The 288,358-nt window shown below is 39.9% G+C and overlaps 5 protein-coding genes across 17 annotated transcripts; 3 read left to right on the forward strand and 2 right to left on the reverse strand.

Moving 5' to 3' along the window:
* Positions 1 to 299: 299 nt before the first annotated feature.
* GJA8 (gap junction protein alpha 8) lies at positions 300 to 35,799 on the forward strand. Of its 6 annotated transcripts, none has more exons than XM_031556475.2 (3): positions 309 to 353; positions 23,384 to 23,491; positions 26,455 to 35,799. In XM_031556475.2, exon 3 carries the CDS (start codon positions 26,465 to 26,467, stop codon positions 27,662 to 27,664), a length of 1,200 nt encoding a protein of 399 aa, XP_031412335.2. In that variant the 5' UTR covers positions 309 to 353; positions 23,384 to 23,491; positions 26,455 to 26,464; the 3' UTR covers positions 27,665 to 35,799. The 6 variants fall into 6 exon arrangements, with proteins under 6 accessions (XP_085096875.1, XP_031412335.2, XP_031412333.2 ...); XM_031556473.2 differs by having other exon boundaries at positions 310 to 353; positions 26,459 to 35,799; XM_085240749.1 differs by lacking the exon at positions 23,384 to 23,491 and having other exon boundaries at positions 300 to 353.
* Positions 35,800 to 36,923: 1,124 nt separating this feature from the next.
* On the forward strand, positions 36,924 to 54,945 carry GPHRB (golgi pH regulator B). The gene is made up of 14 exons (XM_010721475.4): positions 36,924 to 37,220; positions 40,905 to 40,964; positions 41,746 to 41,849; positions 43,118 to 43,224; positions 44,061 to 44,162; positions 46,645 to 46,765; positions 47,061 to 47,141; positions 49,604 to 49,713; positions 51,635 to 51,723; positions 52,459 to 52,551; positions 52,895 to 52,990; positions 53,390 to 53,479; positions 54,110 to 54,175; positions 54,320 to 54,945. Exons 1-14 carry the CDS (start codon positions 37,179 to 37,181, stop codon positions 54,524 to 54,526), a joined length of 1,368 nt encoding a protein of 455 aa, XP_010719777.1. The 5' UTR covers positions 36,924 to 37,178; the 3' UTR covers positions 54,527 to 54,945.
* A 497-nt stretch (positions 54,946 to 55,442) lies between these two features.
* Positions 55,443 to 65,054, reverse strand: PDZK1 (PDZ domain containing 1). The gene is made up of 9 exons (XM_010721462.4): positions 64,906 to 65,054; positions 62,354 to 62,565; positions 61,810 to 62,062; positions 60,788 to 60,924; positions 59,303 to 59,498; positions 58,878 to 59,074; positions 58,220 to 58,414; positions 57,276 to 57,575; positions 55,443 to 56,310 (listed from the first exon to the last, which is right to left on the reverse strand). Exons 2-9 carry the CDS (start codon positions 62,561 to 62,563, stop codon positions 56,233 to 56,235), a joined length of 1,566 nt encoding a protein of 521 aa, XP_010719764.4. The 5' UTR covers positions 62,564 to 62,565; positions 64,906 to 65,054; the 3' UTR covers positions 55,443 to 56,232.
* Positions 65,055 to 85,773: 20,719 nt separating this feature from the next.
* On the forward strand, positions 85,774 to 222,630 carry LOC104913789 (cell surface glycoprotein CD200 receptor 1-B-like). 8 transcript variants are annotated; one of them, XR_014887564.1, is made up of 14 exons: positions 86,091 to 86,394; positions 86,462 to 86,632; positions 87,955 to 88,072; positions 89,113 to 89,257; positions 90,427 to 90,735; positions 92,034 to 92,282; positions 93,156 to 93,257; positions 94,645 to 94,688; positions 169,442 to 169,525; positions 175,233 to 175,295; positions 185,085 to 185,254; positions 186,512 to 186,583; positions 190,409 to 190,777; positions 219,011 to 222,630. XR_014887564.1 is itself a non-coding variant. In XM_085240802.1 (9 exons), exons 4-9 carry the CDS (start codon positions 89,191 to 89,193, stop codon positions 96,120 to 96,122), a joined length of 888 nt encoding a protein of 295 aa, XP_085096928.1. In that variant the 5' UTR covers positions 85,774 to 85,899; positions 86,462 to 86,632; positions 87,955 to 88,072; positions 89,113 to 89,190; the 3' UTR covers positions 96,123 to 96,492. The 8 variants fall into 8 exon arrangements, 6 of the variants coding, with proteins under 6 accessions (XP_085096928.1, XP_085096933.1, XP_085096915.1 ...); XR_014887566.1 differs by lacking the exons at positions 175,233 to 175,295; positions 190,409 to 190,777; positions 219,011 to 222,630 and having other exon boundaries at positions 86,090 to 86,394; positions 186,512 to 190,377; XM_085240802.1 differs by lacking the exons at positions 86,091 to 86,394; positions 169,442 to 169,525; positions 175,233 to 175,295; ... (2 more) ...; positions 190,409 to 190,777; positions 219,011 to 222,630 and adding exons at positions 85,774 to 85,899; positions 96,006 to 96,492.
* HTR1F (5-hydroxytryptamine receptor 1F) lies at positions 121,997 to 123,496 on the reverse strand. The gene has a single exon (XM_085216850.1). The coding sequence runs from the start codon at positions 123,460 to 123,462 to the stop codon at positions 122,362 to 122,364; it is 1,101 nt and encodes a 366-aa protein (XP_085072976.1). The 5' UTR covers positions 123,463 to 123,496; the 3' UTR covers positions 121,997 to 122,361.
* Positions 222,631 to 288,358: the final 65,728 nt, after the last annotated feature.

The following is a 288,358-nucleotide window of genomic DNA, read 5'->3' on the forward strand; positions in this document are numbered from 1 at the left end:
GATTTGTTCCAGAGGAGGTGAGCTGGCTGTCTTGACTCTCAGTTGTGTACCAAAAAGGGAGGGCAATATGTGCAGCCTGCCAAAGCAGCACTTGGTAAGAAGGCGACTGGGCTGCACAACATCAGCACACACGTGGTCGGTGGGGAAGCGCGAGTCCAGCTTCAATCCTTGTCAATGGCACCTCGTTGACTTTTAACACTTCCTTATCATGTCTGCACTCACCTCATAGCAGCACTGATAAAATGCCATCACTGGTGTAATCTCCTGAGCAGCTCTGCAGAAAGCGCTGCAGAGCATGAGAGGCTGAAACGCTGGCAGCCGGCAACTGGTGTGGGACTCCAATCCAGACCACGGTAATAAAGCAAAGGCTCTAACCTGAAACAACTCTGGGGCAGAATAACTTCCAAGATGTATCGAACACCAGAGGTGCTGATCTACTGGTATGATTGGCATGGCAGCACAGGAATGTTGTGTTAGAACAGGGGTTTGCTGAATTTGGAGTAACTATTGCTTTTCAGAACCTGTTGGAATTGGAAATGTAAGCTGTCTGATGTGCTTGCGGGGTATTAGTACCTAGGGTTATAAGCACTGTGGCGGTGGGAATGACTGCACAGGTTATTTTGTTCTCCTTATTTCAGAAGTCTCTTATTTCTCTCTGTTGGGGTATGAAGTAGTTCTTGTACTAATCTGAATTATCAGTAGAAGTGGGTACCATTTCTGAATATCTGACTTCTACCTGTAGGCCCACAGCAATTAAAAGAACATGTATTATTATTACAAACAAGCAGCTCGCAGTGATACTCCTGAGACTGCCCTCCTTACCAGTTTGAACTAGGGAACCCTGAATATAAAAACTCAACTACTACTGAGCAGATACATCGTTTTGAAACCTGTGAATGATGTCAGACTGATGTACAGCTCCTCATCACTAGAGGAAAGCAATGAAAGTTGTAGTGGAATTGGCTGGAAAGAAGCACTTTCCTTCTGAGTGGGACATATGTATGTTTAAAATGTTGTTTTAAAATAATAATACTAGACCTATTGCTTTTCTTCCCGAATTGGAGGCAGAAGTCATGAAGCTAAAATTCCTTGCTGAAGAAAAACTTCCAAAAATAAAATGAAATTTTGCTGAAGACTTTTTGTCAAAGAACTTGGAGATGAAGATCTCCACTTCTTGATGGCTGAAGATGCAATTACATTTTTGCTGGTCCAACTATTTTAAACATTGAAAGTTGAAATAAGGGGCTTCTCCTTTAGAAGAGGGATCGTCATTAAGAACAGATGTTTCAATGAAAAATTTCAGTTTGATTTGCTTCTTTAGCCTTCCGTCCTTATTAAGAAAATAATTTTGCATATATTCTTTTCTTCTTGGGACTATGGCTCCACTCCGTGTTGTCATCTACTGACTTTTACAGTTGTGCATCTTTTATATGGCACTAGTCCTGCAGTTAACCATGCAATCATTTCCACGTGCTGCAGTCTCTGCAGGATGGAACAAACTTGCTGCATTCTCTCGACTCGCATCATCTTTTGCAAATTGTTCTGCTCCACTACTTGCTTGGATACCCTGAAGTCTACTCAATACTATAATCCCAAGGCTGTTCTCACAGGAATATCTAATGTTGCCCCAGCCACCTCTAGAAGTCTTCGTCTTTTGATCCTTCCCTTCCTTCCCTTCCCTTCCCTTCCCTTCCCTTCCCTTCCCTTCCCCTTCCCTTTCCCCTTCCCTTCCCTTCCCTTCCCTCCCCTTCCCTTCCCTTCCCTTCCCTTCCCTTCCCTTCCCTTCCCTTCCCTTCCCTTCCCTTCCCTTCCCTTCCCTTCCTTCCCTTCCCTTCCCTTCCCTTCCCTTCCCTTCCCTTCCCTTCCCTTCCCTTCCCTTCCCTTCCCTCCCCTTCCCTTCCCTTCTTTTTTTTTTTTTTAAACTGCTCTCCCCCTCTATTTTTTCTGCTGTTTCTGTCCAACATCTTGTACTTCAATCTCTTTGTTCTGGCGTCTTTCCATTTCTTCAGTCTTCCATCATTCCCGACCAACATCTAGAACTTGATATGTGGAAAAACTGGGTCTTTTCCCAAGGCTACTTCTCTTCATTACCTCCAGTATTTCTCCTATTCTCCTTGAGAATGACATCCAGATTACCACATTTCACTCTATCCAAGCTCTGTTTTGCATGTGGATCTGTCAAATCTCAAAGTTCTTTCTTAAATTCCTGACTTTTTGCCTACATCCTCAAAGTGAAATGCTCCATTTTCCTCAGTTACTGCTGTGCTACTTGCAGTCCCCAGCCTTCTGCCACACATTCCTGCACTACACCTGAGTTCTGCTGCCTTACCCTTCTCATTCTTCAGCTTCATGTTCCTTCTGTGGCTCCTCTGTCAGGTTTCATCCTCTCCATGTGGATTCTATGTCCATGTTTCATGGCTGGTGCTATCTCCTCATACCATCTTCCAGAGCAGTGTTTTACTGCTTACTGATGACTCTTTCTGTATCTATTCACTCACCAATAGGCCTTTTTCCAAGGCTTCAAAATTTCTTTTCCTGCACTTCAGTGTTTTTTCTTTAATGCTGTTTATACGAGGCAGGATCATGAGCACAATATATTTGAGATAGTAAGCATACAATTCCCCTTGAAATGAATACTGCTAGCTACCCATCTAGGAGTTAGGCTTTTGTGTATCAGTGGGCCACTTGGCACCCTGTTATCTCTTGAGACTAGTAGTAAACTACTGAAACCACCTCACCAGTATTGTGCCTGAAGAACCCAACGTTCAAGGCTTACTTCAGTCTGCTAGAATCCAGCAGCAAGTTGGATCTCTATGTATCTTGCTGTTAGCACCTAATCTCTGGTTTTCAGAGAAGGCATATCAGATCAACTGGTGCACAGTGCAGGACTTACAGTGTTGTGGCCAGTGTGTAAAACGCAGGAGGTACATTTAATTTCCTTCTTTTCCTGGTGGATGGGAAAGAGCATCCAGCCCCCTCACCTCTGAAATGTGCTGTTCTATGAGATGGAGGTAGCTATGACATTGATATCAGCTCAGTGAATCAGAATAGCGCATGGAAGGAAATGTACTTAATTCTAGGTGAAGCTGCTATGGTAATAAATAGTGGAACTGTGCTTTCTTCATATCGCTCTAGTAACCTGCTCACATAAGACCAAGACTGATGTTTGCACTTTATCTAGCTGCTTGGTTAATTATTCTCTGAAAGTTTCAAGGAGCTTCCTTGTCAGATTTGGGTGGATTTCATCCTAGAAAGTCCTCCACCCTTGAAGGGTGGAGCAGTTTGCCTGAGAAATTTGAGATCACTGGGAAAAAACGTTAAACTTCATTTGTTCTTTTTCTCTCCTCCCACCCCTGGTCTTGCAAAATATATTAATTGCTGGACTGTTGGATGCTGCCACCACCAATGTGGCTCTTTTTACTTTCTCTCTGGAGTGCTTCTTGACAGAAACATTCATCGTTGTCTTAGACCAGGAAGGACAGCAAGGTGGTGTCCTGCTTTCAAAGGAATGTCCATGCTAGAACTAAATGCAAGATGTCTGTGTCCTGCATAAGTCATGTCACTGTCTTCCCATGGGCAGCCTATGTGTCTGCTCTTCAAGCTGCTGTTATCTCCTGGGGTTGCTCTGCAGCACACAACACCAGCTGCCTCTGCTCTGTCCAACCTGTGGCAGTGAGGGGATACAAATTACTAGCTGAGCTGTTGCTGTGCTCAGCAGAAGCGGACTCACATTTGCAATGGTCCTGGTGTAATTGTTTCATGCCAGCAAAAATAAACGGAGGAGAAGGAAAAGGGAATAGAGCAAATAAAAAGCAGGACACGGAGATAATGGGACTGGGGAAGTACTCCTGATGTTATAATGCCACCAGACTTAGCGATTTCTCTAGCTCCTGCTGTGCTTTGTTAAAAATGAGGCTAGCTAGCAGCGGATCTGAATGTAACAACAGAGAGGAGAATGAGAGGAGCCATGAAAAATGCATGAAATAAGTGGATTTTTAAGGGGACTTAGAAGTGGCAGTTTTCAGGTTGTGGCCTAGTGCCTGCACATGTCAAGTGATTGGGATGCTGCAGAAGGTATGCAGAGTGTGCAGCAAGCAAAGCACACGGCCATGTCATCAAACACAGAAAGCAGAGCACTTGGGCAATGAGTTACTGGAACTGCTGAGGGATGATGGTGCAGCTGAGTGAAAGATGCAGCTTAGCAGTAGGTTCTAATGCTGCAGAAATGGGGATGGGGATTCACGTTGTTAAGAATAAATGGATTTATGGGAAGGATAGTGGTGGTTATCTGGTAACCAGAAACTTAAATGATCAAAGAGTTTATTAAACCCTTCTGACTTTTCCTTGCTCTTCCAAAAATATATCGTGGCTGTGTGGAAGGTCACCTCCCATCCGTTCTTAGATGTTAATCACCCTCTTCAATATAGGTAGCCTATCAGATTGCATAGGCTAGGCGAACACTGGGATATATGATAGCCCATTTGCTGAACTGGGGGATCTAAAGGTAAGATTGCTATCTGGAAGGCAAAGATATCTGTGAGGGGAGGCAAGATTCCTAGTCTCTTCAGCTGTTTGCCCTGAAAATGGAAGGAGAAAGGATTTCAAATTCCAGAAGCCCTTGCAGGCTCGAGGCTATAAACAGGCTTTTCCTGTATGAATCATAAAGGATCTAACAGTAACTATGAGATGCTTGTTTTTCCATACAGTTCAAATACTACTGGAGTATGCTTTGTGAGGGGATGAAGCCCATCAGTTAAGGGGAATAAGGGTACCTAAGGCTCCGAGAAGATGGGTATTGAAGAAAGAGACATGGAGTAAAGAAGAAGAAATGAAAGGCTTGGTCAACCTGACGCAGAGGGAGACAGGCTAAGGAGTCAAAAATATACAAAGAGAAAGATGGAAAGATGGAGAAAAATAATTAGGAAGGTATGGAAAAAGAATTAACACTGTATTTTACATGGGGAAAAATGTCCCAGGTGTGGAATACATGCCATATATGCCGTGTTATTGTTATTTTTTAGCTAACTATTCTAGAGGCTTCTATGGGGGCAAATACATGAAATTAAGGGACCCCAAATATGTGATCCTGCCCCTCTACTCTGAACTGGCGAGGCCTCCCTTGGAATACTGTGTCCAGATGTGGAGTCCTCAGTACAGGAGAGATGTAGACCTGTTGGAGTGTGTCCATAAGAAGGGCCACAAAAATGATCCAAGAGATGGAACACCCCTGCTATGAGGACAGGCTGAGAGAGATGGGGCTGTTCAGCTTGGAGAAGAGAAGGCTCTGGGGAGTCCACAGAGCAGCCTTTCTGTATCTAAAGCAAGGGATGTAAGAAGGAAGGGGACAGACTCTTTAGCAGGGTCTGTTGTGATAGGACGAGGGGAAATGATTTCAAATTGAAACAGGGGAGTTTTAGATTGGATATAAGGAAGAAGTTTTTTTACAATGAGGGTGGTGAGGCACTGGCAGAGGTTGACCATGGAGGTGGTGAATGCCCCATCCATCCCTGGAGACACCCAAGGTCAGTCTGGACAGACCTTTGAGCACGTGATGGAGCTGTAGGTGCCCCTGTTTACTGGGGAGTTGGAGTGGATGGCCTTTAATGGTCCTTTCCATCTCAAACAGTTCTGTGATTCCGTGAAGTCTATGCTGCCAAAAGTAATGTGAGGGAATGACCAAGAGAATGTACTTGATGTTTTGCTATGTGGTTCATAGAGTAAGTGTTGCATGTGGTAGCCATGAATGTTCTTTATCCTCAGTCTTCTTGCTAGCTTGAATGCAATGATACTGCAGCTTAGGTCTCTGAAACTGTTCTTGGTATATAAGCTCTTTACATTAGAAATATTCATGGGCCTGTTGCCATAGGCCACAACTTTACCTTGCAGTGCATAATATGCAGGATATCGATGCTTGGAAGCACTTGTATTTCATTGTTGATGCTTGTGTTGCTCTGTATTTTCTAGTCCTAATCACGAAACTAAAGCGAATGTCACTCAAGATTTAATATCTAAGAGCATGCTGCAGGGGTTGGTGTTTCCTGACACCAATGGCTATTGTTTTACCTTATAACCACACCTGTCTTCCAAAGCAGAAACACCAAACTTGAGCAGCCTGCAGTGTACTAGCCTCCCCTCTGGCACATGGCCTGACACAGAAATGGACAAACTGCCTGGATGATGTGGGAAACCAAAGTGTTACTCTCAACTAAAACATTATCTTCTAGGAGGTAAGTTGTTCTTGGATCAGCCACCTCAGACAGCTGGGGAAAGCATCCTTCCAGGAAGGTTTTGTGTCACTTGAGCACTTTGCTTACAATGAACAAAGACACTGGATTTCATTCCTCCTTATACAGTGATCCACTATAAAATGGGAAAGAACAGACACTCCTACAGATACAGGCTACTGAGACTCCATTGTGGATGGAAGAGCTGCACAGTATGATGTCAGATCCATGAGCTCTTCTTCATGGGAGGGCAGAACTCACCTTTTTCCTCATGGATCTCATCAGTCAAGGGTGTTGCCTCACCTCATTCATTGCCCAACAAACAGATACAGTTAGGAGTTAGTAGCTGATCTTCAAACATCTCTTGGGAATCTGTGTTTTTACTTATTTGTAATTTGTGTAATGCACCTGAAGCAATCAGGCAGTGGGAACGCAGTCAGCTATTTATTTACTCAACAACCGAAAAGATGTGAGTTCTGTATAACAGTGTAAAGGAAAGTTTCCAACTGTCTAACCTCCTGTTTTGACTTCCCTTTGGCATCCTCCTGGGCCCCAGTTCCTTTAAGAACTGAAAACATGTATTTTACTATGCATTGTCACCAGCTCCTGTGATGCAGTGAAGTTAATAATGTGCATAAGCTTTGCCAGATGAAGGACCAGTAGACACTTTGAGAACAAGTTATTCATGTTCCTGTGTTCTGGTGAGAAATTTTATGCCTCTGACAGACAAAATCCCAGCAGCAGTTCAAGCATCATAAATCACTTACTTTTATCTCAACCAGAGAGGGAAAATTGCTGTTTAAAGTAGAGGTCTGCTTATGGAAACATGGATTAAGTGGTAACTTTTACTTTAAAACATCAAATTAAACAAGGTAGACTGAATTAGGAATAAGTAGCGCTGGCATATTGCTTCTAGAAGTTTGTGGTGGTGGTGGTTCTTGCAATGCCAGCATTAGAACTTTACAGGAAATGTGTCACTTCCCAAATAGATGGGGTTATGCAATTGTAAGGGGAAATAAGTGTTTCAAAGTTACTCTGTGTTGCTGTGTATTATTGAACTCTGATCAATCACCTGAAAGATAGTGAGATAGTCATTGAATGATAGTAATGAGTGAAAAATCAGTAATGCAGTTGAAAAAAAAAAAAAAAAAAAAAAAGGACATTGCAATAGCCTGGATCACTTGGAAAGATGTATCCAAGCATAACATTAGTTGTTGCAAGTCACATGTCAAAGGATAAGGAGTACAGGCTATGCTTATCAGTTAGCAAGTTTGTCTTGGGCAGCAGTGACAAGGAAGGATGGGGACTGGAGTGGCTCACTGGCTGACAACAGAATTCCAGGATGGTGCTGTAGCTGGGGAAACGCATGCAACTTTTGGTAAATAACTTCAGGATGAATAGCTCTAGGAGAGAGTGGGTGTGTGTATCATTTAGTACTAACATTGTTACTTCCCATGTACTCTATTTAGTGCTTTTGTTGGTGGTTCCTGGATGGGAGAGGCTTCAGGGAATATGCCTGAGTTGTTAGAGTTGGAAATGTGCCTTCCAGTGAAAGAGTTCAAAGAAGGGAAAATTATGCTGAAGGCTAGCTTTTGTAGTGTATGTATATATATACCTATATGTGGAACAAACTTTTTGTTCTATCAGACTGAAGTGAAGAACGAATTAATGACTGATTCAATTTGAAACTTTTTTTTTAAAGCATCAAAAGAGGACTAATTTTTTAACATCGAGTGCAATTAATCACTGGAAAAGCTTGCTGAGGATTATGGAGGATTCTTCACAGGTGGCTTTTAATTTGTCTAGATTCTTGTCATAAAGTAGACACTTGTGGAGATGGAAAGGATTTCTGCCAAAATTTCTGGCCCAGGTTTTCTAAGGTGTGAGTCTCGATGATTACAGTAGTTCTTTCTGCAATTGCCGCCTGAGTTTGTCTCCCTTGTTGGCAGGCAAGTGGTTGAGTTGGGCCTCAGAGCAAGTGATGAAGGCATCCCCTCTCAACCCAAGCTGTTACTCTTTTTCACCTTGCTTTGTACAAACAACCTGCAAACAACCAAGTCATATCACTCTTGCTCTTTAATCTTCAAATCTTATTGCTCCAGTAAGTAGCTCTCCTTGACCCCACTCTGTTCCTTTTTCCCATGTAATCATCTACCCCAGTTTGGGATTAGCAGCTACCTCCACCACTGATGATGGTGGAAGTGAGTAGCAATGTTTCCAAAAGGAGCTTCCATCAGTCTCAACCTGCCACCAGCCTCTCATCTCCAGAGTCCCATTTCACTATCTATGCTGCTCCCAAGGGTTTGACTGTGTTGTACAGGATGGGAGAAGACAGAGGCTTCAGTGGGAGCAACAAGACCCTTATCTTTGCTGGGAAAAGGGTGCAAGGGCTAGATGCATTCCTCTCACCTAACTTTTTTTTTTTTTTTTTTTTTTCTCTCACCAATGGGCATTTTTGTTTGTGTAGAAATTAAAGAATCATCTAGGTTGGAAAAGGCCTTTAAGATCAAGTCTAACCATTACCTAACTCTTCAAGTCCATCATGAAACCACATCCTTAAGTGTCGCATCCACACATCCCTTAAATACGTGCAGAGATGGCATATATTTTCTCACTTGAGAAAATAGACTGACAGCCTCCTTTCAAGAGAGTGATGAGTTGTCTCCTCAGTCTCCTTTTCTCCAGGCTAAATCCCAGTTCTGTTTTTGGTCCCTTCATCAGCTTCATTGCTCTTCTCTGAATGCTTTCTAGTAACTCAGTGTTCTTGTAGTGAGGAATCCAAGCTGAACACAGCACTCTAGCTGTGGTCTCACCAGTGCTGAGTAGATAGAAAATCACTTTCTTGGTCCTGCTGGGCATGTTATGTCTGAGGTAAGCCAGGATGCCATTGGCCTTCTTGGTCACCTGGGTGCAGTGTGGGCCTATATTCAGCTGGCCACCAACCAGCATCCCCAGGTCCTTTTCTGCTGAGCAACTTTCTAGCCACTCTTCCCCAAGCCTGTACTGCTGCACTGAGTTGTTATGCCCAAGTGAAGTACCTGGAATTTAGCCTTGTTGAATGTCATGTGGTTGGATCCCTGTCGGTATTGCTGTGATTTCAGAGTTTTGCTTTGTTTCTTATTTTCTTTCCCACAGTGTTAAACTATAGCAAAGCTGTGCATGTGGATAAATTGTTGGGGGTAGCACAGCTCTTAAAAATTTGTGAGGAAAATGCTGGGAAGATGAGTGGTGCCATAGAGGGCAAGAATGTGTGCCAGCAGAGGCTCCAGGCCTTTGTGTGCAGTCAGTATGTGCAGGTACTTGATGTAGCAGTATTTCCTAAGAAAATACAATGGCTACTGCCCAACTTCGTGGAATAAAGCCAGGAAGGGCAAAGTGTCCCTGTGGGTGCAGGAAGGTGCTGCGTGGAGCCTGATGAGGGGTGGTAGGCGGGAGAGGAGCTGTGAACGTGACTGCTGAGGCCACACAGGGTTGGGAAGCTTTTCTACTTGTGATTTCACCTGGACTGCATGCCAACCTCAGCACACAATGTTATCACTGTGAGCCAGCACATGGTCAGGACGGCTGTGTTAGCGAAGTTGGGGCCCCAAGAGACCTTCTCCAGTCCTCAGCTTTTTGCTTTGAAGGCTTATGCCAGAATCACATCATGGCTTCATTCCCTGGATTTGTTTCCAGTGGCACTGGATCGCCTCTGGTCATTGATAACCTGTGCCACCACAGCTGCTATCTTGTGGTGGAGAGTAAAAATGAACAGCATTGTCAGGAACTGAAGCAGGGACCTCTGCTCTACCCCACCCCTCTCTGGCAATCTGTGCTGTTCTTGGCTGTTTCCTTATCTAGGCTTTATTACTGTGCAAAATAGCTGAGTTAATGACTCAAAAGGAACGCTTGGTCCCTACTGTGCAAAGACTATGCTGTTCAGATACAGACCCTTCCCTAGGAGATCTTTCCCCTTCCTGTAGCCCATGCAGCAGTTGAAAACTTAAGAGCTCTTGGATAAACATGGTCCTTTGTCTTCTTGGGCCAGTTCTATGGCAGTGGGTTCCATGGGTGGGAGACGTGGTCTGTGTATGACCATCTTTATTTTTGTCAGTAATAAATATCTTGCCTAAAAGGGACATCATTAGAAGCACTTGGCATTTTCACAGCTCTCCTTACATGGCAGTCCATGGAAATTTCATCTTCTCTCTGTGAGGCTGTTCTTCTCTCCGAGGTCAGTGCTGCCTATAGAAGTTGCAGTCTGAGCCTCCTCCTGTGTTAGGAGAAAGTTTGTGATATTTTCTGAGTCTGTTATTTCGTGAATAAGATTCTCCTTGTTTCCTTTTTTTTTTTTTTCCTTTCTTTTCTTTCTTTTCTTTCTTTTTCTTTTTTTTTTTTTTCTATTCAGGCTTGTGCTTTCTGCATTCTTTCTTGAAAAGAAGATCAGAAATCAACACCCTTAATTCTATTGCAGCCTTTACTTTTCCCAGGACAGATGTTTCTAGGATAATTCCAGGTTTTCCGTGCTTTGACTTAATAGGCAATACACTCAGAGTGTAACAGTGCTGAACTAGTTTGCAAGAAATGAAGTGGTTCCAACCTCTGTCATCTGAGATTCGTCAGTGATTAAAGTCTTTGGCATTGAGGAGACCTGTTAACTCCAGTGTTAATTCCCAACTGTAAGTTAAAATCTACTTGCAGGAGAGTCATGTGGCTCTCAACAGCATGATAATGGATACAGCAAATTGTATTCAAGATGATTTGCAAGAGCGGTTTCTCTGTGTGTGTGTGTGTCTCTGTTTTAGGATTGTGATCAGTGACTGGCTGGTCGTAAGTCTCTGTAGGGTCATCAGGTTTACTGAAAGCTCACTGATATCGGAGTTTGTTCTCCAGTAGAGCTGAAACAGTACAGTAACAATCAGGAGATTACTGGCATCTGTGTGCTGGACAGATGCAAGATTGCTCAAGTGCTGATACCTTATACCCTTTGACACAAATGCACCTAGATGTTTTGTGGGGAATCTTTTTTTAAGCTTGAAGGAGATATGGAAGGAGACAACATTCAAGTTGTCTCTCTACTGTCCTTTGATATGTGTATTATGCTTGGGCAGCATGTCTATGGTGTTTTTTTGGTGTGTGCGTTTTGTTTTTTTGCTGAGGCTATTCTCATTCTTCTTGTCAGTAGTTCTGGTCTTCTCACTTCTCATTTGCTTCTCACATCATCCTGTGTTCTTCAAACTGCTTGCCTTGTATGGTTAGTGAAGACAAAGATAGGTGCCATCTTTCCAGAACTGAAAGATGAGCCATTGCTCACCAATGAGATCAGCTTTTGAAATGCATGAGCAAAAATCTACATGATGATGATGCTATATGTCACCACTTCTGACACTGTTTCCTGAGTTTCCTCATAGAGAGTGCATTATTTCTGGCAGAAAGACTAAAGATGGGTAGACCTCTGATCTCAAATGATCACTTCCAGGTGAGAAGACAGTCCTGGGAGGTATGTTCTTCATTCAAACTAGCAGGTAGTTAAAGTAAGAAAACTTCTGAACCAGAAATTAAGGACTGTTTTTTTTTCCTTCCAGTTTGATGAATTAAGGATCATGGACGAGATAATTGTGAGATTTTGACAGTAGAAGAACAGTCATGAAAATTGGAGAATATACCTGAGGACTGAGGCAGTATACATACATACCCTGCCTCTAGGTGAACATCCAGGAATCACATTAGCCCCTTTAAGCAGTATTGCACTGCAAGCTCATATGCAGCTCCTCAGCTACCCTGAGTTCAGGGTCCTCTGCAGAGTTACTTCTTCCCTGGACAAAGCTCCCTGCAGCAGGGCAAGACATGGCTGCCTTTGTGCTAAAGCACAGCTGTGTTCCCATCTCACTGCGCCATGCAGAGTGCACTAGATCAGCTGCTCCCTTTTTCATGTTTCAGAGGTCTCCTGGTCTTATTAAACATTTTGCAAATGCAACTGTTTTCTTCCGGATTGTGGACTAAATATATCATGAGGCCAAAAACCCAAACCCTCCAGGATCTTAGTACAAACATAGTTAAACTTAATTACTTCTCATTCTTAATTGTATTTTGGGACCAGTCTGATAGGCCATTTATAGTCTACTTAATGACTATTATCTTATGTCAGGCAAGTTCTTAAATCAAATTGCCATGTGATAGAAGGGAAACTGCCTTCCAGGATCTTAAGTATACTGCACCAGTTTTGCTATATTTAACAATGATGTAAGCAATTTCCTTAGAGAAAAATATCAGCACAGTCAAATGGGTTGAATTTTCGGTACACTCAGGGGTGAGTGTCCCTACTTGTATTTTCTTCCTTTTTATCTTTATTCCTCATATTCTACGTTGGCCACTTCATTATTCAGTTCAGAACTGAGATCGTATCGCAGGTTTGTAGTTATCTGTAAGTACAGATATGACACAATTGTACCACAGTTACCCCTTTCTTCATAGTCTTAACAAAATGCCACCAAGAGGTACAGCAAAATCGACACAAATAGCGCAGAGAACTCCTGTTCAGTGGTTTGTTTGTTTGTTTTTTTTTTAAATAAAGAGAGTTTCAGTGCAAAGTATCCCATCCTGCTGACTGTAAAATACCTGATTTCAGTAGATGGTATCGAATTCTTCTGAGATGATATTGGAATAGACATGTCATCAACCATGTCATCTCCATTGACTCTTTTCCTGGCAGTAGGACAGAAGTTTTTATTGATTTCATCTGTCTTGTCTGCATTATTATTGAGCAATCTAACATTTCCATCTGATAAAGAATCAATACCACGATTAGGACTCATTTTATTCTTAATTTACTTTCAAAGAAAAAAAAGCTTTGTCAGTGTTTTTTCCCCCATTTTACCTCCGTCATCACTTTTTTCTAATTCCCATTTTCTGGTTTATATTCAGCTTCTGCTCTGTTCATTTGTTGTGTGTTCTACTTATTTTAAAGCCAGCCCCACTTCTCTTTTAAATCTGGGTGTGTTATTTTCTTTAATCATTACACTGTTCTTTCTTTACTGTGGATTGTGTATTTTTGGGGACTAGTAAAATGTTTTTAATCAGTTCTCAATCATTATTCATTATTCATATTCTTCTTTAAATACTGGAATTCCCATCATGGCTAGGAAATGGGCCTCTTAAAAGCACAGTGCCATCTAAAGCATTGCCTTAACTTTTTGGACATTTTTTTCTTTCCTTTAACAATGCTGTTGATCAGTAAACCTATTACCAGTCTCTCATCTCTACTTTACCCCCTGGGTGAAGTGAAATACAAGTTTTGGTCATTTTGGATTTAAGATTTTTTTTTTTAAACGAGGAAACTTAGAACATCTTAAAATCTCTGAGGCTGTTTTTGGGTCAGCAACATCAGCATGTGTCAAACTAAGTGATAACTTAGGTTTGTTTTTTCTCTAGGTAGTGCTTGAATAACCAGTGGTCCCATATTCCAGTGTTGCTGAGTTGTGTGTCACAGACCTAAGTCATTGCTCCAATTACCGGGATACCAATTCACAAATATTTGTTAATTAGGAAATCAGAATTCAAAGTCACAAGCATCAGAGCAGGTAATACCTTTCTTTTTTCTAGCCCACTTCTGCCCGCTCAATCTTTGTTAAGGCTATAGGCATCGATTGTAACACTGAGTCATACGAGCTATCCGCAACATCTTTTCCAATTTCTTATAGTTGTAGTCTTTTGGGCAGGCAAAGCCTTGCTGAATATAAAATGGAAAGGGATGTGACAACTGTATGCAACTAAAGATGTATTAGAATGGACTCGACTCCTATAGTGCGTTTCTGTAAAGGTGGACACGCTTTTGAAAGGAAGAGGTGGGGCTGCAACCCAATACACCCAGCACTGCACAGCAGAGCTGATGTGCAGCAGGGGGATTGAAGCCAGACCTGCTGCTCCCTGGGCTGGAGCAGGGTGGCCAACATATAACGGTTGATGCCCTCTTCAGAGCTCTGGGGACTGGAGAGACACGAACTGTGAAAATACAAACCTTCATTTTGCTGAAGAACTATCTGTAGTAATTGCTGCCTTCATTGCAATGGTGTTTATCAGTTAGACAAAAATAGGTCCTCCTAGTGCTGGGAGAGTTGGTGGCAGTTCCAAAGTGGGACGCACCACAGCAGTAGCTGGGATGGAGGACACCCAGTGAGTCTTAATGCTTCTGGTAGAAGGATCCTGTTCATGCTTAGGCCTTATTTTTGTTAATATTTTCGCTGGGAAGTAACGGAACTCTAAGTGATTGCACTTTACTGGTAATTATGAAAAAAGAACTCTTTGCAAATGGGAAGCTTTTCAGCTCCAGCATCTAGATTTTCTCGTAAGTCTGTACACAGTGAGTCCCTGCCTCCCTCCACCTCCCTGTTTGATAGTTTGAGGCCAAATTGTCTCAGGGATGCCCAAGACCTTTGGATGGATGATTTGTCTGGATGAGTAGGTTATCTTGATCAGGAAAAGAGAACGTCTGGCTTGACAGCTTCCAAGTTCAATAACCTCCTTTTCTTATTAATAAATTTCTGAGGCATGAGAAGTTTCCGTTCCTTGCTGGCATCTTTACACTGTGCCCAAAGAAACAATCATATCAGGTTCAGGAAGGCAAGTGACTGAAAGGGCAGGGAAACAGGAACCGTCCCCACGGATGTCCTCCCCAGAGAGGCTGGGAACACACTCTGCTGTGGGAAATGGGGAGCTGAGGTCAGCCAGAGTGCACGGCAGGTATGTGCATCTCTAAGGACTGGGAGCACAGGAATAGCGGTCTGTTCTGCCATTCCCAATGCTGCCCCATCCCAAGCCACCTCCACACCTTGTATGCTCCACCAGCTTGATCTGTGATGTGGAAATGAAGGCAGGGAGGTAAAGGCAGAGAGTGGGTGGTGACAACGCTCCTGAGAGCCCTGAGCCAAGCACTTAGTGAGACAGGCCTTGGTGTTAGAAGAGCTCAGAAGATGGGATAAAGGAACAGGGAACAAGCTCCCTATAGAAGCTGAAGGGCCACAAATCTTGTGGACGGGGAGGGAACACAGGATGTTTCTGATCATGCCCACTTGTTCAGATTCTTCAGAAGCTTGGTCCCTTCCAGCATCTTGTGCCTGAGAATGTTAAGAGGTTGTCTTATCAAAGCTTTTTAGACAAACACATGAAGATCTTCTCAAGAGGTTGGGAAATATTATTAGCTCCTCTTTTACTGGCAGGCCTTGTGCAATTAATTATTACCAGAAGTATTATCAGGTGTGTGTCACACCATTCCTTGGATCCACTTCACATAGTTCAGATTGGTTGTAAGCAACATGTTCCCTGATTGGCCTGGTACCTCACAACTCCTGACAGCCATTAGTCCATCTCTCTGAGGACTATCTCAACAGTGGTGGAAAGGACATAACCTAGAATATATACATAGAGAAAATTGAGTCCGGGGACCACCTAAATATGCAGCTTGTTTGTATTCTCAGCTCTTCTCAGGAATGTCTTCCAGCTGATGTGCCATCTCCATGTCAGAAGGCGGGTTCTAGGAAGGGGCCAGGAAAGGGAACAGGTAAGAGGGTATGTGGGAACCCAGGAAAGGCATTTTTATAGAGTCATAGAATCATTAATGCTGGAAAAGACCACTAAGATCATCTAGTCCAACCATTTTCTATATGATGGCTGTGCAATGTATGTTCTACACCTTGCTTACAAGGTTGTCTCAGTACACCTATTCAGAAATAACACCTACTTTAGGGTGAGAACTTAGAATTTCTAAGGAAAGCACCATTCTAAAGGTCTGTAAAGCTCTGTCTGGTTTTAAATGAAGTCATGCCGAGCTGTGAAATCACACATCTATGGTTCCTCTTCTCTTCTCAGCCATTTTTGTGCTGCTGCTATGGTACTCTTACCTGTGACAAGTGACAGCTTATCTCTTTTGTCTTGCAGGCTTTTGTAAGCTTAGTTCAGATCTTATTATTAACTGTGCTGTTATTAAAGGGGAAGTCATGCAGGTCAGCTGGTATACATGACAAGCGTTTGCTGGATGAGGAATACAAATTCAACACAAAATACAGACTGTGTTGGCAAACAAAAGGCTGTTGCCTTTTCAACTAAAATGACAGTGTTTCCATAGGTAAAATTGATATTGCTAGACTCCACATCAGCTTGACTCCCATCTATTTAACCATTAAAAAAGTAGCATAAAATCGGTATTTGGAACAGATATTACTGCATCATCACACTTTCCCTTTGTTTGCTTTGTGTTAGCTTTGCGTGTGCAGAGAAAGTCTTAAGAAATGAGGAAAGAGGGCAGGGTGCAGGCACAGCTAACAGGCACCTTTTGCCTTCTCTCTCGTTCATCACGTCCCTCGGTCTCCCCTGGTGCCTTACACTGCCTGAGTGAGAACACAGTGCCCGCTAGTGGCTGCAGCAGCCCGAGAGGCTGCCTGGCAGAGGATGCTGGCTATTTTTGCTTTGCTGATGCCACTCCACCAATTGTACCGGGACGAGGTGGGTGGCTCCTATTGCTCCTGCCCTCAGATACAATCAGCGTCTCTGGAAAAGGTCAGCGCTAAACTGTGTGGAAAAAAAGAGGTCCTTGCTGGGAGTGCCACGGGTCACACACACCCTGTTTTTCATGTTTAGCATCAATGTCCAGATGAAACACCCTAAATAAGGCATGGCGTTTAATCTTACAGTTGCTGCAGCAGGAGAACAAATTGGTTGAAATGGGGTTACAGGGAGCACACAGCTCTAAATCCGCGTTCAGAGCCATTCCTGGTTCCTGAAGTGAAAGAACAAAGCAAACACCATCTCAAAGCTTCCTCGAGCTCAGCCCTCCTTGCAGCACAAGCAGTGCAGTGTGGAGATGCCTCTGTTGCTTGGTGTGAGCTACCCCCAGCGTGGGAAGTGGTGTGGCACCAGTGTGCTTCACGCTGCCCCTGCTAATTAGCCCCACTCCAGAGAGAAGGTAATTAGCTGTAGTGGAACGCACTGCTGACACGGCACACCTGCTTCCAGATCTGAGCTGCTATCTGTCCAGCTCAGCATTGCACTGGCTGGTGTAGGAAACCCGGGATGTCCAGGCTGAGTTTTCAGGGTTGATGGCAAGATACTTTTTATTTACTGAGATTATTTCTATGAGACAAGTGCCAAGAAATCATAAAACTGTAGGGCCAAAGACCTCAGAAAGCCTCCCCGATTGTTTTTCTGCTTATGAGATAAGATCATCCTTAACAGATGTTTGTTTACCTCTTCATAAAAACCTCCTGTGATTCTACAGCCTCCCCAAGCAGTGTGCTGCAGTGCTTTGCTATTCTTACCGTTGCAAAGTGTTTTTCTAATGTTTAGCTATATCATCTTTATTGCAAATTAAGCTGATTATTTCTTCTTCTGCTTCTGATGAATGTGGAGGACAACTGCTCCATCTCTCCACCCGTTATAATAAATGTTTATGTGCTGGAAGACTGTTATCATGCTTCCCCTCCTGTTGTTCCTTTCCTAGAGAAAATGAACCCAATTCTTTTACCCATTCCTTATATGGTGGGTTTTTTTTTTTTTTTTTGGTAACATCTCTTATCATTTTGTTATTGTTGTTGTTTTAATTGTTTTTTTTATTTTTTAACTCTCTCCAGTTTGTTTACATCTTTTGTAAAATGTACTGCTTGGAACTGGACACACTGTACCTGCTGAGAACTCAGCAGTATTGAATAATTGCTTTCTTTGTCTTATACGCAAAACTCCCGTTATATTTGTGATTTGTTTTTGTTTTCTGTGGGAATCTTGCTTAACAGTTTCATATTCAGTCCCACTCCAGCTCTTTCCCGGCTGCACTGCTGTTAAAATGGATACCAATCATAGAAGCATTTGAGTTGGAAGGGGCCCTTAAAGGTCATCTAGGCCGATTCCTTTGGACCAGTGCAGTTGGTGTCTATGCCCTCACCATTTCTGAATTATATCTTGATACATCACCTCTCTAGAAGGTAGGCCAGCTCTGTAGTGCCTTCTTGTCAAATTCTGACACTCCAGTCACCCAACTTCATGGAGACGGCAACTCCCCAGCCCAGCTACCATCCTTTTGGTTTTGTCCTTTGTTCTGTTGTCCAAATCTTTCATGGAAATGCTGAGCAGCCCTGAAGCCCAAACTTCAGGGACATGGTCCTCCTCTCTGGAAAAGTGAAGCCCTCGTAATTACCCTTGATTATGGTACTTGTACACTTCTGTGTAGTCACTTCATCTGTTTGCTTCTCTGGGAGTTCGTGGTCTAGATATTTCCAAAATGCTCACTAAAAGCTTAATATTTACCATTTCCTTCCCATCTACCAGGCCTATTAATCAAAGAAGGAAATCAGCCTGGTTTGAAGGTGTTTGTTCTTTAAAATTCCCTGCTGACTGGTTCTTGTCACGTTATCATCCTTTAGCTACTTATGAATTGATTGTTTCATAAATGGGTCCAATATCTTTCTAGGTATCACAGTTAAGCTGACTGGACTGTAACTTCCCAGTTCCTCTTATAACAGTAATTTTCAGAACAGAACTGCAGTTAAGTTAGCAAGATATTGAAAGACATTCCACTTTTGCTCTGCTTATCTTTATTCATTGTCTAGTTTTGTTCCATCCCTTAAATTAAAAACACGTTTCCCTTAAGTATTCATCTTCCACTTGAATTTCAGCATAATCCAACACTGCCTTCACCTCTTCTCCTGTTACTTGCATACTTCTCAAATTTCCCTGCTTCTTCATGCTTTATATTTTTCTCCCTCTCTTTTCTTTCTGTTTTGTCTGTAATTTCCCAGCAAAATGCATTCCCCAATTTTCTGAGGGCTCTGAAGAGAAGGTGAAATTTGGGCAAATCTTGAAAAAATCTCAGAAAAGTAGGGAGACTGACATTTAGCAGCCTTGCAGGGGCATGGCGAGTTCTGCCCAAAGATTAATCCAGTGCTACCTACATTTGAACAATTTCTGATTTCAGTAGGTGGTAGAGAGAAGATGAGAGCTGGTGAGACTCTCACTCCTAGTGATCAGATTGATAAATGGCTTTGGCTCAAGGACGGACAAAGAAGCATGTTACTAGAAAGCAAGTATCCTTTAAGTTGGGCAATATCTAGCAAATAAGAGTTGTGTAGAGCGTCCATCTTCTTGCAGGGAAGCTTAATATGTTCAGTGTTCAGCTTCAGCCATAAGTGAAAGGTTTGTGTGTTCAGCAGAAGAACAGGAAGCATGTGCCACTTTCTAGCTAAGCAGATCAGGAGAAGATAACTTTGTTTGAGGGAGAGGTATCATTATCTAGGGTTGTGCACTATATAATTGCACAATCTGCTATCATGCATGAAAAGAGCTGCTCAATAGCACGGCCCTGCCTTGTCCTGACATCATGTCTGTGTTGGAAATCCATTTGGAATGAAAAATCCCACATTCCCCAAGTGATCTCGTAGTTTGTGAGCAAATGGCTGAGTTGCAGTGGAGACCTTACAGTCTCAGTGGTGCTAGGAGTTGGGAGCTTGGACCAATATCAAAACAGCTCAATAAGAAAGCATAGGATCACAGGATGATTTGGGTTGGAAGGGACCTCAAAACCCACCCAGCCCCAACCCCTTGCCATGGGCAGGGCTCCCTCCCACCAGCTCATTGAACACCTGGGTGATGGGGCATCCACCGCTTCTCTGGGCAGCTGTGCCACTGCCTCACCGCTCTCTAAATAATAATTTTCTCCTAATATCTAACAAAAATCTCCAATTTAGAGAAAAGGATGATGTGTGACTGTGTAAAATGCTTTGTACAAGTCCAGGTAGGTTACATTAGTTGCTCTTCCTGTACCTGCTAACACTGTAGCCCTGATGTAGAAGACCACCAAATTTCAAGCACTATTTGTACTTAATGAAGCCAAGTGGGCTGTCACCTGTCACCTCTCTGTCCTCCATTCCCCTTAGCATAGTTTCCAGGAGGATATGTTCCATGATCTTGCCAGGCAGATATATGTGACTGACTGGTCTCTAGCTCCTTGTTTTCCATTTTTTCCCTTTTTAAAAAATGATGTTATACTTTCCCTTTTCTAATGGGAACTTTGCCAGACTGACATGACTTCTCAGATACAATAGATAGTAGCTCAGCAATTTTATCTGCCAGTTCTCTTAGGACCTGTGGATTCATCTCATCTGGTCTCTTGGACTTGTGTAACTTCAAGTTCCTTAGATGGTCTCAAATCTGTTCTTCTCCTATAGCTCTTCATTTTCCCAGTCCCTTGGCTTTGCCTTCTGTGACATGGACAGTGTGGTGAGGGCACTTGCTGATGAAGATTGAGGCAAAAAGTTGATGAATACCTCAGCTTTCTCCATATCTCAGATAACCAGATCTCCTGTTTCTTTCTAGAGAAGGCCCACATTTTCTCTTGTCTTCCTTTTTAAAACTGATGTACTTACAGAAGCCCTTCCATTCTCTTTGATGTCCTGGCCAGATTTGATCCCATCAGTGCTTTAGTTTTCCCAACCTGATCTCTGGCTGCTCAGAGAATTTCTCCATATTCCTCCCAGGCTACCTGTCTTGATTCTACCTCTTGTAAGCTTTATTTTGGTATTTAGGCCTTTTTTACTCCCAGGGCTTTATCTCATGGAATACTATCACGCAGATCCCCGAAGAGGTTTGCTCTCCTGAAGTCCAACGTAGTGAGCTTGCTGTGCACTGCCTCTGTGAAACAAACTTCTTTCTGAAGAAAATATAGTCTTAAAAGTGCAGGAGATCTCCATGGTTCTTTTCAAGGCAAGAAGAATTCCTACTAATAGTATTACTCACATTAGCCATGACTATCTCTTGCACTGGTATTTGGAGGTGTATGTTCTCAGCAATCCTACAGATTGCTTAATAAAAGCATAAAAAAATGGGGCAGGTATGCAGGTTGGAAGTGTTTGCCATTATGGGTTGGACACTGTCACTGTTGCAGATTTTGTTCAGACGTTCCATCCTCTCTTAGTCCAGTCTTCTTTGTAGACTTTTGATTTAATGGTCTTTACCCCTTTCTTTCAGACAGTTTCTAAAACAGTCCTGATTTCCAGCATTTCCCTGATGGCTGAGAGAATCAAGTGCTCTTTTTGTTCTCTCATGCTCTATCTTTTCCTCTCCATTGCCATCTCAACCACTTCCTTGTGGAGTACCAATACAACAGGAATTCCTCATTTGCCATCATTACTTAGACTACTTTCTGTACTTGTGCATGGGGAAGAGGCCCTAGTTAGCTGGAGAACTTGATCCACAGCTCAGCATTGCCTTCTTTCAGGAAGCCAGTTGAAGGCATTATGTGTTTTTACCCAAATCACCAATGTCCAGCAAGCTCACAGTTCCCATATTAAAGGCTCTGCACCATAATGGCAGCAAAAAAATACACTCAAATAATTCAGAAAGAAATTACATGTATCCAAAGATGATTGACTTGAATATCACTGCACTGGATCAGGCTGCCCAGAGAGGTGATGGAATCTCCTTCTCTGGAGATACTTACAATCCATCTGGATGCTTTTCTGTATTTCTATATCCCTACTTACCGTAGGGAACTGCTTTAGTAGGGGGTTGGACTCAATGATCTCTAGAGATTCTTCCCAACATGTACAATTCTGTGATTCTGTGATTTCTGCAACTTGACAGAAAGTGTTTGATATTTGGATTGTGTTTGCAAATGGAGTACAGGAGGTTAATGGGGAATGTATCTGACAGTAGCTGGATGTAATTTAAAAATGGACTGTAGCCATGTAGTTACATACCAGATTTGGGTTTTGGCTCATTTTATTAGAGATAGGGCCCAGGAAAGGGATATACACATTCAGTCAGAGTTGTTTTTCAAAAGGACAATTTCAGTCTGAAAAGAGACAGGCAGTTTAACATCTGAACCATTTGGTTGCTGTGATACAGCAGTTTGCAGGCACTCTTTAAAGATGTTAACCACAGGTTGCATTAGTTAGTCCTCTGTCTTTAACTGCTCCCCAAAGAGAGGATAAGGGTGGCAGTGGTGACCATTCACTCACATACCTATCCTAGTTTATCTCAGCAGTATATAGCAAAACAAAGCAAGAAAGGAATTCCTTACTCTTCCTTACCATCTTTTTTCCCCTTGTTGAACAAACGGAGCCTGTTCTTAATCACCGCATGTTCTTGGGCCCCATATCATCTTCTCTGTGTGTCCTCTTGCCAGGAAGCTTCTTCCAATGCTTTATATATAGCACAGGCTGAAAAACGTAATGCACCAAATCTCTAATACTTCTCTATTAAGAGAGTGATTTATTAAGGTGTTCAGAATATGACCTTCATTCCAACTTTACGCACAGAGATTGATTTTCTTTTTTCTCTCTGAAGTGGTCCCTCTTGCAAAATTTTCTTATTTTCCATCCCTCATTTATCCTCTAGCTCACTGAAATCCAGTCTGAGAAGCATTCTTTCTGCCTCAAGTTGTGCTTTGGATAGAGGTACTGTGCAACTCATTTTAAAGCCGTTTGGGAAGACTACTGTTGAAGTAAGGCTCTGCATTTCCTTGGGCACAAATGCCCAGAAATGCTGAAGAGAGACCTCAAACGACTAGTTTGAAGATAGAAAATTTTGTAGCCCTCAAATTACAGTATCTCTTTCAAATGACAGCTATTCTAGAAACAGAGATCTCCCAGAGCTGTTCTGGGGAATTAATTTCAATAATGCTTTTGTGCAAAGAAGGAGGAGAGCCACTTGCTGATTTCTCACTTTATAAGCCTGGTACTGGTATCATTGTTTAGCATATCTTGCTTCCTATAATCATCTTTTTCTTCGGAGTTGGGCACCAAGAGCATGTTCTGAGCAGTTCATACAGAAAAACTACCAAAACAGCACCTCAGAATAAAGCGATATGCTTTGCCAATCAAAACTTTGTGCAGTTTGTTGTATTGTGGATGCATTAGTGAACAGGAGATTTTCCTCTTCTGTGGGCTCTCCAGCATTTTTGCAGATGGCTATGCCTGAGGTAACATTCCTCTTTGCTGGGCTGCTGGAATTTGGCTACACTCCTTAACAAAACAGTTTGTTTTGGACATTTTTGATGTATGTACAAAATGCATTTGGAGGATAAATTAAGCAGAACAAAGACACTGGAAGTCTAGGTCATAAAACAAGTCTTTCTCAGCTTTAGTTAATACTGAGTGATGATCTAGTTTTCCCATACTGCTTCTTTTTCCTGCTGAAAGATGTCAAAGACCAGACCAAAGTACCTAACAATGTCAAATACAGATGTGATGCCCCAATGATCGCCAGTGCTGGAAATCAGCAGCGAGACTCAATTGTTGGATCTGGGTGTAAGTAACAAATTAGTTTAATTAGTTCTGCCACCATCAGAGATGTGGATGCTCCCTTTTCACCTCTCACAGCACGACACCTAAAGACTAGCAAGTGGAGGCACGCAGAGCTGTGCTGAATGACAGCAGATCAGCAGAGATGCTCCAGTCCCTGCTTAACCACACAAACTCCCCTTTATGCATGTATTAGGTTTTCACTGCCCGTTGCCTGCCCTTCTCCCCCCTCTGCTTTTTCATGTTCAGTGGATTCTCCTCTCTGTGTCTCTGCCTCTTTTTCTCTATTTTTTTCACTCTATTGTTCCCCACGTCACCAACTGTCACTCACTTCATAAAGCCGTCTGGCTCGGAGCTTAAATATTGCACAGCAACTAAAACCTGCCATCAGAGCCAATTCAGTCATATCTGTTCAGTCGTGCGACAAGATTGGGACTTTTAGGGTAGGGAAGGAGAGAGACAAAAGTTCACTCTTCACTGCAGAGTGCCAAGAGAGGAGGGGGACACAATTCTTCGGTGGAACCTTTCCCAGTGGCAAGTTACTTGCTCAACATCCTTAATCTTTAGATCTTTCTTGCTGGTAGTGCGCTCAGATTGCAGCATCTGGAACTGCTGGGTGGGGGTTTGCAGTTAGCCCGTGCAAGTTAGGGACATAATTAGTCTGTCAACTCTGAGTGAGCTTAGGCAGTCTTCTCTTTTCCTCATGACAGGCAATTTAAGGGAAGAGGGGAATGCCTAAATTTATTGCTTTCCTCCTCCTTTTTTTTTTTTTTTTTTTTTCTGTGAGACTGGAAGAACTGCGATTGCAGGTTGAGTTTGAATTGGCTGTACTACTCTTCTCCAGTCCACCCCAAATTTTATCTTCCAGCTGAAGAACCCATTGAGCAACCTGGGCCACCTCTCTTGTAGAAAAATAGATTGGGCGTGACAGAGTTTTGAAAAATGTGACTAGTTCAGAAGTGATCGTAGGAAGAGTTTTGTCAGAGGTAGAAAGCTGCAAGTGAAGCATCTGGTGGAGTTAGGAAACACGTTTCTCTTTTACAGTGAGTTTTCTGTGTGATAAGGTTTATCATGTCTAGAATGGCACTCTTCTATGCTGCAATGGAAATGATGAACTGATGGCTGTGGATATCGTGTGACTCACGAAGAAAGAAAGGGATGTAGTAAACTGTGGTGTTTTGGGGACAATGGAGCTAATATTGTATATAGTGATGTTTTCTATGGAGTTGCACATGACTGGTTAATGGCTGGTATATTCCGTTCTGTGAATTTGCAGAAAGAGGATGTTTAAATCAGTTTAGATGATGTATGTAAACAGCATAATCTTCTGCTAGACTTGTTAATGTAAGTGCTGGCATTAACACACTCCTTTACACAACTTTAATGACTGACAAAGTAGCAATTTTCTTTGGTGATTAAATTATATGTCTGCCACTTCTGCATGCAAGGAGTTTGTGCAAACTGAAGAGCTGCGTTCTGCTCTTTATTTTTTAACATAGATGTCTGGGCTTAACATTTTACAGTGTTTGAAGATGAGAATAACGAGTCCGACTTGTTTTAGAAAAATCACATCGCAAAGATTTTTTGGTTGAAAATTTGTAAAATCCCCACTCAGAACTCTCAGTATTTTGTGTGTTCATCTATGTGTGAATATGTACGCACGGTATTTGAAACAGACTGGTATGCATCGGTGTGTCATAACATATGGCATTACAGATATATCCCAGTGCGATCTGAAGGAAGGAGGGAAGTTGAGATACTCAGATTTCCATGCTGATGACTGTACATTCTCCCAGCAACTGTATATGTGTGTCCGCATCTAGAAAACTATAGCTGGAGGCAGCATCTAAGAGATGAACTTTCAGATCCCCGTGAACAGCTATTTTATGATTAATGTTACCTGTTTTTCTTGATATTGTCCACAAGTTAATCCTTTTGGATCGCTGTAATATTTCGCGTTCCTCAGAGTCTTCGTACTGCTGCAGTACAAATCAGCCAGTCCCAAACAAGTTTCCTCTTCTCTCATTTTCCTGTACCTGACTTTATACACTGGGAAGTTTTGGATATGCAGGATGAAGTCCTGGCCAGGAATAATCTCCTATCATGCAAAAATATTGAGAGATGTAATGTTTGATCTGCAGTACTTGAAAATTAACTACTTCATTAGCTTTCCAGTAGGATATCTACAGCTGGCTTACAGCTTTGTGTTAGCCTGAGATAGTAGCACTGATGTTTTACAGAGAGAAACTAGTGTCTGAGGTCCCAATGACAGACGTTCATGTTTCTGTCCAGGTTGGTTCCAATGCCAGTGAGGCAGCTGACTTCAGAACTGGATACAATAATTCCTATAACATGAAATAATTTTATTGTATAGAAAAACTAGTATATGTGGTAGTTATTAATCTTGCAAAGTATTACTAACGTACTAATAGTGTCACTATTGCTGGTATTACCTAACATGGTGATATGCAACTGTAGAAAGCCCATGTTTGTATACGTGCAAGATGGGCACCAATTCAAGACCTGTTTGACCCCTGCACAGTTCTGCTGAAGTTTCACTCATTCTAACCACTGCAGCTCTGCATGCTGATAAATATGTTCTACTGTACTGCTGGCAAGTGTTTGTACGTGTATAAAATCTAAGCAGGCACACACAACAGAGCTTAGAAGAGACCACAGAAGACTACTATCTGGAAAAGGAGTTAAATACACTCCTTGGCTCAAAAGTAATTGCTCATTTAGAGCCAGGGAAGAATGATTTTGGCAAGCGGTTTGCTCTGGCTTTCCAACCCATCTCTTGCTAATAAATCATTGCAATCAGAGCAAAGAAACAAGCAATCTTCTTTCTGTTCTCAAAGCATATCAGAGAAATACTAGTTGAAAGTAACAACAAGCATCAGTGGGAAAATGTGAAATCTTTGAAATTTAGCATAATTTGTCGTCATTCTCTTTCTTTTTTCTTTCCTTAGACAGTAAGAAATGGGTGACTGGAGTTTCTTGGGGAACATTTTAGAGCAGGTGAACGAGCAGTCCACTGTCATCGGGAGAGTTTGGCTCACAGTGCTCTTCATTTTCCGCATCCTGATCCTGGGAACAGCTGCTGAACTAGTATGGGGAGATGAACAGTCAGACTTTGTGTGCAACACCCAGCAACCTGGTTGTGAGAACGTCTGCTATGATGAGGCCTTCCCCATCTCCCACATCCGGCTCTGGGTCCTACAGATCATTTTTGTATCCACACCTTCGCTAGTGTACTTTGGGCATGCGGTGCACCACGTCCGCATGGAGGAGAAGAGAAAAGAGAGGGAGGAAGCTGAGAGGCGTCAGCAAGCTGAGGTGGATGAAGAGAAGCTGCCCCTAGCTCCAAATCAAAATAAGGGCAACAACCCAGATGGGACCAAGAAGTTTCGCCTGGAGGGGACTCTCCTGAGAACCTACATCTTCCACATCATTTTCAAAACTCTCTTTGAAGTGGGATTCATAGTTGGCCAATATTTCCTGTACGGCTTCCGCATTCTCCCCCTTTACCGCTGTGGGCGGTGGCCCTGTCCCAATCTAGTGGACTGTTTTGTCTCCAGGCCTACAGAGAAGACTATCTTTATTATGTTCATGCTCGTGGTGGCTTCTGTGTCCCTCTTCCTCAACCTGGTGGAGATCAGTCACTTGATCCTGAAAAGGATCCGGAGGGCTCTGAGAAGACCAGCAGAGGAGCAAATGGGAGAGGTGCCAGAGAAGCCCCTCCATGCTATTGCAGTGTCCTCCATCCCGAAGGCCAAAGGTTACAAGCTGCTAGAAGAAGAAAAGCCAGTATCTCACTATTTCCCTCTCACGGAAGTAGGGGTTGAGCCCAGTCCCCTTCCATCGGCCTTCAATGAGTTTGAGGAGAAGATTGGAATGGGGCCATTGGAAGATCTCTCCAGGGCATTTGATGAGAGGTTGCCATCGTATGCACAAGCAAAGGAACCGGAAGAGGAGAAGGTAAGAGCAGAGGAGGAAGAGGAACAAGAGGAGCAGCCAGCACCTCAGGAAGAGCCAGGAGTGAAGAAAGCAGAGGAGGAGGTGGTGAGCGATGAAGTGGAAGGGCCTTCAGCACCTGCTGAACTTGCCACTGATGTGAGATCCCTCAGCAGGCTAAGTAAAGCCAGCAGCCGGGCCAGGTCAGACGATTTGACTGTATGAGGATGCAGGATATGAGGAGCATATGAAAAGAAGAAAAAGAAAAGGAGAGAGAAAGAATCAGAAGAATTTTAAGCAAAGTGCTAAAACGATCATTTAAGTATTACTTCATCTTGAGATTCTCAACTGGAAAGGTACTATTGTGGTAACTGTGCCTTATTTGCCCTATATGTCCATTTGAAAAGGAACATTTTTCGTTTCCACATGCCAGCTCATTTCTTACAGTAATATCTACATTGTCCACATAACTGATGTGTTTTAAAACATAATATGACAGTGAAACCCAAATGTCACCACTGTGAATGTACTTACTGGAAGCTTTGTGTTCCACATTTCCTTAGGAATGTGGGGAGGATCTGTCTCATGAGCCATCTAAGAGGAAGGCTAATAAACAACCGTATCTAGTATTTCTTTTTCTGTTTTCACCTATGGCATGCTGAGCAGATCTCCCCTTCGCTGTTGACATGGATTTGCAGTTATTTAACTCACAAAGTGAATTCTGTGTTTGGCATTGACACCAAAACAGTAAGCACTATTTCCCCTCTTTATTGAGAAAGCAAAGACCAAAAATATCTATGATTTCTTTGTGAATGTAAATTTGAGTTAGGTAAAAATATTTTATTTTCCCTTTGTCAAAAATATTTTTGCTCTTTTAGTGACATTGACAGTGGGCAAGGTTAACTCTAGCTGTCTTCTAGGACTTAGCAGATGCTCACAGATGGATTATTTGTTCCCAAGAGAGTTATCCAGCTCCAAGCTGAGCACTTCAGAGCACTGGAAAGAAAAAAATCAAGTTATATTTTTTACTTTTAATCCAGTGATGTAAAGATCTGAAACTCAATTTAGCAAAGCAAGTGTGGAAGGGTTTCTGTGAAAGAAGGAACAGCTACAGTTCCCAGAGCATGAAACCAAACACAAGCCTTCACAGCATGATCCTGACATGTGCTCAGTTCCTGGAGCCCCAAGACTTACAGGCACTCAGCAAATCTCAGGTACAGCACCCTGAAGGCACCTGTGAATCTAAACCACAGTTAACTATGTGACTCTGAAACAAAACTGGTTGTTCAAGTTTGAAAAGTCTGAAATGATAATTCTGACATGTTTTGTTTTTAATTTGACAGACGGGAGCCATCCAGTGGCTTACTTCGCTATTAAATGCCAAAGTCTCAAATAAAACAAGGCCTTTCAAGAGATCTTTTAGAATAGGAGATAAAGATATCATCTTAGCTTATATCTTTTAGATCTTTTGTGCCAACAGGTCTGTGCAGAACTCTCATAGCCTCAGTAAATCTTTTTAGTTACAAAAGGAAAAAAAGATATGCTTGTTTAAATGTCTGTGGATTTCTACCTTCAGGACTGCAACAGCGCCTTTGGGCTGGGACAGTGCAGCTATGCATTTAAAGCTTCACGTTAACGGCTATGTCCCCTCTAAAACTGAGCCTCGTGTCAGAAAAGTGCAGGTATGCACTCTCATCTGCTCTGCTCTGCAAACCTCAGACCCTGCCAGCTCAGCGAATTCCTTCTGCTGGGCTGCAGCCCGTTCCATTGTTCCCAGGGCAGGCTTTAATCCAGATCAGGAAAAAAAGCAGTCTTTGACATAATGCATATAACTCATCCTGCCATTAGTTAGAAAAGACCCCCTGCCATCTTCCATTGTAGCAGGGCTGACCCAAAGCCCATTGAAGTTAGCTGGGTGTCTGAGATAGATGTCCTAGGCTTGGGCTCATACCCTCAGTCCTGTCGTCCTACACCCCAGCCCAGGCAACCACAGGTACACTCAGCTCTGTCACTGATTAACCTGCTTGGTGGACTTCATGTGCCTTGTTTTGCAGCCTTCGTGGTCTGGCACAAAGTTGGCTGGACTTCACTGATGCGTGAAGTAAGCTGTACATATGTATAAAGTTTGTAGGGTGTGTTGGGATTCTTCAGCACCACAGCGGTGCCACTTTTTTTTTTTTTTTTTTTTTTTTTTTTTTTTTACACTATTAATCCTTTTGCTCCTCTTGGGCCTGTGTATTTTCCCATGGTTTGCAGCCTGTTGACATAATCTTTGCTCCCTTGACAAAGGCTGTTAGGTTTTTTAAGAAACAATTCCTTGTGAAGGAAGACTGGAAGGTACTTCCTCAGTTCTGAGAAAGAATACGAGAAAGCAAGATATGTGAAGCAAAATGCGGAGGGAGAATTTGGAGGCTACCATCTATCCGTTCTCTCAATACAGAAACAGGAGAAGAATTAGCTCCAATGAAAAGCAGGTGGCAAAAAAAAAAAAACAAGGAAAGATGTCTTCAACAGGAAAAGATTCCATTGTGGCAATACGCTACTAGAATCCAAGAAAGAGCAAAGATTTAGATGAATAACAAAACCAGCACATTTATACCATATGGATGTATTACTTTTTTCCTTCACAGAGAAGATATAATGGAGTTTTAATAGTTTGAAACATAGCAGAGTTCACTTGAACTGGAAAAACCCTTCCCTGCAGGTGAAAAAAAAGAATCTGTAACTGTTCAGTGTGAGGTATCTTCCACCTTATTGAGAGCATCTGACCCTTCCACATACCAATGCACTGAACTAGATGAACCACCTCCCATCCTCGTTTACTACTAATTACTTGACAAATCCTTTTACAAAGCATTTTGATGACCATCCTCATTCCTGACCTCTGCCATGCACACCTTCTTTAGATCACTGGACTACTTAAAGATGACTTCTCATTAATTAGAAGTATGTGGTTCATAATATGGATGTCAGACAATCCAGTCTTCAACTGTAAGATGTTGAGTACGTCATTCTTTTTCACTGGAGTGCCTCCGTACAGTACAGTACATGCAACATCCTGAACAGACACTCTGCTGTTCTTTCACTGCTGCTACAGGAAAGCTCATTTTTTCCTCCAAGTCGTGACAGTGCAATGAATGAAGTTAATGTTTTCCTCCTGCATCCTGTCAACTGCTAGTTGATTTTTTTTCAAGCCGGTTTTCAAGTACCCTGCCAAGCTGCTAAAGCCTCCAAGATGAGCCATGGCATCAAAGCAGCGCTTTTCAGCTAACTGGGCAGGGAACTAACAGTCAGGTTGTATGGTATTCAGCCTCATCTCTGCGGTGAAGTCACTGCTGGAACTGTCAGCAGGTCATTCTTCCCTCCTGTACAATTGGGAATCATTTTCTACCTCACGAAGATGATGTGAGGCTCAATATATTTTGTTAGTAATAGGATGGGAGGTCCTGGGAAGGAAGGCCCTACAGATGAGCAAAGGATTATTTCTGGATGTGATAGCCTTTAAATGTGTTTTATTCCCCCTCAATGAGACAAATTTAATCATTTATCCAGGAAATTCCTAGTGAAGTCGCATAACGGCCTCAGAGCTGTGGATTCAGTGTATTAAAAAAAAAAAAAAAAAAAAAAAGTAAAACATATATATAAATAAATGTAAAGAACAAGGAAAGTTATCTTGGGAAGTGGAACTGGACAATTAGAGCCATGCTTGGATCATTTAGGGTGTGTGGTATTCCCTTGGCTCCCTGTGCAAATAAATCATTAACTGATCACATGGCTCTGTGCAAGGAGCTTAGGATGCAAGTGTCAAATTCACCAAAGGAGGTTAAAATAGAAGAGAAAGGTAGTATCTTAGCTGATATTAGCATGTGGGAGTTGGTGTTCTCTAGTGTCTAGAGCAGTGGACCTAGGATAATGATCTTAGATTTATTTCCAGCTCTGCTACTGACTTGCTGTGATAATCACTTAACCTCTCGGTACCTGTTTTTTCCACCTGTAAAATGGGTGTAAGAATTTCCACCTACCTCACAGGGATGTTGTGAGGCTTCCTTAATTCTGTTTGTAAAGTAAGTAGGAATGATCTGATGAAGAGCACTGCTGAAATGCATTGTATCCTTGTTATTTCCTGCCAGAACATCGAACTTGGTTAACATATGACTCCTTGACCAAAAGGACAGTAGTGTGAAAATCTGAACACTGCATTGCGCTGGCACCACTAACACAGATGTGGGTTTGCCATGAATGGAGAAGACTTTATTGACTCCTCACTCCTTTCTCCCATCTTAACATTGGTTTGGCCATTTGAAGCTGTGGTGACAGTGGGGTTACATGGACCACTCTTGTCCATCCCAGCATCTGTTCTGTGGTAACATTTATGCTTAAATAAGCTAGTTCTTGGAGGGAGGTGCAGGTTGTTGGAGCTCTTTTGAAGGTGGAGCAGTTGGCTTTGCAAGTCATCTGGGTAGGGCTGTGTAATGCACAGTATTGCTGGGCTTCTGTTTTAAATCCCTCAGTGCAAAGTCCAAGTGAATTTTTCAGAATTTCTGTGGAAAAAAAACCTCTATAGAAGAGTTGACAATTGCTTATGGCACATAGAAAAAAAAAAACAAAACAACAAAAACAAACTAAGAAGTGACCATGTAGATGTAAAAACAAATTTTTATGCTACACTGATTATTTCTTTCCTGTGAGACAGATCCAACAGTCTCTTCGTGATGAAAAACAGTGATGTATAGATTCCTTCTCCTGTAGGATAGGAGAGATTTGAGGGGACCTCTGCTCTCCAGGTCAGTGTGAACATGGAATCTACTTGCTAAGGGAAGAAAGTCCAGCTTCTCCTGCTACTCAGTAACTCACTGACTCTGCATTTTTTCATTTAAACAGCAGCCGTGATAGTCGATGAAAAAAAGTGGCAGCTTGCTGTTTTGTATAGAAAATGGCTTTTCAAGTTGACAACTGAGAGTAATCCCAGCCTAGGCACAGTTTTGTTTAGTAGACAAGAGCATCCATGAGAACTAGACTAAAGCTTTCCTATAAGCCTAAAGCTGCTGTGATAAAATGGCATATGGTGCCAGATTTCCTGAGGGCCAGGGCTGGAGAAACGTACCAAAATCAGGGGACTTATCCAAGTATTGGAATTTCTTTTTTATTCCCCCGGAAGAATGGTACTACCATTTCTTAGTCTCTGCATGCGATAGACTTTTTTACATGGCTCAGGAAAGGAATTTTGGCAACACCACTGCTGATTATATAGCTGAGTAGCGACCATGACAAATAAATGCATATTAATTTGCCAAGACACAGCCTGGCACACAATTCTTTCCTTGTGACTAGCTTGGAATACAAGTATTTCAGTAGAAGAGGCAAGACTTGTGTCCCTGTCAACAATTCAAATTTTCCCAAGAGCAGTTTGGTGTACAGACATTTTGAAGAGAGCTAAGGCGACGGGGAGCCCTCACAGCTGTCTTCAACTAAGTGGTGGGAGTTACAGGGAAGATGGAGTGAGACTATCTACAGAGGTGCACAGCAAAAGACCAGAGGCAATGATCACAAGGAGTAGTAAGGACAATTTTGACTAAAAAATTCTGACAAAGTAAAAATTGTTTAGAGAGCAATTGAGCAGTGAAAGAAGTGCCCAGTCATGGTAGGCGCTCTATCCTTGGAGTCTGAAGCCTGACTGGAAAAAGCTTTGAGCACCTTGGCCTGACTTTGAAACTGTTCTTGCACTGAGCATGAGGTTAGACCAGCTGGTCCATTTCAGCCTCAACCTTGGCTGTATCCCTTGGGAGGCTGAAAGCAAAGTGAAGCCACTGTGTGGTGAAACAGCTGATGTGGGGCATTTTCTGCCCCTCTGGGGTGCTCTGTTAGAGCTTACTTAGATTGTCTTAGCTGGCAACACCAACTTACCAGGCACTATAAGTGAGCCTGATGCATAAAACACTATCAACCAATGTCTGGTAGATAGAAAAGCTGCTTGGGGCCAGAAACGTGTTGTGTAACTGGTTTGGAAAGAACACTATAAATTAAAATTTATGAGTAAGCTTGTCAGCTGAGAAAATCACAGAAATAAAAGGGATTTAGGTATTTCCACCTCGCTCTCAGTCTCAGCTGTGACTTTAAATCCATCTGAAAATGTAGAGGACTGCATTTTAAACTTCTGTCAACAACAACAAAAAAAAGCAAACAACTGCGCTTTAAAGCTTGCTGATCTGGGATGAAGCAGAAGTGAATAGAAATGGTGATTACAGAGCTATTGACAACATTTCAAAAAAAAAGAAAAAAAAGAAAAAAAGAAAAAAAAAAAGGCTGTTGGCCTTTGCCTTGGTGGATCCAGCCTAGCACAGTAAAAGCAAAACAAATCATTTATTATTTTTTCTAAGAGTTAAGGCTAGAGTGTTAGAGAAATCATGGAGTAGCCTACCAAAAAATTTATGTCAGTGCAGAAAGAATTTATAGAGAAACATTAAACAGAAAAGTTGGCTCCTATTGAATTTCTGTGATGCTCAGTGGAGAGCTGGATGGAAAAATGACCAGAACAATGAAATATAGTTTCATTGGTTTCAACAATCAACAAATGAGCACAGAAAAAAAAATTCTGGCCTACAGGCAGCTACTGAGTAGAGTTCCTGCAGGACAACAGCTTGGTGCTCCAACTCAGGGGCAGCTGCAGACAAAGGCCAACACTGAGAAGCCTGGGAGCCTGTAATCTGGGTGCCTCATGGCAAGGGTAAGGCAAGACAATGTGAACAGCAAATTAAATCTTGCCTATTACCAAATCTGATATTGATGGATTTTTAAGAAGGTCATCAATTTTAAAATAATTTAGCTTTTATGCACTGGATTCTGGGTTTATCTGACAGAACCAAAAACCAGAGATATCATGTATTACGTTTTTTTTTTTTCATTTTCAAATCATTCAACTATGGTGTATCAAAAACTACTGGGACAAAAATACTCAGGCACATTTTTCAATACATACATGTTAGTCCAAAGAAAAGCCATAAGACAACCCTGCAAAAAAGTTAATTTACTGTCAGTGAGAATCAAGACCCGGAACTCACCACAAATAAATTAAAAATAAATTCAGAAATCAGAATGATGTCAGATTGCTCCCAGCTTCAGAGCTCCTGCTTATAAAAAACTCTGGAGAGAAAATAAATGAAAATGGATAGCCAGCTACCAGCTAAGCCTATTATTCACAAATATGCCCTTTAGCACTTTTTGGAAGCCTATGCTATCTGTGTGTATATTCCACCTCAACAAACTGTTTTAAATCAGTATGTACCACCTTTCCACTTTACTTTAAAGGCTTTAATCTAGTTCTCACTATGAACTGAACATACAGTACCCACATTCACACTTTAAGATGTGCAAGAATAGGAGATGGAGCTAAGCAGAAACCTGCAATGCACTGACCAGCTTCCTTTCCTTGTGTGCTGCCTTCCTGCTCCAGCCACTATCATCTACACTGTGTCTGGTGAAACCACTCACCTGTCACATCTGGGAAGCTGCCATGGGCCCTTCTCCTCAGACATGCACACCAGTGTCTGCTTAAGGAGGAACAATATGGAATATTTTTCCATTTTATAATTACACTTTTTGTCTTCCCTGAATGAGAAGCCTGGTGGGGTGGAGGGGTAGATCTGAGGTTTTCTGACAGGAATCATCTTCTTCCCTGTGTGTTTCTTACAAGAATCAGGAATCAGTAATTTATAGCTTAACACAGGCATGTTTCAAGCCTATTTGTAAACACATGCAGTGAAGAAAGTTTAAAAAGCTATGACCAAACTCTGTCTTGTTGTTTTTCTTTTCCCCTTGTTTTTGAAATCAGCCAAGTTGTCAGGGTTAAACAAGACCAGAATTTGGCTTTGAACAATTCAATCGTGACAGGATTCCTATCTGCTGTCTCTGAAAATTAACCAAGCAACCAACCTACCTTGCCCCAAGAGCTATTGCTGCAGAACAGAGCAACCATAGGTACCCCAAACTCAGCGGCTCTTCACTTTAGGAAAAATCAGTTTCTAGCAGTAGGTGCAGAAAGAATGAGCAGGGAGGGAAGCTCTGATCTCAGCTCGATGTTAATTGGCAGCAGTATCAGAAGCTGTAAAAGAGGGCCTCAGATCAGAAACAGTAAATTGCTCCCTCAGTTCATTTGCCCATGAAAATTGAATATTTTTTTTGTATTTGCAATGCTGTAGACAAGGAGACAGATTTCAAAACATGATGACTGACAGGAAGATAGAAAGCCAAGCTATCAAAGAGACTGTGGGACTAATGCGATGACTCAACACAACCACACGTAGAATCGTTTTTCTAGTGAAATGAGTTGTAATGAATAAAGGATCCTGATTTTCACTCAGCAAGAGGTTTGTGCTTTGTTGAAGTCCTGCCTAGTTCCGCTTTATTCTCTCACTTCCCATGTGATTTATTATTCCAAATACAGTCAGTTTTCTGTGGCAAAGGTTAGGAGTATTTTTAATGGCAAAAAAAAGATACAGACACCACTAAGTTCAAATGAGGGCAGGGCTGTGACACGAGAGATTGAGTCTCACACTGATAGCTATCAGGAAATTCCCTGTTTGAACTTTCATTTCCCTTCTGGCCCCATTCCTTGATACACAACAGTCGCAAGGCCTGAAAGCTGCCCCTGACTGGCCACCTTCGCAGAGGGCAGGAAGGGCCCAAGGTGCGAGATGGCACCTGGCAGCCATGCAGGCCTTGCTTCCCTACATGGTGCTGGCACACGTCCTGCCCTGCTCTTATAAAGTGGTCACAGGAGGTTAAGAACAGCCAAACACCACAGCTTCAGCCAGTCATCACACTGCCAGCGGGTCCCTGCTCCTTGGCTCCCCTATTGCTTGAGCCTCCTCTAGGACTGCCTCAAGCCTGGTCCTTTTTTCACAGCCACTTCCCAAAAGCAGCCATTTTCACAGAATCATAGGAATCACAGAATGGCCAGCATTGGAAGGGACCTCAAGGATCATGAAACTCCAACCTCCCTGCCACAGGCAGGGCCACCAACCTCCACATTTAATACTAGACCAGGCTGCCCAGGGCCCCACCCAGTCTGGCCTTGAACACCTCCAGTGATGGGGCATCCACAACCTCCCTGGGCAGCCTGTTCCAGCACCTTACCACTCTCATTGTAAACAACTTCCCCTTGACATCCAACCTAAATCTCCCCTCCTTCAACTTAAAACCATTTCCCCTTGTCCTGCCGTTATCTACCCTTTCAAAGAGTTGATTCCCCTCCTGTTTGTAGGCTCCCTTTAGGTACTGAAAGGCTGCAATGAGGTCACCCCGCAGCCTTCTTTTCTCCAGGCTGAACAAGCCCAGCTCCCTCAGCCTGTCTTCATAGGGGAAGTGCTCCAGTCCCCTGATCATCTTCGTGGTCTCTTCTAGACCCTCTCCAGCAGACATGTTCAAACAGAACTTTTTCGTGGGACACTGAGGAAAAACGCGAGGAAAACCTGTTTGTTTTCATTATTTTTATTACCACTATTACGAGCGTATTCAACGTGCCACCTTTCCAAGGCAGCACACTGAAGTGACGTCGGCTCGGCACGGCGCGGCAAGCCGCGGGGCGGGGCGCACCCATCAAGGGCCGCCCTGTGCGCGGGAAGGGCGGCACTCCTCGTTCCAGCCCCGCCACAGGGAGGGCCCTGCGCCGGATCCTGCGCCTGCGCACTGCAACCAGCGGCGCTAGCGTGGGCTGGCCGTTCGCTGCGGTGCGGGGCCCGCCATGAGCTTCCTCATCGATTCAGGCATCATGGTCACCTCCCAGGTAGCGCGGTGTTACGCGGCGAGAGCCCAGCCACGGAGGGAGTGAGGGAGAAGGAGGCGAAGTGGTATCAGCCGCTCGGGCCTGCCGGGATACCCACTCGCCGCGCCTCCGGAAGCGGCCGTTGAGGCTGAGGGGCGTGTGGGCGGGGTCTGAGGGCGCGCATGCGCAGCGCGAAGGCGCGGTGCCCCTGCATAGGTCCCTCTGCGTTTTGGCGGGGTTGGCAGGTCCGAGCAGAGGGGATGGTTTTGTGTCTCGATAGCTTCGCCTGCAGCTTGGAAAGAAATAAATAGAAATCAAACCAACCAACCTGCAGTTCAGGAGTGTTAGGCAGCACGTTTTCTATTGCTTAGGGCTTTGTTGCGTGTCACCGTGACCCTTGGCCTTGCCTAGTTGTCGTATCAGAATATTATGCACAGCAAAAAACCAGTGAATAAGGCTGTAGGGAATGGAGTTTTCTAGTAACACTGCCAAATTTCTATAAACTTAGGTCTTGTTGGAACCACCAGGAAGGCTCATTTCGTGGTTCTCTAGGTGACACTGACTTGGTCTTTGTTGTTTCCCTAGTAGACTAATAACTTCTGGCTTCTGTGATGTTGTGCCACTGAGGTGCTTGCTTGCTTACAGCCCTGCAAAGTTTGCCGTGGCTTGCTTTAAGGAACCTCAGAAAGGCACTGCTATTTTATCTGAAATGCTTCCTTCAGTGCTGACACGTGTGATTTAGAACTTCCCTCACTTTTTCCTTCCTGCTGCTTTCAGAGTCTTCTTTCAACCAGCCTGCTTTTTACTCCAGCTTAATTCATCCAGGAGCCTATTAAACCTTGTTTCATGTCATCCTGTCTTTACCATTCCAAGCTGGGTGGTAATCTTAACATATTTGAGATCGTCTTATTGTTTTGTGGGAGGAAACACTCCATCTTTCTTCGTTAACTTCCAGTAATTTGTCTTGTCATTGTGTTGTCTCTGACCTTCCTCTCCACCTTGCTGTCCCACTCCCTCCTCAGTAAGCATCCAAATACCCTTTCTTCCTTTCTACTCCTCTGGTTGCAGAGGTGGTTCAACTGTTTGCTTCTGCCCCCTCTTCCCTTCCACTTGGCTACACAGTCATATTTTCATTTGTGCTTTCTCCAATATTGGTTTTCTGCCATATAAATGAGTTTATCTGGGTCACAGAGGAATCTGATCAGCTTCAGAGCTGATTTAAAATCTGTGTTCTGTAATGAGGAGGGATGAGTAGAGGAAATGGCATCTTTCCCCTCTCAACAGCAGCTGGTTGTCTTATACAGTGTTTCACATATGACTGCAGTTCCTCTGAGAATTTTCAGGATAGATTTCAGCTGTTTCTTAAAGGTAAAATCTCCTCCTGCTTGGTATAGGTTTGACTTTTGTTTCTGACATGCCTTTTCACTGTCAGGGTTTGAGTGCAGCTTTGATACTGTTATTAGTTCCCTTAGAACAAAAGCTTTCCCATCATTTGCTTTGATTTTTAAGAACTAACTTCTCTAATCACTTTTCTTTAATTTGTGATGGCAGCATTGCATCTTCCAGCCATCTTCAGAAATATGAAGTTGGATGTTTAAATTGCTGCGTGTAATTGTCAAATGCTCAAACTCATGCTCACCTGAGGCATCTTAGAGAGTGAACATAAGATAGTGTCTTTCTGTGCTTTTGTATAGTCTCTAATACAAAGGAAATCTAATCTTCATATATAATTTCCTCTGTTGTTATTATCCCTGAATGTCTCCTCATCTTTTTCTTCTACTTCATTTATTTATTCCTTTTGAAAAGTCTGCCTGCCTTCTCCTCCTTCCCCATTGTTAATGGAATCATACTTTGACTTATAGCCTGGCCTGTAAATAGGAGGCTTATGGAATATCTTACCTTTCTCATATATTTTTGCTATCAAGTACTTTAAAGTCTTTTGCCACTTGCTGTCAATCACTAGACCTCATTCCTATGCCACATTTGCATTCAAGGCAAGTGAACTTGACCTTTCTCACCCAGTTTTCCAGGTATTCCTTGTTTGTAAATCATGTTCTGTTACCTGTGCCGCTGCTGAAATCCATTGACTTCTAATGCACAATGAAATCACCCACAGATGGCTTGTATTGGAAGAGACTTTAACCCTGGGGTTAAGATGGACCACTGGGAAGCACCACTTGTGATTGGCCTCCATGTGGGCATAGAGTCTGTCATGGAGTTATCTCTAGATCTGTCTGTGTCTGTGACAGGAGACATCGGGCCCACCAGCCTGAAAAAGGTGGTGGTGGGGGGAACCAAGAGGGAAAGGAATAAGGAAAAGGGAGGAAAGTTAATTTACTAGTTCTAATAGTAGAAATACAAATTAATTGGGATTGAAGCTAATAAACCAATTAAAGGAGAGAGTATTCAAAACTGAAGGCCTTACTCTAAAGCTGAAAGTGAGATGGCTAGGGAGCATGCACTGTACTGATGCATGCACTCTTTTACTGATGAGCAGTAAAAGAGAGGGCTGTCTTGTGACTTGTGAGCAGTTTTATCTTTCCCCCTGAATGGAAAATGGAAATGAATGGTCTTCTGAAGTGTGTAGTTCTTCTCTTCTGAAAACCGGGTACCTGGAAAATTGGCAGTCCACGGAACTGGAGCATTAACTCTTTAACATCCTGTGTTCTACATGATGTTATGATGTGGAATACCGATAACAAAAATTATAAAAGCATGACAGAGGCATTAACAACCACCCTCTGGCTACAGCTATCCACCCAAGTCTTTATCCACTGAGTGGTGCTGCCTTCAAATCTGTATCTCTCCAGTTTAAAGATGTGGTACGGGACCATGTCAAAAGCCTTGCACAAGCCCGAACAACACCAGTTGCTCTTCCTTTGTCCACCGTTGCTGTCACTCCATTATAAAAGGCCACCACATTGGTCAGTCATGATCTATCTGCCCTTGGTGAAGTCGTGCTGGCTGTCTTGTATCACCTCCATAGCTCACATGTGCCTTAACATCTCTTCCAGGAGGATCTGCTCCATGATCTTCCCAGACACAGATGTGATATTCAACAGCCTGTAGTTCCCTGGGTATTCCTTTCTTGAAAATGTTTTCCTTTTTGCAGTCGGTGCGGACTTTGCCTGGCAGCCATGACTTTTCAGATATGATGGAGAGTGGCCTTACAACCACATCAGCCACTTTCTTCTGAACTCTGGGACGCATGGCATCCGGCCCCATATTGTACATTTTCAGCTTCCTGAGGCATTCTCAGACTTGCTCTCAGACTTGGGGGGAGGGGGGATTTTGCTCACTTGACCACTGCCTAGAGGTTCGGGTAAATTGGTGTTTGTGTCTGTTATGTGTTTACTGTAAAAAAAGGGTAAGCTTTAATTTTGTATATTTGAAAAGTGAAAGAAGAAGCAACAGTGTAAAAGATTCTGGCAGGCCAGAAACTGAAGTATTCTGGGAAGTTGAGAATACAGAAAAAAGCTCTCTTTCCTCAATCTTCTGTAAGATTCTAGGTTTGTCTGTCTGTTACTTTTGAATATTTAAAATGTTATACTTTCCATATATACATAAACTTGACAAGTTTAATATCTTGGATATGTTGGCCTTGTTCTGTTGCTTCCATTTCTTTCACCTACAGCCAATAGTGAAGCAGCTTCATATTTTGCAAGTTACTGGACACCAATACTAGATACTTAATCTCTTTTGCAGGTGCTCTTCTTTGGATTTGGATGGCTGTTCTTCATGCGCAAGCTCTTCAAGGATTATGAGGTAAGAAGGGGACTTTCATCACAACTCTTTATCTTAAAATTACTCTCAGTTATTGCAGTGTTCTTAAAACTGTTTCTGACCTTTTTCTACTCTTTAAGCTCTTTTATCTTATTTTTAGCTTTCATACACGTACTTACTTTTTCATTTCCTCTCTACTTTTATTTAAAATGCTCGTAGATATCTGGGGAAATGGATTCTTCTGGAACCACTAAGTTTCTGTACTGGCAACTGTTTAAAAAAAATCAGTTGGAGGAGGAGCAAGGATAATAGAAGCCTTGTTCCTTAAGTAAGCTTGACTTATGTATTTGCAGAATTTTGGAGACAAAATCAAATTCATCTTTAAATATGACGAGGAATAAATTGTTTGTGAGGATTGGTTGGGATAAAGGTTGGGACATTCCCTTATCCCAAGAAGACTATAAGAAAGTATAGTCTAGGTAAGAGATGACTTAAGTGCAAGCCAAATCCAAACCTGAAAAGTTTATTCTTAACTTATTAAATCTAAGATTAAGAACATAAAACACTGTTAGCAATTGCCTATTGTTAATCAAGTTGCCACCGGGTATTACATCCCTTCTTTGTAGGACTTCTCTCTCAAATAGGATTGATACAGACTGTTGTTTCTTCCCTTTTGGATTAAATGCTGGGTGCCTTGTAGCAGGAGTTGTGTGCAGCTGTACCATGTGTTGTTCTTTTTTTTCTTTCTTCACCGGGGGGGTATCAGGATGCTGTTCTACAAACAGAAATGCCTGATACCTCTGGCTTATTTCCTCCATTGCAGGTGCGACAGTATGTTGTCCAAGTCATCTTCTCTGTGACTTTTGCCTTCTCTTGTACTATGTTTGAACTCATCATCTTTGAGATTTTGGGAGTGCTGAACAGCAGGTGAGTTTGGGAGCTGACTGAAGGGCTAGTGTGCAGAAGCTTAATGTATAGATTAGACTTGTATTGGGGAAATTATGTGAGAAAATGGTTAATAGTTCAACAGAGGTGTTTGAGCAGCAGGATTTATTTGACAAAACATGAGATTGGAAGCCTTGATTTCCTGATTCTCCCACAATTGCCATTATTGCGGCCTAAAAACAAAGCTTCAGTCTTTGAGTTTTTTCATTTGTGAAATAAAAGAACAGTTTTATGGGTGAGCTGTGAAGCTTCAGATCATGCTGAAGAGCTCTTTTCAGATGTCAAGAACTATAAATACTAGAAGCCCTTGTTTTCCAGTACTGGTCAAAGCAGTGAATAAGATGTGAAGCTAATTGTGAAGTGAGAACTGTACTTCTGTAGTAGAACAGTATTTGTGAATCAAAGGCACATCTTTCCTTGACATAGGGTGAGGGCTTCTACATAAAGAAGATGTAAAAAGGTGGTTACTTCAGAAAGCAGCAGGAAAGAGAAGATAGAGCAGTAACATGGAAAGGTTATGGGGTTCCTATTTGTTGTCTTTCATCATATGAGTCTAAGAGTGCAATGAAAGCAATTGAAAGGCAAGAAGTTCAAAATGGATATAAGATACTGGTAGTTTAGACTGTATGTTATTAATCTGTAGAACTTGCAGTCAGAGAAATCACTGAGGAGGATGCTTTTATAAGCTCTAATAAAGGGCTGGGAATCATTACAGATGAAAATGCCTGCCTCTGAATTAGCTAGGAAAGAGTGACAAGGATCCTCAGGAGATCTTCTGCAAGACATAAGCAGGACATGGGCCAGTATTGGTAATAAAGCATGTGTTTTTCTTGGAAAGATGAATGGAAGGTCAGTTCAACCAAGATGAATCTCATCTGAATTTGGCTGATCTCTTCTGTCAGAGGAGTGTTGATTGCTTTGTAGTGCCTTGCATGTGAGAAAATCACTTTTAATTGAATTATGTTGAGTTATGAACATAAGATATTTTTTTATCTTTTCAATTTGTGTTAGCCCTTCTTTGACTCAGCCATTCATTACAAAATTAATTATTATCATAGCATCATAGAATCACAGAATGGCTTAGGTTAGAACGGACCTTAAAGTCCACCCAGTTCCAACCCCTGCCATGGGCAGGGCTGCCAGTGTTATCCAATGTTTGATGTAACTGAAAGGATTGCATTGAGACATGACTGTCTTTTTGAAATTTGTTGTGCTGTAGCATGCTTACCTGTATTTTGGCTTTCTTTTAGCTCTCGGTATTTTCACTGGAAGCTGAACCTGTGTGTCATTTTGCTCATCCTAGTCTTCATGGTACCCTTTTACATCGGTTACTTTGTTGTGAGCAATATCAGATTATGTGAGTACTTGGCTTATGACATTGGGCCTACTAATTTGAGACTACACATACAATTGAAAACTTTTTTTTTGAGAGGGAGATGTCTTGGTCACTCTCCCTGCATCTTCTTCCTTCCCCTGGCTTTGTCCTGGCTAGATAAGTTCTATTGCTTGAGCAATAACTGTTTATTGAAAAGTTAGGATGTGTTTCACCTGGCCCCCCAAGTAGCTTTTCTTTCTGGGTTTCAACAAAGATGGGTGCTTCAGAATACTGTTACTGGAATTTGTTCCTTCAGAGTTTTGAGTTTCAGCCAAGCCCCTGGCTGGCCTGTGTTGTTCTACTAAGGGGTGAAAGAAACAAGGCAGAAAAATTCAATAAATTACCCTTGCTTTTTTTGCTTACTGCTATTTGGTTGAGGGCTCTTCCATGTACTAAAGCACATCTACCCTTGAGTTATCAGTATTCATCACTCTTATGTGTTAAGCTTAGATATGTGGGTTGGGAGTATAGTGTAATGCCAAAATGTGTAGCTTTGGCATTAAGATGAATTTGCCAAGTGTCATTTTCAGCATCACATAAGAAAGATGTGACTAAGTACTTCCCTATTCACAGTGCTGTCCTTAGGGAAAAACCAAAATGCTGCGCTGTTGGGGAAGCTCTTGCAAAAGGTGATGTCTCAAGTAGTGAGTTTGGTAGGAAGTGAAGGGGTCCATACTGCTAGCTCCAGCACTGTCAGAATATACCTGTTTTGGCCATCTATGCTTTAAGCAGCCTTTGGGCTATTGTAGTGGTTTTGTAAGACTGAAAATGCCTTAAAGGAAGAACTTCAATACTATTTTTTTTGTTCTTTCCATCAGTGCACAGACAGAAATTGCTTTTTGCGTGTGTTCTGTGGTTGACATTTATGTATTTCTTCTGGAAGCTGGGAGATCCATTTCCCATCCTCAGCCCAAAACATGGTGAGTTTCCTATTCTCGTTTATTTCTTCCCTCCTAAAAGTGGTCTTTGCTCTCTTTCCTTTATCTTGGAGCTTTTATTGTGTTATGTTTATTCCACATTATGGACTACAGAAAGTATTTCTTGTAACTCAATCTGCTTTGAAACACAGAATCTGAAGTTTGCCAGCCAGCCAGAAATGGTTAGCTTGGGTATCTCTGCTCTGCACTCACGGAACCAAGAGCATTTATAGTGTGAAGTTACTGTGTAGACTTAGTTGTTATGCGGCAGACGTTGTCAGCGTGGGCGTAACTGTTCTGAATCCTTTGGGCACCTAAGTATGTCTTGCAACACTTTAGGAAGGATTAGCTGTCACCTGGGTTTCCTGTTTAACTTATCCTGCCATTATCCCCTGCACTGGAGAATTGTTTGTGTTTTTCTCAACAGGAGAGATTGCAGTCAGTTTCCTTCCAATTGGTGAATGTATCTGTCTGGATAGATAACCATCAACTTAATCTTTCTCTTCTCTGTGAGACTACTTTATTCTGGACTCAGAAGATAAAAATTGAAGGATACCAATTGCTCACCCTTCCATCTGTGATTCTAAAACTTTCCTAAGAGAAAGTGTGTGTCCTTGTTTTATAATTGTGTCATTTGCCCATGAAATACAGTAGCTTGTAAATTGCACAGGTCACTACACAGTGTTTCGTTGCCAAGAAAGAAGTGAATCCACTTACATCCACTTGAGTTGGCAGAATTTATTAATCCAAAGGGAGTTCAGCCGCAGGGTTCAGACAGTCCTCTTCAGACTACTCTAAAAGTCTTGTGCAGCTGAGTAACGACTGCAGATATCCAGAATTGGTATTCTTTTTTTTTTTTCTTTTTTTTCTTTTTCCCTCCTGTTTTTGTCTTCTGCTTTGCAGAATGGTACCTTAACCTAACACTTGTACAATATCTTATCCTAGCAGATTCAGGCAAAAAGTTAGAGCCAAGGATTTGGCTGGGATGCTGCTGTCTTGCACATACTAATAAGGCTACAGCAGGGCTTTGTTGTGGAGCTGGTGATCTAATTCATATGTGTAGGATCTTGTTGTGGAAGGAGGTATGGCAGGAAGCCCCTTTAGGTACATGCACTGGCATCCTGTGGTGGCATTGCCTTGCCTTGGGATGGTGTTGACAGTTGTGACTGTGCAGCAGCTGTGAAATGTACCACTGACCAGGACTTTTTGTCCTGGATGATCTCCAGTTTGTTAAGTATGACTCTGTGGACAGATTTATTCTGTACTGGTTTACCTAGTAGTATTCTATTAAAACTAATGTTCATCTGAGTTCATAAAGCATATGTTTTATGTGACCTGATCACAAGAGTAAAGATTCTGAGAGTGTTATGGGGGAACGTTATTTTAGACAGTGGAATGTCATGTCATTTTGAAGGCACCTCTGTTTTAACTGGTGCTATCTGATAGTGTGTAGGGCGAAAGGCCAGGATATAGTAGCACATTCTGTAGCTGGTGTAAATCTCTGTGCAGCTGCACATGACTGGGTCGTCTCAGTTTCCCTTTGTGAAGTCCTTTTGCTGTGTTTTCATCATTTATTCTCCTTCTCTGAAGCATGAAATGTGGCTTGGCACTTGGCCATCTCAGCTTTGCAATCATGTAAGCTCCAAATGTGCTGTGTGTAGCAGCTATTCTGTAAGTATCTCCCTAAAAAGCAAGTTAATGTTTGATGGTACCTGGCACTGTATCCTGAGAAGATGGGTTGAGGTCTGTTCTTCATGGTTGGGAAGAATAAATGCAGTCTCATTGCTCGATATTGGATACAGCACAGTCTTGACATTCATGCTGTGTCATGTGAGTGTATGTTTTAGAGTTCACCTGGTGCTCAGAATGCTTGCTTGGTGGTCACCTCAACTTCATGTGTGTATCCACAAAATGAATACTGAACAGCTGGCAGGAGCATGAACTTCCCGTGCTGTCATAACTGCTATCTTAATGCACAAATTGCACCTGGTATGGAGGGGTCGCTTCTAATAATTGACAGGATAGGGCTTCCTCTCTATGTTCCAGAGAGTTTTGGTCCAGATTGCTGGGAGTAACTGGTTTGGTAACTCTAGTCCTGGTGGTTGCTGGAGTCTCTTTGCTGAAGATGTCTGTTTTATGGAACCTGGTGAATGTATGTTCCCACCTCAGCAAAGTCAAGCCGCTGGTGCTTTATTAATGTAGAACCAAAAAGTTGTCTGTTAATCCCCTTCACATCTCTTAACATTCTTCACAGTACGAGTATCCTACCCCTGTTTTTAAGCATGATAATGTGCTTTCTGAGGGAGACTTTCTTCTCTTTATTCGTAGTTCCTGTCTGTACTTCATATTACCTCTGATCGTTGCACTGTGAAGGTAGCTGGTTTCATTAGGCAGCTCTGTATGTGTACTGGTTTGCAAAGACACCAGCAGTGGAACAGGATGAAGAGCGCAGCCTGTTACTGATGCTGTGTTCTTTATCTTACAGGAATCCTGTCTATAGAGCAGCTCATCAGCCGTGTGGGTGTGATTGGGGTGACACTCATGGCTTTGCTGTCAGGATTTGGTGCTGTCAACTGTCCATATACTTACATGTCCTATTTTCTCAGGTAATTGCAGCCTTGTGAAATATTTTGTCTGCCTTTGAGGTTATTATTCTGCTTTTCTTATTGAATTGATTGATTTTTTTTTTCTTTGAAGTTGCCTTTTTCTAATCCTGATGGCATTAGTGATGGCTTTTGTTTTCCATGTTCTAAGTGTAGCAATTGTTGTTCTACACACCAGAACCATTTTCATCCCTGAAGGATCTCTTCGTACAAGCTTCTCTCTTTGTTTTATGAGCATGTGCATAGTCCCTCTGAAATGGGTTAGCAGGCCTAATTGTTGAGTGTCTTCATTCTGCAGGAATGTGACAGATGCAGATATTCTCGCTTTGGAGCGACGACTCCTCCAGACTATGGACATGATTATTAGCAAGAAAAAAAGGTGAGAAAGGAACAGTTGCATTAAATAAATTATGTCAAGGATTTGCAGTCAGTGTGGTAGAAGATGGTCTTGAAATTACCCAAATTTTCTTTTCAGGGCTAGATGTTCCAGTGACACAGGTGGCTGAGTTAAGTTAGAGCTTTGTGGGGTTTCATTCTGGCCTGATATGCAGCTTAGGCTTTTTCCCAAGCCGCTGTCTTAAATAGCATCTTTTTTCCTGCAGTAGTACAGGTTAGACTTCCAGGACAAGTTCTAACTCTCTGATGGCAACTTGACTAATCTAAGATAAACACTTTTGTCTCCTAATGAATAAATGTCCCTTGAACCATCTCAGTTAACTCTCTTATTGGCAGTTTTGGTACAGCAGTTGAATTCATACAAACCTAGGTCTTTCCTGCTCTGTGGATTTGGTGTTTCCTGGTCAAAATTGAAGCAAGCTAATGAGCTGATGTGAATACAGCTGTGTAAACCTTGCCATTTGCAAGAATATTGATAAAAGTACAGTGGAGTTGTGGAACACTGCTCGTACGATGGTAGCGTAGCGTGACATCAGAAGGTAACATAAGCATGACATCAGAATTCTGCTTTTGTTGGTTTAGCTTATTTCACGTGCCCCAGGTGAAAAAGCTACTTTCAGGAAACGGTGTTGTTGCATTTACACTGAAAGGATTTTTGTGCGCTCTTACAAATTGCATATTTCATGCCTTCCCAGTTATAAAGAGTCAATGCAATTACCCATACCACCTCAGAGGTCTGTCTGGTGTAGAGTCCTTGCAGAAACCCTCAAAACTTTACTTCTGGTGCACTAATGTTTTAATGGAACCTTTTAATGGATTACAAAGCAGGATAGTCTTGCTGAATTAGTCACCAGCACGCATATCTGCTGGTCAGTGAACTGCTCTGCTGAGCGTGGGAAAGTGTAGTTGAAGCATGTCTTCTTTCTTCCCCTTTGAAAATGTTAAGTGGTGGACAAATGTTAACTCAGTATTTGTGGTGATTTGTAGTTTAGTGAGAAGGTGTATTTAAGCAGAGAGGTTTAGTTGGCTGATACGATGGACAAAGAGGATATTAATATGCTGGCATTGAAGTTGAAAGATTACTGTGGAGTACAGCTTTTGAGACTGCCCTTTTGTTTTGTGTAGTGTGTTTGGATCTCAGAGAAGGTAACGTTGGGTTAAAAGTATGGATGTCTGGGACTTGTAACTGACTGGCATTTCTTGGAGACAGCTGTTGGAAGTTGTTTTTGCTAATGCTTTTTGCACAGGAATTATTCTATCCTTTCTGAGCGTACTCAATACATTAAGGAAATTTGCCACTTAAGGTTGACAGGTTCTTCATACTCACCCTTGCAGATATTTTGGGCCCCTCCCAGCAAGAAAGACTTGGAAGCCTGGAGCATGCCCAGAGAAGGGCAGCTAAGCTAGTGAGGGGTCTGAAGCACAGGCCTTATGAGGAGTGACTGAGGGAACTGGGGTTATTTAGCCTGGAGAAGAGGAGGCTCAGGGGAGGCCTGAGCCCCAAGGGTATTACTTCTTCATTGCGTGATTTAGGATATTATTATTATTTTTTATTACACTACTTATCAGCAACTTTGAAGAGGGCTCAGTGCCAAATGTAGCAGTGCTGGCTGCAGCTACAAAAAAGGACCTGAACTCTGTCAAATCGTGGATCGCCTTGCATATACTATGAATAGTTTTCAGCTTACAGAGGATAGCTGGCTCACAAATTTCAATGGAGAGACGTGAGGTAATGAGGCCAGAAGCCAGCAGTGCTTGCAGGGATTATGCTGCAGTGCACGTGGGGGTGTGAGGGAGAGTATGCAGCTGCTGCTGTAGTATTGGATGAGTTTTAGGAGTCGTGTTTAGATTGCCGGATGTGTCCAGTGGTTCAGTCCAGTAATGGATTTCTGTGTTTCTGCTTCATAAGAGCTTGTCAAGCAGCCTAAAAGTGAGTGACAGCGTGTGAGAGAGCTGCTGCATACCACCCAGTACTCACACTTCTGTGGAGGAAGCGGAATGTGCAGTGATAAAGAGGTGTCCAAGGAGAGAAAGGAGCGTGAAAAGTTTTTCCAGTTCCTGAATTGGAGATAGCACAATCTTGTGTGTATGATGAAAGTAACTAATCACATGACTGAGAAAGCTATTTGAATATTTATTTTTAATTGGATTTAAATCTCTCTAAGGATTGAAGCAGAATTCCAAATAGAAGTCTTAGGAAGTGTCTCATTGAATCTTGCTTGATTAGATCTGGGCTCTATTCCAGAGCTAATCAAGATAAGGTTATGAAGCAAGATTAGTGCTTAGGGAAATAAAAAGGGGGCATCTGTTGGCAGTGAATTTAGTTTAATCGTCTTTTCTAAAGAACTGTTTTTTAGTTATTGGGCTTGAGTTTATTTTGTTTTTTGCTTTGCTTTATTCTAAAAAGACTTTCCTCCTGAAGACTTGTGTTTTCTGCTTTTTCAGAATAGCAGTGGCTCACAGGACAATGTTCCAGAGAGGGGAAGTGCACAACAAACCCACTGGCTTCTGGGGAATGATAAAAAGTGTTACGACGTCTGTTGCAGGCAGTGAAAGTATCCTTCGTCTGCATGCTGGCACCTGGAGGTGACTCCAGCTTTCTTTTGGAAGGAAGAGTGTTAGGTGGGCCAGTTGTGAAGCACCTGTGTTCTAATACATTCCAGAAGCCTGGGCAAAAGGCTTCATGTCTCCTGGGAGGTTTGCTGTCTACTGCTGTACTGTATCACCTTTTACCCAGGGATTGGACTTACGTTTTATGTAGACACTCAGGAGTCATATGTTGCAGCCATACTATATACATGTGCTGTCAACATCATCACAGTTGAGGTGTACAGCAGGTTGCAGGACAGATGTACGCACTTTCTGTGTCACATTGCAGATGTCTGCCCTGTCACAACACTGAAGCTGGAGGCAGCTTTCTATTCTGATGTATCCTTGGCTCACTGACTTACCTGCATATATGTTTTATTTCATTACTTGAAATACACTTTTCCAGAGTGGAGAAGTTGTGACATGCATGAGCAAAATAACAGCTCTGTTTGAGGTGCTGGAACAGTTGTCCTTGCTTATAGCTGGCTTTTTGGCTGAGATGGAAAGCGAGAAGAAAGGCAGCAATCGCAGAGTCACAAAATTGTAGGGGCTGAAAGGGATCACTGGAGATTATCTAGTCCAACCCACTTGCCAAAGCAGGCTCCCTAGACTAGATTGCACAGGTAGGTGTCCAGGCAGGTCTTGAACATCTCCAGAGAAGGAGACTCCACAACCTCTGGGCAGCCTGTTCCAGTGCTCTGTCACCCTCACTGTGAAGAAGTTCTTAAGCACATTTGTGTGGAACTTCCTATGCTGCAGTTTGTGGCCATTTCCCCTTGTCTAGTTGCCACTCACCGCTGAAAAGAGTTTGACCTCATCCCTTTGCCTCCCACACCTTAGGTATTTATAGACATTGATCAGATCCCCTCTGAGTCTTCTTTTCTCAAGGCTGAACAGACCCAGGTCACTCAGCCTTTCCTCATAAGAGAGATGCTCCAGGGCCTTTGTCATCTTCATGGCCCTCCGCTGGACTCTTTCCAGGAGATCCCTGTCTTTTTTGTACTGGGGAGCCCAGAACTGAACACAGTACTCCAGGTGAGGCCTCACCAGGACAGACTAAATGGGGAGGACCACCTCCCTTGACCTGCTGGCCACACTTTTGTTAATGCCTCTCGGGATGTTGTTGGTCTTTTTGCCCACTGAGCGCACTGCTGGCTCATGGCCAACCTGTCGTCCCCCAGGTTCCTCTCTGCAGAGCAAGAAGCAACCTGTGGACCAAATAAATTATTCTCATGGTGTAGGTTCACTGCTGTTGTGCTAGCAATGTGACAGAAAGTGGATAGGAACATGTGAATAAATGTTACTGTGTGTATGCAAAAGGGATAGAAGGAATGTGTGGACAGTTATAAGGGTCTGTATTTCCTTGTCTTGCCATTGCCTTCCAAGAATTTCTATCAGAGCACCTAAAATGTCCAGTTTGCTTAAGGCTAAGGAGTCTTCTTCCTGTCCTTTTCCAATAGCTGTTAAAATTAGAATTTGGCTATTTGACTAGACTCTTTATAATAATCACTAATCTCCTGGGGCGGTTACTCAGCAGTTTTGCTTGTGAAGGTGATGGGAGTGTGAAATACTATGCATTCTGATGATGAGGGATGCTGACTGAAGTGGAGAAGCAGTCTTTGAGAGCTCTGGTTCTGCAGTGTGTTACCTAGGTAGAAGAGTACTACCTGCCTTCTTAAGATGGGAGTACTGTGCAACACAGGTACTCTTGAGAGGTCTTTGGATGCATTATTAACGAGAGCACTAAGAAAACTGATCAGAAAACTGATCTGGATTAAAAAAGTGGTCAAACCATTAGACGTGACCCTTGAGGAGAAGGTGAGGAATATTTTCTTTTTAATCAAGAATTTGTGATGTACTCTAGCCTTGACTATGCTGGTTTGCCAGATCTGTCTCTTATCCAGCAAGAAGTGGATGCCCTAGAGGAACTGAGCCGGCAGCTTTTTCTTGAAACTGCTGACCTGCATGCAACAAAGGTATGAAACAAAATAACTGCCCAGATGGGTGTTGGGGGCCAGAGTAGATTGAATGAGAACATGTTACCAGAAATTGAAAGCTGTTTAGCAGGGAAATGTTGAAATGTGGTGGAGTGAGAATCTGTTGTGGCCTTCCAGAACTTAAAAGAGAGCTTATAAACAGGAGGAAAATCAACTTTTTACATGGGTAGACAGTGACAGGACAAGGGTGACTGGTCTTAAACTAAAAGAGGGAAGATTTAGATTAGATGTCAGGAGAAAAATTTTCACTGAAAGAAGTGAGGTGCTGGAACAAGTTGCCCAGAGATGCTGTGGATGCTTCATCCCTGGAGGCATTCAGGGCCAGATTGGATGGGGAACTGGGCAGCCTGATCTAGTGCTTATGGTTGGCAATGTTGCCCATGGCAGGGAGGAACAAGATCATCCTTGAGGCCCCTTCCAACCCAAGCCATTCTGTGGTTCTATGATGATTCTATGATTCTTTAATTTGGGGTCTACAGGACAGGTTACTTCCTGTTTAGGTATGTGCTGGAACATACTGCAGGTTCCTAGAGCTGCTCAGAAGCCTTTAAATTAGGATTAAGCTGTAAAATAAAGTAGGATAAAGCTGTGGTTGCTGTTCTTGGTGCACCATTAAAATGTATGGCTTTGTGATGTGGGTTATCATGGCAATGAATTTTTTGTATGTATTCTCTTTCCCTCTTCTTGGATTTTTTTTTTTTTTTTTTTCTCCAGGAAAGAATAGAGTACTCCAAAACTTTCCAGGGAAAATACTTTAATTTTTTGGGTTACTTTTTCTCCATCTATTGTGTCTGGAAAATCTTCATGGTATGTAAATATTTTGTTCTGTTTTATGTGCACATATGCAAATGTCACTGCCTGCACAGATTATGCTGTATGTGCAGTGTATTAAGTAAGATTATTTTAATATTAGTCTCCCTATAATCTTGCTTCTGGAAATTCTGAATGAAAATAATGTTTGTCTGGAATAAAGCTCTGCATCTTTCTTTTTACAGAACCTTAGGCAAGCATTTCTAACATATGTGTTTTTACACCTTCTTAGAAAATTCAGCTGCTCTCCCAACCTTGGATATGCAAGCAAGAATCTCATATGTAGCAGTAAGGTGTTCTTTTTATTTTCTTTGATTGTAAATCCATCTCTGCCTTGCAGGCAACCATCAACATTGTGTTTGATCGCGTGGGGAAGACGGATCCAGTCACAAGAGGAATTGAGATCACTGTGAATTATTTGGGAATCCAGTTTGATGTGAGATTTATTAATTCTTACAGCCTTTTCAGTAATTCCTACCCCACAAAAGCAATAGCATACTACTAATAACGTGGAAGTGATAGAACCCTGAGAATGCATCTGTGACTTCTGACTTACTAAAGAGAAAAGGAAATAGAGCTTTGAAACAAGTATTCTGTTATTTGCACTTCTATAATTTTTTCCTGTAAAGAGATGATTGATGTAAGTTGTATCTTTTTTACTTGTGTGTTTAATGTAATGATTTAACAGACATTTTCACAATTATATTAGTAATGTAAACCTGTCTACAGTGGATACTGTGCAACTAGGAAGTACAAAGATCCTAAAGAATTAGCAGCTATAAAATGTAGTGAAAATGGAGTTAGAGAATTAACTGTATTCCTCTTGTTGATACAGGTGAAATTCTGGTCTCAGCACATTTCCTTTATTCTTGTTGGAATAATCATTGTCACCTCTATCAGAGGCTTATTAATTACACTTACAAAGGTATGTTGGCCAGTAGTGTCTTACATTTTTTATGAGGAAAGATATTACTAAATCTTCAAATTCAAACAGAACATATACTATTAGTTCAAACAGAACTATACTATACTATAAACTATCAGTACACATTCGTGTTTTTACTTTTTGAATTTAAATCCTTGCAGAGGAGGAGGAGAGGAAAAGTATATTCTCCACTATATTTCCCCACTCAGTTACTGTTATTGTCATTCTCAGGAAGAAGTGCGGATGCTCAATGAGAGTTAAGTGTAAGCATGGCTTCAGAATGATGCTGTAGCCAGCATATTGGTAAGGGTTTGTGAGGTAATGATTAAAAGAATTTAGATTGCCTCATTTGAACTGCTAGTTCTTTTTGTAGAGCTGGAAAGGTATTAACTCAAGAGATGTGACTGCTTGTGTTGACCTGGGTTTTAGTACCCACTCTTAAATATTAATACATGACTTTTACCAGTTGGTGCCTGCCACTGGCTTAAGAGATTCGTGTTTCTAAAAGGAGGGTACATGCACCTCTCTAAAAAAACATGCTTTTTATGAAAAAGAGTATTGAATGGTTCCTTTCATGATGTCCTAAGGCATCATTGTCCAGCTTATTTCCAGTGTGTTTTTTCTTTCTAGTTCTTCTATGCCATTTCCAGCAGCAAGTCCTCCAACGTTATTGTTCTGCTTTTAGCACAAATCATGGTGAGTATGCAGAACCATGGGCACACCTGTATGCATTTGTGCATACAGGTAGATATTTGTTTTTGCATACAAACGAAGCTAATAAAGTCCTTGTGTGCTGACCTGTGTTAGCCACAAAGCAAATTCTACTTTCTCTTTTTACAGGGCATGTACTTTGTATCATCAGTGCTCCTGATTCGAATGAGTATGCCTCTAGAGTACCGCACTATTATAACAGAAGTCCTGGGAGAGCTTCAGTTCAACTTCTATCATCGTTGGTTTGATGTAATATTTCTAGTTAGTGCACTATCCAGCATCCTCTTTCTCTACTTAGCACACAAACAAGCTCCAGAAAAGCATATGGCCCTCTAAATAAGGACTGCAGACACACACACTGCTCTCGTGTCCTTTCTGCTGGACTGTTGCAACTCCTGTGGACTGTAAAACTTGGAGAGCCAGGACAGTTCTGTGTGTTCGAACGATGTCACTGGCTCTTTGAACTTCCATGTCTTCAATCAAGCTCTGTGGCTCATTTTAAGGTGCTACAGCTTGAAGGAAAGGGAATGCACACATTGCCAAGAAATAAGGGGAATTTATGGTACACCGTATCTAAGGGGCTGTAGGCTGTCTGAGGTAAGGTATCTTGGGTTTAGAAGAACATCTTCAGAGAAGGCATCAAACAAATGTGATTTTTCTTTTAAAAAGCAACTCATAATTGAGATTCAGAGAACGGTAATTTTGGAGCTGAATGTGGGAGTCTGTGGAATTAAATAAGCTTTTGTAATACCTCATGCAAGCATCACAGTTGTTTTTTGTCAGCTCAAAATATTTGTTTGCAAGTGAGCTGGAATTTACTACCTGGCAGAAGTGAAATGGAGTGAAGTTGAGAGGATATCACTAGTACGTGCAGTCCTTTTGAGCTGGAGCTTAGCTCTCTTGCTGAACCTCAACTTTGTTTCGTAAACAAAACTGAAGTTTTGGATTCCTGTTTGCCAGAGTTCAGCATGAAGTCAAAGATAACAGTTATGCCTTGTTTACCTTACGTGTTATAAATGTATTGACCTTATAGGCAATAAATCTGGTGTTCCCCTCAACCTGTATATTCTTCTACAGCAGCCTGTTTCCCCTTTCTGATGTCATTCAAGGCATAAAAGTAAATTTTATTCATGTGACTTGAACTTGTAGCTTCCCATAGACACACTCCCAGGCTTTGTTTGTTACAAGATTGTTCTGGAACATAAATCATAGGTGGTAAGGCTAGGACCTGGGGAAAAAAATAACCACTGAAAACAATTTAATTCTGTATTGTCTTTGGTGTACAGGAAGGAGACAGAGCATACAATAGCAATATTGCAGAGCCATTTATATAACATCCAAGACAATGTGGTGTTGACTTGAAATTAGGCAAACCGGCACGACTGAATTACACTTCTAACCACTATGATCTGCAAATTTAGGCAGAGGAGAGAGAACAGTGCTTGAATGTTTTAGGTTTTGAGTTCTGAATTATGAGGTTAACTTAATGTTTGAAAGAAATTTCTGCACTGTTAGCGGAAGAAAGGAGTGTATTGCACAGAATATATTAGTTTATGACATTTCATAGCGATTGCACTTCCATAAATACAGCACAGATTGTCACCTCCAGGATTGTGTTAATGGGCTTGGATTAGAACTGCCTCTCCTGGGAGATGGTGAGAAATCAGTTGGTCTTTATTAAATGCTCATCCTTAAAAGGCTCAGATACTTAGGAATTTATGAACTGTTTCCTCCCTGTGCTGCAGTATGCTTAACTATGTACCTCTAATTATTAAAGCCTTTACAGTAGTAAGTGGCTCACTCCCCACTTTACAAGACAGAAAGCCTTGTACAGTGAATGAAGTACAATTGCAGCTTGTTAAGGGACTGCAGGATACACTGAAGTGCTTATTTCAGGCAGTGGCATTTTAGCAAGACATCACGGTCCCTAACAGGTCTGGTACTCGTATGGATAGTCAAGTCCTGAAGTTGCAGTAGCAAAGTGCGATTGAAGAAAGAGAATTTGGAAGATTTCTTTTTTGTTCTCGGCATAGTCAGTCTCCTCAGAACCTTGTGTCATCGCTGCTGTCACTGTCTGCTCCCGCTGAGGCAGCTGATTGTGAAGAGGAAGATGAGCTTGCCTGCAGAGGAGTAACAAATACGTTCTCGTTATTTTTAGTTTGTAAACATGCTGGTCTGCAGTGTTATGAAGGACTCCTGTTCTAATCTGCACTAATGATATACTTGTTTGGATGGCATAATGAGCCAGTAAATGTGACTTTTGTCATTGAAGTGCTTTCTCGTTAGCTATGTTTTAGAGACAAATGTGTTTAATAGAAGTTTCCTATTGTTTCATTCCCGTACCTGGTGAACTTGCACACAGAAGTAGTGCTAATCTTCTGACAGAATTTTTGAAAAACCTGGCAGCTGGATATTTGCAGACAAGGGTCATGAAAAATAGATAGGAAGATAGGAGGCAGTATTGGTCTTACTCTTGTCTGTCTCTCTTGCATGATCAAAAGGAAGCATTTCAGTACTTAAGGCTGACCACAAAGAAGGTTCAAAATTACTGTTTCAAGAAAAAGTATTTTGCTGCTCTTCTGAGTTCTGTCATACTCCAGATTCTTTTTACCGGTACAACATGAACAAAATTATTTTAAATCTGCGCATTTCCTTGAAAATGTCATCATAATCTGTCGATTGCTCTTCTAGAAAAATATCTTTTCTGAAATATTCCACCTAATTTCTCCAAAAGCAGGTTATGCTTTTTTGTGTATTTAAGGATTTTTTTTTTTTTTTTTTTTTTGTACTTAAAGGACAGTATTGCCTCCTTGAGGATTGCAGTGTGTAGATTGTCTTGTTCCATAAAGCCTCTTGTGTGTGCACTCTTTCTGTAATTTAATTGTACATTAAAGATATTCACCTGCATTATGCCTGGGGAAAGAAAGAATTGTTTACAGTAATCATATCACAGCTTCCCTCTTGATAACTTGGACTGAGTTGTAAAAATTGAGGATCCTAGCTCAGTATACACAGCAGTAATAGGAAGTTCTTTCAGTATCTCCTCAGTGATCCCTTGGCATTTGTTTAATACAGTAATACTTACCCTTTCTCTTGGTTCAGGTGAGGTTCTCTCTGACTCTGCTGCTGAGGTTTCTGTATAAGCAGGAGGTTCAGAAGTGTCTTGGGCTGGATCTGCCATAGCATCTGTGATGGGAATGTTCTGCTCCTGAAAGTATTTGTAAGCATCTTTACTGCACACCAGTAGCGTTACTTTATCACCACTCTCTTTGATTCTTGCCACGACGTTGTCATAGGGCTCATTTATCACATTCACCCCATTCACTTCCACCAAAACATCATTATTTTCTACCCCTGCTACGTCAGCTGGTCCGTGTCTCTGTACCTGCAAAGGCAAGTTCAAAGGGTGATGTTAGCATAACGATGAAAAGATGCATTAACAACTGATGGATCACTAAGCTGTCAAAATAAGCGTGGCAGGGAGATTTTGGGGGCAGAATTGAATTGAGAGAGACAATAGGCCTAGATGGTGCAACTTAAATTTAACTTTTCTACATTGACATATTCTTTAGTGATGTGTATGATGTGTAACTCCTCCCTTCTATAAAACAGAAGGCACAGATGTGATTTGTGATAACAGAAGATTCACTCTTGCCAGCTGAAGAAATTCTGAGAAGTGGGAGGGAAAGTTCTCTTACATTTCCAGGGTATTCTATAGTTCAAAAATCTGTATTTAAAATACTGTTTTTTGCATTCCAGCCTTATAAATAAAAGCAAAAAATGAGACAAAATTTGGATTTCCTTTCCTTTTAGGTATCTAGTGGAATAAAAGGAATGAGGTTTTCTGGTTTTTATTTTAATATAGGTCCTGTAATATCAGTCTGACTTTCAAAAATTATAACTTATCTAAGAGAGCTGGAGAAGAGTTTTGTCTTGGGCTTTTTCTTGAGTGCATTTACAGGGTGGAAGGAAGAAGGCTGCCCAACATACTACACAAGCTTTTCATTGTTGATTATTTTACATTAGTACCTCATTAATAAATAGTCCAGGTTTGTTCTTGACCATGTTTAAATTGAAGCCAAATCCACTCGGCCCTTTTACCATCTTGCAGACTCTTGGCTTATGGTTCACTTTCTGCTCAGTGTGCAACTCCACTCTTTCCTCTGCTTTTACTGGAGCTGGGTTTTGTACTTTGTAGTAATACGAATAGGGGGAAATTTGAGCCTGAAAAAACAGTGACAAAGAAAACTTTGATATAAAACCTATTGTGAAATCTGTAGGTTTCTTGGTAAATATGTTCTGCTTGAAACCTTCTAACGGTTCAGATACGAGTTGCAACGAGCTACTCTTTGGTTAAGTGGAAAGCTACAATCTTGATCCACGTGACAAGGTTTGTATTGCTCATAAAAGATTACACAATAATTTAATTCTGATTTTGCTGTCTTATTCCAGCCTTTCTTACAGTGCTTTCAAATACAGAATAGTTCCAACAGTGCCTCTAAAAACATGGAAGAGGCCAAAAATGTGGATGTTTAGTGGCTTGGTACACAAGTGCAAGGAGCGTTGCTGAAATCTGGATGCATCTTAGACCCTTGCTGTAAGATAAACAAGTCTGTCAGAGCAGACTGATTTGTTGCTGCTTCTGTTTCTTATTAATGATCCTTAGCTGTAGCTTGCATTTACTTACCAGTTTATACATGGCGTCAGTCTCCTTATCCACTACCAACAATGTGGTTTTTTCCTCAGACTGCTTAATCTTTCCCACTACACTTTCATGATCCAGTGCATCCACTCGCTCACCATTGACAGCTACCAGGATATCATCATTTTTGAGACCTGCCTTGGCTGCTGGGCTCTTGGAATCAACATCTTTGATTACATGATCTAAGTTCAAAAGGGAAAAAAAAGGTGAATGTGAAGGACTGTTTGGTAACTGTAATGGTATTTTGTGTGGTAAAAGCTATTGTTGAAATTGCACTTGAGGTTGAGACAGTTTCCCTGATACAGGCTTATTAAAAAGCCAGACAAGGAGAATGAGTCTGCAGACTGTACAGGAATAATGGAATAAACTGTATCGCAAATGTTACGGCCTGTGTGTTGGCTTGTTCTTACCACCAGTGTTTTGTTCCATCCGTAGATAAAAGCCATAACCATTTTTTCCTTTCTGAAGCTCAATAAGTTTTGGTTTAAGAGGAAGGAGTTTTAGGTTGGCGTTCTCTTTGCTCAGCACCATCTTCTGGCTTGTATAATGGCGGTCCGTTTCTTCATTTGAAAGTAGAAGCATAATGTGATTTCCAGACTTCTTTACCTGCATTAGTACATGTACAGTCACAGATATGACCCCTTCAAAAACAATTGTAGTTACATCAGTAACTGGCTTACTGATACACAAGTGGTGGTGAGTACTGCTGATGCATCAGCTGGAAGATCTGGGCGAGGCTATTATAAGTTCTTTTTTTCCCTTTTTTTCTTAATAATTTGGACCATGTCAAGATTTCACACACACAACATCTCACACATATATGAAGAAAAGTTCTGTATTTCTTACTGTTTTCCTGGTCTCTGAATAACTAGCTGTAGAATTGAGCTACCTAACAGCTATCAGGTTGACATGCAGTAGCAGTGAAATCCAGTAAGCCTCAGTAGATGGTGTCTGACTCCCATCTAAACCTGAAACTCTGTAAGACAAACATGTCATGCCATCTCTATCACTATTTTGGATTATAGCAGCAACAAGCAGATAACTTATCTTTGCTCTAGCGTTAAATTTCGGTCACGCTCTTGGCCCACTTCAATGTCCCTGTATGACTGACTGAAGATTTTTGGTCTGTTCAAACTTTCCGTTTAATTCCATCTTTCTCCAACTGCTTTCTAGTTCAGTGGGTGCCCTCTTCACTCATTTGAAGGAACATCACTGCAGCTGATGGTTTGCAGCCCCAAAAAACACAGGTGTTGCACAGCTCAGTAGCTAGGAACCTGCACTCAATTGTGTTGCTGGAATGCCAGAGCATGACCAGCCCTCTGAAATCTCTTCAGCTTCAGCTGTGTTTTAGCAGTGCCCTTAGTGGACAACTGGAGGTCTCATTAGCAATGTTCTTTGCAGCTGAGGCCAGGCAGCAAAATTACTTGCAGTTTAATTTTCATTAATCTTGGGCTTCTTAGCAGAAAAAAGGAACTGCTGTCTAAAATCATGAACTCACCCTGTTCCATGCTGTCTGCATCATCAGAGAGTTACTCCTCTTCCTTCCCTAAAAGTTGTTTTCAGTTACTTGCCCTCTTACTATTGGGAGTATTTCCAGGATTTCTAGGAACAGAGCATGTTTTATTTGCTATGGTTTCTGGCACTCCTATAATTCTCATATTCAGAATTCTTTGGCCTGTTTCGATGGCAGTGTTCATTCAGAGTCAGTTCAAGAGACCATACGACAACAAAGCCAAAGCAGAAGGGTACTCCACTGTGTTGGTAAAGTATAAACAGTAGCTTCCAAGATTTGCTGTGAAGCATTCAAACTAGCCAGACCTGCCTCTTCAGTAAGCCTGACAAATTGCTGTGAAAATGGGCCCGAACAGAAGATGAATCAGTACGCAAACAAATACCTTTTCCACCACCTCCTCATGTGTGTCATTTTCCACATTTTTTCCATTGATTTCAATCAGGCGATCTTTATTTTGGACACCCGCCTTTGCAGCTGCTCCTTGTGATGCCAGATCTACTATGAACAACCCCTTCTGACCTGAAATAGATGGTAACTCATTACACAGAGTGATTCACTGAAACATGCTCGCATTTGATGGCTAAGAAGATTCAGCGCTGATGTCCTTAGATGCTCTTAGTCTCTGCTTATGTGTGTATTATCGTGGCACCACAAATCTTCAATGTAGACACACGTCTGTTTCTCACTTCTCTTATTCTGCCCAAGAAATATCACTTCTGTGGGGAAGGGAGGTGGGTTTTTTTCCACTACAACTCAAACTGTTATTTCTCTACCAAGAGTGACAAAGGGGTTGACGAAGATGGCTGAAAGGGACTTTTTTTCTTTCTTTTTGACATTTTAAGAGATGAGCTGTTTTTAGTGCTGTCTTACACACTTCAGAGTTTCCTGTGTTTGAAAGATATTTGATCTTTTGGTTATACTGCATTCTGAAATATCCTGTTCGTGGTTGATGATTTCCGGAAGGTTTGCCTATTCTGTTGTCTAGCCTTGTAAGAAAGACAGGTGTGACAGATTTACTTTCTAAATGAAATGAATCAGAAGAAGTATTTGGTCATCTTCTTATTACTTACTAACTTTGTGTTCTAGTTTTTGAAGTGATTTGGAGGAATAAAATGGGACTTCGAGCAGCAGTTGAGGATATATTTGGTATTCAAGCATCAGCTGTAGAAGTGGTTTTGGTAAATGAAAAGCACTGCTATGGTGGCTTTTTCTTTTTTTGGCTTTTTTTTCTCCTGTCCCATTAAAAATATGGTCCTCAGGAAACCATATGCTGTACAGAAATTGACTGGAGATGGGTCTGAATCCATCTTGCTCCTTACTTCCCCTCTGTTAGCAAGAGCAGCCCCTTCCTCCCCCCAGCTGTGGCTGTCATATGTATATCATCTGTCCTCCCCAGGCTCTCACCTTCTGTGGTTTTCAGGGAGAAGCCATACCCCTTTTCCTCCTTCACTAAGTAGTAGAGCCGTGGTTGTGGAACTGCAGTGATTGCTCCATTGGCAATGGGCCGTGTGGACTGCTGCTGCTTCTTCTTTCCTTTTGATACCTTTTGACCCAGCTCTTCCAGATTCGCTCCTTCCTTTTCAGCCTTTTTATAAGATGCTTCATCCAGAACAAGAAATACAACAGAATTCCCACTGTTCTTTACAATCTCCACCACCTGTAATGGACAAGGTGAAATGACAGACAGAGTGATTGACCTAAAATCTTTCCCCAGGAAGGATTACACTCTTTACTGGTTTTGTTGTCACATCCCTCTATTTATGCACTACAGAGGCAACTCAAAGGCATTTCATAGCCATGATGGATAATAAAGGATGCAGAGAGATATCCAGAGCAGTTAACTCAGCTCTTGGAAGATGCCATAGGAATGGAAGAGAAAGCTTCCAATAGTGACAGTGGGTCTGGATCATGGGAGGTGATGTGGACCCCAGACAAAACAGGTTTGTACCTTTGTATGTTCCTCCTTGTCTACAAACACACCATTAACCCTGAGGACTCTGTCTCCATCCTTCAAGCCAGCCTTTTCAGCGGGGCTGTTCTTTTCCACATTCCGGATGAGATGTCCTGCTGTGTCCTTCTCCACACGTAGGAAAAATCCATAGCTCTTATTGGATTTTTTGGTCACTTTGCATTCTCGGGGCTGGAGAACAGAGGTCATCTCTACAAAACAGGATGGAAAAGATAATTGTGAGTAAAAAAAGTAAGCTGACCTATGTATGTTCCCTGTAAATACCTACTGAGACAGTTTGCTTCAGAATCCTTACGGTTTGGTTTCCTGGGAAATCCAGCTGTGCAAAGGGAGATGAAATGAATCCTTTTTACCTGCTAACTCCAAGATGAATGGAGTGGCTCTGTGACAGGCATAGAACAGTGAATAATGTTCTCCTTAACTGTGCAATACCTTTGAGAGAGTCTCTTGTACAGTAAGCATAGATGACTTGTTGACATATGGACTGGATAAGCATACTCTTTAGGTAGGCAGAAGATTGGCTGAGCCATTAGGTTCAGAGGGTTTTTATCAGTGGTACTTAATCCAGCTGTTGGCTGCTTATTAGTGACAATGTTTAGGGCTGGTACTGGCACTGATATGTCATGGACAGTGAGGCAGAATACATCCTCAGCAAACTGATGAATAATACCAAACATAGGGGAGTGGTCAATAGGCTGGCAGATAGGGATACTATTTAGAGGGACCTTAACAGGCTGGAGGGAGGAGCTGTCAGAAATATCAAAACATTTAACAGAGAAAAGTGGAAAAAATCTTTATCTAGACCATGCATGACAGCACAGGCCGGCTGCTGCCTGGTCAGCAGACAGTTTTGCAGGACAGCACACAAGTGCACAAAACTGAACATGAGTTGGTGTAGCTTTGCAGTGAAGATCAACTGTATTGTGGGCAATATCAGAATGTATCTAGCAGGTCAATGAAGGGATTGTTCTCTGCTGTTTGGCACTTGTAAGGCTATCCGTGAGTTCTGTTTTGAGCTCTCCATGTCACTGACAAGCTGAAGCTAGTCCACTGGGGTGGGTTAGGTTTTGGAGCACAACGTGTTTGAAGAGAGGCTGGGAGAGCTGGGTTTGTTCAATCTTGGGAAAAGAAAGTAAATGAAAGATCTTATTTGTGTTTTCAAGTGCCTAATTGGATGGTATAGAAAACACAGATCTGTATTATTTTTGGATGTTAATACTGAAGAGAGGCAACAGATACAGGTTACAGCAAGGGTATTCTAATTAGAGAGATGTAAGGACAGCTTTTTAGTCTCTGGTGCTTTCAGATACTAGAACAAGAGCCTAGAGTGGCTGCGGAATCTCCATCTTTGGAGGTGCTTACCTGGATGAGACCCTGAGAAACTTGATCTAAGTTGGCCTGGTTTAACCTGAGCTGTTGGACCAGATGACCTCCAGAAGTCCCTTCCAACCTAAAATATTCTATATTTTTATGATACAATGGGTGGGTCATTATCAGTAAGAGAAGCATTATGTTCAGAAAGTAAGGAGTATTTGTGATCAAGGAACAATTCCAAAGTTCACTATCTTGTTATCTTAGGGGCTCCTGCCAAAGATCCACGATGACATAAGAACAAGATTAATGATGACAACTTTCTCCATCCAGCTAATTAGCACACTTGATGTGTGTTTTACTGGATAGATTGCTTTTTTTCTCACTCCTAATAGAAGTTTGTGAAAAGACCAAAGATCTGTTTCAGAGGTTAGCCATTAATCTCAGCCTAATAAATACTAAGAAATTTCATCTGTCTGCATGAAGTCCTTACAATTCTTTCTTTTTTTTCGTTTCTATATATCACTTACAAAACTAACGTGTGTGAAAACTGGCCTTTTCATTTCTTTTACTTGTTTTTAGAAGTAGCTAGCAGTCAAACCTCTCCATGATCTTAATAGCAGCCTACTGCTGAAGTACATCTGGCTACCCATGCAAATATAGAATATTTGTTATGGAAGCTAAAATTGTTTTGTTTAGTTGGTCAGCATATAGAAAAGTATGGGTGAGGAGAGAGGAGCTGACAGGGTTGTCTCTGAAGCTAGAGAATACGGGGCATTTCAGCATGCATGGATAGGCAGGCTATGGACTGTGATTTTCTTTCTCCCTTTGGTGAGGTACTTAGTAGTTTGTGGAGTCTATGTGTAGTGGCATGAAGAATAACTTCGCGTATGGATGTTCTGCACTATTGTTTGGACACTGTACTGGTCTTAACTACAACTCAGGGCAGCTGTTCTTGACAAACTGGGAAATTCAGTTAATTCCTGAAATTTACACAAAACCAGTAGTACACAAAGCTGAAGGAACAGTAAGCTTTTACAGGAGAGATTATCTCTTCCCTTCTTCTATATGTAGAAGTGGAGGGAAGATTATAGTGTGCTGCATGCAACTTTTCACTACATGAAAACTTTACATACAAGATTATTAGGCTCATAAAACAGAGTTTTATATAGCAAAAAAAAAAAAAAAAAAAAAAAAAAAAAAAGAAAGGAACAACTTACCTGTATATCCGTGTGAAGCAGCCTTTGCAGGAATCCTCTCTTGCCGTCCCTCCTGTAGCTGTACCTATAGGTAGGACTGGACTTTGATTGGGCAAAGGTTGATTTAAAAGATGATTTATTTAACCAAGTTTCACTAAATATGCTCAATGCCTTGATAAGCTGCCTTGTCCTTGCCTGCAGAAGTGCAAATCACATGTATTCTCAGCAGCTTTGAATTCTGTTCTACTGATAATTATACTCAAAAACTCAGTGAAGGAGGTGATCTGAGGCAAGCCTGATCTTTGCTCTGGGCAAGAAGCTTCTCCAGCTATAAGAAGCGTCTTAACGGAGCATGTTTGGATTGTTGTGTATTGACCATGGCTAGCTAGTGTTTGATTGAAGATTGAGAGGTTCCCAATTCAAACCTGTGCCAAACATAGGGGCTGTGATGGGTTAATCTTGGCAAGCAGTCAGATGCCCACCTGTATACTCTCTTGTTCCCCTCCTCAGCTGGACAAGGGAAGAAAAGGGCATGTAAAAGTGTGAGGAATCTGAAATAATGACAGTAATTCTGAGAGATACAATGTACAGAATGGTTGTGATTGAGGGGTAGACCTGACTATTGAGAACATCCCACAGGCCACCTGTGGATGTGAAATATGCACTGCCATCAGTGAGAAGAGACAAAGTCCCTACAGTGCACGTAGGGAAGTGGTTGGGAAAGACAGTTTGGATTACTCTCCTTTTGGAAAGAAACGACCCACTTGTGGAATTCTCTTTGCTCAAGGATCAAAGTGTAATTAATGGTCAGTGTGGAAGGATGAGCAGATTTGTTGTGTACCTCTCCGAGATTAGCACACCTGTGCACAATTGTGCATAGTGCACAATTTGGCTTGTATAATACAGTAAGTAATACAACAGAAACCACATGAACTAAAAGGGAGTGAGTTTCACATGGAAGCGTGTGAATATAGCAGTGACCCAAGCAAGCTGGTGTTGGTGCCTTGTGATCTGACATTCTGTACCTCCTGTCCTGAGTGATGGCCTTGACAAATGGGACGAAAGTCCAGAGGATATGTAGATGCATTAGATAATGTGGAACCTAAGAATGGTGCAAATGATATGGAATAAGGGGATAAGGTTATACTGAGTCTGCCTGGGACAGAACTAACTTTCTTACTTTCTTCGCGACTGCCTGTGCAGTGCTGATCTTTGCATTTGTGTCTGAAACAAATCACACCAATGATTTGGCTGTCATTGAACAGTGTGCAAATTACCAGAACTTTCTCTCTCCATCCCTCTTCCCCTGCACCCAGGCGAGTAAGCTGGATGTGAACAAGATGCTGGAGAGGAACAGAGCAGAGACAGCTGACCCAGATTGACCAAAGGGATATTCTGTGCCTTTTGACATCATGCTCAGCATTAAATCATGCAGAAAGGAGGAGGAATGCAGGGACACTTGATTATGGTATTTGTCTTCCCAAACCACTGTTAAGCTTGTTGCTTCCCAGTAAGTAGTCTGCTGATGGGACGTAGTGAATGAATTAATCTCTCTTTTTGTATTGTATGCATGCATAACATTTTCTGTACACCAAACTCATTATCTCAGCCCCCAAGTCTTGCCTTCTGTTTTCTCCCGATCCCTGGGGAAGAGACAGGATGGCTGTTTGGCTGCTGAGTGGTCAACCCACTGAACATGTCTTATGCAGCAGACATAAGCATCCGCAGGATGTACTGATAGGCATAGTCTGAACTGATGGCATTTCTGAAATGGGGGAAGCCTCCAAATTGGAGATCTTGGTATGCCAAGATACTTAGTGAAATGAGAGTATGAAGTTCTTGCTACAAAGTCTCATTCAGTTTTGGAAAGCTTTAAAGTGACTGATCTCTCTCATTAGCTTGCTGTGGAATTGGATTATTAGAAATAATACCTGTGTTTTTCATGGCTGTCTGCTCCAACTGTTTCATTCGAAGGAAAGGTAATAAAACTAAGCATAACCTATATGGGCTATAATGGAACAGGCATCAGTGTTATAAAAGCCTTAATGTAATCCACTTACTCTAAGTGGATTTGCAAGCCTGTTGTGACTATGAGATGCTTTTTCTTTCTGTAACAATCTAGAAAGCTGTATAAGTGAGTCCCAATGTTGTAAGCACCAGACAAATGTAGTCAGACCCTGCTTAGGGTGGTGTGCAGACTTTCAGATAAGTGAGACAAAGATTGGGTGAGGAGGGACACAGAGAGGGGGAATCCCAGCAGCTCACAGTTTGCAGCTTGCAGCACAGGCAGCATGGGAACCCACACAAAGATTTTGAGTGAACATATAAAGAAATAACACAGCATTTGAAACAAGATATTAGGTGGTATTTTTTGATGTCAGTGCCACTGCAATAACTGCCTAAGGTCATTTTGGATCCAGATAAGAATTTTTTTTTTTTTTTTCCCCAAGAATAAGGTGCTGCACAGATCTAAAATGTTGGTGAAACAGAAATATTTAGGGTTTCTGGAAGGGAAAGTATGGTCATGTTCCAAGAAGAAGGGAGGTAGATGTTGTGCACCTGTTTCAAAAGATTTGGAAGAGAGATTTGAGGAAAGAAGCCTAGAAGTCAGCAGAATACTTGAGAGCTTCTGGCATGGTGAAATACAAAGGCTGGTAAATGAGGTTGGAGAGGCGAAGATTCTTTGCGTTGAGGCAGGTGGTCAGTGCTAGACAGGAGGTTGGATGGGATTTTGATGGCAAGGTGCAAGGAGGGTGCATCTTCATGCTAAGGACCATGCGGATATTAGAACATATCTTCACATCTGAGGTGTGAGTTGCCTGGAAGGTGTGTTAGTGTGTCCAGTGCAAGCAAGCCCTTGTGGCCAAAGATTCAAAACCTCTTGTCTTTCCACCAGGAGAATGAAAGTTATTGAAAAACAGAGCAGAATAAAGGTGGCTTGCAGTATACCCTCACCTTGAGGCCATCTTCTTGAGCCTCTTCCTGAGGCTCTTCTTAAGCCTCTTGAGGCTTTTGGAAGTGCATTCTCAAGCATATTCATACAGCTACAGAAATGAGGAACTTATTTTATTTTTTTTTTAAATCTTATTTTTAACACTTCAAAGCTTATGGAATTCTGGGCAAAACTCTGAATTTGCAGGACAGTTAACATTGCAAGAGTTGGCTGCAGTGACTTAAGTGGCATGGCACTGTTAGCACAGGGACTAAACTTTGGGGGGTTGCTTTCTCTGAGGTTTGTTCCTCCCCATCTGTAGCCTTGCTGAGATAATATAAGGACCTATATAAGGACTTTCATTTCTATCCTCACTGGGGATAACATTTACAAAATACTTCCAGCTATTCTTTTTACAAGACCTTTGTGATATTCAATCAGAATCACAGAATCGTAGGAGTTGGAAGGGACCTCTGGAGATCATCTAGTCCAAACCCCTGATAAAACAGTTCCCCAGAAATTCTGTTACCAAAGGACTCAAGTTGTGCCAGGGGAGGTTCAGGTTGATATATTAAGAAAAATTTATTCTCTGAAAGAGTGGTGAGGTGCTGGAACAGGCTGCCCAGGGAGATGGTGAAGTCATCATCCCTGGAGGTGTTCAAGAAATGTTAGATGCTGTACTAAGGGACGTGGTTTAGTGGGAAATATTGGCGATAAGTGGACAGTTGGACTTGGACGATCTTGCAGATCTTTTCCAACTTTGGTGATTCTATGACTGATCTATTTAGCAGATAAATTTTAGATTTATATCAGAAATAAGAATTTTGTAGTAATTTTTATTTTGTAATTGGTTTCCTTAGCCAATTGGTAAATGGAGAGAAGCAAAGCACCTGTGTTTTTAATTTTGATGCTTGCTACAATTTCTGACTTCAAGTTCATAGGATTTGAAGAGTCCTAGCCTCTTCCCCTCAAAGAAAATCCCCAAAGCAAAAACTTATGACTTTATAGAACTCCCAGCAGGCCAACTGGAATAATGTCACTGTCCCTATGGCTGTTTTGGTACCATCTGTATGAGGCGCCTTATTTTGATTCTCCGATGGCTTTCAGAGGATTTGATTTGAGCACACAGCAATTACAGAAGGTATCCTGTATCCACAATATCCTTATCCATACATTCTTTGTAAGAGACAAAAGAGCTGCCTAATTTCAAAGAAGAGTGAATGTGTCCTCTGCTGGCAAATGGCAATGGTGACAATAAATGTTGTCACCTTTATTAGTTATTAGTTATTGTATTTAGGTAGTTTTCCTACTTAGCATCTGAAATAAGATGAGAGCTGTGCTGCACATGTTCTAGTAGCCTGAAAGAGGGGGTACATGTGGCATGTTCCAGTGTCTTACAGTGAAGTCAGACTACAGAACAGAGTAAACCAACCCTGCTGGAGTGGTATTTTTCCAGAGCATAAGAGGGCTGCTCCGAAAGGAATGCCTCCCATGTTATTATGTTGGCCCACAAGATCAGAAGAAGATGTTGGTACAGAGGCAGAGGCTGAACCTTCACACCAATATTCCATTACATTTTGTTCCTGTGTGACAGAGGGCAGCAGAGGGGCAGTCTGACAGTCAAATAATTGGTGCAATAATCATGGCCTATATGTAATTGCTTTTAATGTGCAGGAATTTTCTATAGATATATATTTGAGTTGAAAAAAAAAATGTGGCTAGTCTCTGGATTACTTAAAATGTCTTGGTACATCTTTTATTTTATTACTATTTTAGAATCATGGCTGACACAAGTATTCTATTAGGAGATGGTAAAAAAAGAGCATCCATGACCATTTCATTGGATGAGAGGAGTAGAAAACAGAGCTAGTAATGAACGATAGCTTGGTGAAATACATCTTTGAAGTTTATAACACAAGCATGAAGTTGCAAAACTTTGACTAAAAGCTAAAGTTTTTTACAACAGTATGGTTCATATGTTTCGTTCTGAAAATAAGATTGTTATCAAATGACACACATCGCTGCCAGCATTGCTCTGTTGACAAAATGTTTATGTGGATATTTTGCTGTGAAAATATTTCTTCTCTCTTATCCTGTTGATGCTGACTATTCCACTCAGAGCAGAACCCTCCTTCTGGGTGCATGTGCATCTCTTAAAAATCCATCTAATGACACAGTTCTGAATAACGGTTGCTTACTTATACTGCTTACTATACATTTGCTAACCACAATCTCACTCATCTCTGTGCAGGGCCATTCTTCTCTTTGGTTCTACAGACAGAAACTAGTTAGTATAAATTTAGTTTTCAAATGTAGCACGCTGGGAGAATAAGGGCTCTTATATCCTCTATTTGTGAAGTTGCTCTCTGGTTCCTGCAGAATATTTTGCCCTTGTAGCTGAGGTCGAGGAAAATGAGATGCCAGATCTAAGCCACCACAACACAATATATTAAGAAGAGGCAGTATTTCTTCCAGTTTATGTTAATACACAAGGCTGTGAACTGTGATGGTGGAAGGCTGTGCTATTTCACACAGAGGTATGGCACATGAAGAAGTTTTTTCCTGTGCAAGAGATCAGTGGCCTCTTCAGCTAAGTCTGTTTTTCCACAGATAAGTTTGACAGAGCCTGTGAATCAGAGCCTTGGAATGTTCTAAGGTCTCCTTCACAGGGTAATACAAAGATGTTTTGTGTTTGTTCTCATATCTAAGCTGTTCAGAATCAGTACAGCCCTCGTCCCTTTGTTCCTTGCTTTTACAATGATGTTCTTCCACTCTGATTGGGCAAGTGTTATATAAAACACCATGTGACTTGATGATAGGAATATTTCGTTCACTGAAGTCCTCAGTAATCATGAGGCAAAGTCCATTTGATCCACCAAATGAATATTCATTAGTCGTCATGCACATAGCTATGTGGTAATTAAATCCTTCTTTTCTGGTAACCACATCCTACTGATAAAGGAAAAAGAGACAGGGAAAAAAAGGGAAGCAAACAGGAATAACACTGCTATTGTGCTGGTGTTGGGAGAGGAAGGGGAGAATAAGCTTCCTAGTGTTTTGGGCTTTTCTCTTCCCAAACAGATAAATAAATAAATCAACGGCTGTGTCTGCATTTACAGCCAAAAAAGGAATTCTGTTATCCATGAGACCTGCCTGTAAGGAGGTACAGTGGCACTCCTCTTCCCCCTGGCTTTGTTCTCCATGTTTTATATTTTGAAATGTCTTCTGCAATGTCTTTTCTGCCTAAGAACATAAAAAAACTAGGAAGTACACTTGTGCATCTTCTTTTGCTGCTTTGTCAGTCTGAAATCAATGTTTAAACACAGAAATTTCTGTTAAGAAAAGAATTCAGTGCTCTTAAAAATGAGGAATTGTGTGAGTTGAGTAGGCTTTTTGATGAAGGCGTGCATCCACGGTAAACGAATGTGTGTATGTATTTACATGCATGCACAGAAATCAGGCCATATGGAGGACTGTTCAAATAAAAACAACTGAAGTTAATTCAATTAATTCAAAGGACAATGCCTTTAGCAATCTCTTCTTCCCTGTCACATTCTTAGTATGTGGAAAGGATTTTCTTTCTAGCTCTGTACGTTAGGCATTTTTTTGACAAGTCATTCCTCAGTTCTGATTTTTCTTAGCTACATCATTCACCAAGACATTATTTCTTATATAGTTCTACCAACCTAGTTCAACTTTTTCCATTCAGCACATGCATCTTTTTGTTTCCTAGGGTAGGCACCCTGAAAGCTATGGTGTTCTTTTTTTTTCCCTTCCCCTCTGATCTAAAGAACATAAGTTATTTAGATCTTGGTTGCATTGTGTTTGTCACTCTCTGGAGATGGATTTCTGATGTTGGTGGTAGCTTGAATTCCTTTTCATTTGAAATTTATAAATAATAAGTTTATCTACTTCATTATTTTCCACAAGACACATAAAGAAGAGATGCTTATGTAACCACACAGAAACATCAACTTGATCCAGTGGTTGGCAAGGAGCTACCCACAGCAGGGAGCTGGAAAAAGATGAATATTAAGGTCACTTCCAACCCAAGCCACTCTGTGATTCTATGAATCTATACCTTTTTCCTCCAAAAATACAGTTCTGTGGGACAGGGAGTATCTACACCTAAGACTCTGACAGCAACAAATGTGAATCTTTCTCTTTCAATCTTCTATTCCTTTTCCTGCTGTCCCAATACAGTCACCAGCCCCCAAAGTCTGTAATCCATCCAGGAAATATTCTTAATTTCTGTAATATACCTACATTATTGAGTACTTTATTTTACTTTTTTTCATTAAAGATACATTTTGTTGCTGTAAGCTGAGACTGCAGTGACATGTGGAGGGGTGGTGTGCATTGATCTCAGCAAATATAAATGATGTTGCTTCACTGAAGTTAGGAGAATCATTTTGACTCTTTTCTGCATGCAAGGATTTAACTTCTGCTTCAGCTTTCCTGCTGAGTGCATCCACCCTTTCTTCAAGAAGGATTTAAACTGGAGCAGCATTCACTGCCCCCTCTTTGCTATCAGTGATCATAATGTGATGTCTGAATGGTTGTGAATGGAGTTGAATCCAAATGGCGACTGGTAAACCGCCAATTGAGTGGTGTGCCCCAGGAGTCATTATAGAGGCCTGTCCTGTTCACTATCTTTATTGATGACTTAGATGAGAGCATTGACTGCACCCTCAGTAAGCTTGCAGATGACACCTCATCGTTCTCTATAACTACCAGAGGGAAGGTTGTGGTGGTGTGGGTGTTGGCCTCTTCTCCTGCGTAACTAGCGATAGGACTAGAAGGAATGGCCTCAAGTTGTACCGGGGAGAGTCAGATTGGACATTAAGAAAAAATTGTCTGAGTGAGTGGTGAGGCACAGGAATGGCCTGCTCAAGGAGGTGGCAAAGTCACCATCTCTGAAGGTGTTTGAGAAATGTTTAGATGTTGTACTGAGGGACATGGTTTAGTCAGAAATAGTGGTGGTAGGTGGACGGTTGGACTGGATGATCTTAGAGGTCTTCTCCAACCATAGTTATTCTGTGATTCTATGAATGCAAAGAAAAATACAAATTTCCTGTAGAAGATTCTATCTTCTTGGTCACTTCATGTTTGCTTTTGTGCTGGGACAGTTTAATGCCCTCTGATCCGGTGTAGTTTATATAGAATCATAGAATCATTAAAGTTGGGAAAGAGCACTAAGATCACCCAGTCCAACTGTCAACCCATCCCCACCATACATCTACTATGTACCTCAGTGCCACATCCACACAATTCTTAAAAACCATCCAGGGACGGTGACTCTTCTTTGTTACAGTACCTCACCGCTCTTTCTGGAAAGAAATGTTTAATAATATTCAACCTGAGCCACCCCTGGCACAACTTGAGGTCATTTCCTCTCATCCTATTGCTGTTACCTGGGAGAAGAGGCCAACCCCCACCTCACCACGGCCTCCCTTCAGGCAATTGCAGAGAGAAACAAGATCTCCTCTGAGCCAGTAGAATGCAGCCCTTTCCCTCGATAACTTTAGAAAACATGGTAAGCTTTGTGAGGAATATAAGTCTAGACACGATCTGAACCCAACATTACTTTCATTTGAGAAAGAAACACTTCAGCATGAAAATTATCTTTATATGATATAAAAGCTAGTAGAGTTGATTGTGAGGTGATATTTATTTGCTTAAAATCTCCTCCAGACAAGGAACAAATCCTACTAGAAACCTATGCCTAAATGTTAAGGACAGAATACATTTCCTTAAAAGACATACCTAACATGGAAATAATGTTAACTTGCTTGTAAGAATGGTCACCCACTGGTTCTGGGGACAGCAGAACTTATGTCCTTGATTTCAGCTATAAAATGACAGACATCTTAGGAAATATTCACCTGCATGTCAGCTAATTGCCTGTCCTGAAAATCATTCTGAGTGGCTTGACAGTATCTGAGCCTACACGACTGTCTGATGGTGAAATATTGAGCTCGGTTCTGAGCTGAAGCAAGTGGAACCTTCTCAAGAACTGAAGACTGAAAAAGAAAAGTTCATATCCTCAGATATAGCTGAAATTAGTCTGTCTTCTTGGGCAGAGCATCCATAGAAGGAAGAATTTAAATATTTATGTCATTGGGAAGCCAGAAAATACCTGAACAAAACTCTTATGTGTGGCTGTAAGTTCCACATTATTTGACTCCATGGCAAGATCCCAAGAAGTAAAGCAAAAGTAGCTTAAGCTCTGTAATCTTGTGCTTTTGTTTATTTGCAGTGTTCACTTATGTTATTCTCTTGGTTTTCATTTGTCTATGCACAAGAGATTTCTAAACAAGTTCTGTAATGATTTCTGAAGCTAAGTAACAACTTGTCACTCACTGAATCAGATTCCATTGTGTTAATGGTCAGATTTAAAACTGCTGCTATGTGATTTTACTGTTATACTTTCTTTTAAGACCTGTGTGTCATTTTGAAGGGGATGATGGAATAAGAACCTTCCATAATTGTGTTTAGTTACAGAGAGGTGAAAGGAAAAAACATGCTTAAATCACATAGGCATGTACAAATATAAAAGTAAGCGGGGCTATTCATTAGCCTGTAGTTCTGGAGCTGGATCACTGTGTAGGGAGTCTAAGCTGAAGGGTATTGTCAATGTTTTAAAGTCTCCTAGGGCAATACTTAGAGAAATTCCTCCTTGTATTAACTTTGTGAGTGGTGGTAATCTGTTTTATTAGTTTGGGATTATGATCCATTGGCTCTGCTGGCCTGTTGATTCACTGTAATACTGTCAAGCTCTGTATTTATTCAGCTTAAGTAACTGTGGAGTGTTACTTCTAGAAGTTTCCTGCTTTTGTGTTATTTAATTGAGATTCTTCGTATTATTTTGATTTGGAAAAAGGAAAAAAAAGAAGGCACATCTTTTCAGTAATTAGCACATGGACTTATTCTCTTTACAGTTACAGAATACTTGCATCTTGAGGTATAAAATTTACAAGCTCTTTGTGTTCTCACCTAAATTAGTTCTGTACTGCTTCACAGCATAAAGCTTTATGCTTTAATTGAGTATATAACTGTTATTTGTTGTTCTACACTGAAGAAAGTAGTAATGACAGCCATTTGTCATTTATACAAGACAGTGTGTTAAGATATGTAATTTTGAAATGGATAAACAAAAACATTTCCATCAAACAAGGGCTTAAAGGAGGAGGATGAAAAGGCGCCTTTTGGTACTGACTGGTTTATAAACCAGCAGATCCAAAATTGAGTCATGCCGTGTCATCACGGTGAAGACAAGCACCTAGCACAGATTACAAACAAGGCCATTAGAAATCTGGAAGGACTGATGTATAGGTGTGCCATGCTTGCTCTCAATGCAATTCTGACCCAAAGTAGTAAAAGACAGATTTCATGAGGACCGTTCTTTCCCCATATGTTGTCTACAGAGCTGAAAGCTATCTGGATTTGTTTCTAGGAAAAACAATAAAAATAAATAAAAGTTTGAAATACTTTGTTGGAATCTCTGTTTTAAAAACAGTATATGGTGTTACCCAGTTACAGATCAATCTGCTTAATCTGACCTGTTTATCTTTCATATATGTTTTTCCTCATGACTATACTGTTCTCCCTCTGTAACAGATGATTTAAATCAATCCTGCTTTTTCTTTTGCTATTTTAACATTATTTGCACACTGCTAAGAGAAATCCTAGAATCCACTTTATTTGAATATTTTAGTGATGCAGATATGTATAGATGCATGAAGGGAACAGTCTGAAAAAGCCTCTGGACATGTTTTTTTTTAGGGCATATGCTTATTTGGTGTTGTCTTTTAATGTTTTTGAACAAAATAGAGTGAAAATAGAATTTCAGTATTTAAAATTTACCTCTGATTTTTAATTTTGGTATAAGATAAACATGCACAAGGGTTGAAAGCTTTTTTTTTCTCTTTCCTTAGGAGGTTCGTAAGGCAGGAAATACTTATGATAGATCAGGACACTGGAGAACAGATTCTTTCATCTTGCATCTAAATTTTTTCCAGCTCTGATATATGCTTACCATGCAAACTTATAATGAGAAATTGTTAGCTGTGTGAATCTGACAGATTTACTGACCCTGAGACATCTGAGGAGATTTCACTTACCCTGAAACAAATGCCTATCCATTCTGATGTATTCAGCAAGTAAATTTTTGTTTGTCTCTAAAGCTGTTAAAGGAACAAATGAACTTGTGATTTTTCCCTTAGCTCTAAATCTGTTTCTGAAGGTTTTAAGTATCCAAAGATTACTAGTTCATCTAAGATAGGAAATGCTACTGAAATTGAATTTGGCTTGATAAAACCAATAAAATTTCATGATGCTGGGTAGCTGACTCATAAATGAGGGCTTGACACCAAAAATTATATGGGGACTCTTTCTGAAAGTATCCACAATAAAGCCAGTAAAGAATGGAAAGATAAGAACCCATGAAAAACAGATTTTGTAGTTAGGATAACACAGACAGCAATGAGACAGTCAACTTTTTGCAGGTGTAACCGGAATGGGAATTTCCCTGCAGTGCAGAAAATGTAGATAAACACTTGTTTGTCATTTTCACGACCACAATTTTTCTGCCCTTCACTGCAAACAAGAAGACCAGAGCATAAAAAAAAAGAACTGATTTAAGTCACACAAGTACACAGATTACAAGTACTGGACAATATGGAACAACCTAAATCCTTTCTTCCATGTCTTGGTCTAAGGTGGTAGTAAACAGTGAATATGGGGGGGGAAAATGAAATAAAAATGAACTTTTTGATTTTGATTACTTCTCCTACTCAGAGTGCAAACAAGAATTTAAATGTGTGTTCCCAGACTGTTTACTGGGATCTTGGCTCTTTACACTATCTAAAATAAAAATGATGCAGGTGTTGTCTTGAGGAGAAGGTATAAATTCAAATGCTAGTTTTAAGAATTTGTTGATTTGTTTAATTCACTGTAGGATTCAGAAATAATTACAAGATTGTGCTTTAAGTCCTAACTTTCCTAAAATCATAGAATCACTAAGGTTGGAAAAGACCTCTAAGATCACCCAGTCCAACTCTCAACCCATACCCAGCATGCACACTAACCACGTCCCTCCATGCCACATCCACATGGCTACTGAATATCTCCAGGGATGGTGACTCCACCACCTCCCTGAGCAGCCTGTGCCACTGCATTGCCACTGTCTCTGAGAGGACATCTGTCATCATTTTTTGCAATCTGTCAAAAAATACCTGAAAGAAGGGGAGAACCTGTCTGAACAACACCAGGAAGTATCAACAGGATCAGTTTTCCAAATGGAGGCCTACTGATACAAAAAAAACCCAACAACAACAAAAAACACCCAAATAATGCAGTGAGATTGGGTTTGGAAAAGAGATGGAGCACTTGCACCTCTGGCAGACCCCAGTGCAAATGTCATGTTCCCTCTGCTGCTGAAAATTTAGGACGTCAACCAGTCGGACAGTGGTCGGACACTGTCAGTGCAGGACCAAAAGGAGTGATACTTCATTGGGGTGAATGTTACTGGTAAGCTTTGAGTATCTATGGGCTTCCTTGCAGAGGGAGCTGGGAGACCACGTGGCTGTCTCTTGAAATCTTCCTTGATAAAAACTATGTCAGTGAGGTTATGTCTTCCTCTCCTCCGAGGGTGCGAGACTAAAATTGATAGCTGGCACACTCGTGACGTGTGGAATAAGTTTCGTGCTCCACTGTCTCTCAGTCTGTGCATGATGTATGTGATCTATGTTTGGGGTTGTTTCGATTGGTTGTGAACTTCTCTGAACTAATGTGAATAGCTTCTACTCCTAGTGCCCCTGCTAGAGCTGAAGGGAATTGGGTAGAAAAAGCAGTGTGGGTGAATGTGCATTAACCTTGGGGAAGACACGTCTGTCTCAGTTCGTCAGGCATCTGTTGCAGGCTTATAGCCATAGCAAAATTCACGAGTAGTAAAGTTATTTTATTCAAAACAGATCTGTGCTTTTTTTTAAAATAGAGACGTCTGTGTATGCAAACATTTTTGTCTTATTGCCCCTTGAATATCTTGTTACATGTGTAGGCTCTGGGGGGAACTGGTGCTTATGGAAAGTGAGGCTTAAAGTACAACAGTCACCACTGTGGATTATTTTTTCATATTAAGGCAATTTTTTTTCTCTTGCTTCATTGCACAAAAGAGGAAAAAAATATTGTGCAGAAAAGCTGGAGGGCTGAAACACACAGTGCCAGTGTCCCTGTTCAATCATTTTTGCAAAGTTGTGAACTGATTGCATGGCAGGTGTCCTCTGCTCACATTCATTGAGCTCTGAAGGTGGATTCTGTATTGGCGAAGATCTCTGTTGTGATCATCCTAACCTGAATGATCACAAGATCACAGAAGAGTAGATCTTCTCTGAAGAAAAAGATTATGAATTGCTTTATAAAATTACAAGTCTCACCTAGATGGATTTCTGGCATGGTCCTTGTATTTGAATATCCCCCTTTTCTCATTATAATAATTCCCTAGGAATTAGGAGGCTAAAGCTTGCTAGGCAGGAAAGTAAAACAAAATCCGTCTAACTTGCATGAGTCTTGGTTTGAGAGATTTTGCAGAAGATGCAGTTGAGCTGGGTTCAGGCCAACATGAAAGGAAACCACCTGTCTCATCTGATTCCTGGCTGTGTGAAGGCAGAGTGCACTGAGGTAGCACAGGATCATTGCGTTATGGACTTCATATGCAGCTGGCATGGACTTTTGGGAATGTGTAGATGAGTGCTAATGTGACATGAGGTGCCTTGCAGCTTCAATACTGAGCCCAAGCTGAGGCAGTTGATTTAGATGTGTGAGTGCCTCTCTTGGCCAGATGATCCTTCAAAACCACCTCAGAGATATGATCTTGCACCTGTCACTTTTTTGGATAGGCATGCATTCTATTAATTTGTGTTAGTATATTTTGCTCCTGAACACCAATAGATTTTATTTTTTTGTTTGTTTGTTTTGTGTGTTTTTCTTCTTTGCACTTTGACTCATTTTCCTTTTGTCTACAATCTTTTAACAACGTTGTGCCCCGTTATCCTTTTTGCCTTTTGAGAAGGCTGTGTTGCCATTCAGTGGATGGATTGCAGAGCTGGGCAGAGAGGAACCTGATGAGATTCAACAGGGTGAGGTGCAGAGTCCTACACCTAGGTGGAAATAACTGCATGCATCAGTACAGGTTATGGGCTTACCTGCTGGAGAGGAGCTCTGCAGAGAAGGACCTGAGTGTCCTGGTGGATGACAGGTTTGTCATGAGCCAGCAGTGTGCCCTTGTGGCCAAGAAGGCCAAAGGTGTCCTAGGGTGCATTAAAAAGAGTGGCCAGCAGGCTAAGGGAGGTGATACTCACCCTATATTCTGCCCTGGGGAGGACACATCTGAAGGATTGTATCCAGTTGTGGGCTTCCCAGATCAAAAAAGATGGGGAACTGCTGGAGAGAGTCCAGCAGAGGGCCACAAAGATGATGAGGAGCCTGGAGCACCTCCTGCACAAGGAAAGGCTGAGAGACCTGGGACTGTTCTGCTTGGAGAATAGAAGGCTGAGGGGGGGATGTTATTACTGTTCATAAATGCCTAAAGTAGACAGTCAAGTGGACGGAGTCAGACTGTTTTCAGTGGTGCCCAATGACTGGACAAAGGACGATGGGCTCAAATTGGAGCACAGGAAGGTCTGTAACAAACACGAGGAAGAACTCTTTTACTGAGGCTGCCCAGAGAGGTGATAAAGTCTCCTTCTCTGCAAATATTCACAACCCACCTGGATGTTTTCCTGTGTGACCTGCTGTAAGAAACTGCTTTAGCAGGAGGTTGGACTGGTTGATCTGCAGAGGTTCCTTCCAGCCCCTATGTGGATCTGTTATACTGTGTGATTCTGCTAGGAGTTTCATCTAAAGTTTTGAATTTCCTTTCAGATATAAGTGGGAATATGGTTATATCTGTGTTTGTTAATATGTTTGGGAATTATTTCTGCTACTAAAGCTTATCTGATGAGCGCTTCTGACCTCTTTTTCATATTTGAGCATGTGTGTAATATGTTTGAAAATAAAAGCAGACAAGTATCTTCTAAGTAAATAAGTCAAGTGGTCATTTATCTCCTTATCCCTTTGCCAGCTATCTGGTTGTTTATCAGCTGTGAAGGGCTGCAGTTGCTGTTGCTTTGTGAGCCTATCCATCAAAGGCAGCCTGATTTCGGATTCTGGTTGAAATAAATGTATGTCACATCTGACAGAACCAGCTGCTTAAAGGGCATCCTTGATGTTGAGAGGCAGTAATAAGCTGTATGGATGTCTCACAAGCTGGTGGAAAGGGAGAAGCAGGGGGTGCCAGGAAGAGCATTGTAGGATCCTGCATTTTGGGCTCCACTGAGCCAATTCAGACTGCAGATATTTTTAGTGCTATAATTCAGCAAGCAGCATGCTGTACAATTATACACCAACATGACGCTTCTCCTGCGGGTCGGTGTAGCTATGTTTCCACCTCCTGGCAAATATAAGGAACAACTGAAAAGAGACTAATGAGAGCTATGCATGATTTTTTTATAAAGCACTAGAAGATGAAGTAGGAATTTTAAAGAAGAGCTTCTCTTGAGCTCAAAGAGAGTTTAATGCTCAGTTTCTTTGTGCTATATAAAAACAGCATATAGAAACAGTTTCCAAGTAGTTCTCCTTGTAACTAAAATGAGCGCTTGAGCCAAAAGGAGTCATAAATGGTGCTTGCAGCAGGACTGTAGGCAGTGAGACAGAAGACAGAAATTTTGTACTGAGGGAGGGAAAATGAATGTATTTCCATGGTATCTGAGAAGGGAAAGGAACACATTTGATATACTTCAGTCAGCATGACTTCTCAGTCTGAAATAGCTATGCATTCTGCCTAGTAAGAAAAAAGTTGTGGAGGATGCTTAGTGAAGGCCGCAGGAATTCTGCGATGTAAATGCACTTCAGTAATAAGAAAATTATATTTATTACAGAGCAGAATAACCTTTTCTCAGTGACAGTGTAGTCAAGGTGAAGCTGGGTTTTATCTGCGGAGTTGATCAGGTATTTATAATGTCCTTTTCCTTTCTCAGAACTGCCCTGTGTGAGGAGGAAATAGACAAGTTTGAGTAGATAGTGAAGAATGTGTTTCTAGAACCTGTAAAGAAGTACAGGCTTCTTGTCTAAAGCTCCCAGTTGAAAACATCTTTTTTTTTTTTTCAGTAAAAAACTGATTTTCAAACTAGTAGTCCAAGTATGCATTCAGCCAGGATCGCTTATGGGCATAATGAGATCACTGTTGCTTGTGCCCTCATTAACTGCATTAATGCTAGCTTGGAGAAATCCACACATGCCACACTCATACCAGCCTTGCAGCACAAGTGTGTAGGTCTGGTTGAGCAGCAATGCTAAATTCCAAAGTATTGAATCTGGACTTTGAATTTGCTTTCCTATTTTGTTTTACTTGATAGGTTCAGGAAAAGCATCCTCTGACAGCAGCTTGCTGGAAGTCTATGCAGTTCAAAGGCACACGCGGTAAATCCCCATGGATGCATTTTGAAATTCCTTTAGCTAGAGGGTATTTATCATAACTGGAGTCATAAACTCGCTCTGACAATAAACCGTGCAGAAACAACGTGCAACCCAGATTTCTGATGATGGAGACTCAGCAAATAGCCCAAGGACCTTTTGCTGCTGAGTAGGAGGTCTGTGAGATATGCATCTATAGGTTGTCCAAGCAGGGGTTGAGAAGGAAAAGTGGTGACAAAAAAAGGTGGGGAAGCACTGCCAGCACCATTTTGCATTCCTACCTTCATTTTGATGCTAACCCCTGTCCTCCCAGCACCTCTGTGATGCCAAACATCCCTAAATACTTTGCTACTTGAATACAACAGCTCTAGTAACTTGTGCGTCTGTATTTCTCTATACATTGTTTTTTTTATAGCAGCACATGCATAGGCACAACCACAGCACAGATGCCGATAACATCAACATTTAGGGGGGCTGACCTAACTTCATGTCACATTTTCCACTTGCAAATCAATGAGCTGTGAAAGGGTTGGGAAGTTCCAGCAACACAGACCTGAACGAGGATGTGCTGTAGGATGCACCACCCATCACTATGCTGAGCATAATGCTGCCAGAAGTACTGCTAAAGGCATGGACAAGAATTGGGATCTGAAGTTGGACTGGAAGCCACCAGAGTGAATTCTTCTGAGCCCTAATTGACACAGAACTATGAGTGCTAGGCTAGTTCATGAGAGGGGGAGTTTATGACAGCAGAGAAGCCTGTATAGTGAAGAACGATACAAATAAAAGCAGAAGCATCCTCTTTGGCTTATGTGGTGGCACCAGAAGATTGTAGGCAGTGATAAACATTGCTGTGACACTGGTGTTTTGTATGTTTTGTTTTACCATTTATTTGTTCCACTCCAGTAATAAACCACAGAAAAAAAAAAGAAAAAAAAAAAGAAAAAAAGAAAAAAAGAAAAAAAGAAAAAAAGAAGAATCTATTGAAATAAATATTTTTAACCTTCTCCTTTGCTATGAACTTCATAATAGTATGAACTTCATGTTTGGCAGTGCTGGTCTATGTGCCCTACAAACACAGGAGAGGCAGCAAAGTTTTCCCTTCCTGTAAATAAAGGTGTGTAAAAATCTGCTGAGTGATGAGTCTAAGGACTCACTATACAGATTCTTGTGGAGCAGTGGACTCCTAACTGAGTTTGGGGCAGTTCTTGCAGGGATGTTCACAGCTCTCCATGGAGAACAAAGCTGTAGCTTTGAAGGGTATAATCCTTTCCAAACTGAGGTGAAGGAGTAGTGAACAGCTGAAGGAAAGAGTCTTGATAATCCTGTGGCTCTACCCATGCTCAGAACTGCCTAAACCATGATCAGCGAAGCTAGACCAAAGATCTACTAATAGGTGAGGAAGGTCCACCTGGGATTTTGTTTCTGCTACATGTCAGTTTCCACTGCTATTTTTATTCTTCTTAAAGTGGGGATTATTTGAAGTTTGCAGCTTTGTAAGAAGCTCAGGATATATGGTACATTGGCTCACATTTGGCTGTGTAAGGAAAGGCCAATTCCTGAGGCTGGGATGGGAGAGAAACTTTCATCCAAGGAATCTGAGATATGTGCCTACCCTTATTTGAAGGGTTTAGGGAGCTGTGTCCACCTATGAATCATCTATTTTCTATTCATTATTGAATTTTTAGGAGTCTATTTCTTGGATTATCCCACAGTTCTGAAGGTGGTAACTGTACTTTTGGGTTGTTGGTTCCTTGGTTCTTCATGGGAAATGTGTGAAGTGGTGCAGTCCACAAGGGGTGGAAATTAAAGTAGCCAAAGTAATGGACACCTTTTTTGAAGATAAATTTTGTTGTTGAAGCATTAGGATCAAATGAGAAGCCTCTGAACAATGGGTTAATGACCCCAAAATTGGTAAGGGGGATTTGATAGGGCCAAGAACAGAAATTGCTGGGCTTTACTGTGTTGGTCCAGTGAGTGTAGATTAGCTGTAGTTAAAATAGAAATCATTTTTCATAGTCTCTGGAAATGGCAATGTAATAGCCTCTGGACATTTATCTTGGAAGTTTCAGGTTTTAAAGGTTTTACTATCAGCAGCGTTTGTCCCACTGTATGTTTGCTGACATCAGTGGGAACCACAGGTGGTTTGTACCTTGGAAAATCAAGATGTTACATTCACGGGCTGTTTCTGTATTTTCCTCTTCAAGGCAAACATCTGTTTTCCTGCAAGGAAGAGAACAGGCTTACCAGAGGCTATTCTTACTGCTATTCATCCTTTGGTCCTACTCCCATCATGGGCTTTCTGAACAGGTTGGCTGCAAGGCAGCTATGGATGTGAGGTGTACAATTTAGCTCAGGCAATAACTTCACAGGCTATTTTCTAGATTGGCCAGTGTTAAGAAGGTAAATATTTCTGAAAGGAGAGGCAATTCACACCTGTTTTGTTGAATTACAGCTACTAAAAACAAATAAGAAAGCAAACAAACAGGCAATACACTCATCTGCTGTTTTGCTTGTTTTTCACCCTGCTAGGGAAAAAACACATTGTGGTAATGTTAGTATTAGTGTTTTTCTAATCATTAATATTTTGACAAATTGAACGCATAGACACAGCAAACATCCACCCTGCTGAGGAGGAATGTTTAAGCCTATTTACCTTCAGATATAAGTTGCCAGAAAACAGTAATTATTTATTTCAGTACAAACACTTCATAACTCTTTTGACAGCTCTTTCTATTAAGCAATTCTCTCCCTTTCAGGAAGCCATCTACCCTCTATTTTCCAGTTTATAGAGAAAGTTTATGTAGTTTTTCTTATTTAGAACTGAATGAGGCTGGTTCATGAACTGGGTGGGCTGAATTTTGTAGCTGGTAATTATCTATGACTTTCACTTGCCAGTAAGTAGAAGACAAATGAGTTTGAGCAGAAGCTGAAGTTCCTCCATTCTCTAACATTACTAACAAACTTTTGCTGTGCTAGGAGAGGGCTTCATGAGTGCATTCTCAGTGTTAGGTAATCCTTCAGAGAATAAAAACACTAGAAGGCTATGAAGTCAAACCAGAGGTCCATCTACCCAGTGCCACTTGCAGTGGCCAGCAGCAGGTAGTTATGGAGGGTAGCTAAGGACAGAGAAAGGATGCAACCTCCCCTAACCCCTAAATACATGTCAGTTTCTGAGAATGAAGAGCTCTTTCCACTCTTTTTCACATACCCCCCTCTGTCAGCAGAAGCTGAAGGACGAAAGGATTGAGCACAGCCCTGCTGAAAAGGACCTGGGGATGCAGGTGGATGGGAAGCTGGATGTGAGCCAGTAATGGCCCTTGCAGCCCAGAAAGCCAACCGTATCCTGGGCTGCATCAGAAGAAGTGTGGCCAGCAGGTCAGTGGAGGTGGACCTGCCCCTGCCCCTCTACCCTGCTCAGGTGAGACCTCACCTGGAGTGATGCATCCAGATGTGGAGTCCTCAACACAGGAGTGAAATAGACCTGTTGGAGTACCTCCAGAGGAGGGCCACAAAAAGGATCTGAGGAACACCTCCCCTGTAAGGACAGGCTAAGAGAGCTGGGACTGTTCAGCTTGGAGAAGAAAAGGTTCTGGGGAGACCTGAGAGCAGCTTTTCAGTATCTAAAGGGGTTCTGTAAGAAGGAAGGCGACAGATTCTTTAGCAGGGTCTGTGGTGATAGAACAAGATAAAATGGTTTCAAACTAAAAGAGAGGAGATTTAGACTGGATATAAGGAAGAAGTTTTTTTACATTAAGGGTGATGAGGCACTGTAACAGGCTGCCCAGAGAGGTGGTGGACGCCTCGTCCCAAGGTCAGGCTGGATGGACACTTGATGTAGCTGTATGTAATCATTGCAGGGACGTTGACTAGATGACTTTTAGAGGTCCCATCCAACTCAAACAATTCTATAATTCTATGGGATTTGTCTTCTTTCCAGAGCCTTCAAAGGTTTCCTGTATTTTATGACTTCATTTTCATCTGGAGACACCAGCTGAACAGAGTCTGTCCCATGAGTGGAGGCTGCAGACCGCTCTCAGACTTTCTGCAAAGCTTCCTATGCAGAAAATAGGCTGCATGAAAATAGCCTGTGGCTAAGATACGGAGAAAATGCAGACACACAGACACCATTGCTGCTTCCTTTCCCCAGGTAACTGCTACAGCTCCAATGTCTGAGGGCTGCTGTGAAAACTTGGAGGAGAAAAGGGAGATTCTGAGACTGCTATTTGAACTGCTCTGTTTTTTATTGCAGTATGTTATCAGGAGGTATTCCATCTTACAGAGTTACTGAGGCCTCACAGGGCAGCTAATGGTGAAGGCTGATCTGGGGCTGTCTGTGTACCTCCCACGTCAGACAGCGCTGGCTGGCTTCTGCCTTTTGACTCATTGTGGTGCAGCTCGTAGCTACACGCAACTGGTTCCTCTTTGTACCATCCCTTCCTCCCCTCCCTTGCCCAGAGGAAGGAACAGGCTTCTGAAGATCTTTGCTACACTTAAAAATGTGATTCCACTGCAAAGCAGCGTCATATTTTCCTGTTAATCATGGCAATGGCCATGTGACATTTACAAAGGTTTGTGGTGATGACTGATGCACTGCTCGCATTGATTCTTTATGAGCAGCACCTTTTTTTCTTCGCTTTGTGTTAAATATATTTTCGTTATGTTGGACTTGGCTTTTATTAATCCACTTTAATTGTCATTTTACATAGCTCGGGGCTTGCATCTTGTATTTGATACACAGTATAATGCAACCAGAGGCTGCGTTTTGTTCCTCATGTCTGAACGCGGTATTTCCCTAGCTCTGTGTCACATCCTCTTCTGGGGGAATGTACCACCAGATGGTTTCTTTTCACTGAGCTGTCGCAGGAGGGCAAGGAGCTCTGTCTGTCTGCGAGACAAGTCAGCTGCATGCTATAATCTTGGGAGCATCAACAGAAATTTGTGAACAGTGCAAAGAAAATAGGGACTATCTGGGACAAATTGTCCTGAGCTGAGCCACTTCTAAATTCTCTGTTCTCGTGAGGACAACCAGAAAGGAGCTACAGGTGTTCCAGAGCTGTTCCCTGGTGCGTGGAAGCTGGGACCAGCATCCCAACTGGGCCTCTGTGCTAACGTCTTGTTTCTCCTCCTCAGGACTAAGATTATCTAAGGACCAGAGTGTGCTGGCACGGCTGCCTTTTACCTCCCGTGCTCCTGGAGCTGGAGGTCCCTTCTCCAGGCTGATTCTGAGCAACTTCCTTCCCCTCAGCATTCATGAGAGGCAACCGAGCGTGAGCAGTGCCATTCCCAGCTGCAGTGTGGAGGGTAATGGGAGAGTGATACATGCATTGCGGGGTCTCATGCCAGACACCACCATCGAGGCTGAGTTAAAACTTTAATTTATTTTAATGCAGTTGTTGGGGCATTTTAATTCCATCAAAGGAAATGATACAAGACAATCTACAGACATTCATTTGCTGCTTTTAAATGAATTGGATTCAGTTGTGCTGGGTTTCTCCTTCTGGGGTTCTACTTTGAGATTTACTTCTTGCTCAGAGGCGTAAGCAGTTGAGGACTGTGAACCTTAAAAATTGCAATCTAAATTCAGTGTTTCATACATGAATATTTAAGCAGAGTGACATTCTCTATTCTTTCCGTAAGGCCCCATTTTTAATCATTAATGTCTGTTCTTTTGAGCAAATAAGTTTAGTGTATACATGACTTGTATGCGTTTTAAAAAATGATAGTTCTCTGGGACAAGTTCCAATGTCATAATATGCTGTATATGAATATTTATGGATCCATCAACATCGGTGAATATTGAATTTTCTGATAAACATTGCGGAGAACTTTTTTTTGAAAGAGGCAGAAAAACAATTTCCAAATTGGGTCTAATTCAGTGCACACTTTCGGCCAAAAATAATATTTTGTTGTTTTTTTTAGGAAAAAACAAGCTCTTTCACGAAAGCAGCTTTTGCATGCATAATTTATCTAAATTATAGAAAAAAGCAACTTCTTCATTGATACTAAATAACACAAAAGTTATGTCATCTGTGGCAAAGATTTAAAGTGAACAAAAATGAAATTTGACAGTTTGGGAATATAAGACTTACATTACCCATTACTTGCATGTTAGCTGTAGAATACTGATCAATGTGCTTGCATCAGCATTTTCAGGCTGCAGTAAAAGCTTTTCATCCAGATACATTGGTGTTTTGTTAGAATTGTGCAGAAAAGCTATCAAGCTGTTGTGAGAATGTGCATACATCTTGCATCGTGTATAAGTTGCATTGAGTATTGTTGCCTCTTGCACTCAGATCACAAATGTAGCACTATTGCTTCTTTTTCAGTTCCATAAGTGTGGCAGTATTCTATTTTTTTTTTTTCTTTACTTGATATATTTTTACATACATAGAAGGACATATATATGTGTCCCTCCTCCTCTCAGTACCTTCACTGAAGCATCCTTGTATTAATATGGGTAATGCGAGTGTGAACAGAGCATGACCATAAATAACCCAAAAGGAAGGTCCTGTTGCAACACGTATGACGTTTCTAAATCAGCTGTGTCAGAAAGACACTTGCTAGCTAGATGTGTATTGGTGTCTGACTTAGGAATGAGAACAACATATCTGCACTTCCCATAGGATGGCAACACCATTTTCCAGTCATGTCCAGTAGTGTGTGGGAGATTAAAGCGATGCAGATGGTGGTATGAAGGAGAGAACAATGAAAGGACCAAGAAGAGCTTGAAGAAATGCAGAGGTGAGTGCTGGAAAATCGGGTAACTTCATGGGAAGGTGGGAAGGAGCCTTGAGACAAAACTGTGGCTGCAGATTTTGACAGTAACATCAGAAAACTCCAGCCAGGGTATGGCTACTGCGGTGTCATAAAAACAGGCACACACTGAGACCTCTGCTTTGTCACTCAGTGATAAGGTTACAGCAATGCAGTGGCTGGGAACCCTTTGCTGTGACCGAGCCAGCGGGAACTGTAGTAGGGTGCTGTAGGTCTTGAGATCTGAGTAGAAAAGGATAGTATTTTGACTGTGGGAATACATAGCCCTATTTTTCAGTAGAGCATAGTACAAATATGCCAGAAAAATTTGGGTTTATTTATGTATGATTAACCGACTGTAGGAAAGTACCAGCAATGTTTCTCATCAGGCCTGTGCTCAAGCAACAGCCCTTTTGCCAAAAAGAAGCTAGCAATTTGTAAGATATGGTTTGTTGAAAAGTATACATAATTATGGAATCATGTTAATAATAAAATGCTTCCTCATTCTCTGTGTCTCTAAAAGCAGGAAACAAGCTCATGTTTGTGATCTCTCACAAAAAGACAGTTGACCTTTCACTTCTACTGCAGAAATGAAGTTACCCTTTGAGAAATTAAAAGCAGGGCAAACATTTAAACATTTCTCTGGGCTACTTCCTTCAAATAGCCAAGTCCAGGTCCAGAGTTTTCCCACAAATGCTGTTACCTTGATTTTTTCAAAAAAAGTTTGATGCATGCATCTTTGCTCTTGCAAAGTCTTTTTTTCATCTTCTGCAGGTAAATCTGTGAAGCAGCAGTAAGAGGTCTGTAACTATCTGTGTGCTAGCTGGTTGTGAGTAGTGAGTAACTGGAGATGATGGGAAAATGAGATCTTGGGTTTTTAAAACTTGACTGTAAACAGAAATCCTTTTTGTTTCCAAAGCATTTTTTGCTTTCTTCTTTCTAGTGTAAGAACGATACTTGACATGGGGTCCTTCTTACAACTTCTGTTTTCAAAGAAAAAAAAGGTTTTCTTCCTGTTTTCTTTGAAGGGACTTGCATCACAGCTTGCGACTACGCACCATTTCCTTTGCCCTCTGTTACTGCAGTGCTGATTCCTTTCACTGAAGATGATTCAGACATGGGCAGTTCAGGCTGCAGTCCTTTTCTTGATGATCCACCTGATTGGAGGGTCAGGTAAGTGAGGAAGATTCAAGCTGCACTCAGCACTGTTTGATACTCTGTATTGCTGACTCACAGGTACACTGAAATTTTACAGTTCACCAGTATGAAGAATGATATCACGTCAGCTGACAAAATAATCCTGTGCTTTGCAGAGTCGCATAGAATATTATTTCTAATAGGGATCCAACACAAATAATCTGAAGATCCATCTCTTGTGCAGATGAGAAAACACCAGCAGAGCTATGGTTTCTGGCAGAAAAAAACAGATATATACCCATTTATCACATATGCTCCATCAACTACTATGCCAGATGATCTTGAGTCTTACTCTTCTTATTGGTATATGTTCATAGAATATCTTGAGTTGGAATGGACCTATAAGGATTATTGAGTCCAACTCCTGTTCCACTGCTATCCCAGATTTTTCTTACACTGTAATCGGTTCACCTTATCACAGAGAAGGACCTGGTGGTCCCGGTGGATGAAAAACTTAAAATGAGCCAGCAGTGTGCTCTTGCAGCTCAGAAAGCAAATGGAATCCTGGGTTCCATCAGAAGAGGGGTGGCTAGCAGGGACTGGGAGATGATTGTTCCTCTCTATCCTGCTCTTGTGAGGCCCCATCTGGAGTACTGTGTCCAGGTCTGGGGCCTCCAATAAAGAAAGACATGGAGCTGTTGGAGAGGGTCCAGATGAGAGCCACAAAGATGATCAGGGAGCTGGAGCATCTCCCCTATGAAGACAGGCTGAGGGATCTGGGCTTGTTCAGCCTGGATGCTGTGGGGTGATCTCGTTGCAGCCTATCAGTACCTAAAGGGAGACTACAAAGGAGGGAGTCAATCCTTTACAAAGGTAAATAATGGCAGGACAAGGGAAATTGGTTTTAAGTTGAAGGAGGGAAGATGTAGGTTGGATGTCAGGGGGAAGTTCTTTACAGAGAGAGTGGTGAGGTGCTGGAACAGGCTGCCCAGAGAGGTTGTGGATGCCCCATCCCTGGAGGTGTTCAAGGCCAGATTGGATGGGGCCCTGGGCAGCCTGGTCTAGTATTATTTGCCCCACAAAGTGGGGGCAAAGTGTGGCAAAGTGGTTGGAACTTGATCCTTGAGGTCCCTCCACACCCGAGCCATTCTATGATTCTTTTTTTTTTTCTTCTTTCTTTCTCTATTTCTCTTTTTCCCATGTAGCTTATAGAAGGGTGAATGTGGAGGCTGGCCATGAGGCTGTGTTGGATTGTCCATCAGTGTCCAAGCTGTCTTTGCTAATGGTGACATGGAAGATAAAATCCAGCACTTCCTGCTTTTTCGCTTATAGAAGGGATTTCAATGAGTCAAGAATGTTGAACTGCAGTGAGAGGATGATGTGGAAATACTCACCTGACCACGACCTAGCTCTACGTATTTACCCTGTGAACCTGAATGACGAGGGAAATTACTCCTGTGAAATTGTCAGCAGTGAGGGGAATTTTCTTTTTTTCTTTTCTCTGACTGTCATAGGTAAGACGCACCTGTGCTTTTTCATTGTTGTGTGGACATAAAACAGATTTGAGTTGTTGTTAAAGGACCAAATTGATTTTTGATTGAAGATAAAGATGAAACTTGATTTAGTATGACTGGAGAGGGCAAGGAGCCATATGAAGACATAGGGCTGTTTTAATGAGAAATAATCAGTTGTTGTTTTTTTTGTTTTGTTTTGTTTTTTTGTTTTTTTTTTTTTGTTTTTTGTTTTTTGTTTTTTTTTGTTTCTGCCTCATGATCAGGAACTGTTTTCAGATGTTCCAGATGAACAGTCTGGATAGATTCTGATGTAGTTCTTTGGATGTAACATGGAATTTGAATGCTGTGTGAATGTTCACACGAACAGGAGTGCACACTGTTGGTTAAGTTAGTACAAACAGATGATACTAAATAAATATTGCTACTTAAAGCTGAACCAAATTTCACAATGCACACATTGTGTACTTTGTTTGGATAAGGACCAAATAGGAAGGAAGCAAGAGTTTCCGGACATTATCTGGAAATATTTAACTCTTCCAGAAGCATTGAATGTTGTAGTACTGTATCACTGAAATAAAAATGATTTTAGGCTATTTTCAACCAAGTCAGGAAGAGAAAGTATTAGGAAACAAAAGCAATGCATCAGACAATCTTTCTGAGATGCGTAGATTATCTCTAGCTTTCCTTAAATTGCAAGAAACATTTTACTTATGAGAGGATTTTTTGTTCTGATCATCTTAGTTGATTTTTAGTAATACTTGGAAGTCTTATGGGAAAATTATTCTGCAAATCAGTAATTGCTACTGTTAATATTTGTCCCTTGATATTGTTTTTTTTTCTTCTTCCTTGCAGAATCTGTTTTGTCAAATGCAGAACATAAATTGTTAGGCTTTAGGCAGAATAGTATTTCTCCATTTCCTCCTTTCTATCCATACTACGAATTTCTTAGCTTGTAGCTTCAGCAAGCTACGATGTTTTGCTCAGTATATGCACTGCTATACTTTCAAATCTTAATTTAATCCAGCCCTATCCAACATCCCATCTTCTGTTACAGTTATAGCCATCCTTTGGAAAATGTGAGGAAACCACAATTCTAAGTGCAGCTACCAATTTTTAGAGATATTTACCTTGGACTTTAATGTGTTTTTTCCCCTAAAGATGGCTGGTGTTAATATTCTGAATTATTTTAAAATATCTTAAGTTGGCCACACAAAACCTAAAAAATAGTACTGTTTTTGTTTCTCAGTTAGAGACCTTACTCTGGCATAATGACTGTAGTCTATTTACTTCTTCTGCAGTCCCTCCTACATTGTCTCTGACCTCTGACAAGAACGGAGTGGCTGTTTGCCAAGCTACTGCTGGAAAACCAGCTGCCAAAATCTCCTGGATCCCTGCAAGTAATCACAGTGTTGAGAAAGATGTCCACCACCTCAACGGAACAGTGACCAGGGTCAGCTACATAAGCTGGGTTAACAACACACATCCTAATGTCACCTGCCTGGTTACCCACCCAGCTGTGAACCAGACTCTCTCCCTAGATCTGTCAGGTAAAGAACATCATTCTGTAATTGTTCTACATCATACTCTTGTGACTGTGATTTTCTTTGCAGCTGTTTCCACTGAATGCCAGGACTTGGCAGATTGTTTAGTGGTGAAACGCCAAAATTCTTGTGCATGTTGATAGAGAAATTAGTAATTCAGAGTTAGTCAACTGAAACCAAATGTTTCACAGCATGGTATGAGGAAGTTTCCAGTGGGAGCTTACTTGGATCTCCATTTTAAGTTACAAGAGCTCCTTATTCTCTTTCAGTGATCCTTTTTTTATTAGCGATGATAGAGAAGTTCTCTCTACAGTAACTGTGATTTTTTGATGTGAAACTTTGGACCCCTTGAGCTGAATTTTTCCACTTCCCCACAATGCTGATGGTCTGGAGAAAGTGGAGAGTGGCTGTGTGCTACTCTTGAGCAAACTTTCCCAGAGACAAAGGTAGTAAAGGTTAAGCTGGCTGTGCTGGACTTGATATGTTTCTGCCATCAAAATTTGTAAGAAAAATCTAAATAGTGCTTGTATCACCAAAATATCTCAGCAGGGGCATGAAGGATGGAAATTAACACAGACCAGTCATTAATTACAAAATTCCGGAGGGATGTCTGGTCAGTTCTGCTGATGTACTTTTAGTATCATTTGCACAAAGGGAAACCATGCAGATATATGTGTTGAAAATGGAAGTATGTCTGTACACACTGGATGAGTGAAACAGTTCCTTTTGTGGGTTGGCACCTAGACATCCCGTCTGTCTCTCATTGAAGCTATGGGGGTAGAGCATTCTTTTTCTTTTCTCATTAAGTTAGATACCATCATCATATAGTCAGTGGGTACTGACATCTAGCTCTGTAACTGGTTTTCTTTTTCAACCCAGATGATTCCTCCAGGCTCCAATATCTCCAGATTGGACTTCCTGCAAGTCTTGCTGTTGTCTGTGGTGCTGGAGTGACATTATGTTTGATTTTAAGGTGCAGAGGTAAGTCATTTGATGAACTTGAAATATTTTACGTTCCATTGCAGGCTAAGTGTGGGTACTAAGATATGTATCTTATGGCTGAGAGTGGGTTGGGGGGTGAGGATTGAGGAAAATGTTGATATATAGTGTACTGACCATTTGGAAATAATAAATGGAGGGATGGAATTTTAAAACAAGCCTGGAGTTTCGTAAGAGTCATTGTTATTATACTATTAATGTATTACATATGAGGCAAAGAGTTATTCAGGGAGAGAAGAATACTTGCTATGAGTAGGGTGGCTTTTGAGTTTTTTGAATTATGTTTATCGATTCTGAATTTACCAATATAAAATTCTACACATAAGACTGAGGAGTTTAAAGACTAGTTTAAGCATTAGTCCTAATGGCCGGTCACAATCAGTCCTTTCTCTATCCTGGCAATTCTAATTTTTCCCTTGAGCAAGTGTAAGAAAAGGTCAAATGTATGTTTCCCTCTGGTACAGATAGTTTCTCAGTCTGTGTAGATTTCATTGGCATTGTGTCAGCTCATGCTGAATAAGTAGATAACGAGAGCTCATGTGATGCTTTCCCACTCTTGAGATGGCTGTGATGAAGTACAGATGGAGTAAAAGCCTAAGTGAATTGGAGGAAGAGAAAACAAGAGGGTTGGAAGAAAGAAACTGAAAGCAAGGATGTTTTTGGGAGAGGAGGGTATGAAGCATTGAGAGGAGGCAACTCAGAAGGGAGTGAACTATAAATAGAGGGAATCTATAGAGCACCAGAGTGCCCTATTCCTCTGCATTGCATTTGTTCTACCTTTATTACTTTCCTAGGGTTCTTCCTTATGCTCAGTGTTGCTCGGATTTCCCCCTCCCCCCCGCCCCTTGCGAATATTAGATTGCAGATGTAATTAATGAATCAGGTCTTAACAGATGAAGTGATGGGGTTGGCAAGAGGGAGTATGAGTGGAGGCAGAAAGAGCAGAAAAGGCAGAAGAAGAAAACAGAAGGGCAGCTGCTGTCAGTAGTGGAGGCAATGACAGGTGCTTACAGCTCTCTGACAGAAGCATGTCACTGTTACACAGTAAAGAGCTCCTTTGGGGCAGGTAAGGAGAGGGGAAAATGCACTCAGGTGGGTTCTTGGCCCAGTATTTCCCTTCAGGAAAGTACACCTAAATGAGTCAATTCAACCATGTTTCCCAGGGAAACCAAATGTTTCAGCAAAGGGGAAAATAAAACAATAACACATTCAGGGGCAGAGCATAAAAGGAGAGAACTTAACTAGTGAGAGCATTTAAAAAAAAAAAAATCCTTCAGCTGCTGAGGGAAGCTAGAGAAGAACTCTGGATATAACAGCTGTGCACCTTGTCCCATGAAACCATTTTGATTTCCTGGTATACTTCTTCCAGCTTCCTGTCTTCAGAAGAAGGCACATCAGTCTGTACAGACTGTGGTGAGCTTTGTTTTCTTTTTGCTTTGATGCTTTTTTTGAGGGTGGGGTGGGGAGGGGGAGTGTATGGTTGTTGTTGTTGTTGTTGTTGTTGCTGTGTGTGTTAGTCTTTTTCTTCATCAAAACATGTGGCTGCTCTGACAAAAATCCAACACATCTCCACGTGTGCTGGTTGGATGGAATGAGGAGCAGTGTGTCTGGAAGGGTATCTGTTATTTGAGTGGTCATAACTTCAGTGCTCAGAGTATCTGAGTAATTGCTTACGCACCAGATAGAGAACAGAGTAAAGCATTTCCTGCTTAAGGATACAATATGTCACATTTGCAACGTTCAAGCTAAATTTTAGATCTCTCCAGCATTAATATGTTCACAATGCTGCTTCGCACTCTAATCTTAGCACCAATCTTTCGCTTAAGAGTACGTATTGCCCTTGATGACAGAAAACTGTGATTAAAGATGTGATGGAAACAGACAGGTTTTACAATGAGGGAAAAGGATGCAGTTCCTTATGCCCTATGAACAACACAAACAGCAGTGAAATTTTTATATTTTATGTTGTAGTTCAGACACGCAGGAGCTAAGAAACAGCAGTGTTAAGTTTGACACTGCAAGTTTTAGAGTTTCCTCTCTTATTCTAGGGTGTCCTTATACATATTTGACAGCATGATAGCATGCTACTCTCTCATCAGGGCTCTTGCTTCATCTAATCCACCCTAACAGAGCAATTATTTCATGTTTAGTTTTCTGCTCACAGTGAAATTAATAGCTGTGTGCTTTGTTTGTTGTAAACTAGTCAAATGGTGCTCTGAAGTCAGAATGATTAATTTCCTGGTATACTCTTACATGGTATTCTGCACAATTTGACTGACGGGAGTGGGAGCTGCTGAGATCTTCCAGTAAGTTTAAGTGCCTACACTGGAATGCCTGTGGCCTGCCTGTTTTTTTCTGTCAGATAAGTTAATATTGGTCATTATGACCTATTTTGTTGAAAATACTGACATTTCAATGTTTGTTTTCAATCTCATTAAGAAAAAGAGATTCAAAATGTTGTCTTGTTCAGACTTTGTCTCTCCACAAACTCAGGTTTCAACCAATATGCCCTGCCCCTTTGCCTTGTGGAGCTTAGAGAAATACCATCACAGATCCTTTGCAAAACTAATGTTGACTGCCAGATTTCTTCTGATCCTGTTTTTTTTTGTTTGTTTGTTTGTTTTGTTTTTTGCTTTTTGTTTTCTTTTGTTTTGTTTTGTTGGCCTCTATAGAGGTTCCAAAAAATTCTTTAACATAATATAGTGGTCTGTGTTTTTCTTTATTTTGCAGACTGAAAACTTCAGTTTCACATCTTTGCATCCGAACACACCAGTGATAGACCATTATGTCTCACAAGAGAAAATATATCAGAATTATAAACCACAAAATACATTTATGAGCTATTAACCATGTAGGCACCAGCAGTCTGTACCGGCTCAACTATTAATTATACTCAGTTACTTGAACCTGTCCTTGATCAAGCAAATCTCAGACCCTATGCACAGCAGGACAGCAGAATACTCTAAACTGACCAAGAAAAGCCTTTCTCCTTCCTGACATGAAGGGAGCCAGGGGAGCAACCTGTTTAAGTCACTGATTCCTCTCTTTCTGTAAATATCAGTACAGTTGTTAAAACACTTGAAACTTGTAAAGGCTGAGGTGGAGAAATACACATTTGATTTTGATTTGAGAATGGGTTCTGAGGTATGTGCCATTTCCCCTTACATCTGTAATTGATACATTTCTGTGACAGAATAAAAGGCTTGGTGAAAATGTATCACTTCTTTGTAGACCACCTTAGCATCTAGATTCTCTTTCCAGTCTCAAGATGGAAACCAGGAAGTGCCACAAGGAGCCCTAAAAAAAAAAAAAAAGACAAGATGATCTTGTCTTTTTTGAAAGAAATACAGGAATAAAAGAGTTTTGTTCTAGGTAGATAGTTACATGTGGTAGATGAAAATCTGATATTTTTCAACATTTTTTTTTTTAAATGTGTTTATTTTCAATTATACTTTCTATTTTTAATGGTAGAAGAAAGCCAATTTGAATTTGTACTTGATGCGGAAATGAGAAATCACAATGGGAAATTTTCTAAGATTCATTTTGAAATAAATATGCAAATATGCAAATATTTATCTCAAATTATTTTTGGGTCCATTTTCTTAGAAGCCAAGATTACAGCCTGCTTTGTAAAAAATGCAGGTGATCTGCTTGCTTGAAAACAGTCTAACCAAGCCATTTATTTCTTCTCAATCTCCTTACCCAGTAGAAGAAAAATAGTGACTGATTGATAATTTCCATTTTCATATATTGGGTTTGTGGAAGATTTTTGGATCACTAATGCAGCACCAAAGTATACTTAAGTGTGTGCTTTGAATGGTCTTTGTCTGCTTGTTGTTGGAGGAGTTCTCAGGCATGAGGATCCTTCTGTGCCTTTTAATTGCACTTCTCTTTATCACTTCTAAATAAGCATGGTTTAGCACATACTGATGCTATTCCAGGCTTTCCTATCAGCCACAACACAAAGGCATGAAGAATAACTCCTTGGCTCATGGAAAGTGCTTACAGAAGGTAGTCTGTTCATACCAAGTGGAGTGGTGGGTCACTACCTCAGAGCTGTATACATGTCATCTGTACCTTATCATGAATACAGCCTCTGGGAGAAAAAAGTGACAGCTTCAAATAAGTGAAAAGAGGTTTTCAGTGGTGGTAGTTGAAAAACCATATTGTAGCTCTAGTGACATTGACAGCATTTTTTCAGTAGTGAGTGGTTTCCCAGTTCTGCTGGCCTGTGTACCAGTGTGTAACTGGTGCAATTCAGCACCTTTTTTTTTCCTTCCATGTCAGCCTGGACTTTCCACAGCCAGGGTGCTGTCATGGAGTTAGTTGTTTCTGGAAACCTCCAAAACAGCAGAAAGATGTCTTGTTTCTTAGAGAACTACCCAATTGGGTCTAAACCAGGGCTACAACTATACTGATTCCGAAGCTGGACCACTGCAGCCAGACCTCAGGATGACATTTCAGTCAAACACGAGAGCGTTAGGCTGTGAAGCAGTCTATTTTCTATGACCATAGTGCACACCATATGTCTTGTGATTTTTAGTGTGCAGTGCAAGAACTTCTCATGATTCCTTTGTACCATATGAAATGTCAAACAGTAAGACCTAATGCAGACACAGAAAATAAAATTTAGGGACATGATTTTGTTGGGAAAGCCCTTTGGAGTATAATAATTGGACAGGTCTGAAAAACATGCTGTCCATGACCACGACAGGGGGGTTGGAACTTGATGGCCCTTGGGGTCCCTTCCAACCCAACCCATCCTATAATTCTATGAATTTACTTTTTTTTCTGCTTGTCTTTTAAATGTGTTATGGTCACAACACTAGTGGTAGGTAGTTTCAGATACACTTTTTCTGTCTTAGCTATCTGTGATTCACAGGAGCTTTTGGACCACATCTAAGCTGCCAACGGGTGATAGCTATTGTAGTGACCTGACAGTACTTCTAAGGGAGTAGTCTTTGACAGGAAGAAAATGGGACTAGCGAAGCAATGGGCCTATGAGGATGCTCAGAAAGGAAGTTCTTGGTGCTTGGTGTAAGACACACAGGTCTGTGAGGTGAGGAAGTCTGTGTGGAAGCAGTGAGAGTAAAGCAGAGTAGATTGGAAAAGGGGATTGACAGAGGGAAACAAGACAGCTAGGGACTGAGAACAAGTGTGATTTTGGGTTGTTGCAGCTTCATACTTAATTGTGTGACTGATTGCTTTTTCCATTCATCTGTCACTGGCTACCTTTATTTCTGATCCTGACTGGTGAAATACAAGCTTTTGTCATATGGGAAGAACTCCACACTCTTCCCTCAGCATCAGAACTATACATGGACTCCACTGTTTTCCTCTCTGACAGACCTAAAAGAGGACTGTCGTTCTTCTTAGTCTTATGAGCTGCACACCAAAGGGCTAAAAGCCAAGAGATGCATACCTCAAGGGGGAAGAAGGGGAAGATTTGGCTAGCTATGGGTTGGACTCCTTCTCTGCTTGAAAGACTTGAGCTGAGCTTGCACCTCAATCCATCTCCGTCAACTCCCTCCCTCTAAGAAGCAGGGACACGTGTGCAGCAGTGCTCAGCCACTGGGCCAGAGCAGCAGGGCTTATGCAGAAGCCCTCCCCAAGTTGATGGAAGCTGCTGTTTGGCTCCTGCCCAGTTCCTGTTTTCATGGTCAGGCTGATGAGAAAGATCCTGTCTCCCACCTGGATTTAATTTGGAAGTTTATCTGTCGAGTATTTTGAGAACAAGAAAGTAATTTAGATGTTTTCTGTCATGCTGGTTTTGTAATAGGGAAGGCACATGAATGTAATCCAAAGAATAGTACAAATTGTGTATTTTGTCTCTTGCGGGAATTTCATCTGAAAAATAATCAATTTGAGGAAATTTATATATTTACCATGCTTCTTTCCTTAATTGCATGATTTTGGTGCTTACATGGATTTTGTCTGAAAGAAAATGTAAGCAGAGCAGACATTTTTGATTGCAATTGATTGATTTTTATACAAGTCCATGTATTCTTGTGTGGAATTGTGAAAAATGGCTAAGAAAATATTGTGAAAGAGCTACTAAGGGGTAATGGGCATTGGAATGAGCTACTTGCACATTCTGACAAAGACACACATTCTGTAGAAATCATATCCTTACACCCCTAGCCAGATATATGGTTAGGGGTGTGAAGATATGATACATACATATATGATACATACATACATTCATATATATATATGCATATATACATACAAGTGTGAGGATATGATTTGTATAATAGCAAAAATAGTCCTGCACAAGTTGTAGCCTGTAGGTGAACAAGCCACAGTTAAATGAGGGCTGTTCCAAAAGTAATGTCTCTGATTTTATAACGTTGTCCCATGATGGCAAAGGCAAATGTTGGTGGTATGGCAGTAGAAATTGAACCTTCTCACCAATATTCCTTTACATGTTGCTGCTGTGTGACAGATGGCAGCAGAGGGGCAGTCTGACATGGAAGTACATATGAAGCAAACGTGTGTCATTGAATTCCTCCATGCAGAAAATGTAGGTAAAAATGCTCCTGCTTGTTGTTTCTATTCTCACTCATACTGTCTGTAGGGCACTCCTAGTAATAATGATTCATCTGGTAATCTGATTCACCCATGAGCAACTTGTCTTTTGGTAACAGGAGATATCGCAAAACTGTGGTACAGTTCTCTGTTCTCATTCTATTAACTGAAAGTAGCAAAAAACAATAGCTGATAAAAAACTGTGTTTAGGACCACGTAAATTGGAATGCAACTTCAGATTACGAATAAGATTTAAACTCCAAATTTCAACATCAGGGTGGAAATATAAATGATTTTTCCTGCAGACTTTGGAAATGAAGCAGATTTCCTAAAAGCCAGGTCAGTGAAAAGCTGAAGTTCTAAGCTGGTATTTCTTACAGCTGTATTTTTTTTGTCTAGCCTTGCTGGCTTTTCTTCTCTGATGAGGATAGAATACTCTGCTTGATTCTAGTAATTACAGTAACTCCAGTGGAATTCTGTCTTGTGGAATTCCACTCCTTGTGGACTACTGGTTTTGATGTCTTTGTGATCTAGTTTTTTTGTCTTTCTTTCTTTTTCTTGTTTTTAACTTGTTTTCCACTACTTGGCTTGGTGTTCATAATCTGCATGCATCGTTCATGCGCTGGAGGTCAGTGAAGAGCTCATGACTGAACCAAGTGAGATATCAACTACGTATCCTGCCAATTGCCTGTTTGGAATAATTCACTCTTGTGCTATCAATGATTCTTTAAGCTTACCCACTTTTCTCTTTATTTCCTTATTATCCCACTAATGTTCTGGTGCTTCAGTTTTCTCAGTTTATTGATTTTTATCTTCTCTAATTATTTAGCATCCGGTTCTCTTTTTTTTTCCCTTTTAGCATCAAAGACAGTTGTGTTCTCTATTCAGTTTTTTTAGTATGCCCTAGTTCTTCTCAATTAATTTTTTAAAAGAAATGTTTATTTTTGAAAAAACAATGCGTTTTAAATAGACTTGGAACTTACTAGTGCATTTCACTGAACTTCCCCTGAAAGACATGCTTAATCTAAGTCTCCTTTATTTTTTTGGCCAGTATATAATAGGAAATGAATCACTCACTTGATTCTCTTGATTGTAAACCACTGCTGCGCTTCAGTGCCTACAAATCGGAGCATACCTACCAAATATAAATGCACAATATGCATAATTTTATATGATCCGCAGAGACATCTGTCTTCCATTATTCTGCAAAAACTTTGTAATGAGCTTTTTTTTTTCTTTTTCTTTTTTTCCCCTTCATAATTTCTGTTCTACTTTGTGCTACTCTCTCACAGCAGCAAGGAGTCATAAAAGCACACATCTTTTCATGAGGCTTTTCAAACAAACTTGGTTATTGATGATTTTACTTGCTTCAACAAAGCACTTCTGACACAATGTCCTGCTGTTTTTGAATGAGACTATCTCTGATGCACCCATTATTAAAAATCTGTATATAAGCAAGAAATGGTGGCTCTAGCTACAGCACGGAAAACAGGTGCCATTTTTCTTTATTTATAAGCAGTAATATTTTCAGAGAAAGAAGCAAATGGTATTACAAATCACAGATTCACTGTGAACTTGCAAAAGTGAAGTTTTCCCCCAATGACAGTAGAAATAACAGCATAAGGAGGTTTTTTTGCTCTGCTTCTTCCATATTCTTCCATTATTGATATACCCCTATGTCTACTTATGAGTTTCCTATGTATTTTTCTGGTCGTTTTGTTGATACAGTTTCTTGAATTTCTTGATGTTGACTGGGATTGGTCTGACCTGGCCTCCTTCTTGGTCTTCTATTTTTCTGTGAAGGAAAGATTCTGCACCAGAGGGCAGTGGGCATGGCCACAAGTGCAAGAGTTCAGGGAGTGCCTTGGCACTGCTCTCAGACATAGAGTTTGGATTTTGGATCCCAGACTTGCAGAGCTGGGAGTTGGACTCAGTGGTCCTTGTGGGTGCCTTCCAATTCAGGACATTCTGTGATTCTATAATTACTTGATTTTGTCTGACTGCTGCCACAGTCCCAACAGTGCCTATATGTCACAGTATTTGTATCTAGCTGGGCTTGTATTTTGGATTTCCATGTGTATGTCTGAAAGAAAAACGGTGGAGAAAAAGCTAAAATCCTTTTTATACTAGATTTATAATCTAGGAAGTACAAAACCATCTCTTCTGTGCTAAAGAAGTGACCACATACAGAACAGTGTGCTTAATACAGAAATATATTTCTTGTACTCACTTCATATCTTGTGTGAGAAGAGCGCTGTGTGGAAAAAAAGGTGAGTGAGACAGTGAGAAACTCAGGCCTGGATGCCTGCCTTTGCCTTCAACTTGCTTTAAATATTTAAATCAGGCAGATTAGAATCAAATGAGAGAAACTAGTGCCCAGCTAGGGTTTCCTCCTGCATCAGACAAGTTAACGTGTGCATAGATATGATACCATCATGGGCACCATTTGCATCCAGGTATGAATCTCTACCAGCTGCACTTGCTATCACACTCTTTACCATTGTTGTTCTTGTACAACTAGCAATAGTCTCCTATTTCTCAGTGAGTATGCATGCATGTTTTTCTGTCTACACATGAAGCTCTGAGCATATGGAGAAAAAATTTTATATTTTTCCTTGACATTAATTTCTTAACGATTTCCTATCAACAGAACATTTCATTACATATAAATATTATGAAAGACCTTATTAGACAGACTAGTGAGGGAAAAAATGCAAAGTTTATGCAGAAATAGTAACCTGAAATGTCTTTTGTGTGTGTGCATGTGAACTCAAAGTCCTAGTCTTTTTCTTCTATTGCAATACTGCTTGCATATCATTTCCTTCTTTAGGTAAAAGAATGTGAATTACTGATACACACATGGAAATCCTATCTCATAGTGATTGTAGAGTGCATCTCAAACTAATGGATTTTTTTTCCTTTCTGTATTTTAATCCCCTCTCCTGTTCTGATGTAAGGCAGAAAAAAATAATAACAGCTGGTAGTTGTTACTGGCCATCTATGACCAGCTTCAGCAGTTTGTTGGAGTTATTGATATCATTGTTTTCATTATGATGTAGGAAACAGATTGGGGTAGGGCACAGATGAGGGAAGAAGAAAACGTAAAGATTATGCTAAAGCATGGAGAAAATGATTTTCTAAATACATAATATTCTTAATTCTTAGCTACAGCTGTCATCGTCCCTCTAGCACATTCTCAGAAAATCACGTATTTCAAATATGGCTTGCCAAATAAGCAAAATGCAACTGGAATTCCGTATGTATCAACTGCTCCAGTACTGAGTGGCTGTATTCCACTAAATCTGGTGTCCGTATTCCTTTCCTGATATTTTTTTTATAACTGTTATTTTCTGTAGTCATCTGTTGGCAGATGCATTAATATTAGTAATATTAGTTTTAGCGTGGGTCAGGAATGTGCTTATGAAGAGAAACTGCCTATAGTCCATGCTTAATATTGGAGTTCAGATTGTCAAGCAGCCTTGGAGCACCCAGCAAACTGGCTTAGTTTCTAATGGCTCGAAAGCAGCAAGTGCAAACTTGGGGTATTCCTAGTGCTCCCCAGCTGATAGTGAGTGCCCAGCTCGCAGGTTCAGCTTACAGCAAGCCAAAAATAAAATCCTCTCAACCCATCTTGTGCTCTGTTGAGCCACTCCTGTTGAACCTACGTAGATGAAAAGATAAACACAGTTTAACACTTTTGTTAAAAAAAAAAAAAAAAAAAGTCTTCCCATACAGTATGCTTATTTTAACCTGCTTTGTATGCAGGAAATAACCTGAGCATCAGCCCCAAGGAGACTCTGAAAACTGCTGATTTGCAGTGCTCCTGTATTTAATGTCCCTCTCTTTCTTTTCATCTTTCTCTCTCTCTCTTATTACATAAAGGAAAATAACAGGACCGTAATCATTATGTTCCTAGAAGGCTTCTTTATGTCTTGGAAAAAACATTACAGACTGAATCTTTTGGTAACCTGCTACTTTGGATTTCTTATCCAGAAAACAAAGGAGCCATGACCACGTGTAGGCACTGGTGCCAGCTAAACTGTATATTTTCTTCAGAAATGCTGGAATAACAAGGAGAATGATGTAATACAATCTGTACAATTATTTGCAAATGCATGAGTCTCATTTGACTTACTTGATATTTAAAAAAAGTAAACTGGCATAGAATTTCTACTACTATCGCACAACAGCTTGCAGCTAAAAAGCCATTGTGCGTAAGTGCAAATTGTGAATTAGCATATCTTCCAAAAAAAAAGCAAAAAGCAATTACTTAGACTGCATCTACTAGTTACAATGACAAGACACTAGTCCCATCTCTGGGAGCTCACACTCAGCAAACGATTTATGTAGAGGTATTATCTGAGGGACAGTGCAAACAATGCAGAACTCAGGCCTAGTGGAATGTGACTGAATTTGCTCTGAACCAATAAGAAGGGGAAGAAATGAGAAATGCTGTTGACAGTTGTAGTCAAGTTGGCAATAGTCAAATAATTTTGTCTTACATGGGGAGGAACACGCAGACATACGTGTATATTCACACCAGGGAATTGGATCACAGGTGATGTGTCAAGCATGAAATTGAACATGACATTGACTTGATCCAGATGGAGCAGCAGTGATTATTATATGACAAAGAACAAATGTGTTGGAAATGTGCTGTACAGAAATTATAGTAATAGTGATTTAAAGGCAGTGGAGGAGTGGATTCGTATTAAGAAATTATATTAAAAAAAAAAAAACAACAAAAGTGATAATATGAATAAAGTAGATTAGTCACAACCAAAATTGTTTTAGGAAAGGATGCTGAAAGAGGCCCTCCTGGGATAGGCTGGATAGATAGGAAAGTTAAATTTGGAAATGAACAAATAATTCTTTAATGTTATTAAAGAGAGAAATACTCCTGAGATTTTTGTCACAGGAAATTTTAACTTCTCAGTCACTGAGACTAAAAACCATTAGCAAAAATAGACCATGTCATTGGTATGAAAATTTAAAGGTATATTTAACTGAGCAGTCAGTGAACCAACTGAGAGTGCTGCTACTCAGAAGTTTGTTTCTGTGACTAAAACCAACAATATAGATAAGGTGGTTGTAGGAAATACCTGAAGTGATCACATGAGGTTGATTTAATTTATGTGAATTGGAATGCAGGTCTGTGACTTATTCTTACTGTAAATAGGAAAAACCATACATGATGGGGGAACTAAATGGTGAAGTCACTAGGAGTAAGGCTTCATTTTAACTGAAGCCTGGAATTTTTTTGTATTAATGGTGTAGACCTGCTGGAGACTTTTCTTTGCAAAAGAAGTGATATGCCCAGCCAGCTCTGGAAATAAGAGCAAATTCTCTTGAAGTAGATGCTAGGAATGCACAGAGACTCCCCAGGGATAAAGAAAAATATTAAACTGACGAAGAGATTGTCTTAGATATCAAGAAGCTCAGGGATAAAATGGAAACTGTCAGCAGGCTGCTCTTACAAAATGCCTTCAAATGCTGAGCAGAAAGCTCTCCTGAGGCGTGCAAGTAAAGCTGTACATGGACTGTCCCAGATGTGGTGGGAACAGACCTCAACTCTGAATCCCTCATCACATTCCCATAGTTTGGGGGACTCAGGGGATACTGTGGTGCTTGTATTTTGGGTCACACACCATCACTGGCTAGTAAGTAGCAAAAAACTGTATGTGGAGGGTAAGAACCATTCTAGATAAGTGTTCGGATATTTTTCTTTAATAATAACACTTTGGTTCAAATTTCCTTTGAACACCTGGTGAGGTTGGACAGGCTGGGCCAACTTTTCAGCTCGAGCACCATTTTGGCCTGAGACAGCTGCCCAGGGCAGGAAGGGTCAGCCAGAGCAGTGAAAAGCTTAGAAAGTGACACCAACAAAGTCCTGCAATGGCAAGTGTTAGGAAACTAATTATCAGCCTCATTGCTAGCTTGTGTAATGATTTCACATCAGAGCGTTCAGCAGGTTTTCAAACCTGCCTTTTGAGGCAAAGGGAAAAAACAAGAAGATTCTCACTGAACTTTTGTCTCCTCCTTAGTAATGAGGATAAACATACATACCAAAGGATCCCACCCAACTCAGGAGGATGTGCCCCTCCTTAAATCCCGTGGCTGCTTTATCTAGATCAAACAACACTGGCTCCAAAGGTGTGACAGCAGTTGGCCAGCATGCAGTTGCTCTTGCTTGACCCATATCTGGAAGATCAACCCCATTCCTCAAGATATCAAGGGATAGCTTGGGGAGCTATCTCAGCCTAACTTTGAATGGACAGAGTGGAGATTTGATACTGGGCTTCCACAGTTACGCTCATAATTTTTCCTACTGGCTTCATACAAAGTTCCCTTCTCTCTGTCATTTTTCACTTTCCAGTATCTCTGGCAACACAAGCTGACTATAGTATTGCTGATTCTCACTGATTATTCATAAAGCATTTGATACTTCTGTTTTGTGTTCTCTTTTTCCTTAAAATCCCTAAAAAAAAAGCTATCTGAGTCCTAGTTTCTGTATTTGGTTTCCTCTGTAACTATAGAAGAAATGTGATGTCTCTAGTCCTAAAGAAATACTTGAAAACTCAGTGGACATAGCACAGTAATCAGTGGTAAATTCTAATAAATAATATACTGTTTTCTGAAGCCTTAGTCACAGTTTTGAACAACAAAGTTTAAAATGATGACTAAAATAATAAATATTTTCATATTCTTTCAGAAAATCTTTACTCCAGACCCCATTTTTATGTTAAAGGAGCATCCCGGCTTGTTTTCTGATTTCAGCATTTTACACATTTTTGGAAATGTTTTAGTGAAGCCTAAAGAAGTAATAAGATGATGTCAAAGTAAATGAGGATTTTTGTGTTTAATTCTTTGCTGCTGTTTTGTGGTCTCAGGCAAGAAATTTGTCTCTCTTTCTCTCTGCTTTGATTCTCTTTCTCTGGGGATGATATAACTTTTCTTTTCCTGGAAATGCATTATTTTAATCACTGTAAAAGACAACAAAGAGGCAAGACACTAGGCTAGCGGCAGTGTGGTAAGCGTGACATCTCAAAAGAAATAGCAAAAAATCCACCTCTGAAACACTGGATGTTTGAGGCTGAATCATTGTAAATAATTCTACCAAGTTATGGGTGTCCTCTTTGAGCTTGTGAGGTAAGGATACCAATAACATTTGCACCTCTTGGTTGGTTAATGATCTGAGCCTTGCTGCTGCCTCAAGCCTTGTTTTTACTAATATAAAGATATTTTCAGCTCTAATATTCAGAAAAGCTTCAGAAAAGCTACACATCTGTGAAATGACAAAGTGGGATGACTTAGCTTTACTCTATCTAAATAGGAAATACAGTACTGAATAAATTGCTTCTATGCTGCTTGAGTTTTGTGGCTAGATTACTATGTCCTGGGCCTTGTGGTACATTTATCTAACTAAGAAAACAAGACGAGAAGATCAGCAAGGAAATTGTACAGTGCATTGATTCTCCACAGCTATAAGTCCTATGCACAATAGGCACTAACTAATACTGTTGGATTTATCTGAATTTCAGACAGAAGCAGCCTGGAAGGAAGGTATTCCCCAGTTACCTCTTTACATAATAGCCACCAGAAAGAGAAAACTGCTGACTGACAATGTTGTCATTCAGATAAATGACTGGCTTATCACTAGATTCTTCTTGCTTTGTTCTCATTTTCTTGGGGAGTACTCGTTAATCTTCTGGGGTCAATCTAACATCTTTATTCTTGTACTTTACTGGTTTATGTTTGGAAAAGAAAAAAAAAATCCAGGTTACTAGCTTCGCCCTTTTGGCACCTCTGCAAAATCACAAATGAAAATGTGGGCAGTGGTTGCAAATAGGATCTAGGCTTCAGTCTCAGTCTGTCTTGCGGTTTGTAAAACCTCTCTGAGCAAAGCAGTAGTTCATCTGTGAATACACAGCTGTTAACAAGTGTAAGGGGACAAAAATACCACAGTAAGGAGAATCCACCACAAATGAGTGTTACATTTGTGAAAGGAGGAAACAGAAATATGCTCATAAATGCCTGGAAAGGCTAGGAGAGATGTAGTATGTGCTGCTTTGTGCAAGAACCAGTATGTTTATGCATCATCAGAAGCAGTCAGGCTGCAAGAACTAACAGCAGTTTGCCAGGAACCCACATGTCTGGCTAGCTGGAGTTTCTAAAATGGAGGAAAATTTTTAAAACTGCCATCAAACACAGAGGCTTGGCCTACTGTTGTCTGCATTAGAGGTTATGAGTGAGGACAGTAAAACTTCGTTGTTTTAGGATGATTCTAGGAAAGTTATCTATAACGGCTGTGTTATCCTGTGTCCACCTGCTAGCTGGATTCTACTTGGTAATTACCCTTGAACTGTTTGATTTCCAGGTTTTATTAAACATAGGCTATCTGCAGAGGAATGAGATGCCAATGGTTAACCATAGCAAAATCCATCTTCCTGCCAAAGAGATGTCAAGAAAAGAATGAGGCAAATTGCTATAATTCTGTTGAATCATGGAAAGTAAAAATATAAAAGCCAGACACCAGCCCTTCCAATGATTCCAGGTGGTCCTCTTCAACCTGCTCTCACACAATTGTGGTCTCCTCCACAAGAGATGGTGCAAATAGCTCTGCCTTAACATCGTCTTTCCATTCCATTTCAGCTGTCAGGTAAGGGATTGAAATCTCTGCCATTCTGCCTTCAAGCTTCATGACTAGATTTTTCCTTCTTGCAGATTAGAAGTTATATTAAAGGTATCTCAACAGGAGTCTGCTTAGATGCTTCTCTTTTGAGACCATTGCTGTTCACAAAATAAGATGGACTGGCAAATGTTTTCCCTCTTTTTGTTATAGCTGCATTAAGCAATCTTAGACCCTTCTTAAATGGTGAATTGAAGATAGTCTTAAAGCCAAATCTAGCTTTCTACATTTATGGTTTTGGATGGTAAACACCTAGATAACTGGGTGGCCTAGAAGAGCAGGCTACTGTAAGAAAAAAAAATTCAGAACAAACTGTGTTTTTATACTGTGCCAAAATGTTGGATAACCTTCTAACCCTTCCGTGGTTAACAGGAATGTTATAATTTCTGGGGACACCAGGAGTTGGCATAGCTTAGCTTTATATTAGGTTGGGTTCTATGTGGTACATCTCAGACTATGCTACTTATTTTAAAGCCATATGCTGTAGAAGTCAGGCTTAATTCAGCATTTAAATGCATAGAGTAAGATAGCTGTAGTATGATGGGAAGGCACTTTCTCTTAAACAAAGCTTCCTTAACTTATGGCAATAAAATACCTCATTTTGATGGTCTGTCTGCAGAGACTGGTAAAATTAGACTATATCCAGTATTCTGCAGGGTCTATTTTTTTACATCTCACTTCAGTTGCTGGGAGTTTCCTTCACAGCATTCATCTTGACAGGTTGCTGTTGGTTTTTTGTTTGTTTGTTTGTTTGCTTTTCCCCAGAGACTATTAAAAGAATGCGTAGAGGATACAGGGTCCATGTAGCAGTCTTATTCCAAATGCTGACAAGTATACTTAAGGACTGTTTGAAGTCTGTTCTGTCTGCCTAGGATGTGACAAGGAAGATAATATTCAGATTCTGCAGCTAATGTCTGCAGTCTATTTTAGTTATTCTGAACCCATCTCTTGAAGAACCTCTTTCTTTCCACCACCTGAAGAGATCTTAGAGGAAATCTAACTCACTAGGCCGAAGTCAATGTTTGGCAATATCTCTATGGATTCTACAAAGGGAATTCCATAAAATTCTGTTCAACTTCAGAGTGAAGATGTGATGCAAGGCAAGGACAGCTGGATTAATGTTGGATGATTGCAAACTTTCATTTACAGAACTACCAAACTATTTTGGAAGGAAGATTTGGAAGGCATAGTTGTCAGATCCATGCAGTTTCTGGAGATTCCAGAGTTGAAACAGAATGGGATTTGGACAATGCTCTATTGAGTCTTTTTTCCTTATGGATGTGCTCACTGAGCAAACACCACTAACTGCAAAGAAACTGTACTCAATCCTGCAGTTTGGACTCATGGCTGGTTGAGACAAGCAGAGAAATGTTGAAATGATTTGTGCAGACAATGCTGAGGCTTTCTTTTAACACAAGCAGACTGCTGGTTTCTGTAAGTAAAGTAAAGTACCCAGCAGTGATGATTTACTTCAGTATAGATCCCATAGGATCAACTAGCAAACAAAATAATAGAATTGATGAACTAACTCTCTGAACATCCCAGGGCTGTGAACAGCACAGAGAAGGCAATGGATGCAGTAGCAAATTATCTTCCAGGTTACAAAGACCAGAGCCTTCTGGAGCATATTCCTACTGGATTGCTCTGTTGTTCCAGCAGCATGATGCTAAGCAAAAGGAAAACTATACTAATTGGTCAGTGGGGAGTTTTCCTTGCACCAAAAAGCCCTCATGATGTTCAGGATTGCCTGTACTTTAACACAGCTTAATGACAGCAGCCTTTATAGTTAGCAATACTTGCGTTTACATTGACACATTGCAGAGATAAAAGGTCTGTCAGCTTCCCTGGCTGTGTGTATGAGCTTGCCTTTTGTTCCTTGCAATGACCTCAGTCCTGTGAATTTGAGGGCTAGCATGTCCCTGCCTTATGGTTATGCAGCCGCAGACAGAGGAGACATGAGCTCATTTGTACAGAAAGAGACCTGTTGGCAAGGTGGGCACCTTTCTAGGTGCTAGATAGTGGATTTCACCCCTTCTGGGTGTGCTGCAAGCCATGTCAGCTGTCTGTCTCGCCATCAGTCTTCACTTTATTTTTCTGGGCCCTGGGGAAGGTCTCGTCTAACTTACTTTGTTTTAGCTCAGGGGCTATGACAGATACCTTCTTAATGTAGACAGATTATTTCATATCTGTGGTCTCCTACAATGTTGATGATATAATTTGATCTTCTTGCCTGTTCCAGCAATGAAACTCCTGGAGATATGTTTGAGTGAGAAGACCTCCTCCACTAGAATATCTGTGTATGTCATGTAGTGACAGAAAGAAATATGTTGGGGCAAGGGAAAAAGGACAAGAGTTTACTTCGCATTTGCTGATTATATGGTGAAATGCTGCAAGTAGAAAGAGTCCCTGTGATATTTCTGCATCAAACTAATGCTAAATGTTGTGAGAAGTGCAATTCGGCAAAAACAATCTGACCTACATTTTCCATGGCTACTGAATTGGATGGGGTTTGTACCACCTTATATCCCTGCTGACTGCAACAGTTAATTTTGTGTAGCTTCCTAAATTGTCTGGAAATGTGAGCTCTTAGCTGTGTAGAACTAGCTCCTCTCAGGATGTCTAGATATTTGTAACTACCTGAGTCTCAGTTCCTTCAACAGCGATATATCCTGCAGCAGAAGGGAACATGATGGGTTCATACTGCCATTGCGTTATTTGCTTGGAACTGTAGCATAGATAATGCTAACTGGTCTCACATTTTCTATGAATGTTTTATTTATTTGTTTATCCTTAAAATTCAACACAACTTGGAAGAAGAAAAAAAAATTCTAGGTCTGGTGCCTTTTTTTTGTCTGTGTGATAGTAAAAGAGAACATATGGGACAGAAAAAAAAGGAGAAGGGATGTTGACAGAAGCAAAGGAATCAGAAAATCTGCCATCTTTCATTTTCACTTTACAAAGCAGCTCAAGTGACTCATGTGCTGCCTATATTTAAAAATAAAAAGTAAAAATTCAAGCTTCAAGTGAAAGGCATAAATGCTTTCTCGTGTAACAGTGACTGGACAAGAGGGAATGGTCTCACGTTGTGCTGGGGGAGGTTCAGGTTGAATATTAGGAAACATTTCTTCTGAGTGGTGAGGCAGCAGCACAGGCTGCCCAGGGAAGTGATGGAGTCACCATCCCTGGAGGTGTTAAAGAACCATGTGGCTGTGGCACTGAGGGGCATAGTTAGTGGGCATGGTGGGGATGGGTAGGTGGTTGGACTGGGTGACCTTAGAGGCCTTTTCCGATCTTTATGATTCTATATTATTAGAATTCACTGGGGGAACTGATCTCTGGTGATCTATATTTCTCATGTACATTTTCAAACAGGGTCGATGTTTCTGCAGCACATTTCAAATAGCTGCCCTTCCTGACCTTTGTCTGGGAGATCTCAGAGAAGTTGCTGAACTCTCTAGCCTAGTCAAACATAAACAGCATAGAGCCTGCCTCAGCTAACAAAATGTTACAGAGGCACAAATCACTTCAATCTTGCAGCATCAATGAGGGGGAGCAAATGTCACATCCCTTTCTCTTTCCTAGGAAACTCTAGTGCCTCTTGTGCCCAATTGTCCCTGAAGTCTTCTGCCACCGAAGTGTGCATTAACTCTATGGAAAGTTGCATTAATCTGTTTTCCCTTCTCCCAGCTGTGTGCTCGGTGTTTTACTCTTTGGTTACTATCCCAAAAATCACCCCGGGGGCCGCGGGGAGCCCTGTGACCCCCTTGGCTCCTCCGATGCTCCTCAGGTGGAGCGGCTCGGGCCGTGCGTCGCGCCCCAGCGCCGCTAGGGGGAACCGCCCGCCCGGGAAATGGCAGCCGCCCGGCCCGGCCCGGCCCGGATGTATCGGTTGTAGGTGACAGCCTGATGGATGCTGCTTTGCTCGCAGTAGTGGCAGAGTTTCGGGTTTGTGGTTATGCCGAATCTGCTCTGCTGCTCCGTCTTTTCTACTTCTCTTTGACAGTTATTTCACCTGATCTTTTTCCTTGCCGGCACGTTCATCAATAATACATCTCCTTCGCTGTTCCTGGTACAGCAGAGGAAAAGGAAAGGCAGAATGGGTATAGTTATTTAGTCTCATGCCCCTGAAGCATCTATAAGTGAGCTCTTTTGTCAAGTAATATAAAATAAGCCAAAACTTCCTCTGAAAGCAACTCCATCCTTCATTCGTGGTGGGCACTGTGTTATTGGGAGAGCAGCCAGGCTATGTAGTGAGGTGACTAGAAGGAATGGTTCAGATAAGCATTCCTTCATTTATTTTCTCTTGAATCTAGGTTGCTTCATTGTACTTCATTTTTCTGGCTTGTTTGCAGGTTTAGAGCTTGGAAGGTATTTCAGCCACTTTTTGTTATTCTCTGGCCAGGGAGGAAAGAGAAGCAGTGGAATAAATTGGTTGTAAGGGGCTTTCACTCCATTTTCAGTGAGCTGGAGACAGGTGAAAGCCAGGCTGGCAAGGAGTGGGGAGGGCTGTCATGCACCAAGGAGAGGTGGGAAATACGGTAGTGGTTTGACTTTATGTATCTTGTGCTTAGGGTACAGAAAGCAAGCTGAGCAAATATCACTTGCTGGGTCTAAAGCAAGGGGTGGGTCTCTGTTTAGCACTCTTTCTTTGCTCAAGGTGACTTTTGAGAGGGATAGGATAGAGGACAATGTTGAAACATAGGTAAGATTTGAAAATATGTGCTTTGATCATACTCAGGTTTTTTCTCTGTTGACTGTGGCTTTTAAAATCCCAGCACTTGCAGTTCTCCAGTCTCACTGGTTGTATGTGCCTAGTGCTGACTAGTATTGTCACACTGATTTTTGAGCCTTCACTCCTATGTGCTCAGATATGTACTGACCCAGTAAGTGCTCATGTGTTGTGTGCTGATAGTGATAGGATAAGGAGGAATGGATTTAAACTAGGAGGGGGGAGATTTAGGTTAGATATTAGATTTCGTGATCTCGAGGAATGTGGGCCTGGCAAAGAGTGGGGTCAGGATTCTGAACTTTGGAAGAATGAACTTTAAGCTGTTCAATGGATTGTTGGCCAAGATCCCCTGGGATGCTGTCTTTAAAGACAAAGATGTTGAAGAGAGCTGACTACATTTCAGGGATGTGTTCCTGAGAGCACAAGAGCCCTCCATCCCTCTGAAGAAGAGAGCAGAGGAGGTAGGACACTGGCATGGCTTGGCAAGGACTTGCTGGGCACACTGAGGGAAAAGAAAGGTACATACAAGGTCTGGAAACAAGGGTGTGTCACCTGGGAAGAGTACAAGGATGCCGTCCAGACTTGCAGACATGGATCAGGAAAGCCACGGTGCAGGCAAAACTGAACTTGGCGAGGGATGTGAAAAACAATAGGAAGACATTCTACAGATACATTGGCCAGAAGAGACAGGACAAAAAGAGTATACCACCTTTGGTAAATGTAAAAGAAGAACTGGCTTCAACGGACAAAGAGAAGATTGAAGTACTGAATGAGTTCTTTACCTCGGTCTTCACTGGCAGCCAGGATTCTAGTATTTCTCACGTCCCTGAGCCCTGAATCCCTAAATCTCTAGGTGGGGACCGGGGTGGTAAATCCCCCCCTCACTGTAAGGGCTGATCAAGTCCGAGACCGCCTTGTGAGACTGAATTTGTACAAGTCTATGGGGCTGGATGGCATGCATCCCAAGGTTCTGAAGGAGCTGGCTGAGGTGGTTGCCAAGCCACTCTCCATTATATTTGAAAAGTCATGGCTGTCAGGTGAGGTCCTGGATAATGGAGGAAGGGTCACATCACTCCCATTTACAAGAAAGGGAGCAAGGAGGACCCTGGGAACTACAGGCTGGTGAGTCTCACCTCTGTACCTGGGAAGATCATGGAACAGATCATCCTGGATGACATGCTTGATCACATGAGGAATGAGCGTGTGATCCGAGACAGCCAGCACGGCTTCGCCAGGGGAAGGTCATGCTTAACAAATCTTGTGACCTTCTATGATGGAGTGACGGCATTGCTGGACAAGGGTAAGGCAACCGATGTCATTTACCTGGACTTGAGCAAGGCCTTTGATATGGTCCCCAATCAGATCCTTATCTCCAAATTGAAGGGATGTGGATTTTATGGGTGGACCAGTCGATGGATAAGAAATTGATTGATAGGCTGCAGACAGAGGGTGGTGATTAACAGTTCTGTGTGCAGGTGAAGGCCGGTAACGAGCAGCGTCCCCCAGGGGTCTGTCTTGGGACCGGTGCCCTTTAACATCTTTATCAACGACATCGATGACAGAATCAAGTGCACCCTCAGCAAGTTTGCTGATGACACCAAGCTGAGTGGTGAGGTTGACACAGTAGAAGGAAGGGATGCCATTCAGAGGGACCTCAACAGGCTGGAAAGGTGGGCCCGGGTGAACCTAATAAAGTTCAACATAGCAAAGTGCAAGGTTTTGCTCTTGGGCCAGAGGAATCCTGGGCATACATACAGTTTGGAAGGAGCAGTCCTTGGGAGCAGCCCTGCAGAGAAGGACCTGGGGGACCTGATGGATGAAAAACTTAACATGAGCCAGCAGCGTGCTCTTGCAGCTCAGAAAATAAATGGTATCCTGGACTCCATCAGAAAGGAGTGGTCAGCAAGGACAGGGAGGTGATTGTCACCCTCTACTCTGCTCTTGTGAGGCCTCATCTGGAGTACTGTGTCCAGGTCTGAAGCCCCCAGTACAAGAAAGACAGGGAGCTGTTGGAGAGGTTCCAGAGGAGAGCCATGAAGATGATCAGGGGACTGGAGCATCTCCCCTATGAAGACAGGCTGAGGGAGCTGGGCTTGTTCAGCCTGGAGAAAAGAAGGCTGCAGGATGACCTCATTGCAGCCTTTCAGTACCTAAAGGGAGTCTACAAACAGGAGGGGAGTCAACTCTTTGAAAGGGTAGATGACAGCATGACAAGGGGAAATGGTTTTAAGTTGAGGGAGAGAAGATTTAGGTTGGATGTGAGGGGGAAGTTCTTTACAGAGAGAGTGGTGAGGTGCTGGAACAGGCTGCCCAGAGAGGTTGTGGATGCCCCATCACTGGAGGTTCAAGGCCAGGTTGGATGGGGCCCTGGGAAGCCTGGTTTAGTATTAAATGGGGAGGTTGGTGGCCTGTGGCAGGGGGGTTGAAAATTCATGATACTTGAGGTCTCTTTCGACCCGGGCCATTCTGTGTGTGATTCTGTGTGATTAGGAAGTTTTTCATGTAGAGGGTGGTGATGCACTGGAACAAGTTGCCCAGAGAGGTTGTGGATGCCCCATCTCTGGAGGCATTCAAGGCCAGGCTGGATGTGGCTCTGGGCAGCCTGGTCTAGTGGTTGGCAACCCTTCCCATGGCAGGGGGGTTGAAACTAGGTGATCTTTGAGGTCCTTTTCAACCCAGGCCATTGTATGATTCTATGATGCTGTGCTCAGCTCATGGGACGTGTCAGGCAGCTTCAAAATGAGTTGTGCTTGAGCTCAACTCAAGCAAGTTTGTTTCGGGGCCCCACGGAACTGTGAGGAGAGAACTGCTCAGTCTGTCTCTTCTGGCTCTCCTACTCCTTCCCCTTTTCTGATTTGCTTTGATCCATAGCTCTTGTTTTCTTCTGTCAGGCTAGTACACAGTTCAACAAAAGGAAGCCTGAAGTTCCGCTTCTGGGAAGGAACAACCCTGTATTCCATTGTTTGCTTGGGAATAACCATGTGGAATGCAGCTTTGCAGAAAAGGCTCTGGGGATTCTCATGGACATCAATTTAAACATGAGCCAGAAATGTACTTGCTGCAAAGATCAACAGGCTTCTGGGCAGCATTAGAAGTAGTGTTGCCAGCAACTGGAAGGAGGTGATCCTTCCCCTGTGTTGGTGATGCCATACCCAGAGCACTTGAGTCCATTTCTGTGCTCCCTACTACAAAAGACACAGGAACATACTGGAAAGAGTCCAGTGAAGGACCACAAGGTGATTAAGGAACTGGGGCATCTCTGATATGAAGAAAGGCCTGAAGAACTGGAACTCTTCAGCCTAGAGAAGGGAAGGCTCAGGGATCATAGAAGTGTGTATAAACACTTGAAGGGCAGGTATAAAGGAGACAAAGCCAGACAGACTCTTTTCAGTGGTGCCCAGAGGCAGGATGAGAGGCAGTGGACACAATTTGAAGCACATGATCTTCCATATGAATATCAGGAAATGAGTTTTTCACTGTGAGAGTGACTGAACGTTGGCATAAGTGTCACAGAGATGTTGTGGAGTCTCCATCCTTACAAATACTCAAAAGCTATCTGGACATGGTCTTGGGCAGCATGTTCCAGATGTTTGTTCCAGTCTTGACCATTCTGTGATTCTAGCAGTAGACTGGGAATCTTTGGCACTCTTGGACATCACCATGTGAAAAGTGCTGAATGCCTACTTCCCTTGACTTTTGCTTTTCTACCTGTAAAACTGTGAAAAGACCTACCTATTTACTGCAGATAAGTAGTTAATTAATATTTCTTCTGCACTTTGAAAATAAGTTGGGAAAAACTGATGAAATTAACAAAGAAGACTGACAATAAATGAGGTTAGAAACAGTCTCATGGTAACATAACTCATGTCTGTAAAAATTAAGGTCATGCTTACTTGTTATCTATACGTCACTTGTTTGGAACACTAGTTTCACTCATTTGGGTTCAGTTTACTTGCTGTCAAAGTAGTTGCGGAAGAAAAATCCACATCAAATCCTTGCCTTGAATTTTTATTATGTTAAATTCCTATCTCTTTGCGTTTACCAAGTTGAAACCTGGCCTTGAGAGAGTAGCTTTATGATTAGAGAGCGTGCAAGCCCTATACTGATCAGGATTGATTAAGCACTGTCTTACAGATCGTGCCAGGACAGCTGACAGAGCCCAGATAAGTTAGGATAGAAAATAAGCGGCAGGAACTAATCAGCTGACTGAAAAGGCTATTAATACCAAGCTGGACTTCCCTAGCCAGGGAGGACAGGCCAAATACTGGACTGCTCTTCTTTTTGTTACTAGCTAGTGCTGAGTAAGCTTGTTACTGGTGGCATTCTCCTTGAAGAGATCTCATTTTACACGTGGTGGGGCAGCAGTGCTGGTCTGCATTGAGCCCACCTGGTCCTTAGTCTGGTCAGGCTGCCTTTTGGCTCTCTCTCAAAAAGGAAGCAGAGGTAAAAGCTTTTGGCTGTTTTTGTTGTGGATAAAGACTCAGCTTTGCCCCTTCTGGCTAATGGTATGTGTTTGTGGAAGAATTATCTTCTAGTGACTATCATTTTAGAAAAGGTAGGTGTGCAAACAGTGATTTCTTATTTCATGGCTCTGGATCATTTTATGCAGCTTTGTACTGTGAAATGCAGAAAACTGGGTTTAGCCAAAAGTGAGTTGCTTAGCAGACGCTTGCTGTCATACAAATTAGACACAGCTTTTGCATCTTGGAGTGCTGCCAGCAGAGAGCTAGCTATTGCATTAAATGTCTACTACCACTCGTGATCCAAACTGAAAGCAAGGAAATTAATCACTTTTCTAGCTTTCACCTTTGTAGTTAGCACTTTGTGTGGCATTAAATTTGTTTTTCGTCTTTTAAACACAAGCTATAATATACTGCTCTGAAATTCAAATCAATGAGTGTATGGGGAGAATGGGAAAAGATTTAATTTAGCCAGAGAAAGTACTGTGCATTTGTAGGATTTGTAGGATTTGTCTCATTTTAAAATGGAAAGGGATGTTAACTTTATTAGTGCTGTTTGTCTGTTATACAGGAATTCATACCTTCAAAACTAAAGTTCAAATAAACATGTAACTTGCAGAGTGGATACCATTGATTCGAACTGCTATAAAAATAGCAGTGTTCAATAAACACTTTCCTTGCCTTTTTACTCTGCCTCAACCAAGTCAACAACTCAACATGAAGTAAACAAGTGGATTTTAGAAAATTCAGAGTTCAGCAATTTCCTGAGGATATAAGGTTTCTTTCAGTCATTGCTGTCTGCTGTGAGAGGGTTTTGACACTTGACGGGCTGTGTTGGATTGAATTGGTAAACTTGACTGTTTATGCCAATGCTGCTGACTTCTGCCTGTTCTGTACTTTGTAGTCTTTATCTTCTTAGCCAAGCTCTGTATCACCAAGGTTTTGATCTATTTACTTATTTATTTACTAAATGGTATCCAGAAACCCTAGGTCATAGAAATGTTTAGTTTTATTTTAAAGGTTTGTTCTTCAAATTAGACAACAAATTAGAAATTAGGCTCCTCAGAAGACAAATGGAAAATCCTTAAGAAAAATTCTGCTTAATTCATTTCAGGATTGTGCAGGGGAGGCGATAGCAACATATTGCTGGTATTTTTAATAGTTCTGATATTGGTAGTACTGTCCCTGTAGCGTAGCAGCACTTTTCAGAAGAGGAATAGGAGAGAAAACAGCAGGTAAAGCTTATTTTTTGTGATTCTGAAATGCTTGCAAGCATTAGATTTGTGCTCAGTTTTTACAGGTCTGCTACAAGGGTTTCTTCATACTTTTCCTGCAGCCTTTTTTTTTCCTTTGATCTGCAGAGCTCTAAAAAGCCCTCCCTTTTCTGTAGCTACAGGGGTGATTTTCTGTTTCCCTTCTGCAAAGGAATCTGAGATACAAAGGCCAAGTAGGAATGTGTACTTGCCTGGAAGTAATGTGCTGAGTTTGTAACTACTGGAGAAAACAATTTGGCAGATACTTATTTCTGTGTACCTCCCTAACGCTAAGAACAATTAGACACCAGCTGAAGGCGGTGATTGCCAAGAGCACATTTGGATGAGGTGGGTGTTTCTGGGTGGTACAGTCATGCATTAACAAGTGTGACTGCGTCATGAAAACAAAAGTGTATTCATACCCCAGTCCTTCTGTAGGAATGTGCTATCCTCAAGAGGAAAGGACACCATTTGGTACGGAGGGAAAGGAGAAGGATTAAGCACAGAAAAATGAGGTGCACCTAATTTCTTACTGTTAGTAAAAATGTCTACCTGAATTGGATGTAGCATTCATAGCTACTTTTGGAGTCATCCTCTGTGAAAGATGAAATGGGAATAGGTCAGCTGCTCCAAATCCAGTTCTCCAAGTGTTTGAAGCAATCTAAATGGATGGGCAGTCGAGCAGTAAGCAGCAACTGGGAGGGCTGCAGTGGTAGGGGACCAGGGAGCTTTGTCCAAATCAAAGGTAGATGGAAAACCCTTTCCTCCAATACATATACTCTCTTCTGAGAAATAGAGTTAAGAAAACAGAATTTGTTTTTTTCCTTTTTCTATTTGGAGGACTGAACACCTACAGGGTAAAGAGCTAATTGTAAAAAATAAGTCTTAGTTCCAGTGCATAAAATCTTGCAGTCTTTCTCTTGCTTTTTTAATTCAGTGCTAAGCTCCAGTTGGTGCTTGTGTATCTAGTGGGGAAGGGAAAGCTGCATCCAGCAGAAATCTTAGCCATTATGCATCTTGAAAGAGAAAATTAGAGGTTTTCATAGCACATCACATGCACAGATAGATGCTAAAGATGTTTGTCACCATGGAAGTTTCAGACACCAAGAAATGATAGTCCACAAGTGTAAGTGCTTTTAATGAGATAACTACCTGCTTGCTTCCTTAGGTTTCTTGTATTTGCATCTTCCACTACTGGGCTTTTGAAGGATGAGTGCATAGAGCTCAGTGAGAAGGTTACAAAGAAAACCCACCCTGCATTTTGAGAAATATTTAGCAGCTTAATTAGTTTCAGAGTATGGTATTGTTGATATTGTTGACAGTGCATAAATGAGAGCTATTTTCTATTTATCTACATATTATTCTATTCTCTGAGCCTTATCTATTACAAGTATCTTCAGTACTTTTTCTCCTCAAAAGCAATCCTTGCTTTTTTTCTTCCAATTTGCTTTCACAAGACATTGTCAAACATCTTGCCTGTAAAAGAAAAAATAGTACACTCTACCCTCCAGCAGATTTATAGGGAAGAGCAGGGAGAGAGGAAGCATTGGTTTTAAATATCCAGAGTTAGTACTTAAAAAAACAAGGGAAACAGTTCTTCAAACTTAAACATTTCACTGTGGTTTTCCCTGTGGCCTTCTGCTAATATGGTAATCCTTTGGTGAAGCTGAGTCCTGTAGCTTTCTGGAGACAGCAGAGCACAGCTGATCTTGAACACAGTTATTTTCTTTCAACATAATGTAGCCATCGCTGAGGTCACAGGGGTTGCTGCAGCTGTACTCTGACCACAGAGTTATCAAATGCATTATTTTATGCGGCGTACAAGCCAAATTACATGTTGCCGCATCCTAGTGCCTTCAAAATTTAGCTGTGCTTCTGCTGCACTAGAGCTACATGATGTGACAAGCAAGATTTCCACTAGCTTCATAGAGGGGTTAAAATCAACAGTAAAACAAATTCATGGTTTCTGGTACTTGTGAATAATTTCTCATTTGGATCCTGATGTGAAAGCAGAATACAGTAAATTTCAAGTGACAGAAACAGATTAGTTCAGTTTCTCAGGTCTCAAACCTCATCATCTTTCATGAAACACCTCTGACAGCTGGAGTGCATACGAGGTCCTTTCAGCTTTTCTGGGACTGGGGACCAGGGCCAGATGCTTTGGAAGAAGTGGGGTTTTGGAGGCATTCCTCTAATAAGCATCCTATGGGATCCCTCCCCAAGTGCTTACCGCAGACTGAGATCACTTCCCTGCCCTTTCTGAAGAAGGGCTGCAGAGGCTTTTGTGGAGACCCATCCTGCTTTAACTGTGGTTGGAATCTGCTTCCTAATACGACTGGGGAGAAGGCGCACAGCCTTAGTGCTTAGAGGCACAGTTGAGAAAAGACGTGGAGGACATTATGCTTCTGGAGGTGAAGGAGCATGTGCTGAGCTGGAACTTCATTTGGTGGTTCTAAACCAAACCTCACTAAGCCAGCCACCATCAGCAATGATATGGGGGCCCTGGCACAAACTGTGTAGCTAAGTTTGGTACTCAGAAATATAGAGGAGTTGTGCCTGGACAGACATGTGAGATAGAGATGAGGTCATGAACAGGAATTATCTCATGTCTCTAACAACAGTAGAAGGACAACCAGTAGCTTTTTATCATAGACCCTACTGAAATGGAGTCCCAGAGCACTAGGCTTTGAGACCCTAATCACTGGAGGTACACTGACTACCATACCATTCCCTTGGGGCTATGGCCATGTGTGTCTTGAGTGTGCAATGGCAGAGGGCATATAATATTGGTTCACTATGAACTATTGGGCTGTGAAAATGTCTTGCCTACTACTGGGGCACTGCAAGGGCATAACACGTGAAAGTCCTGGGAGAGGGCAGGGCTAGAGCAGAACTCAACTAGTCAATATAGCATAATACTAGGAATATTTAAGGCTGCCACCCTTTGTTCAAAATAGCTTGGCTCTGTGCTGCAGGCCTGTGAAGTTGTATTTTCCATTTTACTGATAGTAGGGACCAGTATCTGTTTGTTGTTTACTTAAAACTTCATCGGTCACTTAGGGTTGCTTTTTTTTTTCTTCTTTTTAAAAATTTGTTTCTTTTATCTACTTCAAGAGTGTGTATTTCCTTCATATTTAATATAATACCTATATGCTTCAAACTAAGCAGCTCTGCAAATGCCAGCACGGTCAGGGCCTCAATGAATATATTCTACCTCTTTCTTCAGAGCAAAACCGATCCTGGAAGATCCATCTCTTTAAAACTTGGGCAATTTGTGCTCCCAGTGCTACTGATATAAAAGAGTCATAATATGAATGCAGAGTCTTGGTGCTTTTCCTTAAATACAACAAATGTGTTCTCAGTTATATAAATTTATACACATTTAAAAAAAGCAATGAGTATGTTTTGCTTATATGAACAAAAGCTCTTAAAGATATTGCCTACACCGCACAAGCTTCTGGAAGGCTTTCTTGAAATCTTCATTAAAGATTGTGTAGATCAGAGGGTTAATAAGGGAATTAATGTATCCCAGCCATGCTAGGAAATTAGACATGTCTTCTGAAATGTGACAACTTTCACAGGTGTTCACAACTACTTCTTTTACAAAAAAAGGGAGCCAGCAGATCACAAAAGCCCCCAGGATCAGACCCAGAGTAGTTGCTGCCTTTCGCTCTCTTGTACTAGAGATTCTCTGTTTTTTCCAAGACTTCTCATGCTTAGATTCAGATCTGGGGCTTCGTATGCTGACGTTGATTTTATCACAGTCCACCAGTGGATCTGATGTCTTCTCCATTGTGCTGGGCATTGAAGTCAGTTTGGTGCTTCTCTCACCTGCGTCCAAAAGGACTTGTCCATTTACCTCCTCCCTGACTATCCTGCTGACACTTCTTCTGTGAAAGGTCTTTGCTGCCTTGTATATCTTGTAATAAAGGATCAGAATCAAGGCCAGGGGGATATAGAAGGCGCCAAATGTAGAGTAAATGGTGGAAACAATGTGGTCATGTTTGATGATGCATTCATCGTCCTTGCTGGTTGTCTGGTGCCGCCAAAACAAAGGCGGCATGGAGATAAAAATGGATATGATCCATACCACTGCAATCATGATACCAGCATGCTTTGGTGTCCTTTTCCGTGCGTATTCCACAGCATCTGTGATTGCTCTGTAACGATCCAAAGCAATGGCAGAAAGATGCAAGATGGAACACGTGCAACATGTAATGTCCACACTCAGCCAAATGTCACACACTACTTGCCCCATGATCCAAGTCTCCTTTACAATGTAGACAATGCTGAAGGGCATCACTAGGACTGCCACAAGGAAATCAGTCACTGCAAGAGAGCAGATCAAATAGTTGGCAGGGTGGTGGAGTTTTCTTGTCACAATTATTGCAGTCATCACCAGAGAATTGATGGCCGTTGTCATTAGCGCAAGCACAGACAGGGTAATGGAAATTAGAATCTTGGATGTCACCCACTTGAATAGTTCTTCTGATGTACTGTTTTGTTCCGTTGAGTTTATTAAATCCATGTTCCCTTTTAAAGGTGATCTTTACCAGTAGAAGTTACCTGTTGAAAAGTAAAAACATGCATCTTCAGTTTGCAGAGAATCTTGAATTTGTCATCTTAAAAGACTATAGGCTCCAAGCTTACAGGAGACTCAAACTTATTGTTAGAAATGATTCTGGCTCCAGACAGTGATGTTCTTGGCTACTGCTATGTGGGTTGCTCTGCCTCTTCTTTGTCTTTTGTCCTCATGCTGAAGTGAAGGTCACATTTGAAAGACAGGGGAGAAAAGAATGTAGTGGTCCTGAGATGGCACTGCCCTGTGGGGTGATGCAAATCACTGTAGGGGACAACTGTGATTGTTCCTAAAGCAAGACATAGACATCAGTGCAGTCCCCAGGTTGCAGAGCCAGGCCTCCTGCTAACTGCTTACTCCAGATAAATTGTAGTGGGTTCTTGAAACTGATTAAACATGGGCAATCTCATCTTAAGGTAAGTACTAATGTTGCTTCTAGGCTAGTGCTGTCTACACTGCTAAGCAATGTAAATACCATTGGAAACCTTAATTCACAGAAAGTTAGTGAAATAATTCTTTATATATAAATTAGCTTTTTTCTATGAGTACGTGACTCCTTGCTTGTATAGAGAAGCATGGACTCTTTCACTTGGGACATTGCTTTCAAGAGGAAACAGAAAAGTGAAAAATTGTAGTACAAATAGGAAATAGAACAATTATGTGTTGAAAATTTCTATTTTCTCGTGAAGCTCTAAAATTAAACAGCAACAGCTGAATATGTCTTCAAGTTTCAGATGGATGACTTACTGTCTAACTGAAATATATGTTGATTAGACTCCTGAGAATGTCATTACTTCTCCTCAGGTTTTGCTTTTCTGTGGCTGCTGCTATAGTAAGCTGCCCAGAACTTGAATGCTGGCTGTTCCTGCAGTGGCTATCTCTATGGAAACAGTACAGCCCCTGTATGGCTCTGCAGGAAGTAAAAAGCAGGGAAATACTGATAAAATGAACTCCAGGTTATGTTCTGGGAATGTGCTATTTCACCCTATGTTTTCATCAAAAAGGATTTCTGAGCGCTCTGTAGTAGGAACTGAAGTAGGAGTTCCTAACATTTTTGGACTAGAACTTGTAACTCACAGGAAGATCAGGCTGGGTTTCATCCTCTTGTGAGTTCTGTGTACAGCTTCTTGTGCATGGAAGCTCTACTGGATGAGCCCCTTGGTGGAGTTTCCACTATCCAATTCTGGACTATAGTGAGTGAGTTGTGCTTCTGTTGCACTGGGTGTTACAAGAAGAGAAAAAAATTAAATAGACAACTTCCCCCCCCCCCCCCCCCCAGGAAAAATGAGCCTCATTAGCATAACTACAGCCTTTTTGTATTGAAATGGCTGAAATGGCTTTAAAAAACTCATATGCTGTAAATAACCTTTAGTTCCTTGGATGAATTTTGTTTGATATTCTAACTAGGGCAATGCTTAATGTGCCACTGGGCTACTTACAAAGGTTTTTATCGTTGCTTGACCCCAACCCTTAACTGTATGGGAGGACAAGGACAGGAAATACATTTTATTTTGTGTTATGTACAAACACTGAGCAGAATCTTGTCCTGTACATGAGCTGATTACAGCATGCGCGTGCTCTCTTTCTCTCTCCATGCCCCTCTTTCTGAACTTGAAATATACATCACATGCATAAAAATATATCTTTTGTCATGTCAGTGTCACCTCAAAGCCTTCTGAATTCGCAGTAATTGCTAGGTTGCAGATATTTTTGTCCGTAGATAGCTGCCTTCCAGTGAAGGAATAGGCAGACATAGTATTATCTAGTGAATGTTCGACCTCTGCTTAAAAAAAAATTTCATCTTCCTGCTTGTAAAAAAAAAAAAAAAAAAAAAAAAAAAAAAAAAAAAAAGGTTGTTGTTGGGAAAAACTAAGTCTTCTGTTGATATCCAGCAGTTGATCATATTTATCATATTTCAGAACAGTTACTCGTTACTGTTAATTACCTTATAAATTTCTGGCTCTTTAAATATTAGTTCTTAATTGCAAGCAAGCAAAAAGCAATTTAGAATGGAATTTATAATGAAAGATGATTAATAGTTTTTGAAAGATTATTCAGTCTGATAATACAGAGTAAGGAAAATAGTGTGTTCACAGAAATGGCGTGTAGGAATAAATAGGCTTCCTTAGTAGTGCAAAGATTTGGAGGCCCTTTGTAAGTGCTGTGACAGCACTTGCCATGTGGTTCTCTCTGTCATTTTCAGATTGTCATTGAGTATGTTCTGATTTCATTCAGCATGGATCCTCAGCAGAATTGAAGACTGCCACCCAAATATTCATTGCTGCTGTTTTATAGATATTTGTGCTGGGCTCTTCTGTTTACAGGATGTAACCTGCTCTGTAATGGTAGCCATCTGGAAGTATGCCCTTTTCCTATGTGGAGAGTTAGGACTTTCAGAACCCCAAAAGCAGGTGCCTGGGGCATTCACTGTGGGCATACCAAGGAGCATGGCTCCATGGGACTGAGCACATTCTGGATCTGAAATGTACTGGGGTGGAGGAATAACTCATAAGACGTTTAGGTTTTGCAGCTCAAGTCTCTGTTAACTGAAGTTATTTATCACAGAAGGTCACAACAGACCTATTTCTAGAAACACATACCATAAATTGCTGCAAAAATACAGATAAATCAATTGAGCTAATAACAACTGAAGATAATACAGAATACTGCCTAACAAGCACCCTCTCAGGAGAAGCCTGGGCAAATAGATATGCTTTGAAGCATGCCATGAATATCAATATAACACATGAAGGAAACAAATTTCAGAGTCCTAGAGAATACGTGCTTCCAGCTTAGAAATGCACAAATCCATTTATTGCCTGAACACAGAGACTTTGATTTGTTACAGAATGGTAAAATAAATAAATAAAAAGGTCCATTTCTGTGCCTTGAATGCAAGGCACAGAAGTTGCGTAGTAAGCCTGCTTTTCTTAGCCATGTTGCCAATCTAAAAGTCCCCGTGTTGGTAAAATGATACACTGCAGTATGTTTTCAGTCAGGTGCTACAAAGATGATGCTTGGTTTTAATTTTTGGGCAGCGCTTCAAATTCTTTCAGCCAACAGAAATAGTTCCAAATGGTTAAAATGACAAACTCTGACAGGCTTAGCCCAGAAAGTTACCACCTCAGATGTCTCTACTGCCATGTTATTGCACTTGGAGCAAAATCGAGAGGAGGAAGGTTCTACTTCCTCTGAAGCAGCTGAAATGCAGAATTGGAGGGATCGCTCATGCTGCCAGGGAAGGAGAACTTGCCTTGTGATGCTGGGTACTTTTAGAGTATTGTGAGAAGCAGTGTGAAGTTGTTAACCTCTGGCAAAGGGGCAGAGTGAAGTGCAAAAATAGCTCCTGTCCTCACCTCCCTGCTGTGATCAACTCACCTTCATGTTTCTACTGAGGCCACATGAATTGCAGCGTGCTGGCTGTGGTTCCTTTGGCACGTCTCCCTGCAGAAGGCTGTGGTTCTTCCTGTGCTACCCCGCCAGCATCACCAGACACTCTGTGTTTTCCAGCCTGCAAAACACCAGATACTTCAGTCCTGAGTGTGATAAACCCAGATAACAGGGGATCAGAGGAGTTCTGTTCCAGGGGTAGTTCCTGCAGAGGTACCACCAGAGCTGTCTTTCAGCTGCACCTGTTGACTGAGTACAGTGCTCTGTAAAACCTGCATGGTCAGCAGGGCTGCTGCATTGTGTGTGTGTGGGGGGGGTTAATCTGTGATGCTCTCCTCTTTTCAATCGCCATGTTCTCTGCTTAGATCTGTTGGGTTGCAGCGTACTTTGCTGCTTGTCAACCCTGCTCAGGGGATACCTTTCCTACTTACTGTCGTCAAGTCTGTAGCAACCTCTGCATTTACTTATATGGAAGAATGATGTTCAGAAAGTAATTATGCATTCCTTGCTGGTGCTTCTAATGATGAAGTTGAGGGTTTGTTGCTGTGCGTTGTTTTTTTTTCTTGGCTCCTTTCGGAGAATTAGTCACTCATCTGTGTTTGCTCTTTATTTTGTGTCCCTCTGCCATCTGTTTTAATCTGACTGAGGGGGATGGGGAAGGGAAGGGGAAGGGGAAGACAGTCCCCTAGCCAGCACTCTGAGAGGCAGGAAGGAGGAGCAGCAAGAACGGCACAGTTCAGAGCGTGACAGGATTGCTTATGTAAAACAGTAAGCATGCCTCCCAAATGCAGCTTCAGTTGTTGGGTAGATGGACAGCGAACCTGTTTCGAATTTGAACATTTTGGCTGGAGAAAGGGAAACATTTAGACATTCTTAATATTGCCAGGGGAGATAGCAGTGGTTCATCTCTGTAGTTCATTGGATCACAAAACTCAGATCCCCTTCCAGTTTGAGGCTGATCTGAATCCACAGTTCAGACCTCTCAGGATAGTGGTCTAAGAGTAGTTGTCCTGGAAAACAGTGCCTGTGAGTGCTTTGTGAATTAATGTCTGTGAGAAACAAAGTTGTGTGTTGGCATCCCATCCCCCTGTGTGAGTGGAATGGTCTCTGTGGTAACTATGCACAGGCCAATTCCCATGTACCTGTGATCGGCACTCCACCCATAGAGTATATATCCCCTTGTGTGTGTGGTCAGGATCTACGCTTGGACCTTCCAAATCTTTAATTTTGTTTGCGTTTTACAGTCTGAAATCTTCTTTTTAATCAAAAATTTTCTGTATTAGGAAAGGATGTTTAAAAACTTTTCCTTCCATAGACTGGAGGAGAAAGAAAAAGCAAGTATTGCAAGTATTTTTAAATTTTGTTTCAAGTTTTGAGTTTTCTGTTTTTTTTCTTTTTTCTGTTTGCTTTGACAATGAATCAAAGTGATTATTCATCCATCTCGTCTGCAATTTGTACTGCTAATTTCGTACTGTGCAGGAGTGACATGCTTTCGTGTTTATCAAGTAAATTTATACCACAAAGTGAAAGTACAGAATTGCTTTGTGTATGTTTCAAATCACTGCCCTTTGGATAAGGACTTGAAACCTGCAGGAATGATAAAGCTGTGTTGGAGCAAAGAGATCGAGAGGTAGCTTTACTTCCTTTGAATGGTGATAAAATGCAGCCTTGTTTCTCCCACTTCCCACTCATCCATATGCTTAAGGGCCAAGTGTTCTTTGACAGCCCTTTGAAAACACATGCAAGCACAGCTGTAAGTAAAAAAACCTTTCTAATCGATACGCCTACCACTGAAAGTCTATTATGAGAAGGGCTTCAACTTTGAGGAAAAAGGTCTACTAAAGGCCTGTCAAACTGAAAAATCTGGCAATAATCTTGTGCTTTTATTAAATAATAATAATAATGGTGCACTTTGGTTAATAAGCATTTTGGTGGAATGCTGCTATGTTACCTGGCTTGGATAATGTGTGCACCTTTTGTCTCACTTCCTTGGATGTTGGTCCTAATTCAATTAGTCAGATTAGTCACTTGTAGCTCACAGGAGTTTCTGATTCTATAACATGTTATATCAGCCTTTTCCAGTAGTGGTAGAGAGGTTGGTTTTATCTAGCACATTTTTTATTATAAAAAACTTTGAAAGCTTTTATTGTGCTGGAAGAAACTGCCTTATTTACTCCAGGATAATAATAATACAGCCTATCTTCAAATATATCTGGAACAGATCTCTATTTCAAGTTGGAAAATAAGAAAACATCATTTTCAAACCTGGGCCAGCAATAGTACATTTGTTTTTCTGCTGTGTGCTCATCAAGACAGCTCTCAAGAAGAACTGGCCTCAGAAGAGTTTGGTGGAAGAGGAGTGAACGTGACAGGCTGGAGTTATTCTCTGCAGCAGGAATTCTGCACAGCAAAAAGAACATTAGGAATCTGCGGTTAATTGCTTCAGTTTGGAGAGATGCCAATATTCACATAATCTGCAATCTTATCGCTGTCCTTTGCCTAAATTTTTTTGTCTTTCCATCTGCCTTTCCGTCTGTCTTTCCTGTCTTACTGCATACTTCTTGTTACAATGTCATCTCTATTCTGGTTCTTACCTAATAATCTCAAGATCGAAGGTCTTTTCCTAGGCTTTGTTACCCATTTGTGATTGAATAGGCCTATCGCTCAGCAAAATGTGTGCTGGGTTTATGCTGAGCAGCAGTTCTCTAATGTCCTCTTTACCAGGATAAACTGATACAATTTGGACTATTTCCTCTGAGTGGTGCAGATGGAGTTCTGGCTGAGAGGTATTTTAAGTAAAACAAATAGAATCAATCCTTAAATTGATGGCTTGGGAAATGGGAGCAAATGTAAGTCTCAAATTAGAAGTGGAATTCAAAGTATTTTTTACCCAGTCTCCCTGGAAAAGAACAAGAGAAGAGGGGTCTACATGCTTCCAGAAAAACAGACAGGATGTGTTGGAAGCTTTTTCTAAGGGATGCTCTGGGAAGTTTCATTTAGAGGATGCTTTGGGAAGCTTCATTTAGAGGGTGCTGCCACCACTATGCAAAGGAGAATATGCAATGGGGAACGGCACAAGAGATTGTGTCCAGCCCAAAGCGTTGACACACTGCAGACTCCTGGAAAGCAGCAAATGGAGGGGTAGCCTTTCTAAGGTACAAAATGCACTAATCTTCCTTGAAACTTATGCTGAAGTTGAGTGTGGAAAAAGTGAACTTTGAGACCAAAGGTGGAGCTCTTTAGCTCTTTACGTGGAAGACTGAAGAGGCTTGTTAAGTGCATCTCAGATACTTGTGAAGAAAGTATAGATGTCAGATAAAATCTCAACCTGGGAATGTGCCCAAGGGTTTTCATTTCAGAAGTAACTAAAGTGCCACCAAGGCAGGCAGGCTGAATCACTGTGCTCACACTGACACATGGTGGACTCAAAACCACACGATGTAGCAGTGCTTTCTTCCTTTTTACAGCTTCCAAATAACCTGCAGCTATCAAGCACGCCTTTCCCTTTACTTAGTGTCATTATTGCATTACAGCATGCTCATTGTTAGAAGTACCTGCATTTAAAATGTCAGCCTTGGGTTAGCCCGCATAAAATCAGAACTGTGAACAGGAGAGCTAGGGGGATGAGGGAGTCAGTGAGGGGAAATCTGATGGGGAAGCTGAGGAGAAGAATCTAAAGAAGGGGGGTAGCACCTGCTGTTTACTACTTGCATGCATATATGTCCCACAGTGCTGTTCAGTCACACTGAATGTATGCAGATACAGTGACTTCTCACAAGAGTGAGGATGCCAAATAGCTCATCCATGCAGTAAAATGGAAGCTTGCATTTAGGACTTCTGAGCAAGCTGGCATGCTGCCTTGACGGAGAGCAGATCTGCTGAGTGGGGAGGGCAGGCAGGCAGACAAAGTAGCCCAGTGCTGTGCCCAGGCCGGAGGAGCTCTGGAACTGATCTGTGGCTCTTGGGGCAGAGCTCACTGTGCCACTTCTGTTAGGCAATGTCTGTCTCCACGGCCAGTTGGTATGGCTTGTTAAAGAATTCCTGGGAGACTTTGGCTTTGAGTCTATCCTAAGGGCTATAACACTTTCAAGAAAGCTAATAGCAGCAGAATAGTGTTAAAAAATGTCCAAACTTGTAATTCAGAATGAAGATTGAGCTTCCCCAGGAAGCCTTCTGGATGTGCCGAGTCTCCTACTGCAGACACTTCCATTGCTGAATGAGGTCTTAAGCTCCCTAACACTTTGTGAACTTGTATTCATTCTTGATAGGCAAATAATGGGCTGTCACACACAGCTTTTTCCTTTGCATAATTCTGATGAAGCTGTGACACTTGACAAACAGCACAGATGACTGTGAATGGCTGCTTAAAATTAAAGCAGATGAATCAGAATTAATTATGAAAAATGGCGTTATTGTTGTCCCAAGAATCCAGTACAGACAGCCCTTGTTTAACAAGATTATCCAGCTTCAGTCGACCCCCAGAACTTTTTAGGATTACCATTTCAGAGCCTTAAGTGCTTTATCGATAAGAAATTGTTTCCAAAGTTTCGAAGCCTGTTATTCTCCCCACCCTTCTACTCCGCCTCCCTCCCCCCCCTTCAGAATCAACTGATATTGCTTTTCTAAGATCTTTTAAAACATAACTTTGTGATTATGAAAATCTTCAGTACTGTAGATAAATTTAGATACTACTTTGTGCTAGGGGTGCTTCTAGTCAGCACTGCAGCACTTTGTTTTCTATGCAAGGAAAAAATGTGTAACTTCAAAAGATAGTTGAGCAAAGTTATCTTTTAGATTTAGATTATAATATTAAGATAAAAAGCAAGAATTTTAGCAGCTCTTTTCTCTTTAAGCTATATGCTACCAAAATGAAATTTGCCTTTTTATGTGATATTTATTTGTAATATTGGTGTTCACTTGCAATATATTTCAAAACATTTCACAAGGTCTGTTTGCTAAAAGGTGTTTTATAGCGCTTATTTAAAAAAAAAATGTATTTTTTGAATCAGTGAAGAAGTGATGTTAATTTGACGATGAACAGAAGCATCAAACTGTTTTCCCCTAGTTGCCCAAATCCATAGAAAGAGCATTAATGCTCTGAATTGCTTTAGGAGAGCTCAAAAACCTCTAGTGCATTCTCAGCAATGGTATGCTTTTTGTGGTCTCTGGAGTTTCTGAGAGAGAGAGGGAGAAAAAGAAAGGAAGCTTTCACAAAATAACATGGTTGAAAAGCATTAGAAAGGACAGTTGCAAAATGGTTAATATCCCATTCTTCAGAGACTAGAAGAAGCCTGAAAAAATCAAAGGCAAACACTTCTTTGTTACATAGCAGAGCATCTTTGTGCTTTGCACTTCTGCAAATGCTGAATTCCTTTCACAGAATCACAGAATGGCCAGGGTTGAAAGGGATCTCAAGGATCATCAAGCTTCAAACCCCCTGCCACATGCAGGGCCACCAACCTCCCCACATTTAACACTAGACCAGGCTGCCCAGGGCCCCATTCAAACTGGCCTTGAACACCGCCAGGGATGGGGCATCCACAACCTCTCTGGGCAGCCTGTTCCAGCACCTCACCACTCTCTCTGTAAAGAACTTCCCCCTCACATCCAACCTAAATCTTCCCTCCCTTAAATTAAAACCATTTCCCCTTGTCCTGCTGTTATCTACCCTTTCAAAGAGTTGATTCCCCTCCTGTTTGTAGGCTCCCTTTAGGTACTGAAAGGCTGCAATGAGGTCACCCCGCAGCCTTCTTTTCTCCAGGCTGAACAAGCCCAGCTCCCTCAGCCTGTCTTCATAGGGGAGGTGCTCCAGCCCCCTGATCATCTGGGCCCTGATCGTGGCCCTCCTCTGGACTCTCTCCAACAGCTCCCTGTCTTTCTTTCCCTGGCATGCTTACAGTTGACCTCTTGCACTGGGAGGTTGTTGTATTTAAATATGAGCTATAGCATGCTGAACTGTTTTTCTTTCAGGAGACTGAAAAAGATCAAATTATAACTTTGAATCTTTCTGCTAGAATTCATCTTTGGCTTTATCCTTTGAAGCTGTTGGAATTTAAGGAAAAAAAGCTTTTATCAGTACCACACTTTTGGCAAATAATTAAAAATGCAGTGTTTCGCATTGCATGCCCTTAGCATGTAGATATTGCATCCTGTTTTTTGCATATCATTTCAGTGTTGTGTGTTTTAGGAAGTTATTGCAAATCATGTTTTCTTAATATTTAACATGATTCCTTATTCTCTGAAGCTGAAGAATATTTTAACATTAACTCTTCTGGAAAGAAGCAGTGAACATATTCAGGCAAGTCCTCATGTCTGTATACATCCTTGCTCTTTTTTCTAATTTCAGTGTTTCCCATTTTTGTCACTAAATATTGGCATTACATTCTGGGATCCTTTTACCTCCATGTCTTAATTCTAAATTTTTGAGATGTAGCTAGGTCATATAGAATCTTTCCCTGCGTAATCTGTATGGGGACTGCTGAATCACAGCCTGAACCTCTGACTGATCACCTGAGGCAAGCAGTGAGTCAGCCATGGGAGCACAGGTGAAGGCAATTCACCTGTGCTGCAGGAAGGGGTGGAGCCTGGCTGCACCTCTCCTAGACCCATTTAAGAGCTGACTACCAGTGGGGAAGGATCTCTTGTGGGGATCTGTTCTATCAGAGTTTCCTATGCGAGCCCAGGTTACAGGTGAGTGTACCTATCTTTTCTGTTTCCTGCTTTGGTGTAATAACATCATAGCCCAGCCTACTGTTATATACCTTAACATCTGTATATTTGTTAGTTGTACACTGCTACCATAACATCGGTATATTCATTAATTGTACAATAATCCCAAGATTTAGAAGATGTTTTAAAAAGGTACAGCTCTAGCTGTATCTAGAAAGTGTCTTCAGATCAATTGACCAAAATATCTATGGCTTCAAATAAAACTAGCAAGACTGTGGAGAGATAGCCAGATTGCTACTTGATGACAGTCTGTTTTTATACAGAGCAGCCATCTCTATCAAAGCACCTTTGTGATGTGTTTGCATCCCTAAGTTTGGGGTATACACACACATGCATATATATATATATATATATATATATATATGTACATTATTTACATGATATACATATATATACATATAGTATGAAGGCATCATAAAAAAAGGTCTTGGTCTTGGTCAATCTAGCAGGGCACATGAATCAGCTTTTGCCTGCTTAATTTGCTATGGTAGGAAAAGTTGTTGAAATAGAAAATTGATTTATTTGCCAGTATCTGAAGAAATCAAATATATTGTCTCTAGTTTGAAGCCCTTTCTGTTCTCTAGGTGTTTGACTCCAGTTTTTGAGGATAAGAAATTCCAGCAGCATTAGCTGCAGTTCCTGGGTTTATTGGTGCTTCACCTCTACTGCAACATCTATTATTCTTTCTGGTAATTCAGATAGATTGCATTAGGCCAAGCATATAATCACAGTTATTTTCCTTCTGCAAGTAATTTATTCTAGTCAATTTGTTAACTCTGTTTCTGATAATTTTTTTTCTTCATTAGAAGGCGTATTCATGTAGCTAATTTAGGTCAATGTAGCTAAAATTGTCCGAAAATCTTTGAGTCTGCTGGATTGGATTATTTTATTAATACTATACTTATTTTTAAGTACTCCACTACAACCTGATTTGTCTGCAGTGTTGACTATCAGTACACTAAATTCAATACAAAGCATATAACATTGCATGGAAGAAAACCTCATAAATATAACCATCTATGAATCAATTAGCCTAAGCTTAAATTGTAATTAAAAACCCCCACAAACTATGAAAAAAAACATATGACTTAAGGTCGCATCACAGAAAGGAAAAGTGCTCTGAAAGTACTTGCTCTCCCATTTTTTATTGTTATTTTTTAGCTAGCAGTGTAAAAGATGTTGCAGACCTTTAAATGTCAAGACTTCTCATATGTCTCAGCTGTGGATGAGACATGACATGGAATGTAAATGCAGAACACTCTAGTACGAAACAAAACAAAACCAAACCTGAGCAGGAAAAATAAAATAGCTATCAAGTATAGTACAGGATGATTAGATTAACCTTATGATGAAAAGTGTTGCTGTAAGATATGCTTTAAGTACACTTAATGGGATCGGTAGGTTTATGTTCTTATTACACTGAAATGGATAAAACTTTTAATTTACATAAATAGGTACCTGACGTGGTCTGTTTTTGTAGTATCTGTTGCATATATGCTGGCTTCTGACTTCAGTGGTTATTAAAAGATAATTGTTTTTTTTCTTGTACAGAGTAGTGCTGAAGTTGGGTGCCAAAAATGAAGCATGTTCTTCATGCAGATGATGCTTTGCTTCTACAGCAATATCCAGCAAGAGCAGTGGATCTGTTAATAGCTTTCTTTTGGCAGCACAGAACATTAACTAGGGGGAAAAAAGCCTAGTGCTAATGCCATGCCCTTGAATAGCCCCTTTCCAACAGCACTTTATGGCTTCTCCCTAGCAGAAGTTTCATAAATACAAGGGATGTATTTATATATAATCACGGAACAATATCAGCCATAGGTAGGATGGAGATGCACTTCAGTCTGGGCAGAATGTAAGTCACTTGTGGCAACAAAAATAATCCAATGGACTCCTCTGCTATGAGAACAGACAGAGAGCTGAGGCTGTTCAGCCTGGAGAAGAGGCTCCTAGGAGACCTGAGAGTGGCATTTCAGTATCTAAAGAGGAGGCAGAGTCTGTTGTGATGGGAAATAGTTTCAAACTAAAAAGAGGGAGAATTAGATTAGATATAAAGAAGTTTTTTTTACGATAAGGATGGTGAGGTACTGGCACAAATTGCTCATAGAGGTGGTGGATGTCCCATATATATTGAGGTCAGGCAGGACAGGGTTCTGAGCACCCTGATGGAGCTGTAGATGTCTCTGTTCATTAGAGGGGAGTTGGACACCCTTCCAACTCAAGTGATTGTATGATTCTTTCGGGGAGAAAAACTTGTCTATACCATGTCTTCCTTCGTGTTTCCAACTCTCTTCCGCATGTAGGCTTTCCTGATGGTTGGATCTTATATGTTACCCAATGTAGTCATGTTGCAATAGTCTCATGCTGTGGTTTTATTGCAACTGTCCTGTCGGTATAGCATAGTCATCTATTCCTCCAGATCCCTTCTCTGGAAGACTCTACACCAGTCTGCCCCTTTTCCTGGCTTGCCTCCACCTACTTCAGAGCACTGTGGCAGTGTGCCTCTTTAGGCTTTAGAAGTAGATCGAGTAGGTTGGGTTAAATGCTGGAGACTGTTATTCAATTATAAGTTGATATCTGTGCCAAAACTGTTTTAGAAAGTTCCCAGTTAGGTGTTGGGGCAGGGCAGTGTCACACAGGGTCCCTTCTGTTACTTCAGGGCTGCAAAAAGGCCAGGAGATCTGGGACAAATGACTTAATTTTCTCTATATGTAAAAAGAACGCACCAAACTTCCACCTCACAGCTGTACTGAAAACTTTCAGCTTTCAGCTTTCTAACGGTCCTTGAGTTGATATATTGAAGTAAGGAATAAAATATGCTTAGGCTGAGAAGTATCTTGTTCAAATAACTTGTTATAGACTGTAGTTCTGTCTCTGATCTGACTGTGGGCCAGTTCAATTGGAGCCATTTAATTTCATCAGAGGTTTCTCAGCTGTTGTGGTGTGGAATGTCATTAATGACCCTCAGAAGGATGCTCAGAGTTTAAAGATGTTAGCACAGACAAAAGCTTACACGTTGCTTTAGACAACTTTGAAAAGATGAGTGATTATTACAAGTTTTGTTCTCTGTGACAAACCTGAGGTGAATAGCTGGAGCCTCAGGGTATTGCTATTAGCAGCACTGCATTGAGGAAAGCAAGTGATCCTTCTGTTTTCTCCTCTCATTCCCTCCTGGCAGGACAGCTAAATCTATCTTGACAAAGAGATTTTGTTCTTCTGATATAGCAGGCATTTTGAGAATTAGTAAAATATTCCTAAGCCCTTCTTCCCCAGAGATTTGCTTCCACCTAGTAAAATAAATGCATTCCAGCTGAGGCTTCTTGCCCTGTGCCATGGACAGTATCAGGCATGTTTTTTTTCCTGCCTGGCTGAACACATGCTAAGCCAAGAGTTAGAGTCTGTTAGCCTTAAAAGCTGTTAAGGAAATAACTGATTGTTTCTTAATAGTGCAATGCTGTTCGCTTTTTTTCCGCCCAGCAAAATGTCATTAGATATCTTTTGCTGCTATGACAGTTATTGCAGAATATCTAGGAGAAGGGTATTGACCAGCCTTCAAAATACAAGGGGTTGATATCTTGGAGATTTTCCTTTTGCTGACATGTAAGAGCAGAGAAAAGGTACTTGTGACCTTTTATTTATCTACTGAGAGCATGCTCTCTTGAATTTTTGTGTGGGTAAGAAGTATGCCTTAGAAGGAAGCTCAGCTGTGTCACTGAATGTATTGTGCTAACAAAATCTGCAGTGTAATTGTTGAGAAAAGATATCTATTTAGGAAGTTGGTGGCAAGGGCCTTGTTATTTGCTCAATTCCATGGCACGGCAGCTATTTTCCAGTCTGGAACTGAAGCATTAGTTTTTTTTGACTGCAACTAAATGTTTCACTTTCACTGTGTAAGAATAATAATAATAGCAATTATTTTTTTTTTCAGGCTTCTTCATCTGCATGTATTGGCTGCATTGCAGATTCATACTAAAAATAGTGGTTAAAAATTATGATGACTTGCATACAGGAACATATCCTTTTAATATTCTCGATTTACCATGGATCATGATTGCTGCTTTAAAAGCAGCAATGTGATTTAAAAGCAGTTCTGTGACACACCTTTCACTGTTTTTACATAAGAGGCAATTGCCTTTGAGAAGCTTAAGCTGTTCTATTAAGCATTTTGATGTGTAGTATCGGAGCACATAGACTTAAAAGTAACTGCCTTTAAGGTTGTCACAAATGTTGCTTGGGCTCCTGGGAGAAGCAGTATTTGGATCATTTATCTATCAAAAAAAGAGACTGATGAGCATAGAAACTTCTGACTGTAGTAAAAATGTCAGTCCATGCCATTCTTCCTGTTTCAAGAATTTGCTTTTCATTTAAGAGTCTACTGCCCTTTAAGACCATTTGATCGTAACATTAAAGACACATTCAGATCCTGTGTCCTCTTCAATTGTGATATTTATATTCCTATATGTATGCTCCAGACACTAGAGAATTAATGATTCGGTGGGTAGGGCCTGAGGAATCCAAATACCTCCTCCTGGAACTAGTTTTTTGTGGCTTAAAAATTATGTTTTACCACCTATAAAGGAGCTTCTAGTGCTATTGCTGTAGTCATATATAGGCGAGTTTTTTGAAAAGACAACCAAGTCTGCCTATATTTATTAACTTCAGCCGAAAGGCATAGAATCAACTGCTTATTTCTCCTAAAGCTCTGTTTATGACCAGAGTAAAGCTCATAAAAGTGTCTCAGACTCCATGAAACAGGATAAAGAACCTCATCCACCAATTTCTTGAGAGACTTTCAACACCCTGTTGACTTCCTGCATATTTTTAAAGGACATTTAGTGTTGGTTAATTATTTAGAGCAATTGAGTATCAACCTTGCTCTTGGGAAATAAGTTATACTTAAGTATCGCAAATTGTAGAGATTTAGCAGAACTGTCAGTTAATAGCATTTCCCTCATCTGCTGTATTGCAAACACTGTGTTAGGAGCTATACTTCTGTTTGATTGTATATTCAGTCTTAATGATACCTCTGTTTCTCTAGGCACTACTGCAGTGTTCCCACTTTTAGATATGATGTTAATGAAATGAACCGTTTCTGTACAAGGCGGGTAGCCCTTCTTTCAGTGCATAGAATTATGGTAATAATAATAGTGAGTGGCAATAGAAAAATCACACGTACACATGTTCAATTATCCAGGTTTCCTATGCGTTTGATCATCTGGATTATCAATAGCACATGATATTTTGGATTATTTTTTTTAAAGTAACTTTTCAGATTTTTTATAATACTAGCAATTAAGAAGCTGAAATTTCACCCTCCTGACCCCCTGCCAGAAACTAGTGAAGTTAAAGCCAAGTTTTTTGTGTTTTGCTTTAATTCAGAAGCAGTATACAAAATGATTGCTCTAGGTAAACTAAGTAGTTGCTTTTTTTTCTCTACTGCTACATTTGTAGTTCCAGGTCCCTCTCTGTCTGTATGGACAAGACAAGGCCTTAAAATTCTGTTTTAAAAATACAGTTTTTAGGGTGTTTTTCCATGCAATTTGACCAAATGCTCCCATCTGGCTCTCTATCCCCATCCATACCAATAGGCACAGGAAATGTAACTGACTCACTGTTGTCAATTGCTGTACAGCCTTCAAGGAGTCTGAGTGATGAGCACTGTCCATTAACTCTGCAGCAGAAAACTCAGCAGCAAATCATTCCTGATGCATCTCCCAGGTAGAAGGTCGTTGTTTTTTCTTTTTTTTTTTTTTTTTTTCCCCCCCACAGTGCTTTTGACACACAAGGTAGAAGCCCACCCTAAATGTGCTGAAATGTTAGTGGTGTCCCTGTTAGCTCTTATTTGGATTTCTTGAGGACTTCTTTTAATGAAAAAAGCACAGTGCTTGCCCTATGAATGTAAGGGGGAATACTCTGGGATATTAAACCTGTAGAACTGAGTGTAATGGGCATAAAGGTTACTGAAAAACCCTTAAAGATAAGGAATTTACCATTCAGAATGATACTAAGAACTTACTGTTCTTAATCATAGAATCGTAGAATCGCTCAGGTTTAAGAAGACCTTAAAGATTGTCAAGTCCAACCATGACCTAACCGTACTACCCTACCTAACAACCCTGCACTAAATCATGTCCCTGAGCACCACATCCAAAGGGTTTTTAAACACATCCAGGGATGGTGACTCAACAACCTCCTGGGGAGCCTATTCCAGTGCTTAACAACCCTTGCTGTAAAGAAGTTTTTCCTGATATCCAACCCAAACTTACCCTGGCGCAACTTGAGGCCATTTCCCCTCATCCTGTCACCAGTGAGAAGAAACCAAACTTACTCTTTCTGCAATCACCTTTCAGGTATTTAAAGAGAACATAAGTTCTCTCCTCAGCCTCCTTTTCCCCAGACATACAGCCCCAGTTCCTTCAGTTGCTCCTCATAGGGCACGTTCGCCAAGCCCTTCACAAGCCTTGCTGCCCTTCTTTGAACCTGCTCCAGCCCCTCAATGTCCTTTCTGTACTGAGGTATCCAAAACTGAACACAGTACTTGAGGTGAGGCCTCACCAATGCTGAGTGCAGGGGCAGGATGACTTCCCTAGTCCTGCTCACCACACCATTCCTGATACAAGCCAGGATGCCATTGGCCTCCTTGGCCACCTGAGCACACTGTTTTTCATCTTGGAGCTTATGATTTCGCTCAGATGTGGAACTGTAGATTGATCTATATAGGAAGTGATTTTTTTGAATGTGTAAGGCAGGGTTGAGGTGTAAGCAATTTTCTGCCCCACCTTTTTTTCAGACAGCTTGAAAATGTCTGCTCTCTTAAAGCACCAGTACTTAGGAACTTTGGATGCACAGGGTACATTGAAATCAAAAGCTGAACTTGATGCATTCCAATCATCTTGCCAAAAGACATCTCCTCTGAGGAAGGCCCATCTCAGTTTAAGTGCCTTAAGCTACTAAGAATATAAATTCAGATATGACAAATGAAAATATTCATCCTGCCTTGAATAAGGCTGTAATAATTTTCTTAGTTTCTAGAGGATCATAAGAACAGAGTATCTTAATTAAAAACTGTTCAGCTGGTTAACAGCTGTCAATTTTTCTCCAAGAGAAGCAAGTAGGAAATTTTTTTTGGGAAAGTACTACTTGAGTTCTTTAATAGTAAAAAGACAGAAGAAGGTCCTTGGTGCAGAGATATGGGTTGAAAGTCTTTTTCATAAAAAGATGTAACCCAAGGGTGTACCCATGAAGGATACTTTTGTAAGAGTCTTACCAATTCTATTAAGAAAACTAATTTTCCAGAAACAAATGTGTGGCTGAAAAAAATCTGCTTCAGAGGATAAAGTTCTCCTCTTTGTAAGTTGTAGTGGAAATGCTAAGTCACACTTGAAGCAGCGATTGAGCACCTTGTGGGAAGGCAGGGCCAACCCAGGGGAGCTCAGGTGCAAGCAATGCAGCTGAGTGACAGGAAGGGATGGAGCCAGGATCCAGCTCTTCCCAGACCTTATTTAAGGCAGTGGAGGTGAGGTCATCTGTAGATCCCTGCCTACCTGAGGACCATATAGGTCTTCTGAAAGTAAACATTTTCTTTCTCTTAATTCTACGCCTACTGCTGTTATGTCTAAGCAGGTCCTCACTCGCTATGGTTTGGGACCTTGCTGCTTTGTTGTCTTGTGCTTTCTATTGTGTTACACCTGCACTTTGCTAGGAAGTCTGTCCTTTCTCTATCTGAGATGGCTATGTAGGTGTAGAATCACAGAATATTCTAGTCTGGACCCACAGGGACCATCAAGTCCAAATCCTGATTCCAGAAAGTACCTCCCAAAAATCAAAGCGTATGTCTGAGAGTAATGTCCTGTATGAGATGAGACCCATCAGTGTTGTTCTGTGAAGGTTATCCTTGCCAGATGTTTGTAGGTGAGCCCTGAAGGGATCTGATGCTGTTCTTATTGCATGTAGTGTCTCAGCAAGCAAACTATGTGTGTAAAGCTGGTGAAGCAAAAGTAGTTGGTAGGCTGCCTAAAAGCACAGTTAACATTGGTGGCTTCCTTTCTAAGGCTGAAGTCTATCTCTGTATTTGACATTTAGTAAGCCTGTCTATTTTGGTGGAGGGTAGGTGGAGGATTAAAGTAACCAGAATCTGGCTTTTTATTTATTTACTTATTCCCTTGTCAGAGAAGCCTATCCCTAGACTTAAGCTTTTGGTACAGGAGAAATGTCTGTTTAACTTTTATTCTAATACAGTGGTACCTTGCTTGAGTGACTGGATGAAATAACATAGTTGGGTTTGTGTTTGTAGGACGGATTTGGGACTGGGAAGGTCAGCTAAGTCCCACCGTAGTGACCACCGTATGTTCCTGTCTGGAAATGACCATTTCAGAGCTTGAGATAAATGGCCCTAGTAGTCACCCGTGTTATAAATCTCTAAGGGGAAATCGCTGACTAGCACTGTCCCCTTGTTTCTGCTAGTCAAAAGGATTAAATATTTTCAGTCAGGAAATGAGTGGGAATGAGAGCTGCCTTGTGCACCTCTAGCATGGCTGGAGATGCGTATCCTCCCATTGCGTCTTTGTCCATGCACTGTGACTTGAAAGCCCCTTAGAGAAGCTCAGAGAAGCTTTTCTTACAGAAAGAGCTTCTGAGGCATTCAGAATTTAAAAAACGCCAAGCTGAAATATTAGATAGCAGACTGAAAGTAAATTAAAACAAATCAATTAGCTGCAAGTGCTATTCAGAGAGTGTTTCAAATTAAAATAGGCACCTAAGAGCATGAAGTATTCTGTCAAGTTATTGAACATGAGGGTGGAGAATAGAGGAAGATCACTTTAGTACACGTGTTCAACCACATTAATTAGAGCAAATTGGTGATTTCCTTCTGTTGGGAACTGCTCTTAAAATAAGAACAAATCTTTTTGAGAGTGAATTCTCTAACATACTATCACTTAGAATTTCCTCTTGTAATTGTGTAAGACTTCAGTTCTCTGTTGTTGAAATGGGGAGGGAATGCTGGGGAAAAATGCTTTAAAATACAAATGGCAGAGTTGATTTTACTTAATAAAGCTATCTAACTCAGAATTGTTGCCCTACATAGTGAGAAACGGGCTTCTCTAGGGTGTAGTTATTCTTATCCTAAAGTAACTGCTTCATTTTGGTCAGATGAATCACGTCTGAAGGTGCTTATTTCTCCTGACTAATAATAAATGGAGCCTATGAATCTTAATTCAGATATCGGAATCTGCAGCGTGGACCTCTGTGGCTAAAGGAAATGAATCCTGATCAAAGTACGCCAATAATATGAAGTAAGTTAGCAGAGAATTTTCCAAACAGAACATTTATTGTGTCTACAGTAGTGTTAAACAGTGGTCCAAGGAGGTTGTAGAACTGCCTAAAAAGCTATGGGGATATCACATTTGCAATGCTTCTCCTATGCAAAGCAAGGGCATGCCTGGAGTGTTTCTCATGATAAGCCTACCTAATCACAACAAGCTTACAGGCAAATTTGTAGTATTAATGTTGGGACCATTTCTCCTAGGGAGTTTATCCCATAGGAGTTCACTATCTACCCTTACGTCCTTGTAAAAGGGAGCTCAATGGACAGGCAGTAATGATCTAAGTCTTCATCTCATTCAGTCCATGTTAACTCTTTGCTTATTAGGTAGGTGCTTTCCTGTAATCCTTTTGACATTAAAAATTGAATTCTGTCTTCTAATTAGAAAATGGTATACATATGATATACCATTTAGCTTTTATCCTTTTTCTATTAACCAGTTTATCATAAGTGAGAATATGAAATCCTTAGATGTGATGCAGTGTCCCAGTATATGGAACTAAAGAACTTATAGTGAGTCTACATCGCTGTAATTAAAATCTCAAAGGATTTATATGCTTGAGCGCACCTTTTTAAAACATGCCATGGACAGTGGAATGTGCTGAGGGCTGCTGTCTAACATAGCAAAATATAGTGATTTACTTCTTTTAAACTATACAAGCATTTCTAATTTCAAGGAAATGAAACTGCAAGCTGCTAGATTTTTTTAATTTAATTTGTCTCTATAAAGACTATGAATTGTTACTCTCTTCTCATCCTGTGCAAGGAACAATGAGCCTCGGAAGTCGGTAGTTTTAAACATTGGTAGCTTAATTAGAAAGTACCCTAAATGAAAAGTCTCAGCATTTTAATTAATTTCCTCTGGAAATCTTTCTCAAACGAAACGGCAGCAGATGTGTGAGTATTGGGGATCACTAGGAAGACCAGGGAGATGTGGCTCTGGGCAACCTGTCTAGTTGTTGGCGACCCTGCCCATGGTAGGGGGGTTGAAACTGGATGATCTTTGAGGTCCTTTTCAACCCAGGCCATTCTATAATTTTGTGACAGAAACTTTAACTATGAAGTGTTTGCTCCTTGTCTGCAACTTTGAGGTACACATAGATGTAAACACTGTATGTATGTCTATTAACTTGAAAAATGGGAGACTGTATATATAACAGTCTATTATTAACATCTTCTGGACATGAGCTGGGTCTGATTCTATGATGTGTTGGGCTCAGTGTTATCCTCGCAATGTGGATTTGGTTATATTGCTTTTCCAACACTGATACTCTTAGGACTTACTTTAAATAATTTTTGCATCCTCCCTCCTAAGTGACACACGGATATCTTGGAGAAGATCCTTTGGACCGTTATTTTAAAATACGCAGTTCTGCCTGGCGCTGGTGCAGGCTCAATAATGAGAAGCTTCTACACTGTGTCTTTCCCTCTCTTTTTACATGTTAACTTATTTAACTTGCTGGTACTTGCAATAGGTTTCTTAGGATTTTATTGCTTAATCTGTACTGTATTTATTTGAAGTAGCATTTGTTTGTTCTTAATTTTTTTTAAATTAATCATAGAAAGTTTTTTTGTATCATATGCAGCTAGACTGGCTTCTTGGTATTTTCACTTCAGCTATACTTATTTTCTTAAAATGTAAAATGTATTAGATCAGCCAATTGTTTCTGTAAATTTATATATAATTCATGCAGAAATACTTTATAACTTTCTCTGCAGGAACTGTCCATTTGACTGGTTTATAGATTCTTCTTTGCAAATTCAAGATTATAATACAATTTTCCCACTGGAAAGGGGATTGTTGGAAAGACATTTGCTTAGAAAAGACCAAACTTTCACCTTTCTCATCATCGTGTTAGTGCTGTTTTTTGTATGCAGTTGCACAATCTCAAAATGTTGTCTGACAAATTGCTGTAATTTTGGCTTATTCCTTTGGCTTAGAGATTGGGATTTAAAGGTGTAACTATTAAACTAGTGGGAAGCATTGTTTTAATAGAAGATGCATGGTATTTACTGCATGTTGCAGGTTTGATAATCCTGGCAAGCAAAAGACTTCTCATTATCCAAGTAATAGCTTGAATACATTTGTCTTCTTAATAAGACCTTCAAATACTGTACCATGTTTTCAAGCTCCTCCATTGCAGTGATGTGTATAGGAAGGGAAACTATGGTAGTTACTGTACGGTTACTCTGTGTTTAAAAATGGTTTGTGAGGGATTTCCAGGACTTGTGCACCCTGAAACATAGGAAGCTTCATATTTTGAAACATCTCTGCCCTTCCTGTTGCACCTGAGAATGGTTCCTTGTTTGAATCTCCCTTTAACTGCCTAGTTTTTTTATGTAATCTTGGAGCTGACTGTCATAGTGAGCCAATAATTAAGTGGGTGGTGTGTAACTACACAAGAAGAGGGTCAATCTTGTATTCACTTTCTATGAAACCCTGATGAATTTAAGGCCCAGAGAGGATCTTTATCATCTTCAACTCTTCTGACCCCTAAATCCTGTCTGGCATGCTACAGTAGAGGGTGAGTAAGCAAGGTTTTCTGCAGTACTAACACTAATTTGTTAATAGAATACCAATTATTTCATTATCTTATTTGTTCTATTTTGAATCCTACAAAACTCATTAAGACAGCTACTGATTAACATAATGCTATAGCATGAAGCAGTAGAAATGCTACAATAAATATTTGCTTAGTGTATTTTTGTAGTAATATAACTTTTTAGAGAGGCAGACTGCATTAATTTTTGTTGGAAAGTATTAAAGTATGGACAATCTTATTAATGTAATGAATATAAGCTTATAGCTAATGTTACACGTTAGGGAAAGCGAGATTATTGGGAAGATTTTGTATGCGTATATGGTGCAAGTTATCCTTAAGTACAAATGAAGAGATAAATTTGCTAAGCAAGTATGTTTTACGGTCTTGAAGTGTTTTTTTTATTAATTTGCTGGACTACTGGCTTAGGCATTCAGTTAAGTATCTAATGAAAATATTTGGAATAACTTATTTTAAAATGACCTTTTCAGTAATAAGCCAAGTAAGTTCAAGTACCAAAATACCATCTCCATGTACATAATCCTGCTTGCAGTATAGAAGAACAACCCTATGTCTTGAAAAATCATCCTCATTAGGGCTAGAAAGAAATTTTACCTAGGAAATACTATCAGTTTCTCCTAAGCACAGTTTTGCTCTGGGCTCTTCTGACTACGTGCTGTGGTTGAGAAAGGAAGGAAGTGTTGGAAGCAAAGTCCATTGTGATGCATGTTAAGTTTTAGAGCATGCCAGTACAATATTTCTAAGCCTGAGCATGGTGACGCTACTCAGAACTTGAACAAAAGAAAAGTGAAATAAGGCAGAAATTATTTCTTCTGTGAAAAATTTGCAATGGCTCCTTAACACATGAAATTACATATTTTATGTTTTGAAAAAAGCATAAAGAAACTTGGGTTGTGACTGATAATTTTCAGTCTTCAACTCAGTAAAAGTTTAAACATTTATCAAGAAAGATCTTGAAAGCTGAAATGGCTGAATGATGCTCTTTTCCGTAACATCCGGTTTGAGGTGCAAAATGAGTTGAATCTGTTTATAGTCCTTATCAAAAAGAATGAAGTGTTCTTGCTATTTTTTTCTACCTAAGGGACGCTAAGGTAGCCATTTGAGGAAGGGGAAAAAGAAAGAAGAGGTTTTCAGGTCTCTCCCGAATACAAAAGCTGCTTTGCTTGCTAAAAATAAACTTTGTCTCTTCCTCAATTTCTAAAATTGAGCAGCTTGACTCTGCATTCAGATCAGAGCAGTCTGAGTGAGCACAGGTGCAAATAAGCAAGCCAGCAGCACAAAGGCCATTCTCACTGCTGTTGCTGTTCCTCAGTCTTTCATGGTTGTCTGACTCCAGGTCTCACACCTCATTTTCTGCATGAGGCACGCTGGAGTAAAGCAATTAGAAAAACAGAACAAATATGAACAATATCTTTATGCTATTCTTTGGGGTAAAGGTATGATTCAAGGTTGCCATAAGCAAGCTGCTTATGGCATGACAGAGCTGGCTCGGATCTTCTCTGAAGCGTAGGAAGAAATGTGACTAATGCTACCTCGAGGGTGAAGGGAAGGTGTGGGTGGGAGGAACTGAGTTAGACTGGAAAGCCAGAGGACAATTGGACTGCTTTCATTAGGGCAGGAGCTATGGCAGCTGCTGTGCTGGGATGAGTTGTATGTACCAGACCTTTTCCTCTCTTGATTAGTGGAGATGCCAGCCCAGAGTTGCCGTGACTGGGTTTGTTAGAAACGCTTCCAGCACAGATAAAGTGGGCTGTGTCCAGTTTGTTATCCTTGGCAGCCAGATGTCCTAAACAAATGGCAGCTCTTAAAGTTATAGCTGGCTGTGTCTTGCTATGGGTAGTAGCAGAGACAGGAACAACACTGGTCTTGTGGCACTGTTGGTTCAGAGCTTTTATGAGCAAATAGTCAATTTGACAACTTCTACAGAGCTCAACTGAAAAGTGTCCTTCTCCTACCTTGGTTGTGAAGTTCTAGGTGAATGGAAGGACAAGATACTAGTAAGGAAATTGAAAACATAGAAGCAGAGTGCTTCTTGTTCTTCCATTTCTGAAATGTGATGAGACAGTTGCCATAGAAATGCTATTCTTTACTTGATGCATTGTGCACCAGTTCCAGAAAACCATTGGTGCTTGTCACAAATAGCTTTTCAAACTTAAATATCTCAGAGTAATGTAAGGGAAAATGTCCCCCTTTAAAAAAAAAAAATAAATAAAATAAAAAAAATCAGGTTCTATAAGATCTGTGTTTACTAGAAGGCAAATATGACAGTTGGCCATCTGTTCTTATGGATGGTCTTCAAACTGAATGTAACTGTAGTTTTTAGTTGCAGATTCTTTTTTTTCTGAAAAAAGAAATTGCATTTTCTAGGATGGTTTTGATAGAGCTGAACCTGCAAATATGTGTGATTTCTATTAACAGTCTATAAAGCTTGGCCCAGAAGACTATTTTGGCTGTTAGAAAAAAGTGTAATCAGAAAAGGTACTCTGTAAAGAAACAGTTTTCAGCTGATAACAGTCTGAGATATTCAAACGTTTATAAAAACAGCAATACAGCAAAGTGTATTATTAAAGTTCTGATAGCAAGAAAGATGCTTTTCCATTTTTTTTGCAGCTGATATTTACTTATTACCATTGTGTGCCTGCCATGGCAGGAAGTGGTAGCAATTGGTTAGAGAGAGCACTGAGTGCGTAGAACAATGTGAGCTCATGGTCTGCTTTCCTGACTGGCACATTGCTCCATAGAGACCAGCTGAAAGCAAACTCCTTCAGGGGAAAGAAGGTCATTAGAACAGCGAAAGCCAAGCTACCACAGGGAAGGAAGAATGACCTATACCAACCAACCTGTTTCTGGTTCCAATGTTTAAGGAAACGGAGGCTTGAAAGTACTTTACAGATGAAAGAGAGATTTAATTCATGGCTACTCTTAGTGGCTTGTGATATTCACAGATTTTTGGCAGCCAAGCAGAAAGATTTTCTTTTATTCAGAGATTTAAAAAAAGACAAGAAAACTAATTTTATTTGTGGGAGCAAATCTGTTTATGGACAGCTGGACTTTATGGCTAATGAAGATAGGGCCCTATGTTCTTATGGAGCTTTCTGGACCAGCACAGCATTCTTCAACAGCCCTGTGCTCGAGAACAAAGGCTTAAAAAAAAAAATCCAAATTTTTGTTGCTTTCCCTTTCTTATAGTTAGATTTGGAGGAATGTAATAAATTATGTAATAAATTACTGCTGACATAAAATTATCTGACCAGATATATGTGCTGTGTAACATACAGATTAAGGGCTACCTCAAAAGGTGCAATGAAGCTTGCTACTGCTGTGCTGGCCTTGTCTAAAAGGATCTTTCTTGTCTCTCAAGCCTTAAAATATGAGGGTATGCCAGCTACGAGCTAGTACCTTAATCAATGGAAAGGGTAAGTTTATGTGAGAGTCTAGGTCAGAGATTTAGTGTTCCTTTCTCCTTCCCATGGAGTCTGTCAGCCACTATAAATTACAATAGTATCCACTGCTACTCTAATTGGGAAGAATGAGCTTTACAGCAAGGCAGCATCCAGACCGTCCTCGGGGCACAGCAGTCCAGCACTTGACTTGCTTTAGGGTCTCTCTAAGTAAAGCAGGTGACTATTACCACCTTGTTCTCAGTCTCAGTTCCTCCCAAGTGTTCTGCATGAAAGTTTTTTTTTATTCTGTTCTGCTCTGCTGTACTCATTTATTTTTTTATATTGCTTCAAAAATGCAATAAAAGTATGTTCAATTCCTATAGTGGCAAGAAGAGGAATTAATGGCTCCCCTGTGATTGAGTCAGCTGAGCAGAATTTATCATCACCCAGTAATACCAGTGCTGTAAGAATATTGTGGGAACGTGGAGACCAAATGGAATGCCTTCAGCTTCTGTGTAGGATTCAAGGTGCAGACCTCTGATCAGAAGCTCTGGATATGCTCTCTGGAAGGTGCCACTGCTTGGCAAGTTCTCTAAGAAACAAAGTGCCAATTAACATATAGTTCATTATAGGACAAACTTAATTTTGCAGTATTGATTTACAGAAGCCTAAAGCGACACTGAAGTTTAGTACTCTGTTTCTTGCAGTTAATGTAAACAAACATGTCCGTGTGGTGAGAACATAACTACTTGTTCAATATTTCACTTTAAAACAGCTTTTTTTCCTAGGAGTAGTGCTTTTATTCATTGTTGTATAAGAAATTTAAAGATTTATTTTCCCAACATCAAAAATGATCCTGTTCTCAACTTTTCGACCTCTGGCTTACTAAATATCATTAACTGTGATAACTGAATCACTTGAAATAACCAGCTGTCTATCCTGTAATGGCCAAATGTGAAGGCCTTAAATTTGAGCACTCTTAGCTCTCTGAGGCAAGCTACAGATGCTGTTAGCATCTTGAAAATATTTACTTTGGTTTGTAAACTGAAGAATGGCTATCTACTGTCAGTTATCTCTCTACTTCTGTGCTTTCACAACCAGGGACAGTACAAATGTTACTCATACTGTAGGTGATGGATAATTCTCTTTATGTTATTATTCTGCTCTATCTTACTGAAAAGGATGAAACTACTGTCAGCTGGTATGTGGATCTGATGGCATTACTGTCCCTCTCTGGACAGAATAAATGCATATTAGTAAATGATGGCTAATGGTCAGACTTCCTGACTTATGTGTTTTTATATAACCTAACATTAAAGCCTTTTAAACACCAATTCTCAATGTTAGAGCTTAATGTTATACTCTGCTTTAAAAACAAACAAACAAAAAAAACCAACAAAAGGCAAAACAGACCCACATGCAAAAAAAGAACCACAACAAGAGAGAGAAAGTATAGGAAGGCTAAGTGCCTTGTCCTACCTCCTGCAGGAAATGGACAGGAAGGAGCACAGAGCAAATATCGAGATCATCTTCACCCCAGCCTGCACTCTGCTTGTGATGCTCCCTTTGCCCTTGCAGTACTCTGTAACCTGCCTATGGAATGTGTTTTCCAGCAGAGGAGTTTACATCATTAAGAGTGCCAAACATAGAATCTGCCTTCTAAAAGACATGAGAGCAGAGGAGTGCTTTCTTGTGAGTATGCTGACATGCTTAGCGGCTTGAATAAGAGGATCAGTCTTCTCATCTTTTTTTCTCCCTAGTTGGCAGTTGGCCTTTCCCTTTGGTTTGCAGTAAGTTCCTCCTAGTTAGAAGGTGATACTTACAGTGGTTTTGTGTGCACACCTGTAGTGCAGGGAGAGGAACAAGGAAATCTTCCTGGAAAGTGTGCTGTCTCAACAAGAGTCTGCCCTATTTCTGCCCCTTCCCTTAGGAATCAGTGAAAAGAAGAGGGATTTTACTAAAAGCGATAGGCAACTTTTATCTTACTGGAGACCACAACCTGTTCTATGAGATGCAGCTCCATAGGGATCTCTTCCCTTCTACATTCTCCTAAATATTAAAGCTTACACCTGCTTGATGCTAGCAGTATTTTGTCTCTTACGTGCTTGAACCTCTTTCTGTCATGGTGAATTTTTTTCTTACCCTGCAGCGATGTTCTGGATGTAATGTATGTTTAACTTCAGGCATAAAGCAACCTATTCCTAGAATCACTGAATATCATGAGTTGGAAGGGACCCATAATGATCGTAGAGTCCAGCTCCTAAAACAATTGTGATCTTCTACGAGAAAAGGCAAGGCCACAAGTTCAGTTCTGCAAAGTACGTATCTGTTTTTTCTTAACAGGGTGGAAGTCTTTTGGCTTTTTAAGCCTTTGATAATGCAGAACAAAGAGAAGTGGAAGACTTCCCAATCTGCATCTGTTCAAGTATGCTGGAAAGTCTGTCAGACTTCAAGGATAAATTGGTTATCTTAAAGTATGCCTTTAAGTTGCTGCTGTTGAAAACGACCCAAGCAATTCTTAAAAAGTATTGCAACAGTTCTTATTCCCAGTCCATTAAAGAGTGTTTTGATTGCTGGCCACCAACACCTCCAGTAAGAAAATATCCTGCCAAGAATACCACAGACTGTGCAGAGCATAGGACATGGTCCCTGAAGTGGGATTGTCTAGCTCTCAATATATGAAGACTGATACCCTTCCTGAGAGTGGGTGGTGTCTCTTAGAAACCTCAACTGAGAAGCAGCTGGAGCATCACTGTGTTGCTTTGCTGACAGCTCTGCAAGGCTCTGTTAACAGCCTGGTTACAGCAAGGGCACCACCATTCCATGTTAAGGTGCTTGAAGAAGAGTTAAAATCAAAGGCATTGAAGATTACTCCAGCTCCAAAACACTTGATTTATGACAATCTATTTACTTCCTTGCTATATCCCTGATACCTTTATTTTCCTGTAGCTTGAGATCACTTTTGTCCCTTTGCCAGGAGCTGGACAAAGCCTGATTCTGCTCTGAAGGCAGACTCTCAGAACCTTATGATCAGATGACCCATCTGATGAACAAAATATATTTAGAGCTCTTGAGATAAGTCCAAAAAAAAAAAAAAAAAGTCATAGAATATAATTTGGAGTAGGAGAAAGCATCATTTCTTGGTTCCTCTGAGGAATTTTAAGCATTCACTGAACAAATTTTTCTACCCGCCTGGAGATTGTCACAGCTCAGCAGGTATAATTGACTTGATACTGACTGTAGGTAACTGTAACTGTATGAATTTTATACATAAAACTTGGGCTTTCATTGTTGGCCTATGGATAAGGATGCATTGGAGGCAAGACAATAAGTAATTGAAATGAGGGCCCAGATCTTCCTAATATTCAAACTCTATATTAAAAACTATAGTAGCCACAACTGCTTGATTTGTGGGAAATTCTTAAAATATTCCAAGAGAGTGGCTTTTCCTATTTGTTGTTGCATATAGAGTTTTTTTTTTAATTAAAGAAGATATTGTTAAAAACAGCTACTACTCAACTCTCCAAGATCTTGAAGTACTCAAACGTTTTCCCATGAGATGCCACAGATGCACGCACCACCACCCAGAAAAACTTTTTTTTGTTAAAATGTGGTCTTAACAAACCTCATTTATGCACGATTTTTCTTCTGCCAGCCCCCACCCTTCCCTCCTTTCTTTGAGAGGGAATGGAAATGCATAGGAATTTGGTCTCCAGATTTCCTTCCTTTTCGTTTAAGACTCGCTGCTGACAAGGGAACGTAGAAAAAACAGCAAAATAAGAAAGCAGCCCGAACGCACATATGAAGGGGGCAGTATAGTAAAAACTATTTGAGATCTCTTGTTTCAAGAAACACTGTTGCCTGTGACACGGTCTGCCTTTCAGCTTTGTTATCAGTCAGGTGTGGCCATGAGAATAGCCCAGTTAAGGGAACAACACTGAATGGGCAACTCTAAGAGAACTGGACCAGAGATTCATTACCTGTGAATATCAAAAGGTAACAAAAAAGGAGGTTGCTTGAAACTAATCTATTTACTAATTTCTTACACAGTAGATATTTGTGAAATCTGTGTTACTCATGGCAATGGGCAATTACACTGCGCTAGTAGACAAGCTTCAAAGGGACCACATCTCAACGTGTTCAAAGCCAAGGGAAAGGACAGATAGATGTGCAACCCTTCTGTAACTTTTTGCTTTGAAGCACAGCTACCCAAATAAGTACTGAGGTGACACTGCAGCCGTATTTAACCATTTCCCTAATGGAAATGCAGTAGTGATTACAGCCATCTAAAGTGGTATGGAGTGCAGTGTTTAGATCCAGAGTATTGCTTTAGCCTTTGTGTTCAAGAGAGATTCTATTAAAATGGGATCTTTGACACTGCACAACAATTCTTGCAAAATTGCATAGAGTAAAAGAATAAAATTGTGATAAAGCCTGAAGTGTAACTAAATTCAAGCAATAAATAGGCATATAACTTTAAAATTGTCTCCCTTGTGCTTTGGTGTCAAAACAAATCTAGCTCTTGTAGAAAATGGGATCACAAGGAAATAGCAGATACAAAGCTTCTAGCTCGAAAAATGTTTCTAGCACCAGGTTCATGTGACCTGGAACACATATTATCTATGGCTAATCCTTTCTTCACAGCTACAAGAATGTGCAAGGAGAGGTAAGAAAACTGACCTGAGTTTCATCATGAGCAGAGAAAAGGTGTGGAGGTTGCATTCTTATGTGGAATATGACAAGAAAGAAACCGATCTTTTCTAATTTTAGTACTGTTAGTTTGGGTTTGTGAGAGACAGCTCAGTGGTGTATTTATCCTGCACTGGTCTCATTTTGTGTGTGCTTTCCTGACCTATTCCTAGGCTTCTGCTCCTGGATGAAGATCCACATTTCTGGGAAATTACAATGATGCAACACCTACATACTTCTTGGGGATACTGTTGGTATCAGTCTCTCTGCTGTCAGTAAATCAGTATCTAGCCTACAGAACTTCTGTTAAGTCTTACATCTTTCTGGTGCTCTTGATAGCTCATCTCTTATGAGCAGAAATATATCCGTTTAGTTTCATAAAGGCCACTTATGCCTTTCAAAAATAATTTCAGTAGTTGTTCTTTTACATTAGGGACAGGATTTAGGCCTGATTTATCTTGATAATCTGTTGTTATCATATATTACAAGAACATATAGCTGAAGGTATTTTTGAAGTGCTCGCTTCATGGTCACTAGAAAGACCTCTTATCAGCACCTTAGGTTCTTTTTCTTTGTAAAATTTGTCTCTCAAATTTTAACTAGGTCAGGATTTTACTATAGCAGTAAATGAGCCATATTATTTAGAAAGAAATATTTTACATGCTAAAAAGTGTAAATGAGAACTCTACTGTATGTATTCTGTTGGCATTCTTTTACAGTTTAAAATGTCTGTCTGCATTTGACAGCATCAGAAATGTTGGCTTTAGCTCAGCAGAAAACCCTTCCAGGTTTGTGTGTTTCTTGATATGCAGTACCACACCTCTGGCCATGCAGCCCCATTACTTCCCTCCCCTATGCTGCCTCAGTTAAAATGTGTGAGCTTTCTCACCTCCAAGCTCTCTCAAGCGTACAAATCCACGTACTTCTACATAGCGCGTTTTAGAGGCACCTGGTCACTTGTAATTTGTATTTTCTTTCATTCACATGAAACCGCACTCTTAAGTCTTGTTACTGGAGATTAATCTTTCCATCTCTTGCCCTCTGAATTGTTGCTGATCATCTTTCATTTAAAAACTAATTTCTTGGATGATGATGACAATCTTTTAACTCACCTCTCATTTTTCTGCTTTCACATAACTACTCATAAAAATTTAAGCACTTTTCTAATTTGGTAAATAAGACTAATTTTATTCACATCATACTGTATGTATTGGAACACCAAGTAAGGAAGAAATGTCACTTTTTGTTCATCCCGTGGAACAGTACAGATCATAAATAGAGGGAAAGATTTACTCAGCTCTGGTCTCTTGAGATGCTATTCAGAAATACTATCTACCCTGAGGCACTCACAAACATGAAAACTGTGCTACAAACTAGCCCCTCAGCAGAACGTGCTCTTGGGAAAGGTTCTGAACTTTAGAAATGAATGTTGATCCTTTTGAGGATGCCAAAATGGTTTTTAGCAATGGTGGTATGGAAGGGTCTTTACAACTGTCCTGGTTTCAGCTGGGATAACATTAATTTTCTTTGTAGTAGCTGGTATGGTGCTGTGTTTTGTATTTAGAATGAGAATAATGTTGATAATGCGCAGATTTTTTAGTTGTTGTTGAGCCGTACTTACCCTAAATCAAGAAGTTTTCAGTTTCTCTTGCTACCCCAATGGTAAGGAGACTTGGGGTACATAAGGAGCTGCTGGTGGGGCAGAACCAATACATCTGACCCAGACTGGCAAATGGGATGTCTTATACCCTGTATGGGGCTGCTGAATCACAGCCTGAACCTCTGATTGATCACCTGAGTAGAGCAATGAGTCAGCCATGGGAGCACAGGTGAAGGCAATTCACCTGTGCTGCTGGAAGGGGTGGAGCCTGGCTTCACCTCTCCTAGACCCATTTAAGAGCTGACTGCCAGTGGGGGAGGATCTCTTCTGGAGATCCACTCCCCTGGAGTCTATCACGTGAGCCCAGGATAGGGTGGGTGTCCTTTTTTTCCTACTCTAGTATAATAATTACATCAGCTAAACTCCTGGATATACTGTATCATCTGTATATTCATTGATTGTACAATTGTACAACTATATCATCTGTATATTCATTGACTGTACATACCCTATGGCATTATTCTACAGTAAAGCTGGGGAGAATTGTCTTTGGAGGACAGCTGCTGCTTGGTGTCTGGCTGGGCATTTTCTGAGTGTGTGATAAGCAATTGTGCTGTGCATTGCTTGTTTATTTTTTATCATCGCTACTAGTGACAGGACAAGGGGAAATCGACTCAAGTTGTGCCAGGGGAGGTTGGAGAGTAGGAAAAACTTCTTTACAGAAAGGGTTGTTAACTACTGGAATAGGCTCCCCAGGGAGGTGGTTGAGTCTCCACAGTCCTGCACAGAAGGACTTGGGGTCCTGGTGGACAAAATGCTGGAAATGAGCCAGTAGTGTGAACTCGCAGCCCAGAAGGCCAACTGTGTTCTGGGCTGCATTAAAAAAGGGGTGGCCAGCAGGGAGAGGGAGGTGACTGTCCCACTCTACTTGGCTCTTGTAAGGCCCCATCTGTAGTACTGCGTCCAGGTCTGGGGCCCTCAGTACAAGAAGGACGTGGAGCTCTTGGAGCGGGTCCAGAGGACCACTAAGATAATCAGAGGGCTGGAGCACCTCTGTAATGAGGGAAGGTTGAGGGAACTGGGCTTGTTTAGCTTGGAGAATGCTCCGGGGAGATCTCAGTGTGGCCTTCCAGTACTTGAAGGGAGCTTATGAACAGGAGGGGGAATTGCTATTTACGGGTGGATAGTGATAGGGCAAGGGGGAATGGTTTTAAACTGAGACAGTGGAGGTTTAGGTTAGGTATTAGGAAGAAGTTTTTTCACACAGAGGGTGGTGACACACTGGAACAGGTTGCCCAAGGAGGTTGTGGATGCCCCATCCCTGGAGGCATTCAAGGCTAGGCTGGATGTGGCTCTGGGCAGCCTGGTCTGGTGGTTGGTGACCCTGCACATAGCAGGGGGGTTGAAACTGGATGGTGGTTGTGGTCCTTTTCAACCCAGCCCATTCTATGATTTTTCATCATTACCATCTCTGTATGTGTTTAAAAAACATTTGAATGTGGTGCTCAGGGACATGATTTAGTGGAGGGTTGTTAGAGTTAGGGTAGTATGGTTAGGTTGTAGTTGGACTTGATGGTCTTGGTGGTCTTTCCAACCTGAGAAATTCTGCGATTATTATTTTCCCTTCCTTTTCTTTTGTATTAAACTGTCTCTGTCACAACACTCAAGTTTTACCTTCTTTTTCCTATTCTCTCCCCTATCCCACTGGGAGAGGAGTGCATGAAAGACTGGTGCTGAGCTGCCTGCTGGGTTAACCCACAGCAACTTGTTCCTTTTTTTTACCCTTGACACTATTGCAGTCTTTTTGATAAAATCTTCATCCATATTGCTCCAAAGAGAGAGATGGGAGCAAAGAGAGGGATATGTATTATTTCATCTGTGGCTTTTGCCATGCTTGAGCTAGTCTTCAGATACGATGTAGGTGGTTAGTTCTGAGCTATTCACAAAGCAGTTCTATTGAGATAAGCCTTGGCAATTTTGGATGTTTATCCAGTGAATAGTGTGCAAGTCTCTTGAACTTCTGAAACTTTCCGAAATAACAAGCTCTCTACGGAATGTCAAATATTGTGATTCCTGCTTTGGGATTAGCCAAATACCTTGAAATACTTTATCTTACTGATTTTGCAACATTCTTAATTCTGATGTTATTCAATAAACTCAGAAATGTAAAACTGCAACCATAAGAGAGAGGGTTGTGTGTGTGAGACAAAATATAAAACAAAACATCAGCAGAATTCTTACATTTTTTTTCTTAATTCTTGACACTTATACAGATTGTTTGTCAGTTAGAATCCTATCTTGTTTATATAAATTACTTCACTACTGAAAATGACTTAAAAAAAAAAAAAAAAAATACCCTGCCAAAAACTTATCTGAGACCTACAGTTACTAATCATGTAGTGCTTGGATCTATTTTCTTAGCTATATCTCTATGCTTAGTTTCTTTTCCAGCCTGTAATAAGCTCTTTGAAATTTACTGCTTTATCTTACTTTCACCGTTAACTGCTTGCTTAATTTCTAAAGGTTATTAATGTAAGAGACTTTTTCTTCCTGTTGCAGAGTCTGAGAGTGATCCTACAGATGCTTACCTTGAAGCATTTGTAATATTAATTGGTTATGAGAAATAGGAAAAAGTACAGTGAGCTTTTCTTTCTAACTTTTACAACTGATTGAAAGGCTGAAGTATGCGGCTTTGTATGCTCTTGCAGGTTCAGGAAGATAGATTAATTTATGCAGTTTTATTCTGCATGGAGGTGCAGAATTCCTTAAACAGATTATTAGTGAGAATCCTCTGGGGAGCTGGAGAATCATAGGGGTAATGGATGTCCAGCCTGTTCTATGTAAATTGGTGACCAGGTAAGCTGGTTTTGAAAATCCAGCTGATATGTTACAAACTCTCTGGGTGAGAGACCTGCACTATGTTCTTAGTGAAGTTTTTTCTGGTCTCTAGCCTGAACCTCTCAGTATGCTGTTTGTGGATGTTGGCCTTTGTTATATTGTCTGCCGCTTTCAAAAACTATTTGACTCTGTTGTCTTTGATACATCTCTCTGGGTAGTTGCTGCCCCTAGTTGATCATCTGTTCTTCAAAAGACTAAGCAAACTCTGACCTCAGTGTCTCCTTGCAAGCCTTGTGTCCTGACAGTCTCAGCAAATTCTCTACATCCCTCTTGAATGCATCCCTGATCCCAAAAATGAATGAAGTGTAGCATTATCAATGCTGACTAGAGGGGGATAACCTCTCTGTATGGTGGACATATGTGGTCCTTTGCTTTATTTGTGACAAGAGTACACTGATTGATATTAATCTGGCATCCAGTGCAATCTCAGGATCTTTTCAAGCTAATCAGCCTATGTCATTTCCGACCTTTATGGATGCATGGGGTTATTCTTCCCCATGTGAAAGCTTTTCACTTTTCTGTGTTGAACTATGTGATGTTTGTTTGCCCACTACTCAAATTTATGGCCAAACTACTTTGGATTGACGTTCTGTCTTTTGTCATAACAGTCACTTCCAGTCTAGTATCCTACAGGGTAATTCAGAAAAATTACAGGCAAGTTTCAGTCAGATTTATTCTCGTGTGGAAGATTTCTCTATCCAGTAACTGTAGAAGGAACCATGAAATATTTATTCTCTAAGACTGGCTTTTGCAGATCATCCCTGCAAAGATTGTATATCTGCTGTAGCTTTTAGAAGTTTTGACTGTGGGACATTAAAAAAAAAAAAAAGACTGCAACTTTCTTTTCTTTTTACCCTGCTATGCAGTGCTCAGATGTGAATACAACTGTAGTCTTTTGTTTGCTAAGATGTTCTTCTGCTTTGTGTCTGTTTCTGCCTTCCAAATACTCTATTTCATCTTTAATGGTTATGGCACACATTAAGCAGAGAACAATCTTATGACTGAACCAGCTCCACAGACTGCTAGCTTCATTATAGAACCTTAACTTAATGTTCAGACTGTTGGTGCATTAATAATTGCTCAGCATAAAATGTTGGCTTGCTTTCATGTCTTTTTTTCCTCTACTAAGCTTTCACTGTTTGTAAACAGCATACCTCCTGGCTAGTTAGCCTACGCTGCGTTTTTCTAGTTAGTGTGGTAGAGAGGGAAGGTTAACTACAACTACTTGCAATTCTTCTCAGATTTTCACTAGACCTTCCATTTTAATCTTTTTAGATGGTAAAACCCCCGTGGATACATTTATGTGAATATTCCCATCCCTTTCTTTCAGTGGCCTCTCTCAAAAATGTATTTTGCTATTGACCATGCAGATATAACTTGGATTTATTTATCAGCTGTGGTGGTTCTCAACATTTTTCTCCCCAGTTTATTTCTAGACTACCAAGAATCTTGCAGCAGAAACGTAAGTCTTCATATAGCAACTCCACTGTTCTGCTCCAATAGTGTGTTGCTTCTGTTTTTTGCCTGTCCAGTTGTTTTGAGTGGGTCTCATAGAAGTAGTTTATATAAGTTTTTAAAGATCTCAAGATGAAAATGGTTGTTTTATATGATAGGAAAGTGGACAAGCAGTGCTCTTCAGCTATTGCTTACTGCAGAGAAAGCAGTATGTGATAAGTGTATGCAATATATTCTCGATAGTGTTACCTGTAGAATTTGCTTTGAAACATGTATTTAACTAGTATTGTATACATGTATTTAACTCACTTCGGTACAGCTCTTCAAACAAAATTTACAACATATTTCATTTTATCTTTTCTCCTTCAAAACAAATACATTCCATCATCTCAAGTTTGACTAGGTTAAAAGGAAGACATTTTTAACAAGTGAAGAAGTGTGCTACTATCAAGAGGGATAGACAAAAAGCACAAGACTGATGAGTGAGTGGCTTGCTCAGCCTCAGCAGCAGCAATTTCTCTCTTCAGCCACTAACCACCCTATATGCAGCTGCATGAAAAGCCCACTGCTGAGGGGGAGTGAGTGTGACATTCTTGTCAGTAGGATCCAGAGCTGAATTAGCTCATCCTCTCCCTTTTCTTCCTTCATGAATTGCTGTGCCATGGCTGTCAGCTTCATACAGTTTCTTTCCACTGTCAAAGTTCAGCAGAAATTCAGTGATGCTGCCTGCAGGTGCTTAGTTTACTATAAAATTATGGGTTACAATTTAAGATTGCTTCATTCATTATATGGTTTATCATCCTTGTTTATTTCTTTTCTTTATAAAAAATGGGTCACTTTCAAATGTTCACAGCAGTGAGATGCCTAGATATGCCATATGATGATCTGCTACCTTGTTCCAGCTGAAAGTTCAAGTCAGAATTCAGAAGATACAACAATACCAGGGATGACTTACCTAGTATTGTGAGCTGTCATGAATATGGTGCTTTTCTGGATTGACAGAAAGTGAACTTGCAGTTAGTGACTCTGAAAGCTTCTGGAGTTATACTCCAGTGTGAAATGTGTTGAAATGTGTTGTGTGAAAGAACAGACCTTCACAAAATGGTCTCCAGATTGTTGGTGGTTGTATGACTCGGCAGCACTCTGCTGCTCAGCTGATTCCAGCTACTTATTCAAGTAGCTACTTTGGACTACTTTGTAAAGGTTTTTTTTATCTGTGTGTTTTGTTTTGTTTTTTCCAAATCCTAGATCCATATTTTACTTGGTGCCAGAGTTAGACAAGGATGGGTATGCAAGTGTTACAAGCATAAGAAATTAAGGAAAAACTTGCCTACAGAAAGGGCTTATTTCTAATAACTGTAAGTTGCAGATCTGTTGATGGCCAAAGAATGAGTAGGAAAATTCCTTTTCAAATGATACACTTTAGATATTGTGTGGCTGTTCCTTTTTTTCCCCCAATCTTGCCCATCATGCTGCAGTAGATTTTTATCTTTTTTAAATCGAATAAGGTTTTGAATAAAACAAAATCAGGATATGCTTCAACGCTGTTCTCAAGTATAAGATCTTTCCAATGTTCAGACCCTGATTTCTAAAAATTTAAGCATTTCTAGAATCATACAATGCATTCATTATTCCCACATTATTCAACTGTGGTACCTAATGGGAGACACGCAGAACCTGAAGTGTGCCTGGCATGTATCTCACTGAATCCCAAGATTCATCACCTCTTACCCCCAGCCACATGTCTTCACTGTGATCCCATCCATCTCCTCTGAAACTAGAGTATGCATGAGGTACGGAGTAAAAATCAATGCTGGTTAACCCTGCTGATGATTTAAGTGAGGGAGCTGATGGAAGAACAGAAGCTGAGTAGTGCACTGAGGAGAGCAATTTTTAAGTACTTAATTAGAGAGTGCCTAAATTAGACTAGGAGCTTTTTGGAGTGCAGATCAAGTGTTTTCTCCCCTGATAGGATTAGACCACTTTGGCTACTTACGTCTAGTCCCTTCCAGACATGCCAGTACTTTGATTCCTCCTACTCCCTAGAGGACTGTAATTAAGAAGTTACTGCTTCCCAAGTGCACAATTATATTCTCTAAAAAGCAGTAATGAGCCCTTAGTCTGAAGCATCCCAAGCTTACTTCATTAGCATACTCTAGCTGATAGGTAGGTAGTTTATTATATTTGGTGATGTGCTGAGGATGTTTTGTCCTCCAGACAATTTGCTGAAATGCAAATAGTCTTAGAGAGAGGATCAAAAGAAAGATATGAAGTAGACAAAATAGAAGTGTAAGTATTCTTGATAAATATTTTTTATTACATAAAAGATCTGAGTATTTTTGAGTTTGCTTAAAAAAAAAAAAAGAGTGATAATAGGTTTCTAAGGATGAAAAGCTTATGTTTTGCTGTTTTTTATTTTAGACAGTGTTAAAAAAAAATGCTGATTTTAAATAAGTTGGAAGATAACTACTCAAAGAGACAGTCTCTCTGCTGGTGACAAAAATAAAGTTCAAAGACTTGTTAATTCTTAAATCCTCTTGTTTAGACTAGCCATGAATTCTGTTATATCAGTTGTATTTGTAGGCTTCTGTGAAGGCATAACTGGTTATATGGAAGTTATGTGTGTAAGGTGACTTGTTTGAAGATCTGTTTAGAGCAGTAACTTGTTTAATCCACTACACCACTGTTGCTACATCTAGCAGAAATTAAGCAAGCTTCAGGCATGATCTTCCAACGCAGCCACAAAATGTTAGCTAAAATTTCATTGTTGGAATGTATGCCTTCATTCTCCTTTCTGGGTGGATGTGGAGGCTGTTGTATTCCTTCTCTCACTGCATCAGGCTCTAGGCTTTCAGTTGTGCTTCCTCTCTGCTTTCTCTGTTTAGACTAAAGAATCATAGAATAGTCTGGCTTAGAAGGGACCTCAAGGATCATGAATCTCCATCCCCCTGCCACAGGCAGGGCCACCAACCTCCATATCTAATACTAGACCAGGCTGCCCCATCCAGTCTGGCTTTGAACACTTCCAGGGATCGGGCATCCATAGTCTCTCTGGGCAGCCTGTTCCAGCACCTCACCACTCTCTATGTAATTTCTTTGACATTTCTTCTAGCTCTTGGAATCTTTTCCTTGTTCATTCATTGGTGCTTTTCAATTAGCCACTGTCTCTGAAATATAGTGCTCAAAGATGGAGTAGTCCTGGTTACACTATATTAGTGTCTAGCTGAGCAGAAGGCTTTTAATTTTTTTAATTCTTTGTTATACTCCTGTTTCATGTATTAGAGTATAACTTCTTTTTCTTCAATATTGAGATCATTGCCAACTCGTGTTCAGCTTGTGACCCCTTGGGTCCTTCTCTACACAGTTCCACTCAGCTAGTCTTTTGCCACCCTGCCTTATGAAGGTTTTTATTCCTACCTAAAAGATATGTAGTGCTTTGAAGTTCAGTAAGAACAATATCAATATCTTTTTAAATTATTTATCTAGTTTTACCACAAACACTCTTTACTCAGAGCCTCACTGCAGAGATGAGCCACAATCTGGAACCCCCTACTAGAGGAAAACATCTTTCTGGGCTAGGACCAAAATTCAAGAAGAGGACTTAAATCTCAATTAGTAGATACTGATACCTCGGACCTTCAAGGAAGGCTTAAAAATTAGAAATCTCCTAAGGAAAGCAGGAAAGTAATAGTTCAAAGAAGAGTTTCTTGCTTTAATGTCTTTACATAGTAATTTTCTGCTGTTTTACAAATTACGGCAACTTTCAAGTATATTGAGTGCAAGCAAAACAGCCTGGTTCCACACCAAGGATTAATGGCAATAACTTGAGAGAGAAAACAAACTGCACAAAAATTAAGGAAACAAAATAATCTTTTTTTTAGTAGATGATGCTAATAAGTTGCAGTTCAGCAAGTTAACATAATGAGGGAAATGCTACACTAGAAACTATGCAGTACTTTCTTCGTTATTTTATGTTTCAAAATGACTTTTGTAATCACTGGTACTGTCTGCAAGCATTTTAATCCTGGCTGTTGACATGTCTAAAGTATGAAATCACTTGTAAGAACTAACTTGGTAACATGTAGAAGTACTACAGTTATATGCTTCTGATACTGCCCTGTTTTGGTCAGGGATGAGTGAATCATGCACAATATTATTGTTTCTTGGAATTATGTTCAGACCCTCAACATTGTTCATTACATGCATTTGGAGAAAGTCTTTTTAAAATAACAGTGCTAAGTGTGAAGTATACAACTTCACTGCGAATCTAAGATTAACTTTGAACTTCATATGTTTTTTATATATTCCTTCTGTTACCCATAGTGCTAGTTAACAGTGATATTTGTCATGCAAACAGAGCAAGTATTCTAGTTGGAGTGTGCAGATCTCTGAATAGAATGAGTACTACTCTGTTTATCACAATAGTGTTACTATTCAATAACTAATTAAAAAAAGTAGTTCAAACTAGCATTGTTATTACTATACAGTCAAGTGAATTTAGTATCTTTATTTTGCATCCTGTTCATTTTCAAGACCCTTTTCATTTCCTACAAACTTTCTATTATTGTTGCTAATGTTTCCATTTAACTTAAATTCCCCTGTATGGCTGAAAGGAATCTTGATTTGTGTAACAGAAGATAAAAATTCTAATTTAGGAAAACATTTTGAAGTGTTGAGTACATTGAAATAACATCCCACTCCTAAGACAATGGCTTTTATAGGACCAGCACTGCTGTCATACTGCAGTATGATGTATGAAGTTATTGTATCTCTAAGTTTGTGAGTGAAGAACAAAAAGAAAAATAGACTTGTTACTTAATACCTTGGAGATGAATGAATATCAGAGTGGTTATACTCAGAAGATAATGTCTAAAATTATCCCCATGCTTTATATTGTATGATATGATTTTTGACATCTTGTGGCTGTGTGCAAAAAATGTGTCGTGCTGAATATGTGCAAGTGGGAGAGCAATCCCTGTGTCCATCATCCCTAGGTTTTTCACTTATCAGCCAGCACCTGTGACACTCAGTGACAAAATGTGTAACAATATTCTACTAGAAATAGGCCCGGGGCATTTACACTGTACAGTGCTTTCTTTCATACCATTAGCTCAGTGAAAGATGGTGGTGTTAGTGGTTCAAGAGTATTTAACCTGTGTATTGAGGTGATGATGGCTCCAAGGGCTCTAACTGGTGCTGTTTTTGAAAGGAAGAAGGTTCTGCAAAGTAACTTTAGCAAGAGAAGACACTGAGCGTAAGCTTGGTTGTACAACCTTGAGATGATGTTCAGGGTGTAAGTAAGAATTTTATAGAGAAGGGAAGTTTGGCAGACTGCTACCTGCTTTGTTGTAGAATCAAAGTGCGTATAATGAAAGAGAAAAGAAAATAAAGGTTTCAAGATGAGACATTTGCCACTGATCCTAAAAGAATTTTAAGTGGTACTGGGTCAGAAAGATGTTGATCTCTCTGAAGTCAGTTCAGCGAAACTTGTCTCACTCTCAGTCGTCTTCCATGCTTGACTTGTGAGAGGCCGTGTCTGATTTACAGAAATGGAAAGTTGCTTTGAAAAACTGATATCCAGGAGCTGTGTTCTTGAAGTAAAAATAAAGTGGTGTGCATTCCATGAAACTCTGGCAACTGAAGCCATGCTCTTCTTATGCTGAGATCATGCAGTTAGTAAATACTGATGACAGTGTTTTCCATCTTCAAAATGAGAACAGTGCTACAAGCTCAAAGTTTTGGGAAGAGGCTTTTGCTGTGTTTCTGAAGAAGTCTACAGTTCTGAACATCATTAAAAAGGACCACAGGAAAGTGAGTAATTCTGATGAATGAAGCACTGGGGAAAGAAGAAGATTAGTCAAGAAAAAACAATACTATCTGCCTGTTCATTGTGCATGATCCCTTTGACCAAAAAGTGTAGCAGGATTCTGTGGGGAAACAACAAAGGATGGCCCAATGAAAGCAAATGAGGAGAGATGAATTCTAGTTGCATGGCCATTTTAATCTTGTTTGTTTTTCCTAATTTTTGATCTCTTATAAACAATACGTTACCCTTGCAGGGTCTTTATTGTATGCTTGCCAGGTACATGCATGTAAACCAATAGTCTACTTATCTTCTCCCAGAAGTCTAGGATTTTTGCTTGTTTAACCAGTGTGTTTTTGCAATGTGGTGATTTTGATTTCAGGTTGAGCAGCAAAATGAATTATGCAAAAACTTACTGTGCTGAATTAGGACTTGTGAGGAATATTTTCAGTTTCCATGGATTTCCTTCTAAATCTGAACTTTGGATGTTTAGTGTTATTTATTTTAACATTTCTAGGCAACAGAATCCTACTTTGCTCAATGTCAGGGAATAAATTATAATCCATTAGCATGTCACTTCTAATTCAGAGCTCATTCTGAGGATATTTTTAATTATTTTTTCAACTAAAATTATCAGTCTGCTAGTTTGTTTAAATTCCTTGAATACAATTCCTTTCAGTTACAATTATTAAAGGAATTTTATGGTTGAAACTCCAACATCAGTGTATGTAAAGCAGATGTCTTAAGTCTCATTTCCTATATTTTTTGTAGAGATATTAATATCCAATTTTATGATGTTACTATTGTATTAAGGATCGTGGAAAAAATAATTCAGAAGTGAAGTCTTTTTTTATTTAACGATTGGTCTATGATTTATAAGATACATAAAAGATTATCTAAGATGTACAAGTCTTATATTTAATTCCATTTTACCTACAGGTTTGATGGATGGCTATTTGACTTTACCACTCTTACCTATCATGTGCAGGGGAAGCTCTTTCCTCTGAACCCTCTCTAGTGCCTTTCCCAAATTCTGTTCCCAGTGAGCAATGTGTAAGAGCAGCTTAAATTATTCTCCCTTTGGTAGGAGACCTTGGAAAAACCTTCAGGAGGCTGTGAACTAGTATGCATCATACAGATTATCCTGTCATGTTTTTACTCTTTCTTTTCCCCCCTCTCACCTTTTGTACTGATGATGTGCTGCCCTTGTGCTGTGACTACATTGTCTTTTAGATTCCTGTTTTACTTTAGGTCTCTGATCCTCTTAGAATCGATGCTGTGCATGCGCTTTTGGTTCCCATAGAGAACCAGTCAATTTCTAATTTCAATTTCTAATAGGGAAAAGCCAAATATCAAAGCCTGGAGAGTTTTAAGCCCAAGATGGCTCCAAATGAGTAGTAATGACTGTGTTTGTGCCCCTTTGATAGTAGTCTTTGTTAGTTCAAATTTTTACGTGCTATACTATAGCAAAGTTATGTAATGCAAACATCATAGTTGTAGTATGGCTGGCTGGGACATAGCTTTTCACATCCTTTTACCTAAAAAAAATAAAAGTATATATATAACTTTTCCCAGTGCCACAAGGGCTAATAGCCTGGGAACGTCAGGGAGGGCACACGAGCTCAAATGAGAGATTTCTTTGGCCTTGTATCATGGCTCCACTGTTTTCCCCTACACAAATTGGCAAAGAAACAGGTACTACAGGTCCTAAGTCTGGCACTGTTCATACTGATGTCTGCTTTCAAGTAGGAAGGAATACTCTTCATGCGTGGGAAGCACAACAAAGGAGATTGGCCCAGGGTTCAAACCAGTAAAGCTTATTGATTTCGACTCTTGTGCTGCCACTGAGAAAAATTGCACAGTCAGAACTGTATGGTATGATCTCTGAAGATTGTCTAGTTACAACCCTCATGCTAAAAAAGTTAATTTTAAATGGAAACTGGAAACAGTGAAGCTTAAGGGACAGCTTGACAATGTTCATGGACACAAAATAATCTATATTCAATAATGTTTCTGCTGTAAACCTAATGCATTAAAATAAAACAGTATTTCCTGTATCATATATGAAAACAACACTCAGGGTGTATTATCTGTTTCAGTAATGCAACACTAATTTTAGCTGTCAAAAGATTAGAGTCAAAAACATAAAAGAGAATATAATCCCTAGAGTGAAATCTAATGGGACATTTGACTTGTTTCTGTTCTGTTACTTCTGAAAAAGTCATTTTGAATTGGATAATGAATTTATGTAAGTGCTGGTCTTCTGATCTCTTTCTAAACATTCTGAAAGCTTTTTTAGGAATGCTATTTATTTTTTTGTTTGTTAGTTTGTTTTTAAAGCGTAACCGAAAGGTAGTGTGCGTTTGCTGTTGTTGCTCTTTATCTGGTTGTTTATTTTTTGGTTGATGTTAAAGTGCCTGTGAAGGTAGTCGAAGGATGAGATTTCAAAATTCACGTTTTCTCAAGTAAAATTCACATTGTTGTGACAGACTTATGCTTAAAATATTAGATACATCTCCTATATGTAATTTTCAGGGCTGCAATTGTACTGGCTGCTCCCAGAGGTTTATCACAGGGAAGGAGAATCCTAAACTTGATAAAATTCATGAATTTTAATTTCCACTGCTAATTTGATTATATATGAAGATAAATCATTTCATTTAGACCTCCTTAGAATTGAGATACGCAAGCAAAATTCTCTAAATCTAGATTTTGCATTCTAGTATAAGGCATACTCAGTTTTTGAAGCCCAAAATAACAAATTTGTGCTTTAGCTATGTTAGAAAAATTGCAGAGGAATTCCACTGAAGTGCTGGAGGTATCTGCAAGCACAGTTTTAGTAATGAAGGATGAGTCCTGTTGCAGAATAGATGAGGCTATCAAGTTTGTTAAGATTGCAGTATTTATTGTCACTGAAGCAATCAACAATAAGAAGAGATTGAAAAAGGATGGTGACAGATTCATGGAAAAATGTATGCAGTCTCCGTCTTTGAACTTTGAAGCCATTTTCAACAGTAGTGCCCTGACATGTCTCTGCTTCAGGCCTTGACAAAGGTCTGACCAAGAGCCAGCGTGTTTGTTGGCTGTCCCTGAAAGGAACCTGCGTGGTGACATGAAAAAATCTTACCTCTGTTGGTTCACAGTAGTGAAATTTAAAAGACATAACACAAACAACATTCAATTTAGTGTCGTAGGATACTTGCAATGAAGCTGGAAAGCTTTTGCCAGATGGTAAATAGACTCAAAGAGTGCTTTTAACCTTGGAGAACCAGCTGAAATGTTTTCTTCTCCCTCGTTGACTTGGTCTGCAGCATACAAATGGTGTTTGGCTTGGGGTTATAGCAGACTGAATCCAGTGTCACTGTCTTAATTATGGAAAAAGAAGCAGTTATAGCTGAGAACTCAAAACTGTCATATGCAACTTGCTGCTACACAGCTGAGAAAAGTTGCAATTTCTCACTTAGTGATGGTTAGTGTGTAGTGTGGTTAGCCAGTGATCTCAAGCATTTCTATCCTTCAGCATCATCATTTGTTCCACTTGTCTCTGCTTTTATCTCTGCCTTTCTTAAATTGAGAGTGAGATGGAGAGTCATAATAATTATAACACTGCTGTACCAGAACTCACACCACATCAAAGAATAAAAGCTGTCACTTAACATGAGTCATTCTGCGTGTGTTCATCTTGTGAGTGAACAACTGAATGAGGGATGCCAAAGTCTGAAAGTTATCTCAGCATTCCAGTTGAGTTCAAGGTACAAAAAGTCTCTACTAAACTTTATTATATTCTTTTTCTTCTCCATGTTTTGGGTTTTCATAGTTACATCAGAAAATAAGCTTAGAACATGTATCTTCTCAATATTTTGCAAAATTTTGACCTTCCCTTCTATGGGAGAAACTGGTAAACTGTGGCACTTTTTCTCTAGCTTCTGATAGGCTATGTAACACTGTGTGCACTGCACAAATTTACGTAGCAATCCAGAATTCTTGGCATTGCCCTTGTATTCCAGAGGCTACCAAGAAAATGAAGAGAGTACAGAGTTTCTTCAAGTCACTGTAAAGTTGTTTTTCATTTTTACTTTTTCCTGTGCTTTCCTCTAGAGACAAAAGCTGGTATGTAAAGTGCAAAGCTGCTCTTCTGGATGAATGAATGTTCTCTCCCGGTGATTGTCTTTCAAAATCTAGGTAAGATATTTGATTTACTATTTGCTCTGATTCAGGTACAACTTGGAAGAAAAAATATAAAAACAAAAACAACCCTTCAACCTTTCCTATGTGTTACCTAAATGTATGAGTAAGACGAAACAGCTATTTGCTGAAGTATTTTCAGAGATGCTTAATCACATATGAAAGGGCATCTGATAGAAGATATAAACTGTTAAATCCCTACACAAATGGATTCCAATTGCCTGGAATAGCTGAACAAGTTTCTGAAAGGGTCAAAACTGCTATAATCTGTCAAGTTAACCAGTACCACGGTTATTTTCCAAAATACCTTTTTTTTCCAAAATATTCATTTTGCCTATTTATACTGAAAGCTCTTTAGTGAAAGGACTACTTACTACTCTTTATTTCTTCAGTATAAGACAAGTTTCTAAGCATTATTACAATAATGCAATTAAGGTGAAATAACTACTCCAGAATAATTCTATACAGTGTGGTGAATAGAGCTTTTAATTAATGCTCTAGTACTTTAGATAAAGTCATGACTTACGCAGTGCAGCAATTCATTAAGCTACTGGTTAGAATCACTGCATTACACTGAATAAAATCCCAAATTGGAATGCTTATCAGCTGAGCCTTTCAAAATGGAATCTGCTGAGTTTTGCTATATTAATCCTAACTACAATAGCAGAATGTAGTTTAATTCAACAAGATGTGCTTAGGTGCTAACACTACCATGTTCAAAGCAGGACACAAAGTTATCAAATATATTGTAATTGCTATCATTTTCAGGACGTTTTAAAACTCTGAAACTTTCCCCCCTATTTATTATAATTGTACATACTTCACCAAAGTATCAACTTGCCTTTCCTTGGCTCCAGTGTAATTGACCCTATTAACTGCTAGTTAAAACTTTCCTCCCCAGAGTCCACTGACTTCAACAGAATTACAGCTTGAGCAGTTTCAGCTGATAGAATCTAATTCAGCTATAACCTAAGGAAGTAAACGTAATTCTTGCAGTATGTGATAGAAGAAACAATTGGCAACGGTCAATTTTTGAAATACTTTGTGGAAGTGTAATTAAGTATTATCTTCTGGTAAATCCTCTTCTTCTGCTTCAGTGTCTTAACAAAACTTCTGGATTTTCTGAATGAAGTTCAGCATCTAGGTGACTTTGATAACATCAAGTTAAAAGGTTCCAATATAATTAAATAAATTCAAAACCAAATATAATAGGTAGGAATTTTGATAAAACTCTTTGAAATCTGTTATATGAATGTGAAACAATGTTTAAATTATCAATCCTCTGAATGATCCTTAGAAGTTAAGACTTCTAAGCTTTGAGGACAAGTCCTAAATGTCTGAATTAAAACAAAACAAAAGGTTCACATTATTCTTCGATATTGATGGCGACAAAGATTATGCCAAAATAATGCATGCTAGGTCTATTTGCATTTTGGTTTTCCATTTCTAAGTTCTAACTTGTGATGGATGTTGGGATGACTCTTTGTTAAGCTCACATCATGTTGATATATCACAATGACATTTTGTTAAGCTGTCAGAAGACTAGATCAGCGTGTATCTTCAAATGCAGACACTGAGGTTGGAGAAGGTGTAAGAGGGCAAAAAAAAATTGGAATGAGCTCCAGTTTTAAGCTGAGGAAAAATATACATACCAGCATTGTTGCTGTCTATAGACCATTTTAGTTGAGCTGTCTACAAATGGGGAAATGCTGAAGTGATCACTTGCTGTGTGAATACTTATTTAGCTGCCTTTCATATTAACAAGCTTAAAACCAAAAGATGGACAACAGACAGGTCATGACAGTGATCAAATACAAAATCAGTTAAAACTACTACTAATAAAAGCTGCATATTGGATATGGATCGGTTACACAATGAGATGACAAAATTACATCTCTGTCTTACTGGTGGTGCTTGTACTTGCTAATAGAATACTTCATGACCTTGTTCTCAGAGCATATTTGCTGTCTTTATGTGGGTAGAAATATGTGAGCTGATAGACTGACACTTAAAATCTGCATTATATTGCCCTTTGGGAAGGACTAAGGGGCCAGAGACTTTTCTTGCATATTTTAGAAGATTCTGTTAGCATGAATGACTTTCTGACTTCATAACTATTCAGGATACATTACCATGGATAATACCCAGCCTTAAAGGGATCTCTGCAGCATTGCAGAGGTCACTGGATCAAGGTGTCTGCCAGGACAATGAGTAGTAAAGAACATATCTCTGAACAGCTGAGGATTGAATGTCTTGGAGTTCCTCAGATACTAAACTACATGACATATCCTCACCAGACATATGGATGAACTTGTGATGTTAGTTTGTTGGTCAGCCCAAGGGATGATATAACAATTATTCAGTAAAGTTCAGGATTTTCTGTAAAATACTGTCAATTACATTATACTGAGCTGAAGAAAAAATCCTATACCTGTAAGATTCAAAACTAAAAGTAAAACAAAATGTAATTTTGACAGATTGGAATCTGAAGTGTCCAACTAAGAGTTTATTTAGCATGTGTTCCTATGGGCCAGTCAGCATAAGTGATAATGAGCACCTCATAGAATCCCAAAGAAAACAGTATATTCAAAGACAAATAGCTGGTGAATATTTACATAGTTAACAAAAGTGGAAGTGGCATTGTGTAAACCCACCTATTGAAAGAAGCTAAAAAAGACTGCAAAATCAAAGAATCATTAGAATGGTTTGAGTCGGAAGGGACCTTAAAGCCCACCCAGCGCCAACCCAGTGCTGTGGGCAGGGCTGCCCCCCACCAGCTCAGGCTGCCTGGGGCCCCATCCAACCTGGCCTTGAGCACCTCCAGGGATGGGACACCACAGCTTCTCTGGGCAGCTGTGCCAGTGTCTCACTGCACTCTGAGTACAGAATCTCTTCCTAACATCTAACTTAAGTCTCTCCTCTTTTTGTTTAAAACAATTCCCGCTTGACCTATCACTGTCAGATTGTGTAAAATGTCTCTTTCTGTCTTGTTTACAAGCCCTTTTTAAAGCCAGAAGGCTACAGTAGTGTCTCTCTGGAGCCTTCTCTTTCTCCAAGCTGACCAAACCCAAATCCTTTAGCCTTTCTTCATAGGAGAGGTACACAGCCCTCTGATTATCCTTGTGACCCTCCTCTGGATGTGTTCCAACAGCTCCATGTCTTTCTTGTACTGGGAGCCTCAGGTCTGTATGCGCTAATCCAGATGGGGCCCCATGAGGGCAGAGCAGAAAGGAACAATCACCTCCCTTGTCCTGCTGGCTTTTAATGCAGCCCAATATATATTTGGACTTCCAGGCTGCAAGTGCACATTGTTCAAGATACAAGAATATTGATGCTTTAATATATTCCAAGGACAGGGAGTTCATAAGCTAACTTCTGTGCTTCAGTTTTGACCTTATTGAGGTAAAAGAAATGTTTGAATAGTCTTTAAATATGCTAGTAATTTAAATGATAAATGCTGGTAAGTGCTTTTCTCCTTCGTGCCTAAAATTTACACAAATTCTTCCATTAAAGTATACAATCAAGTACCTAGGCAGCTGCATTTAGATTTACATCTACTGCCAAAACAATATATCTCTCAGATAAGACTTTCATGTGTGACTCCTAATAAGAATGTTTTAAATTAAAAGACTGATTCCATCTGAATAATGAAGCAAGATAGCCAAGAAAATAGATATGAGCCTGACCATACAAATTCATTAAAATAAGAAAAATCCATGAAACAGTGATGATAATGAGAAACCATTGAGTATCAGTTGACAACACTGAAAACAATGATTACGTTTATGGCTAGCTGCATAGAGGGGTCTGTTTTACTATTTTTAGGTCTTTCTCTCTAAACTCGAGGGATTAAAAAAAACTGTGGCAACTCAGTTGCTCTCATTACCATGGACATACAGAATCTTAGTAGTATGAAAACTAAGTCTGATGGCTGTATAAGGAATAATGCTTTATTTTACTTAAGTAAAGATTAGCATTGATGATTGCCCTTATTCCTATACTATATAATTATTTAGTAATGACAAACATTATCACTTCAAGAAGGCAATTTGATGTAATCAAGATATTCTCCTTTCTAATTTTGCTCTTGGTTTCCATTTAATTTGCAGATAGTGTATGCGTGACCTGTCTTCATTTTAGAAATAAGTTGTCCTTACAAAATCTGTTTTTAAAATAAATATTAGGAGATGTGCAATCTTTGTTTTCCTTGTTAAAAATATTTTTACCTTTTTCAGAGTATAATGAACTTCTATAGCAAGTGCTAATGAGATGCATGATTGCCTATCAGTTACTTGGCCTCTTCCTTCATTGCTTATACTATTTCTTTTCTTTTGGCAAATCAACTCAGTAGTAAGCAAAAAGTGGTACCAATGCAAGAGCCAAATCCCTCTTATACTTGTCTGTGTATTTGCCTGCCTGCGGGGCTGCACTCATTCTCTTGACAGACCATGGGATGTTAGGAGTACTGAGAGGTTCACAGGACAAGCTGATGCTCTGTATATTTCCAGCCAGAGACAAGTTTTATAATTGATCCATCTCCATTGACTTCTGTTGACTATGGAGAAACAAAAGGCACTGCCTGGGACAGAGCAACCTTTTGCTGTTGGAGCACAGATGGTATGGAAGTGCTTTATGTGACACAAACTGTCACAAAACATTCACTGCAGTAAAGTGTGCTGTTGAGACCTGTTTTCTTTAAGCTTTCAGACTGTCACTGTCTTTTGAAAACTAGCATAGAACCAGCAAGCCCACTTCTATAAAAAAAAAAAAATAAAGGTCCTGCTTATTCTTCCATTTTCTCCCACCAGGTAATTTCACTCTATAATATCACCTCAGATATTATAGTAGAATTAATGGTCAAAATTTCTACCACATAAAAAAAAAAAAAAAAAGATACATAGTAAGAAAGAAAGTAGGTTTTGAAAAAGGTAAGCGAAAAGGAAACAAGATGCTTTCAGACTAGATGTTTGCCACACCTGAGTCTGCTGAACTTCCTAGATACAATATGAGGCCACTCACTTTCTGTATTATAGGCACAAATGTCCTAAGGTGTTTTAATATCACCTCTATATACAGACCTGTAGTTGATTTGGATACCACTAACATTCATTGCTGAGTCCTGTATGGACCAGAGCGAGTATTTCTTTGAGTCTGACTTGCAGCTCAGACTAAAATGCTGCTAGAGACAAAGAACATCACTAACTTCCTGTTTTCCTGAAGCCTTGATGGTTATTCTGTATTCAGTTTCTAATGATTTTCTCTTGATTTATGATACATCATTTAATCCTTTTTTTTAAAGTTAAACTAATGAGGTCATGAATCACAAATCTTCCATTTAGTCAGTGCTACCAGTACTTGGTTCACCTGTTTTTTAATTTGGTATTTGAAGTACTGATTGAAGGAAAGTTCTACTTAAAAATATAAAATCTTATGAGTCTGGGGACTTTGTCTTTCTCTGTGACTTCATGGTGATAGAAAACTTCGTAAATACTGAAAGTAGCCTGTATTTTGACCTATTTTTCACTAAAACCATATGATTCATTCTAATTACTCTGTATCAAATAGAAGACTTTCCTATTTTTTTGATAATTTTACAGTTACCTAGTGACACTTTTAAAATTCTTTTGTTATTACAAGTGCAGCAACTTTGTCTTTGCCTCTTTCACTGTAAGAGTTTTAAAGATCACCTCTTCTGATCTTTCAGACACACAGAAAACAAGCACAACCCTGAGATGTCAGGACTCTGAACTTCTGTAGATATAAGAGGGTAAGGAGTGATGAATGTGTGAAAATGTGCTTATCTTCAGGGTTTGTTTCTTCTTTTATGAAAAAAGTAATGAGATCACTCTGCCCATGGCAAGGGAGTGGGAACTAGATGATCTTTGAGGTCTGACCCAAGCCATTCTACGATTATATTATATAAAATATCACAGAACAGAATCATAGGATCATTAGGGTTGGAAAAGACTTCTAGGATTGTCTAGTCCAACCATCCAGATACCACCAATATTGTCCACTAAACCATGTCCTTAAGTGTTACATCTACATTTTCCTTAAACACCTTCAGGGATGGTGACTCTACCACTTATCTGGGCAGTTTGTATCTCAAGAAAGATTTCTAAGAATGTCAAATGATTATGCATTTCTTTATTACCTCTGAACATACACAATTTTCCAGGTATAGTTACAAGCAATCCCACTTAATGTAACTGATTGCCGAGTATTTCAGTTTGTCTCTTGTGAATTTTTTATCCAAACATCTCAATATTGAATGATGATTTTGCTCTTGCCACAGTTCCCGGTGTCACTAAGCTATTGCATTTGAATTGTTATGAAAAACAAAGATTTGGGGATTTTGCCATCTTTGTTATTAAGAAACTATGTTTATGCACCATTGGAAAAGTTACTTCTTTTCAAATACCAAAAACAGAAATAAAAACAAGCATGCCGTGGCATGAAATATCCACAGGCCAACACAAAAGCAAGAAAAATCTTCTCTCACATCACATCTTTGTTATGAACTAATATTAAAAGATTTTAGAGTTCAGCTAGGCAAAGAGATATTTTGTTAAGCAAAATAATGAGTTCTGCTATGCTTTTCATCTTCAAAATGTCTTACAAAGGTTAAACCTTTAAAATACATCTGTGAAATGAAGCGTTATATTACTAGCGTTGCTTTTTTCTCCTCAGTTGAAGTAGGTGTTGAATGTTTAAATGTCCAGACCTGCAGAGAAGGTTGATCAGATTTAGGACTGAAGTCTGTGAGCTTCTCCTGCAGTGCCTGCACTTCTCAGACTGCACCAGATGTTCTTCGCTAATTTATAGTCCGCCATCCATTGATCACATCCTTCTTTCCCTAGTATGTCTACAGCTTTCCCTTGCACTGTGTGTACGGACACTTACCGGGTAATAAGGCTGCCATAACCCTCTGGGTACACCCTCACCTGCCTACATTTATTTCCTTTTTATTTCCTCTCGCACTACTTTACAGAAAGATCAATTCTAGAACTCAGCAAAACTCTCAGTTGAAATGGCTTTGTGGAGCCTTGATGAAAGCCACCATCAATGAGTTTGACCCCACATTATGTATAGCCCTCATGAATTTACATAAAGGAGCTCTGCGTATGAAGGCAGAAAGTGACTCACCACCTCCCATGTTTGCATCAGCCTTAGAAAGGTAGCATCTGTACCAGGTGGCCCAGGGATGAGAACGGAAGTAGAAGTTGTGTCTGTCAAATACCTGTGAGAAGCAAAATGTTACAATTATATACTCTGTAAGTTTCAGTGAAAGAGATCTCTACTTCAGGAGAGGAAAACCATCTTTCAGAAGTTTTAAACTGTAACTTGCAGGATTTCTTCAGCTAACTGATAATGGCTATTTAAAAACTTAGAGATCAGCATCAGGAAAACCCTACAGTTTGTAAAAGTACGTAGCTGGTAATATGTCAAATTATTTGTAGCAGGCTAGTAGCCAATTAAAAACCTGGTAGGATTTGACAGTCCAGAAATGACTCCACTTAAAGAGCTAAAGAAATTATAAAAAAATGACCTAGAACTTTCTGAAAATGAACAATAAAAAGAGAAGGAGGAAGTCTGTGATGATTAGCCTTGCTAGCAAGTTTAATGCATCGTATGCTATATATATATTAGTACCCAAGTCCATCTGTGAGTTTTTGGATGTCCCCAACTCAGACTGCAGTGGGAGCCCAAGACACTTGGTATTTTGCAGCATTAGGCCTCTTGTTATTAATCTGAGGATGCACAGAATAACAGAATGGCCAGGGTTGGAAGGGACCTCAAGGGTCATGAAACTCCAACCCCCTACCACAGGCAGGGCCACCAACCTCCCCATTTAATACTAGACCAGGCTGCCCAGGGCCCCATCCAATCTGGCCTTGAACCTCCAGTGATGGGGCATCCACAACCTCTCTGGGCAGCCTGTTCCAGCACCTCACCACTCTCTCTGTAAAGAACTTCTCCTTGACATCCAACCTACATCTCCCCTTCCTCAACTTAAAACCATTTCCCCTTGTCCTGCTGTTATCTACTCTTTCAAAGAGTTGATTTCCCTTCTGTTTGTAGGCTCCCTTTAGGTACTGAAAGGCTGCAATGAGGTCACCCCGCAGCCTTCTTTTCTCCAGGCTGAACAAGCCCAGCTCCCTCAGCCTGTCTTCATAGGGGAGATGCTCCAGCCCCCTGATCATCTTTGTGGCTCTCCTCTGGACCCTCTCCAACAGCTCTCTGTCTTTCTTGTACTGGGGGCTCCAGACCTGGACACAGTACTCCAGATGGGGCCTCACAAGAGCAGAGTAGAGGGGGGACAATCACCTCCCTGTCTCTGATGGCTACCCCTCTTCTGATGGAGTCCAGGACACCATTTGCTTTCCGAGTTGACATAAATGAGGACAAAAATGAGCCTTAGAATGTGCTCTTTGAACTGCAAGACATTGTTTCTTGCTTTGTCAAAATACTAATTTTTTTAATAAGTGTTTCATAATAAGTAACTCACCTAAGGAAGAAATATTCTGCAAAGGTCTACCATAAAAAGCAGGAATATAAATAATTTCCCTCCAAGAAGAGGCTGATTTAATTCTGAATATGTTTAAATGGCTAATGTATTTAAAATGCAGAAAATCAGATATTAAAGACAGCTTTTGTTTCATAGTAGAAGATTAGTAAGAAAAAACAGAAAAACAGAAGACAAAGTAACAGAAGACACATGGAAAGATCATTAATTTCCTAGGAATAAAAAAGAACTAATAATTTTTCAGGCATTATCAAATAATGCAACAATTTTATGAACATTTGACTGTGACTTGGCACCAGATCAGTTTCCACAGCACAGAGCCCTCTGGGGAGTTTTATGAAGGTGGTTACAATCCTGTTTTCCCTTCAAGAAGGTAATGTGGCTGATAGCCCAGCTGAAGTGCCTCTACACCAATGCACATAGCATGGGAAATAAGCAGGAGATGGAAACTGTGGTGCAATTAGAAAGCCGTGACCTAAATGGTATTACAGAAACACAGTAGGAAGAATTGCACAACTGAAATAATATGGTTGAGGGCAACAAGCTTTTTGGAAGGGATAGGTTGGGCAAGGGGGATAGAGCAGTTACCCTCTATGTTAAGAAGTTGATAGACTGAGAAGAGGTGCCTCTGAGAAGCAGCCATGACCAGGTTTAGAGCTTGTGTGTAAGAATTAGGGTTGCGGCCAATAAAGGACACCTGATGGTCAGGATGTACTATAGTCTAGCTGATCAAGGAGAGCCTCCTGACCAGGCCTTCTTGCGTTAGCTACAGGAGGTGTCAAGCTTGAAGGCTCTCATCCTGATAGGGAATTTCAACCAGTTTCGACTACCTGGATTCTGCTGGGAAAACAACACAGCTAGCTGCAAGCAACCCAGGAGCCTCGTGGAGTCCTGGTCCAGATATTGGACAGACCAACTAGAGGCTGATGTGATTGCCAAGCCACTCTTCATTATGTTTGAAGTGTCATGGCTGTCAGGGAAAGTTCCTGGTGAATGAAAAAAGAGAATCTCACTCATTTTCAAGAAAGAGAGAAATGAAGTTCTGGGGAACAATGGGCTGATGAGCCTTATGTCTGTGCCTGGATAGATAACAGACAAGATCCTCTTGGAAGAGTTGTTAAGGTACAAATGTGGAAGTGATCCAAGACAGCCAACATGGCTTCATCAAGAGCAGATTGTGCCTGACCAATCTGTTGACCTGTTACAAAGGAGTGATGGCATTGGTGGACAAAGGAAGGGCAACTGGTGTCATCTTCCTGGACTTGTGCAAGGCCTGTGACGAGTTCTCCCAGCACATCCTTATCTCTAAATTGGAGAGAGATGGATTTGAAGGCTGGACTATATGATGGGTAAAGAATTGGTTGGATGGTTTCAGCCACAGGCTTGTGGTCAACAGCTTAATGTCCAGGTGGAGGCTGGTGACAAGTGGTGTCCCCCAGGAGTCTGTCTTGGGGCTGGTGCTTTTCAGCATCTTCACTGATAAAGATGTTGACAGATTAATAGTGGGATCAAGAGTAAATTATTCTTAATAGAACATCCAGTTTGCACTTAGACAATTTAGAGACTTTGGCTTTTCTAGAGAGATAAAAAAAAGTTCTGTCCTTCTCTGAATATTCGACCTATTTTGTTATCTTCCTTTCCTTTCAACTTCTGTATCCTTATATTTTTGTCTTAATTATCTTTTATTGCTGTAAGATGGCTCACTGCACACAAACCCTTCCTAGATGTGCTCCCATTTTCCCTCTCCTGAACCTCTAATGCAAGAAGTATTTTCAAAATATGTGCGTTTATTTAGTTGAGAATTTCCCAATTGGCTCACGATACAGTAAGCCACACTCTCATATGAGCAGGGAGAGAGATTCCTCTGAAGGAGACCTGGAGGCCACGTGTGTGCTTAGATTAATAATTTGGATTTTCTTATCTAGCCTGGTGTTCTGCTAGGCATTCCTAGGAAGGCAGATTTACAGGCTGCCTACCAGCTCTTGCTAAGACCTTGTTTGAAGGAGAGGGGAAGATGGATGCGAGAACCCTTGTTGATGATATATGAACATAGCTGTTTTACCTTTCATTATTTTAGACTAATTAAAATGTAAGCGCTTTGGGATAAGAACCTAGAGATTCAGACGTATACTGAACAGACATTGCCTTAGGAGAATCCAAGCTAGCCAGCAGGTACAATTCATATGGGATTATTTCTTTTAGTTTTCTAAGAACAGCTGAGAAAATAAGTAACATTCAATCAGTAACTGGGGCTATTTTTGGAGCAGTGACTCCTATAAATTGAGAATAGAAAGGAAGACCATTGAGAAGTAATTTACAACAAGGATATTTTTTTGTTGCGGTGGAAAATCCTCAGGCAAAGGGAAAACGGGAAATAACTCCAAACCCTCTAAGCTCATCATTTCATTAAATAAATGGTAGCCAAACTTTTAGCAGATGAACAGGGTTTACTTCTGCCTACTAGGAATTGGTATCTCTAAATGTAAACAAACTTCTTTTTTACCCAATATAAAAACATTTCACAATTGCTCAAAATGCCGATAATCTCAATTTATGCATGGCAGTGGCTGTATTTAGGGTAGTTCATGCAGCAGAAGTAATTCTGGAGGCTAAGAATTTCTGGACCTGCCTTCATCTCTGAAGCACATTCATTGTTTCCATTGCTTTTGAGCCTCAGAGTTCTTTTGCTTCAGGTCTAAATGTTTATTACCTCAAATTGAAGTCTGCCAGTAATCAAAAAGCAGAACTCCCAGTTCCAAGTCTTTTGTCCTAGCAATGGCACAATGACATTGAAATTATGAAGGCTTTGATCTGATGAAAAACAGTGGAAACTTTTTTTTTTTTTTGGTGTGTATATGTGTGTGGTTAAAAATAACATCTGCAATAATTCCATGACAAAACTAAAATTGCCTTTCTTACTCTGTGGAGGATGCTAAATAAGACTTTTTAAATAATATCTTGTGCTAAGATAATTATGGGAAAAATTCAGCTTTACATGAATTTGACAGCTGTTTTAAAAGCTTAACTAGCAACCATTCGCTATAGTGATGAAGACCTATGTTCAAAATCTCATATAAGGTCTTGTCTTCTAAAAGCCAGCTAAGACTTGAGATTGCATAATAAAAATGACAGCCTTAGTGCAAAGGCAAATAGAAATCAATCAGTGATATTTAGATGTTTGTGTTTCCTGTATAAAGGGGACAAGGAATAAGAAGGTAGTGCTACCCTGAATGGCTTGATGTCCCCAGTTGGGGACATCAATTTACAGTGACTTAAATGTACACTGACTGCTTAGATACATCAGAAATTGACAGATCAGTACAGTCCTATAAATCCTGAACAACAAGTATAGCTTTTCAAAAACAACCTTTCAGGAGAAGAAAAAGCCCAAAATAATGACAGTGCACTGGCAGTATAATGAAGAGGAACTCGTTATTCTGACTGCAGGGGTTGACAATGACCGGAGGGCAAATGCATAAAAAAGGAAAGAAGAGCCTATGTTCAAATGTCATAAAATCCATCCCTCAATTGAAAGAAAAATAAATATTCTCAAATTATTTTATATGGGCATAAGAATAATAAAAAAGTTAATTTATCTGATCATGGCAAATATTTCTGAGCACAAAGCTGAGGATGCAGTGTTACATGATATCATCTGAGTATAAATAAATGCTTTTTAGATGATCATTGCCATGAAAATAAATGAAGCCTATTACATCTGATCGTGAAGAAAAATGAAGCAAAAATTAAAATGAATGGTGAGTGAAGGGTTAAATAGGTAAGATGATCTTCTTTGGGAGTAATTTTTCTTGACAATTTTTAGGTTACTATTCAATTGTAGAAACAAATCTAATTATTACTATTTCTTTTATTACTGCAAAAGAATAATAGCAACTCACAGGGGTGACTACTTCTATATGCAGACACAAATTGCACCCTCAGACAAGATCTCAGTCCCACAGAGGAACAGAAATAAATTGAAAACCCAGTTGTTTTTCTGAAGATATTTAGTTCTAAACATACCTTCTTGCATAATTTGTCTTCCTATTACTATTATAATTCTAGGGATTTTTTTTAATTTTTTTTTTTAATTGAATGCTTTTGTGAGAAAGAAGGATTTTTTGAGTTTTTGTTCCCTGGATATTTCCCATGCAAAGTTACAATCTTCATGCAGCTTGTATGAAGAGGATTAGAACATGTCATCACTAATTGCAGATGAGGATTTAATGCAGAGATGGTCAGGAGAAGCAGATAAATGAGATTGCCCCACCTATCTTTATTCAGACCACACAGACATTATGCTTCTGCCACTGCTGCTCCAGAGATTTTGCCTGGCTTTCATATCTCTTATCATTTTATGGCAAGAGAAAATTTTTGTTGAATATAATGAATGACTGATTTTTCTATTGCTTGTGTTCACCATTCCTAAAGATCCATTTCTGCCATAAGAACCACAAAGACTTAGTTGGTCACGCACATGAAAAAAAAAGCAGGTGGAAAAAGGAATAATTTATGAATTAAAAAAAAAATCCCAGATTGCAGTTGCAGAAGTATGTTTTCCTCCTCCAACACTCCTTTTTTTTTTTTTTCTGTTTCTGATAGACAGTAAACTTTGGAGTACTGGCATTGATCTCCTAGTATGCCATAAGAGTGCATCATATGATGATAGAAACCATCTGCAAATATTACTGTTATTTAATGTCAGCAACAGGTAGTAGTAATTTAACTAATATGCTTTAAGAATTACATAAGTAGCAATAGAACAAAATAATGTCAGCTTGCATTTCCCATTGTTTTGTTTCAAGACAAATCAATTGCAAAACACAAATCAAAGTAATGGATACACCTTGTAAACAATTTTGAGTCCCAAGCATTAATGACGGAGAGAACTTCCTCTCATAAATATTATACAATAACGACCCAAAAAGCTCCCATGTGAGGCCTTGAACTACTTGGAAGGACATTTTATATTAGCCTTAACATTCTTTAATGGGTTAAAAAATAATAAAAAGACAAAATGAGTAAGATTAAGTAGTCCAAATTACATCGCAATTCTCTGGATGGATCATTCTTCACTAAACCACATAAGTAAAGGACAGAAGTTACTGTCCCTTCATTTGCTTTAAAAAAGATCATTTTCTTTTGAAGTCTACCTTTGGCCTTTCAACAAGACAAAAAAGTGATTCAGCAGTTTCAAAATATGACCGAGCCAGAGGGAATTTAATTATCTTCAGTCATCTAATGATAAACAGAATTTTGTTACAATTTTCAGGACTTATCAGCTCCTGTATTCAGCACTGGTGAGGCTGCACCTTGAGGCTGCACCTTGAGTATATGTACAGTTTGGGGTTCCCCTCTGCAAGAAAGACATTGAGGCCCTGGAGCATGTTCAAAGCAGGGCAACAAAGCTGGTGAGAGGTCTGGAGCACAGGCCTTATGAGGAGCGGCTGAAGGAGCTGGGATTGTTCAGTCTGGAGGAGGCTCAGGGGAGACCTCATTGCTCTCTATAACTACCTGAAGGGAGGTTGTAGTGAGCTGGGGTCAGCCTCTTCTCTAGCCAAGTGATAGGGCTAGAGGGAATGGCTTCAAGCTGCACCAGGGGAGATTCAGGCTGGACATTAGGAGATACTACTTCTCTGAAAGAGGTCAGGCACTGGAATGTGCTGCCCAGGGAGGTGGTGGAGTCACCAACCCTGGAGGTATTCAAGGAACGTTTGGATTTTGTGTTGAGGGACATGGTTTGGTTTAGTGAGTACTATTGGAGATAGGTAGATGGTTGGGCTGGGTGATCCTGTGGGTCTTTTCCAACCTTTGTGATTCTGTGATTCTATGATACCATGATTCTAAATCTTGACAGATCAGGAAAATGGAAAGGACTGTCTCCTGATTGAGTCTGAAGAGGAGCTTGAAATTCATTTTCAAGGAGAAATTATATATTTATATATATATTTAAATTCTACCTTTATTAATAAAGACAAGGAAATATGCAGTAAAACTACCTCCTTGTCTAACCTATCAACAGGCTGTAACCAAGGTTCCACTTTTCTGTATGTTCTTCCTATGCCATATTTTGTCTTTTCTCTTCAGGGAAAGAATATGTATTTTTTTCTGGGTCATTTAGAAAGCAGCTTGTGATTTGAATTAAGAGTAGAATTAAATGCTATGTATTCCTCAAAATTAAAGGAAAATAAAATTTCAGTTATATCAAATAGTTGTTGATGTAACATTTTGGTTCTTAATCACCTGAACCCACAATGAGAATCATTATCTTCTATGAGAACGTTACTAAAATGAATGTTTTAGACTTTTACTCAGAGCAGTTCCCGTGAGGAAGAAACTTCCTGAGGACAGTGCATAGGATTTTAAAATTTGTGTGACATTTTGCGAAAGATATAACAGATACAGTAAGAGTGCTGTCTCTTTGACAAAGCAATGTCTTACGTATCAGAAGAGTATACCTGCAGAGCAGGCAGCATTTGAGTTCTCTATAATAAGCTTTTGCTAAAGTGATCGTGTACCTCAACTTTTCCTGGAATGTTACCTCTGTTTTAATGTATAGCTGTTGGTGGTGCAGGGTTCAATGCAGGGAAAGTTCTGGAAAAAATGAAGGAAATCTTGCTGCAAACTCTGTTAGTGGCTTGGCAACTTATTAGGAGACAGATTAACATTCTGTTGAGTCATCTGTGCTATCAAAGTTTGGGGTTCTGAACAACACAGTGGTTTACAGAAGCCTGCTCAGATTTTTTTGCTTCCTTTCATCTCAGTGCATAGCTTTTGGGGAAAATTTCCTTTGTGGGACACAGATATGGCAGTGGGAATAGCTGGAGCCTGCTGAAGGTAATGATTATATTTTTTCTTCTAGAGAAGGCAAATAAATACCTTGTAGACCTTATATAAAAGATCTCAGGAAGCATTTTTATTACCTTTTACTGATTTGGATTGCTTTTTTGGTAAGTAGTTTTTGAAGACAAATGGCTTTGGATAGTCTAGGCATGGAATATTTTCATCATTCTTTTATCTGTTTTTCAGCAAAGCTAGGTTGGTGGAGCAAATGGGGAAAGCTGTTGCCAAGGAGGAAGAGGGATAAGTACTTGAATGCAGATGGAGTGGAAATTCTCCTTCAGCCAAAGCCATTTCTCACCAATTTCCTCAAAGCTGCAAGAACGTACCTGAAAGATCCATCACCACAACTCATATAGGTAAAAGCAAACCAGGTATTTGTACGAGAAAGTACTGTTATAAAGTAAGATATAATATGGGTAATTTAAAAATCTCAACTTCTACTCTATTTTCCAAATTGACTGGTGTTTGTAGGGTCTCAATAAGTACAGCTCAAAAGATGCTATTTTCAGAGATGTCATCTCCCCTATCAAAAACAGATCTATTTAATGATGGTGTGCAGTCAAAGAATTCTTCTCTACTCTGCTAGATCACATTTCATTTCAACAAAGTAAAGCTGTACCAAAAGCTACAACAGTTTGCCATAAAATCATTTGAGTTGGAAAGGACCTTTACAGGAGATTTATTCCAACTCCCCTGCAATGAACAAAGACACCTGCAGCTTGATCAGGGTGCTCAGAGCCCCATCCAGCCTGATCAAGGATGTCTCCAGGGACAGTGCATCCACCACCTCTCCGGGCAAGCTGTTCCAGTTTCCCTCACTACTCTTATTGTGAAACAACTTCTTCCTTATATCCAGTCTAAATCTCCCCTCTTTTAGTTTGAAACAATTTCCCCTTATCCTATCACCAAAGGTCCTGCTGAAGAGTCTGCCCCCTTCTTTTTTACAGCCCCCCTTTAGATACTGAAAGGTTGCTCTCAGGTCTCCCTGGAGCCTTCTCTTCTCAGGGCTCTCTCAGCCTGTCCTCATAGGGGTGAGGTTTCATCCTTTGGATCTGTTTTGTGTCCCTGCTCTGGAAACACGCCAACAGGTCCATGTCATTCCTGTACTGAGGACTCCACATCTGGATGTAGCACTCCAGGGTACAGATGGCTTTCTGGAATGCAAGGACACATTTCTGACTCATGTTCAGCTTGCCATCCACCAGACCCCCAAGTCATTTTCTGCAGGGCTGTTTTTAATCCTTATATCCTGCAGCTTGTATTGGTAGCAGGGCTTTTTGTGATCCAGGTGCAAGACACTGCACTTGGAAAAATTGAAACTTGAAAAAAGAATTGGAAAAATTAGCCAGCAGCCTGACTGATCTTAAAACTCAAGCTCAACATTTTTATATGCAGTGGATCGGCACTTTATACCATTCTACACAAAGAATATTGAATGATGTACTTGAGAATATTGTAGAGAGGTCTATAATTATGTAAGGATAAGTAAGGCTTCTTTTATAAAGAAATTATTTTTTTGTACCGATTAAGGAATTTTGAAAATATTGTGCATGGATTATTTTTACTTTGTATATTAATGCTGCACATATTGTGTTTGTTTCTCTGTAAAACAGGGTGGAATTAGAAATATCCAAGTTTCTTTTACATTCAGGAGGCAAAATATATTAAATAGACTACACATACAGGTGAGGTTGTCTGGATTTTATTTGTGTTAATATATTTTCAAGGCTAGGCTTTTTGAGGTCTTTCCCCTAATCTTGTACTAACCCGCATTTTCCTATCCATTAGAAGTGCCTAAGTTTAACAGTGTGGCTCAATTTAAAAATGGTGGATTAGAGCTCAAAAAATAAGGCATTCCATTCCTAGTGCCAAGTATAGAAAATGCCCTCCTCTTATCATTCTTTAACGGAGGGTGGCCAGCTTAGTATTCTGCCTGTTTTTGATTAGAAACTAAGCACAAATCTGATCTGGAATGGTAATTACTATATTCCAGTTTAAGTCACAGATCATTGCGGCTATTATTTATTCTCAGACAGAAACAATTGTCCCTCCAGCTTCCAACTACTGGATACAATTCTCAATTGCTAACCTTTTGCTATGAGTAAAAACTGCATTATTTCTCCTTTGCTTCAGTAGCTGTGGGCCCCCTCACCTGTGACAACTGAGATAGCTGCACTATCTGTTATCCATTCTCTGTGGAAAGATTTGAAGATTTCCTATGCTTTCTTTCACTATGGATCAGAAACCACTTAACTTTTCAATGCTAAGGATGGTCAATCGCACCTTATCCAGTTTTTCTCTGTTAAATAAATGCACACAGATCAGCCAGAGAGCAGGCTGCCTCTGCAAAAATTTTATTGTTCTCTTCTTGAAATAGGTGAGGGGACCTATGCATTCTTAAGCCTATCTTGGCAAATTAAAAACAAAACAAAACAAAAAGAATGATAGAACAACAATTGCTAGTTGTGACAATTTTCTCTGCTATGAAGAACACTAAATTTACATCATTCTGTTAGAAGGCATAGACTAATATGGAATGGAAATCAACGAATAAGCAAGGAAAATGCCTATGGTAACTGAAAGTCTTTGCCCAAACTAAGCCAAATTGGTAAAAAGTGTCCTTAAATTTCACGTAGGTCTTACAATAGAACACCTGCAAATTTTTATGTTATGATTGACACTGTTATGAATAAAAAAATCCAAACTCTGGAGAGTTGGAAAGTTTCCTGAGTCTTTTTTGTCTGAACTATTAGTCAGCTCCAAACTTCCAAATGAATGCTCTGACACAGCAACAGGGTGCACATCGGAAGACCTTTGCACTGGCAACAGTCTCATAGAAGCTGACAATACTCCTACTGCAGTGTCCAGGTTTGCTGGTATGGTAAGAGTTTATGGATTGGTGTCTGTGTGCTCCTTCAGAGAAAAACAAAAGAACCCCTTGATACCCCAACTTTTTCTGCTGGAGCTGTTTAATGTGTAAAAAAAGTAACTCCCCAAAGGTAGCCTATTGTGAAATAATGAGTCACTGTCTCCAGTCTGTAATTCCTAGGTTCAGGCTGATGCTTTTGCAGATGAACATTTTAGACTAGACTTACCACTTCCCTCGAGCAGATGTATATAATAGAAAAGTTGAGAATTTCAAGATATATCTCACCAATTTACTATATATAACACATCTGAGAAATTAGACATCTAACAGTAAGGAAAGGGGGGACAGACAAGAGCTGCTGATCAGACTGCAAGACCTGTTGAAGTACTTTCACCTGGATAGGACCAATATTTATCAATATTTAAATATATCTTGAAGAAGCTATGCATTGTAAGTAGTAACACTGTGTTAAACTTTTTAAAAGAATTGAGTACACTAATGGCAGAATCCACAACAGCTGTCACAAGGTGGTAAACGTTCTTCAAAGTAGACAAATGCAACATTCATGACATTGCATTTCCTGCTAAATATTACTAATGAATAAAACATAATGTGAGCAAGAGAGGTGCAAAAAGGACAAGAGGCCTGAATAGAATGCCAATTTTCAGTAGAGGGCGTAAAGGCAGGAAAATCAACCATAATCAGCCATAATTGAAACAAGATTCCTCAACTCCTTTCCAGCATATGGAAAACACTGTCATCAACGTCCCCTTACACTACAAATGATAGGAATGTACAGGTAACTGGAAAATCAGTTTTAAAAATCAAAACATTTTAAAATAGAAGAAATACAATTGATTTTAAGTACACAGCATGCATACAGAGGATTAGCTAATACAAAAGTGCGGGTGGAGCATATTTTTGGGAGTAAGAAAAAAATTTCTTTTGTATTTTTATGAGAATTCTATTGCACTCACTCCACCATAAATTTTCTACTGCTGTTTATAGACATTTCAAGGAGTTGAAGCTGAGACTGGATGCTGTAAAATTTCAGATAACAGCTCTGAGGAAACAGAGCAATATGCAGACCACCTCACCTTTTCATATTTAGATTCCCACAGAGAAAAACAGTTTTAAGAAATCTGGTTGTGTAATGAAAAGGCAGAGACAAGAGTTTCATCTTGTTATTTTCCTCTCCTAAATCTCAGGCTCACACACTCCCCGCTGGCTTCCGAAGGCATAACTATTTACTTGTCAATCATGAGCAAAATGTCCCTTCCTGGAAAACCGTTTCCCCAGCTCTTAACATAGTTTTTGGAGTTGGATCATGGTATCTACTAAAGCTAGAAGCTGTGAGGTCTAACCCAGGAATGTCCAACCTGCAGGCCAGGCCCAGAACATCCTGCGGCTGTCCTCCTGTGCTGCACTATCATGATAGCGACTTCATCCATTTTCAAGGATGAAGCACAGGAAGAGTAAGATTTAATAAAAAATATCTGACAAACACCTTGAGAGCTCACTGAGAATTGCAACCATTGCCACTGAACCAGTCTGATGTGCTAGTTTCACAAAAACAAGTTCAAATTTCCCACTAGTTTAATGTTTTTGTTGCCCACTTTTTTTTCTTCTTTTAATATTTTATTAAATATTAAAATAATTTTTGCTATTTATATACAATAACTATATTTCATGAGGGCTGCTCTGAAAGTAATGCCTCCTATTTTACTATGTCGGTCCAAAACGTCAGAGGCAGCTGTTGGTGGTATGGCGGTAGACGCTGAACCTTCCCACCAGTATTCCTTTATACATTGTTGCCCTATGACAGATGATGGCAGAAGGGCAGTCTGACAGAATGGTGTCTGATATGGAAGTGTGTATGAAGCAAAGGGGTGTCACTGAATTTCTGTATGTGAAAATAATGGCATTCATTAACAGCTGATAAAAGTTTATGGAGACCAAACAGCGGATGTGAGCACAGCAAAGCAGTAGATCATGTGTTTCAGCAGTGGTGACTACAAGTGTGTCACTTCTGGAGCAGATTTTTATGAGTGGAGCCTGCAGCATACAGACTCCTGTCCATTGCTGGTAAAAATGTATAGCTAGTGGTGGTTACTATGTTCATAAAATCACAGAATGGCATGGGTTGGAAGGGACTTCAAAGATCATCTTGTTCTAGCTCCCTTGCCATGGGTAGGGTGGTTGTTTTTGAAAAATGTTTTGTAGCTGAGAATTTGCTCTATTAAGTATTGTTATTATGCTTGCTTTATCAGTTGTAGTTCCCTGGAAATAAATAGGAGGTATTACTTTTGATTCAACCTATATATATATGTGGCCAAAGACAATCATATAGTGCAGCCCAGGCAGGCCAAAAGTTTCCACAGCCATAGTCTAACCAACAGTTGTATTATCCTGATTGGAGTGTTGAGGAAGGATTGCAAGTCCCTGGAGGTGTTCAATAATTATGTGGATGTGGCACCGAGGGACATGATTAGCAGTCATGGTAGGGATGAGCTACTGGTTGGACTGTGTGATCTTAGTGGTCTTTTTTGACCTTAAGGACTCTGTGATTCTGTAAGTCTCGCTGGAAAATACTGCTGGAAAATACTGCTTTTTGCCTTTTCTGTGTTGTATTGTATTCCAGGATATAATTCTTAGAATAAGAAAGGAAATTTAAACAGAAATGAGCTTAGCATTTGAAGACAGACCCTGTTGTTTGATGCCTCTATTAGCCAACATAACATCTGTCAAGGAAGCTTGGACACCTGGTTGTGTGTTTTCAGCAATGCATGACCTGATATTTGCTGTCTCTTCGACTCACCTCCTGTGATGCAGAGGAGATCTGACACTAGCGCCAAGGGATTTCCTTTGTAGACTGGAACTGCTCTGGGACTCCTCTTAGCAATGCTGTCATCTCCATGTCAGACTACATCTGATCTGCCTGTGAGGACTGTGACAGACAGCTGACCAAAACATGCCCTGGATGTCTCTTATCTGTTTAGGAAGGATTGAGGTGAGTCAAGCTCTTCCCCTGACCTACTGGGCTCATTACTCTGGAGCTACCTCACCAGTGTGAGTTGCATCAAAAAGAGAGGGCTCCTGCCTGCCCTTAAATTAACTGTAACCTAACCTGACTTTAGTTGGAGCCACTGACTCTTGCCTGTCCAGGACATTGATGCCATCCTGCAACAGTCAGAGCTAACTTTAAGCTTAAGGTTTTGGAGATAAGGAACAGCAAAGCCAAATCTGTTGCTGACTACCAGAAGGGCAAAGATGTGAAGGGGCAAACATAGGAGATGAAGTCATTCTGAATATAGTGAGTGGCAAACAGATATACTTTCAGTGAGATGATACTGCAGTACATTACATTTTTGCTGGATTTTCCTGAAGCCTCAAGCAGCAGGATATGCAGGTGCTCTGCTAATTCTGAGTGATTATTTTGAAAAAAAAAAAAAAAAAAAATGCACCTGATTCCCACACAGGGAGTTGGAAGGCTTAGGATCTGAGCAGGTGGGTTTTTGTAGCATGGTGTTAAATCTGTGTGGACATGATTTATATTGTTACTCATGTAGATGATCCTCCTCCACCACTCCAATACAGTTTGAAGTGACTAACAGTTTCTAGAAAGTCCCCAAACAAAGCCAGGATTAGGGCTGGTTCTGCAATGGCTGTCTGAAATAATAGGAAGGAAAAATTTTATTGAGTTAGTCAAGGCCTTGTCTATTCTTATGTCTCATCATTAACTTCTGGACATACAATGGTTGTTACTGTGTTGTTAACACCATGGTTAGCACTAGAACTGAGATTAAGGCACTGATCAGCAGGTCAGAAAAGATTTTGTTCCTGTTAGACCCAGCAAGTTATTTTCTGGATGAAGCAGTTCATTTCGGTTAGTACTGGAGTGAGCACAGACTTCTGTAATATCGATATAGTTATGTTTAGGTTTAGGATTATACTCATTTTTACCAGATGATAAAAATCAGGGTGGAAGAGAGGAGTTAACTTGCTTGATTGTGCAGGACAAGAAGAGTTTGGATGAGGAATGGTGATATGAGACAAATGGCTTATAACTAGCCATGCACTGCTATCTGTGTTGCTGAGGCTATTGTTAGTGCTAATGTTGGGTTTGTGGTTTGTAACTGAAGAGCTTGAGGATCTAAGCTTATTCCTGAGTATCAGAGAACCCTGTGGCTGGAGGAAGGCTGATGTCAGGCAGGATTTTATGCTGTGGGAAAGTTTCTCCAGGGGAGGTTTGTGTCAGATATCAGGAAAAACTTCTCAGAAGAGCAGTGAGGCAGTGGCACAGGCTGCCTAGGGAGATGGTAGAGTCACTGTCCTTGGAGGTGTTCAAGAACTGTGTGGATGTGGCACTGAGAGACATGATTAGCAGGCATAGTAGGGATGAGTTGACAGCTGGACTAGATGATCTCAGTGATCTTTTCCAACTTTAACTTTTCTATGACTCTATGAAAAGTGTCTGCACTGGATAATGCCTTGGCTAGTACTGAAAGTAATAACATCTGAGGCACAATATGCTTACCAGTGGCAGAGACAAAGTCAAAATCCCCAGGCCCAAAGATGAGAGTTAGGTCTGGGTGAGACATAGCAGAGGGGAAGGATGGTGGTGGGGCAGAGAATAATATGAGGTGGGGAGAGTTGCTGCTTTGGCTGTTGTATGGGAAATAAGAGAGAGGACAGGGACCTCCTGCACATTCATGAGTCTGTATTGCTATAGCACTCAAATAGGATCCAGGCGGATCTGGAAGAGGAGCATGCAAGTTGTAGTGCAAGCTTTATGTATGCTTGTAACTGATGCTGCTCTGAGGACTAAGGCTTATTGATGGATGCTGAAGGACTTTTAGTATTTCTGCTGACAAAACGCACTGGCATGTGGGTGCTTTTGCATGTCACTGCACTCTAGTTGAGGCTGCACTCGAGGCAAGGATTACAGCTAAATAGCTTGGCAGTAGGGTTTGAATAACTGCGCTTATTTTTGCCTCCTGAGAGGCTTCTGTGGCAGGTTAAGGGATGGGCTGATGATAGAACAGCTGGCTCCAGCTATGCAAGAAGGACTGGGAGGAGGATAGATGCATGCAGGGGTGAATGCTGCATGCTGTCAGTAAGATCAGGGCTTTCAAGAAAGGCTGGTGAAAGTGGAAAGAAAAAAATCAGTGGAAAAAGGAACAGTGAGGGAGAAAAGTGAGAAGGAAGAGACAAAAGACAGATGCAATTTCCTAGAGCTCCTCTTTTCATCCCTGTCCTCCTTCTTATCTTCAGGGTACACACTAACTCAAAGCCTGTCCTCTCAAAAATGAAGCACAGTATGAGATACAGCTTTCTGTGTTGTTTACAATAAATACTCTCAGGTTTGCTTGTAAGATCTGGCCTTTTTTAGTATCTTGCAAACACTACAGCCTGTTTTTCTCCAGTGCTTTTTAGCAGAAGACAAAACACAGCTTTTTTTTTTTTTTTTTTTTTTGAGGCTTTTGTTCTGTGTGTGTTCAGATCTCTGGATGTTGGTCCTCATAATTCACCAGAACAGGAATAGAGCTTCAATTATTCAGAAGTGTTAAGGAAAATAATCTATCTAGTATAAATCATGAAGATGATGATAAAGGACTATTGTAGATGTGTATCTATGAATTAGGGTTGCTTCGAAAGTAATGCATTCAATTTTATTTTGTTGGATTGCACTGTCAAAGGCAGTTGTTGGTATGGCAGTAGAGGTTGAACCTTCTCACCAGTATTCCATTACATTTTGTTGCTGTGTGACAGATGGCAGCAGAGGGGCAGTCTGACGCAATGGCATCTGACATGGGGGTGGAGCAAAGGTGTGTCATTGAATTCCTCCATGCAGAATAAATGGCACTCAGTGACATTTGTTGATGCTTGTTGAACATTTCTGGAAACAAAACAGTGGATGTGAGCACAGTGGGGTGGTGAGTGATGCGTTTCAGCTGTGGTGACAGCAACAGTGGTTCACCTCCACCAGTGCAGATATTTAAAGCAAGCTCTTTTTCATCACTGGCAAAAATGTGTAGCTAATGGTGGTGACTATGTTGAAAAACTGTGTTTTGTAGCAAAGAATTTATCAAATACTGTTATTGTGTTCTTTTATCTGTCATATTCTCCATGGAAATAAACAGGAGGTTTTACTTTTGGAGTGAACTACATATATATTTGTATGCAGGAAAAGGAGTTGGCTCTCAATAAAAGTGGATCTGCTTCTGGATTGAATAACAGGAGAAGCAAGATGCTGGCTGTGAGTCTGACATGATATTGCAACTTGAAATCTAATTCAGGAAAGAACAATTTAAATAACATTTCGATGCAACAGCAGGAAACAGAAGGAACAGGTGTTTAACATGATTTATTTCAATTGTTTAACCTCTTTGTTAATGCCAAAACCCAGACTGTGAGGTTTTGGCTTTATGTACCTTCAGTAGTTGTACTTTTGCCTGTTTCATGCCTCAGAGCATTTCTTCTGCTGTTCGTTTGTCTCTGAGGAGCTAGGCTTCTGTCTCTGAGTACTTTTGATCTCCAGTGTATGTGTGGCTTTTTCTTCATGAATCAGTGGAACTACATGGTCATGAGTAAGGCTCAGTGTTTGTTACTCTGCTCTGCAGGTTCACTGGATTATCAGCAGGAGAAACTTTTAGATCTGCTTCCCAAAATGGATAAAATTTGTTACCTAAGACTTAGAAACTGCAGAATGCTTTTTTCTGTGATCACTGTAAAATATAAAAGCATAAATAAGTGCTTCACAATTTTTCAGGTGCTGGTATAGTTTTCATGTATATATCTGCTTAATAAGACAGGTCTCTCACTGCTGGCACCCTGCTGAGTGCCTCAGAGTACATAATATTGAAGTTACTTTACATTTTGGAAGAAGCCTACTGGTTTAAAGTAGTGAAGAGCTCTTTCCCTCTAGTCTTTTATGCTCCATTTCACATCATTCCTTGTGTTTAGCAAGTCAAAAACTATAGCGACATCTGCTTTAAGAAGAGGTGCCCTTTAATGATATAAGTGTTTACTTCTATCATGACTTTTAAAAGTTCTTTCTTGACTTTCTTTGAAGGATTCTTCAATGAGAAGAAACTATACAAAGGTTTCTCTGTCAAAGCATGCTTTCTTTAGGATAGAATTTCAGTAACATTTGGATGATAGAGAGCTTCTATTTGACATCAGCTTTTGCCTGTGTCAGTCTCCCCCTTTCCTAAACACTCTCCGCTAGACCTCTGCATGGCTGGGCTGTTTACATACGTATCTTTAACTTTCTAGGCTTGTTCTCACATAAACTTGTCCCATTAGCTGCTGCTTTTTGTTCTTAGTATTCCTCCCTCTTCTTCATTACTTTCTCACCCAGTGTGCAGTCCAGTCTTCAGACTGATGTTCTTCTTCCAACAAATAAACGGTTTGACACTAGAATCTTATTTCCCCTTCCTTATTTTCATTTTTTTTCATAATTAGCTTTTCCTCCCTTCCTCCCTTCCTTCCTTTTTTTTCCTGCACATGCTGTTCAACCTCCTAGAAAATCTCATCTTTCTTTGAATAAACAGATTCATCTTTTCACTCTTTTCCAAAAAAAAATATATATATATATATATATGTGAGAATGCATTATCTCCTTACCTGGCCCCCTCTGACCTACATTGCTGTCTAGAGTAGGGTTAGACTTACTGTCAAGGCAGTGAGTGCATAAATAAATTCTGCAACATCTCGTTCTGAGGGCTCTGACTGCCTTGGCTGAGGGCTGTGACATTCATTGGTACCTCACGGTATTTTTTTCACTTGGGTGTTACTTAATGTATGTTATCTCAAGGACTGCTGGTGGCCTTAATTCCCCTAACAAAGATTCTGCTTCCTGTTCTTCCCCATTGTTACTGTAGATTATGATCTGTAGATATTCTTATTTTCCAAGTTTTTGTTTTTTATTTATTATGACAGTGCACCAACAACACACTTTATGACAACACAATCTGGAGATGCGTAAGTGAACAGTGAAGATGCATCAAAACAAACAAAATATTAAAAAGCAGTATTTTTAAAATGTTGTTCTCACAGACCTCTGTCTGCTTTTCTTGGACAGCAGGAAAACACCTACAACTCACTATTTAAAGACATCTGTTGTACTTGGGGAAGGCTGCTCTTACATGTAAAGCATAAGGAAGTTCAATTTCCAGCTCCACTGAAAAAAAAGAAAACAACAAAAAACTGTGGCACCTTGAATGAACCTTTATGTTACTTCTTTCCCATTTGCTAATTTACAAGACAGTGTGTATGTGGATGCTGATACCTTCCTACATGGCAGGATGGTTTTGAGGAATTAGGCATGATAGTGATTTAACCCATTAAGCAGACTGATGCTTTGTAGAACTGATGTTGCACCATTTCCCATCCTAGAGCTGCTTCCTGGATGACTTTTCATCTTTTATTATCTTACTGTATATTAATTGGCATGTGATTGCCTCTGAAATCGTAGAATCACCAAGACTGGAAAAGACTTCCAAGATTATCTAGTCCAACCGTCCACCTACCACCAATGTCCGTTAGTACAACATCCAAACATTTCTTGAACACCTTCAGGGATGGTAACTGCACCACCTCCCTGGGCAGCCTGTTTCAGTGTCTGACCACTCTTTTGGAGAACAGATGTTTCCGAATATCCAACCTGAACCTCCCCTGATGCAACCTGAAGCCAATTCCTCTTGTTCTATTGCTAGTTACATGGGAGAAGAGGCCAACCCCTAGCTCACCACAACCTCTTTTGAGGCTGTTATAGAGAGTGATGAAGTCTCCCGTGAACCTCATCCAGACTAAAGAATCCCAGGTACTAATCTATGAGGAAAACTAATTTCTTTTGTTACAGGAACTGTTATTTATGAGAAACCGCAATGTATTGAAGTCCTACATAAATAATGAAATAGTTCATTTTCTTCTTTATGATTTGTTTTTATTTATTATTTTCTTTGGTAGCTAGAACTGTAACTCTCACACCTGCAACTTCTACCACATGATTTAAATGATTTCAGAAGTAACAAATGGCTAGAAAGGATCACAATTTAAGAAACTTTAGTGAGAAGCCTTTAAATGAATGACAAAGAGGTGTTGTTGTTTTTTTCTTTCTTTCCAGTTTTCTTTCAGTCAGCATACTAATTGTTCCCTTTTGCAGGATTCACTGCTCATTTATACAGCAGGGTGGTTTCATTTTTGTCTGGTCCTGTTTGGAGATGGAGTCCTCCTGTATACATCCTCAGAAGTTTCCTTTTTTTTCTTTGGGCATGTAAGGTGATTATGTAAAATTAAGAGCAGAGATCTTAGGTCTCGGTACACATAACCGAAGAATGAATTCATTTTTAAAGCTGTCTAGGATCCTGAACTCATAATTCATGTATTATTTTTGTCATCAGCCTGTTTAAACCCCCAAGGCTCTTCTTCAAAATTACAGCTATGATACCTACAACAGAAGAGCTACAGAAGCATTGTAGTTAGGTCATATTGTCTTGCTGCTGTAGATGAAACAAATGATAACAGCATTACTGCTTGATGATTTTGGAGCATGTTTTATTCACTAGAAAACAACTGTAATGATTGAAAGTGTCATCACTTTGTATGCTAAATGCATTTCCTCTTACTCTGAGTGGTTGACTTAGCTAAGGAGCATGGCAGAGTAGACCAACTCCAGCTGAATCAATTTGGAAGTAAGTGCAGAGGCAGGTGATGGAATTGGCTGTTTGCGGAACTGGATACAGCCAAGGGGTTTTTGGAAGCTTCATGGGGAAAAGGAATTTTTCAGAATGAATGGTATGGAGAAACTAAGGTTAGTGTGCTGCCTTTCAGAAGGGAGGAAGAAATGCTTTAGATTATCTATATACTGTAAGTATTTGAATATATTATCAGAAGTAGAAAGAGGCTGTTCTCCAGAGTTGCATTTTGTTGGTTGCTCCAGCTGGTTAAAGGGAAGTTGTTAAAACTAGGCTGCTGGCTGGAAGAGTATAAGGAAATTTGTTTGGGCATTTTTACTGTGTTTAGCGATCTACGTAATTCTTAAAGTAAGTCTTATGGGGCCTGCTGCCAATTATTTCAAACAGAGATTGAAAAATACTTCTGGCTAGGATAAATACTATCTACTTGAGAAGAAATCTAACTGCTGCTTCAGAGCACTTGCATAAACATATGCTCCACATCTACAATTACTTGTTTTCTAGAATGAAATTATTGGAAGTGCTATTAATGGTTTAGAAGGGTTATACTAGCTTCCTGTATGTGCAGACTATTAGACCACAGATGTCTGATTCAGAAGGTTGTAAAGCATCTACTTTGTATGTCTGCAAACAGTCCAAGAAAAAATTGCTAGGTAATGCTGTTACAAGCAAAGGACGTATGTGATAAAGTAACAGACACTGCAGAACAAGAAAAGTTTTGTGTACCCTGAGTAGTTGCAATTGTAGGTGATTTGATGAGCAGAATGCCCAGAAGTCCTAACATTGTGCCTCATGCCAAAGGTAACAGACTGCTTCTATGTTGGCTTTGTTTTGTTTTGTTTTTCTGTTTGGGCTGAAGTTGTTTGGCTTAGTTTGAGGAAATGGAGAGGAATTGCTATGCTAATCCTGGGAACTGAATGCTGGTAGGGAAGCTGGCTCATGATATTTGCAGCTCGTCTCTAGCTGTAGCCAACAGATGATGCCAACTTTGGGACAGTAAAGTTAAATGCTGAAAAGCACTTAAGGCTTCATCTCACAGGATTTAGAGGAAGGAGAAAGGAAAGCTCAGAAAACAAATGATGTGTCATAAGCAAAAAAACTTTCTCTCTTGCTCTTGGCAAGTAACCAAAAGAAATATCAAAGCTGAGGTCTAATACAGTGTGTCATGCAAGTGAATTTTGTTGGCTAAACTACTGCACCAGCTATTGAAAGGCCTGTAGAATAGACTTAGTTTTCTGTCTGTAGAAATCCTGAAGTATGTAAATCCCAGTGTAATGTGATTGAACTCAGTTTTAAAATAGTGTGAGTTTCTTTGTCTGGAAGGCTGATAAGCATGAAGTTCTTCCCCCTGCTGATGTACTGCAAAATGTATAAAAGATAAAATGAATACAAAACTGAAAATATCAAAAATTGCATAAAATTAGATAATGAATTCTTATCACATAGACACAAATTGACCAATAGTATTTATTTTGAGTAGATACTTCCAAAATAGAAGATACTTGTTAAAAGAATTACCGCGGCCTGCTGTACTGCTGTGTGATCTCACAGTTTTACTGTAGCTTTGTAATAAAATAGCCCTGACGTTACTCTGAAACTCTATCTATAATTAGAATATTGATTTTTATTTTATTTTATTTTTAATTTTCAGGTAATCTTTTATTTGGCAGAAAAAAGGAGCTAGATATACTAATGCCACATCAAACAAGATGCAGTTGTCATTTAATTGAAATTATTCCCAAATAGTGTTTTAAATAGATTATTTATAATGAAATGAAAGCTATTATTCTATTCCTTCAAGACTGACGAATTACTAAAGTTTGCAGTCCAAACTTCCCAGAAGTCTTCATCAATAAACTCATAGAGACCAAACATAAGAGATCACTCTCTTAAGGAAAAACAAATTGCAAGGGATGTTGAGAAGACTGGCAGTGGAGAGGGAAGGCAGGCTGTTGATGTCTCCTTCATGAGATGTGCAAAATCGAGGCAGCCCAATTCTACCCTACAAACTATGTAATTTAAAGCTACTTCAGAAAAGGGTTTGTATGACATCTGAGTTAAATCTCCAAAGCTGAGCCTTGGCAAGGAAAGAAGAGGCTCAAACTGAATTGGAACATGCAGAGTTGTGAGCTCTAATAGTAACCTTTTGCTCCTTTAGCAGCTTAATGACATCAGCTTCTCTCAGTATTTCTGTGGTGAAAGACACTAATGATATTCTGCAGTCTTACTCATGTGATTTCTAAAGACTATGTATGTGAACCTTTTGATTAAAAATAGCGCCAACTAAACAACAGTGTTGCTTCCCCTGGGACATGTACGTGTAGATGCTTTGATGATAGGAGGAGGTCGATAGCTAAAGATATTAGGTAAACAGAGCCTTGTAAAGAAAAGTTCATCTGAAAATAGAATAATTTTACTTATGCGTTATGGATTCAAACTCACAGACAATTAGTGAATAACTTGTTGCATACAAAAATGGTATCTGAAGTGCTGACATGAAATGTTTGCATTGAAATATGCTGTGTGAGAATTGTCCAGTATATCAAATTTCTAGCAGGATTTTTTGGAAGAAACAGCATAATTATAGACTGTTTACTTGTTAGCATGGAAGGTAAGCAGTGAGGAGATAGGACTAAACAAATAACAGATATCAGCAACCTCTTATTTAAAAGCAGCAATTTTATCTTTCATCCTCATTTACGAACAGCTAATTAATTTCATAGTCTAGAAGCTAAAAATCAAAGTCATATAAAGCAGCATGGGTGAGCAGTCTTTACATATGGAAGAGAATACACTGAAAAATTGGAAGTTTTTCAGATTCATGGACATACTTTTTGCTCAGTTTGGTGGGTTTTTTTCTCATTTTCCTCAAAATGAGTTTTTCACTTTCACTTTTAGAAAAGTTTTAATGATAAATAACTCTTCTGTGAATCAGCTGTGAAGATCCCTGTACTGTGCTCAGTGTCCAGGGCCAGCTCAGCCTGCTAATGAGAATATTTTTATTGCAAAGTTGTCCCTTTATGTGGCAGACTTAACATGGAATTTCATGTTATATACAACACTAATAGGAACATGATTTTTAAACCGTTTTAATCCATCCATTTAAAAGAAATATTTTCTACTTGTAGTGATAGTAAGTTCAACAGTCTGGTCTAAGAAATTTCAGGGAATTTTGTTGTAAGCAGGTACATGCAACGCCAAAATCTATAATAATCTTTTTCTTTCTTTTTCCCCTTCCATTTATATTCAGTAATCCTTCTAGGGTGCAGCATTTTGCAACGGAGAATCAAATGTCTAAGATAGGTGAGAGGAATTCCATTCTGTCCTTCTTTTTCCATTGGCTACAAAGAGTGTAGGGTGACCTACTCAGACATAGATATGTAAGTAAGGTATGTGTGAAAATCTTGCCTCTCAAGCAATGGCACCAATTGATTCAACTTCATAAAAGAAATATCTTGTGTACTTTAAAGTGGATCAGCAATATTGGTTGGAAAATCTCACCTACTCAAGCTAGTTGATGTGTTTGTGCTTTTTTTTTTGTGCTTTTTTTTTTTTCCATTTTTTTTGGTAACCTAGTGAGAATGTGGGGACAAAGCAATTCAAGTCCTTTATAATGCATTTAAGCATGTAGTTCGGAACCTTCCTTGCAGCAGAGGTACTAGGTATTATATTATTTTCATGGACTTTGACTGAACGCCACTGCAGGAGTCAAATATATAAGGTTCTTTGTTGGGATTGTGTAGATCTTCACAGCTCTGATCTAAGAGAGCAGATATGCTCAGAAGCAGCTTGTTACGAGAATCACAAACCATTAGAAATAAGTTCTTTCTGTGGCCCTCTTTCTTTGTTCCAGGAGTTTTTTTTTTTTTTTTTTTTCCAGTTACTGTGAATTGCTGTAGTTATCATAGTCTTGGAAGACACACTAAAACACAGAATCTACATTTAGTTCAGATATGTCTCCAGAAGTAACTTCGTGAACAGGATATAGACCTTTCCTGAGCTGTGCTCAGTACTCAAAGCACTGAGCCAATTCTGAAACTACCATAGATTAACTCCTATGAATTTATCACCTTACAAATTTAATTTTCAAATGAGAGCAAGGCAACTTAAACCCATCTTCCAGCTCTTTGTGGGCTTCTCTTCTTTCTATTTCTTCCTTAGCCCTGCTAATCTATCGAAGAGTGAAAACCAGAAGATTAGAAGTTGCTTGGATATTAATCCAACGTGTTAATATTTATACTGTTTAGCAGCTGAAACAGTTATTATTGCAAAAGACTGTGTACTCTTGTTTAATGTGCCAGGGTCTTAGAATTAGGGCTAGTGTACTTGGGAAATAAAGCAAAAGAATTTTCCCCTTACATTTCTCCAACTGTAATACTGCATTTTTCGACTCCGCGTAATATCAGAGTGGTAGAGACTACTTCTCTATATACGATGTTAAAACAAAACCAAATGCCTCACAATCAATTTGGTTGCAAGGGGAAAATGAATAGAAGATATTGCTTTTCCTTTGCAAGAATCTTACAATTAGTGTTCCCAGCTTGTGACAGTAGTAGTAGTGCACAGATTGGATGATTTAACAGCTAATAAGATAGTGAATATGTTCAAATTTCTTAATACAAATAAAAGATTAGACCAAGTTCTTGCTTGGTTTTCTCATACATACAAAATGCCTGTTCTAGAGATAACAATTCATTGTGTAAGAAAGGCATAGTATTTAAAATGTCAATGGAAATTTGAAGATCTTATTTTCCAAGCATGCTGAAATTCATGCTTTAATACAACGCCATTAGAGAAACACGAGCACATGGTGTGCATCAAAATGAAGACTTTATGGCTTTTATTTATGCATTTTGATACCCTATTAATGCATTACATAGATCTAATGACAAAAACTGCTTTATCTTTCTCTTTAAATATGTGAAGTTCAAACAGCACCAAGAACTATATAGCACAGGATTTAAAAGCAGCAGTTTCCACAGTGAAATAGATGGCAATTAAGCAAGGGGATGTCAGGACAGGACTGGAGGTGGGGGAGAAGAGGTGTATTGATGCTCCCTGTTTGGCTGACTCTCTGCTTCTGCTCCTCGATGTCTGTGCTGCATACATACCAGTTTGCTCTCACAAACTGCCTACAGCAGACTGAGCCTGTGGTACTGAGTGAAATGTGATTGCAGAGCAAAGCTAGGCACTGAACCCTTCATTGCCTATGCTGCCTGATGGTTAGAAGGGTCTCCAGCTCTGTTTTGTCTTCTTGAAGGGAGACAAATCCCTTCTCTGTAGGGAAGGGATTTAGCCCTCAGCCTTTTGCTTTGTGCCTTCAGGGCCAGATGTGGTCCCTTCTGTTTGTTTTTTTTCGTCCACAGGCTGAGTGAAGTAGGCTGCACCTGCTCTGGGGTGTAGTCCCCACGGAACTTGAATATGGGTTAGCTTCCTCATTTGGCTGGTGCTCCCAATGCAGCCCTGGCTAAAAACAGCTGTTCCAGGGGCTGTAAAGTTAGTTTTCCCCCATTTCAGTGGATCAGAGTCTTTACCTCAAAAATTGGTAACACTGATATAAGTCTTAAGGATATCTCAAAGACTGAAGTCTTAATGTCTTCGGAGATCCACTAGAGCTAAGCTGTGTCATAACCAAGGGGAGAGGAGGATAATTATGCACTGTGGTTGTGGAGGTGAGGGGGAGGTGGAAATCAACAAGGATATTTTCCCAGGCACATTCATCAGCTGCATGGTCTGTACGTGCTCATAGTTAATTGTTAAAAGTTTGTGAAGCAGTATATAACAGTTTGTAGAAGGTCTGGTGAAAATATTGCAATCATCCTTCCAGTGCCTGAAGGGAGCCTACAGGAAAGCCGAAGAGGGACTTTTTATAAGGACATGTAGTGACAGGAAGGGGGAAATGTCTTTAAACTGGAAGAAGGTAGATTTAAACTAGATATTAAGAAGAAGTTCTTTATTCTGAGTGTTGTGAAACAGTGGAACAGGTTGCACAGAGAGATTGCGGATGTCCCCTCCCTGGAAGCATTCAAGGCCAGGCTGGATGGGGCTTTGAGCAACCTGGTCTAGAGGGGGAGGTGTCCCTGTCTATAGCAGGGGGTAGGAAGTAGGTAGTCTTAAATGTCCCTTCAAACCCAAATCATTCTATGGTATGATTTTGCCAACTGCTTTTGTCTTTCTGGAAAAACAACGATAACAACGCTTCATTTAATTTTAAGCCATAACACTCTGTCCAGTTCTATGTGCTGTGGCCTTCCATCCTATATCAATACAGTTGTTCTGCTGCAATCGGGTGGTTAAAATATTTTTGTATTTCTGAGAGAATGTTGCGGAAGAGTGGAAGAAAACAGCAGATACCTGCAGTGGATTGAAATCTAAAGAAATTTGAAGATAATTGAATGAAAACATCACCACCTCAATGTCCCTTCCTTAAAGATTTTATTGCTGACCATTTATTTGAGAGCTAGACACACAGATGGCACTAATCCTCCTCCTAGATGTAAACTATATAAATGTTCTGTTCAAATAATATATTACAATAAATAACACACGAGTTTCCCACAAAGTTCTGTCTCTCTGCACTAAAATTGATGTATTCATTTATTAATATTTAAAGTTTCTGCTGTGTAAGCTCCAGTGGTAGTTTTTTGTAAGCAATTTGTCTTTTATTCATGGTCACGTATAGTCGTATATGACAGCAGGAACATAAAAGTACTTCCAGATAAATTTTACTGAAAAATAAAATCTTCCCAATTAAACAGTGTTCAAGCATGTTGAGGAATATATTTTAAATGTTAACTAAAGAGCAGCTAAGCATTTTTCAAATTGTCCCATCTGGCACAGCTGCAAATAACAATCTGTCTACCTTAAACAGTCTTTTGTTGACTGTTAGCAAATGTTAGGATTATTTGCTATTAACTGACAATTTCCTCTCAGAGTACATTCATAATGTTCCGTGGTGTTGATGGTATGTGTATAATTTCTTTCAGATTGATATAGCACTGAGAGAATCTTTATGCAAACATATTTAAAGTACTTAATCTTACATCTGAGGATATACAGATTTGGATAGAGTTAGAGATATTTGTCATCATCTTTACTTTGATCCCCCTTTCTGCAAAAAGGCAATAAGCTGACAAATTAATGTATCTGGAGAAGCAGGGAGGGCAGCTTCACCTGCCCCTGGGAGTAATCACTTAGACATGAAGGACTGGCTGACTTCTGGATGTTAGGGGGTACGACATCAGTGTCTTGCAGATACTAGATGTTGCCTGGTGGTCTTTCATCAACACAGAATTAATGGGTGTTTCCTTACTAATTGACCAGTAGTATATAATATGGTTATAATAGATATTATGAAAAGATGATAGCAGTAGAATAAAAGTAAATTATGTTTGCAGGTACTAGTGTATGTCACTCTGTATGAAGAAAGAAAAGGGGGATGCCACTCCACTCCTATAGATATTCATTTGAATACTGAAATGAGGCAGGCAAGAATTCCCAAATTAAAATCAGCTTTGGGACTTGACCCACTGATTCAGACACAAGACACACATGATGAGAAGGGTTTAGTAAAATACGTTTTTCATTCTTCACATGGCAATTACATTAGTTACTTTTGATCCGAAGTGCTATCCAAAGTGCCACACCCGATCTGTGTTTAAAGCATGCTATCTGCTGTGCAAAATACCTATTTCCACCTTCCTAAGGCCAGAGTAGACAAAAACCCAGGCTGGAAATTCAGTCACTAAGACATGCACTATTTCTTAAAGAACAAAACCAAACCAATTGTCTTTCTCTTCCCAAGCCCTGAGAACTTTTTCTCTGAGTTATTTCTTTGAGTTTGGTAAAGATAGGACCCAGGTACTTCAAAAACTATGCCAAGAAGAGTCTTTTGCTAACATCTCCCTCTCCGATGTAAAATTGCCTCCTACTCGGCATGTTGTGTATATTTGAAGTTGTAGCTACTAGCTTGCTTTTAAAGCTGATGTTTCAACTGCTTGCTTTGGTGTTCAAGCCCAGCACAGGAGATTTGCTGATAGCAAAACAAATCCTATGCTTTCTTGTATATCTGCATTGTTTGTTAAGTTCCAGTCTGTACTGGCTGTGCAAAAAAACCCGACACTGTCAGGAAACAAAATGCTCAAGTGTCAGCAAGTCAGTTTGGCCAGAAGATCCTTTGTTAATGGTAATTGTTCATGAGAAGAACTTTTCTTGATTGTCAGCTTGAGTTTGTAGAGCTGGTACATTGCAGAAAACGAAACAAGTTTAACTTGCAAATAACGTATACTTGACATGGAAATAACTGACAGACAAGAATTTACAAAGTTCCTGCCTGCTGCCTTTATGACTACTTTACTAGCAGAGCTATCATTGATGAGGAAGGAAAAAAGCTTATCATGCTCTCCTGATGGTTTCATTGAGGTCATGCAAAATCTGGTTAGAATGGGGTGTTCAGATCCAGAACCCCCTCAAAAGCAATGCAGAAAACCTATTGATAAGCAGCCTGTCCCTTCTGCGAAACACAAGTGCAGGATAAAAACAACTTTAACAGAAGTCTCAATGTCTGTGGAATAGTCAGATGTAGGATTTCCTGAAGCAGATGATTATAAGAATTTTCTTGAGTCGAATCTTTTTTTTTAATAACTGGTCTTGAATGAAAAGGAAGAACTTCATACGAAGATGGCAAAGCAAAAAAAAAAAAAAAAAAAAAAAAAAAAAAAAAAAAAAACCAACCAACCCAAACCCTTTTTATGGGGTACCTGAGAATAATGATGTCCTGGCATCTTTTCACATTTCCACTGGGAAGAAATGGAGCTGGTACTCTTGGGCTTTACAAAATTCCCTCGTCTTTTGTTTGTCTTTTTAAGTCTGGTTTGTAAAGGTTCAAATAACTCAAACTGATCTTCTGAGGATGAGGATAAAGAAGATATCAAATTTTATTTCTGACTTTGAAAAAGATTCTATCATCAAACTGAATTGCGTGACTATACAACAATTGTTGTAAAGTCAAAATATGTGAAGAGGAGACAGTAGGAAATAGAATTGGTTTTAAGAATGAATGAACACAAATTAGCTCTGAAATGTTCAATGGCTGTGATATGGAGTCCAACTGAAATGTATGTTTGTTCTGCAGAATTTTTCTGTCTTTCTAAGAATGAAGAAAATTAGTTTTGATTAAAAGAAGGGATTGTAGCATTGAAATTTATTATGTATACATATATATAGGCAATCGCTGCTTAATAAGGTATATTGAGAAATAGTGAAAGTGTAATGTGTACTGAAAATAGTAGACGTGGAAAAAAAAATTACATGACAAAAATGGAATAAATTGGGTTTAGAGCCATTCATCACGGAGTGGAAATAAACTTAAAAGAAGATACAGCTTGGCATACAAAATAATTATTTGAAATGAGTATATGCGGAAAAAGGTTCTGTCAGCATGTGTGCACATAGCTCCTGTGTATGTATGTAGCACATTAGGTTGGGGATGGAGAATTTTTGGCTTCAGACTACCGCAGGCTAATTGGCTCTCAAGTTTTGAAAAATAGAATAGTTAGCATTACTCTAAGTGCAGAATCCTTTTTCTCTTGGATCGTTGTAAAGCTTTTTAATAAGGTAGCTTACGGTATGTTTCTGAAATGTCATGTATTTTAAATAGGTATATTAAAGCAAAAGTAAGATGGAGTTTACCAGTGTGATATGTCAGTGGCAATAAAACAGGCTGAGCAACTTGCAAACAAAACGTATACTCGGGTTTAGTTAGATGTTGAAGGAACATTCCATGTACTCCAAACCTGAAAAGCATAGAAGTAATTATCTGAAAAAGACTTATGCTTTCTTTTCTGTTCTTATATTTCAACAGTAGTGATTGTTTTGGCTCTGACAGACTTTTTATAAACTCTGCTAAAGTTTTAAAGTAATGGATTGAGGGGAGATCCTTAGTTGCTTCTCCTGATGTGTGTCAATGCTCTGGGCAGCATGGATGCAGTCTGTTGCATTAGTGGTGAGCCACTGAGGAACTTCAGCTGTTACCAGAGTGTCAGGGCTTTGCTTCTTCATTTTCTCTCTCAGCTTAAGGAGCAAGTCACAGAACAGGAGAAGTGTAAATTATGTCGATTTGTCCAACTTAAAACTGTCGTGAGAGAATGTGTATCTCACATCTGTGTGTATATACATATATTTTGCTACAGTGAGACATATGTAGGATGGAAGGTAGTTAAGCTGATTGCAAGTACTAAGATGGCAAAGGATTTTTAATGCATGTTGGAGTGTTGTGTAATGGGCACAGTGAAAGGTCTGTGACACTGTGGAGGAATCACAGAGGCTTGATTAGAGAGAAATCTATGGATAAAAGGACTAGAAACATTCTCTCTTCTACTGTCTCAGGTAGATTTGTCACTAGATCCCTTTTCCAGACTGAGTGATCTCCATATCTAACTAGTTTTGTGACAGTTACTCACTGGAAGATTGTTCCCAAACTTTGTTGCCTTGATGGTGGAAATGCTTTTCTAACGTCAGGATGTTTATTCTCATGTGAAGATTGCCCTTTAGCTAAATCAATTTTTTTCCCCTTTCTGTTTTCAACTTCAGTGATATGTTTGTATATAGAACCCCTGTCCTTCACTTGGCCAGGATTTTGGCAAGCTGAAACAGTCTTCCATGAACCTCTTTACAATTTTATGTTCATTTAAGTCTTGTTCTTTCAGAATTCTGACGTGAAGATTATGTGATCTCCAAAGACCAAATAAGCTTCTTAGCAATTCCCCTAACCTGATTCCCGCTAGCCATTCTGCCTTTTATTCCATACCCAACATCTCCTCTGATTGAAGTGAGGCAGAATATTTACTTAGTTTTAATGCTTTACCTAGATTATCTTTAATCTGTTCCATTTTTCCTGCATAGCAGCTCTGTTTTTCCCCTGCTTGTTTTTATATCCTTTGCAGTCTAATTTCTCTATATATCTGCGTTTCTTAATCTTTAACACTCAGCTCTGATTGCAACTCAGTATCTTGTTCGTTCTGCATATGCAGTGGCTGTTTTTGTCGCCATTGTGTACCCTACTGATCGATTCTATTTACACATTTAAAACAACACCTAAATATTTAGATGAGGAAAAGGCATTCTGCAGTACAAAATGCAGTACTAAAATATGCTTCCAGATCAGGTTATTTTAGTGGCATCTGTTATCCTAAAGGAAGGTCTTATTAGGTAGATGCCATATTTTGCTTGCTTAACGTTGCCAAGTATATTCCATTTTGCATTTATATACTGTTATATATTGGTTCTGAAATTGTATTCTGGGTGAAATAACCATTCATGCTCTATAAAGATTTATGTAGCCTAGGTCACTGATGATGTATATTTCTGCATTTCCTTCTAGTGATCAAATTAAACTTTTCTATTTAGTCCATAGATGACATTTATGGACTGAGTAGAAATGAAGCTCTCTCTTTGTTAATTCTGCAGAAAAATACAACAGTAAGGTCAGTTTACTCACAGTAGATTAATTTTTGATACAGTAGTGTAAAATGAACAATAAACAGCTTCTTAACAATAAATAAACTTTTAAGAAAATAACAGTAACTTTTATAAGCTTATATACATTTTACCTGTTTTGATAATTTTTTCTCTTATTCTCTCCCTGCTCCCATACTTTTCAAAGCACCTCCTTATTTCTTGTTGCCTTTTGTAGCTTTCCATCATGTTTTTTCTTGTTCTTGAATTGCCTTTTTCCTATTCGTTTGCTTTTAACTTCTACTTACAAAGTCCTTTCTTGCTTCACCTGATTACTTTCATAAAACTAAGCCATTTTTGTCTTGAATATTTTGCAACAGGCAACTTTGTGCAATACAAGGTCTCTTAACATCTCTGTGCTGAGGGAGGGGAAGCTGTCCTTTGCAGCATCTGTTGCCTAGCAATCTGTTTCTCAGGTGCCTTTAGCTGTGTAGTGTTGTGATCAAAGCTTAAAAGGCAAGTGCAAAGAAAAATGAAAATGGGCTCGAAAAACCCTGCAATCAAAGTGCAGCACTTCCTGCAACTTTAGGATTTTTACATGACATTGAATAGATGCCAACAATGCTTTCTGCCCTATGTGCCATTATGTACTGAAGGCTTAACTCATTTTGCTAAGTGCTCCTTGGAATATATAAGAAGTTGTTACCATCCCACAGCTCTCTGCTGGATAGCATCACATGTCTCTGCTCAGGATTTGAGCCAATATCACTCAGCCTTGATTCTGGGGTCACTTATTATTATTATTTTTTTTTAACATTACCGCAGACACTTTACTATCAGGTGGCATTCTTAGCAGCAGTCAAGAACTTGAAGTATGATGTTTCCTATAGGATAAAGCTAACCTAGTACCTTGAGAAGCTGTTTTATCACCCAGAGCCAAAGAGCCAGATATGCCTTTGTGAGTAACAGATTCTCCCTGTATCATAGTACGCACTCCAAATTGGCTTTGGCTAAGAGGGAGTGTGTACTCAATTACATGGGTTGTTCAGTACCATTCATGAGGTTAGAGGGAAGACAAACATCTCTGTGAGATCACCTGGGTGCAAATGTTGTCTAGATTAACACCATGTGACTCCATCTTAGTGTAGCATTTTTTCAAAAACCTTTTTATTTTAGGTATTTAAGTCCCATTAGCTTTTCGTATGTTTAACTAATCTGTGCCTTCATACAAATATTTTATCTGCATTGTGACAAATGAATAGAAGCATAAGTATGTTCTCTGTTATAGAGGTTCTGGAGCGTGTCCAGAGAAGGGCAACGATGCTGGGGAGGAGCACAAGTCTTACAGGGGATGGCTGAGGGAATGGGATTGTTCAGTCTGGAGAAGAGGAGCTTCAGGGGAGACCTTATCACTCTCTGTAACTGCCTGAAAGGAGGATGTGATGTGGTGGGGATTGGCCTCTTCTCTCAGGGAGCTAGTTCTAGGATGAGAGATAACAGTTTTAAGTTGCAACGGGTGACACTGAGGTTGGATATTTGGAAACATTTTTTCTCAGAGTGAGGCATTGGATCAGGCTGCCCAGGGAGGTGGTGTAGTCATCATCCCTGGAGGTGTCTGCAAAGTTCAGATGTTGTACTAAAGGACATGATTTAGTAGTGAAATATTGGAGGTAGGTGGATGGTTGGACTGAATGATCTTGGCTGTCTTTTCCAACTTTGTGACTCTATGATTCTAAAAAATTCTATTTATGGTATATAAAAATCCAGAGATAAAAGTAAATATACTAAAGATAAAAATTCTCAGAAATCTGGAAAAGTCAGGGTATGATTCAAAACAAACAAACAAACAAACAAAAAAACAACCCAATAAAAACCCTGTTTGTTATCTGTTGTCTTTCTTGTCTTTGTTAAAGGTTCAGTAAAAAAAAGGTGTTAATCGGCCTGTCTTTCAGAAGATTAATAGGGAAGTGCAATAGAAATACAGATGATTTCAGCTTATGGTCAAAGTTACTGCATTGTAACATAGTTAAGCATGTAAGTCTTTTCCTCTACTAAATGACCGCTGAGGGATTCTCTTGACTGTGATTTTAGAGTTTCACAATGACATTTTCACATGTCATGCTGTTGGCAGGTGAGCAGAATCTACACCCTGCTGCTTCTCTCCTTCAGGCTATTTTGAGAGTTAGAAAATCATAGTTATTTGTAACAATTTTATTACATTTCTTGAAAAAAGGTTTTCAGTGAATGCGGTTATTAGCACGAGTCCTTATATACCTCCATGATTCCCATGTTTTCAGACTTTATCCATTCTATAATGCATCTGTGTTTCAAACTGAAATTATTTGCTAACTTTTTAATAGTAAGTATATAAGAAGGTAGTCAAATATTCTTTTGCATGGAGGAGAGAAAGATGAAACCAAAGTTTTGATTTGAACTTTTCCTTAGCTTTCTGAAAGAACACCTTTCCTGTCTATATTTCATGCCTAGTTCTATATTTTCTCAGAAAGGTGTTTCCTTACCTAAGCTGTATTAAAAAGCAGAGGTCATCACTATAAAAACAAGGGAATGAATCTTCAGAAGTAGCAGATATAGGACTTTTGATTTGAAGGTGTTTTCCTTCGCAAGGCTGGAGGAGAGATGGGAGTGTGAGATGGTGACTGTAATTCAGGGCCCCACTGGATGTTGTTCTGCTTTTGGACTCCTTTTTTTTGCTACTACAAAATACAGTGCGTAGGTGAATAATTGAGTAAAGACACTCCCTCCCTTTTAAAGCATTTGTTGCTCTGGTTTTGAAGGCATAGCTAGAAGAATACATTATTAGAAATTATGTTTTTATTTGAATTTTTTATTTTGAATTTTTTTTTTTTGCTCTGTCATTTTTAGGAAAGGGGGTGATGAGGACATAAGTGTGAATACCAAGCAGCTGAATTTTGGGCTCTTTTTGCAGCCTACATTTCAGGGCTGGAGGTGCTCCCTGAAAGGTTGACTGTGAACAACCAGGCAGCCTGCTGCTGTTCTGGGAGCGGGTTCACCCTCTGTGTCACTGCTTTATGATGTCTTTCACTACCTAGATGAAATAAAAGCTTAGCTGTACTTCTGGTGATTGCAAAGGTGTATGTTTGGAAGGCTGAAAGAGCAAAGGTGGTGCTTACTGCAGGGCCAAAGGTAGCAGAGCAGAGCTTGTTAGCTGGGTTTTTCAGAAGGGCTGCAACATGCCGTTACTGACATGTGAAAGATGTGTTCAGAGATACATTAAAGAATCAGTGATGTTGCCTCCAGAACCTGTCATTAATTGTGACGCCTAGTGGATCAGGAATGGTTTGTCCCCCTAGTTTTCTGAATTTTTATTATCATCATCCTTTTTTAATGCTTTTCCAGTGTTTCTGCAGAATGATGTAACACATAGTACAGGTGGTTTTATGGAAAGGTGTCAAATCTGTCTCAGCAATAACCCATACAGAAGCGGTGCAGACTTTAGGACACTGAAACATACACCCCAAAATAAATGGCCCAACCACCTAATTGAAAGCTGTTTTAAATTGTCAAATTGATACTAGTGTTCTTCCTCTCAGAAGAAAATGTGATGTTATTTGTGCTTGGTAGAAGAATTCCTAGTGCTGAAGAAAAAGAGGAAGCTGTTTCATATGGGAGGGAAGGTGACTGTTCCAGTCTATACTGCTGAGTGCTGGGCAGCCTGTACATTGCTCCCCATGAGAGGCAGAGCTTTGCTACTGAAGGGTAGAGGGTAACCATATGGTACCAAATATTTCCTATATTCTGGCATCTCCATGAACCATTACTGTATGTCCCTTCCCTGCCTCTTATAATTCTTTTTTTTAACCCTCTCTAATTTCTCCAGCACAGAGTCTGGAAGGTGCCGGCTTTGAACTGGTGGAAGGACTGTTGGGATGTTGGTGAGAGGCATAGAAACAGTTAGCAACCTCTTTATGCAACTGTATTCTTACAGAGATAGATAGATGCTATGCAGTGCAACAGACAGTAGTGCTTTTATTAGTATTGTGGCAGAGATCCTATCACATGAGAACAATATTATTTACATAGGTGACACATCTGAAAAGACACCCTCTGAATGTATTATTATTACCTTAAATTTTATATAATTAAAGGTTCATTAAAAATGCACAGCAAAAATAAATAGGCTTCTGCAGCAACACCTCTGAAATTAAAGCATTTATAGTGCTGAGGCTATGAATAAAGCAAATTGAGTACCTTAAAATCTCTGTGCATCTTTATATATCTTTCTTTATATCTTATATAGATATCTTATAAAAGCTGAAGGTAGCTGAAAGCTCAGAGCATTGTTCAAACAGTGAAGCAAAGTACTTTCTCAATTACACTTTCTCCAATACTTGATGTTGTGGTAACTATGCTTATAAGCAGCTTGTAGGGTTTCTTTTGTCCCCTCTCGTACTATCATAGGGATGGTGATCACGTGGGAGGAAATACTTTCTGATATTCCATAAATGTGAGTGTTCCCAAGTGCATTTCTTGTGGCTCAGCACTGCTGTGCCATTTGGATAATGTCAGGGGGAAAACGTTGAAAAGGCTTAAGAAGCACCAAGAGGGAGAAGAAAACTTTAAAAAATGCTGTTGTGACAGATGTTGAGATGGTAGGCAGTTCTCAGATGGAGGCAAGTTGAAGAGCTTTATTTCTCCAGTCTGGACATCTTCTCGAGAAAAGCTAGGAGCAAACATAACTAGGAAGCTGCAGAGCAGCTTTCATTGGTGAACTACAGGCAGGACAAAATTAGCCAGCAGCTCTACAGCTAGCTGTATTAAAGCTGAACATGTTCTAACAGTTCTCACTGTCCACAAAGATCTGCCAGGAGCCCTGGCTGGAATTTATTGGGCCTTGGCTGAGAAACATTAGAGCTGGCCACAAAACACGAGAGAGCAATGATGGCTTTCCTAGCAAACCAGTAGCACTGGTGGAGACAAACAAGCGCCTACATAGAGCTTTTCTGTGAGCAGTCATTTATTTATCTTGCAGTAGTGGAACATCCAGGTGTTCCCCTCTTAGCTACTGGACTAGTGGGATGTATACATCCAGGTCTGGTGCAACTCTGGCAGCTAGATCTGAGGACTGAGGTATTTATGTGGAGTAGATCTCTGCTAGGATTTGCTCGGGTTTTTTTTAAACTAAGATGACTGTTACGATCTCAGGAAAGGCATATAGTTCTCCAGCTGGGATGCACATACAGCTATGCAGCAGCATTTAAAGTGGAAATGGCACCAACTCAACCCAGAGAAATTGTGAGCTCCCAGGAAAATTGAGAGTTCAGTGAAGGAAAGCTGCAGGGGAGCTAATTCAAAGGACAGATAGATTCAATTTCTTACTTTATCATCTGTCTGAAGTTGAAATGATAATCCATTTTAAAGCAAGTGTTCGATTTCATCAAAGGTATACACTAATTATTTAGACACATTAAATGTATTAATTTTGGGGGAATAAACCTAAGCATCTTTTGCTTTCTCCACTCCATTCTGTCCATCCCTTCCCCATCTTTCAATCATATATATATATGAGTCTCAGTACCCACATTAGAGACCTTTCTTTCCCCACACATTCAGAGACTATTGCGTATCGTAGCTCCCAGAGTACTGAGTGGGTTTGATGTACCATCAGGCTGGAACATGTTAGGAGCTAATTCTGGGATGTGTGAGTGCAGGAATTGTCATGGGAACATAGCTGATAATCAAGAAAGATAAAAGTTCCAGTAGGAAAACAGGCAGAGGGAGGTTTCTGTGATGTTGCTCTAAACAACCTTAAAGAAATAGTGCTTTTGAAATTATTTCAAAGGAGAAACCATACGATGGAAATCCCTGACCAAGCAAATCCGCAGTAATAATTTTAAGAAGACACTTTAAAAATTCATTTTTTTTTTTCTTCTGGCTGCCTGTAACTAAAGTGGGGTTAATTAACTGTGTTTAAAAAAATAAATAGATAAAAAATTCTGTTGGTGACAGAAAAGGAAGGATTGAATGAACCTGCCACATAACCAGCCACCAGTCCTTTAATCCGGTTTCCTAGGGAAATGGTGTTGACAAGACTGTGCTGTCTGTCAGTCCCCATGAGCTCCTCTTGAACTCATTGCCCATTTTAACTGCATTGCAGGGAGATCAAGAGTTCTTACATGCTTCATGAAAACAAATAGACACAAGGCAAGCCCCCTGGTAATGGAAAAGCCACAGCATGAGTTCTACCTACTATTAGATATCAGAAAATCTGTATAAGGGAACAGAAGGACTGAAAACAGTTGTAGAAGCAAGAGCTACAGGAAAGCAAGCTTCAGAAGTTTCGCTGCTCACAGAACTTGTTGGGAGCTGCTATACTAAGCTCTGCATGCTCTCTTCTAACCTATACAGGGTCTCCTGATAATTAAACTGTCAACATTTCCATGATGAAAAACTGCATTGAAAAATCAATGTTCAGTTGATATTGATGCACACAGGGAAGACAGAAGTCCTGGATAGGTCTACAGAATCAAGCTGTGAATGCCTTGTACCACCTTGCTGGGAAAAGTGCTGCAAGACTGAACCACCCTCCCTCAGTTCTCATCCTTTAATCTTATGCCTGGCTTTTATGACAGGTAAAATCAAGGATGTATCTCTAAAACTGCATGCCTTGTCTAAAACTTACTTATTTTGCATGTTGTCATACTAAGATCATGGATTGAGTAAAACTGAGTGAGAAGTCACAGGGAAGCTCACCACAGAAAAATCTGTCAGTCTGAGAAGTATGCACATAGCCCCTTGTGTCAGAGTTCAGGTACCTCTTCTTTCCTATGTGTTTTTCTTTCCAGTGCTTTCTTAAGCATAGAGTACTCCTCACCTTGCCTTACAGATGAGGAAAAAAGTGAGATGCAGGGAGAATAAATGATGATATATGCTTTGGCAGAGGATGAAATGAAATAGGAATTTGCTGTACCAGACTGGCAGCAGCTCTGATCGCTGTATTGTGGGAAGGGGCAGCCTTGGGCTCTCCTGGAGTGTAAAGCTCCTCCTCCTGATCTCTACCCTTCCTTCCTCCTCAGATCAGCTCCCTTTACAGTATTTGATTGCACGTCATCGTATCCTGTGCCTCAGAAATGAACATTATCATGGTGGGATTTAGGAACAGGTTCTGCACCAGAAGGCAGTGGGTATGGCACAGCCCTAAGCACTTGAGTTCAAGTGTTTGAACACTGCTCTCAGACATAGGGTTTAGATTTTGGGTGCTCATGTGTGGAGTCTAGAGTTGGACCTGGTGGTCCTTGTGAGTCCCTTCCAACCCAGGAAGACACTTGCATTACAAACCTGGATACAGAAGTAGCTTGCTATCTTCCCTTTCAGTATTCATAAGCCATGTCCAGAAATGCTCTGAAGTGGTTGTTAGCAGCCTTGGCTGTTGTTCTGATTGCACGGAAGATAGACTATTTCTAATTATGATAAGTAACTACTGTGGTAATTTTGTTTATTCTGTTATAGTCTTTGCGAGGTTTTTATCCAAGGTACTTGTTTCCCAGAGAGCTCTGGTAAACCTGAACTGACAGTACATAGTGTGGTTCACAAAGGTCTGGTAATAGAGTTAGGAAGAAAAAAATGGATAGGTGACACAACAGAAATTCCACTTGAGTATCTTACCTGTGATTTTTTTCATCTCCTTTTCACCACCTGTGTTTTTCATATTGAACAATCAGAGTAGCATAGACTACTCTGATTTAGCAACTTCTTTAAAATCTTGTTCAACAGCATACTTACATTTCTGAATACCACTCTTGTCAGAATGCCTAGTGGAAATCTGCTGAACTTCTGCAACCCATCAGCACTTCCACTAAACCAAAAATTACTTTTCTGTTTCCCAGCACCAGACAAGCAACCACCAGGTATTGCCTCACGACACAGCCCAGTTCCTGCCACAGATGGTGGTATGGAGCATATTCTTTGGAGCAAGGAGACTGTGCAACATCAAGCATAACCAGGCAGGACAGGAAACTTCAGAACATCAGATCACTCCCAGCCCATAGCTGCTTGTGCTATTTTCTTACAGGAGACAGAATCAGCTTTTGTACCTCTGATAGCTTGACTTCCTCAGCATGAAGCAATAGGTGGCAGTTTCTCAGACAGCGTGATGCAAAGCCTTGTTGTCTTAGACAAGTCTTGTGCCTTCAGATCTTCCTTGCAAGCAGTGCTATAGCCAGCAGTGAGCACAAAATAGTAGTGGTGGTTGTATGCACATGCCTGAAGATTTGCAGTAAGATAGCTTGCCTGTTCAAATAGGGTTTTGCTTTTACCATCACTTCCCACAAAGAGCCCAGTGACACAGTCAGCAGCACAGCCTCCTTGTTACCACACTGGAAAACTCAAAAAACAGAGACTACATTGGGAATATTTTTATTTTTTCAACTTACTTGTTGAAAAACCTGGTTCTAATATGGATCCTTCTTCTACCTCCTACCGATTCCTCCTCTCACATACATAAAACAGGGCTTAAAAACAAACCAACCAAAAAGTAGAAGAGTAACTAGCTGGTTAATCATTCAAAAGGCATAAACACCTTCTGAGTTACCTCTTTAGTTCTTTGCTGTAGCACGTTATCATCACTTGGTCTGAACTGAACTGAATCTAAGCCAATTTAGCACAGCAAATGAGCAGATCTGCAGATGCTGGAGGTGAGGTGCTTGGTGCAAGTCTGCTTGCTCTTGGAGGCAATAAATGAATAAAAGAAGTGAGGACAGATTTAGTAAGTTTCCTCCAGTACAGAGAAAAACTGATTCTCACTTTCAGGATAGGTTTTAGAAGGAGGTGAAAATATGAAGGAAGGTGTTTTTCTTCCCTTCCTTCCCCCTCTCCACCCTCAAGCTGAAGGACTTCTTTTTCTCTCCTGGTGGGGACATATCTGTGCTCTGAAAAAAGTTCTGCCCACAAGGTCCCTTCACTCCTCCAGGGTATTTCTTCATTGCAGCACAGCTGTAGAGTTGATGACTATTGTAGGCAGGAAAAGGGAAGTCTTAAGAAGTCAGGGTATCAGCATTTTTTGTACTGAAAGCAAGAGTACTTCTTGATTCTTACACTCATGGATTCTCACAACTCTTTAAAGGCAATAAATCAAGTGAGAGCATTCGCTTGACAGGTGTAGATTCAGAAGATTTGTAACAGGGAAAATGAAGAGTGTGCTTTGTTCTCATTAGCAAAGAAAGGTTTTCTGTTTCAGTTAGGACAAACAAGTCTGTATTTCCTGTATTCTTTCATTACTTTAATTTATTAAAACATTTGTTTTTATATTCTTAATATCCCTGCAGTGCCTTGACTTCTTAGGTCAGTGAGTCATATCTAAAGCCATACAAGAGTAAACTCCTTTTTATATAAATGCCTTACTTTTCAAGCTGACCATATAATTTCATCATTCATCAAATGACCTATAAATCTCTAGATTAAATTAATCAATTTTCAGAAGGTAAATGTGTTTAGGCTCAACAGACAAATCTTTATGTCATGGTACTGCCAAAGAAGTCTATGCAATAGTGTCCTAATAAAAATGAGAAAGTAAAAATCAGTTAATCACAGAGGTACTACATATTAGATTAGCAGAAAAGGCATTGTGAACTGTCATACAAGTAGTTCACTCAGCTAAGGATAGAAAAGTTTTGGTCGCACCTACACTATGTATTGCTTTCATAGAAAGGAATCAGAAGGTCAGAAATCCATTTATAAATACAGTCAGTTCTGATGAAATAAGTGCTGTAAAGTTCTGACGCTTACAGTGTTCCTTCCTGTGTGGCTCATGTGCCTCATCCTACGTGTATTTTAGAACACTCTCTGTCAGTCTGCCTTTAAATTTGAAATTCAACACAACAGCACGGAACTATTTAGATTCTTGTGCCACTACCTTGTGCCAGCAAGGTGCTTCACAGATTTAGTAAAGAGAAAAATATAAATGTACTTTTCACCTTGTTCTCTTTCTTTGTTTTGTACTTCTTTTATGCATGCTAGAAGTTGGATTTCAGTAGACAGATGCATCCAGATCAGAAAATTTAATTTCTTATCTTTCTGCATTTTAATTTCATTTTAATTTTTTTTTCCTCCAGATAAACTCTGGCCAAAATTTTTCCCCCCACCCCCAATATTTCTACATAAAACTTGTTCTCATGAATTTTCAGACTGAGACAAACAATCTCCTAAACCACTAGACCAAGTTACCTTTGGCTGTTACAAGCTGACATTACCATTGCAATGGACCTGGTAGCTATTTGTGGAAAAGGTCACCAGCTTAGCATTACTGAATACCCAAGAAGTCAATACCATTGCCATATTACTTGGGAACATGAGAATTGAAGACTCTGATCTATTGTATCACCCTTGGCTTTCTCCATAGATCTACCACCCTCTGAAGGAGTAGAATGAACTAACTGTACAGACACTTTTCTGTTTTACAAACTGTGGTGACTCAACCAGTGGAAGCCAGATGCTATCAGGATTCCTTTAAAGAAGAGCAGCATCACCATGTAAGTTCATAACAGAAGTCACTTTCCAAAGAGAATTGGGAATCAGTCCTCTCTTTCTTCATCCTTGTCTCAGGATACATCTAAATTCATCAGATACTAGTATTTCTTGCAAGAGATTTACATGGGTGTAATCCAGATGCTGCACTTGTGTGTTGTTTTCCCTGTGGTCTTCATGTGCTTCTTCATAGAAGATTAAATTAAAGGGATTTTCCAATAATGAGTACTAAGGGGAAAAAAAAAAGAAAAAACTTTTCCAAAAATGTTTCTTTTTTTCTCTTGGATGTAAATCCAAAGATGTTGGACACTGCATTTCTTAATTTTCTTTTTAATCACTCTTACCCCCAGCTGGTGCTGGGGAAGGGTACTGTAGCTCCAACATGCACACTTGCCAATACCAAGACCTGGTTTCTTCCAGCTTCTATCCCAAGCCCATTTCAGTAATTCTTCTTAAATAGGGAAAAAAACAGGTTTGAACCAGGTTATCCATACCTTAAAGAGTGCCCTAACAAGCTGCTTTGAAAGCTGTCACTGCTGCTGTTGGGTGGCTCCAGACCTGAGAAGAGTAAGAGAACCTAATTGCTAGCTCCTTCTCTGCTGTATGTGAAGACAGAGGCTTCTGCTGGAGGCTGAAAGAAGGGAGTGTCCCAAAGAGCAGGAACCTGAGCCTGGAATATGCTTCCTTGCTGCTAAATTCTTTTGTAACTATCTTCTTTATGTGCTGTATCAGAACTATTCAATACATTAAAGTGCTCAAAAATGTTTTGTCAAAGATTTTTCTGGCAAAACTCCTTGGACTTACTCATAGAAAATTTACTACTCTGAATTGCAGTGTTTCAATGAATGTATGGTTCACCATAAATATCATTTCCCCATCTTCATCAGTTACAGTTGGTACTCAATGGCAGCTCTTCAGAACATGAATTCAGATACTTCTGGGTAAACATCTTTCTTCCGTGCTAATAGAATAATATAGAGATCATTAAGTAGCTGAAAAATGCGTGGGAAACAGGCATACCCTCCCTCTACGTATCACATATGGACTTCTTTATGCTGCAAGTTCACATATTGTTTAAACTATTCAGAAGAGAATATGAATCTTAACACTGCAGTAGGAAGACACCAGGAAGTTTGTGATACACCCATGACAGGCACAAGGGAATCAAAACCAGCTTTCTTCTGCCAAAAAATGAACTCTGAAAAAATCCACAGTAGTACAATACACCTTTGAGCATCAGTGATAAACACAGAACTGCCATGAAGAAAATACAGTAGACTGGTAAACAGGGGTTGTGCTTGCTGGATGAATCTTGACTTCATTGCAAGTTTGCAGCAGCTCTTCAAAAAGAGAAAAAGGCAACAAATTCCCTCTACACCCAGCATAGCTTCTTTCCCATTCTTATTTAACTATGTTTTATGTATTTTGTCTAGTTCTCTAACATTGTATGTCAAAGCATTTAACAGGCAAGTCTTCCATAGAACTACTGCCCTGATATTTAGAATATCTGAATTTGATCTATTTTTGCTCAAATGCCATTAGCAGAAGAAACATTTATATTCGGTAGTCTAATGTAAAGCAGTTGAAAGTGTTATTTAAAAAAAAAAAAAGCTGTGGGTTTGGTTTGATTTTATTTTTTAACTGTTTGCTTAATTTGGCTGGACTTCTCATTTTCTCCTAATATTAATCTTTCTTTAAATTAAAAGCATCAGTGAATTAATCAGGGGATTCTTAAGTATGTTAGGCTCATCTCAGCATGTAAAATCAATCAAAGTCACAGGGCATGATTTTCCTCATGGTGCCACGACTTCCACAAGTTCTTTGCTTTGAGTATCAACCTTAATCTTTATATGTAAGAATATGTAATGGTCCAGGAACTGGGAAGGCCTCACACAGCAAGAGTGACAGAGAGATGCACAGAGCAGATAATGCAAAAGAGTAAATGCATTGACTTTCAGTAAAAAAAAAAAAGAAAAAAAACTAATATATATATTATTTTAAACACTGAAAAAAAAATTAAAATACCTTCATTGAAACATTCAGTGTAATGTATTGTTTATTAAAATTAATTTGGTCCTGATAAAAGACATCTTTTGTCTGACAACTGTATGTACACATGCTTAGGCTCTGTTATTTTCTCCACAATAGAAAGGACTCCCAGTCCTGCAGTATGGACATAAAAACCTAGAGAGGCTGCTTGGGTGAGACTCATCCTTCCCTTGGGAGACTTAGCTGAGACTACACAATTTATTTTTGAAGAATGGAAGTCAGCTTTTTTTTTTGTAAACCAATTGTCAGGCTTGAGGTAAGATGATTAAATCAAAAGCTGAGCGCTCTCTGTAGCCCCAGATGTACCCTGTCAAAACTGTAGTACTTCACAATACAAAACAGCCCAGCTATTTTACTGAAGAAAGAAAAGTAAACGCTGTTTTCTCCCAAAGCTTAAGAGCTTCATTTAAAGAGAAGTACTGCCACATAGCTATCTGCTATTACTATGCTTCATGCAATCGCCTTATTATTTGTGCTGAAGAAATGGGAGAAACTGAAAGAAATTCATCCAGTCAGATGAAGTCTTCTTAGCAAAGAAGGCAGAAATGAATTCAACTGCCAGAAAGATGACAACCTAGGCTGATCCTGCTGTGGAAACAGTTCAGACAGAGAAGATGATTCAGACAGAGCCATAATGTGTTGGGTTGGCGGTTTCTGGAGGCCTCTTCTATTTGCAGCAGCTGTTCACCTTGACTGCGTGTGCTCTGGCTCATTGCAGCATTTCTGATTTAACAGAGCCCCACAGTAAGCATAATCCCACTGCCTCCATTGCTTATTTCCTCATCCATTGCAGTCTGCTACCAGAGCATCTCCCAGCCCTGTTTGTGATTAAAGCCAGTGACCAATCCAGGCAGCATCAGTGATGTTTCTGTGTCTTCTGCACTTGATGTGACCTCTCTAAGTCTCCCTCACAAAAGACACAGAGCTAATGACCACAAGCCTGGTCTTTGAATATTTAGCAAAACACAAGTTTGAAAACAAAGTTGTACATATACATCTGTGATTTTAGAAGCTCAGTTAATGCCCATAGGTCAACTTCCTGCCCTACAGTATAATAGTATAATCAACAGATATACAGAGTAGTTAGACTGGTGTCTACAGATCATATAGCTAGAAGGATTATCATAGTGGAAAAGGATAAATGAAAATAAATAAAAATGCTCACCCGCGTCCTGGGCTCACAGAAAAACTCCAAAGGTAGTGATCTCCAGGAAAAAAACCTTCCTCAGTGGTAGTCAGCCCTTAAATGGAGTCTAAGAGAGGTGCAGCCAGGCTCCACCCCTTCTGGTCATACAGCTGAATTGCCTTCACCTGTGCTCCCGCTGCTGACTTGGTGCTAGCCTCAGGTGATCAATCAGAGGTTCAGGCTGTGATTCAAAGGTTTCCATACAGTTCCTCATTGTCGAAGGGCTTAGACATGCTTTAGTTTAACAGTAGAGATTGTAAAACCCTCTTGAAATGCTGGTACAAGTGTCACTACATCTGTTTCTACCTATCAAGTCTGTCAGAGATAGGAGTGATCTTTGCCTCTGGCTGGATGCATGAACTCTGCTACCGACTACCAAGAAAATAAATGTACAAAATTCACTATTGGATAATAAATGTTTTAATGTGGAAGTGGGTGGCAGAATATGTTTCCGAAACAACACAGTTCTGCTCTTTAGTTTAGCATCCCTTAAGTTAAGATTTTTATTTTTCAATTTTAAGTGTCATTGCAGATTTTGTTTTTTGTACCTCAGCAAAATTCTCCAACATAGTTAATTGAGTTTGAGAGCTGCTTGTGTGAGTGACAGCTCCTCCCACTCTTACTCTCTTTGACTTCATAACCTAACTTTTCCTTCTGCTTTCTCCTCCTTCCCCACCAGTAGCCAAGGAAAAAATTGTGTTTAAAGACTTAGAAGTACTGCTCACAGCAGGATGCTGCACTATATTGCTTTGAAAATGTGCAAGATGTATTTTCCTCTTCTGTTTTTAAAGAATGAGTTATTGTTACATTCAGAATTTTACCTAGTTGTCATTAATGTGATTGATATGTTTTTTTTCCTAACTTTTTTTTTTCCCCTAAGTTGAAATTAGAAATTAATGACTGTTTTTCTGAAATTAAACATTATGCTACAGACAGAAGTCTCTCAGGTAACTAGTTATATGCATCATTGAGACAGCAACTGATTTGAAGGGTGATGTCTCAAAAAAAAACAACCAACCAAACCAACACTGACTATTATTGTCTAATACCTGGTTTTCCTCATTCATATTTTTCTGGTACTTTTATATTAAAACCAGATAAAGTTTCAATCTTTCTCTGTTTTGGTTTTTGTTGTTATTCTATTGTAGTGATTCTGTACTTTAAAGTAACTAAAATGACTTAACATGATCATAGAATCATAGGATCAAAGGATGATTTGGATTGGGTCCTCAAAGTGCACACAGCTCCAACCCCTGCCATGGGCAGGGCTGCCTCCCACCAGCTCAGGCTGCCCAGGGCCCATCCAACCTGGCCTTAAGCACCTCCAGGTATGGGGCACCACAGCTTTCTGGGCAGCTGTGCCAGTGCTTCATCGCCCTCTGAGTGAAGAATTTCCTCCTAACTTCTAATGTAAATCTTCTTTTAGTTTAAAGACATTCTCCCTTGCCCTATCACTTTCAGACCATTAAAATGTTGCTCTCCCTCCTTCTTATAAGCTCTTTTCATGTACTGGAAGGCCACAATGCGCTCTTCCTGGAGCCTTCTCTTCATTAAAATCTTATCTGTTTATTTCTTAGATAAAGCTATAAATAACAAAATATGTGTACCATTAGCCTAAGAAACTGCCAGTAGAGCTGGTAAATAGTTTCAGTACAAGATCAAGGATGGAACTAAAGAGCAGGAAACATTACTTGCTAGATGAGAATAGAGAAATGAAACAAAAGTGCACTTAAAAGAGATCATTAAGGAGTGCCATCATGGTTCAATGCGCATTCTGAGTTTGTGTTTGTCAAGTAGCAACCTTTGGAAATGTTAACTAGCAAGTAAAGCTGGTTTCTGTTTTAGCATTTGTTTCTCCTGATGGTGTTATCTGTTATAGGACAAACAACTAATATGGATGACAGCTTAATAGGTCATCTTAAACAAAATATACACACAGAGCCACTCATTAAAGATTATGTAAGTAAGCGAAGATAAGACATTTAATTTTTAGGTGGCTACAAAGGATTGAGAATTCCACAACGAATAACAAATCCTTTCACAATGTCATGTACACAGGCTGCTGTTCTCTAGGAACTGTGCAACTGCTTTACTGAAGAGCAGTTCATTTTCCAGAAAAAGTGTCCACTTTAGGGAAGCTTCCGTTCTTTGCTTTTACTTAGGGATCTGGAGAGCCCACAACATATAACAGCATCTGCTGCCATCAACAGACTATTCTTAAGCCTTCTTTACTTGTCTTTCCTTCATAATTATAGCCAAAAATAGGTCTTTTTAGGTCAAATCTGCCTTTAGAGATGGTTCAAAATACCACTGACTTTTGTGCCAAAATCTATTGGAGGCACTTGAATCTGCTCATCTAGCTTCTTTGTCATCAGTCTAGCAGTAACTGGCTTGTTCTAGTGAAAAGAGCCTTGTCTACTTTCCTCAGGAGAAAGCTTAGTATCTCTACACCAGTGCAGAAATTTGAAATGTGAACAGAATATTTAAGCCTGAAACAAGCATATCTAAACAGGAAAAGATGTCTGTATTGCTGAGAGATCCCTGCTCCCAAGCACAAGAGGCAGTGTGGCCTGTGCCCACACATTAATCTCCACTTAGAGCAGTGGAGGCAGCTGTGCCCACACTGCATCACACCCAAAACAGGTATGATGTTATTGCTATTTCAGAGGTTTAATGGTTCAAAATAGCTGAATTTGTGTGAGAAATGACCCAGAAAAATGGCAGATATAACAACATAATTCCAAGGGGGAGATAGGTTGCATGTTCATGGATGTCGCATGGTAGTTTGTGAGTCATAAAGGACAGAAGGGAGTACAGCAGAGAAAACAATATAGGACAGAAAGATCTGGGCATGGTCTCAACTATTGTACTTCTTTGAATGGTCTCCTCATCAAATAATTTCTGGATCAACATCTGGATGACACTTGGTTTTGCTCCAAAGCAAGGTGCAGAAACAAAATAGCATTGATCCAGTTTGGATGACCAGGAGATATGGACTTGAGAACAAATAAAGGAAGTGAGTGTAAGCATATCCCTAGATCCTCCCTCATAATGGAAAATTTTTCCTTATTCTAAATATAAACATCAACTAAAAAAGCACCCCCAAAAACAAAAAAGCCCTCACAACATCAATAGAAAGAAACCAAGCATATACACACATACCACCCTGCTCTAGATGAAAGAAAATACACATTTCATCATTTCTGACACATCAGGGGCCTTTTTTGCCACCGGCAACTGTCAGTCTTCAGGTAATTTCATAATATGTCCCACAGTACAGTCCTTGAGAGAAGTGAGAGTTGACCGAAAGAAAAAAAATTAAAAGCCTTCAGTAAAAGGCAGAGTGAGAAAGAGCTTAATTTATAGCCTTAATGTAAAAATTCTTTGTGCAGAGGAGATGGTAATGATGCCATTATGTTGGGCAGGCCCAATATAGAATATTGTTTATGTAGATACAAGTGTTAGTGAGGACAGAACATAAGTCATTTCCCTAGGAAAGAAAGAAGCAGACTTAAATGCAGCTTTTACGAAGACCAAAATGATATTAGACTTCTAAAGACTGAATTTCCTGTTTTCTTGAGTGGATAATTATATTATTTTCTTGTTTTATCGGGTATGTTTGGATTTTTTCAATGTCATTGAAAAACATCAGTGCTGCCGTCTGCTCCTGTCTATCCTCCCCAGGTGGCCCTGGTTCATCCCCTCACCATGCCTGGGCTGTCAGTGGGACCCATCACCTGTGCGTGGGTCTGTCTGCCCTGCTCAGGTCCCACAAGCTGTGCCTGTCCATGAGGCAGAGCTCATGCTGGGGTCACTTTGGCTCCCCACATGCCTTGCCTGGCAGAGAAGCCTCTTGCTTTTCCTCACATGTCCAGATGCAGGATGTGAATGGCCATCTAGCAGTCCTTCAAAAGAAATTTGCTGGTTACATCATCTGGACATGAATCAGTTCTGAGATATAGTTGACATGTGTAGGCATGTACATCTCTAACTGGTCAGTCCTTCCTAATCGGTTTGCGTGCTTGGTTGTTCATGCTCAAGAGCATCCCTGATGCTTATTCTATTGAGCTACATTTCTTAAAACAACTTTGAAGTCTAATTGAATTGTTCAACTTATTTGCATTCCCCGTCAAGATGGTAGCACCTTACAAAGTGTACAATATATTCCCTCTGCTAGACTGGTAAGGAAGAATTAAATACTAATTATTACTGAACTATTAATTAAAGCATTAAATGACACCCAGGAGAGTCTCCTGCGCAGCCTGCATCTTGATGGAAGTTGTAATAATGACATAAGATATATTTTCTAAGTAAAGTTTTCCAGCTTATGGTACACATTCCTTCTAAGATTTTCACCCAAGCCATGTTTATGGCTTTGCGTCTGTGGCAATGTGAGAAGCTTGTCCTGCAGCTACAATTTAATATAGGATTTAATATAAGAATTTAATATAGCGCCACCTGGAGGGAAATACTGATCAAGATGCATCTGTACGGTGCTGCACGTGGTCCAAATACGCTTATGTTCTCTAGTGGTCGAGACAGACCACAGCCTGAAATCTCTCCCAGAGATCATATTTTGATAGCAAGCCTCTCTGTTTGTTACTAGACCTCTCTATTTCAATTTTATCTCTTTTGGTTTCAAGAGACCCTTCTATTCAGTGAGCAATGGGCAGGGCACCTTAGTAAGCTAGGAAATTTGTACTCTGTGGGGTCTCCATCACCACCTAATAGGGTGGCTTGGCTAAGCCTTGCTCATCTCTTATCATCTAACACAAATCCAAGGATAAGATAATAAGTGCAGATAGTTAAATTTTTTTCCCCACAAGGAACTTCATAGATAATCTTATGCTTAGTATAAATGAACTAAAGAGACTTCATGCTATTAAAACAACAGTATTTTTGCAAGATGAAGAGATAGGAATACTTTCCTTTTTCTTCCACTGGAAGGATCAACTCTTCTTCAGCAAAGGATCTAGTTATGGCCCAATTCTCTGTATCTACAGATGAATTCTAATGAATATAGTTATGATGCAAAGAAATCATCTGCGTGTAGAGATGGAAAATACTTTTTTTTTTTTTTTTTAAACATACTGCATTAGCTCTGCTATGTGTTCTACACGCACTGATTTTCAAACTGGAGGAAAAACAGGGGCTGTGGTAATTACTGCAGCCCACATAGAAAGTTTTTCAGTCAAGGCAGTGTCAGAGTATTTCACTGTGAGTACAGTCAGTAGCAATCCATGAATTCAGAAGACCAGGAAACTCAGCTGAGGACAAAGAGAACATAGTCTGCCTGAAATCTAGCTGCTATCAGATAAAGGAAGATGGTGAGATTGGAAGGAAGAGAGAAAATGCAATGTGATGTTGAAGTCATGCTACGTTGTTGACTGGATGATACACTGAGCACTGTGTCCTCCATAAGAGGTAGGAAGTAATAAGCAAAGAACTTTTTGGCATTTCTGTCCATGAAAAGGTCCAAGCCAAGTCTTCTGCTCTCATCATTATGCTGCTATAGCAGCTAACTGCAGACAGCAATACAAAGTCAGTGTTACCATGGGCAAAAGGAGTGAAATTTAATTAAAATAAATATTTATACCCAGAGAAGAGGCTTCTAATTCTTATCTGTTTACCCAGAATTATTATTGCAGACTTGATTATGTAGTTACAAGTACAGTACTTAAAGCTCATATATTCTATTTTGAAGGTCAAAATACTCTAAAATTTGTTATAGTTGTGATTGTGATTTATAGCTGCAGATATGGGAAGTTTTCATCAACCCAGGGGAAACTGTCAAATGCAACCACACTTCAATAGGCACAAAGTACCCTTTGGAGGAATTCCTAGTTTTGCTTTCTCATAAAACATCCATCAAATTCTAATCACTTCTTATTGCTGCACAAGCAGTATTTTTTTGAGTTAGGTAAGCCAGTTCACTCCTTCTCGTTTAATCTATCCTAAATTTACATAATGGATTTGACCTTTCTGTGACTCTCTTAGTTCTTGTTTCTGCTCTATTTTCCTCTTTCTCCAGCAGGTCAGAGCCCTAAAGTTCCTTCATTACTGTAAACTTTTGCCCCTTCATATGCCTTAGATGTTGGCCTCCATGAAGTTGTATGAGTGCTTGTGCTTGTATTGATATGCATGTATTTAACATATATTACATATATATGTGTACAAACAGATAGATAGATCGTCTTTGTCCCTGTCTACACCTCATAGTGACAATCTTGAGAAAATAAGCTATGTACACACTGCAGTATTCCCCATGGTGGACAATGACTTTTTAATTGTTTAGCATCTAAGGCATAATTGCTGTGACTGGTATTGGGCCAGATGACTTGCTACTTCGTGTCTGAATGTTTTGCCATCAAATCTTTGTATTTTTCACCACTGGCTGAAAAGCAGTTCAAAGGCTGAAATGGTCACACTGTCAGTGAACTCAGTGGAATAATAGTTTCTTACAGAAAACAGTGAATTAGGCTCAGAATGGCAACAGACCATTTCCAGGGAATAATAATCAAAATTCTAATTAAGTTGTCCACTTCTTTACTGTGATAAACCACATATTCAACTTTGGGCTGCTTGCCCCTGAAAGCAAAATTTTCAAAGTTCAGCTTGCGTTCTGTCTAAAAAATGGTGATTAGACTTATCCAACAAGGCTACTTACTGGCATGCTGATGTGGTTTTCCTAAAGACAAAATCACAACTAGTGGTTAACAGAAATCTTCTCATTTGTCAATGAAGCCAGTGCATGGGAGACTTTAGGTTGGCTCTTTTATGGTGCTGTGCTGCTGGTACGTCATGATAGAACAAACCATACTTGCTACATAAAGCTGGCTATCCAGTCTTGAGTCTTAGGCTCCATGCCTCTTTCCTGGTATAAAAGCTGCAAATGCATTCTTAGAGATGCACAGCTGTAAGAATCAAACCCAGTTTTATAACTTCCACATCTGAGTAATCCTCCCAAATTATAACAGCATACACTCCCACTAGGCAAGGGGAACTCAAAAATAATTTCTCATTCTTAGGATGTCTCTGCCTGTGTAGTTTTTTATATTCCCATGTGCATTTTATTCCTCCAGGAACTGAAGGAAAACAGAACAAGGAGAAAGTATGAAGGAGATGACCACCAATTTCCTTCCATTGCTAAATTACTAATTTATAAGAAGAAGCATAATGAAAATTAAGTATACATTACACATTCCTAAAATTTTCTGAAACATAAGCTGATTTTAATTAAAATGAAAGATGCATGTACTGGGGGACTTGCCCGTCTCCAGGAGTAGCTGCCTTGTTCCCAGTTTTCTACCACAGACATCCAACGTCAACTGGAAAAAATACCTTGTTTTGTTCTTGTATTGAAATTCTGACAATTGGAGACTTTATGGCAATTGGAAACATAACATAGTAGCTGAGAGCAACGTTGTGCCTCACATGCATAATCAGTTTGTGAAAACTAAAAAAAAAAAAAAAAATAGTAATAGAACCAGCAGACACCTTTTTTGTAGAATCACTTCATACAACAGTTACAGAACAATGTATCACATTGACTGATCCATCTTGCTAAACACCATGACAAAGTAAATGAGCATTTGTATAAAAATGCCAGAAGAGTTGAAGCTTAAATTAGAGAGTCTGTAACCTTTGTTTGTTACCATAAATTATGGAGAAATCCTGCAGGGAAAAATGTAATATTAAAAAATTCATTAAAAGCCAACAGATATGACCCATCAAATAGTAAAAAATGTATTGTACTATACTTATATACCTAACATTACTCACTTAGGATGCTATACCATACTTCCAACAGTTTCTACAGTTATCTCACAGGTTAAATGAGCACCCACAGATGGACACTTGTAAAATGACACACAGATTGTCATTTAAAATACTAAGGTATAAAAATATTTTCAATTAATAAAATCAGTGTCCCTTTCATCCTGAAGCTACAAAGATTTCCTCTCTGTTCTGTGTGAAGGGCTAATACTAGAGGCAAGCCACAGAATCTGCCAGGACATACGGCTTCTTTCCCTTCTTTTAAAGAAAATTAGGGAAGAAAAGAAAAAGTCCTACTCTTTCAGATCCAATAACCTCAGTTGTATCTTCTAACAGCTATGCATCAGTAGGTTATAAGAGGGCTAAGTTTTAATCACTGATGTCTTCTTAAACACTAAAATGGTGGTATGTCACCCTCAGATGTGCAATTGGCACAAAAATCTGTGAGCATTTAAGAGATGGCACGTGCAGTATAAGCCCTTTCTGTCTGTAATGCAGCTCAAGAGGAATCCCAGTACTGAAAAGTCAGTCTGCAAGCAGTGAGTGCCTCCTGCCTGAGTTTGTTGTTAGCCCTTTCTTTTGCTGCCTGGATGAAAAAAAAAAAAAAAAAAAAAAAAACAACAACAAAAAAAAGGTAATTGGGAGTCTACAGAGGGGAAGAAAGGATGGAAAGAGGAAATCTGGTTGTGCATATTTGCAGGTTTCTCTGAAGAGCTGTAGAAGAAAAACTTGTGGGAAAAAATTGAAGCAACTGAAGCCCAACTATTTTTTCCTTAAGAAAGCAGAATTTCTGACTTACCTAAGGATCTATTTTTGTTACTGTATTAAAATTTGCCAATGTCCTAGACTTGGTTGCCATTTCTTTCCCATCTTTCGCTCTACAAGCAGCCTCCACAATTAAATTGAAGAAACTTTTGAATATTTATGATCAAGTGATTCTGCCAGACCTGCAAATCATGTAAAAGAAAGAAGACACGATCCTGCCTGTGGACCGTTAACAGTGAAGAGTCAGAGCTTAGGGTACCAAGAGCAGTATGCTTACAGAACCTCAAAACAAGCAGTGCTGTACCATTTGCTGTGTTCAGACAGTAACATTCCCAGGAGTTACTAATGCTCTGAGCAGCGTTGTTGATCAGTCGCTTCAGTTTTCATCATCTGCGGGAGCTCCCTGCTTGCTAACTCCCTTTCAGCTCAGTACTGTAGAAAAGTGAGTGTCTAGTATCAGCATATAGCAGCACGTATGTTTGTGAAAAAATATAAACCTTGCAAAATATTTTCCTCTTAAATCAGTTGATCTTAACATTTAGTGGTTTATAAATCAACAATTAATTGACATTCTCCCCTGTTCTCAACAACAGCAAGAGAAGTGATGTATGGACGTGAATTTTTGGAAGACGAATTCAAACAGAGGTGTAAACACAGTGAGCACCAGTTCGGAACAGAAGCCAATGCTAGGTACATTGAAGGGCATGTGGAATCCTTTTTCTCTTCTTTGACTACTGCAACCAATCTTCAAGCTAAAGACCCTAAAATATGTGCCCAAATTCAATGTTGTAAATCTCTCCTGTCTTTCCTCACCACTGTTGGCAGATCTCTGTGGTTTGAAAACTGGAATCACAAGTCCTATGCTTGGCTTCTCTCAGGTAGGTATGTGTGCTCATGCAATAGTGTATACGCATGTATGGACAAGTATGCAGATCAGTATGATTTAACTTTTCAGAAGAGAAAGAAGAGAATCAGTGAAGAGCTACAGGAGTCTACACTATATGTGCTTTTTCTTCTTCAGAGTAAAATTTGGAAGTTTAGTTCACATTGTGGATTCAAGTTCAGATCAGTCATATTTAGCAGCCATGCAACTGATACTCTCATTCATATTTTCCCTTATTTTATGATAATAAGGAAGCATTTTCTCCATGTATATAAGTGCAACATTTTTTTTTTTCTTTTAAATAACTGACTTCTCATTTTTATTTTCCTCATGTAAACATCTGCTGGGTTACTATTCCAAGAACAAAATAGCTAATAGCAGAAAGCATAAATGTATGCGAAATGATACCGTCTAACAGTGCAAAGAGACATAATCTCCTAAAGTTGATTTTCATAATGTGCAGAAATCCAATGGTTGCCAGGTGCCATCAAGCATCCAACTATTACGGTGACTGTATAAAATTAATAATCTCTCAAACAAAAGGCTGCCAGATTAAGCTATACTAACTGCACCAATTGTGCAGGTTTCTATCGCTTAAGTAATTGCAGGGTTGAGAAAGATCACTTGTGTAGTTTGGGGTGACCTTGTTTTGTCAGCATCCACAAGTGGAATTAAGATGAGAACAGATGAGTGTTCACTTGTTAACATTATAAACTGAAAGGATTCAAAGCCTGCCTGGATTTTCAGATGTGAGCACCAGCATCCACAGTCAGTCAGCATACCAGATTGCATGTGCACAGCATACACATATCTATGCTGTATAGATAACACCAGCAAAAATTAAGCAAAGGAAAAGCAAACTCGAAGAGGTGCCGCCACACGAAATTTCATCTACAATCAGGTTAATAAAACAAGTAAACACGTTTGCAAGGCTAGTATGATCTAGGAAGGTTTTCATTCCTCAGTCCAACTTTAGGATAAAGCAGAAGCGGAGTCCTGCTCTGTCTGAAGCCCCAAGTTCTCCAGAACAGCACCAGAGAAGCTAATTAACGAAAACCAAAGGATGATGGAAAGAAGCCAGATAAGCCATAAACCTCTCCAGATATAGGCGCACAGCAAACAAGATAATAAAAAGTTAGCAGGATTTACCGTTTTAATTATCCGAGTGGGCGTTTTGTTTGGGTTGGAGTTTTTGGGAAGCGCCGGGAGCTGTTTCCCCGAGGACAGGTCCGAACGCATCCACGCCGCGGAGCGCAAAGCAGCAGCAGCAAAGCACAGCTCCCCCTCCAAAAAAAAAGAAAAAAAAAAAAAAAAAAAGCGAAGAGGAAAAAAATAAAACCACGGGGAGAGGAAGGAAGAGGAGGTACCCGCCGGCCGGGCAAACTCCGCCGGCTTTGCTCCCGCAAGGCTAATGAAGGAGGTGGCTCCGCGCAACTTGCGCACCGGGCGGAGCGGAGAGGCGGGCACCTGGAGGCGGCGCGAAGCGGCTCCACCGCGGCCCCCGGGGGCTGCACAAGGGCTGAGCCGGACACGGCGAGAGTCCCCGCGTGGATCCCGGGTATCCGGCGCTGGGTGCAAGGGATGCTGTGTGTTCGCCGCCTTTTCAGTCTCCGCCTTGTGCCAAAGCAGTGGGTGGGAGGGGAAGTCTGTATCAGTCTCTCATCTGCCGCGGGTTTTTGGATCCTCCGAAGTGCTGCTGTCTTTCTCCCAGATATTATGAACAGGCTGTATGTGATGCGGTGCTGAGATGGAATATGTGCTCAGCTCTCTGCAACGGTTGCATACCATCTGGCAAAGCTGTGTTTTTAGACCAGGAGATCTGGAAGTGGCCAATACTTGCCAATCCTAAGCCATGACTGAAGGTACCCAAATGCTATCCCTGAGGTGAGCCCCGTGCTCTGCAGTACCGACCAGCAGTTGTGCATCTATTTAGTGCCTTCCCTCTGCTTCCCAGGCACTCAGTGCTGGGCCTGCATGTGCAACATGTTTCTGCAGTTGCTTCTAGTGTGGCATCCCAGGAGGCTGAACACAACGTGGATAACCTATCTGCAAGTACAGCTTTCTGCTCCTCCTACACTGTGTGCAATTGACTTTCCTCATGGACATTTTACTTTGGTACTAATTAAACTCTGCGTATCCTTTCATCATTTCATGAGGTTTGCTGTTTGCTTGGATCTCTGCTTACACAAGTATTTGTTTTTGAAGCAAAAAAGAAATGTATTGGGGGGGAACCAACCCTTATATGCCAGAACACCTGTATAGATAGCAACTCTAAGACTTTCTCTCATCCTATGGCCGCACTGTAGTTCCACCAGTTTCCTTAGAGGCAGTCTCCCTTGGTCATTTGGCAACTCACAGCACTTGTGGTGGCTGCTTAGGGCTTGTCTTTCTGCAGGCCCTTAAGGTTCCAGCTCTGTACAAGCTGAATGCAAATTAAGGCTCTACTGAATAAAGTCTTCTCCCTCAGCCACCGAGTACATCTCCTGCTGAATTTTGATTAAATGAATAAAGTTTTAATTATACAAGTGACCTTAGCAATAAAAGAGGTTAAACAGGATAGTCTTGCTCTGTCCATTGCTCCTGGTGAGTAGGAGATGACTGTTTATTATTAACCTGCATTCACACTGTGGTCTGTTTCTGGACTTCAGTTGATGCCATTACAGTGAACCTAATGGAGGACGTGAAAGTGCCACTCTATAACAGACAATTTAGTGTATGATTTTTCTGCAGTGCCTATAAACATTTAAAAAGATTTTGTCCTAGGGAAAAGGGCTTGAGTGACATTGATAGTGACAGAAATTCTCCAGTAACTCCCAAAACAGTGTGCTGGTGCATTGGTTGTCACACTGTGAGCAAGTAATCTTTCCAGCTCCTTTTTCAAATACCTCCTTAGGGCCTCTTGCTTCCTGTGGTGTGATGCTCACAATACACTTGGAACTGCTCATTGGTACTTTGTGCTTTGTGTGTTCTTTTGGTTTTAAAGCATTGCCCAGCTTCAGATTGCACTTTTTTGAGCAAAGCTATCCCTGCTCAGCACAGTGGCATCTTGGCCAGCTGCTGTTTCTCACAGCAGTAGTTTTGATGACAGCAAGAAAGGACTTTTCTCTTTTGATTATAACAAGTAGCAATTTAAAGCTTATTTCCGAGAGTAAGTTTTCTGTTGTGTTGTTTTACATAGGAGCAGTCACACCGGGTCAGAGAGGAAGTCATTCAAAGTCCATGATCTCCTCTCAGAAGAAAGCTGGTAGCGAGTTAGAGAAAAGTACATGACCTGAGAAGCCTTCTCCTGTCTTCCTGAAGCATAGTTCACTTTTATTATGTTGGTATCCACAGTACCTCTTCAGCAAGCTGTTTGGTTTAAATTTCGGTGTGATTTTTTTTTGGTTTTGTTTTCTCTTCTTGTGTGTGAAACTGAATGTCAAACAGCTGTGACAATTTTCTTCATATCTTAACTGATATTTTCATTAGATGAGATACACCTATTGAAACCCCCATACTTGAAAAATTTGCAGGCCAGTGAACAGGTAATAGTTGCATTCAGGGCCATCGCAGTTACTAGGGGAAGAAAGGCCTATGCTTACATACTTTGATCTCAATTCTTTGGAGCCAATTTTTGGTTCTGAGTTCCATGGAACCTATCTTGTTAAAATCACGATCCTGAACTCAGGCTCCAAGACACTATGACAGCACAAACAGTAATAATAATAATAATAATAATAAAACATTATCTGAATGTTTTAAAAGAAACAATACGTTGGCATGGTGTCTGGGCAGTGGATGCAGAATAATGATATATTTTGTGCCATCACTGCACGCATTTTAGTCCCTTCCTTAGTAACTTCATGCAGATAACTTTTTTTTAGATGAAAAATAAAACAATAATAAAAAAAATTAAATGAATTCAAGATTGCAGTCCTGTTTGATTCTAAACAGTGTTCACCACAGTGATGATGAGAGTCCAATTTCTTAGAATCACAAAATCATAGACTCATCATAGTTGGAAAAGATTTCCAAGATCATTCAGTCCAACTATCCTCCTGTCACCAATATTTCCCACTAAACCATGTCCCTCAGGACAACATCTAAATCCTTCTTGAACGTCTCCAGGGACAGTGACTGCACCACTTCCCTGGGCAGTCTGTTCCAGTGCCTGACTACCGTTTCAAAGATGATTTTCCTAATGTCCAATCTGAACCTTCCCTGGTGCAACTTGTGGCCATTTCCTCTCATCTTATTGCTAGTTACATGGGAAAAGAGGCCAACTTCCATCTCACTACAACCAACCTCCTCTCAGGTAGTGGAAGAGAGCGATAAGGTCACCCTTGATCCTCCTCCAGACTAAAGAATCCCAGTTGCTTCAGCTGGTTCCCATAAGACTTGTTCTCCAGAACCATTACCAGCTTCGTTGCCCTTCTCTGAACATTCTCCAGGGTGTCCATGTCTTTCTTGTAGTGAGGGGCCCAAAACTGAACACAGTACTGAAGATGCAGCCTCGCCAGGGCTGAGTACAGAGAGGTGATCTCTTCCTTGCTCCTTCTGGCAGCACTATTTCTGATATAAGCCAAATGCCATTTGCTTTCTTGGCCACCTGGGCACACTGCTTGCTCATGTTCAGCTGAGTGTCGGCCAAAATCCTCAGATCCTTTTCCTCTTTGCAGCTTTCCAGCCACTCTGCCCCAAGCCCGTAGTCTTACATGGAATTGTTGTGACCAAAGTGCAGGACCTGGCACTTGGTCTTGTTGAACTCCATCCCATTGGCCTCAGCCCAATGATCCAGCCTGTCCAGATCCAGGGGGTAGTGCCTTTCTACCCCCATGCTGATTGGCACTTCCTCCCAACTGGGTGTCATCTACAAACTTACTGAGCACTCACTTGATGCCCTCATCCAGGTCATCAATAAAGATACTGAACAAGACAGGCCCCTATAGTTGCCCCTGGGGAACAAGCTTCTTGATCTAACAGAGCCACCAGCATCTCAGACTTTTGTTCTGAGACAGTTCTCCAGGCATGTCTATGGCCAGAGAAATTCTATGGGCTGCTTCTGTCCATTTTACCATCTGATTATCTCCACAAATTTGAATCTGATGATATCAGTAAGGGTACAGTTACCGACCACTTCAGAAAACAGCCTTTCTTGGTGTCTGTCTGCAGGACTGTCTGCAGTGCATGCATAGCTTGAGAAAAGGGAATTGTATTGGGTGATAATGTGCTGGGCTATGAAGCAGGTGCACGTTGGCATAGGGAATCCTCTGTTCAACTCAATGTTTCAAGTTCCAGTAACCAGCTAGATTGCTTTTATCTTTCTCTCTGCAAATTCAATTTGGTGTGCAGAAAAGAATCTGAGCTTGTTCGTAACCCATGTCCTTTGTAAATCCCCCTTACAGTTAATCAGATGGACAATTTGCTTCTCCTGTGAGGGATTCCCTTGACTGCAATCCCATTTCTTTCTGGGATGCTTTTTTCCTAGACATTGAAAAGCCTTAATTGTTCCTGTCTTCTTCACTCTTTCTTATTCATTGAAAGAAACCTGGTGGCTGGAGTTTGTTGCCTGCCTTCCTTTCCGCCTGGATTGGGTCCACAGGCCTTGCAGTCTGAGGTGAGTGCAGAGGACAGCACAGGCTATACTGCACTATGGAAACTGATGGTTTTAATGAGATGTTACGTGCTCTATCTGGGTATTTGCTGCTTATGCTGTCACCTTACTTGGGCTGTGCCAGCATTACCTGTTGATCTTAAGGCAATATGACACAAAAGAGAGCCACTGAGTGCTCTCTGAAGATAGTAGACAGGTCTTGACATTGTTTACTCAGATGTAACCACCAAAGGCATTAAAGACAAAACAATGCAGCTTAAACTGACGTGAAAAAATGCATAATCAATGAACATACAGATGTCATAAAGAAATATACAGGAAAATTAGGCTAAACAGGTTATCATGCTAAAGAAGAACAGACAGAAAGCTTACCTTTGCTCTGGGCTTGCTGAGAAGACCCTATGAGTAGCAATCTCAAAAGAGATCCATCCCTAGTGATAGCCAGCTCTTAAATGGGATCTAGGAGAAGTGGAGCCAGGCTTCACTCCTTCTGGTAGCACAGGAGAATTGCCTTCACCTGTGCTCCCAAGGCTGACTCATTGCTCACCTCAGGTGGTCAATCAGAGGTTCAGGCTGTGATTCAGCAGTTCCCATACAGATGAATACAGCAGGTAGGGCTGCCAGAAGAGGTTTCTTCCCCCTGTATTTATGATAGGCAAGTAAAAAGCCACTACTCAGTCTCTGGGGCTACACTGCCTTGGTGAAGAACCTCTCTAGCTGAGGCAGCCAGTATCACAGAGGATATGAGTGCCTTTTTGATTGGTGCTGCTCTGCTCTTATAAGTGCTCTAGCAGACCACATACATCCTGATTTACTTGGTGTAAACCAAGTAAATGCTGGTTTGGACACCAAATCAGCATAATGTGGAGATCCAGATCAGGCTCAGCTGCAGAACAGATCCCTCAGAGCAGTGCTCAGAGGCTCAGCATGTGGCTGGGTGGAGAAGAGAAGCAAGAAGATCTATGCTGAACCTGTAGTGCAGCTGCTGGCAATTGGCATTAGTCATCTTTGGGAGCTGTAGCCAAGTCCCAAGGTGACCATGCGACTGATGGCTCACGGTCCTTGCCCTTTCTGTTTCACTATAAATACCCACACATTTGGGATAAAATGTGATGTGAGGATGTCTGGCTAATTTCAGATGACAGTGGTTATGGTGTTATTATTTATATCACCATGTATAGAGAGCAAGGAATTTAGCTTCTGACTCTGACTTGCATAGCTGCTGCTGTGCTATGCTGTGCCCATAATGAGGGTTGGTGGGCCAGGTCAGCAGGAATGGTGGCAGACTGTTTGTGTTTTGCAGTACCAGGTACTCAGCGTCTCTCAAAATCAGGCCATTTGTTTGCAACCTTTAATTAAAGCACTTTCACCTTCTTTAAGTCTGACTATTAAGTGAGAATGAAGATTGCTACTTAGGAAAACATCTGATTATCTTTGCTCAATGAAATGCGTATATCTCATTGCTGTGTATCCAGGCAGGGGAAAATGTGAAAATGTTTACCCTCTGCAAACAGTACTTATACTTGATCATAGAATCACCAAGGTTGGAAAAGACATACAAGATCATCCAGTCCAACCACCCACCTATCACCAGTAGTTCTCACTAAACCATGTCCCTCAACACAACATCCAAATGTTCCTTGAACACCTCCAGGTGACTCCGCCACCTCCCTGGGCAGCCCATTTCAGTGCCTGAAATCAACGTATTAATACCCCTCTCATCACATTCTGCCATTGGATAAAGCTCAAACATGCCCCTAAGCAGCTTTAGTGTGATGTACGAGACAGGTCTTGTTGGGTTACTAGACTCCAAAGAAAACAGAAAAGCCAAGACTCCCTCTTGAAAAAGGGAGAAGGTGAAACTTCTATGACGAGAGAGGGAAAACTAAAATGCACTGGCACAAGCTGCTCAGGATGGTGGTAGAGTCACTGTCCCTGGAGGTGTTCAGGAACTGTGTGGATATGGCACTGAGAGACATGGTTAGTGGACATGGTGGGGGTGGGTTGATGAGTGGGCTGTGTGATCTTATGTTTTTTTCTAACCTTAACAATTCTATATACAATAGTGTATAACTAAGGAATGAGAAAAGGACTGAGACTTTAAAAAGAATGAGTGTTGACCCATGACGTACGGTAAAAAAAGAACCAAGTGACAAGTTACACAGAAAGAAAACATGAAACATAGTGTTAACAAAAAAATTAATTACAGAATTTCCTGAGCATGAAAACTGAACCTGACATACAGCTGAGAGGGAAACCAAAGCTCCCTGGATGCTGATGCCCTGATTTACAACTAGATTATATCAGAATGAAGTTTAATCTCTCTTAGATTTAGTAGCTTCCATTCCAGTTGTCCACTGTTTTTTAGAGGAGTCCTTCAAGCCAACATATATCAATGTATATGTTCATGTAGTGAGCACTACAGAAGCCAGAAAAATCCATATACTTTCCTCCTTTCTTCAAAAGCGAGGATTTCACATTTCACTTTTTTTTTTCTTTTTCTAAAGCCTAGAGACTATGTAATACATTTCTTTATCTGAACTGATAACTGCCTAAGAGATTAGGTAGATTTGTCATTTCTTAGACAGATAGATTCTTAAGTTCTGAATCTATCTCAGAATCACAGAATTGTAGGGGTTGGAAGGGACCTCTAGAGATCATCGAGACCAACCTCACTGCCAAAGCAGGTTCCCTGCAGCAGGTCGCACAGGTAGGCGTCCAGGCGAGACTTGAATATCTCCAGAGAAGGAGACTCCACAACCTCCCTGGGCAGCCTGTTCCAGTGCTCCGTCACCCTCACCGTGAAGAAGTTCTTACGCACATTCGTGCGAAACTTCCTATGCTGCAGCTTATGTCCGTTTCCCCTCGTCCTGTCTTCACGTACCACTGAAAAGAGACTGGCCTCACCGCTATGGCCTCCACACCTCAGATATTTATAAACCTGGATCAGGTCCCCTCTCAGTCTTCTTTTCTCAAGGCTAAACAGACCAAGTTCACTTAGCCTTTCTTCATAGGGGAGATGCTCCAGGCCCTTCACCATCTTTGTGGCCCTCCGCTGGACTCTTTCCAAGAGATCCCTGTCTTTTTTGTATTGGGGAGCCCAGAACTGGACACAGTACTCCAGATGAGGCCTTACCAGGGCAGAGTAGAGGGGGAGGATCACCTCCCTCGACCTGCTGGACACGCTCTTCTTAATGCACCCCAGAATGCCATTGGCCTTTTTGGCCACGAGGGCACACTGCTGGCTCATGGCCAACCTGTCGTCCACCAGGACGCCCAGGCCCTCTCTGCAGAGCTCCTCTCCAGCAGCTCATCCCCCAGTCTGTATTGGTGTATGCAATTATTCCTCCCTAGGTGTAAGACCCTCCACTTGCTTTTGTTGAACCTCATCCGGTTTCTTACTGCCCAGCTCTCCAGCCTGTCCAGGTCTCGCTGAATGGCAGCACAGCCTTCAGGCGTGTCAGCCAATCTTCCCAACTTCGTATCATCAGCAAACTTGCTGAGGGTGGCCACTATCCCCTCATCAAGGTCATTGATGAAGATGTTGAACAAGACCGGACCCAGCACAGACCCCTGGGGGACACCACTAGTTACAGATCTCCAGCCAGACACTGCACCACCAACGATGACCCTCTGCGCTCTGCCAGTCAGCCAGTTCTCAACCCACCTCACTGTCCACTCGTCTATCCCACACTTCCTCAGCTTTGTTATAAGGATGTCGTGGGAGACAGTATCAAATGCCTTTCTAAAATCAAGGTAGACTACATCTACCGCTCTTCCCCCATCCACCCAGCATGTGACAGCATCATAGAAGGCCACCAGGTTGGTCGAGCACGACCTCCCCTTGGTGAACCCATGCTGACTACTCCTGATAACCTCCTTTTCTCCCAGCTGTGTGGAGATGGTATCCAGCACAAGCTGTTCCATCACCTTTCCAGGGACAGAGGTGAGGCTGACAGGCCTATAATTACCCGGATCTTCCTTCTTGCCCTTTTTGAAGACCGGAGTGACATTGGCTATCCTCCAGTCTTCAGGGACCTCCTCTGTTATCCAAGACCTCTCAAAAATGATGGAGAGCGGTTCGGCAATGACTTCCGCCAGCTCCCTCAGCACATGTGAATGCACCCCATCAGGTCCCATGGACTTGTGGACTTTAGTACTGCCTAGGGGCCCATGCACGTCTTCTTTCCTGACTAAAGGGAAGTCTCCCATTCCCCAGACCCTCTCACTAACCTCCAGGGTGTGGGATTCCTGTGGAAGAGCCTTTTCACTGAAGACGGAAGTAAAGAAGGCATTCAGTATCTCTGCCTTCTCAGCATCCCCCGTTACGAGGACCCCCCCCTCACTTAGTAAGGGGCCCACATTCTCTCTAGTTTTCCTTTTGCTGTTAACATACTTGAAGAAGCCTTTTTTATTATCCTTTATCACTTTAGCCAGATTCAATTCTAGACGGGCTTTAGCCTTCCTAGTCGCATCCCTGCAGGCCCTGACTACATTCCTATATTCTTCCCAAGTGGTCAGACCCTTTTTCCACATTTCATGGACCTTCTTCTTTCCTTTGAGCTTGCGCATGAGCTCCTTGCTCATCCACACAGGTCTCCTGCCACCTTTTCCCGATTTCTTGTTCACAGGGATGCACCGATCCTGAGCTTGGAAGAAGAGCTGTTTAAATGCTGACCAGCTCTCAGAGGCCCCCTTACCTTCTAACACCCGAGCACACGGGATAGCTCCAAGTAGGTCCCGGAAGAGATCGAAGTTGGCTCTCCTAAAGTCCAGGGTAGCAATCCTACTTATTGCTTTGCTTCTTCCACTCAGGATCTTGAACTCCACCATCTCATGATCACTACAACCCAAACTGCCCCCAACCTTTACTTCCTTAACAAGTCCATCCCTGTTGGTGAGAATAAGGTCCAGTAACACCCCTCCCCGTGTTGGTTCCTCCACCATCTGCATCAGAAAGTTGTCTTCAACACACTGCAGGAACTGTCTGGACTGTGAGTGCCTGGCCATGTTGGTCGTCCAGCAAATATCTGGATAATTGAAGTCCCCCGTAAGCACCAGTGCCTGGGAACGTGACGCTACATCTATTCTTACTCATAACAAAGAACATAAGTGTCTGAGGGAATCTTTAGGTGAGAGTCACTAGAGAAATCTTGATCGTTCTCCCTGCTAAATTACCAGGTACCTACGTTTATCAGACTGGGCAGATTGTTGTCTCTAGGAATGCATGTTTTTATCTTCTGGAAATTGTATTTTCTGCTTGGCTGGATGCTGCTTTTCTGTCAGCTGCCGTGATCATGCTTGCACATACTCATAGACAAGTATCAGAACAGTATGAAACTGGAAATCTACAAGTTTCATAAGCCAAAGGAAAAAATGCTAATTGGAGGGTGAAATGGTACACAGTATGCTTACAGCTACACAGGCAATAGTGTCATTGTTCAAAACATGATTAAAATATATCTGATACATCAAGATAAAAAACTTTCTGTAGGGTATAAAATAGTAATATAAATAGCAACTTCAGTACTCAGTTCAGTAATGATAAAAAAGGAGTATCTCCTTTTCCCCCAAAGAGAAATGCCCTGCACAAATGCTGATTATGAGAATTACTGCTGTCAGTAGTACTTGTAGAGATGTATCAGTGTTGATTTAAAAAAAACAACTCAGTAGCATTGGGATAACTTCTGAAAATGGCAAAAGAAAAGCATAGTCTCTACTTAAGTATGTGCCAAAATGCCAGTAACAGAGAGAAGAGGGATTGCTAGCACTACTTTGAGGAAAAATATATTTAATTCCACTTCAACACAACCTTCTTTAGTTGAAGAAAGGAATATGGACTAGACTCTACAGTGTTCCACTTTCCTCTTCTTTCTCCTAATTTCTCCAGACATTGCCTTTTCTCTAATCTGTTTCTCTTCTGTATGTTTATAGAGTTGATAACTCTATGTTATATCATTTCTCTGTTTCTTTTATTCTTGTCTTTTAATGCACCACCTTTTCTTCTTTCTATTTATTTTCAGTCTTCCTGATTTTTTTTTGTTGTTTTTGTTTTTGTTGAAATTATTTCTATTAAAGTTTCTCTTGGAAGCTTTGACCAAAGAGAAAGGATCTACTGGACAAGGGCTGCAGATACTATTGGTAAGTGACAATCACTTCTTCCAGTCTGGGCCTTTCTCACCTCTTGATGCTCAGTCACTTGTAGCTAAACAGGTTGGCTACTTTTTTAATAAAATGAATGTTAAAAGCACAGTAATAATAATAGAGTTTAATAATATACAGTGTATCAGATAGGGATAGGAGAGCTATGTAGAATAGAGAAAAGGAGATTTCCATCTACGTGAGATGAGGAAGAATCATAGAATCATAGAATCTCAAGATTGGAAAAGACCTATAAGATCACCTAGTCCAACCATCTTCTCATTACCACTGCTACCCCAAGCTACTAAAGCATATCTCGCAGCTCCTTGTCCAGATGCCTCTTGAACACTTCCAGGGACGGTGACTCCATGACCTCTCTGGGCAGGCCATTCCAGTGCCTGATCACTCTCTGACAGAAAAAGTTTTTCCTCATGTCTAACCTAAACCTCCTCTGATACAACTTGCGGCCATTGCCTCGGGTCCTGTTCATTGCCAGAGAGAAAAGGCCAAACCCCTCTTCACCACAACCTCCCTTCAGGAAGTTGTAGAGTGCAATGAGGTCTCCCCTGAGCCTCTTCTTCTCCAGACTGAACAATCCCAGCTCCCTCAGCTGCTCCTCATAAGACCTGTGCTCCAGACCCCTCACCAGTTTCGTGGCCCTTCTCTGGACATGCTCCAGGGCCTCAATGTCTTTCCTGTAGTGAGGGGCCCAAAACTGAACACAGTACTCAAGGTGCAGCCTCACCAGTGCTGAGTAGAGGGGGATGATGACCTCCCTGCTCCTGCTGGCCACACTATTTCTAATGCAGGCCAGGATGCCATTGGCCCTCTTGGCCACTTGGGCACACTGTTGGTGGTGGTGCATTAAACGATGCTGAGCATCAACCAGCACCCCTAGGTCTCTTCTTCACAGTTATCTAGCCACTCATCCCCAAGCCTATAACGCTGCTTGGGGTTATTGTGGCCAGAGTGCAGGACCCGACACTTGGCCTTGTTGAATTATCTCAGCCCAGTGATCCAGTTTATCTAGATCCCTCTGTAGTGCCTCCCTACCCTCAGGCAGATCCACACCACCTCCCAACTTGGTGTCATCTGCAAACTTACTGAGGGTGCACTCAATCCCCTCATCTAGGTCATCAATAAATATATTAAACAAGATGGGTCTCAGTACTGACCCCTCGGGGACACCACTCATAACGGGTTGCCAGCTGGACTTAACTCCATTAACCACTACCTGTTGGGCGTGGCTCTCTAGCCAGTTCCTTATCCAAAGAAGTATATAACTATCTAGACCACGGGCAGCCAGTTTCCCCAGCAGAAGCCTGTGAGAGACTGTGTCAAAGGCTTTGCTGAAGTCTAGGTAGACTACATCAACAGCCCTTCCCTCATCTACCAGACTGGTCACCAAGTCATAGAAGGAGATGAGGTTGGTCAAGCATGACCTGCCTTTCATGAACCCGTGCTGGTGGGAACTTACCTTCTATTTTATCAGTTCTAGGAAACTGTGCCTTCACTCAGTCAAATTCACACACAACATTTCAAAATCCTTGGGAAGGAGCACATGCAAGGAATACTAGCTGCAAGAGGTAAACTCTGTACTAAAAGACCTTCTGATGTTACAACAGTCTTTCCCTTTGGATTTCCTCAGAGCACTTTATTCAGTCAGATTCCCATTCAGAAATCTGTATCTTCCTTCCCTACCAACAAGCTTCCAGAATTATTTTGATAACAAACAGCTTTGATCTCTGCCTATGGTAGTTGCCTCAATAAGCACTTTGATTATGTTCTGATTCAGCTCTATTGAAAAATCTTCTACTGAAACCTGTGGGGCACAGTAATTTTCACTGACAAGTAGAGCCTTGTCATCTTGGAGATATTCTCAAAACTAATGAGAGCTTGCCAAAGTGAATAACTCCATTCTCCCTGTTGTAAAGAGTAGATCTAATAACCCAAATCTTATGAATAGTCAAATCTGTAATCTGTAGGAAGGAAAACTTAACCTTATCTGTCATGAGGAAAGACTGAGGAGATGAACACGTAATCTTACTAAAAAATACAATTAAGATCCACACTGGAGAAAGAGCAGAAAAAGAAAACCAAAGAGCAGCATAGCAGTAACTAATAATTCAGTGACTATACATTTGTCCCAGTTACATCTGATTAGTGTGTCAAGTCCAGCATCTCTTGCTTGAAGGTCTTTTATACTCTATGGTGGACATTTGTGCTGATTTGGCTGAATAAGACCAAGAAGGCGTTGTTCATGGATAAATCAATGGTTGTCAGTGCTTCTGCCATTAAGAGTGCAGCAGTTGAAAAAAAATCTCCTCCCCTATTCTTATCCTTCTTAATCCAGGAAGATATTCATAGATTTCCAGTGCAGCCTAGCACTAAATTGCTGTTGGTTCTCTTAAGGAAATCTTTGAGGGTGGTTTTGATTGACTGAAAAGTAAACAGACTGCATCATATAAATAATGTTTGAGATTAGATATCAGGGTTTGCTCGGATTTTTCTGAGTCTTTCTGTATTCTCATGCTTGTATGCATATTTAGAAAATTCCATGGGAAAATGAAAAGCCCAGGGAAACATTTTTTGCAAAGATTTTGAATTTTCCATTAGTAAAATCTTCACTGATTGCATAGTTCTTAAATGGATTGAGCTCAGGTGAGACTATGAAAGAATAGATGAGACAAAGTTTCTAAATAGATGCATCTTTCCACAACATTTGCTTTTAAAGATCCAGTTGCTGAAATTGCTTCTTGCATCGTTAATGTATATTTTATACTGGCTGATTGTTCAACTTATTTTGAGTAAGAGCCTGTAGGATTTGTGGGAATATTGACTATGGAATGAAATCACTTGATATTTTAGAAGTCCCTGTTTTCTGAAAAACAGCTTTGTTACCAAGACTCATTCCTAGAAATGTGTCAGATTATCAGTTTATTGACTTCTAAAAACGTAAATCATATTTTAGGACTATCACCAATTTGTATGCTTGTGTGCGTGGATAAGCATATTCTTTCAAAACTCAGATAAACTGGAGACTATAAGAAGTTCTTCTGAAAGGGTATAAGAAGTAGTACTTTTGTGTTATTTTGATTATTTCTTTGTTTTTCAATAAATAATTCAATGTAACTTGGTAAGTGATGGTGCAATTATAATTCAGAAGTATTTCTTATTAGCCCATTTTCTAAGAATAAAAATTAAAATCAAACACAGATTTGTCTTGATCAGCAAACTATTTCATGAGATCCCCAAGATCTAAGACTGGTAAAATTCATGGCAGTTCATTGCAGTCAGCTTTTTAGCTATTCACAGGGAGGAAAACATTTTCTCAGTTGTCTTTCTCTAAAAACAAAAAGATTAGGGAAGTTATTGGCAGTTCTGCTTTTATTTCATTGTGTATCTGTGCATTTCCCAATAGCTAACTCTCTCTCTTAAGTTTTCTGTCTTGTATTACTTAGACTTCCCTTTTTCTCAAGAGGTGATTGGCTTTCTCTGTCACTCTGGAGCTCTGAATGTTTTCCTTTATTTCCCAGAATCATTTACTTTTCTACATATTCTTTTCCTCTCCCTCCATTTCGCATTTGTATTTTTGTGTCTCTTCTAAATTGTGAACTCTTGCAGGTATCCATTAGCCATTAGATCTTCACCTGCTCCCTCACAGAGAAAGAAGCCCTTTGAGACACACTCTTCTCTATAATTCCTATGCTGTGAGTGCTTTTTACTTTCCAACTCTAATAAAATCTTTGATCTTAGCATTTACTATGGACAATCTTTCAAAATCATTTCCATACACTTAAGAGTGGCTCTTGCTTTCTTCTCTTGTTATGTCTTAGAATATTTAGGATTAACAGTAAAACATGATTAGGTATTCTGTCACATCTGTGATCTTAAGATTAATGTGACATAGGAGAGATCAATGGATCTTTAGTTCATATTTAGCCTTTTCTGTGTGAAGTTCAGCTACAACTTTTTTTGAACTTTAACCATTGTCTGATTGCTGTTACTTTTATGAAACTATCTTTACAAAGGCAAAAAGAAAGTCTGAGGTGAGAACAAAGATGTCTCTTAAGTGCATTTTGCTGTTTGCCAGAAAGACTTGCAGACTGGTTTCCTGAACTTTTATATGCACACACAAACACAGAAAATTCCTTCACTGATATGTTAGAAAGTTTCTATTAGAGAAAGTATTTACAGTTAAAAATTAAATACTCTTACACTTAAAATTACATTACTTAAAATTACTTTAAAAACCTCAGCTGCATACCTGGTCCTTCTGGGCAAGCTGTTCTGTGCTGTGACTGAAGATTTAGCCCTTAAAACAGGATAAGACCTGCAGGAATTTTAGTGTTCATGCATGAAATAGTACTGTTTAGACATGATGGATGCTTAGAAAAAGGTAAACACAGCTGAGTTCACAGCATCTCTCTCAAATGTTGAAGTGAAGTCAAGGTAAGATGATCTACAGTTTATATGTTCATATCTTTCTGAAGATATGTGTTTGTGCAGATGAGGTTGCTATCTCTAGGGGTTGTTTTGCAGGGCTACCACAGGAGTATCTTGGGTGAGCTCCAGGTGCTCTGGTGGCTTGATTTTGTTGGCTTTGGCAATTCAGATAGTGTTGCCACTCTCTGACTCTCAAAAGTCAAAGTAATTATTCTTTTTATGCATATTATAAATATTGTCCCTCATGACATCTGATGTTGCTATGATGCTGTTACAAATGGGTAATATGACCTTGAATGTTAATGATGATAACATGGGAGGGATAAGTCCTACTGTTCTGCAGAGTTGAAGCTTCATCTGAGAATGGTTGAGTATGTGAAATTATATTTTACTGTAAGCCTTAAGATAATTGTTTGGAATTAAGGTAATCAAATACTTCGATGCTCTGAAATGACTTATCCCTATGTTAACATTTGGTAAATACATTCTTCTGTCACTTGGTTCCTTTTCTGTGTAACCACTCGTGGTTCATGAAAGCTTACAGAAAGGCTCGCTATAGTTTTGCTGACGAGGCAAAATTCTCAGCACTCACCTGTTTCCACATATTCTTTTCCTAAACAAAGCTGTTCTTTTATGATAATTCCAACATATGATTAAAAAAAAACCCAAACACTTAAAAGGTTCCTCAGAATATCACCTGCAGTATTACTGAGAGATTTGTACCTAAGATACTTCTCGACAATAAAATAATCTTTTTAGTACCCATTTGATTTTTCCTGCTCTCCTTATACTTCAAGCTCACTTTCTTTCAGGCTTTGTTGTAGAACTTGAATATGCTGATCTTTAAGATGGGCTGTTTGTGTTATGTAGAAAACAATCCATTGTATATTCTTTTAAAGAAGAACTTTACACTGAACACAAAAGCTAACAATGCTGTAACTTCTTAAAGAAAAGTAAACAGGAAACATTATGTGATATGATTTAATATGAAGCTCATTAAGTAGAAAATTGCTGTTGGACTCTTTCTGTCTTTGGAAAGTTGTATATGGGTGTACTCTGGACATTGAAAGTTTCTAGTTGGTGAGAGTTATGTGGGGATATATGTGGGATATATCTGTGGGATTTGTTCCTTTGGCTTTGCATGCAAATATTAAGTGCCTATTTTATAATTAGTTTTTTAGACCCCTTAAATCATATTGAAAAATGCTTGCAATGTGGATCAAAATACTGTGCCCTAAAATACAATTAGAAATAAATATTATTGAAATAAGTCAGCCATTTCTTAATGGAAATGTCATAAGAAAATGCCCGTAGATGACTATAAATACACTTGTTTGCAAGTTTATTATCATCATGCTATTGTTTACTAAACTCTTTGAGAGAAGAAAAGCAAGGTGGTGAGAACTAAGTTTTTGAGAAAGTTAATACCTTTATAGCAATTATACAATTACCTAGTATTTGTTATTAAATATTTTTATTGATTCATTTTGGAGGAACAAAACACTCTAGAATGGTGGCTGAAATTGTAATGCTCAAGAATAATTTAATTTCAAAACAGCTGCAGATAAATGGATTTCTGCATGAAATTAATGTTGTTATATTTCAATACCTATTTCTGATGTGCTGGAGAATGTTGGTGTCGTGTCCCTCCCCCTTTTTCTGAAGTCTGGAAAGAGTAGACCAGCTTCTTCAGTACAACATGATGCTGAACAAATGAACTTTACTGCTATAAAACTGCCTTATTTTTATAACTTAAGGGAAAATGCATTGTATTTTATTAATTCATTTTGTTTGCATTGCTGGAAATGACTCTCACTTTTTCCCCTTGAAAGAGTGAAAAACAATTCCTTGTAAATGCTTGTCACTGAACAAATGATTAGAAATAAGTAATAACACTTGCTTTAAGCACTTGTCCGAGACTGTGAACTGCTAGTAGCCTTTTTCTAAAATAAGTGTTAACAGGGAAATTTGGTGTTGCTGTGGACTCAGAAACTGAGTTGAGAATCATAGAATCATCTGAGTTGGAAAGAAGAATTGAGAAGACTAATAGCTGAGTGCATGGGTCTTCCCTGGGAGTGCCTCTCTGTGTGCCTGACCCCTCTGCAACACAGCCTTTGTCAAGACTTTGGCCGCACATGGAGACAACTTGCAGAGGTTTCTTATACAAGTCTCTGGGGTGGGTGATGAGTAGTTAGGAAATTGTTTTTTCCTTCTCTCCGTGAAGTGTGCTACAGCCAGGAGCCCTGATACTGAAGAGTTAATGGAATTGGTGCGTTATGACATGTGTCTGCTTCCCCACCAACGAGTCGGTCTGTCTCTTCAGGGCTGCTTTTTTACCTCTTACAGGAAGAATACTTCAGTAGCCAGAGACTGCTCACTGAATATTAATGCTTAAATGAAAACTAACCAACTGCCCTGATTTTTTCTTTTAATTATTATTTTTTAAATCCATAGAAAAAATTGCCAAGAACTTGTTTTCTGGGGAGATGCCCTGCAACCCCTACTCACTGTTTGAGAAGAGGAATTTGATATAATTGTGTAGCCTAGGGTAAAATGTAAAATGATCTGACTTGGAATGTATTTTTTTATTTTTAACTTCAGGAAGTTTTATGGCTCTGCAGGTGCTGATGGTTTTGGTAGAGATGGCATTTATGGTTTGTACAATTGATCTTTACAATAGTGTTCCCCTGTTCTTGTCCGAAATAACAAGTAGTAATTAAACACCGCCTTTATTTTCCTCCAGGACAGATGTAAATTTTCTTCTAGTTCAATGGCCTTGTTGCATCTGAAGCTAATTACTGACAACTTTAAGAAAAGGTAGTTAAAGCGCAGCTAGTGCAATTTGAAAAAATGTTATAAAAGATTTAAAGAACTACAGAAAACTTTTGACACTGCAAACTGATTTTTACTTACAGTGCTAACACATTTTTGTGTATAGTTGCCATCTTAATGAGTGTTCGAACTGCACAGTAGCTAATGTTGCCTAAACCAAAGCTAATATCTATTTTTTTAAAAAATAATAAGGAAATGCAACTGAAATCACGTTGGAGCTTATGACTGAAGACATATTTTTCTTTCATACGACACTGTTTTCTTTTGTGTTGCCTACTATGCTTTCGTCTCACCATCCGCTGTGATACCGTCTGTGCCTTAAAATGGTCACAATCCTAATACTGTCTTTAAGATAACTGTTACAATGGCTGTTCTATAACTGGAGATTGAGTAGCAGTAATTGTGAGATCCAGATTTTTTTTCCCTTAGATATTGCCTTGGGAATTAATTCTTGACTTCTGATTTTATACTTGAGTTTTCAAACAGCAAAACTTGTAAACCATGTTGGTAACTGCCCCCTGTACTACTGTCAATAGTAAAGGGAAATGTTAAAAGTGAAAGTTACTGATTATTTTATTCCTGCATGAATAAGACATTAACAAGTAAGGAATATTCTTCTTGCTTTGTAGATGGAATATATTGAAGAACCATAAAAAAACAAAACTATGTAAAACTGAATTAGAAGGAACCGTCTTCCCAGATCATAATTTCCACATGAGCGTAAAAGAGGCAAACAAATTGTCTTCAAAAGATGACCAGTGACAGAGAGATGCCCTTCAGAAGAAAATTCATGGTTAAAATTCCTTATTAATTCCTGGGCAGTAAAATGTTTGAGATATCTGACAATCATTCCAGCCTCTTCATATTCTTCTATACTGAAAAAACAGTTGTTCTGGAGACTGCAGTGCCAACGCCTATCTAGAAGTCTGGGCAACAACAGGGAAAACAAATTATTAAATTGCTTTTTTTCCTTTAGTAAACAAATACTCAGACTATAAGGAACTTTCCTTTTTTTTTTTCTTATGTATTTTCTCTCCTCCTTGTCTCCATTGGATTGTGAAGTATGGCTTAGAGCACAAGATCACAGTGCGATGTTCCATGGTGTGCAGGGTGTATGAAGGAGAAAAGGGAAGTGAAGCACATGATTCAATTGCAAGTCACTAGGCATAAGGCTGCTGTTAGGTGTTGTAATGCAGCAGCAGTTAAACTAGTCATTCGTGAAAGAAAGGGCTATGTGTTTGTGGTGGCATGGAACAGAAGGGTGGGGATAGAGAAAAAACTGTTACCAGCTAGAGTAAAATTCTTCCTTTAGGAAGATAATCACGTTGTGGTTTGTAAGAGAATTTCAAACTGTTGTATACAGTGTTGTCTGCTGCTGTTGTATGGTTCAGAAGGGAGAAATTCAAGGATACTTTAGATAGGTAAAGGCAAGGGAGATGCTTTGGGGAAGAGTTTTGGCAGGAAATTTTCCTTTGTTTTTTGTTCTCTTGGCCAAAATAAGTGTTTGAGGCTTTCTTTAAGCTTGAATTGGAGAAGTATTTTAGTATGTATATGTGTCTCAGTTCTTGCAGTTTTTGAGTAATAAAATTCAGATTTAATCCATACTGTTTAGCTCTGTGTTTCTTCTAGAGCTGTGCAAAATCCTCTAACACTGAAGGGAGTATGAGCAGAAATAGTACATGGCTAAAACCGCAGTCAAGGTCTGCTGAAACCAAAATCTCCACTTCAAATGGCCCGCAATCCATTTAACTTGTGAACTGTTTTGCTTGCTGAACAAGCATTTCTGTTTTGTCCCCAGTGTCCACATTGCAGTTGGCTATGATTTGATAGTGACTTGTAGTAAGGGGATGTATAGTTTTGTGTTTTTTCTCTTAAGTAATAATCATAGTATGTGATTTGCAGAACATTGCATGCTACTGCTTCAACTGGAGTGAAAATTCACTTCTTCAGTGGGACAGATGCCATCTAGTACACAGGTGTTTGTGATAAAACAAAAAAACACCTTGCTCCATAGGGATTTTTATTCATTTTTAGAATATTGGTATTTCCACTGGGCGGGGGGGGGAAGGCCCTGGCTACTGTATGGGAAAGAAAGCAGTGGCAATAGTTTTACTTCTTTCTTCTCTTGCATGTAACGTAAGGAGTTTCATGGAGAAATTAAAAATAAATAAATGCTTGCAAAAGAGAGACTTTGAAGCCTTAAATGGGAAGAGTTTGGACTACTCAAATTTGGAAGAATTTGGACAAACTCAAATAAGTGTTACTGTGCAAATACGATAGAGGTCGGTGTTGAGAAAGCAGATTTTTCTGCCACTGTTGAAAACAGTTTGTAGATTTTTGCCACCTTTACTTCCAAGTTCAATTAGTTGCAATGAAGTGCATTTTAGAGTCCATCTGATATCTGCTACATTCATTTACAACAAAGGTTTGTCACCCCTCATCCCTCATTGTTCTGCTTTCAGTAAAATAGTGCTGCACTTGATGACCCAGCACTGTAGATAAGATTATCACAGCATTATGCTTTTTAAGTCTGCTTGTTGTGTTCTTAAAAAGGTGTCTTATTTTGCCTAGTAGTAGAAGAAAAGCAACTGGAAAGGTATCAAGGAGCATGAGGAGATAGAGAAGCTTGCAGTAGATAAAAGTAGATTTATCACTTTAATGGTATTTTATGGTGTGCTCCTACAAGTGCATCAACAGGTTATAAATAATCAAATCAGAGGATTTACACAAGCTCTGAAATGCTTGCAGTATTCCAGCCTCATTTCAAGCTGCGGCAAATAAAGCATAAATACTGCAGGCAGTGTTTTGCTCATCTGTCTGGTATTTAGTCACTTGTAAAGCAGACTGAAAAGGAAAAATGCTGTGAAGTGACAAAATGGGGGAAGAGTGGGGAGGATAATTTTAATAGATGTTAATCTGAGTTTTAGAATTCCTTGGAATATTTTACAGAGGGTACTTCTTGTCACAAAAGTTGCTTCATGCATAATTCTTAATGTAGGGAAAAACTGATGAAAATGATGGCTCAATTTTTCCACTTGTTACAAAGAATTAGTAAGAATCACTAGCAGTAAATGAACCCTTTCATTTACTGCTAGTTATGTGTGGCTGTTTCAAATATCTAGTAATAATCAGCAAGACAGAACCATCTGCTACCAGTAATAGCCAGTCCTTATTGTGGCTACAGGTCAGCTAAGGTTGTTGCACGTTGTCTTAATGTGTACTGGCAAACCTTGCGCAAGCTTGCATGCAGAACAGCTGTGTAGTTGCTTTGTGTCCTTCCTTCAGATTGGACCTGCAGCTACTCCCATTGGGAGCACCAGATTCAAATTCTGTGACTACATGACTACACCAGACAACATGGGAAGGTGGGGTGGGGGTTGAGCCTGATTTCTTTGTGACCTATAGAAAAGCTCTGAATACTCCTTGCTCTGGAAAAAAAAGATGCACATTAGACTTTTCTGCAAGGAGTGGTCTCAATGGAAATCTCCTAAAGGCACAATTCTGTGTCCTTTCAAAAAGACCCAAATTCAATTGAGGTCTTCTCTGGTGGAAGAGAGGAAGAGAACTTGGAAGCTAGTCTCTCAAATATTTATTTTCAGACCTATGACCGAAATACAAACGCTAATCAAAAAAAGTTCACTGATACTTTTAGATTTGATGCAAATATGCTAGTGCATATACAAAGCCTAATCACTTTGTGTTTAGGTATTGAAAGCTACAGCTCCAGAATGATGCAGCAGATTTATGACTGCATAGCACAAAGTTAATCAAACTGCTCAGTTAAGAAGCTACAAGACCTCAGCTACTCTTTTGAGATGACTAATTACTAGTCAGTCACTGAAAGCTCGAAGCATGCTGCTTCTGTATACAAAAAATTTTTCTTCTTATCCTGTAGAGGAGACAGCACCAAACACGGATGGGCCGTGCTATTGTGCTTGTCTTCATTTGCAAGAGAATGAGGTAATGAATGAAGGACAGCCACCTTCCCAGGTGCAGGAAACTGGGAATTGGGAGAGGGAAATCAGTGCTGTGGACAGGGTTATCAATACATAATGAGAGAGAGAGAGGAGGTTGGAACTGTATGGTCTTTCAAACAAGCCCATAATTCATGACAGTGGAGAGAATACTTTGTGACTTTTCAATGTTCTTGATAACCACAAAGAAGTCTTCCATACCTTTTTCATCATGAAGTGGCTGAACTCATAGTGCCAGTTTTGTGTTAGTCTCATCACTAGCTAGGTATTGTCACCAGCTAATTGTCCTGTGTGCTCTCTGTGTCTTTCAAACTACATTTACTGTACCACCTTTTTTCTGAAGTGTCTGGGGCACTTTGAATGGACCACAGGAGGTTTGCATTCTATATTTCCCTTGAATTGGACTCTGCACACAGGGAGGTGCTTTATGTGAACTTCCAAAATTCCTTGCAATGCATATGCATGTGTGCACAAACATTTATCTCTCGATTTAATAAGCTGCTGATTTAGCTATGAAAAAAGTAATTTATTCAATGCCTTGGATATCTAGATATGAAATCTATAGTGCAAGGCCATATTATTAGTTCTAAACCAGGAATTAAATCACTTTGCCTTCATAAAATTCTAGTGTGAAAATTTGAGAAACAGTACACCTCTATTCAAATTATGACAAGATCATCTGTCTGCAGCCATAGTGATTGAAATAGCAACTGCTGCTTTTCCCCACATATTGGCTCCAAACTGGGCTTGTATCACTGACTCTATAATAAATGAATGAAAATGTCAGTAAGAGCTTTTGTGTTTTCCTCCTTAGAATGTCCAAGGGTCACACAACTTTGTGAGGATTAACCACTAGCAATTTTTCTTCTTTCTTTAGGGACAACTAGAGATGAGGAGAAGTACATGTATGAAATCTCTGTTATGAAATGCTGATGTTTGGGCTGGGTGATTCAAGAATCACTGGTATATCTTTCAGTATATTACTGCTTGGAGCTGTTGAATTTTACAATGTTTAGTTAATGCTAGCTTAGATTAATATTCTGAGATGCTGTTATTTACAGTAAGAGAATTCTGTGAAATCATAGGGCAGTCCTAGATTTGTTTGTTGTAATTTCAATTAGGCTGAAGTACTTCTAGTTAGCCTAGAACGTACTTTGCTTTATACCTTTTTATACCTCACCAACCTTCCGTGTAAAAATTGAATATTTTCATATGGATGAACTGTTAGCTCTGAAGTTCTCTGTCCATGAACTGCTATGCACAATGTGTTAGCTTTTCAGGCTGAGTTACTATGGCTGAGGTCTTTTGGTGGAAAGGAAAAAAAATACCCATGGAACACTAATGCTTTTGCATGGATATAGCACATGCTGTTTGTGAATAAATGCAGCCAGACCTTCAAAAATATATGATTATTTTCCTGACACTGCAAGATTCTAAATGTGAAATTTAATGCCTCTGGCATGTTGGAGATCATTTACTGAAACTGCTAATTTACATTGCAATTGAAGCTCTAAACAATTTTAAGTTGACTTCTGCCTCTATTTGATAAGCTCATTTTTGAATGCCTCTTAGAGCATTTATTTCTCCAATGTCCCCAAGTATGGTGCTGGGAAGGATGAGGGAGTACGTGTGACACTGACAAGTCTTCACTGTTGAAAAGCTAGTCATTACTATTTGATTTTGGTGGAGCTAGCTTTTTGCGGTTTGGTGACTGCAGCTAATTTGCATGAACAAAATTATTTTCTGCTGTGTGTGGAGGTGCAGTGAGCTGGAGTCTTGCCCTGAGCAAAAAATCAGTTATGTATGCTCACTTTGTCTTTACTGTAACAGAACTTAGATATTCAAATCCTTTCTGTGGCTCTGAGGCTCTTGCCTTGCATAGATGTGCACATTAGCAGGCAGATTTATTTACATTGTACTTTTGCTTCTTATTTAGAAAAGTCTTTTTGTGGTGTCTTTTCATTGCTGGAGCTTCACTGATGAAGCTTGTATTATGTAACTGTGAAATAACTTGGTCCTCTATCACTAGTGATAACAGTGCATTCTGCCACTGAAGTCTTGAAATAAACTGTTTTCCCTTTTATTCTTTTTTTCCTTATCTGCTTATATTGTGCTTATATTGCTACAAAGATAAGGCAGATCTCATCAACACATTTGTTTCAATGCCTGTGTGACTTCCATTCAGATCTTAAGAGCATTACAAAGTCATATTTAATACTGTTGTTATCAGTTGTGTTAAGGATGTTTTTCCATGGTTCTTATGCAGTGAATTCATTGCAATATTGAAATTTTCATCTATGTTTCTAGAAGGAAAAACAGGAGTGGACTCGCAGTTAGGTTAACGACTAATGAGACAAAGCTAGTAAAGGTAGAATTTTTTGAGTACCTTGAACTACGAGGAGCAACATCTTACAAGGGTATATGTTGAATTACGTATTGTGATGAACTACTGTCAGTGGCCAATAACCAATAAAAGTTTTTAATAAAGCTATCAAATTTATTTGCAGTTCTTGAGCAGTTCAAATGGACCCTGTTGACTGGTCTGAAAACTAGCAAGAACAAATAAAGGAAAAAAGCCTTGATTTCCTAGAATCAAGTCTCAGCCAGTAACTTAAATGATTTACTAAGTGCTGTTTCTGAGCAATATTTAAAAAAATATTTACTGTGATTTTGCATATCTTAGGCTTTTAAAATCTATTTTATTATAAATGTTCATCAGGAATTTGCTGGGATACTGGCATCTGGCAAAAGAGATATTGTCTCTCTTTTTTTTTTTTTCCTACTTAAAGAATATTACCTTTTTTTCCTTGAAAAGATGAACAAAATGACCTTGACCACAAGGTGATGTCTATCTAAAGTGTTCTTATGTAGCTTGGCTTCTCTTACCAGATCCTTTCTCTTTTCTCTTTCTGTTCTACCCCCCTTGCTTTCTCTTTTTGTTCTTGATTTCCTCTTACTTCCTAGTGCTCAGATGAGAGGACTTTTATTAAGTCTTTTATGAAAAGCCTGACGAGAGAAAGAACTGAAGTTAGAGTAATGGAAAGACAAAATGACTTGTTATGCAATTTTATCAAGTTACCAGGAATCGTGATTTATTATTTAAAAAATAAATAAATAAATTCTGGTTACCTAGTTGCCAAGTCTGTTCTTACAAGCCTCATACCCTTCATGAGAGTTCAAAAGTTAGAATTCTGATAAGGTAGCACTGATAGTCATTTCTACTTGGCCTTTACAACAAAATGGTTTGGTTTCTATCTAAGCTCTGGAACTGGCACGAAGTTCCTTAAGTGATGATAAATAGAGAGAAATAACAGTGCTATTGATAGAGAAAGGTATGGGAGAGTTTTCATCTTGATAAATATAAAAAAAATAAAACTTAAAAAAGGGGTTTATAATCATTGTGTTTTCAAACTTCTATACTGGGCACAGAATATGCTGATCAATGTTGCAACAGTATCTGTAGAAAACAATTCTGTCTTGCCAAGAAATATTAGACATTGTTTCATACTGCTTTATTACTGAAATACTCCAGTTACAAATGATCTGACTTATTTTGAATGGAGAAAGATTATTTTTTTTCTTCAGGCAACCTATCCTGCCAAAAAACTATGTTTTTTTTTGTTTGTTTGTTTGTTTGTTTTTTTCAGTAGTCTCCAAATATTTTTAAGTCTTACTTTGATAAATTTTCTATAACTCTGAGATGGTGAAAACCTGCACGTAATTGGTGAGCCTGTTATTACCTTATTGTTTCCCATCTGTTGATTGAGCTGTAAGAGTCCCTTTCTTCTTTGAGCTTTTACAGTGTTCACTGACTCTGATGTATTTAATTTGCTTTGTGCATTATGTATGACAAGAAACACCTTGCTCACCACACAGGGAACAGTCTGTGCTGTGAACTGTGATGCTTGTCTGCTGCATGTGGCATTAATCTCAAACACAGATACTTATAAAAATCCATGTAGAATTAAAAAATGAAAAATTGGGATTGCATCAGGCTGTTGGCTGGTCACTGTTGGAGTTCCTCAGGGCTCTATTTTAGGGACAGTTCTCCTTAAGGTTTTCATAAATGACTGGGATGTAGGGCTAGAGGGTTTTTTGAGCAAGTTTGCTGACAGTACTAAATTGGGAGGAGCTGTTGACTATCAAGGCTGAGAGGACTTGCAAAGAGATCTAAACAAATTAGAGAGCTGGGCAATTGCCAACCACATGAAGTTTAATAAAAGCACACTCCAGATTCTGCACCTGGGAAGGGGCAAGGCTTGCTATGCATACAGAGTAGGGGGTGAGATGCTAGAGTGCAGCCCTGCTGAAAGGGATTTGGGGACCTTGGTAGAAAGGAAGTTGAATGTGAGTCAGCAGTGTGTCAACTTATACTCTGTGCATTATCAGGACTTGGGAAGAAGAGCTGCAAGCTTTGATCTGGATGACTGTCAGAATGTGAGCTAATTGTTAACAAGCAAAACATTTGCTTTGCTGAATTGAAGACTAGTGTTTGGAAGATTTTTAGAAAATCTTTCATGATAAATACTGCATGTCTGGAACAAGGAATGCTTTGCTTACTGTCAGTTTATTGTGCCACTTCTTTTGAATTTTAACTTTTTTCTAACTTATAAACACCTCCAAATGTAGTATTTTTCTGGTGTGCATGCAAATTTAGTTTTACCCAATGAAGAAAATGAAAAATATCTCCTCCAATCAAACATTTGGAATTTTTTTTTAATGACTTCTTTTTAAAACTACATCAAACAATGATAGTATGATACATCTAATTATATTATTTTTTTTTTCAACACTGCATTCTGTAGGCAATATTTCACATATTTCATGATTTTTCTTCATTAGTCAACAGCGCATGCTTCAGTCTGCACTTTTCAGCCTGAAGTTGTCATACTCAATAGCATGATTACACTGTAAGTAATCATACTAATAATAAACATCCGCACCTACATCCAGGTTTCACTGAAGTTAATGGAAATTCTATTGATTTAATTTTCATATTTTGGACTTGATCTTTGTGGGTCCCTTCCAGCTGGGGATAGTCCTCTATTCTGTGATTTTTGCACTTAAGGAAAATATTTTAGATGTAGGACTTACACAAATGATTAGAAAAATCTGAAAGCTTAAATGAAAAAATAAGCCAACAAAGTTCAAGTGTTCATCCTTGCATTTGCAACCTAGAAAGCTCTCAAAATCTCATTTGTTGAACTCATACAAGTCATTTAGGAGAAAGAGAGCCTTTCCACTTATATATTTTTGAGTTTTGTTGTTGCAAAAAGACAAAATAGTCATGAAGGTGTAAAAGAAATGAGGGAAGAGTAGAGGGAGGAGGACAACTGAGCCTTGAACTGTCAGCAGAAAAATTCATGCTCATCTAGCCCAATTTTTTTTTTTTCCCCTCATATTAAATCTTGCTTGAATGATGACTCATAGTTGAAAGATGTTAATATTTTCTGTATACTGGTGTTCACTGACTCAAACTATGATCAATACTTAAGAAAAATAAATATATTGGGGTGTGTTAATAATGATGAAAGCTTGATTTTTACCAAGTTCTGCTGTCTGTGGCAGATATAAAATGCAGTCAGAAGGCAATAAAATTTTCTTTGATTTTTTCATTTTTATTGAAAATATAAAGAATGCAGTTAGTGTAGAGCAGAAGCACTCTTAGAATACAAGGACATGCTGTCTACTACTTTATCTATTGCACAACAAGTGACCATCACTGGGGAAATGGGGGATTATACATGGGGCTGTGGAAAAAATGGATGTTCCTGATCCTAGTTGGGGAAAAAAGCAGTTGGAGTCTGTTGGTGAGGGCTCTCTAGTACCAGTCTCTTCTGCTGAGGAAAGTGTGTGGAGTTTCTGAGGGCACTACTTCCTGACAAGGTTGAATGATCACCTTCAGACTCCGCGTGTGAATGGATGCACTCCTAATAGAGAGAGTTCAACAATCCTGGTTACAGTATGTTGTATTGGATTCCATATTTATGCATAGACTCTGCCTTCATCTGTGGATATCTGCTTTTCATCAGTGCATGACTCCACAGACTTTTCTTTGGTGGGGAAGAGATTTGCAACCCAATACATTTATTTCTTGAGTATGTGGGAGACTTCTATGAAGCGTGTACCTCTTCTGCATGGGGATCTTTTGAGGTGTTGCCTCAAGTCTTGCACTTAGACTGGAAAGAGAAAAAGAGAAAATGAAAATGGTAAGGCTGTGGGACGTGAGAGGAAAATACTGAAAGAAAATGTTAGAAGACATATTTTAAAGGCCACACTTATTGAAACAACTTTTTAAGTGTGGCTAGCTGGTGTGCACCTGCCTCTGATATCTGGATGTGTAGGTGTCCTTTTAAAAAAAAATTAAAAAAAAATTGTTGATATGTCTTTGCTGTAATCACTAAGCAGGATCCCCAGGGGTTGGTACTGGGTCTGGTCTTGTTCAATATCTTCATCAGTGACCTGAACGGAGGGATAAAATATACTCTCAGCAAGCTTGCTAATGATACAAAGCTGAGGAATGGCTGACACACCAGAAGGCTGTGCTGTCATTCAATGAATCTGAACAGACTGGAGAGCCTAGTAGAAAGGAATATAAGGAGGTTCTACAAGTGCAGAGTCCTACACCTGAGGAAGAATAACAACATGCATTGGTACAGATTATGGGCTGATCTGCTGGAGAGGGGCTCTGAAGCAAAGAACCTGGCTGCCCTGGTACATAACAGGTTGGCCATGAGCTAGCAACGTGCCCTTGTGGCTAACAAGGCCAGTGGTATCCTGGGGTGCATTAAAAAGAGTGGCCAGCAGGTTGAGGGAAGTCCTCCTCCCCCTCTACTCTGCCCTGGAGAGGCCATATCTGGAGCACTGTGTCTAATTCTAAGCTCTTCAATAGAGGAAGGTCAGGGAACTTCTGGAGAGAATCCAGTGGAGGGCCACAAAGATGATGAAGGGCCTGGAGCAACTTCCTTATGAGGAAATGCTGAGAGACCGAGACACTTGGAGAAAACTGAGAGGGGATTTTATCAATGCTAAAGCATGAGTGTCAAATGGATGGGGCTGGGCTCTTATGCGGCGTGCCCAGCAATAGGACAAGGGGCAATAAGCACAAACTGGACCACAGCAAGTTCCATGCAAACATGAGGAAAAGCTTCGTCATTTTGAGGGTGATAGAGTGCTGGAGAAGGCTGCCCAGAGAGGTATGTGGACAATCGCTAGGTACTTGACTAGCAGTTCACTAGAAGAGAAGTGGAACTGTTGACTTTTCTTACCCCTATTCTAATGATGTGCTCTCTGTATGGACTTTTGTTTCCAGAGAAAGAGAATAGGGGAAAGAAAACAACAAAGCAACAAAAACCCAGTTACAGTACTGGCCAGAAATAACATAATGTGATGTAATCTGTTGCTCTGGCATGAGTGTTGCTAGAGGAGATGGCATCATCTTCCTTCTTGCTTAACCAACTACAGGAACTCTTTTGCAGAAGAGTGTTACTTTATCATTATTTTTTAAAAATCACTTTCAAATCATCAACAAACAAGATTACTGAAAGCATGGATAATTAGAGTGGACGTTCATGATAATTATCTTGCCTTTCATTAGCTAGGTGATGTGAGAGCTCAGGGAGCTCAGACTTTTGAGAGTAACATGGCAAAGTCCTGTTCTCTCTAAGTCCTTGCTTAGAGATTGCCATGTGACTCTGCCTGCCTCCTGCCTTGCCTCGGCTGGCAGTTTGTTTACATGTGGTTTCAAAATTTGTGTTTATTTGATAGAATTTTGTATTTGCACCTCCTTAGTCTGAGGCTTATGTGATGAAACCCAGGCTCCTCTTCTTCTTTGTCACAAAGCATACAGTCTCTTATAAATAAAATATCTAGTATGTGGAAGGGTTTTAATTATCAAATTAGCAGACTTTAAAACATTACAAAGTACATTTTGCTTTGTAACAGTAGTTAGAAGACTTATGGGAGAAAAGTGAGTTAACAGTATTTTAGTTGAGGAGACACCAATTTTCATACCTCAACACTCCCCACCCAAGCACCCTGGGTTATTTACTTATCCTGTAAGTAAATCTGTGATTAATATTTACACCATAAAATAATCTTTCTTTCTTGCCCCAAACTCAACATCAGTTCCTTGCTGCAGGTAATACTTGCAACAAGCTATGTGTTCTGGAAAATAATTCACTGAGGGGAGAAAAAAAATTTTGCAAAGCTGGTGGAAAGCGTACATTCTGAGAACAAGGGCAGAAATGGAGTTTATTGATCCAGGACACGATGACAGAATACAGGCTGTTAAGTGTACTGTCTGAGGAAGCAAGGACTAAAGCTGCCAGTGGGAATCTATGCTGTATTCCATAGAATCACCGAGTAAGCAATTGCAGGAGTTGGGCAGATTATCTTTATTGCTGTTTGGTGGCGTTCTCCTGCCCCATACAGAGATTTTACATCCCTAGGCTGTTTGTATAATAAACATTGCCTGTAACAAAAAGTGTGCTCATGGATCATTCTCCTAAGAGCTGGGGCATATATATATATTTTGGCTAAGTATTTGATATAATCAGCTCCTAAATGGAAAACAAAATTCTAAATGCATCTGTTAAAAAACAGCATGCAGTATTTTGACTGAAGACCAACACTGTGATGGTTCATGAAATACACTCTGTCTTCTCATTCTCTAATGACTAGACTGCAGTATAATTGCATTTCCTGTAATGGAACTACTCTGAGGCTCTGGTAAACATAGAGTGGTTGAGAATATATGTAAACTGAGGACTATGTGCAAGGAGGAGTGTGAAAAGGTCTGACCTCAACTACAGTTCTGGGGACACTATGGACACTGACCCATAATAAAGAAAATACTTTTGGCTTGAGCTAGAAACTTACTCTACCCTGAACTGTAAATTTCCTGATTGTGTAGTACTTTTATTTTTCTTGCATCTTTTTGGATTTTTTATTTTCCTCCCTTCACTATTTCTAAATTCTTGACGTTGCAAGAGAAGATTGTACTGTTAGAAAGATTTGACAAGATGGAGTAACAGCTGAAATGCAACAATCTTGATTTTTATCATAGCTTTATGAGCCTCAGTTATTGCTCTTTTTCAGAAAATAGCAATTTTTGCTCAATGTTTAATGATGAAAAATAACTCCCATCACTTAAGCCATCTGCATAAGGAAAAACGGATCAATGAGTTCATCTTCTGTTTTTAGCTTTGGTTTTGGCAGCTGTTGTATATGTGTTGTCACAGACAGATCTAGTACTGTCACTTCTTACATGATCTTGTTTGATAGGCTTGGTATAGTACTGTACTGCTAGGTCTAAGTATAATTTTAAAACTATAACTGTCATTGTCGCAAAAGACTACTATAAATAAGGCTTTGACTTTTTTTCTGTTCAGCTGATGGCAAGGCCGTTATTTAACAAGATTACTCCTGAAATGAACCCCTGCAGTCATCAGAAGTACTGCATGCTGCTTTCAAACTGAATTTGAGAAGGTTGTAAGGATTAATACAGCTGAATGTGAAAATAATGACATCTTGACAATGTCAGGATAAAATATCTTAAAAATCTGAATTTGTCATTAGAAAATCAACATCTTCATTTAATTTCTTTCCTTAGCATTACAGGCTAAATATCAGTCTTTCCATTATTGCTGTACTCTGTAGTGTTTTGTCAGGCAATTAATTTAAAGCCAGACTTTATATTTGATGAATTCATTAGAGATTGAAGGATTGTTGGTAGTACGATTTGTGCTTTTGCAGCATTTCCAGTAGCTTGAAATGTGACTATTTCTTGAATTTCTTAATGAAATGCATCTGTCAAATTCAGATGGTTTTTCTCTTATTAGATATAGGAGGACTTTTATAGAAATACTTAAAGCTATAAACACTGTCTGCATCTTCATTTTGCTGTGAAGTTATTGAGATATTTGCAGGACTTTTGTAGCTACAGACAAACTTTATTCCATTCAGGAGGTTGGTCAGATTGTCTTCTCCTTAAGGAAGGAATGAGAAAGTTTCCCCTCTGTTCCATCCACCCTCTCACCCCCTCTAAAAAAATGGGAAAGGGAACTTGGCTGCGATAGTTAAAAATACTTCATTAGGATGAAATAAAATGTATACAAAGCCTGAAGTCCCAGCTGCTGCTTGGACAGCTGCTGGGAAGAGAACATGAAGGCTAGATTTTTTTTTTTAAACTTTTAGGCTGAAGGGAACCTGTTTTAGCAGGGAGTTGGACTCAGTGATCTCTGAAAATCTTCCAATCCCTACAATTCTGTGATTCTGTGATTTTTGCTGAATGAGTTATATTAGCTGACAATAACAAGATATTCCTTAGCCAAAAGCATGGTATTTTCTACCTTCTAGGAAACTGTTGGTCCCTCAGTTCACCAGCACTGCTCACTACAATCCAAGAGTGAAAGCATGGGACCTCATCTCATCTACATGTTGCAAATGGAGGAAAACTTTTACAAAGGATTAGGAAAAAGGAGAAATGCTTACCTGCAAACTGCAGACTCTGCTAGAATTCTCAGACATGGTATACTGAGTACATACTTCAGCCTCAAGTGTCATGGGAATAACATATCACATCTGCTATATTGTCCTTTCTAGACTATGTCCCCACAATCTATTTGCCTGAAATTCTGAGCCAGCCTCTGGTTCACCTCTTGTTGATTTTTGGAAATTCTGCTTTATTATTCCTGTACTATTCTTATTCACTGAAACTGATAATATGTGTGTGTAGGGGATGGGGGGCTGGAAATGTAGTATCTGTCTGAAACTTCTATGATTTCAATTTCTTTCCTATTTGGCATTTGCATCTTTGTTATATGAAGCCAAACAGGAAGGGAAAGCGCTGAATTGGGCCCAGTGTGGGGAATTCTGGAAGAAAGACTGCTTTCCCTGATTTTATTTTTTTTCTTGCATCATGAAGACAGCTCTGATCTGAGTGGTGCTGGTCAGATAAATGGTCTTTCAAGATAAAATAAATCCTGCTTGAAGTATTAGGACTGAGTCATGCAATAAGTATCTAAATCTCAGTGATTGAAGCTTTTTAGATGTAGATATTCATTTAAGCTATCTCTATTTTTCAAGAGAAAATAGCAAAATTGTGGTTTGCCAGTGTAATCATAAGTAACATAAAAGAGATGCATGAAAGGGAGGGTGAGTACAAAGTAAAGTTCTGATTGATCCTTAAGAAGAAAAGTGGTTATTGCTGAAATGGTGATTCTTCAGCTGCCATAGCACCTGTGGTATCATTTTTTCTTTGCTACTCCGGATGTTATCATACATGGAGATTATTGATGGAGACTACATTAGGATTTACTTCCGGAAACAAGATCTAGAATCCCTCATTGGTGTTTGCAGTATTTCCAGCATGGTGAATACATCCAAAACAAACAGTTGTGATACTGCTTGTGAACTGAAGTTGCATGTTCTTGAAAATCTCCTGCTAAACAATGCTTTTATTGAAGGGAGGTGAAGGGAACAGATAATCCACTTTACACTGGAGTGAGTTCATTTTACTCAAGATGAGTTCAATGCTTCCAGTATTATCTCCTTTATCTTCTTGACATCTTAGATGTGGCTCAAAAATGTTGCCTAAATTGGATGTGGTGTCACTATACTTACAACACGAAGTATAATCGATGATTTGTCTCTTTCCCTGAAATATGAAGCCTGAAAAATAAAATGGTTTTCCAAAAGTGAGTGACCACAGGGTGAGCCCATCATCTGTCGTTTGTTCATGCATCTGTACACTGAAGAGTTTATATGTATACATTGAATGTGTTGAAGCTGACTTAACAAATTCTGTCTTAACTTACTCCAAACTTTAGAAGAAAAATCAAGGTGTGTGATATATGTAGTCTGCAGTCATTCAGCGTCCACACATGAGAGGCCCATGAGATCCTTACTGTTGACTTGAGCTGTTTTATTTTATGGAGTGATCTTGTCACATCACAATTGTTCCATGATATGAGGCAGTTAAAGCACAGGTAATCATTTTCCAATACTAAGCCTCTTTCAGAGGCGGGTTAGGACATGACTGCATTCTGCAAGGGTAAAGAGAATGTTAGTACTAAGATAGCTGTCAGTACTTTTTTTTTTTTTCCCCCCCTGCACTGGCTATAGGACTGACTTCTACATAGCAACAAGCCTGCTTTTAGAATCAGCTTCAGAAAGAACTGTCCTTCTTTTCCTTTTTTTCTCATACATATGCTTGCATGAGGAAAGAGGGTGTGTTCAACATGCTATTGTCTCTTGCTCTACGTAGTACTCAGTAGTTCTCCTGTCACCCTACCCCTCATCATATTAATCATCACCTGATCCCATAGAAATGTGGAAAAATTTGATATCATAGGAGTTGTAATGTTTTCATGTTTATTAAATGCCATGCTTGTTGTATTTCTTAAAAAAATCAGTAGATAGTCATGTGAAATAATGATCATTATTTCTTGCCTAGAAAGCTGAGGCACCTTTCTTCTGTGCATAGGTGTGTAGATGAAAATGGTACGGGCTGTATGAAACTCAAATGAGACAAAAATTGGTCTGCTGTTCCTGTAAGTGTAACTTAAAGACAAAATATTGTGTCATTCCTTAAAAAAGCCCTTTACTTACAAGTAATGTCAAATACATGCGTTTGTAATTCCATTAACCTAGTTTTTAGATTTCCAGGTCTTCAATTCAGTGGGAATTTCTGAATACAAGGATCATTATTTTGACTTGACTGTGATTCTGGAGCCTCTCAACAGTGTTTTTCTTCATGTGAATCCTGTTACACAGCAGACTTGAGACAAATCTCCTTTCCAGAGCTAGTAATTGTTGATATATTTTGGAGAGTGGTCCTTCTTGTAGTAATCAGTATGGTGTTATCTTTGAAAGAGATGATGAAAAAAATACTTTTCATGCTTTGTTTAGTGCCCAGACTGAGTCTAAGATGTGAGCACTCTCAATGATATTGTAGGATGACATTTGTACTAACTATACCTATGGAAAGAGATTTGAATTTGGACATAGCGGCTGTTATTATTGAAATCTGTGACAATGGTAGGATCAAGTAGCATGAGAGCATGGAAGATGAGTTAGAAACACATTTGGATTTATATGACAGCCTTAAGGAGACTATAATGGGGAAGCCCCATGGGACATCCTGTAATGTACTTGATTGTACTTCTGCAGTCACTGTGGTGTGATCAGAGTCCCCTAACTAGGTCATTTAAGAGTTAGATGTCTGTCAGATGTCAGGACTTCTTTTCTGTTCATCAAAGATGTCCTGATACCTTCTAAGGTCACTTTAGGAGGCTTGGGTGTTAGTTTTAAAACAGGATAAATTTATCTCCTTTTAGTGATTATTGGGAGAGTCTAGCTTGGAAGTTTAGGAGTTATGCATCCAGTATGAAGTTGATGTGCTTTTAATAGGGCAATTAACAACATTGCTAAATGGCAGGAGAGGGCTAAGGTTTCCAATGAATGAGCACAACAGGCTAGCGTGCTGTAAAAACTTTTTATTAAGGAAAGCGTTAGATCATTATCTTTTAAAATGGCTATGGCCTGAGTTACTGCTAGAGGAGAGTCATCTTGTTGGTATTTTTGAAGACAATAAATCTGTGATTAGTGACTTGAAATGATGGAATGAGTTCAAACTTTCAGCTATGACACTCAAATTCAGACAAGGCCACCTCTATCTAGTATTGTTTTAAACTTAGCTCCAAAGTTGTAAATAATTATTTCAGGATCTTGACTCTCGGCTGATGTTCATAAATAATTTTTATTTGTGAGAATAGCTATTAGATATGAAACCCAGCTTACTCTAGAAATGTAAAGTACCATTGGGGAGAATGTTGGAATACAGACATCTAAAGTGTACTGCTTTTTTCCCCCGAAATTGAGAGCAGCTAGATAAACAATGCAGATGAAAATTAATATTTTCTCATAATGGCAATTAGTAACTGCTAGTAATTCAAATCACTTCACCTTCTAAATAGGTATATGGTTAATTCTGTTTTTATTTACTTGTTTTTTTAAATTTTTTACCAATTTTTAACTGCAGTATTTTTCTGTCTAAACTGGGAGAAGAAGGTATGCTGTTGGAGAGGGGGAATAACAAAAATAAAAGAGGAATAATAAGATAAGATATCCTACATAGGACATGGAACTACATTTCTTTAGGAGAAATTAAGATGGGGTACTGAGCGTGTCTCCAAACAGATAAGTATATTCAGGTGATTTGGGGTTTCAGTGTCAAGAGTGGGGTCTATGCTGTTCCAAGAAGAGTCTTTATCTGCAGGTCATTCCTCTGGCCATTTAGTGTACCTGCTACGTCTTCTGCAAGAATATGTTTTTCTGCCTTAACTTGAAATTGATTGTACAGAGTCTGTATTTTTTTACTTCATTTATTTTATAATAGGTGCCATTGAGTTAGAATGCAAATGTTTGAATTATGCAGTTTTCTATGGGTCTTCTTGGTTGTTAGTTACTCCTGAATATTGCAAAACAGTGTCAAACATTACAAAACAGTTTGTTTCATTGCTTGCCTTACTCTTGGTTTTGTGCAATTTCTAGAATAGCTAGTTGAGACATGAAGTAAGCTAGTAAACTTAGTAAGCTAGTAAAAGCTAGTATTTTCCAAGGCTCTTTTTATTGATCAAGCATTAAAGAAAGAGAAATTATGTTGTTAATGTAATGCACTATTTATAATCTTGTTGGACTGTGGTTTAGCTTCTGTATGCTATAGCAAGATATTCAACTGAAATGTCTACTCTTTTATAGATTGAAAAAACCAATTGATTTGTGCAATTCACTCCACTTTTTGCAGTGGATGTTTCTATTCTGCTGTGTTTTTCATGGTTTCCTAATGCTATTTAGGAACATCTTTCTAAAATGCATTAGTGCTTTTTAGCTGAATGTAGGTAGTGAGCTCTATTACTTTGAAGTACCAAAAGCAGAGCTCATTATTATAGCTGTCTTCAGAAGACCGAACATCTTTATTCCAATGTGTCCATCTCAGGTACTCAACAATTAGCCTTTATGTTTGTTACTTTGATAAAATTTTATGTATTTGGTACTGAGACCCAGACCTGTTTGAGGGCAGGGCAGTGTTTGAATTTTTTCATTCCAATGATATTTTTTATTTTAATAAGGGACCTCAACATGGGGAAAAATAGAGATTCTATGATGTGTTTTATGTTGATTTTAAGTTTTAATGTTTATACATAACCTATTATGGGTGGAAGGGTTAGTTCTCTTTTGTACCTAAGTGCGAGAAAAGCTCTATTTTTCCACATGCTTTAATGTCTGCCAGTCAATTTTACTCGACATAAAAGAGCTCAGTATTGCTTTTCTGTAAGTTTTCTTTGGAGTTCCTCTATTTTCTTTATTTTGCTTTACAGTAAAGGTGTCATCAGACATTCTTCTCATGAAAAAGACACAAATTGCTCCTGGATTTTCTGTGTACTGTTATCCTTCACAGCCTCTTATCCTTGGTGTTCTGGGACAATCACCAATTTCACTTGTCACACTGAAGTGTTTTGCACTTCATGTTCTGCCTGCAGTTCCTGCGGTGTGTTCCATGTCAAAGGTTGTTCCTGTTAACTGGTTTCATGTTGGCTTGATTATTTATTTGTTTGTTTGTTTGTTTGTTTGTTTGTAAACTGTTGAACCAATGTGTTTAGCTAGCATGCTTTTCCTTGCTTTCTGATAATTCAGTGTATGTGCTGGCAGAACCCAAAATTAACAGCCACAGTAAACAATGAAATCAAACTGTTTGATTTTATTATTTTAAGAATTTGACTTTGGCCTTCTTTTTCAATGGGATCTCACTTCCACTAAAAAGGGAAAAAATCAATTAGCATTTTCCAGTTCTATTCAGTTTTGAGTATGAGAAGTTACTGTGCTTCCAGAATGCTTCCAAATGCTTGAGTCTGTAGAGGATAATATTCCACCATAAATCTTGTGGGATGTTGTCAGAGTTGGTGTTTTGGTGATTTTATTTGTTTGCTCGCTTGTTTTGTTTCCTAATCATAGATTCAGGTGCCAACCTTAGTTTTCCTGAGTAGCTGATAGAAAAGTTTGTCAGACCACACAAGATATATTTGAAAGAGCTTGAATAAAGAGTAGTTGATGTTGTCAAGAGTACTAAAGATTGCAAGCATTTTAAAAGTTGGACTGTTCAGACTCATGTCCAAAGTCTTATTTACAAGATTTGGAATCTGATATAAACTTGGTTGCCAAAGAAGCTTTAAAGGCAAACTGGACCCTTCATCTGAAGAGCTTATACATGCAAAATTGTAAATTCATAAGTATATTATGGATATGAATATGACTCAAGAATAGCTTGATAAATATCTTGTATGTTCTGACTGTGACTTTTCTTCCACCTCCAATGAAGCATCACTGCTAGCATCTCAACAAGAAAAGATGCCAGGTATTTCACAGGCTATTCTGGGAAAACTCCAAGCAGACATGAGGAATTAACTACAAGATTGGAATTTCCCAAGATCCTACAATGTCGTTGTTGTAGAGATAAACAAGTAGTAATGATTTTTTCTTTAAAACTTTTCTGTATTACTATTTCAGAAAGTCATTCCTCATAGCTGTAGAGTCTAATACAGCATCAATTAAAACACCAGAGGAGAGTTGTGCTTCTGTAGGCAGATACCAACAGCTCTGTGGAAATCTGTATGAGAAGCATCTTCCCAGTATTTTACCAGGCGATGGATGCTGGGTACTCCTAAGACAAGGACATCCTTTCCTATCTTTCCAAGCAGACTTTATTTGCTTCACATGAGCTTGATTTGCTGTCTTTCCCTCACTTCTTTCTAGAGTTTGCATTTTTAATGTGAGGTCAGACTGAAGCTCACTCAAAATCCTGTGCCTGATCTTGTTCTGATGAGAATTCTCCTTTCACTCAGACAATCCAGAGTGTTGATTCTCCCTCTGGCGTGTGTCATAGCATCATTTCTGATGTTTCCTTGCAGCTGTATAATCTTTTCGATAATGAAGATTTTTTTTTTTTTTCCCCCTGCATCTTACTCTATGAATTTCCTTCCAAACTGAAACTTTTCAGGAGACAGTGGCTGGTGTTTTGGAGTTTTCAGTACATAGAAGACCTCAGATTTTCCTCCTTATGTGCAAGTGACAAAGCTACTTGCAGTCTCCATTGAGACAAGGAAATAATAGTACAGACAGATACTTAAACATTAATGCCCAATATGTCTTGTTGACTGCACTGAGCTACCTGGTCTTATTTTGTAACCACATCTTGGTTTCTCTGTTTTTTGTTTGTTTTTTTTCTTCTGTGCTACATTATACAAATAAATTTCCTGGGACTAAGATTGCCACTGCAAAATTATCTGGAGTGCCCATGGACGTATTCATTGGCTTGAAGATTAGTTCTTTAAGAGCAAGTGTATATTCTGGCTTATGTGTCCAAGGCTCCATTGTTATTATCTGGGACTACTTTTTTTCCCCCTGACTGCTATCTGTTTTTAAGTTTCTCTTCTAGAATAAGATTAGCTATAGGAAAATCAACTGAATCTATCCAATTTCCTTTTATCAAGCAGTAGAATTTCAATGAAGGCCCAGGGCAAGATTCCACATCTGTAGAGTGTATTCAAAATCCAGGATTCTATTTCTTCTGTGGACTCTTAATCCAACTGCTTATCCTGATGTGTTTGTTCATTGTTTCTACTTTAGGGAAAAAGAACTGAGACAAAACAGCCTTCAGCCCCAAGGCCACGAATACCAATCTGAGATACTGTAGATACAGCGAACAAGGAGAAAGTGCCAGTTGAGATATAAAATTGGATTAAGTGATGGCTGAAAACATATTCAGTTCTGCTCTTTGTCTTCATCTTACCCATTATTGTCACAGGTAAACGTTACTTTGCAAAAGCATTTTCTTCTTTTGATGTAGTCCAAATAAGTGAAGTAATTACAAATTGTATTTGTAGAGTTAGTGTCTTTTTGTTTTTTGTTTTTTTCCCTAATCTATAAATTTTCACCATAAAGGGCTTTCTAGCAGAAACTAACACTGACGCAAATGAACCCTGGATTATATTTCTTCTGAAATACAAACACCAATGATACTTTCACAAGAAGGCTAGAACACTATTGCTAAAGAGAATCTATGTTCAGTGATGCATTTGACGGGACTGATCAAAAGTTTTCATGCTAGTAGTAGTTTGATGTTGTTTGTCATGGTTTAAGGTGAATTATTGAACATCGTATTGCTTATAGCTGTTTCATAATCTTTCTTTTAGAGTTGCCTGAGGATTTTCCAAATGTGATCACAGTTAACAGGAACTTAGAATGGCTTGGATTGGAAGGAACATCAAAGAACACCCAGTTCCAAACTCCCTTTTTTAGTTTAAAACCATTTGTCCAATCGCTATCTACACATGTAGATTTCTTTCCTGTTTAAAATTTCTCTTTAAAAATTGGAAGGTCTTAAAGAAGTCTCTCTAGTCCAGCTTTTTGTCCATCTGAGCCCCCAAGTCGTCCTCTGCAGGGCTGCTCTCAACGAGTTCTTCACCTGGTTAATACACATATCTGAGATTGCCCCAGTTAAAGTTCAACAGCTTGCACTTGGCTTTGTTGAACCTCATTAGATTCACATGGGCACCTCTTTCGAGTTTGTCACAATCCATGTGAATGGTAATCTTCTTGAAAGGTAACTTGAGCTTTGCATCTTCAAAACAGGCATAGCAGTTTTAATAGCCCAACTACGGAAGCTAACTGTACACCAGATTCAAGTAAATTTTTGTTTTGGTGGAGTCTTAAAATCATAGCAATTATTTCCTTTTCGTCCTATGATTTTGAAATTACTTTTACATCTCTGAATCCTGGATTTTCATGTCTCATGGTATTCTAGTTCAAAGGATATTGCCATTTTAGTGCCAAGGTATTGACAAAGCTTTTCAAACATCTTACATACCTTTGTATTTCTGAAACATTTTAAACCTTTGCTGTTTTAAGCAACTCTCATGGATTTTTTTCATTGTCTTAAGAGGCTTTCCTCTTTCAGAAGAAACTTGTAAATTTTCTTTCCTTTTTCCCTTCTTAATTAATTTAAATGATTTTTAGTAGACAGTGGAATATTTGTATTCTGTGAATTGTGCAACCAAATCATATGTAAAATTTCTCACAGAATAACACATGTTTATCTGTTTCCTACTGGCTCTTCTTGTTTGTTTATTTCTTTTTGGTAACTATAACACTTTACATCTAACCTACCTTCTTTACCCCGTTACTTAGTACAAATTTTTAAATTCCTGAGTCATTTTATGGGAGTATTATGGAAGTACTCTCCTTAATTTTGTGTTGTTTTCATTCTTTGTTTTTTTTTAACAACCTCGCTGTTCTCTTTCTTTACATAATTATGTGCAGCATGTCTCCTCACACTGTTATTGCTGGATGACTGGAATATGTAACTCATTTTCTTGAAGGATTCTATCTTTCATTTGGCTAGGCAAACTTATTGTTTCTACTTCTGACCACACTGTCAAGTAGTAAAACACAGAGATTAATATGAAGAGCAGGCAGTGTGTTATCTTGAAATCTGTTGAATAGCTTTCTGTTGAATAAGAAGCTTCGTTGGTTTCGGTACTGTAATCATCAACTACTTGCCTATTTGTGCAATTGAGTGTCATTTGGAAATGAGCTAATGTGTGCACAGTTATGCAATTATTTAAGGGCTGCTCAAAGACTGCTCTGGAGCACAGCCCTTGTGAGGAGCAGCTGGGGGAGCTGGGATTGTTCAGTCTGGAGAAGAGGAGGCTCAGGGGAGACCTTACTGCTCTCTATAACTACCTGAAGGGAGGCTGTGGTGAGGTGGGGATTGGCCTCTTCTCTCATGTAACTGGTGATAAGATTAGAGGGAATGGCCTCAGGTTGCACCGTAGGAGATTTAGAATCACAGAATCACAGAATCACAGAATTGTAGGGGTTGGAAGGGACCTCCAGAGATCATCGAGACCAACCCCCCTGCCAAAGCAGGTTCCCTACACCAGGTCGCACAGGTAGGCGTCCAGACGAGACTTGAATATCTCCAGAGAAGGAGACTCCACAACCTCCCTGGGCAGCCTGTTCCAGTGCTCCGTCACCCTCACCGTAAAGAAGTTCTTACGCACATTCGTGCGAAACTTCCTATGCTGCAGCTTATGTCCATTTCCCCTCGTCCTGTCTCCACGTACCACTGAAAAGAGACTGGCCTCACCGCTATGGCCGCCACACCTCAGATATTTATAAACCTGGATCAGGTCCCTTCCAGTCTTCTTTTCTCAAGGCTAAACAGACCCAGTTCACTTAGCCTTTCTTCATAGGGGAGATGCTACAGGCCCTTCACCATCTTTGTGGCCCTCCGCTGGACTCTTTCCAAGAGATCCCTGTCTTTTTTGTACTGGGGAGCCCAGAACTGGACACAGTACTCCAGATGAGGCCTTACCAGGGCAGAGTAGAGGGGGAGGATCACCTCCCTCGACCTGCTGGACACGCTCTTTTTAATGCACCCCAGAATGCCATTGGCCTTTTTGGCCACGAGGGCACACTGCTGGCTCATGGCCAACCTGTCATCCACCAGGACACCCAGGTCCCTCTCTGCAGAGCTCCTCTCCAGCAGCTCATCCCCCAGTCTGTATTGGTGCATGCAATTATTCCTCCCTAGGTGTAAGACCGTACACTTGCTTTTAGGTTGGACATTAGAAAATACTACTTCTCCGAGAGAGTGGTCAGGCACTGGATTGGGGTGCCCAGGGAGGTAGTGGAGTCACAGACCCTGGAGATGTTTGAAGAATGTTTAGGCATTATGTTGAGGGACATGCTGAGGACTATTGGTGATAGGTGGATGGTTGGACTGGGTGATCTTGTAGGTCTTTTCCAAACTTGGTGATTCTATGATTTTACGAAAGGGAAATATATCCAGAGGCCACGTTTGAATAAGTAAGTACTAGGAGGGGGACACAATTTTTAGAAATGAATATATCCTTGAGTCTGCATACGTCTCCTCTGCCTTTATACTGAACAGAGGAATTTTGAAATGCTTTATTGTAAGGAGTGTCACCACATCTTCCTGAAGGAGCTGCAGCCACGGATGCGGTATTAACAAAAAATTTGAGTTCTGCAGTTCAGTCCTAATTTGTTTTCCATCTGCTTGCTGTTCTCTGAGAAGTGTCAAAGAGATATGACAGTGAGACTATTGTAGGGCAGGTCCTGAAGGAGTGTGAAAGAAGTAGACTATGAGAGAGAGGCAGCTGTTTCAGATATGCCAATGAAAATACTGACTCCTGTGCATATTTAATTTACAGATTTATTTTACAGATTTCTTCAAACCTAGGGCATCCTGAATTGCTTTTTAATAATACTGATATTGTACTAAGGAGATTTGAAGGGACTTGGCAAGCCAGGGCAACTCTTTCGATGTGGTAGGCCAAGTTGTTTATGAATGTGTGCAAGTTAATGTATAGTAGAAAAATAACAAAAGCTTTTTACATATTGATTCGATAGCTTCAGACTTAACTACAATCCACAAACAAAAAATAAAATAAAAATAAAATAAAAATTAAATGAACAATCTGGTTCATTAAAGCCCCCAAATTTACTAGTGAATTTTGGAAAGAACAGAAGAAATAATATCACCCTCACTGTGGCATATGCAGCCATCTGGAAAACAGTGTGCAATGCTGCTGACAAGAGAGTAGAGATGGAGGTGGAAGAAGCAAAAATAATTAGTGGTATGGAAAAATCCTACAAGGAGGCGGTGTGCAAGGAGTAGAAGCACTTTCCTAAAGACAAAATGAATAGAAAGAACCACCGAAGAAAGATTCAAAATGGATCAAATCACAGCTGAGTTTAAGGGCTGGGAAAGAGAGAAGTATTAATGCCCTTCTCTATTTTCTCATGACTACAGATCAAACCTCACTGTTGTGGGGACAGCTTTTGTAAGGTTTTTGTTCATTTGTTTTGTTTTAAGCCCTGCTATCGACAGTCATGGGAATCATGTTAGAGGCAATAGAAGAGGCAACTGGAGGAGGAGAGTAATTTATACATCAAGTAAAATGTGTAATGTGAACAAGAAAAGTTCCTTATTTGGCTAATAATGCTACTGCTGCTGAGACTTCATAGAAAATATGAATTTTTCAATCAGTTTTTAATAAAGAATCTTTCAGACTAGAGCTGTGAATGTAAGTGACATCAAGAAATTTTGTCTGTGGGAGCCTCTATTCAGCATGGTCAACGTCGTTACAAGATGATGAAGAATGTTCCAACAGATATTCGATAAATTATACACAGGATCAGGCACAAAGTACTTTAAACCAAACTAAAAGTCAGATAAAAGTCAGACAAAAAGACAAGTCAAACTAAAGACAGACAAATTTGTATGTATTATTTTCTGGAGACATTGTTTGAGAGACTTTATGCAGGTATAATTTTATCAGTTTTAAACAAGGAAGCCAGTATTTTATACCAGAGAATAAGTCTTTGAAAAATGCTCTGACTGAAATTGCAGGATAATTTTGGTTTCTCTGTATTTGAGAATACTATGCATTATTATTTTTTTCTTTTTTTGAATAACAGGAACAATTTTTCTTTCAGTCACTGTAAAAAAATAAAAAAAATAAAAAAAATAAAAAAAATGTTAACAGCAGTCTTTTTTGTTTCTGTTAGCCAGACAATGTACCAAAGAGTTAATAATCCAAATTATATCCATCACTACTGGTGTGGATGGTTGGACTGGATAATCATGTAGATCTTTTCCAACCTTGGTGATTCTATGATTCTACGATTATCTAATAGCTCGTGAACATTTCTGTGGCACTGTAACAGCCAAATAAAATATCTACTTCTATTAAATATTCTTCATCTACCCAAAAGAAATTAGCTTTATTTCTCAGTTCATGAGTCATAACTGGTTAGGAATTCTTATTCTTAGCAATGTGGTGCTTTTAATCATGCAGCTGTGTGCTCTTCTGTTGTGTATGTAATATGTGGATGATATTGTGGAGGTTGTTCCAGAGTACTGAGAAAATGAGATAAGGATGCATCTTTTGGAGATCAAGTTAACTACCTATATATTAATGGCAATTTTATTGTCAGGGCTGTTGTATTAATTTGACCTACTTTTACCTATAAAATCACAATAACAATCTGTAATACCACTGCTTACCCACAGTTTACGATATGAACTGTAGCTAACAACATACAATGAAGATGTTTCTTTATTGTAAGCTGTCTTTAAACTGCAGCTGAAAGCTGTTTAAGACCAAATATCCATTTAAAATCAGTTGTGCTGTATTGTCACATAGTGGACAGCATTGTGAAACGTACATTAGCACATATCTGGCTTGGACCATCTTTGTAAGGATTATTTTTGGAGTCTTTCAATAGAATTTTGCATTGAAATAGCAAGAGCTGGCCAACAGGGACTGGCTTTCCTTGGGCTGAAACAGCTTATCTGTTGCTCTACTTAGCCTCTCTGTGAGCAAATGACCACTAAATACTAGATTTTGAACACTAGTTGTCATCCTTGTGTGTCTTGACACCAGTTTCCATGCAACAAATGTGTTGGGGCACTGGGAGTGTCAGCTGGCTCCATCACCTATAGGGAGGGTAAGGACTGGGCTGAGTTGTCCCTCAGGGAGGGGCTGGGGAAGGGAGAGGTGCAACCCTCATAACAGTGGGGCTCCAGCCAGAGTTAAACAGCAATAGTGGGCAGATAGGGAGGGGGTGAGCACCCTAGGGCACTGGTGTTTGCCCTTCCAGCAAGGATGAATGCCCAAGCATGACAAGAGCTATTACTGAGGTTCAGCTAGCTAGTCTTTTTTAGCACTTTATGGAGATCCTGCTAGTGAGGGTGGTGTTCATAGTTTGTACCCGCCCCCAGTGAAAGATGGATAGTTATAAAATGTGAGGGAGTATGTTTTTTCATCTTAAAATTTAAACTACAGGGCAATTAGATATAGAAACCTTTTTAACCTGTTAGAAATAAGGCTTTTAGTGAAATGTTGGCAGAGTTTCTGTGCCGTAGTAGAGCTGCCTCAGAGGAGCACAGAAGGTATTTATGCAATTTATTCTGTAAAACAAATAAGGTATAATATAACTCTAAGATGATGAGCATGCTATGCATGTCGTATATCTAATGAACTGAAACTGTTCACTCACTTACATCATGTGTGACAGATGGTAATGGTTCATAGACTTTCTAACACACGAATATAGTAAAATTTACTTGTAATCTCCTTAATTTCAAAGATTAAGATATCAGAACTCCTCACAGGGGTAAAAACAAAACAACAACAAAAAAGAGAACTTTTCCTTCTTAAGCCTAACATAGAAAAGTACTCATTAGTAAATTTCAATGTCATGGGAAGGAAACCCCATCTGGTATGTGGTATTTCCTAGTGGAGGAGGAGCAGTAGAGAGATCTTTCAACCTGGCATCATTCTGTGGCAAATGTTGTGTATGATGTAGGTCTTGCATGTGGAATGGCAGTATTTGCTTTGCTGCATAGGTCTTGACTTACCTGAGTCAATGAAGTAGTTGGGAAGGTAAGGTCCAGAAGATCAGGATTGGAAGGCAGAAGGCAGATACGTGGAAGCTTGTGCTTTGAAAAATTTTGCAAGGCCCACAGTCTCTGCAGCAGCAGGATTCATGTGCCTTTAAGTACAGTGAAACATTTTTGTTAATGTGTGAATTCAGAGTGACATTATCTACAGAAGTGAAGTCTGGAAAGAGCCTTTCTTGTGAATTGATAGAATAGAATCATATAGTCACTCAGGTTGGAAAAAACCTTAAAAATCATCGAGTCCATACTACCCTAACTCTAACAACCCTCCGCTAAATCGCGTCCCTGAGCACCACAGCCAAACCTGATTTTTAAACCTGATTTTTAACCACTTAAACTTTAAGTGGTTTTTTTGAGAACCACTGAAAACTCTCAAGTCCTTCTCACGTTAGATCAGGCTGATGGATGTGCTTGAGTAATGCAGTTCACCAAACTACCTGACTCCTTGCCTCAGGAAAATGTAAATGCTAAAAGCTGAAGGAATCCATGTTGGTGGTGTGGAGTGGGAATGTCAAGGATTACGCAGTGTTTAGAAACTAAGTAAAATAAATGCTACTCCTTGTTCAGAAGTTCTTTGTACCAAATAGTGCTGATTCCTATTCTGCAGAAGAACAAATGTAGGCATGCTGTGGTTTTGTGCTCTTCCCTAAACAATTGCTAATGGCCAGTACCCATAGCAGGCTTTACTCTTGATCTGGTTTTATATGAATATCTACTCCATATCAGCTAAAGCAAGCTAGAAGGCTTCCCTCTTACTTTACTGATAAGCTCATAGCAGCTAGTTATATGGATATTTAAATGTTTTGTGATTAAAAACTGATATTGATGGCCCAGCTTCACAGTTATCTATTGAGAGATAGTCTGTTAACTATTTAACCTCTTCTAAATGGTAAAAACTTCTGTCTCTTCTGACTTTTCTATTACAAGAATTATTATTTATCATGTCACAATGCACCTGATCACTAGACCAAAAATACTGGCAAGCTATCTTTTCTATGATCCATTCATAACTAATGTTATGAGCACGTTCTTCAAAATTCTCCTTAAGAAATTGAAAAGTTACAGTCTTGTTTGATTGACAAACAAGCTCATGTTAGCGTAGTTGTTCGGAGATCACGAATCCTGTGTGATGTGTTAGCAGCATATGAACAGGATTGTCTCAGTAACTGTATTGCATATCAAAATGATTCGGCAGTAGGCTTGCAGAGAGTTTTGGAAAAGTTTTTGTTCCATGTGGAGTGTTATTTTTCTTTTCCATCTCTCACTTTCCAGGAGAGGCTGTGCTATGCTGCTTGTTTTCACCGTTGTTAAGCTTAGATATCTCATACTTCAAACATTAGCGAGATTTTTTTTAATCTATATTGTGACAGCCAAAACTGAGCAAGGCTCAGTTCGAGGAGACCAGACTACATGAATGTAAGTGATGGATTTTGTGAGCTCAGGATAAAGAAACCTGCAGTCAGGAGGAAAGGGACATGAAAAATGAGAGAGCAGGAGGGAGTGGAGGCTGCATGTTGATGTATTCAGCCTGAGCAAGTGCTTGTAGTTGTTCATTTGAACAGAATTTTCCTATCCTGCAGATAAACAGATGCCTTGGTCTGCACCATTCCGGGATGTGGTGGCCATCATCTTCAGAACAGTAGGCCATTTGTATGCAGGTGACTGGTTTAACATAAGTGCTGCGCTCATTAAGTCCCTGTAGTGCTTTTCATGAGCTCCTGATGGCACCTTGGTGCTCCCATTTGTCCCAGGGGACTATCCTTAGGCCCTTCTTCCATTGCCCCTGAATTGCAGGCCACCTCTTCCTAAGGGAGGGATACCCACTGTTATCCCTCATACTCATACTCGTACTCATACTCGTACTCGTACTCGTACTTGTACTCATACTCATCATTCTGCAGTAGCGCCTTCTTCCAACTCCAGCATACCCCATTTCTGATCCATGCTCTCCTATTTACTGCCACACCAGGATCCTTCAGCCTTTGCCTGACAGCCAAGCTTAGATGCCGTTTCCTTGCTTCTTCCTCACTGTGCTTTTGTACTGCTTTCTCTTGCAGAGATCACTCCCTTATCCTTCTCCTATCTTCTCTGAGCTTTGTTTTCCCTCCTCCTCTTCTCCCAGTGGCTTTGTCCTATCTTCATCACTGCCACTGTTTGTCTGCTGAAATGAGTTATCCTTTCTATTTGCTCTGAAGCAAACAGGAGACACTTTTGTATTGCTGAGATGTGCCAGAAAGCTGAGGATGATGGGGGAAGGGTCATGTACTTTGGAAACAATAGTATCTCACCTAGAAACTACATCAGTCTGTTAGAGCAAGATGAAAGAGCAAGTTGAAATTTACCTTCTTGTCAAAGTGTGGATAAGGAACTAAATGTTTGGTTTTTTGGGGGAGAGATTGTTGGGTTTTTGTTTTTTCTTTCCCCAGTTTTTACTATATGTTGGTTTTCTTTATCTGTGCTATAACATTTGGAAAGGAAAAGCTGCTTGCTGTAACTATTCAGCATCATGTCATCTTCATTTACTTGAAACAACGTGCAGTTTTGTTGTTTTTTTGCTCCTATACTGGAACCAAATTACTTGAACCTGTGTTCTCCCAGTGCAATATAGCAGATTTTTAGAACTGAAACTACTCCATGAAGAATGAGATAGAGCAATTCGGGACAGGAGAAAGGACTGTGCTATGAATTTTGACAGACTGTCTACGTTGTTGCTATGGAAGACCTCTTCAGGATCTTCTATCTCAGCTTCAACCATAGTTGGGTCCCTATATCTCTCTTCAAAGATACTGTTTCTTCCTGAAATGAATAGAGCCATTAAAGAATGAAACTTGCCTCCCGGAAGCTGTACCCACTATGTCTCTTCAGCTGACCTCATTGGGGCTGGTATAGCAATAGACAATCTTAGCTATTGGTATGACGTTAGCTAAAAAATGCTGCCTCAAGGAATCGGGAACTCAACTGTGAGGGATTCTGGAATGCAGGAGAGTATAAAAATCTCCACGTGCCCAAACCTCACTGTAACATACAAGACATTGATGAAGAGTACATCATTCTCTGTACAACCAAATTTAGCAAGTCTTCAACCCAAAATAACCGTGCACAGACTATCATGACCCAACCGAAGTAGTTGATGCATCTTCAGCCATTCTTCCTAGCCTTCTGGTGTCTGCTCCCTGCCTGCAAGAGATTGTAGCCTTTGCAGTGATATGCCACAATATGATTGCTTATGGTATTGTGAACAAATAATGACACTACATGGGGTTCCACTGAATCTTATTCAGCCCAATAAAAGGTTTTTGAAATTCAGTAGCTAAAGTTTGAATTTAGCCTGTATAGTTAGGAAAACTGAGTTTCGAAGATACTATGATCAAGAGAACTGTAGCTGTTGTTCATTCTTGATGAGGAGAAGAAAATGTGACAAAGAATAATTTCTTTTAGATTAAAACAATGTCCAGGGATGTTTGAATGCAATTTCTTGAAATTCAAGACAAGAGGAAATACTTATAGTGTGTAACACCAATGAGACACAAACATAATTTTCTTGCAAGGTTATGCAGTACTTATGGTTACAATTGCAAAACTAATTTTTAAAAGTATGGAAACTGAAAAAAAAAAAATTAACAATAACAAATGTCAATATCATTAGTATACCTAATAAACTACAGAGAAAATAGTAAGGACTGATGTGAAGATTAAGTTGCTATTATAAATGCTCTTAATTGTAATGTAGGTGCCATAGATCATTTCCCTCAGTACATGATTAACCCCTCATCTTATTCATCTAAACAACTTCAAAACTATTCACGTGTTACTCATAAATCTTCTAAGTGATCTCTAATATTTCCTCAGCTCTTAAAATAGGCTTTCTGTTTAAGTAGTAAATCAGATAATTCCAACTCCTTTTCAAACTTGATCCTTAGTACAGTACTCAAAACTTGTTTGTAAACATCAATTTGATTTTAATGTATTCTTCAAAGTAAATATATTCTTCCCAGAAGGTGTGGTTAGTGTTCTTTTGTGAGAATTACCAATATTTAGCTAAGAGTCTGGTAATGTTTTTCTTGTTGTTGTTGTTGTTGTTTTGTTGTGGGTTTTTTTTTTTTCCTTTGGTAAATTTTACACAGCATGGTCATCAAGTAAACTAATTAACGTAGCTTCATGGATTTTGGTTTTTGACATCTTCTTTTAAAAAAAAAGAAAGTAAATCTGTTCTTCAGTAATTGACAAGAAAATGTGTAAATTAAAGTTTAACACACCATTGCTTCCAACCTTACAAGACAAATCTTTCAGTGTTCTCTTTATTTCTTTAGAAACCAAGGAAAGTTTTCTGCTTCAAGAAAAATTCCCATATTGATGTTGGTTTCCATGTGTTAGCAGTTTTTTTTCCCTTAATTTAGAACAGCACATTTTAATTATCTAGAATTGCAGGCATTAGTCTGAACTGTGTATGCAGAGCAGCTTTTTTTTTGTTAAGAACTACTCTTGTTATATGTATTTTTTTTGTTTCTTTAAATAGATGAATACCTTTTATAGTTTATGAACTGTTCCATGAATCCACGGAGGGCCAGTAATTTGTTGTACAAAAGAGGAAAAACTTCTGAAATGTTTTAAAAAATATATATTCTCCAAGACAACCTGTAGGGCTTGGGGCTTGGATTCCTTTTTTTTTTTTTTTTTTTTTTTACAGTTTTCTTAGTTAAAAAAAAAAAATTCTGTGGATGCTTGTCCTCACTTGCTCATGTATTTTTCAAAATCTTTGTAACTAAACATTTTTACCTGACATTCTGAATTTGACAACTAAAACATGACCTGAAGTGCTGGGCTTCAAGGGATGCCCTGGATGTTGGACCATTTTTGTGGCAATAAAGCTCAGTTCAACTATGTTACTGTTATGTTCTGTTTTAGCTTGAGAAAATTCATGGACATAAAGCAGTTCACCAGACCAAATTCAGTTCTTGAACATGAGAACACCTTTCACTTTTGTAAACTTTCTTTTCAGATTATATCATGCCTTTCAACCTCTTTATTGAGCCTTTATATGCAAGCAAATGTTATTTTAAAAAAATAAAAAACAACAAAAAACATACTTCTGTTGAGTTTGACGCATGAGTAAGATTCTAATATAGGGGAAAAAAAAAGCAAAACCCTCAACAAAACAGAAATATTTAGCATAATATTGCTCAGAAAACATTGCATCTGGAAAGGCTGTTGTATTATTCATGGTCCTAGAGGCTAAAGAAGGGCCTCCAGAGCCTAAGCGTGACAGCAAGTACATATATTCTGGCCTTAAATTGCTGTAGTTGTCATATTTTCTAGGAGTTGGATATGAGTTCAATAAGGGTAGACAGGAAGGTCTGTATTACTCCAATCACTAAGATTTTTTTTAAAATACATATTTGTAAACCGTAATTTCCTACGTAAACATTACATGCTGAGTGTAACTTCCTTACAGTCCTTACTACCTTACTAGTGTATGTTCTATTTCCCAGTTTCAGTTAAAGCCCAAGGCATTCAACTAATACAAAAGTATATAGTTGATATTTCAGAAAGCAAAAGTTCAGATTGGGTTGATACACAAGGAAGATAGGGAAATATCACTGATTCAGTAAAAACACTATTTCCTCTTCAGCTGCCATTTCACACTTCTAGAGCCAGAGAAATGATCTTTTGATTCATGGAAAATAGAAATATGAGAAGTCATATTTCATGATATGTCAGTGAATAGTACAAAGCAATGCTTTTCAATACCATGCATGCTCCTTCAGAGGGAAGACTTTGGATTTTTTTTTAATTTATTTTAAATTCATTTTACTTTCTTTTTCTGGATCAGGTTAAGATAGGCTTTTCATCAAGACTCTAGATCTATTAAAGAGCTATTTTCCTGGCAGACAGCATTTTCTTTGAGTTCCAGTGAGAATCTTTTGGGCTCGTATCAAACGACTAAGAGGAAACTCTTTAGTTCAGTCAAGTCAGTGGTTTTCTTTTCATGGGGAATTGCTCTCTGCATCTTCAGTTTGGTAAGTGTTTTCACGCAGTAGTTTCTCCATCTTCTTTCAGGGCTACGTTGGCTTCTGTGTGTATGACATCTCCTAGCAGGTATATGTATTTTTTGCATACATCAGTCCCCAATTTGTTTGTTTGTTTTATATGTATTAAGAGCAGAAGGATATTTGGTAAAGAAATACATCTTCTACAGATGAAAATTTCTAACCAACTGCTCTTCGCCTTTTATCCCCAGAAGAAAATGTTTGAAGAGGATGCTCTCAGCTCAGAGAACAAGCTTATGAAGAGATTTCTTCAGCAAAGCAAAAATGATCAGATTAGAATATCTGTGTTTAAGTGGTTCAGATTGCGTTCATATTTCTTGATTCAGTATCATTTACAGGACATTCTGTATCTGATCTGTGATTCACTTAGGGCAATATATCACTGAAAAGATGAATACTAAAGCAAAAAATCAGAACTGAACCAAGTGGGAGACTTTAACCATAGGTATATTTAAATAAAATATGTTCTAAGAACCTCTTATTCTTCTTTCTTTGTTCTTTATTGTCCTACTCATTCATTGGAATTATCTCAAAATGCAACATGCACTTTATTGCTGAGGTATCTTGGAACTGCAAACTAGGGATAAAGGAAGATTCTACACAACAGCCTGGTTGAAAAATGCCAAAGAGGCAGAAAGTGTGAGTGAATTTTTAAAAGCCTAAATTAAACTTCCTTTTGTTCCAAACTGTGTCCGTGAAATGTTTGGTGGGACAGTGTTTTGGTTGGAAGCCCCTCAACTTGTCTTGCAAGCTGTGCTGCTGGAATCCACAGGACAGAAGCACAGGGTTATTGCCTATTTTACTTTGACTCAAAGATTTTGCGTAATCTGATTCTATTTCTTCTGTAGGAGTGAATCTTCCCCACAATAACAAAACTCGGCAATTATAACCTGTTGTCATGTCTGAGATGAAAATAGAACTCAGCATAAGGAAAAGGACTTTTGGAAACTGCAAATACCTTAATGTTGCACATTCTTAGACTGAGATATCTTCATAAATTTAGGCAAAATCTATCTCAATTTCATTGTTTTATTGTTTCTGCAACACTGAATTAGGAGACAACAATCTGACTGTGTCCATATAGTGTTGCTTTCTACTTTTAATTACCAAAGTCATTTATCTGATTGAATGAGACCATTTCTTCTTCTGCATGGATCTTGAAAATAACTAAATTTGCAGCCCGCAAGTCTTGTTGGACTAGAAAGGAACTCGTGTGCTTCTGACACCTGGGAACAATGCTATTTTTCTTGGAAGAAAAGATTTTCAATCTCCGAACCTTTCTGCAGCAACTTTAGTGGGTGTTTTGTCAGGGTAAAAAGAACCTATGCTCAGGCCTGCAGCTGGCTCTGGATGAGCCGAGTAAAGAGTGATGCAGGTAAATGAGATAGCATATTTTCTACTTTCCTAATGCTGCATCCATTTAAACAATGCATTCCTGAGGTCTTCAGATAGTGCTGAAAGATGATAGTTTTTCCCCACAGGCTGGCTTTAACAATGAGATGATAGCAATGTTTTGCTGCAAAATGTTGCTGGCATTTTATGAGATATATGTATACATATACACATATATAAATGTACATATATATATACATATATAGTCGAAGAGAGATAGGCTACACAGTTGGTTTGATTTTAATTTTGCTGCATTTCTTTCAGCATGGGGAGGAGGGCCCTTCCAGCAAGAGCTGAAAGCTGGGTGAGCATCTCTAGAAGAAAAGGGTTTTTATAGCACTGTGTGGTAGAGTGAGTTAGTAGGACCACTTGAATAAGGCAGAGGGTTGGAGAAGTGTCAGGGAGAAGTTAATAGAGTCGCCTTGACTCTTCTTGAAAGAGGAAAAAGGGCAGGGATCAAAAATTTTCTGAAGGGACAGAAGTTGAGGATGGAAGTGTGGACCAGCTTGTGAGTATGCAGTAGACAGGAAGAGTCGTGAAGAAACATTCTCTTCTATCTGACATGAACACTGTGCATTCCATACTGAAAAAAAATCTAGATTTTCTTGTTTTTCCATCTCCCAGAAAAGAAAAGAAAAAAGTATATCTTTTGTATTTGAAAGTCTTTCTTTTTCTTTACAGAACTGCAAGGAGGAGATTTAGGCATGCCTGTCCTGAGGCTTTTGCTCAGGCTAGTTAAAGAACTGCCTGGTATGTCCAGTTTACAGAGTAAGAGTAGATAAATAGATTTGCTGGTGAAAAGCCCAGAAAGAAAGGAAAAATCATTGTGAAAATATAATAAAATGATGAGAGTAGCAATTAAAAAAAAAAAAATTAGATGACAAGGGAATTATGGAAACAAAATTAACTTGGGAGACTGCTTCTTGGGTGGTAAGTGCTTTAAATATAAATTGCTCAATTACCCATGAAAACATTGATTACTTTCATGGAGAGTTAAACTTACTAAACTGTATTTGTTTATTGAATTGTAAGTCTGTGTTGTTCTAAGTGCAGCCCAACCAGCTGTATTCAAACAGCTTTCATTAATAAATTGCTTCTTATTATTTCATTCTCTCCAAGGATAGAAAGAGATTCCTTATAACATCTGACCAAGTGAAGAATGAAAATACAATTTTTATTTTGAAGTACCTAACCTTGGATCCCGAATCTTCAGTGACCTGAATCCTGGGAACTAGACTTTATGGGGAGGGGCTATAGAAAACCAGTTCGTCAGAACTAATGTAAAACTAAGGTAAGGCA

The sequence above is a fragment of the Meleagris gallopavo genome, chromosome 1 (assembly GCF_905368555.1).
Source record: "Meleagris gallopavo chromosome 1, MGAL_WU_HG_1.1, whole genome shotgun sequence".
Classification (NCBI taxonomy): domain Eukaryota; kingdom Metazoa; phylum Chordata; class Aves; order Galliformes; family Phasianidae; genus Meleagris; species Meleagris gallopavo.

What these genes read in the sequence shown, in the direction of transcription:
- GJA8 (XM_085240749.1), top strand. Translation starts at nt 26,465, where the DNA reads ATGGGTGACTGGAGTTTCTTGGGGAACATTTTAGAGCAGGTGAACGAG.
- GPHRB (XM_010721475.4), top strand. Translation starts at nt 37,179, where the DNA reads ATGAGCTTCCTCATCGATTCAGGCATCATGGTCACCTCCCAG. An exon ending in CTGACCTGCATGCAACAAAG is followed by an intron (nt 51,724 to 52,458) that starts GTATGAAACAAA and finishes TTTTTTCTCCAG; the next exon opens with GAAAGAATAGAGTACTCCAA. An exon ending in TATTAATTACACTTACAAAG is followed by an intron (nt 53,480 to 54,109) that starts GTATGTTGGCCA and finishes TTTTCTTTCTAG; the next exon opens with TTCTTCTATGCCATTTCCAG.
- PDZK1 (XM_010721462.4), bottom strand. Translation starts at nt 62,563, where the DNA reads ATGACCTCTGTTCTCCAGCCCCGAGAATGCAAAGTGACCAAAAAATCC. An exon ending in ACAAGGAGGAACATACAAAG is followed by an intron (nt 62,063 to 62,353) that starts GTACAAACCTGT and finishes TGTCCATTACAG; the next exon opens with GTGGTGGAGATTGTAAAGAA. An exon ending in CACCTGAACCAAGAGAAAGG is followed by an intron (nt 56,311 to 57,275) that starts GTAAGTATTACT and finishes ACTCCTCTGCAG; the next exon opens with GCAAGCTCATCTTCCTCTTC.
- LOC104913789 (XM_085240802.1), top strand. Translation starts at nt 89,191, where the DNA reads ATGATTCAGACATGGGCAGTTCAGGCTGCAGTCCTTTTCTTGATGATC. An exon ending in CCACCTGATTGGAGGGTCAG is followed by an intron (nt 89,258 to 90,426) that starts GTAAGTGAGGAA and finishes TTTCCCATGTAG; the next exon opens with CTTATAGAAGGGTGAATGTG. An exon ending in ATCAGTCTGTACAGACTGTG is followed by an intron (nt 94,689 to 96,005) that starts GTGAGCTTTGTT and finishes TTTATTTTGCAG; the next exon opens with ACTGAAAACTTCAGTTTCAC.
- HTR1F (XM_085216850.1), bottom strand. Translation starts at nt 123,462, where the DNA reads ATGGATTTAATAAACTCAACGGAACAAAACAGTACATCAGAAGAACTA.